The 288,358-nt window shown below is 40.6% G+C and overlaps 10 protein-coding genes across 26 annotated transcripts in view; 2 read left to right on the top strand and 8 right to left on the bottom strand.

The window, feature by feature from the left end:
- Positions 1-10,609: 10,609 nt before the first annotated feature.
- Positions 10,610-45,351, bottom strand: LOC306661006 (uncharacterized protein). 2 transcript variants are annotated; one of them, XR_013763816.1, is made up of 7 exons: positions 44,964-45,350; positions 43,937-44,023; positions 42,918-43,037; positions 42,635-42,784; positions 41,254-41,407; positions 31,166-31,328; positions 10,610-14,241 (listed from the first exon to the last, which is right to left on the bottom strand). XR_013763816.1 is itself a non-coding variant. In XM_079139833.1 (7 exons), the coding sequence occupies exons 3-7, from the start codon at positions 42,951-42,953 to the stop codon at positions 31,270-31,272; spliced, it is 453 nt and encodes a 150-aa protein (XP_078995959.1). In that variant the 5' UTR covers positions 42,954-43,037; positions 43,937-44,023; positions 44,964-45,351; the 3' UTR covers positions 25,768-31,269. The 2 variants fall into 2 exon arrangements, 1 of the variants encoding a protein (XP_078995959.1); XM_079139833.1 differs by lacking the exon at positions 10,610-14,241 and adding an exon at positions 38,822-38,875 and having other exon boundaries at positions 25,768-31,328; positions 44,964-45,351.
- A 1,688-nt stretch (positions 45,352-47,039) lies between these two features.
- LOC306661011 (natural resistance-associated macrophage protein 2-like) lies at positions 47,040-48,616 on the bottom strand. The gene is made up of 3 exons (XM_079139845.1): positions 48,506-48,616; positions 47,940-48,010; positions 47,040-47,835 (listed from the first exon to the last, which is right to left on the bottom strand). Exons 1-3 carry the CDS (start codon positions 48,586-48,588, stop codon positions 47,744-47,746), a joined length of 246 nt encoding a protein of 81 aa, XP_078995971.1. The 5' UTR covers positions 48,589-48,616; the 3' UTR covers positions 47,040-47,743.
- A 31,089-nt stretch (positions 48,617-79,705) lies between these two features.
- LETMD1 (LETM1 domain containing 1) lies at positions 79,706-104,550 on the top strand. 6 transcript variants are annotated; one of them, XR_013763815.1, is made up of 10 exons: positions 79,706-79,862; positions 80,412-80,563; positions 83,446-83,561; positions 84,172-84,254; positions 85,809-85,995; positions 86,116-86,217; positions 86,317-86,469; positions 87,181-87,277; positions 88,201-88,364; positions 89,192-91,668. XR_013763815.1 is itself a non-coding variant. In XM_079139801.1 (10 exons), exons 1-10 carry the CDS (start codon positions 79,741-79,743, stop codon positions 104,457-104,459), a joined length of 1,209 nt encoding a protein of 402 aa, XP_078995927.1. In that variant the 5' UTR covers positions 79,706-79,740; the 3' UTR covers positions 104,460-104,550. The 6 variants fall into 6 exon arrangements, 5 of the variants coding, with proteins under 5 accessions (XP_078995927.1, XP_078995929.1, XP_078995928.1 ...); XM_079139801.1 differs by lacking the exons at positions 88,201-88,364; positions 89,192-91,668 and adding exons at positions 101,281-101,439; positions 104,422-104,550; XM_079139803.1 differs by lacking the exons at positions 88,201-88,364; positions 89,192-91,668 and adding an exon at positions 94,540-94,701.
- CSRNP2 (cysteine and serine rich nuclear protein 2) lies at positions 92,257-99,874 on the bottom strand (the record flags this gene model as incomplete). Its single annotated transcript, XM_079139793.1, has 4 exons — positions 92,257-93,268; positions 94,755-95,051; positions 98,386-98,645; positions 99,724-99,874. 4 exons carry the CDS (start codon positions 99,872-99,874, stop codon positions 92,345-92,347), a joined length of 1,632 nt encoding a protein of 543 aa, XP_078995919.1. The 3' UTR covers positions 92,257-92,344.
- TFCP2 (transcription factor CP2) lies at positions 99,824-166,453 on the bottom strand. 6 transcript variants are annotated; one of them, XR_013763812.1, is made up of 16 exons: positions 165,616-166,451; positions 136,393-136,544; positions 135,764-135,840; positions 134,356-134,461; positions 131,757-131,863; positions 130,367-130,519; positions 129,196-129,306; positions 128,776-128,864; positions 126,545-126,593; positions 125,990-126,083; positions 124,525-124,615; positions 122,696-122,823; positions 122,188-122,330; positions 115,340-115,391; positions 113,925-114,046; positions 99,824-99,959 (listed from the first exon to the last, which is right to left on the bottom strand). XR_013763812.1 is itself a non-coding variant. In XM_079139797.1 (15 exons), exons 1-15 carry the CDS (start codon positions 165,735-165,737, stop codon positions 99,952-99,954), a joined length of 1,482 nt encoding a protein of 493 aa, XP_078995923.1. In that variant the 5' UTR covers positions 165,738-166,451; the 3' UTR covers positions 99,825-99,951. The 6 variants fall into 6 exon arrangements, 4 of the variants coding, with proteins under 4 accessions (XP_078995923.1, XP_078995922.1, XP_078995920.1 ...); XR_013763813.1 differs by having other exon boundaries at positions 113,925-114,043; positions 165,616-166,450; XM_079139797.1 differs by lacking the exon at positions 113,925-114,046 and having other exon boundaries at positions 99,825-99,959.
- Positions 166,454-173,991: 7,538 nt separating this feature from the next.
- On the bottom strand, positions 173,992-193,423 carry POU6F1 (POU class 6 homeobox 1). The gene is made up of 10 exons (XM_079139849.1): positions 193,361-193,423; positions 191,740-191,923; positions 185,257-185,378; positions 184,248-184,473; positions 183,473-183,726; positions 182,696-182,824; positions 181,892-182,095; positions 178,829-178,970; positions 177,948-178,116; positions 173,992-176,987 (listed from the first exon to the last, which is right to left on the bottom strand). Exons 1-10 carry the CDS (start codon positions 193,406-193,408, stop codon positions 176,642-176,644), a joined length of 1,824 nt encoding a protein of 607 aa, XP_078995975.1. The 5' UTR covers positions 193,409-193,423; the 3' UTR covers positions 173,992-176,641.
- Positions 193,424-217,675: 24,252 nt separating this feature from the next.
- On the top strand, positions 217,676-220,750 carry DAZAP2 (DAZ associated protein 2). The gene is made up of 4 exons (XM_079139832.1): positions 217,676-217,823; positions 218,785-218,903; positions 219,274-219,519; positions 220,469-220,750. Exons 1-4 carry the CDS (start codon positions 217,811-217,813, stop codon positions 220,595-220,597), a joined length of 507 nt encoding a protein of 168 aa, XP_078995958.1. The 5' UTR covers positions 217,676-217,810; the 3' UTR covers positions 220,598-220,750.
- Positions 220,751-221,304: 554 nt separating this feature from the next.
- Positions 221,305-240,646, bottom strand: SMAGP (small cell adhesion glycoprotein). Of its 5 annotated transcripts, none has more exons than XM_079139844.1 (4): positions 240,385-240,646; positions 239,414-239,485; positions 224,786-224,863; positions 221,305-223,542 (listed from the first exon to the last, which is right to left on the bottom strand). In XM_079139844.1, exons 2-4 carry the CDS (start codon positions 239,445-239,447, stop codon positions 223,364-223,366), a joined length of 291 nt encoding a protein of 96 aa, XP_078995970.1. In that variant the 5' UTR covers positions 239,448-239,485; positions 240,385-240,646; the 3' UTR covers positions 221,305-223,363. The 5 variants fall into 5 exon arrangements, with proteins under 5 accessions (XP_078995970.1, XP_078995967.1, XP_078995968.1 ...); XM_079139841.1 differs by having other exon boundaries at positions 240,380-240,520; XM_079139842.1 differs by lacking the exon at positions 240,385-240,646 and adding an exon at positions 240,125-240,359.
- A 4,038-nt stretch (positions 240,647-244,684) lies between these two features.
- Positions 244,685-276,993, bottom strand: BIN2 (bridging integrator 2). Of its 2 annotated transcripts, XM_079141302.1 has the most exons (14): positions 276,863-276,993; positions 269,179-269,259; positions 261,837-261,891; positions 261,449-261,543; positions 260,634-260,729; positions 259,028-259,135; positions 258,623-258,708; positions 257,201-257,276; positions 256,286-256,368; positions 252,521-253,005; positions 252,249-252,355; positions 250,689-250,769; positions 248,906-248,977; positions 244,685-246,394 (listed from the first exon to the last, which is right to left on the bottom strand). In XM_079141302.1, the coding sequence occupies exons 1-14, from the start codon at positions 276,941-276,943 to the stop codon at positions 246,365-246,367; spliced, it is 1,536 nt and encodes a 511-aa protein (XP_078997428.1). In that variant the 5' UTR covers positions 276,944-276,993; the 3' UTR covers positions 244,685-246,364. The 2 variants fall into 2 exon arrangements, with proteins under 2 accessions (XP_078997428.1, XP_078997427.1); XM_079141301.1 differs by having other exon boundaries at positions 244,693-246,394; positions 252,249-253,005.
- A 2,739-nt stretch (positions 276,994-279,732) lies between these two features.
- CELA1 (chymotrypsin like elastase 1) overlaps positions 279,733-288,358 on the bottom strand; it is a 14,860-nt gene continuing 6,234 nt past the window's right edge. Inside the window, exons 7-9 of the mRNA XM_079140453.1 lie at positions 287,551-287,696; positions 280,930-281,079; positions 279,733-280,096 (exon numbers count right to left, since the gene is read on the bottom strand). Of these exons, the coding sequence (XP_078996579.1) occupies positions 280,079-280,096; positions 280,930-281,079; positions 287,551-287,696 (314 nt within the window). The 3' untranslated portion in view covers positions 279,733-280,078. The remainder of the gene's footprint in view (positions 280,097-280,929; positions 281,080-287,550; positions 287,697-288,358) is intronic.

Raw genomic sequence — 288,358 nt, forward strand, 5'->3', positions numbered from 1 at the left:
TGTAATTTTGTGTATTTGGAGTCCTGTAAGCCTCTTGAACTTGATTTTCCATTTCATTCTTCAGATTTGGGAAATTTTCTGATATTATTTCATTGAATAGGTTGTTCATTCCTTTGGCTTGTTTCTCTAGGCCTTCCTCAATCCCAATAATTCTTAAATTTGGCCTTTTCATGATATCCCATAGTTCTTGTAGATTCTGTTCATGATTTCTTACCATCTTCTCTGTTTGTTCAGCTTTGTTTTCAAGGTTAAATATTTTGTCTTCAATGTCTGAGGTTCTGTCTTCCAGGTGTTCTATCCTATTGGATATGCTTTCTATGGAGTTCTTAATTTGGTTTATTGTTTCCTTCATGTCAAGGATTTCTGTTTGGTTTTTTTTCAATATCTCTAACTCTTTATTGAAATGATCTTTTGCTTCCTGTATTTGCTCTTTTAACTGTCGATTGGTGCGATCAATCAATGCTTGCATTTGCTCTTTCATCTCATCATTCAATGCTTGCATTTGCTCTTTCATCTCCTCGTTTGCTTCTCTGATCATTTTAATTATGTATATTCTGAACTCCTTTTCTGTCATTTCTTCTGCCATGCTGTCATTGGGTTTTATTGATGTAACATCTAGATTTGTTTGCAGCATTTTCTTTCCTTGTTTTCTCATGTTGTTCAGATATCAGTGGACCGCTGAGATATTGCAGATTTCCTCTGTTGATTTACAATGACCCTGAAGATTTCTATATATATCCCCTCTTAGCCTTCAGTAGGCTGAAGTCTTGGAGGAGGTTGATAATGCGGTGCTCCACAAGGAAGCTGCCTCTCTAGGAGTGGTGGCCTTCAGGTGGGGTATATTCCCTGCTAGTGGGCAGAAGTTGCTTCCACTTGTTGACCAATGGTCATCCAAAGGGGACCTAGGCTGCGGGCTGAGGCAAGGCCTGTTTGGGCCTGAGTCTCTGGTTTTACCGTCCTTGTGGGGAAACCTCACCAGGCAGGGAAGACTCACCCAGTGGGGAGGTCTCGCTGGTCAGTTTCCTCCTAGAGGTTCCCCTCAATTTACAGCTACTGCCTGGGCTGGGCTGCCTTCCTCTGCAAAGTTTCCAGGGGCCCGGCCCTACCTCCTGGGCCTGGGAGCCTCACCCTTCGCAGATGAATCTCCTTAGGCTGCCCCTCCTCAGAGAATTTGCCCATAGGCCTGGAACCTTCGCTCCGCCCTAAGCCTGTCTCTGTGTGGCTCTTCCACCCAGAAGCCTCCTAGATCCTGGGACCCTGTTCTGCACCTAATCGCCTGGCTGCGTGGCCCCTCCTCTGAGCAGCCACCTGTGGCCCCGAACAATCGCTCTGAGTCCCAGAGACCCGCCACAGGCCTCTTCCTCCAGACAGCCGCCCAGTATGCCGGTGCGGTCACTAGGAGTCCAAGAAACTCACTTCATGCCTCCTCCTCCCACCAACCACCCGTAGCCCGGGGCAATCAATCACTCCGAGTCGAAGTGACCCTCCCCGTTCCTCCTCCTTCTCCAGATAACCCCCCGGGTGTTCAGGAGCAGTCCCTCTGAGTGGCTCTGAATCCACGTGACCCGCTGCACGGGTCCTCTGGGCACCGCCCGGAGCTCTGGTGTGGCCCCTCAAGACCAAGCGTCCCACCACGCTTCTCCTCCAGGCAGCCCCCCTGTGTTCAGGAGCTGTCACTTTAAGACCAAACAACTCACCAATCGCCTTCTCCTCTGAGCCGCCACCTGGAGCGCTAATGCAGTCACTGCGAGTCCAAAGGACCCGCCGCGCTCCTTCTCCTCCTTCTCCTACTCCTCCGGGCAGGCCCCGGGGTTCAGAAGTGGTCAGAGTCCAGAGCTCGCCACGCAGCCCCTTCTCTGGCAACCGCCTGTAGTTCCCTGTAGTCACCCGAATCCAAGCGGCCGCTCCTCTTCCTCCTCGTCCTCAGGGCAGGCCCCGGTGTTCAGAAGCGTCGTTCTGATTCCAAACAGTTCGCCGCGCGGCTTCTCCTCTGGCAACCGCCTGCAGCTCTGGTGCAGTCTCTCCGAATCCAAGTGGCCACGCTCCTCTCCTCCTCCTCAGGGCAGGCCCCGGTGTCCTGAGTCCACACAGTTCTCCTCGCCACTCCTCCCCCGGGCAGCCGCCGGAGCCCCAGTGGCTGCTCCGAGTCCCAGCGCTGTGCCGAGCGGCCTCCTCTATGGCGCTCCAGCGGGGGGAGGGGCGTCTCGCCGGCAGTTCTACTTCACAAAGTTTCCTGCGTTCCGGGACCCCCGTCCCATCCGGGATGCCCCCCCAGGGGGTGAGAGTCACCCGGCTACTTTGAGTTGGTCCCAAGCGTCTCAATATCTCCTCTCTTGAATCCTGAGTTCTGGAGCAACACGTAATGCAGCCACCCTCTAGGCCGCCATCTTGAAAAACCTCCTGTATTCTTGATTGTCATTCTGACAGGAGTGAGATGAAATATTAGAGTAGTTTTGATTTGCATTTCTCTAATTGCTAGAGATGCTGAACATTTTTCCATATATTTGTTGGTCAATTATATTTCTTCTTCTGTGTCTAGTGTCCAGTTCCTTAGCCCATTTATTGATTGGATTTTTTTTCTGGTGTTGTTTTTGAGTTCTTTATATATCCTAGAGATTAATGCATTATCTGAGGTGTGCGTAGTAAAGATTTTCTCCTATTCTGTAGGCTCTCTCTTCACATTATTGATTGGTTCTTTTGCTGAGAAGAAGCTTGTTAGTTTGAGTCCATTTCATTTATTGATTCTTGATTTTACTTCTTGCACTTTAGGGGTCTTGTTATGCATGATTATTTTTTAAAGATATTTTTAGTTGTAGATGGATACAGTACCTTTATTTTATTCTATTTTTTTAATTTTTGTGTGATGATGAGGCTCAAACTCAATGCTTCATATGTAGTAGGCAAGCATTCAACCACTGAGCTACAACCCAACCCTACATGATTATTCTTAAATCTCAATGTGCTTTACTATTAAACTTTTTTTTTTAAATCTACTTTAGGAAACTTCTGAGCTTTTTAAGGAAAAGGCCTGCCTGTTATTCACTTTTATTTACATGAAATCTAGGAGCAGCTTCTTTACAAAGAAGGCCCTTCAGTATTTGAAAAATGAGAAGTGAATGCTCATGACAAACCAGAGGTGACTAGCTAAATGACATGGGTTTGGAGGACTCCAATCGTTCCCATATTTTGCACCATGAATTTGGTACTACTTAATGATGCTCAATATTTTGGGGCAGTCTGGTGGCTCCTCACCATTTTTGGTCCACATCCTTTTTGTTTTTTTTTTTTTTTATTCTTTTTTTTTAATTAAAAATCATAAATTTACATAGGGCAATGTTGTTTGATTCATTCTGTTATTTTTTTCCCTTCCCCCCTCCCCTCCCACCCCTCTTTTCCCTCTATACAGTCCTTTCTTCCTCCATTCTTACCACCCTCCTTATCCCTAACCCTAAACCTAACCGTAACCCTAACACTAACCCCTCCTACGCCCCCTTATATGTCCTTATCCGCTTATCAGCGAGATCATTCGTCCTTTAGTTTTTTGGGATTGGCTTATCTCACATAGCATGATATCCTCCAATTTCATCCATTTGCCTGCAAATGCCATAATTTTCTCATTCTTCATGGTGGAGTAATATTCCATTGTATATATATGCCACAGTTTCTTTATCCATTCATCAACTGAAGGGCATCTAGGTTGGTTCCACAATCTGGCTGTAGTGAATTGAGCAGCTATGAACATTGATGTGGCTGTATCTCTGTAGTATGCTGATTTTAAGTCCTTTGGGTATAGGCCAAGGAGTGGGATAGCTGGGTCAAATGGTGGTTCCATTCCAAACTTTCTGAGGAATCTCCATACTGCTTTCCAGAGTGGCTGCACTAATTTGCAGCCCCACCAACAACGTATGAGTGTACCTTTTTCCCCACATCCTCGCCAACACCTGTTGTTGCTTATGTTCTTGATACTAGCCATTCTAATTGGGGTGAGATGAAATCTTAGGGTGGTTTTGATTTGCATTTCTCTTATTACTAGAGATGTTGAACATTTTTCCATATGTTTGTTGATTGCTTGTAGATCTTCTTCTGTGAAGTGTCTGTTCATTTCCTTAGCCCATTTGTTGATTGGATTATTTGTTTTCTTGGTGTAGGTTTTTGAGTTCTTTATAGATTCGGGATATTAGCACTCTATCTGAAGTATGAGTGACAAAGATATTCTCCCACTCTGTAGGCTCTCTCTTCACATTACTCATAGTTTCCTTTGCTGAGAGAAAGCTTTTTAGTTTGAATCTATTCCAGTTGTTGATTCTTGCTTTTATTTCTTGTGCTATGGGAGTCCTGTTAAGGAAGTCTGCTCCTAAGCCAACAAGTTGAAGGTTTGGACCTATTTTTTCTTCTATAAGATGCAGGGTCTCTGGTCTGATTCCAAGGTCCTTGATCCATTTTGAGTTTAGTTTCGTGCATGGTGAGAGATATGGGTTTAGTTTCATTCTGTTGCATATGGATTTCCAATTCTCCCAGCACCATTTGTTGAAGAGGCTATCTTTTCTCCATTGCATATTTTTGGCCCCTTTGTCTAGTATGAGAAAATTGTATTTATTTGGGTTTGTGTTCATGTCCTCTATTCTGTACCATTGATCTACCTGTCCATTGTGGTACCAATACCATGCCGTTTTTGTTACTATTACTTTGTAGTAGAGTTGAAGATCTGGTATTGCGATACGCCCTGCTTCGCTCTTTCTACTGGGGATTGCTTTAGCTATTCTGGGTTTCTTATTCTTCTAGATGAATTTCATAATTGCTTGCTCTATTTCTGTAAGGTACATCATTGGGATTTTAATTGGAATTGCATTGAATCTATATAGCACTTTTGGTAGTATGGCCATTTTGACAATATTAATTCTTCCTATCCATGAACATGGGAGATCTTTCCATCTTCTAAGGTTTTCTTTAATTTCTTTCTTTAGTGTTCTGTAGTTCTCATTGTAGAGGTCTTTCACCTCTTTTGTGAGATTGATTCCCAAGTATTTTATTTTTTTTGATGCTATTGTGAATGGGGTAGTTTTCCTAATTTCTCTTTCTGAAGATTCGTCACTTATGTATAAAAATGCATTGGATTTATGAGCATTGATCTTGTAACCTGCTACTTTACTGAATTCACTTATGAGTTCTAGAAGTTTTCTGGTGGAATTTCCAGGTTCCTCTAAATATATAATCATGTCATCAGCGAACAGGGATAGTTTGAGTTCCTCTTTTCCAATCCGTATCCCTTTAATTTCTTTGGTTTGTCTAATTGCTCTGGCTAGAGTCTCAAGAACAATGTTGAATAGAAGTGGTGAAAGAGGGCATCCCTGCCTTGTTCCAGTTTTTAGAGGGAATGCTTTCAGTTTTTCACCATTTAGAATGATATTGACCATGGGCTTAGCGTAGATGGCCTTCACAATGTTAAGGAATGATCCCACTACCCCAATTTTTTCTAGTGTTTTGAGCATGAAGGATGCTGTATTTTAACGAATGCTTTTTCTGCATCTATTGAAATAATCATGTGATTCTTAACTTTTAGTCTGTTGATATGGTGAATGACATTTATTGATTTCCGGATGTTGAACCAACCTTGCATCCCTGGGATAAAACCCACTTGATCATGGTGCACTATCTTTTTAATATATTTTTGTATGTGATTTGCTAAAATTTTATTGAGAATTTTTGCGTCAATGTTCATTAAGGATATTGGTCTGAAATTTTCTTTCCTCGATGTGTCTCTGTCTGGTTTAGGTATCAGGGTGATATTGGCTTCATAGAATGAGTTTGGGAGGGTTCCCTCCTCTTCTATTTTATGGAATACTTTGAGAAGTATTGGAATGAGCTCTTCTTTAAAGGTTTTGTAGAACTTGGCTGAGAACCCATCTGGTCCTGGACTTTTCTTTGTTGGTAGGCTTTTGATGACCTCTTCTATTTCATTGCTTGAAATTGATTTATTTAAGTTGTGTAAATCCTCCTCGTTCAGTTTAGGTAATTCATATGTCTCTAGAAACTTGTTGATGTCTTCGAGGTTTTCTGTTTTGTTGGAGTATAGATTTTCAAAATAGCTTCTAATTATGTTTTGTATTTCACTCAGGTCTGTTGTGATATTTCCTTGTTCATTCCGAATTTTAGTAATTTGAGTTTTCTCCCTCTTTCTCTTTGTTAGTGTGGCTAAGGGTTTATCAATTTTGTTTATTTTTTCAAAGAACCAACTATTTATTTTGTTAATTTTTCCGATTGTTTCTTTTGTTTCAATTTTGTTGATCTCGGCTCTGATTTTAACTATTTCCTGTCTTCTACTACTTTTGGTGTTGGTCTGCTCTTCTTTTTCTAGGGCTTTGAGCTGTAGTGTTAAGTCGTTTATTTGTTGATTTCTACTTCTTTTGTTGAATGCGACCCATGAAATAAATCTTCTTCTAAGTACTGCTTTCATAGTGTCCCAGAGATTTTGATATGATGTGTCTTTGTTCTCATTTACTTCTAAGAATTTTTTAATTTCCCTCCTGATGTCTTCTGTTATCCATTCATCGTATAATAGTGTATTATTTAATCTCCAAGTATTGGAGAAGTTTCTGTTTTTTATTCTGTCATTTATTTCTAATTTCAATCCATTATGATCTGATAGAGTACAAGGTAGTATCTCTATCTTCTTGTATTTGCTAACAGTAGCTTTGTGGCATAAAACATGGTCTATTTTAGAGAAGGATCCATGTGCTGCTGAGAAGAAAGTGTATTCGTTCTTTGTTGGATGGTATATTCTATATAAGTCGGTTAGGTCTAAATTGTTGATTGTGTTATTGAGATCTATGGTTTCTTTATTCAATTTTTGTTTGGAAGATCTGTCCAGTGGTGAGAGAGGTGTGTTAAAATCACCTAGTATTATTGTGTTGTGGTCTATTTGATTTCTGGAATTGAGAAGGATTTGTTTGACGTACATGGATGAGCCAATGTTCGGGGCATAGATATTTATGATTGTTATGTCTTGCTGATTTATGCTTCCCTTAAGCAGTATGTAATGTCCTTCTTTATCCCTTCTGACTAGTTTTGGCTTGAAGTCCACATTATCTGAAATGAGGATGGATACTCCAGCTTTTCTTCTGTGTCCGTGTGCATGGTATGTTTTTTCCCATTCTTTCACCTTTAGTCTATGGGTATCTCTTTCTATGAGATGGGACTCTTGCAGGCAGCATATTGTTGGATTTTTCTTTTTAATCCAATCTGCCAGTCTATGTCTTTTGATTGATGAGTTCAGGCCATTAACATTCATGGTTATTATTGTGATATGATTTGTATTCCTAGGCATTGGACTCATTTTTGTTTTTTGACATGATTTGGTTTCTCCTTTATTTGGCTATTCCTTTAGGCTAGTTCCTCCCGTTGCTGATTTACATCATTGTTTTTCATCTCTTCCTCATGGAATATTTTGCTGAAAATGTTCTGTAATGCTGGCTTCCTTTTTGTAAATTCCTTTAGCTTTTGTTTATCAGGGAAGGATCTTATCTCATCGTCAAATCTGAAAGTAAGTTTTGCTGGGTATAAAATTCTTGGTTGGCATCCGTTTTCTTTCAGGGCTTGGTAAATGTTGTTCCAGGCCCTTCTAGCTTTTAGGGTCTGGATTGAAAAATCCGCTGATATTCTTATTGGTTTCCCCCTGAATGTAATCTGATTCTTTTCTCTCACGGCCTTTAAAATTCTGTCTTTATTTTGTATGTTAGGTATTTTCATAATAATGTGCCTTGGTGTAGGTCTGTTGTAATTTTGCATATTTGGAGTCCTATAAGCCTCTTGTACTTGGTTTTCCATTTCATTCTTCAGATTTGGAAAATTTTCTGATATTATTTCATTGAATAGATTGTTCATTCCTTTGGTTTGTTTCTCTAAGCCTTCCTCAATCCCAATAATTCTTAAATTTGGCCTCTTCATGATAATTCTTGTAGATTCTGTTCATGATTTCTTACCATCTTTTCTGTTTGGTCAACCTTGTTTTCAAGATTAAATATTTTGTCTTCAATATCTAAGGTTCTGTCTTCCAGGTGATCTATCCTATTGGTTATGCTTTCTATGGAGTTTTTAACTTGGTTTATTGTTTCCTTCATTTCAAGGATTTCTGTTTGTTTTTTTTTTTCAGTATCTCTAACTCTTTATTGAAATGTTCCTTTGCTTCCCTTATTTGCTCTTTTAACTGTTGATTGGTGAGTTCATTTAATGCCTGCATTTGTTCTTTCATCTCCTCGTTTGCTTTCCTGATTGTTTTAATTATGTACATTCTGAACTCCCTTTCGGACATTTCTTCTGCTGTGCTGTCATTGGGTTTTATTGAAATAGTATCTAGGTTTGTTTCGGACATTTTCTTCCCTTGTTTTCTCATATTGGTCAGATGTCAGTGGGACTCTGTAATATTGTAGATTTCCTCTATTGGCTTATAGTGTCCCTGTAGATTTCCAGTGTATCACCTACCAGCCTTCAGTAGCCTTGGATTAACTTGATAATGTAGTGCTTCCGAAGAACGCTGCCCCCAGCCCGCTACTGGTTCCAAAGAGAGAGACCTGGAGAGGTCTCTTGCTGCCCAGCCCTGGTCCCAGAGGCTGGTTGCAGGTCAGAGGTCTCCACTGGCTTGGGGAGTTGTGGCTGGCTCTGTGTAGACAGGCTCTCACTGGGTGGTTTGCCCCGAGAAGCTAGCCTAGAGAGGCGCTTCCCACCGGAGGGGCTGTCCACACCCTTAAAATAACCTTACTAGTATCTTTTTTTTTGGGGGGGGGGTACCAGGACTGAACTCAGGGGCACCTGACCACTGAGCCACCTCCCCAGCCCTATTTTGTATTTTGTTTAGAGACAGGGTCTTGCTGATTTGCTTAGTGCCTCATTTTTGCTGAGGCCGGCTTTAAACTCCAGATCCTCCTGCCTCAGCCTCCTGAGCTGCTGGGAGTACAGGCGTGCACCACTGCACCTGGCTACCTTACTGGTATCTTTAATCTCTATTGTTTTCCCACTCCAGTCCAACCTGGACATCACTCTAGACTAAGTTTTATAAAATATTACTTTTATTTTATCATTCCCTTGGGTAAAATGCATTATGGTTAATATCCAGAATATACAAAGAACTCAAAAAAATTAACACCAAAATCCAAATAATTCAATGAACTAAACAGACATTTCTCAAGAAGAGAGATACAAAAGGCTAACAATGTTCAACATCTTTAGCAATCAGGGAAATGCATACAAAAACTTACAGTAAGATTTCGTCTCACTTCAGTTATAATAGCAATCATTAAAAATACAAAAAATAAAAAAAATGCTAGTGTGGTCATGGGGAGTACTTACACACTGTTGGTTGGATTGTAAACTAGTACATCCACTATGGATATCAGTATGGAGGTTCTTCAAAGTAGGAAGAATCGATTCACTATATGGGCAAGCTCTACCACTCCTCAGTATACATCTGAAAGAATTAGTCAGCATAATATAGCCATACACGCACACCCATGTTAAGCAACATAATTCACAGTAGCCAAGTTATGGAACCAACCTATGTTTGTCAGCAGATGAACGAATAAAGAAAATGTGGTATAGGGGCTGGGGTTGTGGCTCAGTGGTAGAAAACTTGCCTGCCACATGTGAGGCACTGGGTTCAATCCTTAGCACCACATAAAAATGAAAAAGTAAAATAAAGGTTTTGTGTCCATCTACAAGTAAAAAAACTTTTTTAATGTGACATATATATCTCTCACAATGGAATTTTATTCAGTCATAAAGAAGAATAAAATTATGTTATTTGCAGGAAAGTAAATGGAGCTGGAAAACATCATGCTAGGTGAGATAGATCAAACTCAGAACGTCAAGGGTCATATCCTTCTCTCATAGGCAGAAGCTGGAAAGATAAGGAACCTAAAGAAAATAGAAGAGAGACCAGTAGAGTAGAAAAAGGAGAAGGAGGGAAAGAAAAAGGAGTTACAAGGGAATAAAATAGACCAATTTATGATGTGTGCATGTACATATATATCACAATGAATCCCACTCATGTATAATTATGATGCTCCAATAATTCAAATTATTTCAAATTAAATAATTTAATTAATTTTTGGCACTGGGGACTGAACCTAGGGACACTTTACCACTTATCTACATCCCCTGTCATTCATACATATATGTGTGTGTATATATATATATATCTGTATATATATATATATATATAAATAAATATATATATATATTTTTTTTTTTTGAGACAGTTTCTCCAAGTTGCTGAGGAGGGTCTTGCTAAGTTGCTGAGGCTGACCTCCTACTTGCAATCCTCATGCCTCAGCCTCCTGAGCTGCTGAGATTACAGGTGTGCACCACTGCACCTAGCATCTTTTTTAAAGTGAAGTATCCTTTACTTCAGTTGAGCATCCATAACTCAATCATCCAAATTCTGAATGCTCAAAATTCTGAAAATTTTTGAGTGCCAATGTGATGCCACAGGCAGAAAATTCTATACCTGTCCTCATTGACAGGTCACATTTAAAACAGAGTGCAGGGGTGAAGGTGCAGTAGAGCACTTGCCTAGTGTGTGAAAGCACCTGGATTCATCCCTAGCACCACAAAATACAAAACAAAAACAAAAAAACACTAAAATATTGTATATAATTACCTTAAGTCTATGTACACCTTACAACATAAATGAACTTCATGTTTAGATTCGAGTCCCATCTCCAAGATATCTCATTATGTATATGCAGATATTCCAAAATCTAAAAACAACTTCAACCCACCACATGTTTGGTCCCAAGCATTTCAAAAAAGGTGACTCAACCTGGGTTATCTTCCAGATACATTTCCTTTAGACAAATTTTCATTTGACTCTTTTGTTCTATTTATTCATAGTAGAAGATTAATATATAAAGGGAAAGAGGCTAGGAAAGACTGATATTCACTTGATTGAGATTACACCCTAGCTATGGAGTTAATTTCTTAGGATATTCAGCTCACAAAACAAAATAAAATCCCCATTAGAGAATTAGAGTGATGGGTTGGGTTCCTCTACAGTGAAAGGAACAGTGAATGGTTCCTACCCTAAATAACCCAGCTAAGATCAGTGTGATCCATCTTAGTGTATATCAACAGCAGAGGTAGTAGAGTACTTAAACTGGGAAGAAGACATTTTTAGAATCTGCAAATCTAAACAGCCTTGTTTTACACTTATTCCAAGTTTTAGCAATAAACAAATCTTTTGGTTAATTAATCCATAAATTAAAACAGACCTAAAAGGTCAACTCCAAAGAAAAGGAGTAAAATTATCTAAGTAGATCTAGTTTATGCCAAAGCTAACTCTGTTAGTCATTCAGTTAGATACACCTAACAAGAAGTCTAACTAGAGACACAAATTATTTCAAATTTTTAGATAATATTCACTTTACAGTAATGAGACTAAGCGACAATGGTCTTAGCCTCCTCCTTCTTTAGTACAGGTATATGGAGATCATGGAATTATGGGCATGGTGCTGGCATATAGGATAATTGTGTGGTAATTATTACTATAAACTCTATTATGAAAGCTTGAACCAAATACAACCCAAAGAGTTATTCCAAAGTTATGGTCCTTATTTCCAGTGTTCAGCAAACATTTTTAAACATCTGCTATATGCCAGACACTATGCTGGCCTAAAGATACAGAAAGAAGACTCAGATCTTACCCGCAAATAGTGCAGTCTACTTAGGCAGAGAGACCAAGAAGGGAAGACAACCTATAGACATTGTGACAGAGAGAACAAGGATTCTATGGAAGCACAAGCACAAATAAGGGTTTTTAAACTAAGGATAGGAGGTTAGTAGAGGTTTATGGAAGGATACAAACACTATAAAGAGCTAAGAATAGAAGGAAATTAGGCAGAGAAGGTTAGGATTTAGGCAAAGGAATAAAGAAAGGAACAGAAGCAAGGCATGCTGGTTAAACTCTGCAGAGCTTAGTATGGAGGTGAGCCCATCAGTGATGAAAGAAACGCAACCACTAGTAGCAATATTTAATAGGGGATTTATTATTGGTCTTTGGACTTATGTGATTATGAAGCTCTTGCTTATGTATCTCCAATGGGGCCTGGTGTGGGCACAATAATTAGGAAGGAAAGATGGATGTAACGTGAGAGAAGCAAGGAACATCCAGAACCTGCAAGGACGAGATAGAGCATACTGAACACACTGGAACTCTTGTGGGTTTTCTTCCCCAAGAAATTAAATCATGTATTAATTACAATGATGAGGAATGATACACAAGCTTCATTCCCATCATCATTTATCTGGTAGCATTATTTAATTTAATCATCATATGGGGAGTCCCAACAATCATTTTTATAATCAAATACTTCCACAAATGTGCTGGGGTGACTCTTTCAATGGTGAACTTTAGAAGGTCACAACAGTCACTGTCAGTTCAATTACACCAAAGTTTCTGAAGACAAAGTCTATTTTTTTTTTTTTTTTTTTTGGTCAATAAAATTTGTGGTTTTTAAAATTTTTATTTATTTATTTATTTTGGTTAATGGCTTCTCTACCCAAGTAGTTCTAAATAAATTTCAAATGGAACCTGGCATCACCCTGAAAGAATCCTAACTTCACACTGTCAGGAAGGTTTACCAAGATGGCTTCAGAGTAGACTTAACATTACACAGCACATTTAAACCAAAGCACATCTACTGAACATCATGATCAGACTATAACATGTAGCAATCAATAGCATGAGTGTAAACAAAAAAAAAATTTAGGTTAAAGCCCTTTGTTAGGAGGCTTTACACTGTCCAAATAACAGAACCTAAAATAATCTGTTACAAAGTAGTCACATACAGTTCTCAGAGTATTTTGCCCATACACAAATATTGTCTAAAATGTGTCTTTTTTGTAGCACCCAGGCCAAGCCACAAGGAGCATGGCTGAGTTCACAAATCTGTCATAACCTGTAGCTTCCCTGTCACTTCTCTGCCTCTCCTGTCCTGCTAAGCTTTGTTTCCTGGCAGTATTAACCCTTCTATCTCTGCCATGGCTACTGCTACTGCTGCTGTTCCAACTGCCAGAGCCACCTTGGTTTTATGATTTGGCAAAGTACTGGCCTCTACCACCACAGGGACAGTTTCTGCCTCTAAAGTTTCCTCCCTTCATGGACCCACAATTTGAAGTCTGACTGTTTTAACTCAGAATCACCACCTCCAAATTGGTTCCATTATCACCAAATGCACTGGAGCCATTCACACTGCACCATACATAACTCCACCATAGCTACCACCAAAGTCACTGTGGCCACTGAAGTTTCCTCCATGAGTAAAGTTGTCATTGCCACTAGACAGCCACCAAAGTTTCCAAACCAGTTTGATCTCTGGCTGGATGAAGCACTAGGCATCTTGACAGGGCTTTCTGCTCTTCACAGTATGGCCAGTTGCAGGATGGTATTTCTGAATGACTGTCTCATCCACAAAGTCATGGTCATCAGAAGATACAAAAGTAAAGTCTCTCTTCTTGTCATTGCTTTGGCCAATCCTGGTTTCATCACTTCCATTTTCCCACACTGTTAAGGAGTCTCACAGGTGATGTTCTTTGGTGTCTTCTATAATGCCACCAACAAACACCCTTCTCACAGTTCAGTGGGCACCTGGTCTCTGAGAACCTTCTCCTGCCGTAGCCCTTTTTGGTTCTACAACTCTTCCATCCACCTTGTGTGGTCTTACCTTCATGACTGCATCCAACTCCTTCACAGTGGCATAAGTGATAAACCTGAATCCCATGGTGGGCTAGGTGTTTGGATCTCTCATTACCACAGTCTGAGTATTCCCCGTTGCTCAGAATGGTTCCTCATCAGACTTTCATTGGTTGTCTCAAAACTCAGCCCTCTGATGAATAACTTCTGTAGCTCTTCAGGCTCTTTAGAAGACTGATTTAGATATGACAGTAGTGGGACGAGAGATTTTAACAGTGCTTCCTGGGGCTGGGGATGTGGCTCAGAGGTAGAGTGCTTGCCTAGCATGTGTGAGGCAGTGGGTTCGATCCTCAGCACCACATAAAAAAATAAATAAATAAACAAATAAAATAAAGTTATTTAAAAAAAACCAGTGCTTCCTCATTGGCATCCTCAGTCAGAAAAAGTATGTTGTGGTTTTTTTTTTTTCTTCTTTTTAACCATTTCCAAGCTTCCAATTCAATGGTGAGAGCAACACATGGAGAAAGCAAATGCCTTTCATCCTGGAGATAAATATGGACCTGGCCAAGAAGTCAGAGAAGGGAGAGAGAGAAAAGTCAGCATAAGACATTCTGGGTATACTCTTGATTGCTGCCCATTGCCACCTAAGTGAGTCGGCAGATCAGCTGAAATGATGCAACATAGAATGAATTGGGCTGCTGCTTACTTCTGCCTTCCAAACCTCATGTAAAATATCTCTCATGCATTAAGTAGGGAATAAAGGGAAAGGACTTCTGGAAAATGTAGTTATGAGGTAGCTCAATTGAAGCAACACAAATCTACCACTGTCCAGCCTGGTCAAACAGGTATCCTCCTTTAATGGCACTTACTCTACAAATAAAAATAACTGCAAAAGCACCTATCCTTTACAAAACCCAAAACATGCTAATTCTCTCCCAAAAGACAATATAAGTCTCTTTATCCATTTTTGGGTGATGCTGAATCCTCATTCAGCTGAATCACTTTCCCTTTGATATCCTGTAACTAAAATCCTGACCTACAAGGTTAATGACTATTAATGCTTCTTATGTTAAGATAATATTACCTATCTGCTTGGGAGGCTGAGGCAGGAAAATCACAAGTTCAAGGTCAGACAAGGCAACTAAATAAGACCCTGTCTCAAAATAAAAAATAAAAATGGCTGGAGATGAAGCCAGGGGTAGAGCACCCCTGGGTTCAATCTTCAGTAGCATACACACACACACACACACACACACACACAAGCTATACTTAAAAAGCAAACAACTGAAGTACTAGTGTGCTTTTCCCTAAATCTATAGTCTCCAAATAACTTTAGACAGAAATATTTCATGTTTATTTTTTTAAATACATTTTTTAGTTGTAGATGGACACAATACCTTTATTTTATTTTTATGTGGTGCTGAGGATCAAACCCAGGGCCTCATACATGCTAGGAGAGCGCACTACCACTGAGCCACTTGACCCCCATAACGCCAAGATGCCATTGTTCACATTGAATTCAAGGAGCCTCGCAGTTCACACTGTCATTTCTGGTTTATAGATAGTCACCACGAATGCCACTGAAGGCACTGAATGCCATGGCTACCTACGCAAGTGCATTTCCCACAACCTTGGGAAATGAGCAGGTGTGCTTAGGGACTAGGTGAGCAAGGCAGATTCACTCTGGCAGTCAACCCACCTCATCTGGATACCTACCTCTGTGGCAGTTTCTCAACTTAGCACTAATGATGTTTGGGGTTGTATTGTTCTTTGTTGTGGATGGTTGTCGTGTGCATTGCAGGATATTTGGCAGCATTCATGGTCTCTACCCACTGGCTGCCAGCATATCCTCCCACTTCTCACCCCAAGTGTGAAAAACAAAAATGTCTCTAGACATTACCAGACTTCCCTGGAGAACAAAGCTGCCTGTAATTTACAACTACAGCTCTTCTAATACTGCAACTGCCTTGAGAGCAGATTACCTTTTGATTCAAAAGGTAGTTGTTGTTGTTATTATTATTATTATTATTATTATTATTATTATTTGTATAAGGGATTGAACTCAGGGGCACTTAACCACTGAGCCACATCTCCAGTCCTTTTTTGTATTTTATTTAGAGACAGGTCTCACTGAGTTGCTTATGGCTTCACTAAATTGCTGAGGCTGGCTTCGAACTCATGATCCTCCTGCCTCAGCCTCCAGAGTTGCTGGGATTACAAGCATCCATCACCACAATCGACCTGGGTTGTAGTCATTCTTCAGCAGGGTCTGAAGGACTGCTTCTACTAGCAAAGGAATCTCAGTAAAATATATGGGTTCAAGGACTCAATTTCTTTGAAATCTCCACTCATCCCCATCCCAATTTTCAAGGTTCTCTTTCCAAAGCAATGCCAATTTTACACTGGAGACTTTGTGAGGTGGCACATTTAAATTGTATTGTGACTAGATGCCGGAGACCAGCCCTAGCAGCAGAGTCCAGGGGTCCTTGATGGCCTGAAATGTAAAAGCCCCAAAAGATTAGGCGGCGCAGCGTCGGCGATGGACAGCAACCACACAGACTCAGGTCAGTGTTAGGTTGCTGACAAGTTTATTGAATTCACAAGCAATTTTTATACCCTTTACAAACTTACTAAGAATAAAGCAGGGAGTTTCAAGGACAGAAGAAGAATTTGGGCATTTAGCTTGGGCATTTAGCCGACAGGCGCCATCTGGTAATATCTTATCTTACTTGACACTTCCCCACAATGAAGTATCCTTGACTCGAAACTTACAAAGGCAAGTTGTTGTATACCACCTGTTTCTCCTTGAAGTTTAACTTCTATTTGATTTCTTACTGCTAAGATTAATTATAACTTCTAGTAATTTGTTATTAATTTTTCATGACTATAATTACATGTCTATGCTATGTTAAATCATATTATACTATTAAGAACCAAGTTATTGTCTTTAGAGTAAAAAATCTTTATCTAAAAGAACTAAAACTTTTCTTTTGAACTAAATATAATGTATTTCTGTGGGAGGCTCATTACTTTGCAGAAGAAACCAGATGTAACAAATATGTTGATCACTGAAGCTAAGAGAATCACTTATATGCAACTAGATGTCTGGGAATCTTGTAAAAGTTAGCAAAAACATCACAAGACATATTGCTTCAGAATGTCCACCATTCCCTATAGGAATATTAGTGCTTTGTGTAAACAAATGAACTTTATTTTACTGGAATTGAGTTAACTCATATGAACTGTTTGTGTTCCCATCATCCTTCAACCGAAGAACTTTATTAAACATGATTAATCCGCGTAATATTGTGAGTTCTGGTGAAAAACAAAAAAGGAAGAGAGATTAACACTCTGAGGAAGGGGCTCCAGCTTTACTCAACTTACGACGAGTCCTTGCTATCGTCTTCCAGGGAAGGCCTTGGCAGCACCCAACTTATGACGAGTCCTTGCTATCATCCTCCAGAGGAAGATTACCAACCTCTGGCATGGGTCTTTATGCGCCAGGCACACTTCCCTGGCATGAGTTTTATGTGCTAGGCGCCCCCGCAGTTCCCCCTTTTTTGTTTTGAAGATCAAAAAGACCTTTTTGAATTTGAAGGCCCTTAAAAACCTTTGTTAAGAGTCGAAGGATAACTGGAAGACAAAAAATTAACATAAAGATACAAAATCCAATTAGAGCAAATTGTAAAATAGTGTTAAAAAGGGTACTATTAGTAATAGTTTTTTTAATATTATTAAAAATATCCATTGGAAGGTTGGCATCTGGAGCAATAGCGAGGTGTGCTTGGCTTATATCTTTTATTTTATGTTTTTAATCTAAAATATCCGGAGCTAAGTTAGTATTATTCCAAATTCCTTTAAGATGATTTTGAACTTCAGACCAACGAGTAATATTATCAGCTTTTAAAGGGGTAACACAAATCCATTTGTAATTAGCATGACATCTAGTGGTTATTTTAGTCTGAATATTTTGAATTTTATTTCCTATAAAGAGAACTGCTTCCTCAAGAGCATTAATTCGAATTTCTAGCTTTTTATCAATTTGTTCCTGAGTGGCCAAGGCTACAGAAACATTATGTGAAAGATCATTAACATGAGAAGCAGTATGAATTTCCTGTACTAAAGCAGTGGTTGAAATTGCTAATGCCGTGATGATACTGATTAAAGCTGTAATTCCCAAGATTAACGTTGCTACAAAACGTTTTGGTCTCATTAATTCATTTAGCTTTCTTAAGATTTCAGTCCCTGGATCATCGTACCAAGTTTCCTTTAAAGTTACAGGTAAAATAACATAAGAAGGCTGATGTACAATAAAAAACACCTTTAAATCCTTATTAAATGTAGAGTTAATACAATTAGTTAATGTGCAGTTTTTACACTGTATATCATAAGCATCATCGTTTTTTGTGACTTTAACATTAGAAATGGAACCTAATAAAATAGCATGTGGAGCATTAATACAAGCTCTAACATTATAAGATTCAACTTTAGTAGTTTCTGGTCTATTTAATTTTACTATATCAATAGCTGTAAGCAATCTATATAAGTCTGGAAAATATGAATGTTTACCATGCTTAAGAATAGACTGAAAAGTTGGAGTTACCCAACCGGGAGTAAACCACCTATGTAAGGGCTCTCCAAATCCCAATTCCCTTGATCCAGAAAAAATATATTTTCCATCTGACTTTTGACTTTCCTCAAGTATTTTTGGTTTATAGTCGGTCCAGGGAGAAGATACAGAAAAATCTTTAATTAAAGTGTGAGAATCCCTTGGATTAAATACCACAGCTGATTGTGAAAATCCACAAGTGATCCATTTGGGAAAATCAATATTAATATCTATAGTATTCCAATAAACATCTGGATGTTGAGCTTTTGGTTCACATTTTTTAACCATTTCGGGAAGACTTTCATTTATATAAGTTTCATTGTAATTATTATAACCAATTGAGACCATTTCTAGAGTCCAAATATATCTTTTAATTGGGTCAGACTTGGGAGAGTCAGTCAAATAAGTTCTATAACTGAGGGGAAGACATCCCAATGGCAAATGTATATTATCCAGAGAAAAACATAAAGGAGTTTCCTCAGTTAATCCATGAAAATTGACTGTGTCTGTCATCTTATGAGGAATAAAGGAATCAGATATGCCTCCCATGAGTTCTGGATGACTAGTAAATATTTTTACATTGGACCGACTCCATGAACTTGCATGAAGTAATGGAGGGTTAGGAAAATAGGTCCAATAGGCCTTTTCAGAGTTAATTTGAATATTCAAGGCATGTACAGGCATTACCTGAACAGCAAGCAATGAAAGCATAGCCAGAAAAACTAGTTCAGGTGTTTTAGCTTTACCAGAATTAGTCACCATACGTTCAGCCTCAGAAGTTAAGCGTTTTAATTGTCCCCATGATGGAAAGGGAGAATGACGAGTGGAGTGAGCTTGGGGAAGATGTAATCCGTTTAACCTCCGTGTTAAAACATCATCCGGGATCGAACTGGTCGGGTAAGGTGTTCGAGAATTCCTCTTCCTTCTCGAGTGACGTCTTTTGTTCGTCTCCATTGGCATTGATGTGTCTAATCAATCTATCAGGAATCCACAGTGGTGTTTCTGTATCCTGTGGGAAAACACAAGCATAACCTCGACCGGATGTTAAAAGAACATCAGGTCCTTTCCATTGTCCTGTAAGTAAGTCTTTCCATTTGACCATAACAATTGGATTGGGACTTTGTTGTTCCCAATGTCTCATCATAGAAGTTATTCCTTGTTTATCAGCATTTAAATGATTAAGAACAAAAAGAGCATGTTGTAGAATATGATGAGGGGAAGAATATTTTAATTCCCCCTCTTTAAGTTTATTAATCTGTTGTTTTAGGCGTTGATGACTCCTTTCTACAATAGCCTGTCCTTGAGGATTATATGGAATACCTGTAGAATGGCTAATATTAAAACGTGAACAAAAATCTTTAAATGCTTTTGAGCTATAAGCTGGAGCATTGTCAGTTTTAATCTTTTTAGGCATGCCTAACATAGCAAAACATAGGAATAAATGCTGAATGACATCTTTATAAGCTTCTCCTGTCCGAGCGGAAGCTACAATAACATGAGAAAAGGTATCAACCGTAACATGCACAAATGACAATTTCCCAAATTCTATGATATGAGTAACATCCATTTGCCATAAAACGTTAGGGAGTAAGCCTCTTGGATTAACCCCCAACTGTGGAGAAGAGAAATATTGAGGACAAACATGACAAGAACGAACAATCTGTCTAGCTTCTTCCCTGGAAATATGAAACTGCTTTTGTAGAGCAGAAGCATTTTGATGATGATTCTTATGTGAAAGAATGGCTTCTTCTTTAACTGTTAAAATAAAAGATTTAGTCAATAAGTCAGCTTGAGCATTCCCTTCAGTTAAAGGTCCGGGTAATTTAGAATGTCCTCGAATATGACCTATAAAAAAAGGTAAATGTCTTTCTTGAATTAATTTTTGTAAGAGAGAAAGTTTAGGCGCTATAGTTGAGGAATCTGAAATGGATGCAGTTTCGATAACAGGAAACAATTTCACAATGTAAAGTGAATCAGTATAAAGATTAAATGATTGACTAACATTATTAAAAGCATAAATAACTGCTTCTAATTCAGCTCTCTGTGCTGAAGTCTCTGTTGTCCATTGAACAATGGGTCGAGTGCCAATTAAAGTTACAGCCTTGCCATTTGAGGATCCATCTGTAAAAATTGTAATAGCATTAGATAAAGGGAAAGAAGAGGTCCATTTTGGAAAAATAATGTTAGTTTCCTGTAAAAAATGTAAAATAGGATCATTTGGTAAATGAAAAGAAATCTTTCCCAGAAAATTACAGAAAGCTACAGTCCAATTGTCATCAATTTGCATTAAATGCTCAAATTGCTCCCTAGTATAAGGAATAATAATTTCATGCATTTCCTGAGCAAATAATTCTTTACTTCTTTGTCTAGCTTTAAGTATTAATAAAGCAACCATAGTAGGATAAGAGAGAAGACCTTGGCTGATTTCCTTGAGTGTTTTGGGGTTTTCCCTGATTGATATCTTTTAAATATTGGGCATAAGTTTTTCCTTGAAAAGCAGCTGCCATGATCATCCCTTGAATATGAGCTGGACTCGTGTCCATGCAAGTTTTTATATAGTCAGATAATGTCCCTGTCCTTCTAATAGGTCTTAAGAGGGCCTGACAAGTAGGATTAGCGTTTTCAAATGCTAATTGTTTTAACAATATTTCGGCAGCTTCAGGATTAGTAATTATTTTTGAAATATTTTCCTCCAATTTGGCCAAGAAATCTTCATATGGTTCCATACCTCCTTGTTTAATATTACTTAAAAAGGATGTTTTTGTATCAGAGGACGGAAGGCGTCTCCAGGCAGCTACAGCCAATTTTGAGACTTCCTCCAACACTTTTCTTGGTAATTTAATTTGTTCAGCTGGGGAAGCCCAATCATCAGTTCCTAACACTTGCCCCAGTAACATTCTATTTCTATCTTTAAGACCTTTAGCCAATTGAGATTGTAAAGTCATTTTTGCCTGCTCTTCGTATTCGGTTTTCCATAGTAAATAATGCCCGGGAGTTAAGCAAGAACGAGCAGTTTGTTGCCAATCAAAAGGCGTAAGCCGCTGAGAGCCAATGTTTTCTACTAACTGGAGGACATAAGGGGATGTTGGTCCTAAATCTTTCACAGCTGTTCTTAACTCTTTAATTATCTTAAATGACAAAGGCTCCCATTGAGGTTCTCCTCCTTCATCAATAGCCCAAATTACTGGGCAACAAAGACTAAGATCTCCAGCCTTTTGTGCCTCTGCTACAGCCCCTAGAAACCCTATTTTTGCTACTGAATTTTGTTTAGATGATTTTTGCTTATGAGTAACAGGAGCCACAAAAGGAGGATAATCCTCATTATGATATCTAAAAGCAGCCTCCTCCAAATCTTCCTGATCTGAGGGTGACAGTTGATCAGGGTCATTACCTTCTTGAATTTCCTCATTCTCATCCTCATCAGTATCACGATTTCCTTCCTGTGTTTCTTGATTATCTTCAGCTGAAACTGCTATAACCTGATCATTGGCTGGCTCCTGATCACTAAATGGAGATAACAATAATTTTTGTTCCAATTGCTCTGCAGGTGGTTTTGTATCAAAACAATCTCTAAATAAGCCCCATAATGTAAAGGCATCCTTAGGAACTCTCTCATTTCCATACAACTTATAATAACTTTTCATATCATGACCCACCTGCTTCCATATTTTTAAATCAAGAGCACCTCTGTCTGGAAACCATGGAGAACATTCCTGTATAAACTGAAAAAAGTGACGTAATTGTGCAGAACTTACTGTAACACCTCCTTTCTTTAATAAATGCTTTGCTATATCAAGAAATAAAGTTCTTTCCTTAGATGCAGTATTACCCATTTTATCCAATCCCTGCCCTTTCTTTCTCAGTCTCTGTTACTGAGGGGACCGCGGCTCCCCGGGCAGTATCCTAGCTGCCAACCGCCTGAAAAAAAGAAAAGAATAAGATACTTACCAATCAGGTCCCTGTTCGGGCGCCAAACTGCCGGGGACCAGCCCTAGCAGCAGAGTCCAGGGGTCCTTGATGGCCTGAAATGTAAAAGCCCCAAAAGATTAGGCGGCGCAGCGTCGGCGATGGACAGCAACCACACAGACTCAGGTCAATGTTAGGTTGCTGACAAGTTTATTGAATTCACAAGCAATTTTTATACCCTTTACAAACTTACTAAGAATAAAGCAGGGAGTTTCAAGGACAGAAGAAGAATTTGGGCATTTAGCTTGGGCATTTAGCCGACAGGCGCCATCTGGTAATATCTTATCTTACTTGACACTTCCCCACAATGAAGTATCCTTGACTCGAAACTTACAAAGGCAAGTTGTTGTATACCACCTGTTTCTCCTTGAAGTTTAACTTCTATTTGATTTCTTACTGCTAAGATTAATTATAACTTCTAGTAATTTGTTATTAATTTTTCATGACTATAATTACATGTCTATGCTATGTTAAATCATATTATACTATTAAGAACCAAGTTATTGTCTTTAGAGTAAAAAATCTTTATCTAAAAGAACTAAAACTTTTCTTTTGAACTAAATATAATGTATTTCTGTGGGAGGCTCATTACTTTGCAGAAGAAACCAGATGTAACAAATATGTTGATCACTGAAGCTAAGAGAATCACTTATATGCAACTAGATGTCTGGGAATCTTGTAAAAGTTAGCAAAAACATCACAAGACATATTGCTTCAGAATGTCCACCATTCCCTATAGGAATATTAGTGCTTTGTGTAAACAAATGAACTTTATTTTACTGGAATTGAGTTAACTCATATGAACTGTTTGTGTTCCCATCATCCTTCAACCGAAGAACTTTATTAAACATGATTAATCCGCGTAATATTGTGAGTTCTGGTGAAAAACAAAAAAGGAAGAGAGATTAACACTCTGAGGAAGGGGCTCCAGCTTTACTCAACTTACGACGAGTCCTTGCTATCGTCTTCCAGGGAAGGCCTTGGCAGCACCCAACTTATGACGAGTCCTTGCTATCATCCTCCAGAGGAAGATTACCAACCTCTGGCATGGGTCTTTATGCGCCAGGCACACTTCCCTGGCATGAGTTTTATGTGCTAGGCGCCCCCGCAACTAGATACTCACAGCATGAGACCCTGAGTGTGGTTTTCAAAAGTATCAGCCACATGGGTACAGGAGTGAAGAGTTTCCTTTAGAAGAAGTTTTAAAGCTTTCAGCCTCCTCACTAGAACTTGTGCTAGCAATGAAAAACCCTGAGCCCATTATTGGCTTTTTGCAAATTCTCCAGCACACTTAAAAATAATCAGCCTCACTATATCCCTATTTCCACTAAATCTCCCATGACAATAAAGATCTGTTCACTTAAAACCTGGCTTTCTATAGGCCCTTGACTAAAGAATCTACAGGTCACAATTTAAGGAAGTGTCTTGCTCCTGAGTGCCATGGCCTGCGAGCATCCTCGTTACCACTGAACAAATGGTCATTAATGCCTTTAGTCAGATCAGAGAACCAATTCAGAGAACCTGTCCTGGTGCTTCTGTTCCTCTGGAAACACATCTTCATCACATTCTGCATCAGTCGGACTTTAGTCAGAGAAGCAAAACTACCAGTAGTGACATGAAAAGGGATATATTCTAGAGCTCTGGCCTTAAATAATGTCAGGAGCTGGCTAAACAGTCCATGTGAAACTATTGCTCATGTTTCTGATGTTGGGGCCAGAAATCAGCAAGGCAACTGTGGGAAGGAAAGATAAACTGGAATCTGCAAGGATGAGTTGCAACCCAAGACAGGTGGGACCTGGAGTCAGTCTCTCTGTCTCCCTTCATGAGAAATGTAGAGAACCTACATTGTGGGAAGTTGTCCTTATTTAGCAGAATCAGACTAGGTTGAGCCATGGGACACAGAGGCCTGGCTTCTAGGAAATGCTGGGAAGTATGTGGCACTGCATGGGAGTGGTTTCCTAACTCCTTCTGGAAAATTTCTCCTTAAGAGAATGGCTTCCCTAACTCCACCCTATTCTGTCCATCACAAAAGAAGCTCCTCCTGATCCTTGCCTCCTTTACCTGTATATTATAAACAAAAGAGAGTTGGGCGAATTGTTTTAAGAGGCCAGAGCTACTATAGCCAGACCCGTCATGCCCCCTCTCATTTAAAAAGAATACTGGCTATTGTGTGTTTATTGAGTAGATAAGTTTTTTGGTTAATATATAGAAAAACCGCCAACATCATCCTCCAGCAGTTAACCCTTTTCTCATCCACGTGGGGCATGTCAGAGAGGCCCCTCATACCACATCATGGAGCTACAGTACATCTGGCCCAGGAACCAGAGAAGCTAATGAAGATCTAGAAGCAACTGAAGGAGCTGTGAAGATGGCCCCCCACACCACATCATGGAGCTACAGTACATCTGGCCCAGGAACCAGAGAAGCTAATGAAGATCTAGAAGCAACTAAACCTGGCTGCGGCCCAACAACATCAAGTTGAGCCAGCAGATAAAGCACAGTATGTACAATCTGTACCAGAAATGGTCACCCTGCATCAACCCTTCAACCTTCTGGATGTAAAAATGACATGGCAGGGACTGGAATTGTGGCTCAGTGGTAGAGTACTTGCCTAGAATGTGTGAAGCACTGGGTTCGATCCTCAGCACCACATAAAAATAAAGGTATTGTGTCCACCTACAACTAAAAAAAATTTTTTTTTTAAAGAACATGGCAGCTGCTGCTCCAAATTTCACCTTCCAAATCTCTTGCAAAATATCCTGAATGAGTCAAGCTAACTAGAACTAGGGAAGGAAGCAAATTCTGGGAAACACAGTTGCAGTTTAGCTAGGTTGATAGAAAACAAAAACAAGATAGATTTAGAATGGTTGTTAGCCAGAAGAGAAACAAGATGATGTTAGCTAGCAAAAGGCTTAAAGAGGAGAGCAGCATATTCAAATTGGCAGTTTAGAAAGACACCTACTTTAGCCAGGAGTGGTGGCACACTCCTGTAATCCCATATATCCAGGAGGCTGAAGCAGAAGGATAGTAAATTTTAGGCCAACCTGGGAAATTTAGGGAGGTCCTGTCTCAAAATACAGCATACAGGGCTAGGGATGTAGCTTGGTGGTAGAGTGCACGTGTGAGGACCCTGGAGGGGTCCTATCCTCACCACCACCACAAAAAGAAAAAAAAAAAGAATTCTCATAGCCTTTGTAGATCTTCTGAAATGTTTTGGAAGTTTATTTTTAAATTAACATTCATAATTATCTTAGAAATGTCCCTTCTTGGCCAGGCATGGTGACACAGAATTATAATTCTGGTAACTCTGGAGGCTGAGGCAGGAGGATCACAAGTTCAAGACCTGCCTCAGCAACTTAGCAAGGCTCTAAGCAACTTAATGAGATCCTGTCTTAAAATAAAAAAATTTACAAATGACTGGGGTTATAGCTCAGTGGTAAAGCATCCCTGGTTTCAATCCCCACCACCAGAAAACAAAACAAAACAAACAAACCCAGAAATGTCCCTTCTTGATGTCTTTTTCTGACTTAAATTTTTTTTTTCCATTTTTGCAGTGCTTGGGTATTAGAGATTGAACGCAAGGCCTTGACAATGCTAAGCCAAGTATAATACTACTGAGCCACAACCTAGTCCACGTCTTAAATGTTTACTTTGTAGTAGCAGTAGAAAATAATCTATACTATGCAAACCAATCTGAAAATTAGTTGTTGGTTATATAGTGGTTACAGAAAACTTCTGTATATACGTTAAATGTGATACTCTTTCATCACTTAATTCTCACCAAACAGGACAAGGTAATTAAGGTTTCTTAAACTCCATTTCATTTTATTTTTATTTACTTATTTGTTGTTTGATTATTTATTTATTTATTGTTGGTACTGGGGACTGAACCTAGGGGCGCTTACCCACTGAGCCACATCCCTAGTCCCCTCCCCTCTTTTAGAACAGGGTCTTGCTAAATTGCTGAGATTTCTCAGCCCTGAACTTGCGACCCTCCTGCCTCAGCCTCCCCAGTTTTGGGGATTACAGGTATGTGTCACCACACCCAGTAGAAACTGGCTTTTCTTACAAAACCCAATAGTTTTGCAATTTTGTAATCTGACAGAAAAGGAAAAGTAATATACTTGTTGCTTGAAAAAAAAAAAGCAAAGTATTTATTAACAGTAGCTATGCTTGCAAACCCACAAACTGTGCTTAAATTAGGCTATAAAATCACATTTGGAGAAAAGTCAGGAGGTACACAGGATGTTCATTTATCCCCTATAGCTTAGGTAGAGAGTTAGAGTCATTGAAGGAAGATGATATCCCTGCATTTGCAAAATACCTTCCAGGTAAAACTTTAGTAGCCTAATGTGGTAAAGTTTGAAATAGAGAAGGTACTTTTACTGGTTACTAGAACCCTTGATACCTTACTTACTAATTAACTAATTTGTAAGCCTGGATATGCTCTACCTGCCTCTTTTATCAGGTTGACACACAGTTATATAGCACCAGCTGCTCAGTAACAATTATTTAATTACACATTTCCTGACAGTGTCTGATTATACAGTTTATCAGAGCATCCTTTTACTAATTGACTCCATAATGTTGAACCATAGGAATTGAAATGAATGTACCTAGATTAGATTAAGTACACTAATATCTATATGGATATTCTTTTTTGCGGGGGGGGGCAGTACAGGGATTGAACTCAGGGACATTCAACTACTGAGTACATCCCCAGCCCTATTTTGTATTTTATTTAGAGACAGGGTCTCACCGAGTTGCTTCGAGCTTTGATTTTGCTACAGCTGGCTTTGAACGCACGATCCTTCTACCTCAGCTTCCTGAGCCACTGGGATTTTAGGCATGTGCCACTGTGCCCAGCCATATGGATATTCTTTGAGTGTGTCCCTCAAAGTTTCATGTGTTGGAAACTTGGTCCCCAGTGCTGTAATGCTGAATAAAGTTGGGACTTTTAGGAGGTAGGGCCTCAGTGGTAGAGCACTGCCAGAATGCTGAAGCCCTGAGTTCAGTCCCTAGTACTACTAGATTAATAAATAGGTGGGGCCCAGTGCCAGTTGGGTCACTGGGAACACTGCCCTTGAAAGTAATTAAGGCATTTTTCTTGGGACCCTGAGTTAGTTGTCATGAGAGCAGGTAGTGACAAGAGAATCTGACCCCTAAATTGCTCTCTCTGGCTCCATGTCTCCATATCTGATGTCTTCCTCTTGGACTCACTGCCACGATGATGCCATCCACCATGTGACACAGCCAAGGGGGCCCACATCAGAGCCAAACCAAGGCAGGGACCATATCCTTGAACCTCCAGAATTATAAAATAAATAAACATCTTTTTTTGCAACCTACCCAGCTTCAGAATTTGTTTATAGTAACAGAAAACAGACTAATACACTGCATAAACACACTTCCTATAGAAATCTAGATTTGTAAATCTGAATTAGAAAATGATTAAATGTTCTTAATTTTTTCAAAAAGCTTACCCAAGACTCACTCTTTAGAAATCAACCTCCTCCACTGGTTTTAATATGATTCAGTTTATTGTCAAGTTTTCTGATTATAGGAATTGTGTGACCTCAGAGCAATATTTGTAAACTTCTGTAAACTCAACTGTGTTTCTAGTAACATAGTTAAAGAATGGAGAAGAGCTGCAGAAATTCCAGAGTACTTAGCCTCAGTTTAACCAATAGGATGCTCCTATTTTTTATCTTCCTTTCTCCAACATTCTGGTAATGAAACTTCTGAGAAATGGAGTTTCCCAGGGAAATACAACAAATTGGTTCACTTAGAGTTATTGTCTCTATACAAGGAAACCAAAACATTGAGACTTCAATTTTCCAAGTGAGAACTTATAACTGATGTTATTTCCATTTTAATTTTAAGACCCAAAGGACACTAACCTAGGCTACAAGGTTGCTTCTCTTTTCTGAAGTCTTAAGAGCCCCTGAAGTAGAAATGAGGGAATTTTGAAATGTCATTTTAGAAGAAAACTCCCCACCACTTAGAAGGTCAAACCATTATAAATGAAGCCAGGTAATATCTGAATTAAAGGGAAAAAAAGGTCCTCCTTAAGAGGAAATAAATATTAAAATAAGGCAGAGAGGTCAGACATTTCACTTTAACGATGAAAGAAGAAAGTGAAGTTCAAAGTCATACAAAGGTTGCAGGGTTGGAAGTCAGAAGGAAATGAGGAGTGATGTGCTGGGGTATATGTCACCCTGGAGTATATGGCACAGATAGCTGCCATTCAGTTCCAGCCAAGTGTACTTCCATGCAGGATTCTGGGCCCAGTGTGGCAAATCTTCTGATCTTCAATCAGACAATTATGTGTTATAGTTTGGATCTGGAATATCACCTGAAGGCTAATGTGTTGAAGGTTTGGTCCCCAGCTGTTGGAACTGCCGGGAGACAGTAAAAAATTTAGAAAGTGGGGTCTAGGTGGAGAAGGTGACTTACTGGGGGCATGCCCATGAAGGGTGTATCTTGTCCTTGCCCCCACCCCTGCTTCCTGGCCTCCATGAGGTGAGCAGTCTTCCTCTTCCATGCCCTTCTGTCATGATGTTTCTGCTTTGCCTCAGGTCCAAAGCAACGGTGCCAACATACTATAAACTGAAACTTCTGAAACCAAGGGCCAAATAAAGTTCTCCTTTAAGTTGTTTTTCTTAGGTAGTCTGTCCCAGTGATGGAAAGCTGACTAACATTATGATAAAGCTTTTTATTCTTTCTTTCCTTTTTTGCTTGGATGAACATTAAACCTAGGGCTTATACATGCTAGCCAAGTACTCTACCACTGAACTATAAACCAAGCCCAAACTTTTAGTTCTTTATACTTCTTCATTATGGGGTGTGTGTTTGTGTGTGTGTGTGTGTGTGTGTGTGTGTGTACAGGGGGGTTGAACCCAGGGCCTCACACATTCTAGGCAAGTGCTCTAGCACTGAGCTACCTCCCCAGCCCTTTTATTCATTTATTTTTATTTTGAGACAGTGTCTCACTAAGTTGTCCCAAAAGGCTTCTGACTTGTGATCCTCCTGCCTTAACCTCCTGAATAGCTGGGATTGTAGACATGTATCACTATGCCCAGTTCATTCCGAAAATTTTAAGGAAAAAAATTCCTGGTTGGAGACAGGGATTTTTTTAAAAAATATATAATATATATGGAAGCAGGAATTTCATGATAATATGAACTAATCTTCCAAGTCCCAGTCAAGTAGTAATCTCATCCTACCTAGTAGAAATATCTTAAAATGAAATGTTTAGCATTCCCTAGGACAGTAAACAAGATAAATATTTTACTCCTAGAAATAGACTTTGGACCTAGAAGTGATATTTGGAGTGTTAATGGGAAAAGTGGAAAGAAAAGACATTGTGGAACTCTACAAACGTCAGAAAGAAGATTGATACCTCCATTATCCATGTTAGGACTTAACACAGTTAAATGTTATTAGTTTCTTCTTTTTCTACTTTAAAGTCAAATGTAAGAATGGGATGAGTTACATTGTGGTGTGAAAAAGCAATCATTGGTTAAAGGGATAGTTTCTAAAACTTGTTGCTATATATTAAGCTTATTGGCCAATGCCATTTTATCTGTTTAATAAATTAAAAAATTTCAGGAAAAGCAACAGTGAAGACCATGACAACTATGAAGGAGGCTGATAACCAGGGTTAAATATGATTACCAAGTAGGAGAGCTGTTTTCCTTGGAAACGATGTGCTCATGTCAGTAGATACCAAGGAGATAATTTGATCAATTACAATCAAAGTGAAATTTGACTGGCATAGTAAAATATCACTTTAATAGATTCAGTTTGACCAGTTCACTGTGAAAATGAACACTATTCCTTTTCTTTTCTCACTTGTGATCCAATACAAATATCTAATTTACCTATAGAATTTTCCTTAAAAAATATAAAAGAACTATCAGTTTTATATAACGTTTTTATACACCTGTAATCCCAGCAGCTCGGGAGGCTGAGATAGGAGGTTCTTGAGTTCAAAGCCAGCCTCAGTTATGGTGAGGCATTAAGCAACTCAGTGAGACCCTGTCTGTAAATAAAATAGACAATAGGGTTGAGGATGTGGCTCAGTGGTTGAGTGCTCCTGAGTTCCATCCTCAGTATTAAAAAAAAAAAAAAAAAATTTACCTAAACTTACATGTTCAGGTTTATGTAAATATAGCTATATGTATAGTTTTGATCTGGAATGTCCCTTAAAATCATGTGTGTTGAAATCCTGGTTCCCAATACAGCCATGTTAAGAGTCAGGACCTTGGAGAGTGATTGGGTCATGAGAGCTCTGACCTCATCAGTGGATTAATCCATTGATGGATTCATAATTTGAATTGACTAGTGGGAAGTGGCGAAAAGGAAATAGAACCTAGGTGAAGGAAAAGGATGCTTGAGGTGTGCTTTGGGGATTAAAACTTATCCCTGACCCCCCTTCCTCTCCACTCTCTCTCCCTGTCTCCAATTCCTTCCTACTATGAAGTGAGCAGCTTTGTTCCATCACACCCTTCTGCCATGTTATATTGTTTTACCATGACCCAGAAACAATGCAACCAGTTGATAATGGACTGAAACCTTGGAAACCATGAGCCAAAATAAATCTTTCCTCCTTTAAGTTGATTTTCTCAGGTATTTTGTCACAGCAGTGAAAAACTAACATACATATACACACACACACACACACATGTGTGTGTGCATTCATATATAATATATACATATATTTGAAATCCCCGAAATGAAGACACAACCCCATAGGGATGTATGGCCATCACAGGTCATCATTTAACTCTGCCTATTGTTTGACTGCTTTAAAGTGGACAAGCCTCTGACCTACACTTGTAATTCTTGACTTTTAACCCTGTTCCTATGAGGAAATCTCTACCTTTGTTCAAATAAACCAAACTTACCTCCAAATTAAGAGAGATATATTAAGACAGTTGGCACAACAGGGCTTAGAGAAAGTGGTTCTTATATAGTCTCTCAGGCTGTTAGTCATCTCAACATAAGTGAGTCAGCATCCATGGTGTTCAAAAGGTAGAGTGTAGGCTGAGCTGTCAATTCCAGGTGGTACTAAAGACAAAAGGGTAGAAAGAGAGATAGACTGATTTTCAAGTAGTTAAATATTGAAATGGGCATTTAAGTACCTACAGTCAGCATATAAATTTAGGCCATTTTTCAGTACTGTTATTTTATTTTCAGAAAAGAAATGGCTTATGGATACATGAGTGGTTTTTTTAAAAAATATTTTTTTGCTGTAGTTGGACTTAATAACTTTATTTTATTTATTTCTCTGTGTGTGCTGAGAATTGAACCCAGTACCTCACGCATGATAGGCAATCACTCTACCACAGAGCCACAGCCCTAGCCCCCACAGTGGTTTTTTTTTTTTTTTTTTTTTCCACAGTCATTTATTAGCAAGCTCGAGCCTGGTCCTCCGCGCACTTGGTAACCAGCGACGCTAAGAGGCCCCACAGTGGTTTTTGATGTTTAAAATATTAACAGCTAGCTGGGCATAGTGGTACATGCCTGTAATTCCAGATATTCAGGAGGCTGAGGTAGAAGGATCACAAATGGCCAGCCTGGACAATTTAGTGAGACCCTATCTCAAAATTTTAAAAAGGCGGGGGGAGGGTTCTAAGAATATAGTTCGGTAGAATAGTGCCCTTGGGTTCAACCTATAGTACCATAAAAAATAATAAATAAACCAGGTGTGGTAGCACACACCTGTAATCCAAGTGGCTTGGGAGGCTGAGGCAGGAGGGTTTGTGAGCTCAAAGCTAGCCTCAGCAACTTAGCAAGGATATAGGCAACTCTGTGAGACTGTCTAAATAAAATATAAAAAAGGGCTGGGGATGTGGCTCAGTGGTTAAGCACCCCTGGGGTCAGTCCCTGGTACCAAAAATAAATAAATAAATAAATACAATTAAAAATAAAAAGGGCTGGGGATGTAGCTCAGTGGTAAAGTGCTCCTGGATTCAGTTCCCAGTACCAAATAATAATGATGATGATGATGATGATGATGATGATAATGATAACAATAACAATAGGAGCTGAAATAATTAAAGATTGAGAGAGTGCCATATGTCCTCAGCAAAATTAGCACTCTAACTATCCTTGTGGTACACTGCTTCAGGATGAGAATTCAGGCCAGGATGAGAGCAAAGGCATACTCAGTGTTTTGTACTTTTGTACTGTGTGTATTGGAAGTCAGATTTCAAATGGTCTAACTCCTAATCCCTGTAATCTTGGCCCCATTATCCCTTGGCACACAAGCAGAGAAAAGCCTTTTATTAAAAAGACAAAAAGATAATGTGCTGACAGAAGAAGATGGCTTACGGGTCCTGGTTAAGTCAATTTCTCATCACTGTCACAAAATACCTAAGAAGATCAATTTAGAGGAGAGTTTTTTTTTTTTTTTTTTTTTTTTTTAAGGAGGAAAGATTTCTTTTACCTAACATTTTCAGAAGTTTCAGTCCATAGTCAGTTAGATACATTGCTTTTAGGCCTGTGGCAAAGCAGACAGGGAGGAAGGAAGGGAATGGCAGAGGAAAGCTGCAGGACTCATGGCATCCAGACAGCAGAGAAAGAGCCAGGGACAAGCTATAGTCCCAACAGGCATGCCCCTGGGGATTTACTCCCTTCAACAGACCCCACTTCCTAGAGTTTCCACCTTCTCCCAATAGGGCAATCACCTGTGAATCCATCAATGAATTGATTCATTGATGAGATTAGAGCCTTCATGATTCAATCACTTCTCCCAAGCCACAATTCAGAACATTGCTGCACTGGGAAACAAATCTTAAACACATGAACCTTTGAGGGACATTCCAGATCCAAACTATAATGTTTGCCACGCTGAAACAAAACCACTTCAGCTGCTTTTAAAACATATTTCCACAGCCCCACTCCTAGAAAACTTAATCTGAGTGATTTGTGTTCAGATCTATAAAACTGTATTTCTCTTTACTCTTTGTCTCTCTCCTGAATACCACTTGGGATAGTCACTGAGTTCATTTTAGCCCTTCTTTTATTACTCAGGGGTTTAGAAATATCACTGACCTTTGACATCAACAGCCTGTAAATTAATACAGAATGTATACTATAAATCTGTGGAGACCCACACAGCATCAACAAAGCATTCTTGAGTAGGGGCGATGGAGATGAAGAAAAACACAGAGACAAAGACACAGAGATAATTTCACTAACAGTTGGGGCCAGGTGGGAAAACTGCACTCTGATGGAGTAGCAGTGATTCAAAACTAGCTCAGCAAGTTTATTATATAGGGTCTCATAATCAGGAAGTTAAAACTATAGGGGCATTGTACATTGTTCAAGGTTTCTAAGTATTCATATATAAATCTAGGGCTTTGCTAAGTTGCTGAGGTTGGTTTTGAACTTGTGATCCTCTTGCCTCAGCCTCCCAAGCCTCTGGGATTACAGACGTGCTCCATCATGCCTGGCCAACAGACACATTTTTAACACACTATCAGTTGCCTTGTCTGATCTCATAGGAGAGTTGTGATAACTGTGTGAAGATAACATATACCAGATGGTGCCCAGCACTGAACCATTCCCAATTAGTGGGCTAGGTACTCATTGACATTGGTTTTAAAACAGGGAAACAGTTTTTCGTACCAGTTTGCTTCTTTACTTTAAAGTTGTACTTGCAGGCTTTAATAACTAATTGCAACTGTCAGACATGCTGACGTTCAATAAGGCCTTTCCCAAGTGAGCAAAGACAGTAGATGCCCTCAGTATGTCATAAACAATGATGAGGCCCATAGCATGAATCACTTAGATGACTTAGTAGATTGAACTTCTTCATTGAAGTAGTAGATTATGTAGTTCTGAGATACTGAGAATAGAGCCAAGTGGCACAGGAATATGTTAAAATATCTTTGTGGGAAGACAGGTGATCTCAATGAGTAAACCTATTACTATTTTTAACTATTGTTGGGTAGGACCATGGAGGAGGTGACCATTTTTAACACTGCCAAAAACATTTAATTTTAAAAAATTGAGCACAGGCCAAACAAGTCAACCAGTTGGCAACTTCTGAGTTAAAATATATTCCAGCACTAATTAGACTATCAGGCAAATGCTTTAGTGTGTTGGTTTACGGGTGCTGAACAACAAAGTGTGGTGTCTTAATCCAGCATGAAGGGTACACTATATTTTATACCACACGGTTTGGGAATGAACATGTGGGCTCTGGCATTAAGCTACTTAAATTCAAGGACTAGCACATAATAATGAATTCACCACCTTTTCACTCATAAGTTAAGGTCCCAGGAAAGGTTGACATCCTTAGAATCCATTGGTGTTACCAATGAAGGAGCAGAAGCTATTCCAAAAGGCAGAGTTAGAAGACATTTTTCAAATCGGAATCTTCAAATTGTTTTGCATCCTATTTTAGTTGTGAATTTAAACCAAAACTAAGGACAGAAAGCTAAATGAAGAACGCCAACTTAGAAAACCACTTTAGGATTACTTACAGTATTCAGCTCTTATAAGATAGGCAAGGAGAGCTTGCAACACAAAGGTAAAATGGAATTCTGGTGATACTCTTGGGACAAATGGAGTGCTGTGTGTGTTGACAGGGCTAGTAGTTCATTGTGCTGAGCTTTGTCTTTGTTTTTAATAATGGTGCCAATATTCCTATTTACGTCATGTCTGACAAAATGCTCATTTACTGGTAAGCTAAGCAATTTTGGTTTCTCTCTTCAAATTCTCACTAATTTTTATTGGCAGCAAATACAAAATGTAAAAGCCTCAAAAGAGTGGTGAAACAAGACTTCTGTGAGACAAATATTATGCTTAAAGAAAGGCAGAATAATTTTTTTCAAGTTTAAACATGGTAGTGATGTGACTTTAGCTACAGTAAAATTAAGTGGGTAAAAAGAATTAGTGTGTTAGTGTCTGAAACTAACCTCAGCCTTCTAAGGCTAAACCCATTTATGTCTCTGTCCCTTCAAGGAGAGAAGTACTAACAGTGTAGGCTTGGTACCTCATTCCAGATGGTAACTGATATTTCAGTATTTCTATATCAAAGTCATTGAGACACCATTAATAAAGTATTTCAAAGTTAAGAATTTTTAAAAAAGAAACAATTAGAAAAAATATTAATTATGAATCAAATTCGCATATTGTTAAATGTGCACTAAAAGCTTAGCTTTACATTGTGGAGATTCCTTAGAAAACTTGCAAAGGAACCACCATTTGACCCAGCTATCCCACCCCTTAGCATATACTCCAAGGACTTAAAATCAGCATACTACAGTGTTATGGCCACATCAATGTTTACAGCTGTTCAATTCACAATAGCTTAACTATAGAACCAACCTAGGTGCCCTTCAATAGATGAATGGATAAAGAAAATGTGGTATAGACACACAATGGAATATACTCAGCCTTAAAGAAGAATGAAATGATGGCCTTTGCAGGTAAATGGATGGCACTGGAAAATATCATGCTAAGTGAAATAAGCCAATCCTCAAAACCAAAAGCCAGATGATTCCTCTGATATGTGGATGCTGATCCATAATGGAGGGCACAGCTACAGAAGAATGGAGGAACTTTGGATTGGGCAGAGGTGAGTGAGGGGAGGGGAGGGGGTGTGGGGGTAGAAAGGATGGTGGAATGAGACGGACATTATTATCCATGTACATGTATGATTGCACAAACGGTGTGAATGCATTGTGTATAGCCAGATAAATGAGAAGATGTGCTCTGTTTGTGCACAATGAGTTGAAATGCATTGTGCTGTCATGTGCAAATAATTATAACAAAAAAAAAAAAAAAAAAAAAAGAAGCTTAGTTTTAACCACTCCAAACACCCCTAACTCCTTAGGACCACAGGAGCCAAACTGAAACTCTTCCCCATGACCTGTTCATTTCCAGCAGTATGCTTATTTCAGGTTACCTTTAAGGACAATAAGGACCAATTTACAAAAGGTACAGTTGTACATCTTTAAACATCTTACACAAACTGCCAAAATGCACACTGCACATGCTGGCACTGGCAGGCTTACATTTCTCCACAGTGTTTGTTGCACTCAGAGCACTGGTTCAAACACACTTTCTCTCTGAGACCAAATGGAATATGGGAGTGTCAAAATACTATAATCATAGTATTATAAAATGCAGTTTAACTGGGAAGAAATATTCAATCATTATGAGTCATAAATATAACTGTTGAAAGAACAGTAGCAGCATTTACCTGGGCTCCTAATTGTTTGTGGATCTGAGACCGACTGGACCTACCAGAGCAAAGGCAAACGTTACTATACCATAATTATAAGGAGGGTAAGGAGGGTTTTTGTTGTTGTTGTTGTAGGGTGTGTGTGTGTGTGTGTGTGTGTGTGTGTGTGTGTGTGTTTTGTTTTGTTTTTGTCAATTTGACTGTATTCTACCACCACAACCTGAGAAAAGATGAAGATGTCAGTCCCTGAGACATTCAGAGTACCTTTAAAATCAGTTTGGAGAATGATGGTGGGGGGCTTGGGGACAGGTGTGAGAAGGAACAGGGGAATGGTCATCTGTGATTCTGTACTGCATTACTTTAATGGCAAAGAAAAATGAACGGTCAATGAAACACAGTACTTTACCCCTAATGCCTCATAAAAGACTGTGCTTTTGACTATGTGCAAAATATCAGTAATAATCCTTTGTAGGCTCAGAAGAACAGAGAATGTCAATCAACTGGGACTCCAGAAGGAAAGTTCCAAAAATGAGAAGTCCTTCCATGCCATTCCCATTACCAATCTCACCAGACTATGGCCTCAGAACACTTTTGCTTATTGATCTCCAACAGACAAGTGTGATTTGATCTGACAGAATCATGCAGCCTCAGGCTCCACATGTAAAAATGTCAGAAGTGGCTGAAAGAACAGCAGCTCCATGCTGAAGACACCCATTTCCTCTAACTCAGAGCTCCGCCACGTGGTCTCAGTTTCCCCTCTGAAGGAACTGCTGTAGAGAGGTAGCCTGGTGCCACCATGCTGAGGGAACTTGGAACCACAGTGACACCTATTGACTTGCTGGGAGAGCGTGCTTTGGAATGGTTAGGTCCACAGCTCCTGAGACTGTTTTGCAAGACATCTTGGACATGCAGCTGAGTGTTGCATCAGAAAAACACGATTTGGGCAAGAGGTGTCTTTCAGGAATAAAGCGATGGTTCTTCTTTCCCTTCTGAGTCTTCTCTCCCCACCCCCAAAGTCTCATGAGAAAGTCAATTTATAAAAGCTACCATCTTTTTCTATCACCCCCCTCTTGGAGGAGGAAGGTGATGTTTTTGTAACTACATGTGTTCAAGAGTAAACATCAGGAAAGCTCTGTGGTAACAAGGTGTTATGAACCTCAGACTCCCATGAAAATCCTGGTAACTTTTCAGTCTCTGATAAAACCTTCAGACGTGATTAGTAACCACCAAGGACAGATGGGTTTTGCTGTTTGTTCATTTTTTACCTTCATTACACATTCCCACCCCACTTAACTTCTGCTGAGAAATTTAAAGTGGAAAAAAGTTAAAAGAATCTTGAGCCTGACAGAGGCAGAGCTCTCTTAATTTTATATTTCATATGGATGAAATCACTAGTTGAGATTTTTATAATTAAAATAATTGAAAGGATATGCTAAAATATTTCTCAGCCTGTTAAAATCAATTATCTTGAGCTGGAGTTGTTGCTCAGTGGTAGAGTGTTTACCTAATGTGTTCAATTCTCAGTCCCACATATAAGAAAATAAATAAAAATAAGAGTTCATTGACAACTTAAAAAAAATTTTAACAACAAAAAAAATCAATTACCTTTTTTTCCTTTCTTTTGGTACTGGCGATTTAACCCAGGGGAACTTTATCACTGAGGTACATCTTCAGCACATTTTTTATTTTTTATTTTGAGACAGGGTCTCACTAAGTTGCTTAGGGCCATACTAAATTGCTGAGGCTGGCCTTGAACTTGCAATCCTCCTCCCTCATCTTCCCATGTCACTGGGATTAAAGGCATGTGCCACCATGCCTGGCTTCCATTCTTTTTTGAGAAACAAAACTGGCATTTCTCTAGGTACCAGATCTATATTATGACAAATGTACTACATTTCCTAATTTTTTTTTTAACAATACTAGGAATTGAACCCAGGGCATCAAGCATGCTAAGGAAGTACTATATCTCTGTGCTATATCCCCAGCTCTGCATTTCCTAATTTTAAAAAAATAGTCTGGTTAAGAATCATGCACAGAGAATTCTTTCAAAAGATAAAACAAGCTGACCCTTGTCCTAAGACTTTAGTGTTAGAGTAACAGAAGCTAATATTAGCTTTTCAAAGATCCTTCCTAATCCAGTGCTCATGTAGGAGGTCCAGATTTTTAAAAATTCCTCTTTCAGACATATATACATGGAACAAAGTCTTTCCCAATCAGTAATTGAGTGGCTATCTTCACACAGGAAGCCACAAAAACATACTGGCCCTCGTGGCTACCTGCACAAAACCGAAGACTGATCCTGGGTTTACTTAGTATAGACACAAGTGGCTTCTTCAGTCAGTGGGACTTCAGAGATGCATACTGGGTGACCACAGTCCAGGAAGGACATACCCAGTACAATCAAATGTTGCCAGCCCTGGAAGATGAAACAGTCATCATTCTGAAGAGACCTCGGCCACCACACTGCTCATGTGGCCCTGCTCAGAGGCAACCTGCTCCCTTCCTTAAACATCCAGCTTTGCCCATGTTCTTCCAAGATCCAGGGTTGCCCAAGTCACTCTTCGAACCAACATTGTCTTCACAATATCAGGAGTCTTCCTTCCTCAACAGTTTTGAGGGAGATACAGAAGGGCTTAGGCAGCCAGGGCAAGATGGTGAGTGAGGCGGTTGTGGGCAAGGCCAGAACAAAGGACCACAGAGAGCTTCTAATGAAGTCAACTTCCTGCTTGACAAAAGTGCTCCTGGACACAAGCAGGTGACCCAATCAGACACTTCTGTACTCCTAAGCAGGAAATTAAAAAGAAAAAACTAAAACAGATATTTGGACAGAGGGGGCACCAATCAATAATGATAAGAATGAGGACAAAGGAAGAGATAAGGAAAGCAGAAAATTCCAGAGGCCATAAAAAGAATAAACCAAAACTCCCCCACTGGATTCCCAGCTTTGGGTCCTCTTCTCTTTGCAATAAACCTGCTGCTTGCTTGCTATCTCTGTGTCCTGTTCTTCAATTCTTTGCTGAATGGAGACAAGGAACAGAGCACCCCTAGATGATAACATTTTCTCCAAACTCTTCAAAATTGAGTTCTCTCTGTTCCTACTGCTTTGCTTATTTTATGCAATGGAACGTTGCTCGATGACTTTTTGCAGTCCTCCGAACTCTCGGTCATAAGGAATAGGAAGAATGACAGACAGAATCATGTGACTGGCATAGTCTCCTGAGCTGCTCTGTGAAGTTCCTATTTTGGAGATAAATGGCAGAGACCCACTTTAGAATCAGCCTTCACCTCTAAAAATGGGACTTCAACAGACTCACTAGTCTCAGGTTGTATAAGGACAACTTGCCACCTTTACAACTGATTTGCAGGAAGGAAGAATTCCCCTGACTTCAAAGTAAATTGTAAAAACAATTGCTATCAAAGATGTTTTGGTCAGCTTTGATCCCTGCTGTGACTAAGCGACCTGACCAGCACAATGTAAAGGAGGCAAGGTTTATCTGAGGGCTCACGGTTTCAGAAGTCTTAGTCCTTAGAAGGTCGGCTCTATTCCTTGGGGCTCCACATGAGGCAGATCATGGTGGAAATGCATGGCAGAGGGAAGCAGCTCACATCATCGGGAAGCAAAGAGACAGACTACACTCTCCAGATACCAAATATATATCCCATAGCTATGCCCCAATTCTAATCTCCTCCAGCCACACCCTACCACTTCAACTAATCCCATCAGGGATTAACTGACTGATTGGGTTAAGACTCTTACAACACAATCATTTCTCTGAACCTTCCTGCATTGTCTGACGTGAGCTTTTGGGGGACACCTCACATCCAAACCATAACAGAGGATATATTCAGTTACTTGGGTTTTCTAGGCCCTAGGATCAATGTAATCTTTGTGTGCTGGAGATTTATTGGGAAGGAAAAGGTAAGGGTTATAACAATACAGGACACACTTTTTCAATATTCTCTAAAGTGATTTTCTCAATCAGATACCCAAACTGTGGCAAACTTAAGGACTAGGTTAGCATTCTAGAGATCAACAGCACATCTCCAGCCTCTATCTTTAACAATCTTTGTAGCAGAAATGGCATTATTTCTGTTGCAGAGAAATCTGTTTAGAATAGGGAGGTGGATTTACTGTTGTTGCTGCTATCACTAATACAAGCAATGTTAATGAACATCTGGAAAATTGAGAATGTATAATTCTGCTTTCCTAAGAAACCTATCATTATAATTTTTACATAATTTTCTCTAGACATTAAAATAATTGTTTTTATAATCTGGGTACAAATAATTTTGCATTTCCTTTCTATGTTGGTATGGTTTTATAACCAGGATTTAAAAAAATGATTCTAAGAATAATTGAATAAAAGGATATCACTATTTATTTATTTCCTTAGAGAACTAATAAATGGTGGTGCTCAGTTGGCTGGAAACCCACTTGTATCCCATTGTAAAGCTTTAAATCACACTGCATTGCCCCCTTCTCTAACTCCATGATGTACCACTATCCACACTTTATATGGCTACCTTCCTTCAGTTCCTCAAATATATCACATTCTTGCATATGGAAATTATACACAAGTTGCAGAAATAGAAAAATGTCAGATCTTAGGAACCAGAGTAAATTTCATGGTTAATAATGTAAATAGCTGATTTGACAATGTCATTTTTATTGCCTCAATAACCAGGAGGCAGACTGCCATGTGCTCTTTGGGTCCATTCATTTCTGAGTGTCAGGTAGCTCCACTTCCACCATCCCAGAAACCTGTGTCCCTGCCTCATCCAGACTGTACTTACCAAGTAGAACACAAACCCCAGATAAGCCACACTGATCACAGCCGCCACGACATACAACACCATGTGCCCCAGTTCCTGGACATAAACCACTACAAAGTACATGTTGATGGAAGACACAATAAGGACCAAGATCCCATCGGCGATCCTCCAGCCTCTGTGAAAGAATCAGCACAGTCACTGGTGGAACGGTTCAATCTGGCCACAGACAGAAAAGGAAATGGCATCTTGAGGGGTAAACAGGACAAGAGTTAGAGGCACTGCAAAAGGAACTGAAAAATTGTTCTTGCTTTGTCCTGGATTTATTTTAAATTGAGTCTAAGATGGACAATGAAAGGGAGAAAGATGAGAAAAAATACCATGAAATAACCCCAAATCCTTAGAAAAACAAAAAACCCTAGAAATACAATGAGTCTTTCTGTTAGTCTTTGAAAATAAGTTAGTTTAAATACTCCCAATATCCTTCAAAGGTATTAGCTTATGCCTTTTCTCATTAAGATCAATTAATACAGAATTAAAGTGATTAAAACTTCAGTTGTTAAAGCTGAACAGTTAAAGTCCTAAAAATTGAAAGAAAAATGTGTGTTCTCCTCTATTGCTGCATTCATACTTTCCATTTACTGTGCCAAAAAGGAAGAAGTCAGCAATCACTTCTCAAGGCATATAGTTCCCCCAAAATACTGGTCTGTTAGATAAAAATATCCTTCTTGCACATATCACTGCCCCTAAAGAACTAGAATGAGCACCTACACATTCCAGTTCTGGGAACTAAGCCCAGGCTGCTCTACCTCTGAGCTTTACCACAGCTCGTTCTGTTTTGTTGAGACAGGGTCTCAACAAACTGTCCAGGCCTGGTCTTGAACTTTCAATCCTCCTGCCTCAGACTTCTGAGTAGCTGGGGTTATAGGCTTGTGCCATTGTGCCCAACGGGTTTATTAGTGTGTTTACAAATATTTGCATTTGACTTGCATTCTTAACTTCCATAGGACCTAGCATAGTATCATAGTGTTCTTGCTGATTAATGAACTATAATTTTGTGTTCTATATGTAGGCATATAGTTCATAATTCCAATTATGATTTTGTTAGCAAATAGCTATTTAGATAAAAGCTACTTATTTATTTATTTTATTTTTTTGCGGTGCTGGGGATTGAACCCAGGGCCTCGTGCTTGCAAGGCAAGCACTCTACCAACTGAGCTATATCCCCAGCCCTAGATAAAAGTTATTTAGATAAAAGGATTCCATATACATTCCTGCATAACAAGATGTAAGATTTTTTCTTCATCTCCATTTCCCTGCAAAACCCAGCACCAGGCTTGCTACAGCAGGGCAGTACTTAAGGCTATCTGACGACATGGGATGAGCTTCCCCAGACCCTGCTCACCTGTAAGCTCTGCAGAACATTCAGGAAGTCATTCATCCCCGTTAGATGCTCCACATCTTGGAAGACAGCAATAAGCAGAGTGGGGATGATAGCAATAGAGTGTGTCAGAATCACTGGAGCCAAATGTGACCATTTTTGGTTCAGGAATCCCTGAAAGAAAACACAGGAGAGGATGACAGGCTGGACCAGGAAGAAGAAAAAGGGGATTCTGGAGCGACCTTAGAAGGCACCAAGAAATATCTAAGGACTCCGTCATCTCCCACTATTCAACACCAGCACATACCTCCATGACAAACTGACCAGAATAGGTTCCCGTCATGGTGGAGCTCTGTCCGGCAGCCAAGATCCCCACTGCCCAGATGTAGAGCGCAGCAGGCCCGAAGTAACATCCCAGCACAACGCCCTGGGACAGGCAAGGGAGAAGATACGCCTGTGTCAGTCATCTGCTTAGACGACACCTAAAACAGCATTTCCCTGTGATATTTCTCCTTCTTTGCCAAGAGGCACCTACAATAGCTACTAGGCCACGCACTGTCCCAGAAGCTAGGCTCAGGTCTTGATCTGATTCTAGAGGTTTTCAATCTCAACACTTCTGGACGCTCCTTCATTCCTCAGCCTAGTCCCTTCACTTCTCTAAGTGCCTAAAGTCTTGATCTCCAACTACCATCTTAAATACTGAAAAAACCTAAGTCTAAACATATTTCCCAAACTGTTCTCTTCAACACACTATTCCAGTAAATGACAGAAGTGCAGGAACAACAGGTCAAATAAATTTGGGAGATGATACTATATATTCAACTCTTGGAAGGTCAAATCCCCTATAAATAAAACTTTATTAACAACATTTCTTTTTTCCTGTTTTTTAAACTGTACTGGGGATTGGACCCAGGGCACTCCACCACTGAGCAACATCCTCAGTACCTTTTATTTTAAAATAGGGTCTCACTAAGTTGCCCAAGCTAACCTTGCAATCCTCTTGTCTTAGCCTCCCAGGTCACTGTGATTATAGGCATGTGCCACCACACCTGGATACATTTTTCTTTTTGGTCACCCCAGTTAACATCCTGTAAAAGAATGTACTATCACTGTGAGTTTGGGAACAGCTGGTGTACAGTTCATCTTTCAACTGATCCTCTAGTCCCTCCCTTGTAATCCAAAATGCCTGCCTGGCATCTGGACCTTTGAAATAAATGACACTCCAGAGGAGATAAACCTGCTCAGAACTGAAGTGAAGTCACTAAACCAGATAATATGCTAAGAAGATTGAGCCAAGAAAAAAGTTTATAACCTCCACAGGTTTACCCCTTTGTAGATGTCCACAGCCAGAGCTGAGTTATCTTCAGGGAAGAGACAAGCATGGGGACTGCTGCTATTTTTACACACATCAACCTAGAACCCAAAAACATTTAAGAGCAGCTTTTACTTTATAGGCCAGGACCAGATGAGAAGAGCTCTCCAACACATCACATACACGTCCTCTCAAGAGGCAGCTGGAGGAAAACCTAAAAGGTTGTGATAGGGTCAGAGCCTGGCAGTGCTATTACTTGGGATCCTCCTCCACAATCTTTCCACACTCCCATATCATCAAAGTATTTATTGAGTTAGAGCAGATATGGCAATACACAAACACGGGGGCATTTTAAATGAGAACTAGAGGAGAGGCCCTCAAGAAGGCTTCAAATATGAGAGGACACTCAGGACAGGAAGCCCTTAGTCAAAGCGCAGCCAATGGTCAGAGGTCCTGCTGGAAGGAAATAAACTGAGATCAAAACCACATAGGTGGGCTGTAGCTGTGGCTCAGTGGCTGAGTGCTTACCTAGCATGAATGAGGCACTAGATTGGATCTTCTGCACCACATAAAAATAAATAAAATAAAATAATTTAAAAAACCAAAACAAACAAACAAAAAAGCATGTAGGTAATCAGAAATCAGGAGAACTCAGAATTCAAAATAACAAAACAAAGCCTATTCTGGTCACACTTTGTTTCCTGTTTGCCGACTCCTACCAAGCTGACATCTCAAATGGCAAGACTGACCAGCAGGCAGGCAGAAGTTGATGCACAGCAAGCAAAAGGGGGTGACAAAGAGCTTAAGAGATGTGAAGCCACTTACATGACATGAGGCCATCCTGACTCTAAGGCCAACACTCTTCCCAGTCAAAAGTGGAAACGGATGGGTTCAGGCTTCTTCAGCCACAACACTGTAGACTCTTGACTGGTGCACAGTGACTGGGGTTGCAGGGTACAGTATGGGCCAGAAACTCATTTTCCCTCGGTTTGTTGTATTTCCCTAACCTCATCCCAGACTGCATTTTACCCTAACATTCACCACCTGCTCATTGGTTTTCTCAAAAAATGCTTCAGCAAAGACTGAGACGACAAAGACATTGATGATGAAGGAAACAAAGAGGGCAATGCAGGATTCAAAGAAAAAGTGCTTGTTGGCTTCTTAGACTTCCTGCTTATTGGCCCGGTTTACCTGTCTAGACTAGGGAGAGAACAGCAGCAGTCGGAAACAAGTTTCTTGGTAGCATTTTAGGACTTTGGATATCATTCCTGAAATGTCAGCTGAGAGATTCAGAGGGCAAACAACTGACTACATGAAATGGGGGAGACCCAGCCCTCACCTACATCCTAGTTCACTAAGCAATTAAGACCTTCATTCCCTTGGAGAGCACTGTGCATTCTCCAAGTAGAGATCAGTGACCAAGAACTACTGACTCTCAGATATTGTGGCTAGAAGGACCACTGACCTATAAAAACAAGTTGATTTTGGTCCTAAAGGTATACAACCTGACTTATAAAGATCTCTGAAATTTTCCAGCAAAATACTGCATAAGACTAACTGATAAAGTATGGTTGGGCACCTTTATTGCTGACCCACCAGGTCACCCAGACTTTGTAGATTTAAACACAAGAGGCTTGGTGCATTTTATTTATCTATATTTAAATTTTATTTTATTTAAATATTTTAATTCTTCTTATTATTACTTGTGATTCTGAGAATTCAACTCAGGAATACTCTACCACTAGGTTATAACCTTAGTCCTTTTTATTATTTTTCTGGAATAGGGTCCTGCTAAATTGCTGAAGCTGACCTTGAATTGGTGATCCTCTTGCCTCTACCTCTTGAATCACTAGGATTATAGGTATGCGTCACTGCACCCAGCTTCAGCCCTTTAATGAAGAATATTTGTCCCTGCTTCTCTTTGAAATCAGTAATACCTGGTCAATTATGTAATAAAAACAGAGTCCGAGTATGTGGACTTGGAGATGTCCAGTCTTGGAAAATATCTTGCTCCTTCAGGGCTCTAACAGTTGTAAACTAAGTTTGTATCCCTTGCAATTAAAGGAAAAGATCTCATGATCTGGGATGAATGGCCCAGAAGGCCACTGAGATAAGGGCCTTATTTACCTTTACTAAGGTAGAATGCATGTACGTGTTTGGTGGCATGATGAGAGCTCCTATGATGCCACAGTCTGCTCAGTCTGTGTGGTGTGACAACCAGAACAGGAGGACAAGAACATGCCCTTGAGAATCTGGCTCTGGCTGGGTTTCACTGTGACACACTACATACCAATATAATAATTATAAGCCTTTACTAAAACATGAGATGGGGTAAGAGGGTAACACAGTACTGGGGACCTGTTATGGTTTGTATATGTGATCTCCCTTAAAAGCTCAAGTGAGACAATGCAAGAATGTTCAGAGGTGAAATAAGTAGTTTATGAGAGCTATAACCTAATCCACTCATATGAATCAACTGGTTGGTAACTGTAGGCAGGTAGGATATGGCTGGGGGAGGTGGGTCATGGGGGTGTTCCTTTGGGGTGTGTATTTTATTCTTGGTGAGTGAAGTTCTCACTCCTTTTCCTGATTGTCATGTCCTGAGCCACTTTCCTCTGCCACACCCTTTCGCTATGATGTTCTGCCTCCTTGGGGCCAGAGCTATAGAGCTGGACAACCATAGACTGAATCTCCGAAACAGTGAGACAAAATAAACTTATTCTTCTCTTGAAAACAAAACAAAACACTTAAAACAAACAAAAAAATATGGCTCAGAAGAGAATTCAGGAACTGGGTGTGGTGGCATATGCCTGTAATGCCAGCATCTTGGGAGACTGAGGTGGGAGGATCAAAGGTTCAAAGCCAGACTCAGTAACTTGAGAGGCCCTGTCAAAAAAAAAAAAAAAGGAAAAAGAGAGAGAATTCAGGACTCAATTTTCTGATTTTCTGTATGCTTTTATATCATGTTCTGAATGTACAAAACAGATATGCAGCTGTGCATAGAACACCGCTAATATTTTAAAGAAATAATGCTAATGACCTTATTGTTATTAATTTCAAAGTAAATTCCTGTGAGACAAACCCGAGTATATAGAATCAATTATTTACTATCCACACTTATCAAGCTTCTGTTCACCTAGGTTTGTCTAAAAATTGCCTATCTTTGGTATTAGCATTCGTGAGAGACTCATTCATAAACACTTCTCATTCATACCTTTTCCTAGTTCACCATTTTTCTTGGATACCTTGAGACAAACTGCATAACCAACTCATAAATTAGATATAGTTTTAAAGTTTAGCCAGGCCAGTAAGCAGAAACCAATTTATGACAACTAGACACAGAAAAGTACTAGTACTGTATATAATGGTACTGATTTCTAGGAGTGTTTGGTTCAGGCAAAAACCAAGAAACATTCACTGTATCACCTACAATTCATTAATTCTTTGGGTACAAAGAAAGTTCAAGTTGAAATTAATATAAGCCTAAATGAGCAAAAACAGAACTATTTTCAGTTAGCAACCAAGAATAATCATGCAAATCCCTCCCTTATTCTCTCCAAAATTGTTCTACCGTCAGGATGGCCAACCGGGCACCAGGGTTTCTATTCTGGAATGTCCAGAGCATCTGGTCATTTCGAACTAGGAATCTCTGCAGGCCTTCCTGCACACAGATCTTGGTTATAGGTTACATTCCTTCAAAATAGCCCAGGGCTAAACTGGCTTTTTGTTGAAACATGCAATACCATTAAATCATCCTAGCATTGTTAATGTCTTTTACAGTGAAAGACTAAACACACAAAAAAAACTTGTTTCAAAAAAACTCATGAACAGCATGCAACACTTGCCTCATATCCAAATGTGAGGGCCATAATAGTGATGAGAAAGCCAAAAAATGCTTCTAGCTTCCTCAAGCCTACAGGGGAAATGCAGCAGTGAGCTCTTAGAAGGCACTTCCCCAGAGGTCACGGGATGGAAAGTGGTTCCTTTGAGTGCCACCCCTATTCCCACTTGCCTTACCGTATTTATCCAAAAAGAGAAAAACAAAAGTATCTGCGATGGTGATGAGAACTCCACCCCACAAGGGAACCCTAGGTTAGAGATGAGAAATGGAGATTAAGGGGGAGAAACATTAAAAAACACTTCCCTCCCACTGATACACAACACTTGGCAGAAGCTGGGATGTAGGGGAGGAGGGAGAGTGGCAGGGAGCCAGGCCTTGGATAGTTGAGGATCACAGCACGACCTAAGTATATTCATTCATGTCTACTGAATCAGATGTTTTGGTCAGGAATCTGAAAAGTGAAGGTCTTATCTTCTATGAGCTAACTATCTAGTGGGATAAGCTGACAAACAAATAAACAACTGCAATACAAAATACCACACACTCTATAATAGAAGTATGTATAACCCACCATGGGAAGGGAAGACTGCTGGGAGAGAGGAAGGTGGTTCCAGAAAGGCTCCACAGAAGTAAAAATATTTCAGTTCAATCTTGAAAATTGAAAATGAGTTGGGTTTTCATTTTTACCTTTACTTTGAAATCCAGCAAAACACTGTTAACTTTCTAGGGGAAACCCCCTCACCTTCCCACAGACAGGAGATTGATGGCAATGGCCGAGCCAATGACTTCCTGCATGTTTGAACCAATGATAGCCAACTCCACCATCAGCCACAGGATGATTTATGGTACCATGATGGCAAAGAGTTAAAAGATACAGTTCTGATTCTTCCCTCCCTCCCTCCCTCCCTGTCTCCCTTCCTTCCTTCCTTTCTTCCTTCCTTTCTGATCAAACCCAGGGTTGCTCTACCACTGAGCTATCCCAGCCCTTTTTATATTTTATTTTGATACAAGGTCTTGCTATATTATGCAAGCTGGTCTCAAACTTGTGATCCTCCTGCCTCAGCCTTCCCAGCAGCTGTGATAACAGATCTTTCTCTGTAGTTTTGGCACAGACCCATAGTCCTTTATAAGCCTCTAGACTAGAGAGGAAGCACTAGAACCTGGTCCCACCCAGCACATCACGCACTGTAGCCCCAGGGGAAAAAGAAAGTGTGTTTTCAGGTTGTGGACCCTGTGAACCAAAGCCAAGTGGCAGCTGATTTTACTTTTTACTTTTTTTTTATTCTCCTCTTGAGAGCAATGGAATTTCTGTTAATTTCCACTTAATTTCTTACCTAAAACAATCATCAAGGTTTTAGGGGAGAATATGTATGCTAATATGGTCAAAATAGGAATCAAAAGAATGATTACATAACCGAGGATGCCTTACCATATTTATCCAAAAATAGAAAAACAAAAGTATCTGCGATGGTGATGAGAACTCCACTCCACAGGGGAACCCTAGGTTAGAGATGAGAAATGGAGATTAAGGGGAAGAAACCTCCTATCCTATCCTAACCAAGGATGGGTAACAAAACAAATAGGAAAAGATTTGGGTTGTTTTTTTCAAGGTGATATTTATTGATTACTTTCTCAAATCCCAACAGTAAGTATCCTACTGAGAAAGGGATGTAGCCTCTCCTTAGCCATTTTTCCCTGCTGATACATAGGTCTTTTCCCACTCTTATGTGTCACTCCTATTTGGTAGTCCTCCACTTGCTTTCTGGATAATTTTTCTATAGATCAATATATTCCATACCTATCTTACAGATTTCTGGTATGCTTACCTAAAAGGGTTTTTATTTATTTTTTTATTTATTTATTTTTAACCATAAAACAAAACTGTGACTTTATTTCTGACATGTTTCACACACACTGGAAACAGGTAAACAGCTGAAATGGAAGAGCCCACCTAGGGTCTCCCATGTCTGCGTCTACTTGGGCTGACATCACACCACACAGCAGCCTGGAGGCCTCAAACAACAGAATCAACTTCTCACAGTTCTGGAGGTGGAAGCCTGAGATCACGACGTCTGCCTGGCCAGCTTCCACGGAGGGTTCGTTTCTTTGTTTGCACGAGTTGCCCTCCTGTGTTCTTGCATGGTGCAGAGAGTAAGCCCTCTGGCCTCTCTGCTTAGAAGGGCAGTGACTTATCATGAAGACTTTTGCCCTCATCTAATGCTACATGTCCCCCAGATGTCCCATCTCCAAATGCCACACAAGGAGGGTTAGGGCTTCAGCACATGACTTTTGGGGTGACACATATTTAGTCTATAACACATTTCACAAGTCCCATTACATACCAGTATTACATGAAAATACCAAAGTTTACTCAGATAAATATAAACAATTTATTTTCAAATAAAAAAATCTCCCTGCTCTGAAGTTCCTCATCTTGTCAGTAGCTCCTGGTTCCTTCCCATTAGTCTATCTTGGCCATATTAAATTTTCACACCACATCCTCATGTCCTTGAAGATAGTATGGTGAAGACTACTGCTGCACCCCATTAGGAGTGCTATCTTTATCTACCTAAAAACTGTCAGGTGAAAGCAGCATCGTATTTTGCCAGGAAGTTCCTTTCATGTGATAGTTTTGGTTCTGAGGAACAGACTCAAACTCTGCCTTCATGTGAACTCAAATTGGGCTCATCGCCCCATCTACAAAAACAGACTTCACAATTCCATTTTGTTGTATGTGGCCAGTGAAGTATCTTCAAAACTACACTAGAAGTAAAATATCAAATGAAAAATAGCCTTCATTCTCAAAGCTAATCTAACCTCCTGAGCTTGCTTCAGTTTATTCACTAAAAGGGTTTTTAAATCATCTATTTTCTGGGGTATAAAATCTACCACTACGTGCTATTTGGAAACATCCTATTCCCCCCCCTATAGTCACCAATGCCAAACTTTATATTAAAATATTCAATTATCCATGTCTCTCCTGTCAGGTTTTAGCCCCCAAGTAGCTAAAACCCAGCCAACAGATCCCAGTAACCTTGACTAATTCCAGCACCTTTCTGCTCTCACTTAAATAGGACTTATACATCTGACCACTCCCTTGGATTCCAATCACAGCACAGCTCTTGACACCTCAGAGGCTTTTTACTTTACTTTACTCATAATTCTAATAAGCCAGGATATCCAGTTATCTAAACCCACAATAAATCAGAAACCACAAATCAGATCTGGTACTATGACTCTTAAAGGAAAGCGGGGACTTGGCAAACAAAGCACCAGAAAAACTCAAGAAGCTCATCAATTAGCTTTGGGCCTTTTGGTATGAGACAATGAGCCCTTCTTTATACTGCTGTCAGTTCTGAGAACATTCTTAAGAGTACAATAACTCAAGTTTCTGATTGTATCCCAGGTCACCCAGAACTGATTGATCTGATTGTTACTGTAATGATGAGAAGACCAGACTTTTTGTGTTCTATTGGCTCCCTTTATGCGTGTTATAGGAATGATCACTTAGAATGCCACTATTCTTAGATCATTTAGAATGTCACTATTGCTGGGTGCAGTGGTGCACTCCTGTAATCCCAGTGACTTGCTGAGGAAGGAGCATCGCAAGCTTAAAGCCATCCTCAGCAATTTAGCAAGGCCCTAAGTAACTCAGTGAAATTTAAAAGAAAAGGGGGTGCTGGGGATGTGGCTCAGTACCCCAGGCTCAATCCCCAGTACCTCCCCTCCAAAAAAGAATTCCAATATTATCTTTTGAATGCTTTTACAAATAGTTGATATTCTATTTCAGAAAGTACAGAAGGGAATAATACATTTCCTCAATACACTGAGGAAGATTCCTATCCAAAACAGGCTTTTAAGTTATATTTAAGGGCTGGGGGCATATAACTCATTACCTAGCATGCATGAGGCCCTAGGTTTAGTTTCCTGTATTGCTTTTTAAAAAGTGGGGGAAGAGAGGGTTACATTTAAAAAGCCAGCAACTGAGGTAGTAGTGTGTTTCTCCAGAAGCCTGCAATCTTTAAATAATTTTAGACAGGAATATTTTATGGTAAACTTTTAAATAATTAATAGGGGCATTCTAAGTGATCATTCCTATAACTTGCATAGAGGGAGCCAATAAAACACAAGAAGTCTGGTCTTCTCTGAAATCTTAAGAATGTATTATTCCAAGAGAGAAAATAGATTCTAGATTCAAATTTTCTCATTATAGCTTTTATTCAACAAACTAGAAGCTTCATTGTTTGCAGTGTCTACAGAACAAAAATAGGGCAGGGAGTAGAAAGGTTCAGTTATGCTTGGTCTGCTGCATAGTATTTCAAGTTCCCATGACAATTTATGTCCCACATGAAAGCAAAAAGTTATTGTGAGACTATTTTGCTCTCCAGTACGACAACACTGGGTATTTCACCACAATAATGAAAAGATCCAGAATTAGGACACAAGCAATCCAAATCAACCCAGCAATACTTTTATAATTATGATTAATACTGCTTTGATATTCTAGCACATCCCTTACTATCAAGTGTCATCTTCTCTAAAACCCTAGATGTTTCCTAATAATGAACAACAATCAACAACATACAAATCAGGGCACTCATGGTTCATATAATGACTACTTTATCCAATTCCTTATCAAAAGTTTTAAGCATATTTTACAAAATTAAAATGCCAGCCAAATTACATTTTTAAAAATTTAAGTCTGCATATCCTTGAGCTAGCAATTCCACTCTTAAGAATGAATTCTAAAGATATACACAAAGAAATATATATAAGGACATTCCCCACAACATTGTTCATAGTATCAAAAGACTGCAAAAACTCTCGAGATTAGGACTGGCTGAACAAACTTCACATTCATAGGACAGAATGTCACATAGCCATGATAAAAAGGGAGATTGTCAGATGTGGTGCCAAACTTTTATGTCAGCTATTCAAGATGCTGAGGCAGAATAGTAAATTTGAGGCTAGCATGGGAAATTTAGTGACACCCTGTCTCAAAATTGAAAATTTTTATTAAGGGCTGGGGATGTAGCTCAGTGGTACAGTACCCCTAGGTTCAATTTCCAGTACTGAAAGAAAAGAGAAGGAGGAGGAAGAGGAGGAGGAGGAGGTATGTAAAGACAGAACACATAAGATTCTCCAGACTTGTGTATGCCTCCTTCCGCTCTTTGGAACCTGATAAAAATTTAATAATTAGTTAGTTTGTAACCTTCTCCATTTATATATGATCTAGGAGTTTTAATAAATACCAGATTATTAGATATGAAATCAAAACATAAAAACAAGAACCCCAAACATAACTAATCAACAATAAGAGAACCCTAATTTCCAAATCAATGTCTATTGAAAACTATAATCCTTATATTAAAAAATGATAAATACTATGACCTCAAATAGCAGAGGAGTTAGTATATTTTTGTTTTTCCTGGCCAATTGCTCTATATTCCATTCTGATGTCATTAAAATATACTTTAAAATACATAAATCTTATTTTATTTTATCCAGTATAACTGGAGAGCTTGACTTTGTGTTTAAAGGAGCCAACTATTGTTGTTCAATAAATGTTTGTTGAATTACAAAAAGAATGGCATGGGGGCACACCTGTAGTCTCAGTTATTTGGGACTAAGGAAGGAGGACTGCTTCAGTCCGTAAGTTCAAGAACAACCTGGGCAACATACACAGACCTCATCTTTAAAAATAGAAGCATATGGTAAGTCAACAAGGGTCTAGATCTTCTCACTCCTTATATGCTGCCCATCCAATGCCATTGTTTTCTTTTCCAGAATATCTTATTCAAACCACAGTTTCAGAGAGAGGATAATAATGACAATACTGGGCAGACACCTTCCCTTTCTGCCTCAAACACACGCTAAAGGTGTCACTCCCTTGCTTCCTTATTCAAAACACAGAGTTCAAAGGCACTGTCCTCCACTGTCACCAAGCCAACATCTGATTTTCAATCCTAAAAAAAGCATTAAAACGTCTTAGTTCAAAGCTATCTTTCTTTCCCTCCCTCCCTTCCTTCCTTCCTTCCTGTCTGGTACTGGGAATTGAACTCAGAGACACTTAACCATTGAGCCATATCCCTAGCGCACCCCCACCTTTAAATTTTTTTTTTTTTTTTTTTTCCAGATAGGGTCTTGCTAATTTACTGAGGTTGGCTTTGAACTTGCGATCCTCCTGCCTCAGGCTTCCAGTCGTCTTTTTAAATTTTGAGATAGACTCCAGCTAATTTGCCCAGGCCAGTCTCGAATTTGCATCCTCCTGCTTCTGCCTTCCAAATAGTTGGTATTTCAGGCATTCACCACCATGCCTGGCTCAACTAACTAAATTTATATACCATCTGTACTTCAGCCAAATCTGGCCAGCATGTAAACTGCAGTAAGCGGTGCTCTTTTTCATAAATTTAAATTTTTCATTTTGTGATTAGTTCCTAATAATGCTTGCTACACGTATAATAAACATCAGTTTTTTTTGCAAGAGAAAAATTAGAAGACAAAAGAATATTCCACTGGAGTCTCCCAGATCGCACCAAGCGAAATTGAGAGGGATTTTAAAGCCCATGCAAAGGTTATACATCTGTTCAGAGACGTTTGGATATATGTGCATGGTAAAGAGGCAAGAAATAAAGATATCTCATTCAATAGCACATACCCACGCTCTCAGCGCTGAATGTCAAACAGAAAAGATCCTACTTAGTGGACACCATTCTCTAACCTTCACTGAGTCAAAACTGAACCAACGCTGTTTAGTAGCTCTGTACAATAATCCCAAGAGACGACTGCTGATTTCCTAACAGAATAAGATTAGATTCGCATCGAGCTACCCTATTCCTTAAATTACAGGCACGTGACACGGCGCTGGGCAGAAATTTGATCTGTCCTCAGGCGACCAGCTGGTCGAGAGCTCCCAGATTCCTGTGCGTTGTGGGTCTGAGCCGCGCGAACCGCAGCTTAGAGAGATGCAGCTCCTGCTTGGCGCCCTGGCCTGGCCCGGCCCCGCCTCCCCCGGCCGGCGCAGGATGGTTGATTCGCTCTGCGGGGATTGGCCCGATAGGTGCTTGTTCCCGGGAATTGGCACCCGCGTTTTAGGGCTGTCAGGTGTTTGTGGGACCCCGAGACAACAGGGGTCACGACGCCCGGCTTTCCGCAGGCGGATGGGGAGGGGGATATGGCGCCTCGAGAGCCAGCTGGGGAGGCTCAGGGGCCAGTGTGCGGGACGGCGAAGGGAGGTGCGGGCAGGGAGAGCTTGAGGCGCCCGGCGCGTCGTCTGAGGGGGCGGATGGAGCCGCATTATTCCAAGGAAGATCGAGAAGGTGGTGGGGGCGGAGCGGGGAGGAAAGCGAAGGCGGGAGGTCACGGGGCCCTTGACCCTTCAGCGCCGTGACCTAGGACAAATGACCCAAACGCGGGCTGGATCTGATGGCGCACGATGACCCGTGGTAACGCTGCGGTAGAGGCCGCCACCGCCTTATCCGTTGAGCACTGGGGCCTGGTCAGCTCTCTGGGGCTCCCGCAGCCCCACTGCAGCAAAAACTCATTTGAGTCCAGCTGGCACCCATGGAGTGCTTTCCCCGAGAAGGGACTATTTGTGCAGGCCGCTCATATTAGTGTGTAGGTTGATTCTAGAACTTAGTGCAGCTCCTAGGGCTCTTCTGGATTCCAGTCCAAATGAGAAAGGCATTTGTTTAGGGACATATTGCTCACGATATCTAAGTTGGGTGGATGTTCTCCAACCCTTCGGATTCATATGGCCCTACTTTTAAACCTGTGGCTTACCCCCACCACCTCCCCCACCCCGGGGATTGAACTCAGGGACACTCAACTACTGAGCCACATCCCCAGCCCTATTTTGTATTTTATTTAGAGACAGGGTTTCACTGAGTTGCTTAGAGCCTCGCGGTTGCTGAGGCTGGCTTTGAATTCGTGGGGCTCATTTTTTGGTATTCTGCTTTGAATTCCTTTTCCTTTTGGTTCCCCTGAGTTCCTTGCCTCATATGTCAGACTATTTTAAAGAGCATCAATAGGGGAGAAGTTGAGGAATCCATGTTTGAACCTCCTCTGTGTAAAATGAAATTCTGTCCATTGGTTTCAGGGAGTATTGTGAGTGAAAGAATGTGACATCTCTTAGAAGTGGAAAGCAAAAACAAACATATAGAAGCTGTGTTTACCTTGATTTCTGTGACACTGAAGCCTGACCAGTTTGTATCACTTCTTGGCTGTGTAAATCTTTGGGGAGTTGCTTAGCTTTTTGGTTCTTCTGTTCCATAAACTTAAAATGGGGATTAATGATATCAATCTCATAGGGCTGTTGGTGAGTATAAAATCAGTTAATATACATAAAGTGCTTGGAATAGTAACTTGCATGTAGGAGTTTTTGATAGTATTATTACCTACATGTGCCTTCTTTCCCTGTGTAGATTCTAAAGCAAAGCATTCTGACCTTATTACTACTTCACCAGGGGCACCTCTTGCCTGGGAGGAATTGAGAACATCCCTTGGCTGCCTCAGGTGGCCTACTTCTAAGCCTTGTTTTTCTGCATCTCACCTAGCATTGCCTCACTTCTCCCCCACGCTTTATCCCCATCTACCCGCAATGCAATCCCACTCCATCCCCAAATTCTAGTTCACACCCCAGCATCTTTCACTGAAGATGACTGCCCAGCTGGTGAAAAGGAGAGAATAAATGGCCTGACAAATTACCCTGATTTTCTTCAATGTCTTTTAGAATTATCAAAACATTCTGTTTACAATATTAAAAATAACCACACATAAAGAATAAAAATTAAAAAAAAAACAGGCTTCTTCCTTTATGTAAAAACTGGTAGGAAGAAACTAATTATTAGTCAAAGAGTTCAAAATATGAGGAAAAAAGAAAAACTCAAAGTGCAAAGTACAAACAAACTCAGGGAACAAAGAAAAAAAAAAAAAAAAAGTGGGCCAAGCACCATGTACTTTCAGGTGCAGGCTGGTTTCCATACAGAATTTCCCCTGGAAAAAAGAGAAAATGCACAAATTAGTTCTGAGAATCTACCATGAATCTATGAAGTTTGATTTGTTTGTTCGTTTTGGGAGTACTGGGAATCGAACCCAAGTTTGCTTTATCACTGAGCTTCATTCCCAGCCCCTTTTATTTATTTTTTTAAATTTTGAGACAGGGTCATGCTAAGCTGTCCAGACTGGCCTCAAATTTGTAATCCTCTTGACCCAACCTGCTGAATATCTGGCATCACAGGTGTGCACCACCAGACCTGCCTATCTGTGGATTTTGATAAAGGCTTGACAGACTCCCTCCAAATCAGAATCTTTCCTTTGGGAACCTCTGCTGCATGTAAAAGGGCTTGAGTTGTTCTTGTCACCCTTCCTTGGCTGCTCAGCTGGGCAGCTTCCCTGGGCTGCTGGAGACTTGCTGGCTACTTACTCAGTTCACAGGCTAGAGCTGCCTCCTCCTTAATCTGCTTTTTTCCCCATTATTCAGAAGTGGTTTGACTTTTCCCAGAGTCACTCTGCCTCTGTACATGCAGACACTGACCTTGTTCACCTCCCTGTGTTACTAAGGACATTTGAGGCTTGAAGTTGCTCCAGGCAACACAGCATTGGTAAAGACTGGTAGGGAATTTCATGAGGCAAACCATCCCCTTGAAAGCAGGATCAATTTTTGACTGATTAGGATGTGTATTTCCCTTGTCAATTATTTTTGCTACTTTTAGGTCATATTGTATTTGTAATTATTACTATAATTATAGTTATAATCTTTTTTCTGGATATATAATATAGATTTTGGGTCAGATACAAAAGATGAAAAGAAGAAAAAAGAAAATTACAACCCAGATCATGATGGCTGGAAATATTGAGAGAACCAGGGATTACTTCCTTTAGAAAAATGCAAATGCCTTTTTTCCAAATACATCTCCTAACCTCTGCTGGACCATACAACAGATCCTAGAAATGAGCCTTTCCACCTGCATGACATTTTTCTGGTCCTTGGCACCTTGTATGCTGCTTGACCAACAAGGCAGGCTGTGAAATAACATTCCTAAAGAAATTGCAATAGTTTCTTCAAGCGTGCACCAGACAGATCTTCTCTTCCTTTCCTTAAGAGTTACAGACACAGGCAGCAGTCTTTAAGGGCCTGTAAGACAAGACATCTGTACCTTGTGTTATAAAAAGGGCTATTTTGGACTTCAGAAAGCAAGCCATTACTCCTAACTTTGGTTAAGACACAAATTCCATAAGTTAAGTTGTCCTCCAGGAAAAGCCTCCAGGCCTTTCACTAATGATTCTTAAGTTTGGAAGGAGTCTTTCAAGAATGGACAGGAGCAGGAGCTAGGTCATCCTGTCAGTAATGTAACAGGCTCAAAAATTGCTCACACAGAACATAATCCCCAAAGAGGGGAGGCAGTTTTGAACTTTTAGCTCTTGACCTTCTTGACCATGAACCCTGCAATAAAGCTTTTCCTTTTTTTGCAAAAACTAGGTGCCATAATATTGACTCTTGTACATGTCAGGTAGCTAGCCCTTGTAAGACAGCATGAACACCCTTACTATAACTAAACTGCAATCCTAAAGGTTTCATCTCTGTATTCCTCTCCTCTTCTGCCAACTTTTTGCTTATATGAAGGTAATTTTGTTATTCCAGTTTGCTTGGACATTGATTGCAGTCACCCAGGCTAGAATACAAACATCTAAGAGTTAACTCCTAAAGTCATTTTAGACCAAGAAAATGGGGAAAAGAGTGAGTAAAAGAGGCTTTGTAAAAACCCAAACTTCATGCAGGGCAAGGGGGTGCATACTTGTAATCCCAGTAACTCAGCAGAATGAAGCAAAAGGATGGTAAATTCAAGGCCAGTCTGTGTAATTTAGGGAGATCCTTTCTCAAAATAAAAATAAAGGGCTACAGCAGCTCAGCGGTAGGGTGCCCCTGGGTTCGTTCTTTAGAACCACCAAAATAGGAAAAAAAAAAAAGAAAAAAATACTGCTCTGTAAACTGCTTCACCTAGAAAATAAAAATGTGGTCCACAGCCTACATAAACCTTGCAAATGAAAATCTTTAATTTTAGTCATATAAATAAGGGAATTTAACTTGATCCATTTTGCTAGTAATATAAAGTAAATTCTCTATCTTTATATTACTATATTCCTATGTCTCCTAAGTTTGTTAATAAAAATAAGGATAGAGAGTTCTTGAAAAATTAAGATTCTTCACCACTGCATTCACTGCAGCTCTCTGGTAGTCTAGCTGTCAGAATGATTCATTTTCACTACCACAGTCTGAGTTCAGTCAAGGAACCATGACAATCTTTGGTGACCCAAATAGAAAACAGTAAATCATTTTATTTCCTCCTTTAAAATTTTTTTTTTTAGTTGTAGATGGACACAATACCTTTATTTTATTTATTTATTTTTTATGTGGTGCTGCGAATCAAACCTAGTGCCTCACACGTGCTAGGTATGCACTCTACCACGGAGTTATACCCCAGCCCTATTAATCTTTTCCCTTTTAATCTTTCACCTCCCATGGGGATGCTCTGAGGATTCATAGGTCTTTTCTCCTAATGCCTTTGGAGAGATTGAAATGTTTATTACTGGAGAACAAACTCTTCTAACAATGACTGGAACCACTTTTTCTGATCTCAACCTCATCAGTTTAGATCATCCTCTCCCTTGGACTATTAAAACTGATAGGTAGCAAATAGACATGAGTGGTTGGAACATTAAGTTAAGGGGCTAAATCTATAGACTGGGACTACGTGCTGGCCTGCCACATGCTTTCTCTTAAAAGCAATTAAGGTCATTCTGGCCCTGCTCTGGCTGAAGTCATTAGGATATGTTACATTCCTCTGCAAACAACCTGTTATCTGTAGAGCTGTTATCTGTAGGACCATAATATCTGCAAAAACAAGTTCCAATTAGAACTGCTCAGGGTAAGCCAAGGTGACTCAGAGTTGCTTTCAGATCTTTATCGTATGAGTTTAATCTCATTATAAATAGTAAAATTATTTCCCATGCACCCATGGGTCTTTAAAATCTGATGTAGTCCTACTGCCAGTCAAAAGTTGAGACATGGTACCTAGGCGGGACACTCCAGAAACTACCCAAAGACCCACAATAAAACTAGGGAATAGAGGCACTCCTGTCTCTCAGACAATCTACTCATTCCCTCCCTCTTGAGAGTGCTTTCTTTTCTAAATAAACTTTGCTGGACTTTTACTATCTTTCATGTCTTGCCTGAAATTTTCTCCTGCAAGAACATAATAGCCTAGAAACACAATGCAACCCCCAGACCACTGCTAGTAACAAAACCTGGCAAATATTTTTAAAATTAGGCCTCTTCTACTTTCACTGCTTTCTACTTGTCCCATCTACAATGATATATATTTTTTTTCTCTTTTTTGGGTTTGTTTTCTCACAAACCCAATGCACACATGCCCTTCTCTCAACAGCGAAGAAATGTTTTGAATCTAGCACAGGTTCTTCCTAACATGACTGAAACCTGTGATAAAACAGCAAGGAAAAGCTTGGGAAAGCTCAAAGGAGGCATTGCCAGGTACTCTCTTGAATTGGGTAAGCAGAGAAAATGCTTCTTGCTCTACTTGTTCTTTGAAGGGCTACATCTGATGAGAAAACTGGCTAGAAGGACTTATCAACTAGCTAGGTCTCCAGAGTATGACTTCACACTTTAATTGACAGTTTAAAAATGCTTTGTAAAAGAACCAGGTGCAATTGTGCATGTCTGTAATCCCAGCTACCAGAGAGACTGAGGTAGGCTGATTGCAAGTTGGATGCCAGCCTGGGCAACTTAGTGAGACCTTCTCAAAATTAAAGAAAAAAAAAAAAGCAAAACACTTTTTTTTTGGTACCAGGGGTTGAACCCAGGGGCGCTTAACCACTGAGTCACAGCCTTTTTCATTTTTTATTTAGAGATAGGTCTCAATAGTTTCTTAGAACCTTGCTAAATTGCTGAGGCTGGCTTTGAACTTACGATCCTCCTGTCTCAGCAGGGATTACAGGCGTGCACCACTGTGCTGATTCAAAATAAAAATTTTAAAAAGGGCTGAGGACATTACTCAGTGGTACAGTTCTCCTGTACCACTTTACAATTTCCATTTGTAAAGATGTCTCCCTCCTTTTAACTTTTACTGAGCCTGAACTTATGTATATCTCAAGAGTGTACTTTTTTTTTGTACTGATGATTGAAACCAGAGATGCTTTATCACTGACCAACATTCCCAACACTTTTTATTTTTTAGTTTGATACAGGTCTCACTAAATTGCTTAGGGTCTTGCTAAATTGCTGAGGCTGGCCTTGGACTTGCTATCCTCCTGCCTCAGACTCCTGAGTCACTGGGAATTATAGGCATGTGCCACAGCACCCAGGTAAGTTCTGCCTTTTTGAGATAATAAATTTTCTACCTGCTTTCAGTCATGTTTGAAAGTGTAAATTTGTAAATTTAGGGTTCAATACTACTTAGGAAGATAGAGTAGAAAATAAGAAAATTATAAAAGGGGAAAAAAACACTTTCAGAAAGTGGCAAATGATGACTCTAAATAAAAGCTATAAAACCTTTTTCATCTGTATTTTTATGCATGTTTATAAAATCTATGTTATGTGTACATGTGTGCTTAAGCTTGCATATTGTCTATATGGTACCAGATTGACTTAGAAATAAGTAAGCATTCATTTATTAAATTCAATCTAAATGCCTTTTGAAATCTACATGAGTTGGGGTAATCTTAAGTAGATATGATTTGTTTATAATTGTGAGTAATTTAATAGAAAGCAGTCCTCTAGTCAATAAAATAGCTATGTACTATCCCACTCTTCGGTTTACAACCAAAGAACTTAAAATCAGCATACTACAGTGTTGTGGCCACATCAGTGTTTACAGCAGCTCAATTCACAATAGCTAAACTATAGAGACAATGTAGATTCCCTTCAACAGATGAACGGATAATGAAAATGTGGTACATATACACAATGGAATATTACTCAGCCATAAAGAAGAATGAAATTATGGCATTTGCAGGTAAATGGATGGAACTAGAGAATATCATGCTAAGTGAAATAAGTCAATCCAAAAAATCCAAGGTTGAATGTATTCTCTGATAAAGAGATGCTGATCCATAGTATGGGGGAAGGTAGGGAAGAATGAAAGAACTTTGGATTATGCAGAGGGGAGTGAGGGGAAGGGTGGGGCAGTGGGGATGGGAAGGATGGTAGAATGAGACAGACATTATTATTGTATATACATGTATGAAAATTTTTTTTTAAAATTTATCACTGTCAAAAAAAAAACAAACAAAAAAGTTTTCAATACCATAACTCTGAGATGTTCACATTTTTCTTGTTCCCAAATGAAACTGATGTGTACTTAGGAAGAATAAAAGTAAATAAATAAACACAATAAAATAACTATGTATTTAACTTTATAGAACTCTTGCTTAAAGACATGCCCTAAAAATAGATGACAGAAAATAGCTTTGTTTAATGCCTAAAATTTTCCATAAGCAGTTTAGACAATTACTAAGAATAAATAATTAGCCTTAATTGTAAATAGGAAGGGAGCAATTTTGTATGTGAGAAAAATGAAAATGTTTTATAAAGAAAGTTATAGAATATGAGAATGTGTTTTTTAAAAGGCAGGGTGGAGAAGTTGGACAAGTTGTCAAAAGTGAGAAGGCTGTAAAATGGTTTTGGAAGGAAATGGATTTTGTGGAAGGTTCTATGGGTGATCAACCTGGAGAAATTCTTTGTAGGTTTTTGTAGATGCTGAGCATATATCAAAGATACATTGGTGCAAACCTTAAGTTTGATCACTTGTGTTTAAATGATAATGAGCTTTTCTGGAGCTTTAATCTGCTTTTAATAGAAAATTTGAGGGTTTTTTTTGTTGGTTTTTTTTTTTTTTTTTTTTTTTGCAGCACTGGGGATTGAACCCAGGGATGCTCTACCACTGAGCAGCCCTTCCTATTTTTCTTTTTCTTTTTTTTTTTTTCGGTGCTGTGGATCGAACCCAGGGCCTCGTGTTTGCAAGGCAAGCACTCTACCAACTGAGCTAAATCCCCAGCCCCCTATTTTTCATTTTGAGACAGGTTCTTGCTAAGTTGCCCTGGCTGTCCTTGAACTTGTGATTCTCCTGTCAGCATCCAAAGTCATAGGATCACAGGCGTCTGCACCTGGCTTCTTTTATTAAAACTTTGTACTTGTTGCTTATCACAATTCTGCAAAAGTACAACTCCTAACAATAATACTGACCCAGTGTTCTGAAAGGATACCTATCAACTACAGAATGTAAAATTGAACTTAATGGACTCCAGATTCTCTCCACAGCAAGTTCCCAGGAGACAAAAGAATTAAATAAACATGAGCTAAAGTCAGGTTATTTCCTCTACTGAAAGAATAACCACATCAAATACTCTCTTCAGCCTTCAGCCTCAGCAAAAAACAAAACAAAAACAAACAAAAAAACCACCCTATCAGCCAGACATGGTGGCACACACCTGTAATCCCAGCCTCAGCAATTTAGCAAGACCCTGTCTCAAAAATGTTTAAAAATTTTTAAAAAGGCTGGGTATAGCTCAGGGGTAGAATGCCAGTGGGTTCAATCTCCAGTATGGCAAGGTGGTGGGTGGGCAGGACACAAATAAAAACCAAAAAAAAAAAAAAAAAAACTCCATATTTATGCAATAATTAACTCCATATTAATGCAATTAATGCATATAATGCAATGTTCATAGCTCCTCAATTCACAATAGCCAGACTGTGGAACCAACCTAGATGTCCTTCAATTGATGAATGGATAAAGAAACTGTGATATATATATATACACACACACACACACACACACACACACACACACACACAATGGAATATTACTCCACTATAAAGAATAAGCATTTGCAGGCAAATGGATGAAATTTGAGAATATCATGCTAAGTGAGATAAGCCAATCTCAAAAAACCAAAGGATGAATGATCTCGCTGATAAGCAGATGATGACACATAATGGGGGATGGGAGGGGGGCAAGAATGGAGGAAGGAGGGACCATATAGAGGGAAAAGAGGGGTGGGAGGGGTGGGGGGAAGGAAAAAATAACAGAATGAATCAAACATCATTACCCTATGTAAATGTATGATTACGCAAATGGTATGCTGTTACTCCATTACAAACAGAAACAACATGTATCCCATTTGTTTACAATAAAATAAATTAAAATAAATAAAACAAGAAAAAGAAAATGGAGACGTGGAAAAATTAAGCAATTTTCCCTAGTTATTACAGCAAATAAGAATAAGAGCTGAAATTTAAACCCAGTCTGACTTCTAAGCCCATCTTTTAGTCTCCATACTTATTGTCTTCCAGAGAAAAAATTAAGTTCTCAAATACACTTTTAAAAGTGTATTTGAAAAATAAAAATTATAGACTGTCTTTGTGAGCCACATGCTATTTGAAATACATATACATTGTGGAATGACTCAATTGAGCTACTTAATATATGCTTTACTCCATTACTTATTGTATTTTTGTGGTGAGAACACTTAAAATCTATTCTCTGTGCAAACAAACAAACAAACAAACAACAACAACAACAACTCCATATTAGATACTACTAAGTCCCTCCTGGTTACAAAACATTAGGAAGTAAACTCTTGGATTCACCTTTTTCACTTCAAATGTGCACCAACTCCTTCTGAGGACACATGTACTTAGACTTCAAAAAAACTGGGTGATACTCATCTTCAACTACATGACAACTGAGAAGTGAACCAAGTAAGTGAACCCCACAAAAACCTGTCTGGGACTGAGGACATGTCAGTGGTAGAGCATTTGTCTTGGCCCTGGGTTCTATCCATTTTACAAGTCTTCTACTGATTCTCTTTTTTTTTTTTTTTTTTTGTGGAGCTGTTAATTCTCTACCACTGAACCATAGCCCTGAACCCCTGATTCTCATTCTTTTATATTTATTTCTTTATAGTCCTAAATACCTTTATATAGAACTTTTCAATCTTATCTGAGATCTTTGCAATTTACCTTGATATATTTTCTGAAATAATAAAAATAATGCTACAACCAAAAGAAACTTTACAAGAGGTATAGGCACTAGACTAAGAATTTTAGGCCAAGCTAAATGTGATGTAAATTTTAAAAGGCATTCTTTAGAAAATAATTTTATTTCAAAATAAAAAAGGACATACCAAGGAAATGTTATTTCAGAAAGAGGGGAAATGAAACCAAAAATTTTAAGGAAATTAAAATTCCAGGAAAATTATATAGAACTATCCCTAAACTCAAAGGTAAAAAACAGTCTTTAACTCAACAGGGTTACTGATAATGTTAACACAGTTAGAATCTAAAGTATCTAGGGGAATATGGTCAATGCTTCTTAGCATCAAGGCTAGGGCTAATCTGTAGAAACCTTGATTGTGGAAAATAATAGAGAGAGCTTGTAATCTAAACTGGTATCTTAAGACCTCAGTTCCCTGATTAAATGAGTCTTTAAGATATCCCATAGTACAGTTAGCCAGCATTGGAAAAATATTAAACCATATCCACATTCTATCAATAGAAGAAAGTAAATGGGTTGTTTTGGAGTTACTGGAGTTCCATTTCCCTTTCTGATTGCAAAGTAAGAAATAAGATTTAGTGGGCTGGGGAGATAGCTCAGCTGGTAGAGTGCTTGTCTTGCAAGCACAAAGCCCTGAGTTTGATACCCAGTACTGCAAAAAAAAAAAAAAAAAAAAAAAAAAAAAGATTTAGTTATGTCCCCGAATCTGTGAAATCCTGATTTCTCACAAGTCTGATCTCTTTTTTTCTACCCCTATTACTAAAGATATTTGGTATGTAGGAAAAGGATGAATTTGTTAAGAAGGAAATTAAAATGATACTATGTTATTGCCTAACTTCTTTTGTAATGTGACCTTGTTTATTTTCCCAGATTGGAATCTGGTGTAATATCAAGATAATAGAACAAATCAAATTATTGGCAATGAATAAGAGTTACAATAACTTGGGCATTAAAGACAAATATTTCTAAGAATAAGAGCTAGCCATCCTATCAGAGTTGTAGCCATGGAGTCAAATTGGTCAGAAAAATAAATTAGAATAAAAAGGTAAAATATTTCACAAGGCACAAGTGACTATAGATACAGGGGGAAAAAAACATGTTGTTTGTCTGATTAAAGAATATAATGGCAGGGTTGGGATTGTGGCTCAGTGGCAGAGTGCTTGCCTAGCATGTGTGGGCACTGAGTTCAATTCTCAGCACTGTATATAAATAAATAAAATGAAGGTCTATTGCCAACTTATTAAAAAAAAAAAAAAAAAAAGAATATGATGGCCAGGTGTAGTGTTCCATACCTATAGCCCCAACAACTGGACAGACTGAGGTAGATGTTTGCAAGTTTGAGGTCAGCCTGAGAAGCTTAGTGAGACCTCAATTCAAAAATTTAAAACAGGGCAGGAATGTAGGTAAGAGATAGGGTGCTTGCATAGCATGCACAAGGCCTTGGGTTTAATCCTCAGTGGAGGGGAGGGGAGAAAACTATGGTCCAAATCATGATTCATGGTAATGTGAATGAGAGCCAAGAATTTCTTCCTTTCAAACTTCAAGTGCCTTTTTTTCCCAAAATACACCCTAGTTCCATGTGTAAGGAGTCCCACGAAAACCATGCCGGACACGGGGAATCACATAAGGGAGTTTATTAAGCAAACAGAGTGTCTCCCAGCAGGGTAAGAGAGAAAATGAGAGGAAAAGAAAGGGAAAGAGAAAGGGCGCGCGCTAGAGAGAGTGGAAAGCGAGTAGAAAGAGAGTGTGTAGGAGAGAAAAGCAAGAGAGAAAAGATGGTGGTGAAGCATCTTTAAGAATCCTGCCCGCTAACAGGGGACCAATAATGGAGAAGGATACTTGCAAGCCGACTGATGAACCAATAGCTAGCTAGGATGTTCACAGACTGACAGTAGTTGGGAGGCAGGGAAATGGCTGCACCAGAAAGGGCAGGGAGAGCAGCTTTCAGACTGACAAGCTAGGTTGTGATGCAACAGAAAGGGCGGGGAGCAGCTTTGTATTACACCATGGAAACTACAAAGTGATCTTTTGGCCCCTGTACCTTGTATACTACTTGACAGTATATACTGTAAACTGTGAAATTAAACATTCCTGAAGAAACTACTGTGATAAACTTTCTTCAAGAAAGCACTGGATAGACAACTTCTTCCTCTGACTGGAGGTGGAAACAGGTAGGCTTATTGAGGCCTGAAAGAACCAAAAAATGAGCCATTACTCCTGACTTTCATATCTGAACCTAACATTCTCAGAATGTTAGGTAAATTTTCTGGAATGTATACTCCACCTGGTTGACTTTCTGTAGCTTGACAAAGCACAGACCCTTTGCTTGACCAATCTTCTAAGAATTCGGTAAGATACCATCTCAGGCCAATAGTCAAAATTTCCCCACTTTGCCTTATCCTGCCTATGTAATACCCCAGTAATATATTCAGTGAACTACTAATTTACAATTATCTTTGTTCTTTGACTGTAGAGGTTTACAACTCCTTTCACTCATTCAAAGCAAGTTGAATATATGTTCTCAGACCTAAGTCATATTTGACTCAGAATAAACAATTTTTTTGTTCTCCTTTACTGTTATTTTGCTGACACATTCCACGTAACAGCCATAGCAACCCATTTCTGCACAGATGTTAATAGATATAGGCACAGATCCTATTGATTTTGTGCTTTCTTTTCCCACTAAATTGTAAGCTTCTCTACAAAGATTATCTTTTCTTTGTATACTGTGGGTTAGCAAAGGCCAGGTATATAGTGGTGTCCCCAAAATGTATTACCTCATTTTTTTTTTTTGCATGTTACAACTGGAAGGCAATAAAGTGTGGAAATTAGAACATTTCTATCTATGTCCTTTTTCCAAAGTTGTGTCTTATCTTTGCCAAAAATATTCCTCCCTGACTCTGCTAGGAATAAGGGATTCCTGAGATGAACGCTGGAATGCGCTGTCCAGTCCCCTTTGAGGATGCAGGACCTGTTACCCCAGCTGTTTGGAGTAGGAGTGCTTCTGGCAGATGGGGCCCTGGCTGTCAGGCCACGCCCCTTTCCCAGGCAGCCCTCATCTCGTGACTGATGTATGTGGCAGGGTAAGATTCATTCCTCAAACCCCAGCTGAGATAGCTCTGAAGGTTGGCTGAGCCTTTGTTCTGCATCATGGCTCAACTTCACCCACCTAGTCTGGCTTCCTTCCCTGTCCTCAGTGTTGATCCCAAATTCACTTCCCAATAAACTTCCTGCCTGTCTCAGCATTAGCTTCCCTTCTTACTTTGAATAACCTGAAATCAAAGTTGCTGCAAAACTGATCTGCACTAGCTCTCTTTTCTTACCACCCATTACTTCTCTACTTTTTGTGATCCATTCTGGAAATTACTTTTTCTTTGGCTAAATTGTGGTCATCATTGGCCATGGACCATGAGAACCAACTCTTCCACAGGCTCCATATTTGAAATGCTAAAGGGTTCCTTTTACAACCCTCTGCTTCCCTCTTACTGTTCTGTCTGGGTAGTTCTTCTCTTTGAATATATTTGAAATTCATTTGCCATTTTTCATCCTCCTCTTCCTTAAATGTAGGCATTCCTTAGCTTCAACCCTTAGTTTTCTTCTAATTCTTCACAATCTCATTGCAGTTTCAGCATAATAATAACTGGGGAGCCACCTAGCATTAGAGACAGGATGAAGCAACCTCTTTTTTTTTTTTTTTTTTTTTTGGTACTAGGAATTGAATCCAGGGGTGCTTAACACTGAGCCACATCCCAGTCCTATTTTTTGTATATTATTTAGAGACAGGTTCTCACTGAGTTACTTAGGGCTTCACTAAGTTGTTGAGGCTGGCTTTGAATTCTCAATCCTCCTGCCTCAGCCTCCTGAGCTGCTGGGATTATAGGCATGCACCACCACACCTAAGAACAACTTCTTAATGTTGAACTGCAGGTCAATCCAACTGGAAAAGTGGGCAAGCTATTAAGTCCTGTGTTTCATTTCCTTATCTGAAGTGAGAATGACAATAGAATCATGGGGATGTTTTTAGGTCCCCAAATGCAACAATGTCCTCTCTAGACTCCCTGTCTTTTTATATGTTGTACCTGAAGGACATGGAAAACAACAATCCTCAGGGAAAAAGGGGAATAACAGTCCCGAGGGAGAAAAAGGAGGACAGTTGGTCCCAGGGAGAGAATGAAAACAATGGGCTCTGGGCTCTGGACTTTCACCCTTTCCCAGTAACAATGGAACTTGTGGAATTTTTGCAAGTGTTTCCCAATTTGGGCTTTGAACTTGCACAACTGTTCCCCCTGACAGCCCAACTGACTACACTCTGTAAATGATTCAAATCTCACTTGTTATGATTCAAATGTCACTTAAACCCTACAAAAATCAGACCCCTTCTGTAACCAGTTGTCATTTTCTCCCCTGAAAATGTGCCATTCCACTGCTTAGTAAAGAAAGTTTGCTGATCTGTTGAAATCTGTTCCCCGTTTCGGTTATTTTTGCTTTCAGTACCTATGCCAGAATGTTCTTGCTTTGGCCGTTCTTCACCCAGCTAACTCCTCCTCAGACTTGTGAGGTCTGTGGAAGAAGGAATATCTAGGTGGTCTGCCTTTATATGTTCCTTCTACCAAAGAGCCTCCCATGACCCCAATGTCTGGGTGAGGATCATCCTCTACATAGTCCTATAACACTGTACTGTATTCTGACATTTCCTATAGCATCTGGCAGAGGGGCTGCTTGCCTCCTGCCTTAGTTTTCTGAGTAGCCAATATTTATTGAGAAAAAAATATTTATTGAGAATATACTATGTGCCAGGTACTATTCCAGGCTCTGACATATAGTAACAATCAAGACATAAAACATTTCTGCTCTCAGAGAACTTACATTATCTGGAGGAGACAAATAATGTGATAAATTCCATTTAAAAAACAAATTTAAAGCCAAGTATAATGGTGCACACCTGTAATTCCAGCTACTCAGGAGGCAGAGACAGGACAATCTCAAAATAGAGGCCAGCCTTGGAAACTTACTGAAATTGCCTTAAAATTTAAAAGGGGTAGAGGTTGTAGATGTAGTTCATTGGTAGATTGTTTCTGGGCTCAACCCCAAATTCAGAAAATAAAAAACAAGAAGGTGAAAGTGTGGGATGTGGGAGAGAAGGAGTTAGGAAGGAAGGAAAGAAGTAAGAAAAGAGCTGGGGACGTAGAAGTAATAAGTACCCCTGGGTTCAATCCTAATACTGGAATAATAAAATAAAAAATGAATTTAAAAAGCAAAATAAGGACCAGGCATGGTGATGCATGCCTGTAATCCCAGCTATTCAGAAGGTTGAGGCAGGAGAATTGCAAGTTCAAGGCCAGACCAGGCAACTTAATGAGACCCCTGTCTTAAAGAGGACTGGGGATGTAGCTCAATGGCAGAGTGTTTGCTTACCCTGTGTAAGGTTCCCAGTAGCCACCCACCCCAATAAAAAGAACAAGGAAAAGCTAGAGATGGAAGATAACAGAAGGGATGGTTAGGGAAGATCTTGTTCAATGATTATGAAGTACAAATCGGACTGAAAACAACAGCAGCAGCCCCTTGAGGTCTTTCTAATATTAACTGAGCTAGGTAAAATACTTAGGACTCTTGCTGAGTACAAAGGTACTTAGACTGGGAGTACTTCAAGCAACAGCTTCCTTTCTCCTGTAGGGATTGAGGCAGCTCAGCATATGGTGCTAGTGGAATAATGGACCACGTGCTATAGTGAGTATCAATATCTGAGTATCAATATCTGACCAGCTAAATGGCATATGGGTCTGGAGGGGCTCTAATCTAATCCCCCCCTTTTTTTGTACTGCAGGTTGAAACTGAAGGCACCCTACTACTAAGTTACATCCCCAGCCCTTTTTGTTTTTTATTTTGTGACAAGGTCTCATTAGGTTGCCCAGGCTGGCCTCAAACTTGGAATCCTTCTCAGTCTCCTGAGCTTTTGGGATTACATGTATAAGCCCCTGCACCCAGCTGGTTCCTATTTTTTGAGGCAGTCTTGTGGCTGCTTATCACTTTGTTGTTGGTGGTGGTCGTGGTACTGGGGAATGAACCCAGGGGCATTTTACCACTAAACTATATCCCCAGCCCTTTTTATTTATTTATTTATTTATTTATTTATTTATTTTTTTGAGATACGGTCTCACTAAGTTGCTGAAGTTCTTGCAAAGTGGCTGAAGATGGCCTCAAATTTGTAATCCTCCTGCCTCAGCCTCCTGAGTCACTGAGATTACAGGTATGTGCTACCATGCCCAGCTCCTTAACATTTTTGTCCAGATCCTTACAATGGTATCCTTAATCTCCACTTTCTTCCTACTCTAATCCATCCTGAACCTCACTTTAGACTAATTGTGTAATACATCACTTTATATTATTATTCCCCTGGGCAAAATGCATTATGACTTCCTAATACCTTTAAAATCAAATCCCCAAATCCCTAATTTGCCTACATGTGATCCTCAAGTATCCTGCCTCACTTTAATATTCCAGGCATCATCTCTTCTTTCTCCTCTCCTTTTTCTTCTTCTCCTCCTCCTTCTCCTCCTCCTCCTCCTTCTCCTTCTCCTCCTTCTTCTTCTCCATCTCTCCCTCCCCCTCCCTCCCCCTCCCTCCCCCTCCCTCCCCCCCTCTCTCTCCCACCCCCCCTTTCTTCTTGTTTTCTGGTGTTTTATTTGGTGAATGCTGTACATGCCCTCTATCCCTAAGTTACAACCCCAGCCTCCTCAATCATTTAATAGTGTAATCTATACTGGGTGTTCTGGAACAACTCGGTCCTAGTGTGTGAGTATTGGCCCCAAGGTGTCAACCCAAGGGGAAGACAGATCTAAGATTATATAGACTGCAATTTACTGGGGACTTATTGACAATGGTCCTGGGTGGCAGCAAGACCAGTTAGATTCCTGAATTTGGTCAAAAGAAGAGTGTACTCAAGAGTTAGAACAAAAGTAACTTCATTTTGACTAGAATGTACCTGGTTTATTTTAAGATAGTATCTTAAAATAAACAGGTACATCCCTGGAGCCAGAATCTGACTGTGAAGCCCAGGTATGACTATAATGGTTTTATCTATTTATTGGAAACTATGCAGGAAAAACCAGCTAGGTTTACTCAGGGGCAATCATGAGGTTATGGCTCAAGATGGCTGCAGTCATGTTGTTACCAAGGGAAAAAGAGCCACATTTGTTTATCCCCAAACTAACAACCATATTCTTTTTCTGTGTGAGGGACATATGCATAGTACTTACTCATAATTTTTTTTTTTTTTTTTTTTGCAGTAGTGGGTATTGAGCCCAGGGAAACTCTACCATTGAACTACATCTCAAGTCTGTTTTTGAAACAGGGTCTAGGTAAGTTGCTCAGGCTGACCTTGAACTTATGATATTCCTGACTCAACCTCCCAAGTTGCTGGGATTACAGGCATGCACTGCCATTTGGGCTCTAGATAGCCATACTTTTTCTATAAGAGAAACTTGTACAGTGTGCTAATGATGCCTTTTGCATCTCAGAGATAAGGAAGTTGGCAACTGCCTACTCAGCCCCCAGGAATAGCACAGATAAAACTGGAGCAGCCCCGCTTTAGCTGGAATGAAAGCCATGCCAACCAATCCTTCACCTTTAGGTTCATCATCCTGGTAAAATTCCTGCTCTCTTGCACCATGACAGCTGACAATCACCATGAATTGATCAGAAGAGACAAAGCACCAAAAAAAGGCAGTGTCCAAATTCTTAGAAACTCTCTACCCATCCCTTAAAATGATATGAATATTCTCCCCTCCTCAGCCTATCCCTCCCCTTCATCTTGTTTAACTTATATCTATAGCATTGTGGCGCCCATGGAAAACCTGTATCTATGACATAGAGTCTCTTATTCTTTGGTCAAGAATAAAACTTTTTTTATTGCTTGACCAGTGCTTGGTTTTTGTTTGTTGGCCCTATGACTCCAAAAGGAAAAAAGGACTCAGTTTAGGTCAAAACTAGTAATAATGTCAAACTGTACCCATACATCCCACTCAAGTCAAAAGTGGTGATAATGTCAACTGTACCTATACATCCCACTCCTGACTTACAATCTTCTGTGTCCTGCCTCTTCCACAGTTGTGCTCTGAGACTGTGAGAGGTTTTAGCTTTGTATAAGTACATGGAGCAAGGCCATTTATCCGACTTGTAAGTAGAGTTCACAGCAACCAGAGAAACGGGCATGAAAAGAGACAGGTTTTCAAATGGTAATAACAATCAATTTTATCTGCTAAGGTAAAGAACTGACTTAGCATGTCTTCTGTAAAAGGGACAGTATTAAACAAGGCATCAATTTGGGTTTGATAATAGCACAGATTCCAGGGAAATTTTTAAAAAAGAAAGACAGGGAAAAAATGCCTAGTAGGGACTTGTAAAAGTAAATGTGCACTACCCAATCTTAGGCGTCCTGTCTCTGTTAAACAGTAGGGTGACAGCCTCTGCAGGCAGTGTGATGGAACATGCTAGCAGGACAGCAGGATGAGTGATTCCTAAAACTAACAGCAAAATGGCACACCAGACAACGGAAGCCACCTGTGAAACCCTGAGATATTTCCTTTAGGTCACTTGGAACCTAATCTGTGATCACAGGTCCAGAGTCCATCAGGATCAACATGTATCAAATTAGGAGAGCCATAGAGTCCTCAGGCTGCGGTAAGAAATAGCCAGCCTAACACTCATACATTGCTGATGGAGTTGCAAATTGGTGCAGCCATTCTGGAAAGCAGTGTGGAGATTCCTCAGAAAACTTGGAATGGATCCACCATTTGACCCAGCTATCCCACTCCTCAGTCTATACCCAAAGGACTTAAAATCATCATACTACAGTGATGCAGCCACATCAGTGTTCACAGCAGTTCCATTCACAATAGCTAGATTGTGGAACCAACCAATATGCCCTTCAATTGATGGATGGATAAAGAAACTGTGGTATATATACACAATGGAATATTACTCAGCCATAAAGAAGAATAAAATTGTGGCATTTGCTGGCAAATGGATGAAGTTGGAAAATATCATGCTAAGTAAAATAGGCCAAGCCCAAAAAACCAAAGGCTGAATGTTTTCTCTGATAAGTGTGTGACGATATATAACAAGGTGAGGTGGTGGGGGGCAGGGGGTGGGAAGAGAAGAATGAAGGAACTTTGGACAGTGTAGAGGAAAATGGGGTGGGAGGGGGTGGGGGATGGAAAGATAGTACAATGGAACAGTATTACCCTATGTATATGTATGATTACATGAATGGTGTGAATCTACATTGTTTACAACCATGGAAATGAAAAGTTGTACCCCATTTGTGTACACTGAATCAAAATGCAGTCTGTAAAAGATTTTAATAAAAAAAAAGAAATAGCCAGCCTATCCAGGGGGAAATAAAGCATGTGAACCCCCACTGAATTGTCCCCTACCTTGGATTTAATGCTTGCAGTTGGAAAAATGGCAGTGCTCTGTGTCTCTGACAATACAGCATCTGGATGCACACAGCTTAGACACAAACAGTCTTGAGCGCACGAACCACAGTCCCTAGACACTCGTAAGGAAGAGGCCTGTCGGCTGTATGGATGCTTAAGTGTATTAAATGCCTCTCTGAAGACTTTAGTCCAGCCAGCCAAAGTGGGTTTGCCTAATAGGGCCTCTATCTGTTGCTTTAACAAGTCATCGTTTCTCTCTGCTGCCTGAGGGTTGTGTGGAATATGAAAGTGTCATGATAATCATGTGTTTGGGCCCAAGCCTGGACAGCACAGCCTGTAACATTGGTGTCCAGGTCATTGTCAATCTAGTGTAGGTATCCTACATTACATTTAACTTTCCAAGATCTTTGATAGTGGCATTTTGATTAGCTCTCTTGCTAGGGAAAACTTGAATAAAGCCAATAGCTGTGTCAACATAGGTAAGGCATACTTACGCCCTTTACTGTTTGGCAAAGGGCCAGTATAACAATATGTCAGCCCTGTACTGGTTGGACAATCAGTGTATCTGTCCCTATATGTGAGTTAAGCAACAGGGCCAGAGGTAGGAGCATACCTGACATTGGGTCGTATATACAGGGGCAATCCTGTCACATTAGCTATAGTCCATCCTACTTGGGCAGTTTTTAAAATTTGTTCTTTTTAGTTGTACATGACAGTAGAAAGTATTTTGTCATGTCATACATACATGGAGTATAACTTCCCATGGTTGTGTATTCATATGGGAACATAGGAAAGTTATGTCTGAACATTCTACTGTCTTTCCCATTCCCATCTCTACTCCCTTCTCCCCACTCCGCTGTCTTATCCTGTGAACCTCCACTCCCCAAACCCCACTTATTGTGAGTCAGCATCTGCATATCAGAGAACATTCAGCCTTTGGTTTTGGGGATTGGCTTATTTCACTTAGCATGACAGTCTCCAGTTCCATCCATTTACTGGCAAATGCCATAATTTCATTCTTCTTTATGGCTGAGTAATATTCCATTGTGTGTAGGTACCACATTTTCTTTATCCATTCATCCGTTGAAGGGCACCTAGGTTGGTTCCATAGCTTAGCTATTGTAAATTGAGCTGCTATAAACATTGATGGGGCCATGTCACTACAGTATGCTGATTTTGTCCTTTGGGTATATGCCAAGGAGTGGGATAACTGGGCCAAATGGTAGTTCCATTTCAAGTTTTTTTGAGGAATCTTCATAATGCTTTCCAGAGTGGTTGCACCAATCTGCAGTTCCACCAGCAACATATGAGTGTACCTTTTCCCCATTGGCAGTTTTTTACCCCCAGTACTGGGAATTGAACCCAGGAACATTCTACCACTGAGGTACATTCCCAGTAGTTTTTATTTTTTATTTGGAAACAGGTTCTCAGTAAGTTGTCCAGACTGGCCTCAAACTTGCCATCCTCCTGCCTTAGCCTCCAAAGTAGCTGGATTACAGGTGTGCTCCACTGCACCCAGTTACTTCACTGAGGCCAGGATCTACCACACCTTAGTCAAAGCATCTATTTCCAAATTTCCAGGAGTAGAGGCCTTAATGTGAGCAGGTACATGATATACAGCTACTTGTGCTCCTGTTTTCCTATTTAATGTAGCTGTTCCCACATTTGTTGCCACACCGTGGCTGCCAGAGACGCCTTCCCATATAGAACATGCTCTCTTTACCATTGTGCCATTCATAAGATGAGGCCTTGGTACATTGATCAGCTGCCAGTACAAATAACCAGGGGCCACAGTTCATGAGTTATTACCAGCCATACTGCCAGTAGCTCTGCTCATTGATGGCCTGACTTTCTCCTGTCTCAAACTAGATAGTATCAGTGGCAGGCTGTACTGCAAACAGTGGTCCAGATGCTTGGGTTCCCCTTCTGGCCCATCTATACACCAGGCATTTTCAGGTATGGGGCCTCCGTCCTGTACTTGTGAGATCATAGGCCCTGGGGTGGACACCTGTGGTGGTGAAACCATTTTCATAGGTTACTGGGTCCAACACTGTCCACAGCCTAAGAGTTAATTAGCTGCTGGAGAGGACACTTCATTGTTATAAATATGCATGCTATTTATTTAGTGTACTGGTCCATGCTATAGAGGATTGAGGTCAGTAAAAAATGCTATCCACACACCCCCCTTTTTTTTCCCTTGGGTACTGGGGATTGACCCCTGGGCCTTGTGCTTGCGAGCAAGCACTCTACCAACTGAGCTATCTCCCCAGCCCCCACACACTCCTTTATAGATAGATCAGTTTGCACTGTGACCAGTAGTCTTGGTCAGTGGCTCCATCTGAAGTAGGGCATGGTACTGCTAGAAACTGTTGTTCTGAAGGGGTGTATCTAGTTCAGCTCCCTTCCAGAACTATCATCAAAAACCTAGAGTATCTTTTGCCCTGTTGTTCTTCCAGAGTACTCAACTCATGCCATTGCTGTACAGGTGACATCTAACTGTACGGGCATGGCAGAAAGAGAGTGCCCACAGCCTGTACCTGAACTATCAAATCTGCTTTTCCAAATGCTTCTTGCTGGGGAACAGCCCAGTCCCATGCAGCTCCCTCCTTAATCAGCCAACATAGTGGGCAGAAGCACAGAACTGGATGAGGAATGAAAGTTGGCCAATAACCTGGGTGCCCCAAAGCCTACACATCTTTCAACATAAGGGAGTCGGGGGAAGTCTGCACTTTATCTTTTACCATGCCTAGAATCAAAATGGTTCTGCCCAACCAGACCACCCCTAAAAACCTCATGGATGGTCCAGGGCCTTGGATCTTAAGGTAGACTGCCCATCACCTTGTGCATAGATGAGCGCAAGGTTGTTCAACTATGTCCTGTAACAAAGTACAATCACAACACAACAGAACCAGATAATATCAGTGGGGAATGTCTACTGCCTTTCCTTCCAAGTGAAGATGAACTGGTCTTGCTGAGTCCAGTTCCTATAGTCAACATCATTCTCCAAGTTCTATTTGGCTTTTTCACTGGCCAGCTAGGGCTATCTAAGGCACTGTGGGCAGGTCATAAAGTCCCAACCTGCTCTAATTCAACCTCTCAAATAGCTGGGATTATAGGTGTATACTGGTTTAGGTTTGCAATTTTAAAAGCACTCTCCTACTCAGGAGGATGAAGCAAGAGGATCACAAGTTCAAGGCCAGCTAGGGCAACTTAGCCAGACCCATACTCCAAATTAAAAAAATAAAAAGACTGGGGATGTAGCTCAGTGGTAGAGCACCCCTGAGTTCAATACCCAGTGTCTGGGTGGGTGGGGGTTCTCTTTGGGTACATCCAGCATGGAAAACTGGTTGGAGGCAGGACAAAAAAGGGGCAATGAAGTCTACACAAGTGATTCCAACAAGTGTGAGCAGAGACCTTGAGTAGTGTATTTAGAAACTCTGTGAAGCATGAATCTGTAGAAAACTGACATGTGCCACTGCTTGGTGTTTGCTTGTGGCAGTTACTAACTTTCTACAATTTTCTCAATCAAAAATGGTCTATGAAACTGCGAAGAAAGGACTAAAATTTTCAGATGTTTAAAAAAAAAAAAACAAAATAAAACAAATGGCAAAAATCAAAAAGGAAGAGAGTGCAGTAGTCTGGCCCAGAGGCTAGGAGCTTGGACCACAGCAAAGGCAGAGAAGATAGAAGGAAGCCAACTGAGCTAGAATCAACCTCAAGGTAGAATCCACAAGGCTTGTGTGCATGTGTGTCAGCTTGAGATGGCATGAAGGAGAAGCACTAAACACCAACTGTTTAAGTAATGAATGAATTCCTGTGCTCCTGCCATATTCCTTTACTTCATGAAATGTCTTCTTTCTACTTGATCCTTTCAAGGATAGCTCCTTCCCTTTTCTTCAACAAAACTGTCTCTGATTTTATCCTATTCTTTCCAGATCACACCTTAGTCAGGTTTCTAACCCATTCGCCTCTTCTACCCAGCACCTGTAGAGTACAGCCCACTCCAGGACCATGCTTTTATACTGTATAAGTGGGAGAGCTTGTGCTGATATAAAGCTCTGTGACCAAGGAGACACTGCACAGATGCTGGAGCTTTTACAACCATTTTCTCCTCGGATCCCCACAGAATTCTCGTAAGATAGGTACTACTATGGAGGAAATAAACTCAGAGCTAAAGTGACATGTCCAAGGTCACACCACCAAACGAAATGGCAGTACAATATTTGAAATTAGATACCACAGTTTTATTAATTAATTATTTGGTACTGGGGATTGAACCCAGAGGTGCTGGTGCTGAGCAACATGCCCAGTCTATTTTTAAATTTCTGTTTAAATTTGAGACAGCATCTTGCTAAGTTGCTGAAGTTGACCTTGAACTTGCCATCCTCCTAACCCAGTCTCCCAAGTCACTGGAATTACAGACATACATGGGACCATGTTTTTAAGTGAAATGCTCTCTACCATCCCCCATGGAGGTTAAATACTCCTGTGTACCCAGGAGGGCTGTTAATGCTTGGAGGCAGCTAAATGCCACTTCTAGGAATCCTTTCCAGTTCCAAGTATTAACTTATTTAAAAATATTTATTGAGCATCTACTATATGTGCGCCAAATATGTCATTTAATGTTGAAGGTACAGCAGTGAACAGAAGGGTCACAGAGCTTTTGAAAAAAAAGAAATAGATGCATAAACAACATAAGTAACACGTGCTATAAAGACAAAAGAGTGATACGGGGTGGGGGGAGAGTGAGTATTCTTTTTGTGGGGACTACAAAGAGGGTTTTCAGAGAAAACCTTTCAGAGAAGTAACATTTGAGATCGAGCTTGGATTTCTGCTGTAGATACATAACGAATAACAATTTCCCGCAAACCTAGGTCGGCAAACGCCAAGAAAAAAACAAAACAAAAAAAACAAGTGTCCAGTACTTAGTCCGCACTGGGGCCTCTCCCGGGCCCCCTAACCTTCACCACTCGAGTGACTGGAAGTGGACAGTTCCCGGCCTATCAGGCCGCCACCAGCAGAGGGCGCAGCGGGTCCTCCCACACCCAGGAGGCGCGGAGTTCCCCGACACTGCCAAACTGACATCTGACACCTAACGGTCAAGGCCCTGCCGCCCCGGGCACGGGCAGAGGTCAAGGGCAGTGCGGGGAAGCCCTAAGGCCTTAGGGAACCGCAGAGGGCACTAGGGCCCTGAAGGAGACAGCGACCTCGGGATCGCAAACCCCACCCGAGATGGAAGCCCTTGCTCCTTCGGGGAGATCGTTTCCGGCGTCATAACCAGAAAGGACTGCTCGCCCAATCCTGGTCCTCCTTCCGCACTTACTTTTTTGAGACCTTCCTCAGACACACCCGTGCGGGAGCCACGCCAGCTGCGCCTACCAATCAGCACTCAGGGAAGGCGCATGCGTAACGGGTGGTGAACTTTGACTCGAGACGACCTCTTCTCTTCCCCCCCCTCCCTCGCTGTGAAAATGGCGCTGTCCAGGGTGTGCTGGGCACGGACTGCGCTGTGGGGTTCGGTCGTCACCCCTGGACCTTTGATCACTCGGAGACTGCAACTTGGTCGCTCTGGCCTCACTTGGGGAGCCCCTCGGTGAGGGACCTGGAGAGAGAAAAGCACTTTTGCGGTCCAGACCCTTCCGGTGGCTCAAACTTGCTTGCTTAATTCTCAGGATTCTATGCCTTGGTCCCGGGATTTTTGTTCTTCTACGCAGGATTCGAACTCCGATCCCTACCAGGGACCTGATTTCTGACCCTCTCGATTCTCGGTGTTTCATATTGGTTGATCTCCCCCATGCCCCATGTCCTGGGCTCATCTTTCACCCTCCTTTCTTCGACTCAGGTTTTACCGCCTCTATCTCCATTCAACCTCTCTCCGGCCTTAGATTGCAGTTCAAATTGTCCCATAGCCCTGACTCTGTTCAGGCTCATACCTCTTCCTGACTTCTCTTTCTACTTGACTTCTGTCCGATCTGCTTTCTCAATCTGATTGCTTCTCTCTTCTTGACTCCAAGATCTTCCTTGGACTTCAGGTTTCAAGTCGTGGCATACGTTCTCTGTACTTGTATTTTACATTAGAAATCCCAGGTGTGACGGGTTTCTAGGACTGATTCCCAGATAGTCTCTTTGATCTTCCTTGTAGGTCTTCAAAGCTCCACCTTTCTCCAAAGGCAGATGTGAAGAGTTTGATCTCTTATGTGGTGACCAAGACAAAAGCGATAAATGGGAAATACCATCGTTTTTTGAGTCGTCATTTCCCCCGCTTCTATGTCCTGTACACAATCTTCATGAAAGGTAAAAACAAAGCTAAAATAGAAATACCTGAATCAGCTCTTGGACAAGGTCAGATAGAGTAAGTAAGATCATTTAGGGGTGTGAGCGGGATGTCTTCTGTTTCAGAAATGTTAGAGCATTAAACTAATTCTTATAAGTTAGCACTTCTTAAAAAGGTTTCTAGCCACACGCAGTGGCCCATGCCTGTAACTCCAGCGGCTTTGGAAGCTGAGGCAGGAGGATCCAGAGTTCAAAGCCAGCCTCTGCAATGGTGAGGCGCTAAGCATTCAGTGACACTCTGTCTCTAAATAAAATACAAAATACGGCTGGGGATGTGGCTCAGTGGTTGAGTGCCCCTGAGTTCAATCCCCAGTATCCCCAAAATAAATAAATAAATAAGAATCTTTCTAGAAAGAACAACTTTTGACAACACAGGAGGGATGAGAATTTAGGCATATTCTTTGTGCTTTTCTTTATTATTATTATTATTATTATTATTATTATTATTTTAGTTTTTGACAGGCCTTTATTCATTTATTTATTTGTGGTGCTGAGAAATGAACCCAGTGCCTTACACTTGCAAGGCAAGTGCTCCACCACTGAGCCACAACCTCAGCTCCTCTTGTGCTTTTCTTAACCATGCTTTAAACTATAGTAGAAATTCCTTGTCTTGCACAAGGACAGGAATTTATGGCTGTACAGACCTGCCCTGTGATTTATCCTTTGTCATGGCCCATAAAAAACTGTGGCCTACTTGGGCATGGTAGTGCAAGTCTATAATCCCAGTTACTCTGAGGTAGTAGGATCACAAGCAGTAGGCTAGCCTGGTCAATTTAGCAAGGCCCTGTCTCAAAATAAAAAGGGCTGGGGATGTCATTCAGTGGTAGAGCTTTTCTGGATTTGATCCTCAGTACTGCAAAAGTATGAAATAAAAGGAAAAAAAAAAGTGGTCTAATGCTTGTTACAAATCTATCTTAGGTAGCATGTTGCAATAGAAAAGGCACTATGTACACTTGGTTTCGCCTTTTTTCTATTTTTATGTATTTATTTATTTATTTTTTAAATGAAGTCTTGCTGTGTTGACCTGACTGGGATTGAATTTGTGATCATCCAGTTTTAACCTCCCCAGTAGCTGGGATTACCATGGCCAGCCTATACTTTTTTTTTTTTTTATTTTGAGACAGTGTCTTGCTAAGTTGCTGGGAGGGTTTTGCTAAATTGTTGGAGCTGGCCTTGAACTTGGGATCTAGACATGCACCATTGCACCTGGCTGATTTTTTAATGCTAATTACTAAGAAATTGTATGTATGCATACATGCATATATATGTGCATATGTTATGTATGTATGTATGCATATATATATATAATTTCATATATGTGTGTATATATGTGTGTGTGTGTGTGTGTGTGTGTGTGTGTGTGTATGCACCAAGTATACTGGCTTATGCATGTAATCTCAGTGACTCAGGAGGCTGAGGTAAGAGGATTGCAAGTTCAAGACCACTCTGGGCATTTTATATATATATATTCAAAAGTTCAATCTTGAGCCAGACTACCTGATTTAAATCCCAGCTTTGCACTTACTGGCCTTAGGAGTAGACTGGTGATAGACTAGTGATTCAATTTCTCTGTCCCTTGGGTTTCTCATCTGTAAAAATGAGAATAATAGAACCTACTTATTGACCATATAGTTGTGAAAGTTAAATCAACACATGTGAAGTACTTAAAATAGTTCTTAGTCTCTAGAAAGTACCCAGTATTAGCTATTAATAATATACTCTGTACTTTTCCATAATACCAGTTATAATAAACTACCATACTGTTAGCTCTGAATATTATCACAATTATTGGAGCTTCACAGACTTGAAAAATCACCTATCATTAACTGGGCGTGATGGTGTACATCTATAATTCTAGCTACTTGGGAGACTGAGGCATGAGGATTGTAGGTTCAAGGCCAACTTGGGCAACTTATTGAGACACTGTCTTAAAATAAAATTTTAAAAAGGATTGGGAATATATCTTAGTGGTAGATTGCTTGCCTACCATGTTCAAGGTCCTGAATTCAATTCCCCAATACTGGAGGGGAAAAAGAAGAAAAGAAAAGAAAGAAAGAAGAAAAAGAAAGAAAGAAAAAGAAAAATTACCTATCCTTAACTATAAAGTGAAGATAAAAATGACTGCTTTGTCCAATCCCAGATTTTTAACTAGAATCAAATAAGAAAAAAAGAATCCAAGAGCATTTTGGTTTATTTTAAAACTTTCTATTATGGAAATTTTAAGACATACTCAGAAGTAGAGAGAATAATATAATTAACTTCCTTGTATTCAATCTCACTCAACAGTTACCAACTCATGGCTGCCAATCTTATTTATATAATTGCCTTCTTTATTATTTTGTAACCAATAGATATATCATTTCATTCATAAATATGGAAGCATTTAAAAAAACTAGTCATATGTAAATATAAGAATTTTCATAGAATGAAGATGTAAAATGCAATCATAGAAATATGTTGAATTATACAACTTATAAAAGTATTTCAGAAAGGAGATAAGTTAATATCAAGTTAACCCTGGAATACACAGGGTTAATTGAGCAAGATTTCCTGAGGTAACTGAGCTAGATTTTTAAAAAGGAGTAAGTAATGAACCTGAAGAGGGAGAGCATTCCATACTAGATCACATTAACCCAACCAACTTAGCTGGATGAGAGGTAGTATGCTGGGAGAAAAAGGATAGATTGGCCTCAAAAGAGTTTCGAGTTACCTAGTAAAGCTTTTATATAGAGTAGTGTCGGGGTGGGCGATTATATGTGCAGTGAATGAACATAGAGTGGGAAGCGGTTGTAAGATTCAATCTTGGATAACATCACACTCTGTCCTCTACTTTAATGAGGCAGGATTACAGATGTTATGGGCTGATGCCAAAAAGGCTAGAAGAATAAAGACAAATATGTGGAAGCACAATATAAAGTTTCATCAACTTTCATACCGGGAGATGGAGCATTTGAGACAGGTATGAGCCAAGGGCAGATATCCAGAAATTTACTGTGAGATAATTGCCATTAATCAAGATCTCAAGTATTTTTCTTTCTTTTCATATTCACTATTGATCAAGCCTTTCCTCTTTGCTGTGAAATCAAGTATTGAACTCAGTGAGCATATCTGATTTCTTGTCAGAATTGGGTTTTTTCAGAATTATAGCTCTCCTTAGCAGAGCTCCATAGAGTTTCTGGCACACTTTTGAATAAAATTTGTAGGCAATAAAATCCAATTTGTTTCTAAATATACAAAAATCTTCAAGGATCCATGGGGAAGCAGGAAAGTGTATTTGGTAGTGACTTGATGGACGGTTTTGAAGTTGAGAGTAAGAGTCTAGGACCCATTCTACAGATCAGGAAACATTCACTGAGGGATTTGATATAATATACTATGTATTTGGTAAGCAAAAGTGAACAAATTTGAGGCTTTGTGCTCAAGGAATTTACCATCTAGAAGTAGATAAACATAAACTTGGTAGTTTTACTGGGCTGTAATAGAAGTTTACTGCACAAAAGGATGGAGGGTTTGTCCATTATATTAAAAACTTGCTTGGGTTGAAACTACATCTGTTTATTTCTGTCTAGTTCCGTCGAGACATCACCAAGTGTCTTTTCCTAGGTATCATTTCCATTCCACCCTTTGCCAACTACCTGGTCTTCTTGCTGATGTGAGTACATGCTTGTCTATCCCCAGCATCTTGAATGTACATAGATTTTTTTAAATTAAAATTTATTTTAGGAAGAACTTCATTTTAGAAGCGAGGCAGAGGTTATCCAGCTTTCTGTTCCAATCTTCTCATTATCCCAGGGTTCATAAAAGCCACTTAGTAACACCTTAGTTATCAGGATGCATCACAGTGGTAGGTATAGGTGACTTGGCTGCCTTGCATGGTGTGAAGTAAGATCGTGATCTTCTCCATTATCCCTAAAGACAGCATCCCACTCCCTGAGAAGCATTTAAATTTGGGGACAATTTTTTTTCTTCAGGAAAATAATGCATTTCCTATTCTGATATCATTCTTTATTTCTTTGTAGCCTAAGGTGACACTTCCATCCTATTACCTTTCATGTTGTTCTAATTATCTGTTTCTGTATAATAAACAACCTCAGAGTTTAATAGCTTAAAGCCACCCCCATTTTCATGATTTTTGTGGGTCAAGAATTAGGGCAGGACTCAAGTAGGTGACTGACTTTTGTCATTCATGTGGTGCTGACATAGTCTCCTCAGTGATATTTATCTACAGAATGGATTAGTCTGGAGGTTACTTTTTTTTTTTTGGATACCAGGGATTGAACCCAGGGGCACTGTACTACTGAGCCACATCTCCAGTCCTTTTTATTTTTCTTTTTGAGACAAAGTCTTGCTAAGTTGCTTAGGGTCTCACTAAGTTGCTGAGGCTGGCTTTGAATTTGCAATCCTCCTGCCTCAGTCTCCCAAGCCTCTGGGATTATAGTTGTGTATTGATGACCTTGACTTAGAGGTCATAAACTCACTTCTGCTCTATTTTGTTGGCTAAATCAGTTACCCAGATTAAACAAAGGGGACATAACTTTACTTGTCCATACAGGGATGCCAGAGAATTTGTGGCCATGTTTTAAAACTACCACACAGTTGGACATAGTGCTACATATCTGTAATCCAGTGACTCTAGAGGCTGAGGCAGGAGGATAGCAAGTTCAAGGCCAGCCTCAGCAACTTAGTGAGACCCTGTCTCAAAATAAAATTTTAAAAAGGGCTGGGGATGTAACTCAGAGATAGGACACTCCTAGATTTGATCCCCACTACTACAAAATAAATAAATAAATAAAATTTTAAATAAAACTACCACACATGTGGAAAAGTGAATTTATCCACATAAACACATTTATTGCCTTGCCATACTGTTATGCTATAAGTAAGTTTGTTAACATTACATACAGTGTCCAACTCTGTCTAAAACATGTTTATCACATGTTTAGTTCAAAAGGAGTCATTTTATCTGATTGCTGCATGCCAAGCTGTTCTACTACTGCTTTCTTTCACATCACATTTCAGTAATGTTGCTTGAAATTGTGCTTCAGTATATCTTTAAATTTTCATCTTGAGACTCACTTAAAGAACATTGAGGTAGATAGTGTCTCCATCCCTTCTTCCTAGCATACATGTCTGCCAAATGCTTTCTTAGCTTACTTTGAAAGTTGTTAGTGTCAGCAAGTAACTTTGTGATTCTTTTTTTTTTCAGGTACCTGTTTCCAAGGCAACTACTGATTAAACATTTCTGGACCCCAAAGCAACAAATTGATTTCTTAGATATCTATCATGGTCTTCGAAAGCAGTCCCACTCAGAAATCCTTAGTAATTTAGAGATGGTCATTCCTCTCATTTCTGATGCAGGACTTCGGTGGCATCTGACAACCCTGTGTAACAAGGTATTCTTCTAGTTAACTCTTCCTGCAAACTAGGAATCTTGTTAGAGCCCATGTACCCTAAAACTAGGTATGGGGGGTAGTCAGGACCCTCCTAATATTCCCAATTTTACCTCTCCCAAGATACACAAGGGTACCCACCCAGCTGTACATGATATCCTGGCTCTCAGAGAGTGTTTCTGTAACCATCCTCTGGGCATGAACCAACTCCAGACTTTGCAGATGGTAAGTACTTTGGGGACTTCTTTTTTCCACAACCTCACCTTATTTCAGGGTTTTTTGAGGTGATACTATTTGATTTTCTCCTATCCTGCTGTATCACAGAAAGCCTTGAGCCGGGCCATGCTTCTCACACCTCACCTTCCTCCTCCCTTTTTGAGGCATCGTTTGAAGACTCATACCACTGTGATTCACCAGCTGGACAGGGCTTTGGCAAAGCTGGGGATTGGCCAGCTGACAGCTCAGGAAGTGAAATCGGTAAGGGCTTGATTGTAATATCAAGCAATATCCCATAGAGGGCTAGAAGTTTACAAGGGCTCCTTGTCTTGCTACATCTTTACTCTCTCACCTTATTTCTGTGTCATTTTTCTCAATATACATAACTATTAGGAAGGAATCACCCACAGTAGTTGTACTTCTTCTGGTCCTTCAAAAACTGAGGATACTGTACTTTAGACCTTCTGTTTTAGATTATATAGATATTAATCACCGTTCTGTTACTGTAACATTCCTAAAATAATTAATTTAAAAAGAGGAAGGGTTTATTCTGGCTCATGGTTTGGGAGGTTTCAGTTCACACTCAGTTGGCTCCATTACCTTTGGGCCTGCGGTGAGGCAGCACATCAGGGCAGGGAGTGGATGGTGGAGCAAAGCTGCTCACCTTGTGGTGACCCAGAATTAAAAGAAAGGCACACAATGCCAATAGGCCCTACTTCTTGAAGTTCCACCACCTCCCCTTAGCACCAAATAGGGAACTAAGCCTTTAATATAGGGGCCTTTGCAGGATATTTCAGATCCAAACTATAGAATAGACCTCTTTGCTTGTCATCTTATCTACCACTAGTTCAAACTGTTATGGAATGAGGTTGAAACTTATTTAAAGAAGATTTTGGATTATTTGTGGACTTCTTTTCCTTGGCATCTTCACTGTGTGACTATTAAGGATGATTTCTCTTCTGAGTGGAATAGGCTTGTTATCTTCGTGGCCTGAATTCTACCCACATTGCTGAAGATAGGTGTCGAACTTGGCTGGGAGAATGGCTACAAATTTCCTGCAGCTTGAAAGGTAAAACAGCTTCCATGGTCATACCACTGAAATCCAAGTCATTTTTATATTTAATTCTGAGAAAATTTTGGAGTTAATTATTAAATAATCTTAAGACCTTTATCTAACATTTATATCTAATTGAAAGGGCAGAAACTCACATGCCTACCCCATGCTTAGGCAGGTAATTAGACTGATGAGAGAGAGGTGGGATCATAGGAACACAGGAAAGAATACATGCTAATCTGAAGCAGAATTTATCAGCCTTGGCACTATTGATTTTTGAGGGGGTCTATGTTGTACATTATAGGATGTTTACCAATATTGCTGACCTTTGTCCCCTAGATAACAGTAGTACCTTTTGTCACCAGTTGTGAACAACCCAAAATATCTCCAGACATTGCCAAATGTTTCTGGGATTGGGGGTTGAGGGGAAAGGGATAGAGTTGTCCCAGTTGAGAAGCACCAATCTAAAGGCATCGAATTTAAAACAATAGAAAAGTATTATACTAATTAGACAAAAATTATCAGGTATCAGGCCTGCCAGTCTCCTGTTTGGAACCTTTGCCCAGGTCTTGACGTTTTCTAGGCCTTTGCATATCCAGGGTAAGTCTGCTAATCTTGATGCTGAGACATGTCCTAGAGTGTCAGTTTGTTCGAGGAGAATCCCAAGGTAACAGTAGTGTTGAGTACCATTGCCACTTCTGAATTTTCTACTGTCATCACATGAATCAAGAAATAGAGGATGAGTTAATGTGAATAAATAGTGGAAGCAAAGGACAGGATTTTTGCAGGGGCTGGAATGAAGTAGGGGAACTTTGAGAGCAATCACCTCTGGATCCCTTTACTTGACTTTCTGCTTCCAGTTTCGAGCTGTATAAACTGAGGCACTTAGAAAGTAAATAGTCCCCTTGCCAAAACGTTAACATTGATGGTATTTTCAGAAGCTGAGCTGTCCCTCTTGCTGCACAACGTGGTCCTGCTTTCCACCAACTACCTTGGGACAAGGCGCTGAGTGAACCATGGAGTGGATGGCATTGTCCTGCAGTCGCATAGCATAGCAGTGTGGGACCAAACAGCACTTGTCAGCAGTCTGTGCACTTTTCAGGTGTGTGGGAGGCAGAGGAGTGGGTGCCCTGGGCTTCACAGCGCACTACCCATAAGGGAACTGCAGACATTCCCCTCACGGCTTGCACTAAAACAAACCCTTGTCCAGGGATGGCCCATGTGAAGTGTCCTCCCACCTTCACAGTACGCTGGAGCTGGCAGCAACCTCTTAACTAGGCTTTTCCTGTGTTGTTCGGGTCAGGTCCTATAAGTCAGTTATTGCCCGTGGTGGGAATCATTTGGCCTAAGATTCATTGACTGCCATGTTCTTTACAGTTTTGTTTTTGTTAAAGAATTTCTGACTGGCATGCACACCTGTAATCTCAGTGACTTGGGAGGCTGAGGCAGGAGGATCACAAGTTCAAGGCCAACCTCAATAAGTTAGCAAGACCTTGTCTCAAAAAAATAAAAGGGGCTGGGAATTTGGCTCAGTGGTGAAATGCCCTTGGGTTCAGTCCCTGGTACCAAAAAAAAAAGAAAGAAAGAATTTCTGGCTGACAAGAACAGCACTACTTAATCTGGAGCATTTACATAAATGTGCGTCCTTCAGTGCTCTCTTCCATCCTTTCTGATGTGACCAAAAATATGGATTTTTTTTTTCTTTTTTTCTCACTGGCATGGGCTCCATTTAAAATCCTTTGAATACCTTAAAAATTTTTTAAAAGAATTAACTTATGGGAACATTCTAAAGGAAAAGACAAAAAGGAAATGCCATCTCACCCCTTCCCTAGTGTTTACAGCCTTCACCCCCCCCAACTGTCTTAATTTCTGGGCTGTCATACAGCCCATAAGGATCTTAAATTCTTTGCTACCTCCACTGTGTTGCAGCAATCCAACTGTAACCAACAGTGGCTGCCTTCTTTGGGCCATGGGTCAAAACCCATAAGGTACTAATTACTGCCCAGCCCTGGGAGACCAGGAAGATCTGCATCGAGATAGTAAGTTGGGTTTAGCTTTTGTGTGTATATTCTCGACTTGTAGTTCTGTAATAACTTATTGTAAATGCATGGAGCACTGTTTTTAAACCCAAGTAAAGACTGCCTGAAATCAGTTGATGGAAATTACTTATGCACACTCTAATCATTTTGCCAAGTCTCCTTTTCCAAGACTGACATAACCTAACTAATGGGGATTTAATCGGTTGATATAGAATCTTCTGACAGAAGTTTTAAAGAAATCGATTTTAAGTTGATCTTTGGGTGGACATTTTAGGTGGTAACCAGGAATAGAGAAAAATGGTATTGCAGACAGGGCGAAGGTCTAACAGGACAGGAGCAAGGCCTGCTTCAGGTGTATAAGGGCACCCGAGGCAAGACAGGCTCTCTGCTCCAAAGAGAACATCCTACATTTCCATCACAAAGTGTTTCTATTGTTAACATTAATTCCTAACTGACCTAATTAGTTTTATATACAAAGCTGGAGAAGCATCTTTTTCTAACAAGTAACTAAATTGTGGCCTGCCAAGATAAAGAATAACACATCATTCTTTTGAATATTTCTTTAATATTACATTTAAATATTCTCTTTAAATACAGCATTATCACAATGTAAAGAACCTAAAGGGGGAAAAATTGTTTTCAGAGAACCAGACAAGCTTTGAGCTTTGGATTCACATTGAAAATACTACCTGTGTACAGTATGTGAGAAAGGAAACTGGAAAATAAGAATTGTTAATAAGAGTCATTTCTTTTATCAAGGCCAAGACTAAGTGGGATTGAAGCAATCTGCTTCTATGATCAGAGGCCTAGCTTTCCTGGCAACCATGAGCTATAGTTTTGTCCAACTCAGGTAGCACCAAATATGAGATGGACTAGGCTGTAGAAAAGGCCCTTTGCTTGACAACAGTTAATGCTAAATGTTAATATTTAGCATTCAGAAGTTTGGGGTCAGTGTGAATCAGAATTGTAGAGTTAATGAAGGGATGGACTTAGATTAAGAAACTAGAGTTTTGTAGAAATATCATTTATCTTATGGATTGGTAATGAGTTTAATTACAAATTTAAATTTATTTGATCCCAAAGGCTAATATATTTCTTAGCGAGCTGTTGGAATTCACTTCCTAAATTAAGCTGGAGTCTTCCTAAGGAGGGGAAGTGTGTAGAGTTCTCTCTCTTCTTCCAACAAACTTGAGAAAATATTTTTCCCACAGAACCAAAATCCCAATTAAGCTTCATGCTTGTGTTTCAGGGTTCCAATCTAAGGTGGGGGAGTGCAGCTCAGTTTGGAAAAACATCTAGATCATAGATTGATCTCAAATGTTTTGTGAGGCTGGGGGATGGGGAGAGCTATGGACATGTGTAACTTCATTAAGACCTTCCCTTCAAACATAAAGCTAAGCAAAAACAGGAATGAACAAGAAAGGCAGAGTGGGTTAAAATATGTATCTGTATTAAATACAAGGCCCTGAGGCTTAGATTTTATAAGTGAAATGCTGCTGCCACATACATGAAGGTTGCTTTCACATACCAGGGCCTGGATATCCCAAAAGAAAAGGCTTTATGAGCAAGATAAGTTAAGAATAATGATCTCCCCCACACTCCCAAAAGTTGTCTTACTTTTTTTTTTTTTCTGGTTAATAAATCATACCAGATGTGAAGCATGGTATAAAGGATGCTAAAGAATAGTGTTTTGTTTCCTACTGTTTCCATTTTAAAACAGAGGCAAAGATAATTTTGCCTATAAAAAGAAATCAGTGTTGTTCATGGAACAGATCTTGGAACATAAGCTGGATATAAGAGAACAAGAACCATTGACAGAGGTAATAACTGAATTTGAGTCCCATTGTATGCATTTCAAAGGTTATAATCAGATCTTGAATCATTTGGAAACTGGAAGTCGTATGTGGCATCTAAGAATTGGTTCCCAATTTTTATATATCATCAAGATGCAATAAACATTTGCAGTTCTTGGGGCTGAACTGTAGTAGCGTAAGAACTGTCTAACCCAGTATGTCAAAGAAGGACCGCGAGGGTAGATACACAAAAAAAGAACAAAAACTAGTCGGTGACCTTAAATTGCCACATCTTAGATTCCATTTAAAGCTCAGATCTCCCAAAGAGGGGGGAAAAAACGTGGGTGAAAAAGCAAGCATGACACAAATAAAGTCATCTTTCCAGACAGCAGGCAGTTCCTGCGGCCTCCTTTGGACATAGTTAATGCTCCATATAGGTCTCCCCTGGGATGGGTGAGCCCAGCCAGAAGCTGCCCAACAAAGCACGTAAGACGCTGGCAGAAGCCTCAGGCTCTTTATACCACATTCCCAGCCAATCTCACTTTTTCTTCAAAGGAAAAAGGATGGGGGGGGGGGGGGGGGAAAGACAAATTTAACTCTAGTATCTAAGAACTTATGAAAGAAACAATTCAAGTTACAGACCAGGAATCCCCAGTATGGGGAGCAGGTCAGAGAACACCAAACATGTCAAATATTAACTTATTTACCAAATAGGGGGTTGAGGGAAGGTAGGTTAAATTTTTAGAAATCCTGGAGATTTTGTACAGAGACCTTTCTACCCCTCCTCACTAGATCCAACCAGGTGGCCTTTCCAATGGAATGATTAGATACACCAAGGTGGGTATCAGAGCAACCACTGAGAAATAAGCTTGTACTCTGCCTGGAGCTCAGGGGCTTTGCCATGTGTTCAAATTCTTGTATTCTGGTCCCTACATAAATAGCTGCTTGAATTACCCAGCTCCTCCTGTGAGATCCTACGGCTTTGTTCCAATGGCCCAGAAAGCTCAGTATTCGGCACTGTGCAGCTTCCTCTAAGCCTATTCCCACATCGAGCTGGGGCTGGTCTCCTTGGTACTGTTTTCCTTTTAAAAAATACTTGTACAAACAATCCTTTCCCACCCATTTCCCATAGACCCCAATAAAATAACATGGGAGCAGCAGCTGCTTCTACAGTTTTGTTTTGAAATGGCATTAGATAAAATAAGGGAATAAATAGAGAATGGGCGAGAGGCAGTATCTCCACCCCCACATCACACTGCTAGAGGGAGTTCTAGGGCAGATTCTTCAGGGGGCCGGTCCTCATTCTGCTGAGAGGTCTTCTCCACCCCACAGCCTTCTTCAGTGTCCGTGCGGAAAGGGAGGCTTGAGGGGGACCAAGAGGGGCGGAAGTCTTCATTCTCAGGCTCTTCAGAGTTACAATCTTCAGGCAATAGCGCTTCTAGAGTGGGTGTTTTTCCCACTTCTGATTTACAGAGGGCAGCTGGGTCTGTGGGGCTGCAAGCCACCAGTGAGGTAACAGGGAGAGAGAAGACACTCAGATCCTTCTCCTTGGGGAAAGAAGCTGCGCCTTCTTCTGTACCAGGCTCTCCTTTCACTCCCAAGACTGGCCTCTGCTCCACCTGGTAGTAGACCAGAGGCCCGCTGTTCAAGTAGGATGGGCTGTTCACCGTGGAAGCAGACGGGTGGTCTGAGTTCTCAGCAAAACACAGAACAGAGGAGCCTGGGGGCAGCTGGGCCTGGATAAGAATGGGGGCTGAGAGGCCTGGGCACAGCTCTTCAGGAACAGCCAGGGGCTCCTCCAGGATGCACACACCCAGGCTCTCGATGCTCGAGTCCAGGCTGGCACTGGAGCCGCTGGAGTCTTCTTCGGCCTTGAGCCGCTCCAGTTCCTCTGCACTCTGCAGGTGCATCACTGCTGTTTCGTTCTCTGCGATGAACTCTTGGAAGTCCTGTGTCTCAGAGCCTTGGGCTCCTGTCATGCTGCAACTGGCAGTGGGTGAGGGCTCCTCCTCTGGGGCTGCTGGGCGGTTCACCTGCCGCTTGCTCTCTAGCTCCAGCTTCATGATGGTGTGGAGGTAATGAGTCCGGACACGGATTGGGTTAAACTCAATGCGCCCAGCCATGTTCCCACAGCCATCCCTGGAGCAGCCGCATGGAAAGGACATGCGATCCACCTGAGGGAGACATGAGGAGGGTGAGGCAAGAGTCTAAGAGTGGAGATACGAGACACTAGCTGGCAAACACAGGCAGTTCGGATTTGAGGTCTTCCTACAAGAGAAGCAACCAATTCAAAACAACATGCAGCACAAGCTGACAGCACTAGATGGCAATTATCAGACCACTTACGCTTCAATTCCAGCTCAGTCATTAATTAGTGGTATGACTTGGAGAGAGTCATGTATTTCCCCCTAGGGCTTTGTCTCCTCTTCTAAATACAAAGTGACAAACATCATATCAAGGTTCAATTTGGTTAGAGACTCCAGAGATACCTGAGTGCTGACAAGTCTCAGAGTAGAAATTTATGTGTCTCAGGGACTTCCAGAATTTACCTGGCCTTCTGCAATGACAAGCTTGGGAGAGTGAGGGGAAGATCTTCCTAAAACAAAGCAACACATTCTGGGGAAACTAAGCCAAGGCGCCTTAGTTCATTAAGGTGCTAGAATAAAGGTTCAAGTAATAGCCAACTGTTCACTACCGGTTCACTCATTTTTCCCTGAGGATTGACCAGTTTAGTTCTGAAGCAGTTACCAAGATAATTAACTTACAGATCAGAACTATCTGGAAAAGAGATGCTTTCTACTTCCAAATCTCCCCTTCATATCAAAAAAGGAAAAACTAAAACAAAAATTGCCTAAAAACTAAAACTAGATACATGAGTAAGCAAACGTACTGTCTTCCTAATGGTATCAATTTAAGAAATCTGCATACCAGTCCTAACAATTCTTAGGTCTGTAACAGACTGATTCATTATGGGACTTCAGTCTGAAAAATAATTTATTGGCCAGATTTGCTGTAGCTATTTGTTAACCTAGCTAAAAATCAGAAGGAAAAGGCTGATTGGGAAAAATTCAACCACAAAGACTCAGCTTCCACATCCTCAGAATAGAAGTTCCAGACAAATTTTATTCTCTGGGGTATTACTGCTATTTTCCATTGAAATATATCTTTGTAACTGTCCCTTGTCACAAGGCTGACAAGGGGATGATACTTTCTTATAGAAAACTAAGGATTTAAGCTCTGCCAGCCTAGGTTTCATCCTGAATTAAAGGACCTCAAAACCATTTTGATTTTTACAAAACTGGAGTAGAGGTACTACAAGTAAGTGTTAACAGATGGCATCTCTAGGCCCACCTTATTTCTCTGCTTCCTTTTATCTCAAGGCATCAGTCAGGAACAGTTATTCAATGGTAGCCATGCTAACCCCTGATTTTCTCTTTGCTAACAGCTGCTTCTTATCATCTCTGAGGTATGAAACACAGAGATACAATAGGTATCTCCACAGCCTAAGAATCTTGTCATGCTTATTTCCTTTGCTGATGGAGGAAGATTGTGGACCTGGAGTATGTTCACAGCTGGGGGTCACCATCCCTGGCTGGGTAGCCACCCATCTTCCCTGGTACCTGCACCATACCCCTGACCCTTAAGCCAACTCTGACTGACCTGGCATTTAATCCCAGCCTGGCTACAGGCACATGCTTCTGGGTCACAATACAGTCGACAGTCACAACCACATTCTTCCCGAGACAGGCGGATGGCTCGAAGTTCTTGCTTCTCTTCAGCATCAATGCGGTGAACCCCAGAAGCCCTAAGCAGGGCCCGTCGCCGTTTGGTGGGAAGAGGCTGCAGGAAGAAGTAATCATCCACCTCCACATTTTCCACGTCAATATCTTCATCTGAAACATCATCCAGTGTCAGGCCATCAGCCTCTACTGACTCCACGGTCCCATTCTTGGTCAGCTGCCAAGAGACAGACAGGAAAGGTCAGCCTCAAGCATCAGCAACACAAACCTCATGGTAACCAGGATATAGCACTGTCCCACTGAATTTCTGCATTGATGGGAAGATACGTGTTATTCACACAGCAGCCACTCTACAGGTGGCCTCTAAGCACTAGAAATGTGGCAAATAAGAAGTCAAGTTTTTAATTTAATTTTAAATTTAAATAGCCACATGTGACTAGTGGGTACCATATTGAAAAGCAAAGGTCAAGAGCATAAAACCACAGCAGAATGGAAGGAAATCTTACGTGGCTCTAACATCGCCTGTCAACAAAGGGACATCTCCTTTCTGGGTTCAGGTTTCTCAGAAAACTGCTGTCTCACCCTCCCTCCTAGAAGAAAACCTATTCCCAGAAATGTTCCCTTCATTTCTGTAAGTTAGTTCACTTGTCTTTTTTTTTTTTTTTTGGCATAGGAAATTAAACCCACAGGTGTTTCACCACTGAGCTACATCCCCAGTCCTTTTTATTTTTTATTTTGAGACAGAGTTTCACTAAATTGCTGAGGCTGGCCTTGAATTTCTAATCCTCCTGCCTTAGCCTCCTGAGTCTCTGGGATTAGTAGTGTATGCCACCACTGCAGCTCAGTTCATATGCCTTTTCACACAGGAGGGAAAAGGTCTACCAATAGCTGTATGTTCCTGGGATATATAGGTAACATTGCAAAACACCTTTCAACTTGTACCTCATAGCCCAAGACTAACTTCTGAGAAAAAGGATTCATTAAAATATTAAAGTGTAATAGCAGGCTAACAGGTCTTGTCAATGAACCTGAATCCTGAACAAATACCTGTGCATGCTCAGAAAAGCTTCATTTTATTGGTAGAAAATGAGCATATTATCAACAGCTATCAAAGAAAGCTTTCCCAGCCCAGGGTGTAAAAGAGATATATTCTTTCTCCTTTCTAATCCTTTTCTATTTGACTTCAAAGAAGAATTCCATGTCAGGCAGAGTGGTATAAATAATACCAAGTGTGCTATCTAGGGGCAGAAATCTGGGTTTTCTGGGCTGAGAGGATAAGAAGCCAGGAAATGGAATCTCTGTGGAAGGACAGATTAAAGACAATCTGTAGCTGAATGAGTTCTGCAAACTCACTAGAGAATCCAAGTAAAGAAAATGAGGCCCCACGGTCCCTGGGGCTCTGGAAGCTGCTGGCAGAATGAAAGTCGAGTGACTGAAGTCTTTGGTTTATTTCATCAGACAACCAGAGAGAGTGCTGGGAAAGGATCCGCTCCTGGGAGAGATGTGATGCAACAAACCCGAGTAGTAAGCTACATACTCGGTTTGCTTGCTTGTTTGGGGGAAAGGGGAAGTTGTTAAGAAATGAGGGAAGTAAAGTGCAGGGTCTGGGAGTTCCCCAGCCTTATTTCTGTACTGGACAGGCAACTACAAGTTTCTCTTCTGTGGATGGTAGGATTGCTCCTTTTTGGGTCACTAATGTGGGCTTCCCTTCTACTGTCCTCTAAAAGGAAAGAGATTAGAGATGCAGAGAAAGAAACCCAAGTAGAATGTAGAGAAGAGAGTTTATTCTGATAGAAGTGGCATTTCAAAGCAGTGAAGAGTCTTCTAGTTATTAAGTGATATTGGGACAACGATATTTTTTGGGGAAAGAAAAGCTGTACTCCCATTTATACCATTCGTGATAATGAAATCCATATGGACAAAACAAAATACAAATGATAAAATAAAAATATTAGAAAAATTACAGGTAGCTAAAGCTGCAGAACTCCAAAGACAGGAAAAACAGCTGAAAAAGAAAACAATCATTAGATGGCCTATAAGAGATAGGGAATGTATTTTTGAGACCAACTGCATCCCTTATAGAATACTAAAGACAGGAAAATTTTCTAAGAAAAAGGTAAACTAGACCCAAGAAAGGTAAGGCAAGGATTTTCTCTTGCTATATAAAGACAGATGCCACCTCTGCTGGAGACCACTAAATGGATTCCTCATAACAAGGAGGAATCCAGTATCTCAGTCTTGGATTTACCTGGCTTTGTCCTTGGAAGTCCTATTGGGGGATGGGGCATAGAACTGGATGGTGTCCTGCTTTGATAGATCATTCTCCTACCAGATTTAGGAGAAAGGAGTGTTCTTCTAGGGCAAAGGAAGAGCGTCTTCACTGCAGTTAATGAGAAGAATGTTTACTTGCCCAGCTGTTGCTATAGCAGCAGGAAGGCGATAGGGCCAGTGATGGAATTCCTCAGACAGAAGAAAGGGACGCCTGGGTGTCATTCTAGTTAGAAAAACAGGTGTAAGGCTTTAGGAGTGGGCTGAGGGAGATGGGACATAAAGCTCTCAAAGAGAGAGAGGAATAAGATCTGGTCAGCCTACATCCTCTGCCACCAGTGTCCAATTTGACCATGTTCTATTGAGTCTCACCCACAACCTTGGAAAATGCAGCCACCTATTTTAATATGGGTCAGCATGCTTTAGGCCCAAAAGAAACCTAGGGGAATTTTTTTTCTTTTGTGGTGCTGGGGACTGAATCCAGGGCCCTGTGCATGCTAGGCAAGTGCTCTACCACTAAGCTACAGTTCCAGCCCTGGAAATTTTTGAGGACCTATGGAAACTATGGGCATGGAGTAGTACCAAACAGTGCTAAGATAGCAAATGGGTGGCTATAAAGAGCCATCTGAGATGGGTCTTCTCCCAGCCTTTTTCTCTTCCTAACCCAAAGAGCTGGTGCTGTATCGGATGACAGGCACACTATTATACAATTCGAAGTACCTATGTGATAATGCTGCTATTTGCAGCTAGAAGACTCTCGCCTAGGGGTAATGAAGTCAGAGAGAGAGCGCACACGAGCGAGCAGGGAATGTGAAAGATCCCAAATCTACTCCACACATCTGGGTAAGAAGCAATCATTTGATAAGAAATTGAAAATTGTGCTCTCTTGAATTCCAGAGGTGACAGACCTGAAAACATTAAAATTCATTAAAAGCATTAAAAATTAAAATTCAGCAAATTTTAAATTAAAAAAAAAATTCTGTTGGATAGTCAGGGGCAGGGAGGTGAGGAAAGGGAGAAGAAATTTTGCTATCTCTGATAGATATTTCGAGACAAAAAGAAGGTAGGCTTAAAAAGATTTGATTGTAAAGTTGAGACTTCTTTTTAGAAAACTTTGGAATCTCTACATACCAAGGACAACAATCAAATTTATAAATCAATGGACATTTTCATGTTCCTGTTCAGGCCCCAAAAGACAGAAACTCAACAATAATCCCCAAATCAATGGACCTAGATAGGTTTCTACATATGGGAAGTACCAGACTCCCAGGCCCCTTAGGCACCTTCATTTTCTTGGCATGGAGCTTCTCTTCCTTCAGGTGCTCACGAAGAATCTCTCGATGGTTCACCTCCTGCTCCTGTGCAAACTCACAGAGCGTATAGCTGCGCACAGAGTTATGGCGCTGGGCCATGCCCAGAGAGCTACCACCCTGGCTGGGCACACTGGTGAAACCCTGGCGCCGGGCAAAGTAGTATACAGTCACCTGGTCAAAGCGTACATTCTTCCTCCGTAGCTGCTTCTGCCGCTTCAGGATGGATGTGGCTGAGAAGAGAGCACAGAAAGGAGTTATTAACACAGAGATGACCTCTTTGGGGACCTTGTTTTTTTTTTTTTTTATTCATCTAGGCTCTTAACTGCCTTCCTCTAAATGCGCTCCTTGCATCTAGAGAACTTCCTAACATTTTCAAATCATAAATGCATAGTTGGAAAGGACCATGAACTTCATCTGGTTCATACTACTGCCTCTAGACTGACATCACCTAAACAGATGACCACAAAATCTATTTTTAGACAGCAGCAGGGTAGAGGATTGCTAGGTGATCTTTTTAAGATATAATAATCTATAACTTAACTGACCACATGTGGCAATTTAAGTTAATTAAAATTTAAAACATTTAAAGTCATATCCTCAGTTACACTAATCATATTTCAAGTGTTCATGAATCAGGTGGCTAATGGCTACCACTGGACAATGTAGATATAGAACATTTCTATCATAATAGAAAATTCTTTTGGACAGAATTGACCTATAGCAGGGGGAGGGCAAAACTTTTCCCCTAAAAAGCCAGCTAGTAAATATTTTAGGCTCTAAAGTCATGAGGTATTTGTTGCAACTCTTCAACTCCTATTGCCATAGCATGAAAGCAATCAGAGACAGTATAAGTGTGTTCCAATAAAACTTTATTTACAAAATCAGGCAGTGGGCTAGATGTGGCCCCTGATTTACAGGCTCAGAAGTTCTTTCCAAGAACTAATTGAGCCATAAGAATTAAGAACTCTGGAGGTGCCCCAGCTGTCTAGGCAGCAAGCATGTATGTCCTGGTACAGCTATAATTTCCTGAGTCCCTGGAGAGATTCTGCTTGGGGAAGGGTAGAGTCCTGAACAACTTCTTCAATCTAATTCAGGCCACTCTGGGGACCCACAAACCACAACAAATAAAATCAGCTAGAATAAATCAGATTTTAGTCTACACTAATGGTGCAACAAGGTCCTCTGAAAAGCAAGGCAATACTGTGATAAGGGCAAATCCCCAAACTGAACAGACACTCTCTGGAGAGCTGCAGCAGGTTCTATGCTTGGGGAATTTGGGTGCAGGCAGGCAGGGAGTGGCTTACTCACGTGTGAAGCTGGCAGTTGTAGGAGGATTGAGGCTGTCACAGCTGTCAGCACTGTCACTGCTGGAGATCTCATCATCTGAGTTGGAAACTGATGAGCCCACATCCACATCATCAAACTTTCTTTTGAGACTCGAGCTCGTGAATGCATCCATTGGTTTCAAAGAGTTTCCTTGGGGAGCCTACAACGTTGGCCCCAAATCTTCTGCTCACCACCAGCTGGCCAGGTGCATTAGGATTCTGCCCAGGAGAAAAAAGGAATCAGCATCCTAAGTCAACATATACAGTTCTCTAACTGAAGAAAGCACCTGACCTAGCACTGATGTCTGGTTCTCAAGATTAGGTCCTTCTCAACTGATTCTGGCCAGTAAGCTCCTACTTTTACTTTCCATCAGCTCCTCCAGGCTCAGTCACTCTTAGAATAGTGAGAAAAGTAGCAGCAGCACCCTTCCTGGTGGAGGGAATACCTCTAGTTCCAATCTAGCTGGGCTTAAGCTTCATTAGCCCCAGATAATAGTCACTGTTCTTCTGATCACATAGGAGTGCTCTCCAAGGGACCAGTGGGCGGGGGGGGGGGGGGGGCCTGGGGATCAGAGGCAGAATTAAGCTTTGCCTAAATCAAGACTGGATCCAATTATTTTCCTTAATAATATAGCCTGGCACTTCCCAAAGTGTGTATCTTAAATATACTAATTCCATGGATATTAATAGCTTTTACATGGAAATAGCACTGCTGTTTCAAAATTGTTTATAAAACTGCTTATGGCAGAACCTCTTAAGAGGTTTTTAATATATTAATATACACGGCAAAGGGTGGGAGTAAACAGAATGAAGTTTTTCACAAACCTGACTATGGAACCCACTATTTCCAAAGTATGTTAGGGAATAGATAAACCTCAGAACACACCTTGGGAAATACTGCTCCAGGCTTTCAATTTTCAAGGACACTGGCAGACATGAAAACCCTTGGCCCAGATCTTCCCAAGTATAAACTGTCTCACCAATTTCTTAAAAAGGTCAAATTTAGTACTAAAATCCTCAAGATTAGAATCTATACTGGTTTCAAAACCCGAAATCTGAGGCTGCAGATGTAGCTAAGTGGTAGAGAGCTTGCCTATCATACACAAAGTTCTGGGTTCAATCCCTAGCACCCCCAAAAAAACAAAACAACAACCAGAATCTTTCATAATCTCATACTGGTCTATCATCGTCCTCTGTGCAAGAAAAATATAGCTTTACAATCTTTGCCCTCTGAAAAGAACCCCAGAAGGGAAAAACAAATAGCCAAAGAAGTGACAATTTAATTCTGGTTATATCAATATGGCAGGCAGTGTTTTCAATATGCTGTCACACAACCAAGGAGTCTGAAAGTTCACTTCCTAGGTACAAATCTTTCTCCTTTCTGTCTCTGAACTTAAGTTCCATAAGGACATGAATTTGTTCAGGAGAAATGCTGTCAGAGCCAAAGCCACATGTGATAAGGTACGAAGTCTCTCTTGCTTTGCCTCTGTAATGCCAGAATCTCCCCAGACTATGATCTCACTAGTTGCTAATTATGCAGCAGGAATAACAACACTGCCCAGAACGACAAGGCTGCATTACTGCAGAGTAGCTACCCAGAATATATCATGGAGGCAAAAGATGCCTGTACAGAGCTACTTTTCTGGCTTGTGGCTCTTGGAAGCAATTTGGATAAGCTCTACAAAGTCAACCAGCCCTAGTAAGTACTGTAAATAAGACATTTTCTAATATATTCAGACCTCTACATTCAAGTTACAAAATGTACCTAAAAAACCTCAGCTATCATACGTCTTAGACAAGCACATTTTCAAATAAATTTAGGCAGGGAAGGGGAAAAAAAAAAAGTACTTCATAAGAATTGTAATTATAAGTGAGCCCAAAGTATCTTCTGTTCTTTAGGTTACTGATCAGAGGTTACATTCTTAGGACATGGTGAGAACAGAGAACACTGAGGACTTTATGGGTTAAGATTTTTGCTGGGCTACGTGGCTGTAATCCCAGTGTCTCAGGAGGCTGAGGCAAGAGGATCACAAGTTCAAAGCCAGCCTAAGCAACTCAGCAAGACCCTGTCTCTTGAAAAAAAAAAAAAAAAAAAAAAAGAAAAAACCTGTCTATAATTAAAAAATAAAAAGGTCTGGGGATGTGGCTCAGTGGTAAGGCACCCATGGGTTCACTCCCTGGTTAAAAAAAAAAAAAAAATTTTTTTTCCCCCACTGGATGTAAAGATACCGAACAACTAACAGATTTCTCATTCCATTGGCATTCTATTATTGGTCACAAGGGCATGAGGGGAACACCTTTGTAAATGAATACTTATGTGAGTGTAAAAAAATTAAATACTAATACTGACTACTGAATTTAATTTTTCCTCCTTAATAAATACCTTATTGACCACATGAGATATCAGACTAAGCTGAAAATCTGCTTTCTCAGAAAGGGCTCAAGTCCACTTTCAGTTTTAACTGAGTTCCAGTTAAGGCTAGTACTAGAAAAAATGGCACTTTCCTTGGCCTGGAAGCACTCAGGATTTATGATTGGAAGCAAATGTGTATTCCTGTTCTTTCCTCAGGTGTACCTTTGCTTCCAGTAGTTTTGAGTTTCCTTTGATTATTTCTCTTTAAGTCCCACATGATCTTGGGCCTGGTCCAAAATCATCTTTATTATTAAAATTCTCCACCATCAGCCAGGCAAGGTGGGTCACGCCTGTAATTCCAGTAGCTCAGGAGGCTGAGGCAGGAGGACTGAGAGTTCAAAGTTAGCCTCAGCAATGGTGAGGTGCTAAGCAACCCAGTAAGATCTGTCTCTAAATAAAATACAAAATAGGGCTGGGGATGTGGTTCAGTGGTTGAGTGCCCCTGAGCTCAATCCCTGGAATCAAAAAAAAAAGGTCTCCACTGTCTTAACTCAGTTGCCTTCTAGAGCATAATTTCCCTTTAGGTTATTTTTTGTGCACTCAAGGGCAGAAAGGATTGCTGGCTGCTTTTTCCAATCTCTTCTTCCTTTTTTTCTATGTCTTCCCCACTTCGACATCTGGAATAATGGTTTCTAGGTAATGATGGAGGTAGGTTAGAAAGAAAAGGAGAAAAAAATGAGAGAAAGAGAGAGAAAAGTGTGTGTGAAATCTAAGAGAAAAATATTTTCCTTAAGTTATCTGAGAATAACCAGAATCTATATGTATAAATAATGAGCTATGATCTAACAATTCCATTAATACGGTCTGGGAATGCAGTTCAGTGGTAGAGTGCTTGCATGAGGTCCTACATTCAATCCCCAGCGCCAGAAAAAACAACAAAAATGAAAATGAAAACAAGCAACAAAACAAATAAAATTGCATTAACTTGGATGAACTCCAGAAAAATCCTCAAGGAGACTCCACCGTTCTAGCTCTATTCACTTTCCCAGGACCTATGAGCATCACTTTTTCAGTCATTAACTTCATTACTTAAATTTTTAAAATTCCGTTTATCATAGCCTGACAATAAAAGTTTACATTTCAATACAGCTCTCCTTGTCAAACTCTCTGATGTGAACTTGACAGATAAAGATGTTCATGGGGCACCAAGAACAAACCTCCCATCCACGTCCACTGGGTCCTGAAGAGATCTTTCTTTGCAAGGGTAACAATTAGAATAGGTTCCACACTTGCCAGTTCACCAAACTAATCTTTCATACCACAACTAAAAATCAGTCATTCCTACCTCTCGTAAATATATCTGTTGGTAGAGGATCAATGCCTTTGTTCAAGAGATTATAAGTTATACTCCAAGCACTTAAACCCATATGAAAATATTCAAGGTGAGACTGGAAATACAGGTCGTAACTGACAGTTAACTGTCAAAATGACCAACTTGAAAAATAAATACTTTTGGGCAAATAATGCATCCCTCTATAAAAGTTTTTAAATGAAATGAAAGGTGAAATGAAAGGTCAGCTGACACTTCCTGGCTACATGCCTTATAGTCTTTTCTCAAATCTTTGTAGTTGAACATTTCCCAAAGGTATATGAAATAGTTCAAATCCACAGTATGTAAAAGACTAAACTAGCACCAAATAAAACCAGCACATGTATTTCAGTACAAGATCTAAGTTTTTTCAGGCCTATAACCTCTCTCTCCTATAACTACCAAAACAAACAAACAAACAAACCCAAAGCCCTTGCATATGTGAAACTAGCAATAGGGTCAGCCTAGGAAAGTTTTGTGGAAGAAGGATGTATATGCAAAGTTTAGGTAATGTAAGTCTCTTTCTTAAATAAACCAAACTAATAAAACAAGGCACATCTCTCAGGAGAAAAATTTCTCCACTGGTTCTCAACTGGAACCCAATCTTCTGCTAAAGGTCAATGGACTAAAACCTGTAGTAAGATCCTACGGGATACCTATAGCTAGGCTAAAGGAAGGAAGGCTCACTACTAAAGTGTTAGGATAAACCTGACTGAGGAGGCCTGCTATGTTCCTCCTTTTATGAGATACTGTGATTGATTCTCAAATACTATGAATTTCATAGATCCATGTGTCCTTGTAATCACCAGGTTCATAAACTTAAAAGAGCACTCCAGTAAAAACCTCCTGTTTAAGTAAAGTATTTGGAGAAAGCTCCCATCCTACTCCTGCTCCGGTTTTTACCCATTCACTAGCACAAGGTTAGCACTGAACTTTCCATGTGTGAACTACCATCACAGGGAGGACACAAGATCTTTGTGGGAGAACTGGAACATGATGCTGCATTAACTCTCAAGGATATCCCGTCATTTATAACTCTGGCACACACCAACAACCTGGCTTTGGAGATCTGCAAGATGGAAAGCCAGTAAAGAAAGGGAAAATCTAAATTAACTATGGATTTACCATGAGCTGAAAACTGCAGGACAAGGGTACAGTGTTGTCTCTTGGGGATAACTTCTAACCTTTCATAATTAAGAATGGTTTGTGTGTCACACTGCCACTCTAAACCCCTTTAAAAGGATGAATCAAGACTAAAAGGGATGGAAGGCAGACGGCTGCGTGTTTGGGCCTGTAAAAATAAGCTCAAGCTAGCAACCAGGGTAAATGATGCTTTCATTTTCATACACAACGCCAGAAAAATGGGGGATATCGGGAACCAAGGCTTAAGGGTCATGTCAAGTCACCAATTCCCTCTAATATACACCCCTGAGGAATCTTTCAGCTCTCGACCCATTTCTGACTCCTGCTAACCTTCCCGCTCATTCCAATCATTTGCAGCCCATACTCAGCCTTCCTCATCCCTTCCTGCCTGCTACTCACAAATTCCCAACCACTCCTCCCACATTTTCCTCTCCCCCCCCCCCCCCCCCTTCAATTCCCTCCATCCTACATCATTCACCACTCCGTTCCGAACTCAACCCTCATCCGCAATCTTGCCGGCTTCCAAGACGTCCATCCGTCTCCCTCGAGCTGCCCCCGCAGTCCGGGCCCGTGTCCTCTACGCCCCTCGCTCCCACGCCTCTTCCCGACTCCGTTCCTTCCCAGCGGCGCCCCAGCTCCCCGCCCCCCCGACCGCTCCCGTCCGAGCTTCCCTCATTTCTGACCCCTCCATCCGCACGGTTCTGGGTTTGACCACTCCTCCACAGCCGCCCGAGGGCCGATCCCGAAAAAGGACGAGGCGGCACCCTCCGCCCCGCACCCCCAGGCCCATTACCAGCCCCGCCGCAGCTGCCTCCTCCCGTGATGGTCTCTGCCGCCCCCGCTGCCGCCGCCGCCGCCCTAGCCCGGGTGGGAAGGAGGGAGGAGTGAGTGCGTCCCGGGCCCCGCGGCGACGGTCGGGGAGCTCCCAGGGCGGCAGGGCGGGGAGGGAGGGCGGTGGGCAGGCCGGCCGGCCGGCAGGCGGCGGGGGGCGGGTGGCTCCGGCAACTCAGGCTCCCCTGGCAGCAGAAGCACAGAACCGCCCCGGCTCCGGCTAACAATAGGCTCCGGCCGCAGGGCTCCGGCTCTTATAGGCGCCGGCACGTCCTAGCCGAGCCCCGAGGCAGGCTGGGAAATGGAGTCTACGTACCGGCCCCATGCCCAGCTGCATGCCGGGAGTTGGAGGCGGCGAGTGCTGCAAACCCGAAGCCGGCCGGCAAACAGGCTACGGAGGCAACGTCCGCAGCGGACCCTGGGAAGGCGGGTTTGATGCCGCTGCAGCCTTTTGAAACGCAAGGCAGAAGCCCCTCAGCTACACATCTTCAATGACTAAACGAATTCTCCCCTTTTCTTTTTGCCAGTACCACACTCCCATACCTAAAGAACATAATCCTCCTCACTCATGGATCTTAGTCTTCAGCAATATGACTTGCTGCAGCCTGCCCAAGTTAAAAAGAAAATACAAAAAATATATTGAGTTATCTACATATATGATGGGCTGATTTAGGTGTTTTCTTTAAAAAAAAAAAATTACCATTGTCTTTGATATTCACAACGTTGCAACCCATCTTTAAGATGGGGGAAAACAAAGACTAAGTCAAAAGTTACTTGAGCCTTGCCAAGGGCCAAAGCCTGGGTTGTTTTTTGTTTTTGTTTTTTGTTTGTTTTTAATCTTATCTCTCCCTTGACCTGTAAGGCTTTGCAAGATATAGGTACCTAATGTAGTGCTCCACCCCCAATCTGTTATCCTGTTTCCTTCTACTTTCATACTCCCATACTTTGCTTCAATACATTAATGGCTCACTGGTCTCCTTGGGCAATTATGCTATTCTTACCTCAGGACCTTTTATCTAAAACACTCTCCCACCAGCTGACCATATACTTACTCCTTATTTAGTATCTGTTCAAATGTCCCCATATCAGAATTTCCCAAGCCATATTTCCAAAAGTGCTTCTCCTTAGCCTCTATCCCTTTGCCTTATATTTCCTCTTAGCACTAGTATCTGACATATTGTTTTTCAGTCTTCTCTCACTTGACTGAATTCCATGAGACAAAGGTATTGTTTTATTCACTGTATTCTTAGCACAAAACCTGGTATTTGACATTTGGAAGCACAGTAGGTATTTATTGGATAGATGGATAAATGGAGGGACATTATTATTATTATTGGTACTAGGATTTAACCCAGGGGCACTCTACCATTGAGCTATACCCCCAGTCCTTTTGAAATTACTTTAATTTTGAGACAAGGTCTCCCTAATTTGCCCAGGATGGCCTTGAAGTGTAATCCTCCTGAATCTCTGGGATTACAGGCATGTTTCACTGTGCCTGAACAGCAGGATTTAAACTCAAGTTAGGCTGGTTCCAATCCTAGTCTATCTTTCGCTGCAACCAAGAAATTAAGAAGTCAAATCTACTGGCTACCAAGCCATCTCATCCTTTTATTTTATTTATTAAAAAAAATTTAGGTAGCATTGGGGATATAGCTCAGTTGGTAGAATGCTTGCTTGTCTCACAAGCACAAGGCCCTGGGTTCAATCCCCAGCCTGCAAAAAAAAAAAAAAAAAAAAAAAGTTAGGTATAGATGGGCACAGTGCCTTTATTTTGTTTATTTGTGGTGCTTAGGATTGAACCCAGTGCCTCATACACGCTAGGCAAGCACTCTACCACTGAGCCACAACCCTAGCCCCAAGCCTTCTCATCTTTAGGATTGAGAGGATGAATGGCTTAGAATATTGCCAAGAATTTTCCATAGTTCTCCCTTAGGGGACATTGGAAACTTCAAGCAGCTAGGACACAATAATGCAAAATGAAAAAACAACAGATCATTTTAAAAAAGCAATTTTGGGGATACCAGGCACTAATTTTCTATCTGTTGGAATTTAGAAGCAATGTCATGTGATCAAGAGTATGGATCCTAGAGCCAGACTGCCCCTATTCCTCCACTCACCAGTGTGGTGTGACCCTGGGCAAGGTACATAACTTCTCTGCCTTAGCTTCTTCATCTGCAAAATGGGGATAACAGTTTATCCCTCACAGGGTTTTGTGATGGTTAAATAGTTATATTACTAAATGTTTACAACTCACTCAGTGCTATGTAAATGTTATTTTAAATTACAAGTTATCTACTCAATTGTTCAAAAGGTTCTGCTCTTCCTGGGCATATACACAAGACAAAAAAGAAGAAAAATTCCCAGAGATCACTCTGTGAATCAGTGGGCTTAGTAACAAAAAACTTTCTAAAGAGGATGTTGGGCAGGCTAAAAAGGTATCTCATAGGCCTATACATTCAGAGTTCCAACAGTCATAGAAATTTGTCAACCCCAATGCCGGAGTTTTGTTGATTAATGCCATCACACTAGAAGGTAGCCAAGGCTGGGCACAGTGGCACATGCTTGTAATCCCAGCCACTCAGGAGGCTAAGGCAGGAGGATCACAAGTTCAAAGCCAGCCTGGGCAATTTAATGAGACCCTCTCTCAAAAGAAAAATTCTAAAAAGGGTTGAGGATGTGGCTCAATGGTAGTACTCTTGCTTAGCATGCAGAAAGCTCTAGGTTCAGTTCCCAGTACTATAAAAACAAGAGACCCGGCATGGTGGTACACACCTCTAATCCCAGTAGCTCAGGAGGCTGAGGCAGGAGGATTGCAAGTTCAAAGCCAGCCTCAGCAACTTAGTGAGGCCCTAAGCAATTTAGTGAGACCCTGTCTCAAGATAAAAATAAAAAGGGCTGGGGATATGGCTCAGTGGTTAAGTGTCCCTGGGTTCAATCCCTGGTACAAAGAGAAAGAAAAACAAAACAAAAATTCAGAAGACAGCTAAGCCATGAGCAGCAAGCACATTCTTTGAAAAAGAAGCAGAATTCAATTTCACAAGAAGCTCTAGATCAGTTAAAAGATCATCTGGACTTCTAGTGAACATCACAACTACTTATCATGAAGTCACTTATTCACTCTATTTTGCCCTTATGATACAATCACTACATAAGTTACTACAGTTGTGCCAATAATAACTGTAATTCTGCTCCAGTAAGCAGGGCCTTTGGAAGGCAAAGGTCAGATGGCAGCTGTTCAGGAAGCTCAAGTGCATAAGAATAGGAATAGAATTTCTATGTCTTTGAAATAGAATTGCAAAGAAAAGTGACAGAAATGATAATATTATGTTAAGAATAACAATGGATGCCCAATTCTAAATAATACTGCTTTATTCCAGACCAAGCTGCAGCATATATATGGACAGCTGGGAAGGCACAAATTACCAATAGGTAGTTTGTTTTAGGGGTAGGAAAAAAAAAAAAAAATCAAAAGACATAAAACCAAAAATAGAAGCCACAAAAATAAGGCACAGTGGCACATGCCTTTATCACAGCTACTCAGGAGGCTGAGGCAGGAGGATCACAAGTTCAAGGCCTGCATCAGCAACTAAGCAAGCAACTAACCCTATCTCAAAATAAAAAAGAGCTGGGGGATGTAGAGCACTGCTGGGTTCAATCCCCAGCACAGTAATAATAATAATATTAATAATATTAATACTGATAAAACTAAAAAAAAAAAACAACAACACAGCATCTGCAGATGAAATCTCCATCATGTCCTGGGCAGTATTTATACATCTGATTTATAGTTATGTCTGCATATGAAGGTGATCTTATACTTAGGAGTAGCCTTAGTTTATTGAGCAACTAAATATTTTATTTAAATTTTTTAAATATTTTTAAAAATATATTTAAAAATATATTTTAAAATATTTAAATATTTTACTTTATATTTTTTATATAAAGTAAAAAATAAAACTGCTTTATACTCATTATCCATTTTAGTCTCTCCAAAAAACCCTGTTATTGAACCCCTACTATATGAACTATTATCTCCTTTTTTCTTCTTCTTTTTTTTTTTTTTTTTTTTTTTTTTTTTTTTTACAGTGCTGGGGATTGAATCCAGGGTCTTGTGCATGCTAGGCAAGTACTACACCCCCAGCACTAGAGGGCAAGCTCAAGGAAGTGAATGAAAATCTGAAGCAAGATTATACAAATGTCTAGGGAAAGATATTAACTAATCCTTAAATGAAAAATTAGACAATAAATATCAGAAATAAAACAGGAATCTGTAGTGATTAAAATGAGGAATGTGTGCCTCACCTTAAATAAACCCACATAATAAACCAGTTATAACTCATATCCCAAAAGATCACATATGGTAAAAAATAATATAATTACAATATGATAGTATTATTTTAAATAGCAAGTTTCCTTATAATTGAAATTAGTCATTGAAAAAAATGTATATACAACTTTTAAATTTTTGAAACTTTTAAATTTTGAATATGAGAATACAAATGCTAGTCTTACTTGCAATTTCCCAGGTAACATTTTAGAAGAGGCCTATGTTCATAAGGAAAAACACAAAGGAAATGTTAAAGTGCAGAGGAAGATATAGAAAGAAAAAGGAAGTGGGTTCAAGGTCAAAGGTAAAATACAAGGTCATTAAAAGAAGCAAGGAATCCGCAGCATAAAAGCAGGTACTGGAAGCATTTCTGTCATGTCACATAGGACATCTTCCCCAGATCATTCCATTTTGCAGTGGTAGCATATTCTTCCTCATTTAAGTCTTGGAATTAGTATAATGAAGCAAAAATGTAATCATAAACTAAAAATAATTGTGCTAGCAGAAGAAGTTTTATCCCACAACTAAGAAAATAAGAGCATTTATACAAAAAACAGTCCTCTTTTCATATTCTATTCTCTATGAAATAGAATATAAATGATTCAGCGATGTGGGACATTTGTGTCATTCCTGTTAAGACTGGAGTCTTGTGATAGACCAATAGGGGCCAAAACAAATTGAATTCCTATAGAAGAACCATCCATGGCCAAGGAAGCAGACTAATGATTCAGTAAAATAATAAAATGAATTTACTTTAGCTTTCAGTGCCAAACTATCTAAAATTGTTAGTGACCAGAGAAAAGTTACAATGAAGAGGGAGAAGTTCAGTCCTGGCTTCAAATATTTACACTCTGAGTTACTGTCATGACTAAAGGCTGAAGTTTCATTCAGTCTTTCATGGTGATTTGTAAGACAGTTCAAATCTGAGCAACAATCCTATACAAAAGACTTTCTCAGAATACTTTGGTATATAAAGGGTTTTGAGAGCAGTCTTCCAATATGCACAAAGAAGAAATGCCTGGCTCCATTGTCCCACACCATACTCACTTACCAAACTTCCCCATGTACCTCTAGCCTAGTGGTGAGATTATGCTGTGCCCCTCATAAGCAACCCAGTGCCTCAAAGTGACTGACTTCTAGGAATGAGAACACCTGCCTCCTCAAGTGAACCTTGCCTTTTCGGGTCTTTGGCAATTTCTTTGTTGTATTATAATCACTTTCCAGTCAATAAGATCATCTCCATTTCTCTTCCTTTTAAATTACTTTTTAAATAAATCATTTATGTGGGCAAACATTCTTATTAGGCCATAATATTACACGATCAAATTTGTTAATAGCCACAATTCATTTTTAATGACTAATAATCCTTAAGAGTCCTGCTATGCCACCCTTTCTCCTTTTATTTCCCAACTTAATTATCAAGTCTTTATACTGATTTTCCTACATGAAACCTAGTATACTTCAAGGGAACAGTACAGACAATGGTAAGTCAAATAGAATCCTATTCCACATCTCAGAAAGATTAAAATTCAACCATTCTGCTTCTCCTATGCCTTCAATCTAATGAAAACATGAAACCATTTACTTTAAATATTTACTATCACAGAAAGATAAAATCCAGCAATTTTTGTTTCTAGAAATATATCTTAGAGATATGTGCAAAAAAACTCATGAAGATGCATGTTCAAATATATTTAACCTAAATGGCATCCACAGAGAAAAGTAATTTTTAAAAAAGAGTGAATACAACTGTAAATTCTAATATAGAAAGATATTCAATGTATGTTAAATATAAAAATCAAGTTGCAGATTATTGGTATAACACAAACCCTTCTGAGAGTGTGTGTGTGTGTGTGTGTGTATGTACTAGAAGGGGGAAAATTTCTTATAATGATTACCTCTTTAGAGTGGAACTAAAAGGTAAGAAGCAAAAGTTATGCCCTTCTTTATTGTTTGAATTTATAATTTTGTGTATTATTTTTATAATGAAAAAGGTAGTTTAAAATTTACATTTAATTGAAAGGACCAATAGTGAACATATGAAATTTTGTAAAGCAAATAAAATAATTACAATGTTCTATTACTATACCAATTCTTACCAATTATATAGCACTGGCAAAATAAATGTTTTGTGAGGGAGCTAAAGAAGGCCCAAGATATTTTCCAGTAAAATTAAAAATCTGTAATTATAATGCTGTATAAATTCATTTTCATAAACACTATTCTAATAAAACCCTGACTTCAAATAAAAATTAGTAAGTATAATTTATAGTCACTGTATTAATAGAATTCTGTGCATCATTTGCAATACATAAGAATCACAGATTCACAGATTTGGAAGGAACTTTCAAAGTCACCTAGTCCAACCTTCCCATCCTAACATCCAGATGAAATGGGGGAAAAAATCATAACCAATAGTAAACTAATAAGGAAAGGAAAGCCAACTTCACTGAAATAGAGAACCTGTCCTACTAGAAATTTCTCCTCAAAATGGGGACATCAAGTAATCACTCACTAAAAAAAAGCATTTTGGCTTAACATGTTGAGTTGCCTAAGTCAGTTTTAAAGAAGTCACTGACTTAATTTTCTGGTTTCGAGATTTTCAATTTGTTTCAAACCAAGAGAAATTCAACTGCATTGCAGTTTAATTTTAATAAACAAAAAATGTCTGTATAAAAAAACATTAAAACTCTGTCAAATACTTTAAACACACAAGCACACACACAAATCCAATACAGAATCTTAACATTGTCTCTGTTTACCTCAACACAACCTGTGGAGAGATTTCTAAAACTATAAGAATAAAAAGAAGACCCATGATACTGTACCCCCCCCCCCCCCCATCTCTCTCCTTCTCTCTCCTTCTTAAAGAAGAGTAAAAACATATGGTAAGAGTGTGACTGGGACAGGAATGAATGTCTTCTTTTTCTTTTTGATACTGGGGACTGAACCCTGGAGAGTTCTACCACTGAGCTACCTTCATTGCCCTTTTTAAAATTTTTGCTTTAAGACAGAGTCTTGCTAAGTTGCCCAGACTGACCTTGAAATTTTAATCCTCCTGCCTTGGCCTCCCAAGTCAGTGGACTTAGGTGTGTGCCACCATGTTAGGTAGCAATTAATTTCTTGTAAAGTTTATGTAAAATAATACCATATAAGTAGTTCCTACACCAAGAAAAGATTCAGAGGTGAAAGCAGTGATTAGCCTAATTCATGTATAAATAGTATGAGACTGTCATTTAAGAACAATGAATTTTACGAGTTACAGATAATCCTGAGTTTTTACCACCTCAAATTCTGATTCTGATAACAGGTGACAGTTTAAAAGTATCTTTTTGTAGGTCTTGATTTGTTCATCATTATTTAGGTGTGGTTTGTCTCTTTCAGTGGTTAATTCCTCAGTTCCCCAGAAAAGTCATGGTAAAAAACAATGGTGAGTACGGGCTATACAGAGTAGCACTGGATGGAAAATAATACCGGGTAGCCTAGATTTGGATTTTAGCATCACTACTTGCTAGCTGCTGGTAACTCAGCAAGTTACTTAGTAACTATGTGTCTCCATTTCCTCATCTTTAGTTAGGGATCACAGTAGTGCCTACTTCACATAGGATAATCCATTTAGAGAATTTATCTGCCTGGCTCAATAAATAAGTGGTCAAAATGACTACTAGTTGTAGTATTACAAGTGAACCAGAAGACATTCTATGTGTATTTCTCCTCACTGATGAAGTTTTCAGGAACTAACTGTGGCAAACACACACACACACACACACACACACACACACACACACACACACACACACACACACCAGATGACAGTATGGTTGATGCAAGAGATTGAGGACCTAGTCTTATGAATATAGATGTTCATTTTTATATTAGAAAAAAATTACATGACTCCATATCACAAAATTTAACATCTTTCCATTAAACATCACACAATTCCCATCATCGCTATGCCCTACATATACTCTAAATGATGTGGAATTCCTATTGATATTCAACAACAGGGGCCAAAATTTAACTAAAAAGTTGCTGCAGAACTGCATGTTGGGCAGTAATCTGTGTGTGACACAGAGCTTAGGCCAACACAGAGGGCTGAGATTCTGCCTTCAGGGCCTAGATTCCCCCCAACAGAGTTAGATGAGCCAGGTTCCTGCAGACCTTCAAATCTCCATTCACATGCCAAGAGGGCAGTTTTCAAGAGGTGAGGGAAGCAGCGGCCACTAAGCATGGAATGCTCCACTCCTACTTCAGTATAATATGATAGCTATCATTGGTTTCTGCTGTAAAAAAGAGAGAGAAGAAGAGAAAGAGAAAGAGAGAGAGAGAGAGAGAGAGAGAGAGAGAGAGAGAGAGAGAGAGAGAGAGGGAGGGAGAGAGAGAAAAGAGAATTTTTAGTCACCTTTAAAACACAGTAGGAGAAAAAAATCTACAGTACGGTTCTTGCAAGAGGGAATAAAGCCAGTACGTGATAAGAGCTGCATACGAGCTGGGTGTAGTGGTGCACACCTGTAATCCCAGCAGTTTGGGAGGCTGAAGCAGGAGGACTGTAAATTCAAACACAGCCTCAGCAACGTATTGAGACCCTGTCTCAAAATAAATAAAAAACTGGCTAGGGAGGTGACTCAGTGGTTTAACCACCCTTGCATTAAAACCCTGGTAACAAAAAAAATAAAAAATAAAAAGAGCAACATACTCATCATTTAGCACAGAATACAGATGGTGCCTGACTTATGATAGTTCCATTTATGATACTTTAGCTAACAAAGGTGCAAAAGTGATATGCATTCAGTAGAAACTGTACTTTGAATTTTGATCTTTTCCCGAGCTAGGGAATAAATGTTATGAAACTCTATCGTGATGCTGGGAAGTGGCAGTGAGGCACAATTTGGGATAAGCAGCAAGATTATCAGGGGAAACAATAATTCTACACTGTGTTGGAATGTCAAGCTATAATGTTGGATAGGTTAGGTGAATTAAATACATTTTCAACTTTTGACATTTTCAACTTAGGATGGGTTTATCAGGATGTGACCCTACCACAAGTCAAGGAGCATTCATAATAAATAGGTACTATAAAATACTGTGGCTTTATTTCCTCATTTGTCAACAGAGGATGGAAGAGAATGGTAAGAAAGCTGTCAGGTGTTCTTTGTTGACTTTGATAATGGTAAGAAGGCCAACTCACACAAAAAAACAATCTCTAATAATGCCACTTTTTCTGTTTCATATGTGATTTCTTCCCTATTTCTCCTCAAAGAAGTCAATTATGAAAAGAGTTTTATTTTCCTTTGACTGTGGATTTGAACCCAGGACCTTGTGCATGCTAAATATGTGTTCTACCACTGAGCTGCACTCACAGCCTGAAAAAAAGCTTTGAAAAGACTTAGAACCTGGGTTGGGATGTGGATCAGTGGTAGAACACTTGCCTAGCATGCATGAGGCACAGAGTTCAATCCCCAGCACCACATATAAAACTAAATTAACAAAATAAAAGTATTGTGTCCGTCTACAACTAAAAAATATTTTAAAAAAGACTGAGAAACTAAAAGTTATTTGTCTTACAATTTCATTACCTTTCATTGTGTCCAGAATAAAACAGGCTTCTTCCTGAAAGTTCTGTATCATCTGAAAAAAAGCAAGAAAATTTGGTGATTATTAAAACCTTTGGTTTGCTATATTATTTTGACAATGTGGTTTTTTTATAACATTAGATTTAAGTAAAAAAACATTCCCATTTCTGTGTTCCTAAGGAGGGGTTTATATGAGGGGCTTTATAGGTCACAAATAGAGTATACCTGAATTTCTACAGAATCATGTAAGTGTTTTTCTCCCAATTTTCAAAAGCCTGCTTCATGAGTCTGTTTTCTTGGGTGTCCGCCCCATGTCTGATTTTGTATTTTTCTTGGTTAACCCCAAGATTTTTCAAGGGGCACAAAGACACTAATAGACACTTATGGGAGAACTGACATCCAGGTCTTCACTTTCCATAAGAACATTTTTCTAAATCCTCTTCAGTTTTTCTTCCCTATTTCCCCTTCTCAAACTCCCATTTTTTTTTTTTTAATATTTCTAGTTGCAGTTGGACACAAGATCTTTATTTATTTATTTAATGTGGTGCTGAGAATCAAACCCAGTGCCTCACACATGCCAGGCAAGCTCTCTACCACTGAGCCACGATCTCAGCCCTTCAAACCCCCATTTTTCACTTAACAAAATAAAGGCATGAATTTCACCCTTCTAGAATACTACTAAGAATACTAGAATACTACAAAGGTGCTCTGGCCTGGGGCGTAAAAGCCTCAGAGTGCCAAAGTGGAACTGCAAAAGTGAACTCTAATGACTGGGTAACACTCTCCTATGAGTTACATGGTTTCTAATTCTTTCCTTTCCCTAGAATTGAAGAGTGACCTAATCTCAAATTGTCAAATGATATATGTCTCAAAATAATTTGTGATAACATCACTGCATAATTTTTAGTACATAACTCAGAAGTTAAAAACAAAAAACAGTGATGAGGTTGTAACAAAACTCCATCAGTTCTTATTTATCAATTTAGGTGAATTAGATTCCATTCACCTAATACTGTGTCATTTTAGCAATTAATGAGCAGTATTCACCTACAAATTAATTGTATGCTAGGGTGAGGGTAGGGATGAAACTATTCCATTGACCTCATTAATAGATGCATGTATAATAAATTTATTTCTTTTTCCAGCACTGGGGATTAACCCCACTAAGCATGTGCTCTATCACTGAGTTACACCTATAGCATTTTTTCTCAATGTTTAATAATTACCTATCAAATATGTAATTTCTATTATTTTTAATTAGTTACATAATTATGATAATTCTATTCAGAAGAAATAATTATTAAACTTTTATTGAAAATAAAAGTTTTCCTAAAACCTCTTCAGTTTTGGTTGAAACAAATTTTTTTTTCAAAGGAATATGGCAGGATAATCAATAAAAGACATTCAAACATAAAATGTTATGGTCAGATACAAGTCTATGGGAAGTTGAGTGCAGTGACTGTAATCCCAGTTACTCAAGAGGTTCAGGCAGAAGATCATTAAATTTGAAGGCAGCCTGGGCAAATTAGAGATCCTGCCTCAAAGTAAAAAATAAAAAGAATCCGGGTGCAATTCAAAGCCTGTAATCCCAGCAGCTCAGGAGGCTGAGGCAGGAGGTTTCCAAGTTCAAAGCCAGCCTCAGCAACTTAGCAAGTCCTTATCTCAAAATAAAAAATAAAAACCAAAAGGGCTGAGGATGTGGCTCAGTGGTTAAGCACCACTGGGTTCAATCCCCAATAGAAAGAAAGAAACAAACAGAGAGAGAGAGAGAGCGAGAGAGAGAGAAAGAGAAGGAAGGAAGGAAGTTAGTTCTAACTCATACAGAAAAGCAAAGTCATGTATTTTTTTAAAATGGTTGGTGTTTCTATTTAATCACTCTTATAATTCTGATCCCTTGTACTTGCGGGGGCGGGTAGCGGGAATCACTGTTGTATTTAAGTTACATGGAATGCAATTAGAATAGTGATGAAACCATTTCATTCTTTTTTTTTTTTTTTTTTTTTTTTTTTTTTGCGGTGCTGGGGATTGAACCCAGGGCCTTGTGCTTGTGAGACAAGCATCTACCAACGTCCACTCCAACGTTGGTAGATACTATAGCTCCAACGTCCACTTCATTCTTTTAAAAATATTTTTATTGTTTGGTACCAGGGATTGAACCCAGTGGTACTTAACCACTAAGTCACATCTTTAGCCTCTCCACCCCCCTTTTTTTTTCTTTCTGTTTTTTACTTTGAGCTAGGAACTTGCTAAGTTGTGGAGGCTGGCTTTAAACTTGGAATCCTCCTGCCTCACCTGAGCTGCTGGGATTACAGGCATGTGCCACTGTAATCATTCTTAAATGTCATAATGTGCCCAGGAATAACATCTTTTACAACTTTGTTTCCCTCAAATGGTAAATCTTTTATAACTATTTTAAAAATTTTAAATTAGGTTGGGTATGGTGGTACTTGTTTATAATCCCAGTGATTTGGGAGGTTAAGGCAGGATGATTGCAAGTTTGAGATTAGCCATGGCAACTTAGTGAGACCCTGTCTGAAAACAAAAAATTTTAAAAAGGGCTGAGTAGTGTAGCTCAGTGGTAAAGTATCCTGGGTTCAATCCCTAGTACCAAGAAAAGAAAAAAAAAAAAAAAAAAAAAAAAGATTAGGAAATAAGAAAGCAAAAATTGTCTGAGCCAGACATGGTGGTACACAGTCCCAGTTCCTTAGGAGGCTGAGGTAGAAAGATTAGAGGTAGGAAGATACTTGAGCCTAGGAGTTTGTGGCTAAAACGCAAATTACTAAAATTTGTGATGAAAAAGGAAATATCACAACAGACACTACTGAAATACAGATGATAATCAGAAAATATTTTGAAAACTGATAGTCTAATAAAATAGAAAATCTTGAAGACATTGACAAATTTCTAGAGAGATGTTACCCAAATTGAAGCAGGAGGACATAGAAAATTTAAACAAATCAATTTTAAGCAAAATTGTAGATGCTATCGAAAGCCTACCAACAAAGAAAAGCCCAGGACCAGACAGAGTCTTAGCAGAGTTCTATCAGAACTTCAAAGAAGAACTAACACCAATCCTCCTCAAATTATTCCATGAAACAGAAAAGGGGGAACCTTTCCAAACTCATTCTATAAGCTAGTATCACCTTGATACCAAAAACAGACAAAGACACATCAAGGAAGGAAACTTCAGATGAATATCCCTAATGAACATAGATGCAAAAATTCTTGATAAAATCCTGGCAAATCACCTACAAAAACATATTAAAAAGATAGTGCACCATGATCAACTGGGGTTCTTCCCAGGGATACAAAGTTGGGTTCAACATATAGAAATCAAAAAATATAATTCATCACATTAATGAACTTAAAGAGGACTAGAGTAGTAGAGCACTTGCCTGGCATGTATGAGGCCCTGGGTTTGATTTTCAGCACCACATGTAAATAAATAAAATAAAAGATCCATTGACAACTAAAAAAATAAATAAATAAATAAACAAAGACAAGAATCACATGATAGGGCTGGGGTTGTAGCTTAGTGGTAGAGTGTTGCCTAGCATGTGTGAGACACTGGGTTCAATTCTCAGCACCACATATAAATAAACATATAAATAAATTAATTAAATAATTAAAAGTCCATCAATAGCTAAAAAAAAAAAAAAAACACATGATTATCTCAACAGATGCAGAAAAAGCATGTGACAAAATACAACATCATTTATATTCAAAACACTAGAAAAACTAGGGATAGTAGGAACATACCTCAACATTGTAAAAGCTATATATGTTAAACCCAAGGCCAGAATCATTTTAAATGGAGAAAAATTGAAAGCATTCCCTGTAAAAACTGGAACAAGACAAGGATGCCCTCTTTTACCACTTCTATTCAACATAGTCTTTGAAACTCTAGCCAGAGCAACTAGACAGAAGAAATTAAAGAGATAATAGGAAAAGAACTCACACTATCCCTATTTGTTGATGACATGATTCTATACTTAGAAGACCAAAAAACTTCCACCAAAAAGCTTCTAGAATTCTTAAATGAATTCAGAAAAGTAGCAGAATATAAAACTAACACCCATAAATCAACTGCATTCCTAAACATCAGTGATGAATCAACTGAAAGAGAAATTAGGAGAACTACCCCATTCATAATAGCCCTGAAAAAGATAAAATATTTGGGCAACAATCTAACAAAAGAGGTGAAAGACCTCTACAATGAAAACTATAGAACACTAAAGCAACTGAAGAAGACCTTAAAAGTTGGAAAGATCTCCTGGGTTCTTAGATAGGCAGAATTAATATTATCAAAATGGCCACACTACCAAAAGCACTATACAGATTTAATGCAATTCCTATTAAAATTCCAATGATATTCTTTACAGAAATAGAAAAAGCAGTCATAAAATTAATTTGGAAAAATAAGAGACCCAGAATAGCCAAAGCAATGCTCAGTGAGAAAAGTGAAACAGGAGGCATCACAATACCAGGTCTTAAATTATACTACAGAGCTATAGTAACAAAAACAGCATGCTTTGGCACCAAAACAGCCATAAAAACCAGAAAACACAGAGACAAACCCATATAAATACAGTTATCTCACACTAGACAAGGCACCATAAACATATATTGGAGAAAAAAATAGCCTTTTCAACAAATGGTGCTGGGAAAACTGAAAATCCATATGTAGCAAAATGAAATTAAACCCCTATCTCTCACCTTGCACAAAACTAAACTCAAAGTGGATCAAGGACCTAGGCATTAGGCAAGAGACCTTATGCCTACTAGAAGAAAAAGGAGGCCCAAATCTCCATCATGTCAGCTTAGGAACTGAATTCCTCAACGAGACTCCTAAAGTACAGTAAGTAAACTCAAGAATCAATAAATAGGATGGTATCAAACTAAAAAAACTTCGCAGCTAAGGAAATAATCAAGAATATGAATAGACAGCCTTTAGAAGGGGAGAACATCTTTGCCACCTGCACCTGAAAGTATTATCTCCACAATATATAAAGAACTCAAAAAACACTAAAAAAACAAATAACCCAACCAGTAAGTGGGCAAAGGAACTGAACACACACTTCACAGAAGAAATATCATCAGTCAACAAACATATGAAAAAGTGTTCAACATCTCTAGCAATTAGAGAAATGCAAATTAAAATTACACTGAGATTTCAACTCACTCCAGTCAGGATGGCAATTATCAAGAATAAAAGGAACAACTAATGTTGGTGAGGATGTGGGGAAAAGATACTACATTGCTGGTGGGGCTAAAAATTGGTGCAACAACTATGGAAAGCAGGATGGAGATTCTTCAGAAAACAAAATGGAACCCAGTTATCCCACTCCTCAGTATATACCCAAAGGTCTTAAAATCAGCATACTGGGCTGGGGAGATAGCTCAGTTGGTAAAGTGCTTGCCTTACAAGCACAGGGCCCTGGGATCGATCCCCAGCACTGCAAAAAAAAAAAAAAAAAAATCAGCATACTATGGTGACATGGCCACATCAATGTTCACAGCAGTTTAATTCACAATCGCGAAGCTATGAAACCAAACTAGGTGCCTTTCAACACATGAATGGATAAAGAAAATGTGGTACATATACACAATGGAATATTACTCAGCCATAAAGAATGGAATTGGGGATGGGGCTGTAGCTCAGGGGCAAAGCGCTTGCCTAGCACATGTGAGGCACTGGATTCAATCCTCGACACTACATAAAAATAAATAAATAAAATAAAAGCATACTGTCCACCTGCCAAAAAAAAAAGAAAAAAAGAAAAAAAGGAAGAAGAATGGAATTACAGCATTTGCTGGTAAATAAATGAAACTGGAGACTATCATGCTCAGTGAAATAAATCAATCCCAAAAGACCAAAGGCTGAATGTTTCCTCTGATATGATATGTTTTCTCAGATATTAACACACAATGGGGTGGGGGTGGAGAATAGAAATTCATTGGATTAGACAAAAGGGAACGAAGGGAAGGGAGTGGGATGGGAATAGGAAAGAGCACTGCAGAATGAATCGGACATAACTTTCTGACCAGTGTTAATTCCACTCTTAACTCCATGTACAACCATAATGATGGGAAGTTATATTCCGTGTGTGTATAATATGTCAAAATACATTCTACTGTCATGTATAACTAAAGAGAACAAATAAGGGCAGGGGTTGTGGCTCAGCAGTAGAGTGCTTGCCTAGCATGTGTGAGGCACTGGGTTTGATCCTCAGCACTACATAAAAATAAATAGGGCTGGAGATATAGCTTAGTTGGTAGAGTGCCTACCCCGCAAGCACAAGGCCCTGGGTTCAATACCCAGCATCGCAAAAATAAATAAATAAATAAAATAAAGGTTAAAAAAAAAAAAAGAATGCAGCCAGGTGTGGTGACACACGCCCATAATCCCAGGGGATTGGGAGGCTGAGGCAGGAGGATTCTGAGTTCAAACATAGCATCAGCAAAAACAAGGTACTAAGCAACTCAGTAAGATCCTGTCTCTAAATAAAATACAAAATAGGGCTGGGGATGTGGCACAGTGGTTGAGTGCCCCTGATTTCAATCCCTGGTAGCAAAAAAAAAAAAAAAAAAGAAAGAAAGAAAAAGAATGCTTTTCCTTAAAAAAAAAAAAAAAAAACAAAAGCAAATAGGAGTTCATGGCCAGTGTAGGCAACATAGTGAGATCCCATCTTAAAAACAAACGAAAAACTTAAAAAAAAAAAAAAAAATTTAGAAAACTCCAGTCTATAAAAAAACAGAACTCTTCCCCAGTGAACTGATCTTGCTGTTGTTACATAGTGCCCTGACAAACTAATTATCCTCTGGTAATTCAACTGTACTGAAAAACCTACCTCATCACTGATGAGCACATGGATTCCTGTTGGCCCCTGCTTGTAAATCTGGCTGATCTGGCGAGGAGAAATGCTGAAAAGCTGAGCAATTTTTTCTGTCAATTCAACAGCTGTCAGTTCTTCTAGATAGATAGCATGGTATACTGCAAAGGGGAGAGAGCAACAGTAGTCAGTACAAAGGTTCTCTGCTTTCACAGGTAATCTAACCACTAAGAATGCTCACTTTCAGAAGGACTCACAAATCAGTTCTGGCTCAGGTACTTGCTAGCTGTGTGATTTAAGGAGAGTTATTTAACACCCCCAACCCTCATTTTCCTCATCTAAATGTTGGAGATACCAATAAAATTTATAACCAAAAGGAAATTATTAGTTTTAAAAATTAAAGTGTGTAAAAAGTGTTGGAAATAGTACCTGACATATAGTAGGAGCTCAATAAATGAGAGCAACATAGCCATAAGTCATCTCTTCACCTTTCTTCATCTGGCCTGGTCTGCCCAGAACAACCTACCGAAGAAAGTACCATTTGAGTCTCCATCCTCATGCTTCTGTTGCGGTTGCTGCTGCTGTTGCTGCTGCTGTTCCCTCAATTGCAATGATTCCTGACAGACGTAAATGGTTAACCTTGGTCGCACCATCCTAAGCGGTGAAGAAAAGGGTTGTTAATCTTGCATATTTTATGGAGGATTCATTTTAAAGGAAAACCTGTATTTCTACATCAACAGTATAGAGCAGGGGTTGAAACAGGCAACTCATGAACTAAATACAATTTGTTTGCCATGCTCTATTAGTTCCCCTATGGTCGCTTTTGTTTCTTTAAACTGAACTAGTTCCAACAGGAGGCATCAGATAAACCTCTGAACTTTGACTTTTCTTGAAAATTCATATCAGCAATCCAGGGACCCCATTCTCACATGAAAACAATCATGTTATCCTTACATGATATATGCATTCTTGACTAAACCCTAAACTTTGACTGTCATTCCTTTATATTATCTATGTAGTCCCTGTAGTCATTTAAGTTTGTAACCTTTGGTGAAAAGGTTAGAAATACCCAAAATGTAATGAATCAGTGCTTTATGGATCAGGCTCAAGACACACATTTTACTTAAAAATGCCAATAAACTGAAGAATCTTACCTTCTCCTAAGTAGCCTAAGTCTCTTACTACTTACTCAAAGGTATACATTTACATCTTGATCTGATCATCTTATTCCTTCCTATTTCTAAACACTCTTAAGATAATACACTTAAAATGAAAGATCCATTTCTTTCCCCAAGTTGCTGACCATTGAACTTCACCTCTTTCCTTACTATCTTCCAAGATGGCAGCCAATCTGATTAAATATCCTTTGTGATATCACAAACATAAATTCTCCACAATTTATTAGTTATTTGGGTCTGTTGTCATTGACCTCTGTTGTTTCCATCAACATTACATTACCACTACCTATTTAAAACTGTTAATCTCAAAAAAAGATTTCAAATTAATCTTTATTACAAGAATCATTTGTAAACAGACACTTATATAATTCCTATGGTTATAGTTCAGTGGTAGAGAATTTGCCTAGCATGCTTAAGACCCTGAGTTTGATCTTCAGCATCACGTTAAAAATAAATAAATAAATCCTCTCCAAATTTTGGAAAGATCTGTTCTCCAGTTAAAATTGATTCAGGGCTTTAGTACCTGCTGCTCCTTCTGCCTAGAATGTTCTTCCCTCATGACTCCATAGCTCCTTCATCATTCTTGTAACAGTGTAAATATCCCCTCCTCACAGACCTCTTTCCTGACCATCTTCTCTGTACTCTGTATCCCATAATCTTGTTTTTGCATATTTGTTTTATTTTCCTTTAAAGCCCTATCACTGTCCAAAATATTTATTGTTTATATCTATTTTTCTCCCTTTCAGAAAGTAAACTCATCGGTTAAAAAAAATGTGGAAAAAAAAGTAAACTAATGGGTACCTTGTCTGCTTTGCTCATAAATATGTCTCCAGACCCTATAATAGTAACCGGCTCATGATAAGAACAATGCATATTTATTGAATGAAAAAACTACCTAGAAATTGGGCTAGGGATGTAGCTCAGTGGTAGAGCATTTGTTTAGCATGTATAAGACACTGGGTAAGATCCCCACCACTGCAAAAAATGGGTATTATGAAGAATCAATCATAAATTTAAGAAAGGATTTTTTTTTATCTGTGTTTACTTGGTACATAGGTAGTATTTTTAAAAATGTTTTAACACAATGCATTTAATTGTGCAGAATATTGTGAAGAATTCCTGAACCCAAATTCACCTGAAATCCAACTTCATTGATATTTTAACACTAATTACATACCGGCCTTTTAATGCATTAAAAAGTCTGATTCCATCTGCAGGGCCACAGATTTGGATCACATCATCTCTAGTTAGTTTCAGTAAATCTGCCCCTGGAATAAATATAAGAAAGTGGGTGACAAAGGCAAAGGTTTTCTTTGTTAATAACTATTAAGATGGGCTCTATTACAAGTACACCTCATCACCAGTATGTTATAACCCATGATCTTTTGCATGGTACATAAGGTTCTTTATGGTACAGAAGATGGCCCCTGCCTCATCTTCTGTCTCAATTCTCAACCAATTAATTTCTTCACTTAACCCTATGCTTTCATCATGCTGGTGGTGCTGAAAGAGCAAGTTGTTCTTCCTGCCTGAAATATCCTTGACTATCTGACTAGAAGGTTCCTCTCCTCATCCCTCAAGATTCACCTCACATGTCATATATGCTCCTTAATATCGACCCTCCCCTAAACATCTCACTTCATACAAACCTGTGTTGGAACATTATCTACTGGGGTTCTATTTTTTTTTTTTTAATTTTTAAAATTGTTTGTTCTATTTAGTTATACATAACAGCAGAACACATTTTGATTCATTGCACAAATGGGGGACAATTTTTCATTTCTCTGGTTGTACGTGATGTAGAGTCACACCATTCATGTGATCATACATGTACACAGGGTAATGATGTTTGTCTCATTTCACCATCTTTCCTTCTCCCCACCCCATCCCCTCCCTCATATTTCCCTCTACACAATTCAACATTCCTCCATTCTTCCCTTGCCCCCCTCCCCTTGGGTTTTATTTTGATTTGATCTTTTACATACTAGATGATGAATGAACTCTTTGATCCAGAAGTATGTCTTAACAATTTGTATATTCCTACCACAGCTGGTACACAGAATATACTAAATAAAAGTGGACTGTGTAAATAAAATGCAATATAGTGATATCAAAGGGGAAATTTTTACTGCAAATGTCCCTTGATAAAATTATATATGGAATATACATTTTTAAAAGTACTGCATGGAATAAATAGTTTTAAATTAAAATGAGTTCAAACCAAAAAGTGTTTCTTTTTAAGTTTCTCACAGCAAGCTGCAAATGGTGACAAATCTGAATGATTTTATGAAATTTGTATCATCAAAAAAACGCACTAAGCTGGGCACAGTGGTGCACACCTATAAATTTGGTAACTTAGGAAGCTGAGAGAGGAGAATCACAAGTTCAAAACCAACCTCAGCCACTTCGTGAGGCTCTAAGTAGTTTAGTGAGACCGGTCTCAAAATAAAAAATAAAATGGCCTGGGATATGGTTCAGTGGTAAAGTGCCCCTGGGTCAATCCCTGGTACAAAAAAAAAAAAAAAAAAAAAAAGAAGAGAAAAAAAGGGAAAAATATTCTCTAAGATTATAAACATGTCTATCAGGATATCAGAATACCCTAGCATGATTTTGCTCATATGAAAAGAAAAACAAAATTTAACCTGAGAAGTTGGTAAAAAGCCTGGTGAATGTAGAAAAACGGTTTCGATGCAACCACTGCTGAGCTTCCTGAGGTGTGGTTGTTGGTAGGAGGTTCTGAAAGGGAGAAAGCATGTTTTGGGTAATTAAATAGATTCTCTTCCCACGCACACCCACTCAGCAGGGCTAGCTTATTTGGAAGTTCTTTACACTACCTCAATCTCTTTCTCTAACCAAGAAGCTCCATCCTTATCTTTCCCACTAGACTGTTAGCTCCTCAAATTCAAGGGTTCCTATAGTCCCAGCTACTCAGGAGGCTGAGGCAAGGGATCACTTAAGCTTACAAACATGAGACCACTCTGAACAACATAATGAGACCCTTTTCAACAAAACAAAACAAAAAAATCCCCAAGTGTCCTCCATTATTTGCTTCATATCTCCAGTCCCTAGAGAAAAAATTCAATGAATGCTTGCTTAATGAATAATATCCCTTAAAAGCTGGGCATTTCTACATAATTGCAGAGTCATCAAACTATTATTAGACATTGCAAATAACTAACATTCAACTTTAGACTTACATCTGTGACTGGAGGGGGTGGATCTGGCTGGTGGTTTGGTGAACCATTTCTAAAGAAACATTTAAAATAAAAGGATCAGTCTATGACTCATAGTAGGGTCCATTATCTCATTCTTCATCTTTACAGTAACTCCTAAGCTAGAGATTTAAAACAATCTGTGCACTCTCATAAAACATTCTTATTCATTGATCCAAAATTTCAAGTTATGTGTTAATTAACCTAAAAACTTTGGCGGCGGGGTGGGAGGCTGTGGCTCAGCAGTGGAACGCTTGCCTTGCATGCACTCAGCACCACATTAAAAAATAAATAAATACAATAAAAAGGTATTGTGTCCATCTACAACTGAAAATATTTTTTAAAAAAAGTTTGGGGGAAGAGAATAAACTGTCATTGGCAACATTTTTATTACTGAGGAAATTGATAAAATGTCAAAATTTTAAAAAGTTGAAACTGCTGAGAAAATTATAGCATAAGAAATATTTACAAGGGATTAGGGACATAGCTCAATGGCAAAGCACTTGCCTAGAAAGCAGGAGGCCCAGGGTTCAATTCCCAGAACTATAAAGTAATAAATAAATAATATTTATAAGAAATATTAGAATGAAAAATATTGGGATATAAAAGTACTAGTATTTTACTACTATTACTACTATATTAAATAGGTAAACATACACATACAGGAAAAATACTGAAAAGAAAATGCATGAAATGCATACTTTTCTAATGAAAAACAATTACTTTTAAAGCAGCTTAAATATTAGTACTAATTTGTGATCCAAGGATTATCTCCAAACCATTGGTTTTTCTTTATGCTTTCTTTTGTCTGTGGATAATCCGTTTTCCCTGATGCTCACCCTTTTTATGGGGAAAAAAATTTAGCCTAATATTGAAGTACAGGACAAAGAAGAGAGCAAAATTTATAACACAAACCCTAAACCACCTATAAATATTTAAATTTCCTACTAGAAGATTGTACTATCCTTGTGGATGTTAAGAATTTTTTTTTTTCAAAAGAGGTCTTTTTTTTTTTTAGTTTTGTACAGTGGTGCACACCTGTAGTCCCAGGTACTTCAGAGGGTGAGGCAAGAAGATCACAAGACCCTGCCTTTAAAAAAAAAAAAAAAAAAAAAGTTTTCTTCTTTTAGCCTTAGCTAAAATTTGGTATTAAAACTTAGTAATTTGGTATTAAAACTTAATAATTTAAAAAAATGGTAATTAATTTGTCTTAGGGTCCTGGTTATATGTAGACCTACAAATAAATGCCTCTTTTTATTCTTAATTGCTTCATTTTGAATATTTAAGCTATCTTAATTAAATACTTTTAAGAAGTAGGTCAAATAAATAGAGCCTAAATAAATATAAAAACAAACATTACAAACAAACAATATTCTCACACATTTTGGTAGACTATTTTCAAGTTGTAATATGGCCATATAGAATACATGTTAAATGCTACAACTGTAAGACAGTTACTTGTTAAAATTGGGGCAGGGTTCTACATCAACTTTCAATTATCTCTGATAATAAAAGACAATATGCCAAGATTAAATGCAATCCCATAGATAATTCTAAAACTTATTTTAGCCATCATCTTCAAACTACTTTCCCCAATGATCACAGATCCAGAATAACTAGGTGTTAGCAGCATTCTTAACAAGTAACAAAATAGATTTTAGTGTCTATACAACTGTGTTTCCAGTTGCCAATGACCACTCCCTGGTGCAAGTATGATCAAGAAGTGAAATAACAACATGAGCAGTAATAAGGTGAATGAAGATGATGCCCAGATAATCAAGACAGGTGCTGGTGCACACCTGTATGTAATCACAGACTTGGAAGGCTGAAGTAGGAGAATCCCAAGTTCAACTCACCTTAAAATTTAAAAAAACTAAAAGAAATTAAAAAAAAAAAAGTTTGGTATGATGAAACTTAGTGATAGAGCACACCTGGATTCACTCCCAGAAAATCAGTATCAAAATCACTAAAAGTTGACCATAAATGCTCTAATAGGCTAAAGCTATTTCAAGAATGAGGGGACACAGGGGAGGGTAAGGGCTATATAAAACTTATAATTTCTTTTGAAGATAATCCAAACCTCCGTTAATGTAAAATGTCATTAAGAATGACCAAACGGAACTACTTATTGATTTGGAAAGATCTTGTTTATAGAAACATAATGAAAGAATACATATTTAGTGCAAACACAAGTCAATTTCATTTCCCAGACTTACCCTTCCCCAAGAGAAAAACTGCTATGGGAACTGTTGAAGCCAGGTGATGGGGAATTATTGACATATGTGATCTCAGGCCAAGGAGAACACTAAAAACAAAGGACAACTTAATAATGAAAAAGTACACTTAATTCTAGTGTTCCACTAAAATATTATTACTTGAATAGAGCATCTTGATTAGTAATTCCTCAGAGGTCTCCATAAGCAAAAACAAAATATACGCTCAGAAGTAAATTTAGACAGGCTAGAAGTGATAGATTTTTCTTTAAAGAGTAAAAATCAAGGGGACCACAGGTACAGCTCAGTGGTAGAGCACTTGCCTAGCACACACAAAGGCCTGGGTTCGAGTCACAGAACTACTCATATACAAAAGAGTGAAAATTATGGGCTGAAATTGTCACCAAAATAAATCCTTTTTACCTCTGTGAGTATGGTTGTCTCATAGGAAGGTTGGTATTTCTCCTTTTCATGAGGTGTTCTTTTCTCCATTTTCTCTCTATCTGTTTTTTGCTTTCTATCTGCACCTTTGGGCTGAAATGAGAAATGTTCTGTTTTAACCTCAAGTACTCCACCCTATAACCCAACAATATAACTTTTTTTTTTGGCAATGGAGATTGAACCCAGGCCTTGTGTGTGTCAGGTAAGACCTCTACCACTGAGCTACATCCCCAACACTTTTAATTTTTTATTTTGAAACAGGGTCTCGCTCAATTGCCCGGGATGGCCTTGAACTTGTAATCATCTTGCCTCAGCTTTCCAAATAGCTGGATTACAGATGTGTACCACCATACCTGGCCAATAATATTAACTTAAAAAAACTTAAATATTCACATCTGAAACAAACATGTATGTAAAACAACGTATGATGAGATGCATCACCCCATCTAAATCTGAAAACAGGAAATTTAAATGTTTGATACAATTGGAAAATAAGACAGATGGAAAGATCTCTAGGGCACATAGTGAACTGAAAAAAAATCAAGTCTCTAAATGATTTATATAGTATAATTCCATTTATGTTTCAAAGAAAGATAAATATGTGAATACCTATGCATGCATGTATATAAAAGCATAGAAGGGAAGAAGTGTACATACCATGTTATGTCAGTGGCTATCTCTGGGGAGAAGTTGGGAAATCAGGATAAGAGTGATTAAGGGAAATTTCAGTGTTGTGCTCTGAATACTTTTATATTAATGAGTCACTTGCATTAAGAACATATTTACCATGTAATAAAAAGACCAAAATAAAGAAAGAAGACCAAGTATGAATAAAATCAAATTAGTCAACAGTACACAATTTTTGTGAGCTTTAAAAAAGCTTATAACTTCAACAGGCTTTAAGAGTTTTTAATGAGAATTCTTTTTTCTTTCTTTTTTGTTTGCAGATAGTCCCCTTTTCCCAGTTCTCATTATTCCATGCCAATCCTCACATAAATTAACATGCATCTCAGAAGTTATTTCATGACTAACTTAGACTGAGTCTGCACAGTTTTTGCAAAATGACAAGTTGACTTTCTAACTTAGTAACTAATGTTAAAATAGAAAGATAAGAAAAAAAGTGTCCAAGGGCCAGCCCACTGCCCAGAAATACCTTGAAAACTTTGATCTGGCAACTGGCTGAGTGTAAGTGCTCAGTATATTCCCCGTTCTCATTCTCCTTGAAGGTATCAATTTGTACTCGGAATGGCACCCCCTTTTCTCCTCCATGTTTCCTCATTGTGAACTCTGTGCTAATACAGTGTACCTGAAAAGAATACAATATCGAGGCTTCAGTAGTACTAGCTAGCCAAACCAGTCAACAATATTTTTTGAGTAACTATGAACAGCAAAACCTTTAACAGACATTTATGAACACCTACAAGACTTTTCCTCCCTTTTTGATTCTGAAGAACATAGTCTAATGTAGGAATTGGGAAAAATGTAAGTGATTTACAAATGCAAACAAAGTAGATATACAGATCTCATGCTATCAAAAGCTACTGTGAGGAACTAAATTTATAAACTGCTTCACATGAAAGAGAAAATTATTTATGTTAGTGATGTTTCATCTTTAAGGTAACTTTAGAAAGAGGAGGCAAACTTCGTGCTGTGAAAATAGCAAATATGAAAGCTCACAGTAATAGGTGGAAAAGATTTGCTTGGTTACTGCCTAAAGTCTAAAACTGGTGAATCTTAACAATGGAATCTTGTCTGATTGACCACTTACTAGCTTGGGTAAATTAGTTAATTTTGGAGCTTCAGTTGTAGCTCAGAGGTAGAGTGCTTGCCTATCATGTGTGAGGCCCTTGTTTCAATTCTCAGCACCACATAAAAATAAATAAATAAAATAAAAGGTATTGTGTCCATCGACACTAAATTTTTTTTTAATTTAAAAAATTAAATTACTTAATCCTTATAAACCTCAAAGACTACTCTTACTCCACAGGATTATCGATTCTTAAAGTTATGCCTACAAACTCTTCATTTACCACAGTAACTATTTCAAGATTAAAGAACTTAATAAACTAGTAGGTAGCTATCATTAAAATAAAGATTTTTGAGGAATCTACCCAAAGGATAAATCAGATATGCAAATTCAATTTTAAGTATACTGATGTTCAAAATATCCTTATGGATAACAGGGAGAATCAGGATAATTTATGCTAAATGACTCAGGTAAGTTAATGGTACAACCAAAGAATGATATATTATGCAGCCATTAGCAGGAATTTTAGGAAAATACAAATAATAAATTTGGGTAATTAGAAGGGCAGTTAAAAAACTCCTCAGTGCTTAGGCACATATTGAGCAATTTGTACATGACAGGTTAAAATCCTGAAAAGAATTCAAATTTAGGGACGTGGAAATGTGCTCAGTAGTGAGGTCCTGGGTCGAAACCCAAGCTCCAAAAATTTTCATATTTAACATATCTTATCCATTAAGAAACAAACTGGTAGTAAGAGATGCTCTTCATAACTGGGACTACATCTGCAAGGCCTTACCTGAATAAACACAGATGTCCTCTTTGCAGGGTCCCACAGGAACTCCACTGTATTTAATTGTGTTGGATTAGCCCTAGGATCGATTATACCCACAGACATTGGGATATCTAAGAAACAAAATAGTAATCACCGAAGGGTTATGAGGGCTCCTTGTTTTGAGATGGAGTCTTGCTGTGTTGCTCAGGCTGGTTTCAAACTCCTGGGTACAAGGGATCTTCCTGTTTTAGCCTCCCAGGTAGCTGGAACAAGAGTCATGTGCCATCACGCCCAAGGCTACTCAGTGTTATGTAAGAAAGCACTGATTCTTACATCACTCATCCCTAGTTAGTAAAATTTTGGGGGTATCAAATCCATAATCTCTTTATTGCTAATGTAAAAGGTTTGATTAATGTTAAAATTGGGGGCAGGGGTATAACTCAGTGGTCAAGCATTTGCCTAGCACGCACAAGGCCCTGAGTTCGATTCCCAGCACTGAAGAAAAGTTAAAACTGACCAAAGTACTCTCCTTTCTTTAACAAGTCTTTAAAATAAAGCAGTTTTCTTTTAATTTGCTAAAATTCCATTTAAAGGTAGGTTAGGTCTACATACCAGCTCTATTATCACAAAAATTGTAATTTATGATGTGTTTTATGTCTTAAGATTTGTGTTACTGCTACAAGCACATTGAGAGGATTACTATAGACAGGTGCAGTAGTGCCTGTACAAAGGCAGAAAGCATTATATCACAGACAGAAGCAGGAAGAATTTAACAAAGATTGATGCTGACTAACCAAGTCATCAAGTAATCCTGTAACATAGTGACAAATACACTCAAGAGGGAAGCAAAAGTTAATGGCTTTTAGTAGAAACTTGCTTTGTATTCTACATGGTGGATATTCAAATATCATTCCTTGACTTTTCCTATTAATATTCAAACTAGAGAGATAAGACTAAGGTGATATTACTTATTATTAACCCCATGCTATAACTGAACTCCTATTTTGGTGTCAATGATTTGAACAAGAAACAATTAAATAGATTCCACTTCACATTATTAGTTGTGTTAGATTCATCCTAAGGTCAATTTATCATACAAATCTCAGCTATCTGTATGAGAACCACTGATTTCTCAGGTAAAATTAGTAGTTCTTAAGCTTGCTTAACAACTATGTCTACCAATAGGAAATTTTAACTAATTGCTGGGAACAGTGATGCATGCCTATAATCCCAGCAACTCAGGAGGCTGAGGCAAGAGGACTGCAAGTTCAAGGCCAGCCTCAGCAACTTAGAAAGAACCTGTCTCAAAATAAAAAATTAAAAAGGGCTGAGTGTGTAGCTCAGTGGTAGAGTGCCCCAATATTCAATCCCCAGTAGTACCCCACCACACACAAAGATATACAAATGGCCAGTAAGCATATGAAGAGATGTTCAACATCATTAATCATTAGGGAAAATTTAATCAAAATCACAACGAGGTATCACTTTATACCCATTAGGATAGCTATTATTAAAAAAAAAAAAATGATAGGCTGGGATTGTACCTCAGTGGTACAGGCTTGCCTGACATGTGGCCCTGGATTTGATTCCTACACATACACACACACACACACACACACACACACACACACACACACACACACACAAGAAATTGGAACCTTTGAGTACTATTGGTGGGAATGTAAAATGTGCAGCCATTCTGGAAAACAGTCCTTCCTCAAATGAAAATTCTGTGATCCAGCAATCCCACTTCTGGGTATATACCCCAAGAAATGAAAACAGAGACTCAAACAAATATTTGTACATGTGTCCACAGCAGCATTATTCACAACAGCCAAAACGTGTTCATCAACAGATAGATGAATGATGAATGCATAAACAAAATGCAGTATATACATATAATGGAATATTACTTAGACTTAAAAAAAGAAATCTTACATGTGTGAGGCCCTGAATTTGATCCCCAATACCACACACACACATAGACACATAAGCCCCCCACAAAAAAAGGAAAAAAAGAAATTCTAACATGCTGTGATATGGAGAAAACATATTATGCTAAGTAAAAGAATTCAGTTACAAAAGGACAAATATTTTATGATCTTATTTACATGAGGTAACTAGAGTAGTCCATTCACAGAGACAAAAAGCAGAATAGCAGACACCAGGGACTGGGAAGGAGAGGGGTGATTATTGTTTAGTGAGCACAGAATTTCAGTTTTGCAAGATGAAAAATGTCCTAGAGATGAATGGTGGTGACAGGCACAATAAAGTAAATGTACTTAATACTGAACTGTACAGCAAAAAATAACTAAAAAGATAAATTTTATGTTATACATTATAACATTGCATGTTATCATATTTTCCCACAAATATGATAAAACAAAACCAAACCACCCTGACGTAATGGATGCAATTGCTACAGAAGTGAAATGTTTACACTTCCAACTTTAATTTTGGTATCATCATACAAATAATTTTTTATGTTTAGTAAAGAACCACTTCAAGGCTCATGCTAATTGAGCCTCTGAAGCATATAAATCAATGTAAATGTCAAGTAAAGAAAACAACTCTCAGTCCATCGTTAAAGGCATTTCCTGAGCAATAGATTCTCCTAACTCACCTATATCAAGAATTCTATCTCCAGGTCGGTTCCAGCGCCATCCTTCCAACTGCTGATGTTCAGTGTATTGTAGCCTTCTGTCATGGAACACTACACGGAATATACTCTAAAAGGAACAACAAAACAGGGTATCCTGAAAATCAGTGCTGACAAAGGACAACTAGCTGAATCATTGCTAATTGGTTTATAGACAAAATCTAAAATTTTCTTAAGACTATTTCCCTCTAAAACCTGTGCCAAATACCAAGCTCTATGTCAGGATAAATATTACAATTTCTTACAAATAATCTTTACAGTTAATTGTTAGGACTCCTAAGTGAAGCATTTCTGTACACTTCTACTCTTATACTATGTAATATCTGGCTCAGCTCTTCAGGAATATATGAGAAACTCATCATATTCCCTGCTGCTAACCTGCCATATAACCTGAGAACACTGAGGACTGGTACAGTCCATTTCCAAAACTTTTCTTTTGTTACACTTCCCTTGTGGAGGTGCCTGTTAATCCCTCCCACCACTTTTTACAGCTGCTGATAAAACTCCATTGTCCCAAAGGTGTTATGATTTCTCAAAATCCTTACTGTCAGTCTAGACAAAAAGAACTACTAATCATAAACAGTAATTTCTGTTTTCCTTGCTACAAGACCAAGTATCAAGTATCCAAAGAGCCACTGAAACTTATCTAAAGATCACAAGGAGGAGCCAGGAGAGGTAGTGCAGGCCTGTAATCCCAGTAATTTAGGAGGCTAAAGCAGGAGGATCACAAGTTTGAGACCAGTTATCACAATTTAGCAAGACCCTGTGTACCTTAGTGGTAAAGTACCTCTGGGTTCAATCCCTAGCACAACAATAATAACAACAACAACAAAATCTCAAGGAGGTTACTTTACTCCACCCAAAAGAACTTCACTGAGCCAGGAAACTACCCTGGACATGGGCTAGTAAGCCTTCTGCATCTCTGAAAAACAAAAACAAAAACAAAAACATGTGAGGATGAGGGCTTAGCAGAGCATGGTGGCACATGCCTACAATCCCAGCTGCTCAGGAGGCTGAGGCAGGAGGATCGTGAGTTCAAAGTCAGACTCAACAATTCAGTGAGGCACTAAGCAACTCAGAGAGATCCTGTCTCTAAATAAAATACAAAAAAAGGTCGGGGATGTGGCTCAGTGGTTAAGTACCCGGGTTCTTTTTTCTTTCTTTTTTTTTTTTTTTAAAGAAGAGGGGGGTTTAATCTGACTCCAAAGAAAAAATACATTAGCTTCCCACTCTACCAGTCAATTGTGACAGATAAGAGATACCATTAAGCTCTTTATGGAAGCAAAAGAATATTAGGCCAGAAAAAGAAAAAATCAAAAAGGGTCAATAAAAGCATATTGTACAGAAGAATGATTTACTCCTTTTCTTTTACCTTCACCAACTTGCCATTAATTTCTGGGAGTTCTCCAAGTTTCCTATTGTCTAGCATTCGGATTTCATAAGATTGTCCTAGAAGAAAAAATAATTGCATACTGTACTTGTCACAATAAACTTATTTAGATTCAGAAAGGGTAAAATTCAGTTGGCTAAATACACAGGTAACATAAGTATTAGTCTAAAGCTTTAATAGATTCTAGGCACTGTGCTAAGTACTTTCACATATTATTTCATATAATTTATAGAACTTTCTAAGGCATTATCAATCCCACTTTTACAGATATAGAAATTGAACCTAGAAGAGTTTAAGCAACTCGTCAAGGCCACATAACTGGCAAATAGTAGAGTTGGATAGGATAATATTTCTCAGACAGTAACCAGTGGGGGACATGGGTTAGAACATGGATTAGAAAGAGGGAGCTGGGAACTGAAAACGGACATGTAGAAAAAAGGAGCCAGTCATATACATCAAAGGTGACATTAAAACGCAAATCTCTTAAACAAAGCTTCAAAACTGACAGGCCCCTCTAGAAATATCTAACTTTTACATTAAAAGTATGCCCAGTAAAATAACATGTATCCAGCAGGTCTGCAATAATATGAATGGTTGAGGAAGCATCAAACCTTGGTTGAGATAGGTCAGAGTTTCATCATGAAGCTTCACTGCTGGAGAGGTGGCAGCACAAAGCACATATTGAAAAGGTAGAATTTCATTCTCATTATCAGGAGGCAAATTTGACTCTTCTTGCTTAAAAATGGGCAATGCGAGGACATCACTAAAACAAAAAAAAATGATACATTATGTCAGACAATGAGGCAAAAGCAGATTTACTGTTCAAAAAATTTAACTGATTTGCTTTGGAAAGTCATAAATATTCCTCACTTTGGTACTGTTTCATCCAAACCATTCGATTCAGATTACTTGCTATGATAGTCCCTTGACCACAACAATGTAAGTGATGACAGATATTTGCTGCTAAAACTACTTAGGTGTCCAAAGACAGAATTTCTAGAAATCACAGGGGTTCATAAGGACTCTGAAAAGTATATGCAGAATTCCAAAGTGTAAATCTAGGACATTCAGGGATGTGCTTTAAATATGCTTTTAGTATGTCCCTAAAGGTTTTGAGCTGGAAGCTTGGTCCTCAGTGTGGAAATGCTGAGGTAGTAGAACCTTTAAGGAGAGGCCTACTGGAAGGTAACTAGGTAATGGGGCGCCACCTTCAGAAGGGATGAATGCAGGTCTCTTGGATCAGTACCTGAGAGAATGGGTTGTTATAAGGGTGCTTGCATCTCCTTACTAAATGCATTTCTCACCGGGCATAGTTGCACACACCTGTAATTTCAGTACTTTGGAGGTCAAGGCTAAAGGTTCGCTTGAACCCAGGAGTTCAGGGCAGGCCTGGGCAATACAGAGAAACTGTCTCTCAAAAAACAACAGTAAAAACCAAATGCATTTCTATCACTCTCACACATGCTCCACATGATGCCATCTGCCAAGTGGCCCTCACCAAAGCCAAACAGATGCAGAACCATGCTCTTGAATCTCCAGAACTGTGTGCTAAATAAACCTCATTTCTTTATTCTTTACCCCACACTATGTATTGCGTTAAAGCAACACAAAATGGACTAATATACTCGGTAATGTATTTGCTCTCAGAAAGGCAACTATAGTAACTTTATAACACATGAGCTGATCTACTATACAGACTAAAATAATTTTTAGAATTCCTTAGAAGCCACATAAAAAGAGCAAATCAGGCTGGGGATATAGCTCAGTTGGTAGAGTGCTTGCCTTGCAAGCACAAGGTCCTGGGTTCAGTCCCCAGCATCACAAAAACAAAACAATAAAAAGAGCAAATCAATTACTAGTATATATTTCAAGGTGATATAACTTTATGTAGAATGAAACTAATATTAAGATGTCCCTACTAGCTATCTCCACCAAGAAAATACTTCTTCTGTCAGGTTATCTAATCTTGCAAACAAAAGATATACCAAAGAAATTCAATGAATTCTAGTAAGCTAGGCATTCTGAGGTACTGGGATATGAGTACTGGACTAGGTCAGAAGCCATAAATTTCAGTCCCTGAAAACTTAGGCAAATCATAAGCAGGCTTCCTTGAATCTTCATTCCTTCATCTACAAAGCGAGAACTGCACTTTATGTCAAGAACAAACAGAGCTGTGTGCTAAATAAACCTTTTTGCTTTATTCCAGGCAAAAAACACTTTTGACAGAAAGTTGACCCCTTTGGGTGTAGCTCAGTGGTAGACCGCTCACCTAGAAAGTAGACTATGTTTGTGAATCTTTTTTTGGGGGGGCTGGGGGGCAGTACTAAAGACCAAGACACATGAATCTTTTTTCCTTTTTCTTTACTTTTACTTTTTTTTTTTTTTTTTTTTTTTTTTTTTGGTGCCAGGGATTGAGAACAGGGGTGCTTAACCACTGAGCCACATCTCCAACCCTTTTTATATTCTGTTTTGAGGCAGGGTCTGGCACTGTTGCTTATGGCCTCGCTAAGTTGCGGGGATGACTTTGAATTCAAGATCCTCCTGCCCTCACCTCCCAAGTTGCTGGGGTTACAGGTGTGTGCCACTGGGCCTGGCATGAATCTTAAAGACAACATTATGAATTCTTTCTGGAAAACAAAACAAGCAGCCCATGTTCTGATTACTGGCCTAATGCACACAGGCATGATTGTACAAATTTTATGGCATGACGCTCAAAAAGGGAAGGAAGAGCAAAAAAAAAATTTCTTTCTGCTGATGTCTAAATAGCAAGGATATATGTTATTAGTTTCTAGTTGCTAAAATAATAACAATAATAATATTGCAAAGACCAAAAACACAAAAGGTGTTTTTCTCTTCCTTAGGCCTGAACATGTGTGTGTTTTGCTCATGCAGGTAGAGTTAAGAGTGGAGAAGGTGGGGAATCCTTCTTTCTATCCATATTAATTTGTCAGGTAAATAATTGTTCCCCGGAAAATATGTAAAAGTACAGAAGCATGGAGTTTTCCAGATCTCTGTCCCAGTTCTACCTCTAAAAATCAGGAAGTTCCCATGAGAAATGGTATAGAAAATAAAGCAAAACACCACAAATCTGAAGAAACACTGTGCTAGTCTTTGGGAGACTTTATTGACATTATTCTCAAATACCTTACCTCTAATCATTCCTTGAAAGATTACTGAAAATTGCCAGAAGTCAAGGGAAACAGGATTTTGCAAAAGAAACAGCTCAACCCTGAATATATGGTTTTGTTTTGTTTTGGTTTTGGTTTTCATCTCAAATGTTACTGGCAAGCAATGTTAACATATAGCAACAGTTGCGAGTCTCTACATCATGGGAAATTACACCAAGTCCTCTATGACTAAACAAAGGCTGTCACTTGGGGCTAAAATTCTTTTCTTAAATATTCTATTCTAAGATAGGGTCTCACTAACTTGCCAAGGCTGGTCTCAAACTTGCTATCTTTCTGCCTCAGCCTCCTGAGTACCTGGGATTATAGGCCTGAGCCACTGTTCCCCAGTTAGGGCTGAAATATTAAAACTGATTCTAAAAGTTACTCCTAAAATTAACTCAAAAACATTAAAGTCAAATAAAATATGTAAGACTATATTTCCTCATCAAAGATTTTAAGAATCTATAAGCCCCCAAGTATATTTTAATTATTCATGTTCTTGTTATATTGTATTTCTTTTACTCTATTGTGGGTGCAAATAAATAACAGTTCCTCATTCCTAGAGACAGAGCCTAAAGATAGCTAGTAAATACAGTTCTAGGTCCTTGCTTATTCCTAAACAAAAATACATTCAACAAGAATCAATTCTGAAAATACAAAAGTCTGCTCTTTAGAGGTTAATCAGGAAAATTCCCCTAGGTAAGACTCTAAGTAGTTGCTGCCATTGTATAACTTAGTATTTTATTATATTCTCTGATTGCTTCATATATTTAATCCATTTCAATGAGGTATAAGCTATTTGAAGGGATTTCTCTTTTATGTGCTGAGCAAATATTGTTGATATGATTTATACTTTATTTTCCCAACAATACTCAGTGCCACATACATTGTGATCATTTTGAAATTCTTGGCAACTAACCTATCTCTTCTGATCAAATAGAAAATTAAAAAGATAAGTTGAGTATATGTTAAAAAAATGTGTACTCCTAGGTGAAAATCCACATCTGAGAGTGAAGGCATAGCAGAAAGCATTTTAGTGGATGTAAAAGAGGAACAGAAGCAATATTAGAAGTGAGTTTTCCTATATGTAACTAGGATCCCATGAAGAGTCACTATTGCCTAGTTAATAAGGCAGCCCCTGAATGGTCTCAATGAATTCATAACTATGGTTTAACTTTCTGCCTTCAGGCCTACCAGCTGCTAAGATGCTCTCCTCCAGAAAGAGCCTGGGAAAGGGAAAGGGAGAGGACAGGCAGTAGACAGCATCTAAGTAAGCAGAAACTAACTTGGGACGATAAGATGTCATGAACTTCAACTTCCCTATATATAAACTTCATTTAATCTCCAAAATGATGAAAATAAAGTATTTGAAACAAAACATTAGTTCCTTTGTTGGCTACTGCATGAAATGGCAAGAACTGAAGAGACTACTCTGAGGTAAGCCTCAAAAGAAAAAAAAATCCAGTAAGTTATTGATAGTAACAACTTTAAAGAAGAGTGGTATTAGGTAAAAATTATAGTAGGCCACTGTTTTGGACTAAGCTCCTTTACTAAGCCCCAACAGTCTAAGCTAAAAATTAAAATGGAGTCACTTACGCTATGGTTTCCTGTCAGAAGTTAAAACTAAGCTCTTTATCTTTCCTTCTGAGAAATCAGTATTATAGGAATAACAGACAAATTTCCCAAACAGGCCAGTTTCAATTGGCATAATAATGAAAGTCCCTCTGCCTTAGTTCTTTCACAGAAAAAGATAAGCTGATAGTAATGTACCCTGATAGTAACCAGTTATTTTCCTATCGTTTTGCCTCCCTTCCTGTTGCTGCCTTACCAATCTGCTTTAGTTTGTTTCTGCTTTCTTCAGCTTTTTTCTGCCTAGAAAACCAGCCTCCTCTGCTCAGTTCATCTGAGAACACTTATTCTACCTTATGGAATTAAGTATTTCCTGATTCTACAATCAAAACTGAAGCCAATAAAGATCTTTAAAGCCAAGTGCAGAGGCATGTACCTGGAGCCCTAGCTAACTAGAAGCCTAGGGCAGGAGGGTGCTTGAGCCCAGGAGTTTGGGGCTAGCTTGGGCAACATAGTGAAAGCACCTCTTTCAAGAAAATAAATAAGTAAAGGATCTTTAAACAAATTGTTGTAATTTTGTTTGACAAAGAAAAGCGGACTAATTTCCTGAAATTTATGGGAAGGATATAAGGCTAGATCAAGGAGGAAATCTGGTAAGGCGTATGGTCAGAGTTTAAACATGAAGCCAGTGAGATTTCCCAACTACCTAACAAAGGCAAAAATTAGCTTATCTTCTTGGCAAAAATCCTGTTACAAATAGTGATAAAAGATTTCTACTACCGAAAAATCTCATTCAACTAAAAATCAACATATATGGCATTAAAATTTTGCCTTGCTCTATCACAGGAAAGTAGAAGAAATGTGTGGAATTATAATTCTGAACTTAATTTGAATAAGAAGAAACTATCAGGGAAAAAAAGTGGTGGAAGCCTCAAAAGAAAGTAACCAGGTCCAACAAGCAGGGAAACAATGGGGCATGGCTATTTGTGGTCCCTGGACCCTTAGAGAACAGGATTCAAACAGCTTAAGAGATAGAAACCCAGCCCAAGGTCTGAGATAATAAAAGGGAAAAAGACAAGATCAAAGTTCTAAAAAAATGAAATTCTGGCACTCTCACACTATGAGATAGAAGGAAAACAGAAGGGAGGTAAAGAGACAGCTTACCAATCAAGTCAGAATTAGATAAATGTGTATTGTGTGTGTGTGTGTGTGTGTGTATGTGTGTGTGTGTGTGTGTAAAACAACTTTTAAAAAAGAAATGGTATAGCCAGGTGCAGTGGTGCACACCAGGAGGCTGAGGCAGGAGGATCACAGGTTTAAAGACGGCCTCAGAAACTTAGCAAGGCCCCAGGAAACTTAGAGAGACCCTGTCTCAAAATAAAAAGAAAAAGAAAATAAAAAGAGCTGCGAATGTGGCTCATCGGGTTAAGTGCCCCTGGGTTCCATTCCTGGTACCAAGAAAAAAAAAAAAGAAGGGAAAGGAAGGAAGGAAGGAAAAGAAAGAGAAATGGTATATAATATATGAAGATTGAGTTGAAGCCCAAAATGTGCTGAGACTTGCAAAAAAGAAAAGGTAGAACAGGCCGATTCTTGGATATAATTATAATTAACATGAACGATAATTAGAAGTTACAGCTTAATTTGTTTTTCTTCCTTTTTGTCAAGAAAAATAATCTTGAGAGTACAAAGAACAAATATAAGTCAATTAATGACCAAAATAAATAAGAAGCATGTCAAAGAATGCCTGTATGTTTAAACGAATGAAAATCTTCTGGATGAATCAATCATACACCAGAAGAGTTAAAGAACTCGGCGCAGATAAGATCCATGAGTGACATTCTGTAAACTCAGACAAACCTCATGATTCTAATGAAGTCAAATATCACATAAGCTTTTTCAGTTTCTTCTTTTCATTTTTTGTACTGGGGATTGAATCCAGGGATGCTTTACCACTGAGCTATATCTCCACCCATTTTACTTTTTATTTTGAGACAGGGTCTTATTTGCTGAGGGTCTCATTGCCTCAGCCTCCAGAGCAGATACAATCACAGACACATGCCACCATGTCTGACAAAAATGTGTAGTTGAATAGTTGCTGAATTATTCCTATTTAACTGTAACAGAACAAATACTGAACAAAGGTGTGGGGAGAAATTAAATAAAATCTAATCAGGTACAGTGGAGCATGCCTGTTACCCCAGCTACTCTAGAAGCTGAGATATGAAGATTCCAAGTTAGAGACCAGACTAGCCTAGGCAATTTGGGGAGACCCTGTCTCAAAATTAAAAATGAAAAGGTAAAAAGGACTGGGGATGTAGTTCAGTGGTAAACTGCCCCTGGGTTTAATCCCCAGGACCAAATAAATCAATAAAATATAGACAATTCAAATGTAGCTTTATTTTTATATACCACAAAACTGCATGAGATTTCATGACTAGATTGTTACATGTTCCTTTGAGAGCTAATCTCCAAAAATGCCCTCTGGTGACCTTAAACTCTTTCCAATACCCTTTCAGGGCTGAGGGTGTAACTCAATGGTGGAGAGCTTGCTTGCATGCTCAAGGTCCTGGCTTCCATTCCCTCACTGCAATAACAACAAAGAAAAAAACATACCCTTTTATAGCTGCTTTTTCATACTGATCTGGGCTGGTGAATTGCTTTAACAGAATGTGGAAAAATAACTGTGCTAGTCCTGGCCTAGGGACTAATCTTTGCAGATTATAAGCAATCTTTGCACTTCTGCACTTATGGGAACCCTGAATTGCCAGGTAACAAATCTGGCTACTCTGCTGGAGCATCTATACAAAGCCGTTAAGTAAAAAGAGAGAGAGACCCTGAGATTACACGGAAAGAGAGGGGTCCAGCCAACCCAGTGTGAGCCCAGGACTAGACCCGTGAGTGCTCCATCTTGGATGCTCCAGCCTAGGGTCCCAGATGACTGCAGCTTTATGAAGCAGAACTGTACAGTCAACTCACAGATTCACGAGAAGTCACAAATTGTTGTTAAGCCATTAAGTTTTGAGGGTAGTTTATTACACAGTAAGATAGCAGAACAGTCTCCAATTCCAAAGTTTCTGAAGAATTCTTTGCTCTAAAACAAAACAGTGGTGGTGTATGAAGGATGATACTAAGTCAACCTTACTTAGAGGGGGATGGGGCTGGGGCTCAGTGGCAGAGCGCTTGCATAGCATGTGTGAGGCACTGGGTTTGATCCTTAATGCCTCATACAAAAATAAATAAAATAAAGGCATGCTGTCCATCTACAACTGCAAAAAAATTAAAAAAAAAAAAAAACAGGAAAAAAAAGTACATTCCAAAAGTATAGGAAAAACATACAGCAAAGCATATAACCATCTCAGAATACAGTGTGACAACTTAGCTTTACCTATATTACGTTTTCTTTTTTAAATTTAATTTTATTTTTTTTGCAGTACTGTGGTTTGAACCCAGGAGTGTTCTATATCCTCAGCCCTTTTTATCATATTTTGAGACAGAGTCTCACTAAATTGTCCAGGATGCCCATGAACTTGCAATCCTCCTGCCTCAGCCTTCAGTTGCTGGGATAACAGGTATGCATCACTGCGTCCATTTCTTATATTACCTTTTAAAAGAACAAGTCAATGCTATAAAACCTTGGACTACATTGCCAATAAATACTTATTTTCATTCTTTAGGTAAAGAAACTATTAAAGAATTTGAATACGGCAAGATCCAAATAAATAAGCAACTGAGTAAAAAACAAAAATGTATGTAAGACAGAAAAAAAGAAGAAACAAATGTGAATAATTATCAATTTGGTCCCATTAAGGGAATGACAAGACAATCACCTCTTGCCCTCCAACATCTCATGCTGTAGTTTTGTAGTTTTCAAGCCTCCTTGAAAAGTCATTTGCTAAGCTATTTTATATTAGGACTTAGTACATACATACAAGTCTGTGGGTGCACAGACCTGAAGTAAGTTTCACAAAGCAATACTAATTAATTTTGGCAGGAGTGAAGAGAGGAGTGGGGGGGAGAAGAGGGAGGGTGGGGAGAGAAAATAACCAGGGATATTATCTACTTAAATTGATAATTAAATACAAAAACTCATACATACTTATAAAGATAGTACTCAATAGAAAAGTGACTCTCAAGGGAAGGGGGTTGGGAATAGGAAAGAAAGTAGAATGAATGGGACATAACTTTCCTATGTTTACATATGAATACATGACCAGTGAAACTCCACATCAAGTACATCCACGAGAATGGGAAATTATACTCCATGTATGTATGACATGTCAAAATACATTCTACTGTCATGTATAACTAAAAAGAATAAAAAAAGTTTTTTAAAAAAGTGACTCTCAGCTGGGCATGGTGGTGCAAGCCTGTAATCCCAGCAGCTCAGGAGGCTGAGGCAGGAGGATCACAAATTCAAAGTCAGGCTCAGCAACAGCAAGGCATTAAGCAACTCTGTGGATTCTGTCTCTAAATAAAATACAAAATAGGGTTGGGAATGTGGCTCAGTGGTTGAGTGCCCCCGAGTTTAATCCCTGGTACAAAAAATAGAAGGAACTCTCTTCCTCACACTCAGATAACAACTCTTCATTACAAAGCAAGAAAGAATGCTGCTAAATTTACCATCAACCAAATTTGTACTAAAAACCATCTTAAGGGTTTGGGGTTATAGCTCAGTGGTACAGTGCTTGCCTCCCACTTGTGAGGTACTGGGTTCGGTCCCCAGCACCATATAAAAATAAATAAATAAAGGTATTATGTCCATCTACAACTGAAAATATTAAAAAAAAAAACAACTTAAAAATTGTCATCCAAATCCTGCTTTATAATAAGACAGAAAATATTTGAAAATAAATGTTTTCAAGTCATCTTCTGCTGTATTTGTATATGACATTACTAAATTCAAAGTCAGGTGTGTATAGAAGACATAAATTTCAGTGGCTTTCAATCTTGGCTGTACATTAGTGTCACCTGGGGAGCTTTTAAAAATCCCTTCCAGGCCATATCCCATGTCAATCAAATTAGAATGCAGGGAAGGGGTTGGTGAGCTTAACTACTTAGTGCCATCTTAACAAGCCAAGGTAATGGGTTTGATCTCTGTCATCTAGGAAGACCACCTTTTTATACCAAGACCTGATTTTACAGAGGTCCCCAGTGAGTCTTTTGAAACACCACAAGGGGTGAGGGAGTTTGTTCCAGCCTATGTATATCCATCACCACTACTGAGGTGCACTTAGCTTGACACTGGATCAATACATATCTTCAAAACTTATTTTTAAAAAACAATTCCATAAATAGTCTTTGAGCACCTACTATGCTCTGGGTCCTATTTTAGGTGGCTGAAATACAGCAAAAACAAATTGAAGGTTCCCTTACAAAGCCTGGCATCATTGTCAATCAAATTTCTCTTTCAACAACAAATCACACTAAGTTATTCTGCCAATACCTATTGTTTTCTTTCTTACTAGTCACTCTCTTTATGGTTCTACTAAGATTCAAGGATGCATAAATGAACTATTTAGAAATATATAGTAAAAATGATGTAACTCAAAAGGGTCTAATAAGTTTCTAGTGGGTGTTTTATACAACTCTGCCCTGAGTAGTTTAACTATATCCCCTCCAACTTAAAGCCTGGAAAATGGACTGTTGAGTTTGATGCCAAAACATTGTGAGAAGTAGATAAAAACTATACCATAGCTGAATTTTATGCTGTCCTGACAGAGATGCTGGTCATCTGACAGTCTTTCTTTGGGAATACTGTTTCTGGAAATATTTTCTATATCTCAAACTGGGATTAATGTTATTAAACACTTTCAGAAGAGCTTCAAGAGCTTCATTCTGCTTCCTCAGAGAGTTATCCGATCAGTTGACATCAGTTATGAGATACCAGATGTATATTCACTATGAACATCTCAAAGTTTATCAAAAAACAAAACTGATCATTTTTCCTTCCCAAGTCTTTGAGTCCCCCACATTTTTACCCTGCTGAATTATCTGCCAATTACCACTTCTATAAGCAAAGTCACTAAAAACTTATAATTTGAATCCATATGCTACACTTAACTTTGGAAGCTGAAAAGTATCTGACTAGTGTCAGATATTTCTGGAGAAGGGTTGGGGATGTGGCTCAGTGGTAGGGTCCTTGCCCAGCATGTGCATGTTCCTCGATTCAATACCCAGTACTACAAAAACAAATTTACTTCTGGTGAGCTTATAAGACATTAAGAAGCTTAATAAAAGAAATTCAAATTAGCAAAGCCCTACCTCAGGAAATGTACCAGATATAGGCTTCCTTTATCAGTTTTTTTCCATACATTATAGGATTAGCTCTCACCGGTCTACCAATCTCATTAAATCACCACTAATTGAAAATATCACCTGTGGCATCATTAGTACCAGGTTCTTTCATTAAGTTTATTTTAAAAAGGCAATTTACAACAATATTCATGGGCTATATATTCAAGTGAATGACATTCTTGGTCCTTAATAATGGTTAGCCTCAAAACAACTTCTTCCTCCTCCTCCTCCTCCTCTTCCTCCTTCTTCTGTACTGAGGATTGAATCCAGAGGTGCTTTACCACTGAGCCACACCCCTATTCCTTTTTTGTGTTTTTTAGAGACAGGGTCCCTAAGTTGCTGAGGCTGGCTTTGAACTTCCAATATTTCCACCTCAGGATTACAGGTGTGTGCCAAATTTTTTAGGTCTAAAAATATCTTCCAGTGTTTGTCAGGTAGAACTTCAAAGGGAAAAAGAGAGGGAAATACAGTGAGAAATAGGATTGAAAAGACAATTTTACAAGCACTTACACACCTTGTTATGTTTAAAGTAGCAAAAAAACAAGAAAATTTTAACCAAGTTTTATCATTCAATGCCTGGCATAAAACAGCACCTGTGTGAAATAATCCCGAGGGAAAATATGGTGATAACTAGAACTAGACTTAAAGGATTTGAATTTTGGCTTCACCAGGATTGGTCAAGTTACTGAATCTCTCTGTGCTTCTCTTTAAAATGGAGGTAACAGGGCTGGGGATATAGCTCAGTTGGTAGAAAGCTTGCCTTGCAAGCACAAGGCCCTGGGTTCAATCCCCAGCACTGCACACAAAAAAATAAATAAGTAAAAATAAATAAATAAAATAAAATGGTGGTAACCTCATGAAGTTGTCACCTCTTAGAAAACAAATCTAAGATAGGGAGATTAGCTGAAGGCTAATGCAACAGTCTAGGTAAGAAATAAGAGAATCTGAACCAGTAATGAAAGTACAGATACAAAGGAGACAAATCCAGGAAATATTCAGAAAAAGTCAATGCCAAAGTTCCCATGCTCTAGATATTTCTAAAGGTGTGGCATTCTATACACGAATGGAATGAGAGGATCAATTAACTATCAGCTAACTAATTATACTAAAATTGAACCTGGAAAAAGATGCAAAGTTTTTGCAATGGCTGATCCCCCTGCCCGAAAGGCTGAATTTCTGGACTTCTGCATGGTTCTTGTTCATCATTTAGGTCTGTACTAAAGTGTTACCTCTGCAGAGACCTACACTGATCACTCTACCTAAAGAAGATCCCATGTATTTTTATCGTGACAGTTTTTGCAAATTTTTCTTTTCTGTTTAGTAGTCTCTTCCATTTTCCCCCATAAGAATGCAAGATGCATTCTTGCAAAGATATTGTCTTGTCACCCTAGCAACAACAAGGTCTGTTGGGGTGGGTGTGCATAGTTCAGTAGGAGAACACTTGCCTTGTGAGAGGCCCTGGGTGTTTAATCCCCAGCACCAAAAAACAAAAATAAAATTAAAAAAAAAAACCCTCAACTCTGGGGTAGTAGGTACTCATAAAACATGGCTTTAAAAAATGACTAAAATAATAATAAAATGCCTGTTAGGCAATCTGCATCTTTATATATAAGCTACTCAGCAAATCTGTTTGGGTTACAAATATGGATGAATAGTCAAGAAAATGCTGTTGTCATTTATTATCAAATCTGTATTGAATACTTGGCTGTCCTCAACCCCTGTGAAGAGCTCCCAAGTATTTTCCTGTTACTTGCAACTGCCTCTCCCCATAGTGTAAATCTTACATATGCCTAAGAATCTTCCTCTACCACCTGTGATTCATTCCTGGAACCATAGCAGGTCTACCTGTAGTACACCATGGAAACTGGTGATTATGGTCACCAATGACTTCCACATAGTCAAACTCTATGGTCACTTCTTAGGGTTCATCTTATTTTTGCTTTGAAGTGCATTCAACACAGCTAGCTCCTAAGTTCACCTGTCTCCTCCATGGACTGAATACTCTAATTTTCTTTTTTTCTTTTTTTCTTTTTTAGTTGTAGATGGACACAATACCTCTATTTTATTTTTTTATTTTGATGTGGTGCGGAGGATCAAACCCAGTGCCTCATGCATGCTACACAAGTGCTCAGCCACTGAGCTAATATTCCAGCACCCTCTTTCCTTTCTTTTCTCTCTCTATAGCTTTTTCAACTCCCTTGTGTCAGCCCCTTCTCCTCCACAAAACCTCAGGACTTGATTTTGGCTATTTTATTCTATACTCCCAAGTGATCTCATTAATTCTCACACATTTAAGTGCCACTTTATTCTCATGACTCTCAAATGTGTCTACTAGGTAGATTTCTGTATTGTATAGAATTCTAAATTTACCTATGTAAGTACCTACTTTTTTTTTTTTTTTAAATGTCTCTCAGGAACATCAAATGGACCAGGTCCAATACAGATCTCTTGATCTTTCTCCACACATGCCCAGCCTACCTCCCTTCTCAGTAAAAGACAACAGATGTCCATCAAAATGCTCCAACTAGCCGGGAGCAGAGGCACATGCTTGTAATCCCAGTGGTTTAGGAGGCTGAGCAGAAGGATCGTGAGTTCAGAGACAGCCTCAGCAACAGTGAGATGCTAAGCATCTCAGTGAGACCCTGTCTCTAAATAAAATACAAAATAGGGGGGCTGGGGTTGTAGCTCAGTGGTAGAGCACTTGCCTAGCATGTGTGAGACACTGGGTTCAATTCTCAGCACCACATATAAACAAAGAGGTCCATTGACAACTAAAACAATTTTTTAAAATAATACAAAATTGGGCTGCTGCTGTGGCTCAGTGGTTAAGTGACCCTGAGTTCAATCCCTGGTACCTACCCCCTGCCCAAAAAAGCTCCAACTAGAATTTTTGGAGACATCCTAGATTGATCCTTTTTTCTTGTTCTCATGTACATTAGCAAGTTCTAAGAATTTTTATCTACAAATATGTATCCTAGGTTCACCTTTTCTTCAATAAAGAATAAAACTTAAGCGGTTCTGGAGTTGGACTACTGGAATTTAAACCATAGTAATAACTGTTAGCTAGCAGTTATTTTATGTCTGAGATGGTCCTGATTATTTTACATGTATTATTTAATCTTCATAACAACTTGATAAGTATTTTTACTATAACCTCTATTTTAAAGAGAAGCTCAGAAAGATTGCCAATCCTGGCAAAGCCAAAAAAACCCTTAGGTTTAATTCCAGTTATCACCATGCACAACTACCTCTTTAAAAAACAAACTAGAGATAGGGAGATTGGCTGCAACAGTCTAGGTAAGAAATAATGAGATTTGAACTAGCAATGAAAGTACAGATACAAAAGAAACAGATTCAAGAAATATTCAGATAATGTCAGGCATGGTAACATACATGTAACACCAGTGAATCAGAAAGCTGAGGTAGAAGCATCGTAAGTTAGAGGCCAGCTTTGAAATTTAGCAAGACCCTGTCTCAAAAAATAAAACAGACTGGGTAGCTCAGTGTTAAAGCACTACTGGGTTCAATCCCCACTACCAAAAAGAAAAGAAAAGAAAAAAAAAAAAAAATTAAGGTAACACCTAGTTATATCACATTCAAGGATTAAAAAGATGAATATAATAAAGGTGTCAATTTTTCCCAAATTGATTCAATATATAGATTTAATTCCAATCAATATCCCAACAGACTCAACTTGACAAGTTGATTCTAAAATCCCTATCAAAGAGCAGAGCCATAAATAATTAAAGAATTTCTGAAAGAAGAACAAGATGGTGATATACCCTGCTAGATATCAAGAATTACTTAAAGTTTTAGTAATTAGGACAGCGTGAAGCCAAGTACAGAGATAAGTACCTATAGGCCAAGCTACTGAGGAGGCTGAGGCAGGAGGATTGCTTCATACCAGAAGTTTGGGGTCAGTCTGGGTTAACAGGAAGACCTTGTCCCTTAAAAAAAAAAAAAAGGTGGGGAGGGCAGCAAGCCACTGACATGGTTATTCAAATTAACCTAAAGAAGAGAATGCAAAGCATATAAACAGATCCTACACGTAGAAATCTGACTAAGAACCTGGTATAGTTGATCAGTGAGGAAAGATGAACTTTTCAATAATAAATTTTCCATTTTTTATATGAAAAAAAAAAGGAATTGAATGGCTAGTAGTATAGCTCAGAGGTATTCTTGTCTAGCATGCACATATTGGTTTAACCCCTAGAAACACACACATGCACACAAACAATATTTTTTGAACTAGATCCTCACCCACGTCCAATACAAAAATCAACTCTTGCCTGGTGCACACCTGTAATCCCAGCAACTGAGAAGGCTGAGACAGAATGATCCCAAGTGCAAAGCCAGCCTCAGCAATTTATCAAGACCCTAAGCAACTTAATAAGACCCTCTCTCAAAATAAAGAATAAAAAGGTTTGGGGATAAAGCTCAGTGGTTAAACACCTATGAGTTCAATCCCTGGTACCAAAAAAAAAAAAAAAAAAATCAACTATTTAAAAAATTGATTCTAGCTGAGCACAGTGGCACACACCTGTAATCCCAGAGACCTAAAAGGTTGAGGCAGGAGGATCACTAGTTTGAAGTCAGCCTCCTCAACTTAGACCCTATCTCAAACTAAAAAGTAAAAAGAGGAATGGGGGTATAGCCTCAGTGGAAAAGCAAGCCTGGGTTCAAGCCCTAGTACCAATTAATTAATCAGTTAATTAATTAATTCCAATCAGATGAAAGATTTAAGTGTGAAGAACAAAAATATAAAACTTTTAAAAGACAATATAGGAAGTCAGGTGTGGTGCTGCACACCTGTTATCCCAGTAACTCAGAAGTCTGAGGCAGGAGGATCACAAGTTCAAAGCCAGCCTTAGCAATTTAGCAAGGCTATAAGTGACTTTTGCAAGACCCTGTCTCAAAATCAAATGTTTTTTAAAACCTTGGGATGCAGCTCAGTGGTACAGCACACCTAGGTTCAATCACCAGTATTGAAAAATAGTAGACAACAAAGTAGAAGGAAGAAGGCAACACTGTTGGTTTGTAGATCATCTTTCATAAGAAACCCTTATGAAAGCAAAGAAAAATCTATGGAGTTCAATCCCCAATAGCACCAAAAAAAAAAAAAAAGGACATAACACATTCTGTGCCCATTAAACAATATACTCAACTTTCCCCTTTCTCCCAGTGCCTAGTAACCACTGTTCTGCATTCTATGAATCTGACCCCAGATATCTTGGGTAGTAGAATGATACATTGTTTCTTTTGTCTTATGTATTTCACATAGTATAATGTCCTCAAGGTTTATCCATGTTGTAGCATATAGCAGAAATTCCTTCCTCTTTAAAGATGTATATACCACATTTTGCTTATTCATCTCTGATGGCACCTGGGCTACATCCTTGTTTTCCTACTGTGTTAATGCTATGAACACTAGGTGTACAAAGGTCTTCAAAACTGCTTTCAGTTCTTTTGAGTATATACTCAGAAGTGGAATTGCTGGATCATATAGGGTGATAATTAAGTGAAGGTGTCAACATGACAAGATTGAGATACCTAGAAAGCTGGTAAAGCATTATTTCTGGGTGTGTCCATACAGGTGTTTCAAGGACACTGTCATGTGACTTAGTGAACTGAGACTGGTAAGATGTACCCTCAATGATGGACCATCCAATCAGCTTGGAGCTCAGATAGAACAAAAAGACAAAGAAAAGGTGAATCATTCTCTGTCCTAGAGCTGGTACACCCTTCTGCGCTTGGATATCAGAATTCTAGGGTCTCCAGTCATGGATTCCAGCACAAGTAGCAGTTTCTTGTGGAATCTTTGTAGGGTTTTGGTATCAGGGCAATGTAGACCCATTATATTAGGTAATGTTCCTTCCTCTTCAATTTTTCTGAAGTTTTAAGGATTCAAATACTGACAGAGTGGGCATGGAAATACACACCTGTAATTCCAGCAACTCGGGAGGCTGAGATAGGAGGACCTGTCAAGTTAGAGGCTAGTCTTAGCAAGACCCTAAGAGGACCTTAGGCTATAACTCAGTCGTAAAGCAAAGCACCCCTGGGTTCAATCCCCAGTACAAAAAAAAAAAAATGAACTTGTGTGTTGGGAAATTTTTTATTATTAATGTGATCTCCTTACTAGTTACAGGCTTATTTAAATTTTCTAATTTTTAGTGGTTTAGTCTTGGTGAGTTTGTTTCTAGGTATTTAGGTTACCCAATTCATTATTATACAATTGTTCATAGTACTCTATCATAATCCTCTTTATTTCTGTAGAGTCAGTAGTAGATCCCCACTTTTATGTCTTAGCATTTTAGTAATTTTGGTTTTCTCTCTTATTTCCTAATTTTACTAGATAAAGGTTTGCCAATATTTGTTATCTTTTCAAAGAACCAACTTTTGGTTTCCTCGATTTGCTGTATTATTTTTCTGTTCTCTAATTTATCTCTGCTCTAGTCTTTTCATTGTTGTTTGTTTTGCTGTTGTTGGGATTTTGTTTGTTTTGTAGTGCTAAGGATTGAACCCAGGGGCACTCTACCAATGATATACATTCCCAGCCCTTTTTAATTTTTTTTTTTTTTTGGACAGGAATCATTTTAGTCAGCTTCTGCGATGCTATGACCAAAAAATCTGACAAGTACAATTACAGGAGAAAAAGGTTATTTGGGCTCAGTTTCAGAGGTTTGGTCCATGGTCAGCCCATTCCATAGCTCTGAGCCTCAAGCAAGGCAAAACATCATGGTCGAAGGGCATGAAGGAGGAATGCAGCTCAGAACATGGCAATCAGGAAAGCAGAATGAGCGCTCCACTCACCAAAACAAAATATAAGCCCCAACAGAACACCCCCAATGACCTATCTCGTCCAGCCACATCCTACCAGCCTACAGTTAGTGCCTAGCTAATTCATCGGTGAATTAATCCACTGATTAAATTACAACTTATAATAATTTCTTGCAATGTCTTACACATGAGCTTTTGGGGGACACCTCATATCAAAACTATAACAAGGATCTAGTTAAGTTAATAAGGTTGACCTCGAACTTATCCTTGTGCCTTAGTCTCGTAAGCCAGTGGGGTCACAAACATGGGCCACCACACTTAGTTCTTCTGCTCTAATCTTTATTATTTCTGTCCCTCTGCTAGCTTTCCTTTGAGTTTAAGCTTTTTTTCGGTTCCTTAAATCATAAAATTATGTTAACTTAAGATCTCATCGTTTATAAATTTCTCTTTAAGCACTGCTTCCTCAGTGCCCCAGAAGTTTTTATATATTGTTGTTTTCTCTAAGTATTTTCTAATTTTCCTTACGATTTCTTCCTTGATCCACTGTTTAATTTCCACAAACCTGTGAATTTTCCCATTGTCCTTTATTTCTAACTTCATCATATTGTGACCACAGAACATGCTTTTGACTTGGTTGCTTTCTGCTGCTTTTAGCACTTTGAATATATCAGTCTACTACCTCTGGCATCCAGAGTTTCTTAACTGAAAAATCTTACTAAGGGTTATGGGTATAAACTGGATTAAATCCCCAGCATCCCCCCAGAAAAATTTTAGAGGATTTTATGTACATGACAAGTTATTTCATTCTCTTGCTGCTTTCAAAATTATCTTTCAGCCCTGCATGATGGTAGACATCTGTAATCCCAGCAACTTGGAAGGCTGAGGTAAGAGGATTGCAAATTCAAGGTCAGTCTCAGGTCAATTCCCAATACCACAAAACAGTCTTTCAACACTAACACATCTCAGTGTGAATCTCTTTTCAGTTCATCCCTCTTAGAGTTCAGGTAACCTCTTGGTTACTTATATTCATATCTTTCATCAAATTTGAACAGTTTGGGCTATTTCCTCAAATATTCTCTTTGCCAATTTTTCTCTCTCTTTTCTGGATACTCCTTCTGAATGGGTCATATTTTCTGTTCTTTGTATACCTTATGATTATTTTGTTAAATACTGGATATCAGATTCAATTATTAAATTCTCCCCCTTCCTTGAGGTTTGCTGTTTGGGGTTTTTGCTTTTGTTTTGACTGAAGAAGCTTTCCCTATGCCAAAGATTGGCCTGAAGATCTCAGGTCTTTTCTGAACCTGTGATTTCTCCTGGGCACACAGAGCAACTTCTTAACTTCTCCCATATATTTGGTTGCTTTTTGATATCATGGTCTTCAATGTCTGGCTCTCAAAGAGGAAAAAGAGAAAATGAAGTGGGAGTGGAGCTGGGGACACAGCTCAATGGTGGATTGCTTGCCTAGTATGTGTGAGGTCCTGGGTTCAATTTCCAGTACCACAAAAATAAAAAAAATAAAAAAAAAAAAAAAGCAAATACAAGAGTATAAAGAAAAGCTAGAGCTAGGGGTATAGCTCAGTCGTAGAGTACATATCTAGTGTGTGTTAGAGGCCTTGGATATAATCTCCAGCCCTGGCGGGGGGAAAAAAAAAACCACAAAACCAAAAAAAAAAAAAAAAAAATGAAGGGGGGGAAATAAAAGTGCCAGTCATTAAATTCCCCAGAAATTGCTGGTGGGAAGCAAGAAAGAGGCCACTGCCTCTGTACACCTCTAGGATCAGAAGCAGAAGTCATGATCAGAGCACAAATTCCCCAATACTGGAAGACAGGGCTCTTGGGGCCGGCCCTTAGTCTTGAAACCTACGTATAAGCTGTGTGAGAATACATGCACTGCTGAGGGAGTGGGAGGGACAGCTGCTACTGTGCTAAGACCACAATTAATAAACTGCTGGGTAATAGTGGTTAATTCTATTGATAGCTGTAAGACTTCAATAAACTACAGAGTTCCAAAGTAGTTACATCATACAGATTATTCCAGGGCAAATGCTGTCTAGATGGGGAGATAAGCTATCTGGTGTTTCCTATTTTACTACCTTCCCAAATTCCTTTCTGAAATGATAATAATTATTATTATCCACTCCACTACTGAGCAACATTCCCAGATTCAAAATTATTATTATTACTATTTTGGGGGTGGTACTGGGGATTAAATTGAGGGGCACCACTGAGTCACATCCCCAGCCCTACTTGTAATTTATTTAGAGACAGGGTCTCACTGAGTTGCTTAGCACCTCACTTTTGCTGAGGCTGCCTCAGCCTCCTAAGCTGCTGGGATTACATGAACATGCCACTGTGCCCAGTCTCAAAATTATTTTTTAAGTGAACAAAATGTACAGGCACTTACAAATGTTTCTCTGCACAGACAAAATAGAGAGGATTGGTGGGGAGTGTGTGTGTATGATCAGTTGAAAGCAGGGATCAACTAGTTAGAAGACACTGAAAATGAGCTGCAGCGATCATAGAAGATGATGGAGTAGGAATTGGTCCCTTCACCAAAACAACTATTGAGATGACAAGAGCTGCTTGAAGCAATTATTTAGGTCTAAATACACATCTGCAGCATCTAGGGAAATGCCTAATAAAGAAAAAGGCTGGGCTGGGGAGATAGCTCAGTTGGTAGAGTGCTTGCCTTGCAAGCACAACGCCCTGGGTTTGATCCCCAGCACCGCGGGGGAAAAAAAAGAAAGAAAGAAAGAAAACAAAAAAGAAAAAGGCTGCTGGCTGGGAGTGTAGCTCAGTGAGCAAGCGCTCAAGTAGAGAGCTTGCCTGGCATGTGTGAAGCACTGGGTTTGATTCTCAGCACCACATATAAATAAATGAATAAAGTAAAGGTCTATCAACAACTAAAAAAAGAAAAGAAAAAGGCTGCCAAATTTTAGTGAATTTCAGCATTTGGTGTAACTTCTCTCATCTTCCAGCTCCTAGCCCTGTGGCAGGGAGCTCTGAAGAAAGTGGACCAAGTTCCTGCTGCATCTTGCTGGTTCTTGGGTGGAAAGCAGAGGTCTTCTCCTCCAAAAATCAAGGTTATATGTTTTGGGATTTTTTTGTTTGATTTTCTGATGAAGACTGAACAAAGGTTATCTGTTTTGATTATTGTTTTTGACGGCTGAGGAGCTGCCAAAGATACATGGACATAAAGGAGAGAACACTTTCTGTTTGAATAGTGCTAGGTATCAAACCCTGTGCCTCATTCATGCTAAACACTCTACTGCTGAGCTACACTGAGCTACACTGAGCTACACCCCTAATCCCTCTTTCATGCCCCCCCCTTTTTTTGATGTTTGTGTGTGTGCACACATGCACAGTTCTAAAACTTGTATCCAGGTATGCTTTATCAATGAGCTACATCCCCAGTCCTGTTTTATTTTTTATTTTGAGAAAGGGTCTCCCTAAGTTGCCAAGGCTGGCCTTGAATTTATGATCCTCCTGCCTCAGCCTCCAAGTAGCTGGGTTACAGGTGTGCACCACCACACCCAGCTCTTTTTCTTTACTTGTTTCAAATATTTAAGGAAATGTGTCAATTCACTGACTAATCACAGACAATGACCTCAGTAACCATATACAATTAAGAATATAAGGTTTGCAAAAACAATCTGGAAAAGTCATTAAACAAATGGTTGACTACAGCTTTCATAAAGGAACAACAGTAACCACTGAGGAAAGAATAGAATCTGACTTACAGAACTACCACTTTGCAATACACAAAACTGTTCAATTCTCAACAAAAATCTAAACACAGGAGGCTAGGGAGATAGCTCAGTCGGTAGAGTGCTTGCCTTGTAAGCACAAGGCCCTGGGTTCGATCCCCAGCACCAAAAGGAAAAAAAAAAAAAAAAAAATCTAAACACATACAAAGCAACAGGAAAGCAGGGCACATTCACAGCAAATAAAAAAAATTGACAAAAACCACCCTGAGCAAGCACAAACAATGAAATTACTAGGCAAAGACTTGACTAACTTGAACATACTCAAAGAAGTGAAGGAAACCAGAAAAAGAAATCAGGAGAAAAATGTATAAACAAGTAAAGAGGTCAATAAATAGTTTAAAAAAAAAAAAAAAAAAAAAAAAAACTATCAAAAGGGAACAAATAGAAATTCTGGGAAAAAGTTACAATAGCTAAAATTTAAAAATTCACCAGAGGGGTATAATAGCAGATTTGTTTGTCTTTGATACTGCAGACTGAACCAAGGGGTACTTGAATACCGAGCTATATCCCCAATCATTTTAATTTCTTTATTTTGACAGAGAGTACTGCTAAATTGCCCAGGCTGGCCTCAAACTTGAGATCCCCCTCCCGAGTTGCTGGGATTTCAGGCGTGCACCACCATACTCAGCTTAATACTGGATTTGAGCAGGCAGAGGAAACATGAAGACAGGAAAATGCAAATTACTTAAGCTAAGGAGAAAAGAGAAAATTGAACAGAGTCAAGGGACCTATTGGGAAATCACAAAGTATACCAAAGGCTAAATCAAACCAATTAATATGTGTACTACCTCACATACTTATCATTTTTTGTAGGAAGAACACTTAATATCTACTGTCTCAGCAATTTTCAAGTATATGCTACTGATGTGAGCACTAAACAACATGCCCAATGGGTGAAAAGAAATCACCAAGAGAAATTAGAAAATACTTTGAGATAAATTTAAAAATTACACATACCAACATTTATGGGATGCAGTGACAGCAGTACTCTGAGGGAGACTCAGGGCTGTAAATGCCTGCATAAAAAAATAAGGATGACCCTGAAGAGTGTGAGGCAGGAGGATCACAAATTAGAAGCCACCCTCAGCAATTTAGCAAGATCCTATTCTCAAAATAAAAAAAATAAGTAAAGCACTGGGGATATGGATAGAGGTAAAGCACTCCTGGGTTCAATCCCCAGTACCAGTAAGTAAGTAAATAAACAAAAAGGGCTGAGGATATAGCTCAGTGATTGAGCGCCTATGGTTTTAATTCCGCACACACAAAAAAAAGGTGGAGCCAGTACAAGTACATATCTGCAATCCCAGCTACTTGGGAGGGTAGAGGATGATGACTTGAACCCGTTGTTCGGACAGCCCAGGTGTTTGGTCAGCCTCCTTCTGCCCACTTATCACTAAGAGACAGTCTCTTGAGTGTTCCAGTTTCTTAAGAACCTCTCAAGTGGGCAGGAGGAGAAGGAAAAGAAGAAAAACATCAAATCCATAATCTAACCCTATACTTTAAGAGAAAAAGCAGCACAAACTAGACCCAACGCCAGCAAAAGGGAAGTAATAATAGTGATTAGAGCAGAGATAAATAATTTTAAAAAACAGAACAAGCTAATAAAATCCAAAGTTAGTTCTTCGAAAAAAAAAAAAAATTGACACACTCTTAGCTAGAATGACTAGCAAAAAAAAGAGAGAGAAGGTGCAAATTTACAAAATCAGAAATGTCAATGAAGATTTTATAATCTTATGAAATAAAAGGAATATAAGCGACTACTGTGGGACTAAGGATGTAGTTCAGTCGTAGAGTGTTTGCCTAGGATGCACAAGGCCCTGGGTTCAATTACCCAGCACCACCACCACCCAAAAAAGAGAGAGAGAGAGAGAGAGAAATACTGTATACCAGCACATTACATAATTTAAATGAACAAATTTCTAAAAAAACAAAGTATCCAAATTGACTCAAGATGAAATAAAGCCTCAATAAAACAAATTCTTAACAAATGAAGATACTGAATCAATAATCAAAACCTCCGAACAAAGAAAATTCCAAGACCAGAGGGCTTCATTGTTTAATTTTATCAAACATTGAAAAAATTAATGCCAGCTGGACCTAGTGGCACATGCCTGTAACCCCAGTGACTCAGGAGGCTGAGTCTGGAGGATCCCAAATCAGCAGAGACAATTTAGGGAGACCTTGTTTCAAAATAAAAGTAAAAAAGGAACTGAGGCTATAGTTTCGTGTTAGATCACCCCTGGATTCAATCCCCTGTACTGCAAGAATACAAAAGAATTAACACCAATTCTATCCAAACTCTTCCAAAACAGAGAAAAGAAGTGAGTCATGGTGATTCACACCTGTAATCCCAGTGACTGAGGATGCTGAGGCAGGAGGATTGTAAATTTGAGGCTGGCTTCAGCAATTTAGTGAGACCATGTTTCAAAATAAAAGTTTCAAAAAAGGGCGGGAGGAATAACTCAATGGTAGAGACCCCCTGGGTTCAATCCCACATGCCACAAAGACAAAACAAGGACAGAAGAGAGGAAACACTTCCTAATATTCTGAGGCCAGCATTACCCTGATATACCAAAAGTAAGAGCAACAGAAGAAAAATTAGACAAAATGGACTTCATAAAAACTAAACACTGGGATGGGATTGTAGCACAGTGGTAGAGCACTTGCCTACCACGTGTGAGGCACTGGGTTCGAGCCTCAGCACCACATATAAATAAAGAAAAAAAAATAAAAAATAAAGGTCCATCAACAATTAAAAAAAAAAAAATATATATATATATATATAAAACTAAACACTTTTAGCTGACACTCACCTGTATCCCAAGTACTCAGGAGGCAGAGGCAGGAGGATCTCAAGTTCAAGGCCAGCCTGGGCAATTTAGTGAGACCCTGCTTCAAAATATACAAAAGCTGGGGGAGGCTGTGGCTGGGGAGGTAGCTCAGTGGTAGAACACTTGCCTAATGTACATGAGCCCCTGGATTCACTCCAAAACCCCACACACACAAAACCAAAAACTTGTGTGTCAAATGACATTTCCAAAAATGTACAAGACAACCTAAAGAAAGGGAGAAAATAATATCAAATCATACATCTGATAAGGGTTTAATACCCAGACTGCATAAAAACTCTAAACAACTCACAAGCATAAAGAACACAAACTGAGGCATAATTCAGTGGCAGAGCATATGTTTACCAGGCACAGGGCCCCAGATTTGATCCCCAGCACTAGAGAGGGGGTGAAAAAAAAAAAAAAAAAAGGCTGATAACTCAATTAAAAAATAGGCAAAGGACTTCAAGAGACATTTCTCCACATGATATATACAAATGCTCAACAGGCACATGAAAAGATATTCAACATCATTGGTCACTGAGAAAATGCAAATCAAAGCTGTGTACAGTGGACCAGTCCAGTAATTTCAACTATTCAGGAGGATGAGGCAGGAGGATTACAAATTCAACACCAGGCTGGGCAACTTAGTGAGACCCAGTCTCAAAATAAAATAAAAAGGGCTGGGGTTGTAGTACAGTGAAAGCGCTTACCTAGCGTGCATGAGACCCTGGGTTCAGTCACCAGCACCACAAAACACACACACACACACACACACACACACACAAGATACTACTCAACACCTGTTTAAGATAGTTTTAATAAAAATTTTTAATGAAAAATAAGTGTTGATAAGGATATGGAGAAATAAAAATTCTAAAGAACATTGCACATTATGTAAAATAGTTCAGCTTCTATATAAAACATCTGGGTAGTTCCTCAAAAAGTTAAACACAGGCCAGGCGCAGTGGCACATGCCTGTAATCCCAGCAACACAGGAGGTTATGACAGGAGGACTGAAGTTCAAAGCCAGCCTTAGCAACTTAAAAGGCCCTAATCAACTTAGTGAGACCCTGTCTCAAACTAAAAAATAAAAAAGGGCCGGGGAGGTTGCTCAGTGGTAGTGTTCCTGGGTTCAACCCCTGGTACAAAAAAAAAAAAATCCACAAAAGTTAAGCATAAAATTACCATATGATCCAGTATTTCCAATTCTAGATATATACCCAAGAGAAATGAAAACATAAGTCTACACAGAAACTTGTGTATACACACAAATATTTTGTGGTCATTTCTTTGATAAACAAGTTTTAATTTGGATCTGGAAGGCCTTCCCAAAGCTCATGTGTTACAGGCTTAGTCCCCATTTGGCACTGTAGGGAGGTGGTGGAAACTTTAAGAGGTGGGGCCTAGTGGAAGGTCTTCTGGTCATGGGAGCATGCCTTTAAAGGGGATAGTGGGTCCCAGTCCCATCCTCTCTGTTTCATGGCAAAGTAAGCCTGGCCATGAGGTGTTTCCTCACCATGGGCCTGAAATCAATGGGGCCATTTGATCAAGGACTAAAACTTTCAAAACTGTGAGCCAAATGAACCTTTTCTCTTTATATGTTAATCAGTCATCTCAGGCTATTTGCTACAGTGACTAGCATAAAACATTAGGCCATGTCATCATTATTCATAATCATCAAAAGGTACAAACAACTCTCAGGTCTACCAATGGATGAGCAGATAAGGAATCTGTGTTATACATACATAATGGTATATCATTCAGCCATGAAAAGGAATGAAATACTGAAGTAGTGATAATGCTACAACATGGATGAATTCTGAAAACATTATGCTAAGTCAAAGAAGCCAGACATGAAAGTAACATACCGTATGATTCCATTTATATGAAATATCCAAAATAGTAAATCCATGGAAATAGAACAAAGACTGGCGGTTACCAGGGGAACAGGGGAGGGGAAATGCAGAGTAATTGCTTAAAGGGCACAAGGTTTGCTTTTATGGTGATAAAAATGTTTTAGAACTAAATCAAGGTGGTGGTTGCACAACATTTTCATCATACTAAATGCCACTAATTGTTCACTTTAATTTGGTTATTTTTCTGTTATTTTAATTTCACCTGAACTTTAGAAAAAAAGGGAAAATTTTTTGAACATAAAATTTTAATCTCTTAAGACTCTTACAACAGCTCTGTCGACATATAATTCACGTACCATAGAACTCACTCATTCAAAGTGTACAACTGAAGTTGGGTGCAGTGGTGCACACTTGTAATCCCAGAGATTTGAGACGCTGAGGCAGGAGGATTGCAAGTTCAAGGCCAGCCTCAGCAATTTAGAGACCATTTCAAAATTAAAAATAAAAAGGGCTGAGGATGTAGATTTGTGGTAGAGCACCCCTGAGTTTACTTCCCAGTACCACAATAAAAAAAAAAAAAAAAAAAAAGTCATAATTAGCCAGTCATGGTGGCACATGCCCATAATCCCAACAGCTTGGGAGGCTGAGGCAGGAGGATCTTAAATTCAGTCAGCCTCAGCAAAAACAAGGTGCTAAGCCTTGTGAGACCCTGTCTCTAAATAAAATACAAAATAGGACTGAGGATGTGGCTCAGTGGTAGGCTGTCCATGAGTTCAATCCCTGGTACCCACCCCTGCAAAAAAAAAAACAATCAATAAATGAGATGGAGTCAAACTAAAAAGCTTTTTCTCAGAAAAGGAAACAATCAATAATGTGAAGAGAGAACCTACAAAATGGGAGAAAATCTTTACCACCTGCACCTCAGATAGAATATTAATCTTCAGGATATATAAAGAACTCAAAAAACTTAACACCAAAAAAACAAATAACCCAGTCAATAAATGGACTAAGGAACTGAACAGATACTTCACAGAAGAAGAAATACAGTTGATTAACAAATATATGAAAAAATGTTCAACACCTCTAGCAATTAGAGAAATGCAAATCTAAACTAAGATTTCATCTCACTCCAGTCAGAATGGCAATTATCAAGAATACAAGCAACAATAAATGTTGGCAAGGATGCTGGGAAAAAAGTACACTCATACATTGCTGGTAGGGCTGCAAATTGGTACAACCATTATGGAAAGCAGTATGAAGATTCCTCAGACAACTTGGAATGCTACCACCATTTGACCCAGCTATCCTACTCCTCGGTTTATACCCAAAGGACTTAATCAGCATACTAAAGTAATGTAGCCACATCAATGTTCATAGAAGTTCGAATTCATGATAGCTAAGCTATGGAACCAACCTAGGTGCACTCAACAGATGAATGCATAAGGAAAATGTGTTATGTATGTATGTGTGTGTGTGTGTGTGTGTGTGTGTGTACATAATGGAATATTACTCAGCCTTAAAGAAGAATGAAATGATGGCATTTGCCAGTAAATGGATGGAACTGGACAATATCATGTTAAGCAAAATAAGCCAGTCCCAAAAACAAAAAGTTGAGTCCTCTAATATGCAGATGCTAATAAAGGGGGGTGGGGCTAGGGAAGAATAGAGTTGCTTCTGAATTAGGCAGAAGTGAAGGGAGGGGAGGGAGTATGAGAAGAGGAAAGATAGTTAAATGAATTCAGACATTATTACCCTATGTGCATATATGACTACATAACCAGTATGACTCTACATCATGTACAAGAATGAGAAGTTATACTCCACTTATGTATGGGGTATCAAAGTGCATTCTACTGTCACGTATAACTAATTAGAACAAATTAAAAAACTGCTTGTAAAAGAGAACATTTTCTTTAATAAGGTGCAAGGAGACTATTATTAATAAGAACAACAGTTGCCTTCTGAATACTAAAGTTTGAGAATCAATATCTAACAAATTAACACAAAATACTGAATATATGTAAGAGTCAAGAGAAAGACAAGCACATAATACATGAAAAAGGAAAAGGTGAGCAAAGCAAAGAATAAAGTACTTAAAACACTGGTATGCTGTACTCTTAAGAAAAAGTAGTGTTTGAAAATATTCTGAAAGTCAGCTGATGTTGGAAAAAAGTCTTAATATATAAATATGCAAACCATCCTACTAACTATGAAGACCGCACAGAGTATGATTTGGAAAGCACTCCTAAACATAAGGTCACATGTCATGGAAAGCATGAAGTAGTATACACATAGTTACATTTAATTATTTTGATTCTAAACTTTGGTAATCTAAACATAATCAACATTTTTGATATGGTAATCTTTACATGAACAGCAATAAATGTCATATAATATATCTGATACTCATGTGCAAACTCAGGGCACTTCTCTTGGATCAAATTAATCTTTATTTTTATAGTCAAACTCACCTAAACAAGGACGGGCTAAAGTTAAAACTAAAGATAAATTTTTCAAGACTAATAGCATTACATAACAGAACCTAAATTTCCCTGAAAATCACTGACATATTCATATAAAGATAGACTCTATTATTCTGTGAGCAAAAGTTCCTGAAGAAGGTGAAATACTCATAATTCATAAATAACTTCAGTTGTGGAAAGCTACTTTGAATTAGCAGGGATAAAGAAAGGAACTTTACATTACATAACTCTCAAAGGATCTCACTACCAGAATGAAAAATTTGTCCATCGTACCCATAAAAAGCAACTTTTTCCTGTAAACTCATAACCCCAATGAGATGTTCGATACTAAAGTATCTTGACTCATTCATTGAATAATAAGTGAAAAACTTATTCAAACTTACAAACCCAATTATAGTCCATATAACCCTAAGATGCAGATATTTCAACCTTTCCACACATGACTCTTTCACGCTTGTAAACTAAAGAAACACATAGGGAAATGTAGTAGCCAATGCATGAAATAGGTTACATAGGAAGCAATACTGCTTCCAAAGACTTTGAGTCTATTACTAACAATTAGTTTGATATATGTAGGAGTAAAATCATCCAGAAGTTCTTTTTGCAACTTTTTCATTTTACAGCTTGAAAGTCTGAAACCCTCAAAGTAAGGAAAGCCTTTGAAGGAGATTAGTGATAAAATACAGCTGTTTTCCAACAAGCAATCAATATTCATCATTGAACCCCAGTTCCCAAATCCCTAATTCCTCAGCCATCCCTTATATGCTCACCATAACCCTTTCTTCACACAAATCAGACTTACCCACACATACACATATACCAAGTCTCCCACACAGGCACAACAGTCTCTCAACGTTCATTTGATTGCTAACCAGAAGCCGTTCTTCCTTCTTCACTAGACGTGCTGACTTCACATTGCCTACGATCTCTTTTTCCATTTCTTCCTCAACACTCACAACTCAAATCAACAAAAAAGTCCCTTTTCCCCAACTGCAGACAGCTTTTTAACTCTACCCAGCTCCGCCTTTCTTATTCACCATCCTGCCTTTGTTATCCAAAAGGTAGTGTCTAGGAAAATCTCACTCACCTCATGCTATAGGCACCAGCACCCAGTTCCTGACCGATCCCGGACAGGCTAGCATCAAAGTCCTGCACCAGCCCGGATTCAATCACTTCATCGGCCAGAGGTAGCTTCAGAGCCCAAGCCATCCTGGCTCCCTCCTTGCCCCAGGAGACACCGTTTCTTTTACAAAGGCGCGGAGCGTACTTCCACCCCACAGGGATAGGACAGTAGAAAACTCCAAACCAAGATCACACACGCAGTGTCCACTAGCCACCCCCAAGCCTGACCAGCACTGGCTGCACAACTAATCTCCCGTACCCTTGGCTACTCGCTCTCGACCGCCCTGGCTTCCAAAACCCCTCCCGCCCAGTTCTCAGGAGCGTAGGGCCCCCTTTGCTCAACTATTCCAGACTTCCCACCGACAGCCCTGGACTCCCGCTCTCCCACTCCCTGGGCTAGCTAGCCTCTGGAGCTCGCTGGCGGTCGCTCACTACCTTCCACACAGACCAGCAGCAGCGACCGGCAACCCGCGCTACGCTCCCACGCCGCTTTTGCACCTTTTCCCCCGCCCCCTTCTGCTGGAAGCCCCCTCCCTCCCTCCGGGGACCCGCTCTCTTTCCCCTCCAGGCCTCACTTCCGGTCAGTCCCAAGATCACTTCCGGTCACCCTTTCTCAACCTCACGGCTCCTAGAATCAAAGCCAGGATTTTGCTGAACCGACTCCCCGCCCTCTGTAGCCCCCTACAGCCTGGAAACATGGAAGGAGAAAGTCCAGCACAGGCTTGAAACCCAGACTCGCCAGGCCCCTCCACTGCCCGCCGCCCCAGCGCCAACCAATCATGGCACCCTCTTCCTCCGCCAGCCCGGCGAGCATGACGTCACCCTGCCGCTCGCCAATGAAGAAGGCACTTTGTTGGCCTCGCAGCGATGATAGGCTAGCTGCACGCCCCCCACCTGCCCCGGAGATGGGTTGGGCGGTCTCGGAAAGGACCCGCCGTGCGTTGAGTGTCCGGGTTTAAAGTGATTTTGGGTACGGCAGAGTCTGCTGTCGGCTGTGTTCCAAATTGGCACCTAAGTCTTAGCGGGGACCCTCCTTCTAGCCTTTCTAAACCGGCTCTCACTCCGGGCGAAACTTTGTTTCTCAAAACTTCCCTGTGTGCGCGCGTTTGCTCCTGTTTATCTTCCCATCTCCTTGAACTTTTCCTCTGCGGAGGTTAAGACCCTCTTAAACCGCACTGCCCTTGGTATGCATCCTATCTTCCGCATTCTCCCTAATGCATTTCAACAGTATGAGATAGGCAAAAGTATTTAAAAAAAAAAGGTTGGAGGAATGTTGGAATTTTAAAGATTGAAGATAAAGTTTGGGCTGGCGTCTTCATTTACTAGTTTAATGACTTCCGAATAATCGCTTCATCTATGGAGGAGATTTAGCTTCCTCCATTGTAAATGGAGATAACTGTGCCTTCTCCCTCTTGCTCTTTTGAAGATCAAGGAACAATAATGGTCATTGTTTATTAAGCATCTCTATATGCTAGGAACATTATTACATTACCAGCAGTCTTCAAGGCAAATCTTGTAATTAAAATTGTACATATATTTACATTTATGAGTGTATATGTGTACATATATATTTTTTTATTTTTATTGAGGGTGGATACTGGGGATTGAACCCAGGGGCGCTTGACCGCTGAGCCACATCCCCAGCTCTTTTTGAGACATGATCTCATTAAGTTGCTTAGAGTCTCACTAAATTGCTGAGGCTGGCTTTAAGCTTTGAATTTGGAATCCCCTTGCTTCAACCTCCCAAATCACTGGGATTACAATCGTGTGCCATAGGGTTCAGCTGGAATTATAATTCTAAATGTAAATATAATGACCCTGATTTCACTAATAATGAGAACAGGTAAAGGGCCACAGCTAAATTAACATGCTAATTTTAGAGCCAATTCCAAAGACTGGCATTTCCCTCCATATGTAAAGGTATTAGTTCATTGTTGTATTTGGTTACAGACATTTTAAAACAATTTGCCTTAATTATATTTTTGTATATATCTGCCTCTCAATACAAGTGATCTTAAGAACAGGGAATAGGTCTTTTTCAGACTTGTATTCTAAATATCTCCTACTGTAGTTCCTGTTTCCAATAGAACTTTTTTTTTTTGGGGGGGGGGGTGCTGTGGATGGAACCCTGGGCCTCATGCATGCTAAGCACATGTTCTGTCATCCCGCATTCCCTCTAAAGGACTTTTAAAAATGCTTATTGAATTAAAAAAGGAAAGAGGCATAGAAACTTAAGAGAAGGGAAAGGGGCTGGTGTTGTGGCTCAGGGACAGAGCCCTTGTCTAGCGTGCATGAGGCACTGGGCTCAATTCTCAACACCACATGTAAGTAAGTGAATAAAAATAAAGGTCCATCAACAACTAAATATATGTACTTACATATTTTTATATATGTATATTTATATATTTATATAAATTATGTATATACTTATTTATATATGTATGTATATTTATATAATTTTTTTTTAAAAAGAGAAGGAAAAGAGGTTGATATGAAGTTGATGGTATGCCCCTGGTTTCAGCCATAGATTTCCCTCTAGGGGCTCTAGGCTTAAACACATCTTTTTACTTTGATATGCCCCAAGATCCAAATCTTATTTCATTCATGGGCCATTCAATATCTCTTTAATTCACCTTCCTTTCCTTGAGCCAGTTTAATCTCAAAATGTGTACCTCTGGGTCCTCATCTCAGACACCAGAAGAGAGAGACCACATGGATACCAGAAGCTTCAAAATTCCTCGAATCCAGAATTGTATCCAGAATATAGTAAAACACTTACTAGATAGAATTATGCCTTGTTTGAACAATGGCTCTACCTCTAACTGCATAATCTTGGGCAGATAACTTTATATCTCTGAGCCTCAGTATTTTAACCCATAAATTAGTAATAATTGTACCTCCTCCTAAAATTGTTGTGAGGATTAAATGAGGTGCCCAAAACCCCCAAATAGTAATGATACAATTAATACTACCTCCAGTCTTTCACCAGCCCTTTTCTGCTTTTCTGTTAAGATTGGGTTAATTTTATCCTATTTTAATAATATTGCATGATATGGTAAGATTTTAGTAGCATTTTCATATACATTATCTCAATCTTCATAGAAGTTTTTGTTTTGTTTTTTAATATGAGGAAATCGAGACTCAAGGAGGACATGATATTTAAGATCAAACAGAATACAACCTCTTTAGAGATTTTCCAGAACCTTATCATGTGATTCCCCACTGCACTCTATATACATACCCTAGAGAAACTCTTGCATGTATGCACCACAGGAGATGCATGAAAAGGTTCCTGGCAGCACTATTTATAGTAGCAAAATGGAACAAAACACATACCAATCAATAAAATAATGGATAAATTGGAATGCGATAAAATATTATATAGCAATGAAGATGAATAAAGCAGTACTTAACCATGTGAATAAATCAATCTTAGAATTGAGGGGGGGGGGATGCAGAAGACCTCGAAGGGTGTAGTGTATCTCTTCGTAAAACTCAAAACCAACAAAATTACACAATATATCATTAGGGAAATGTAAATAAAATAAATAGATAAATAAAAGAAAGAAAGAAACAATTCTAGGTGGTGGTCATATCCAAAGAAAGGCAAGAGGGTTAGACTAAGGGAGGAACTCAAAATAGGCTTCAACAGCTGTAGTAGTTTACTTGTTTTCAGATGACTGTCATTATGCATACAAAAGAATGTATTCTTGAATGTGTAATACATATTACATAAATTAGCAGCTGAACAAGGAACTGCAGTCCAGGCCCCTGATTCTCTTAACTGAGCTTTGCCTACAGTGATGCTTCCTGCTGGCTGATATAGCCCTAGGAACTCCATGAGCAAATAATAGCTAATGATATTAATAAGCTCATATTTACCGAGCTCTTCCCATATTCTAGGCTCTGATTAGCTGCTTTAGGCATATTATCTCAGGCACACTCACCCCTGTAAGGAAGATATTACTTTTAAATTCATTTCATAGATAAGGGAACAGGCTTAGAAAAATTAAATGAGTGCTTGCCTTGCAAGTACAAGGCCCTGGGTTCAATCCCCAGCACTGTAAAAAAAAAAAAAAAAAAAAAAAAAAGTGCAAAGATAAATTAAATGACTTGTACAGGCATGAGCATGGTAAAATCTGACTAACCCCACCTTCTGGGCATCTAACCATTATGCTATCCTATCTCTGTGGATGGTTATAACCTGAAAGGGAACTGATTCTTACCCATTCTTCCTTTCAAAGATGAGTTTTGAAATTGTGGAGATAAGAACATTTAATTTTCAAAAAAATTGTGTCCATGAAGGAAAGGTAAAGTATGTCTTCTCATCCTTAGAATAGCTTAAAGGGAACAGATTAAAAAACAACAGCAGCAAGAAGCCAGGCATGGTGGTTTCTGTAATCCCAGCAACTCAGGAGGCTGAGAGAGAAGGATCAAAAGTTAGAGGCCAGCCTCAGTAACTTGGTGAGACCCCATTTGAAAATAAAAACTAAAAAGAGCTACGGATATAGCTGAGTGATAAAGTGCCTTTGGGTTGAATATCCAGTACTAGGGGAAAAGGAAAAAAAAAAAGAAAGAAGAAGAAGAATTAGTCATATTGAATGATGGGAAGAGTCAACTATGCCATTTTCAGAAATATCTTGGAAAATATTTCCTTTGGAAAATATTTAGAAAAAGACAAACATGCATTTCTTAGAAATGTTTGGGCCTAAGACTAAATTCTGAACTAAAATAAAGATTTTTACAAAGACCCGCCTTCCCATTTATTAATTCCACAATAAACTGAGGTGAAACAAGAGGCAACTCCTAAGCCTTGGCCCATCCCAGCTGGAATGCAGATCAGCCTGAGACACATGTGGTTGATCCCAGTTCCCGGCCAGGAAAGACCTTACAGACTATCTACCTTTTACCTTTGGAATTGTGACTAGAGAAATGAATTTTCCTTTCCTTTCCCTTCCTCACTAAACTAAGAGTAGAATTGGAAATCTAGGATTGGAAGCAGGCAGCAACCCCTAAAAATTCAGCAACACCTATCAATAGACCAGATTTTTGTGCCCATAAATTCATCCCACAATAAAAATCATAGTTCCTATTAAACGCGTAATAAATAAAACTTGTTAACGAGAGTACCTATGGTACAAAGCTCCAGATTCAGTCTTCTGGCCTGCTGGGTGAAGTTAAGTCTCATTGTAAGGGTTCCCTTACCTAGATTAGGTCCTAGAACAGAACAGTATTTAGATGGGACACAGCAGGGTCCATCCTGGTGGGTGGAAACATGTGGAAACTCTACTGCAAAGATCAGGAAGATAGCGAACCCCAGGCCCCACCTACCTCTCAGAGTCTATATAGGACAAGGTTAAACACTAAACTTTAGAGACAGCCCACTTGGGTTCAAATCCTGTCTCCACTGCTCATAATGCAACCTTGAGCAGATTCTTCATTTTCCCTGAACCTAAATTCCCTATCCTTAAAATCAATGAGAATCTTACTTTATAAAGTTATTGTAAGAATTGACTAAGGTAATGAATGTTAAATGCTTAGAATAGTGCCTAGCACATAGTAATGGGTAAAATTTAGCTATTATTATTGTTGACAAAAAAAGAGTACCCCAGCACCGCCTTACCTACCTCTTGAGACAAATCAGAGACTGGAGGACTCAGCCTCCCTTTGCCAGCACCCTCCCATCCCCCAGGCTTCCCTTCTCACTCAATTATTCAGGTCACCCGTGGGTCAATCAGTATTGCTGAGTTTCTAGGTCAATCCCTGAGCATTTTCCTTCAGTTACAGGAAAAAACTATAACGAAGGAGGCTTTTTTGAGGACTGACCACCTAGCCTTAACTTTTTCTGTATTTCTGCATCCTATCCAAGGAGCTTATGAGGTCCAGTCTGTCTTCTCTGAAGGACCCTTTAGTTGAAAGGAAATGAAATCAGCAGCATTCATAGTCACGCAGTTCTAAGTAATCTCAGGTTTTTTTCCTCTCTTGTCTCTAGTGCAGAAACCAGCCCACATCTTCTCCAGACTATAAAAGGTCAGTTCCCCCTTCATAACCATCCAGAGAGCAATGAATTTCCCAGGCCTGGGAATAAAAACTGCAGTTCTTCCACAAACCCACCCTGCTTCTTCAACAGCCTTCCTGGGCCAACTGCCAGGAACCACTCTCAACTGGTCTGAGACAGAGATTTCAACTCCCAGGACTCTCCTGGTGAGAGCTGCTGGCACTGTCTCTATCTGGTGAGATTCCATTCACACCCACGTTTCACAGTCTAATCCCTGCATGGTAAGCAGAATCCCCTGACCCTGCTCTCTCCCAGTAGCCGAAAGTCTCAGCTCTCATTATTTTCTTGAACAGAAGGGTAGGAAATGCATTCAGTTATCGATTTGGCAATTATCAAGCACTTACTGTGCGCCCCTGGCCTGTGTACTGAGGAGTCACAGGCCAGTGTGCATAGGCTAATATCTGTGCTAGCTTAAGTGCTGGCTTCTATTTGATATTTTTCTCCAGTATTTCAGAGTTCTGTAAAGTGCCTCTGATTTGTAAGCCTTGTGTCAGAGTCTTAGACATCCATTATCCCTGTGCGTGGGGGCCAGGTGGTGGTGGTCTAGAATCAACACCACCCCCCAACTCCACGTGTGGTACGGTAATGGTGGTTGGGCAGAGTCAGGTCTTGCCCTTACCAACTTAGTTTATGCAGCTCAGACTTCATCAGTACTAGGTGGGGGAAGGAATTGTGAAGGAAATGGCCTAAACCCTAGTGCTCAGAGTTAGACGAGCCAAGAAAGAGACCCTTATGACAGCTGTGCTCTCTTAGCTATAAACTCAGATAGCAGGCCTGGGCAAGAATGAAAAATGAAAACCCACTTAACCATACATTCCGTTTTTATAAAGAACTCTATAAATCAAACTATTAATATTTTAGCCTTCTATATATCTTCATAAATATCTTCATATTAACCTGGAAAACCAGGTTTAAATTTAGATGTCCAGGAGAACTCCTTGAAGTTCCATGCTAGAATGTTCCCCAGTCCAGGCTCTCAGTGTAGAGACTGCCTTATCTCCCCACTCCCTTCCTTGAGAGGCAAAGGGCTTCATGTACACATGTAGATCTCAGCCTGTGTATCCAAGCTCTGTCATGCAAGTCTCTAACAAACAGTTGCCCCTTGGTCACTGCTGGCCTGAATATTTGTGTCCCTCCAAAATTCATAGGTTGAAACTTAATTCCCAGTGAGATAGTATTAAGAGGTGAGGGAAGCTTTGGGGGAGGTTGATTAGGTCATGAAGGTTGATCATAACAAGGTCCTTAAAAGAGGCTTGAGGGAGCATGTTTGCCTTTCTACCATGTGAAGTTACAGTGGAGGCTTCCATCTGTAGGGAAGAGGATGCTCATCAAACACCAGACCTGTCAGTTCCTTGTCAGTTCCTTGATATTTGACTTCCTAGTCTCCATAACCATGAGCAGTAAATTCCTGTTGTGTATAAGCTCCCCAGGCCAAGGTATTTTATGATAGCAGCCCCAGTGGACTGAACTGCGTCTCGGACCTACATATGTACATACCAAGAGCATAGGCTGCTCTCCAGACCCCGAGAAAAGAGACCCAGGAAATAGGCATGGCAGAGAATTCTGGGGCCTAGGTACCAAGAGAATAGTCTAGAAGAAGAAAGGGCCCTGCAGACCTTCAGCCCAATAGGGAGGGTCTAAAATGGGAATCTAGTGCATTCCCCACCCCCCTCCCCACCCCTCTCCACGTGAGCAGCTCTGGTCCACCACATATTCCCCACCATGATATAATTTTCAAGACAAATCATAGGTTGTCTAATAAAAAAAGAATAATAAAGTAGGAATCGAGGGCACTGACCCTCACCTTCTTGTAATGGCATTTTCCAGGCTACAGGCTCCTTGCCACTTGCCTGGCCTCTGGCACTGCTTCCCTCATATTTATACTGAGAGGTCACTAAGAAACAGGCAGACCAGTACAAAAGAAAAAATACTGTTTATTCCACACAACTACACCAAGTGTTTCTCCCCCATTCTTCCCTCCCCACCCTCCCTCCAGCCCTCAGTAGGCATTGCCCTGTGCTGGGGGACAGTCAGAACCTCAATGTCAGAATCTGGCCTAAGAGGCAGGAAAGGAAATCTGGGCACAGGAAGAGGATGGCTGGATTTCTGAGAAGATGAAAACATCAGAGTTTCTCATTCCAATCTCAAGTGTGTTCCTCAGCTCATTGGTCAGAATTCTTTCCCTGAACTTTGCCTGGATAAAATGCCACGGTTAGTACAGGGTCAAAGGCCCCAGCTGATTCAGCAGGCCACAGTAAGTTTTTGGTCTTTCTTTCATTTAAAACAAAACCACACAGTTAAATTATTTCTGCCGTTCTCCCATCTTTCCATGGCAAAGCAGCCACTGAGCTCTGGCTTAATTTTTAACACCCTTCAGAGCCTGATACTACCAAAATCAAACCAAAAAAAAAAAAAAAAAACTGCCTCGTAGTTGAATGTCCCAGTCCCCAGCTGCTCCCTGGGGGTCCCATAGTAGGAGAGCAAGGACAGAGGTCATAGGGTGGTGAGCTCTACTTAGAGTACATTTCTGGCATATCCTGCACCACCCAGTCTGGAGAATTCAGCTGCAAACATTCAGGCCCTGATATTGTTCTTCTGAAAGACTGACCCATCTTTCCAGTAGAGGAGAAAATGATTTAGTTCTAGCCCAGCATTGGGAAGACAGATTTAGACAAGGGAGGGGCTAAGAAATCATGACCAGACCTAATTTAGACCAGTGGTTCACGATTTTTTTCCTGTCAAGCCACAGGACAGATGGTGTCCTCCTGCACATTCACAGCATGGACACACCCTATATTATATGCTACTTCCAGGGCACCAGCTGTGACCCACTTTTTTCCCCCAAAAAAGAAAGCACCTCTAAAAGCAAGTGTTTGAGCAAGAAAACCTGCATCTTTCTAACTCATTGTAGTCTGAGTCACTGAATCCTTGACAGATTTCCATATGAAAAATGATTCCTACTAAAAACTTGTTCACAACACCCCTCCCAAGTGAATTCATCATTTCAAAGAGGCAGGTTTATAACCATGACCTAGAGTGTTCAGCTTCTCCTTTGAAGACATACTCTCTCTTAGGGGGCTGGGTCTCCTCACCCCCACCACACTCTGGCAGGATGGCAGTTCTAAATGTAGCAGGGCACACGTGTGTGCCCATATGGTGATTCAGCACACAACTGTTCTCCTCTCACTGGCAGGATTACCAAGAGGGTGGCCACACTGGCATTGCAGAACCTAGGAAGACCAGCAGTGGGCAGGAAAGGAAGCCAGGCTAGACAGTAGATCTACACCAGTAACCTACAGAAGCAGCAACGTGCCCTTACTTGGTAGTCAAACACTTGGGGTAGATCATATGTGGTGCAGTGGAGGGCAGCTGCTAGAGACCAGGCATTGTAAGGATGACAGTAGTAAAGAGAGATGACATTTGACTCCTGGAACTTGTGGCTCTTTAGGGACAGTTTATATAGTAAGTCTGGGATCATCCAAGCAAACCTCTTAGTTCTCTCCTGACCTGGAGTCACATATTGAATATTAAGGGTTGTCCAGTCACAGTGAGGTTGGAAACTCACTTTGTAGCTTGGATAAGATGCTAACCCCCAAGATACCATGGCTACCCCCTCTAGAGCCAAAATTCATCCTGAACTGGGTAGTCCTGATGTAGAACAGCACTGGGGGAATTGCCTGCACACAGACATGGTCGACCACTCTGGACAAAGTGAGATTTCTCCAATATGCAAGGCTTGAAGTTGTACACAAAACTGCAATTAAGTCAACTTCCCCAAGAGAACTTTCTGGGCTGCTATCGGCTCTTTCTGAATGTTGTCCTTTCCCTCAGGGCCTTCCTGTCTAGTTTATTGTTTAATATGCTCCTTTGAGAAGGTTCCAGTCTGAATTAGGGTGGGTATGGGGACAAGAGAGGGAGAGAGAAAGTCAGCATTCCTTTCCTCATTTTTCTCCAGAGCTGCCTGCTTGCTGGGCGATGGGATTTTCCAGGTTGCATGTCCTCTCTCCTTTTTTCTTTGAGACAGGATCTCATTATGCTGCCCAGGTTAGTCTCAAATGCGTTATCCTCCCACCTCAACCTCCTGAGTAGGTGGGATAACAGGTATGCACCATGGGACCCAGATGCAAATTCTCTTAACCTACATTTTGAGGGGTGGGGTAGGGAATGGCCATGGACAGAGATTAGATTAAAATCCAAGAGAAGGGACTTCTTTACTAAATTGCAGGCCCAAGACAACTCCAGGACAGGTAAAATATACAGTTGCTCACTTTCAACACAGATTGCAAAAGAAAAGGTTCTGATTTGATGCAAACTCTAACTCTATCCCCAAAAGAACCAGGGAGAGGAGTTCACATGTTCTGGCACAAGACTTCGGGAACCTTCTGACCTTGAGGTCAAGGCAGACATTGAGTCTAACCTTCGGAGCAACAGAGAACACTTCTCTGAATTTTATATCTTAAGTCCTTTCGGGGGTTCGGTGTGCCTGTAGGTGAAGTGAGGGAGGGTAGTGTGAGGCTGTGGTTCCACTGAATGTGTTGTCATACCTGCCACACTAACACAGGAGCAAAGGAGAAAGGAAGGTGGAAAGAGAATGCTGTCAAAAGCAAGAGCTCATGGCCAGTGTTCCTCAGGAGTTTCTGGTTCCCAGCCAGAATTTGCCCTTCAGAAACCATGTTAGCAAAATGTTTCTCTAAGCAACACCACAAATCCCTTCCTTTGTCACACTCAGCCCAGAACCTGGGGCTTTCATGGGGTCCCCTCTGGCCTCCTCAGGACACAAGATATGTGGGAAAGAGGAGGGAGGCATCGACACACATGCACATGGTGGAGTCTCATGATGTGGCAAAATGATGGGTTCTGTCATGGCAGTGGAGACAGCCGGGTACCAAGGGAAGAGTACAAAGTGCTGGAACACAGGGCTGGCGGCCAAGCCCTAAGGGATCTGAAAGACATTCAGCTTGCTGGTGTTCTTGAGTGTCTGGCGCCGATTGCAGAACCAGACCCGTACCACCTCCCGGTCATAGTTGAGCTCTTTAGCAATCTCGGTGATCTCCTGACCTGTGGGTAGCGGGTTCTTCTCAAAGTAGGCATTCAGGGCTTCTATGGCCTGGGGGGTGAAGGAGGTGCGGCGTTTGCGTTTCTTGGAGGGCTCGCCTCCCACAAACTCCATCAGGTTCTGCTGGCCTTCCTGGTTCCGAAGTTCAGCCTCATTCAGCCACTTCTCCAGCACTGGCTTCAGCTTCTGGGCACTCTTGGGCGTGATGTCCAGCTTCTCAAACCTGTAGTCAATATAAGCCCAGGAAGGGACAGAGAGAGTATCTTGGTCTCAATGCACTACCCTTAAGGAGCTGCTCTTTTTGGACCTGGTGAGACCTTTCCCAGTGTCCTCCAACTGCCTCCACAATGACCCCTTTGGCTTGGCCAAGACTGGACTCCTCAGGCTCTCCAGAATCCCAGGTCTTAACAGGGAAATTATTCTACAGCGTCAGGTCAGTAGGATGATGACAGTAGTCCCTTAAACAACCATTCCAAAACTCTCACGCCCAGAGTGAAGTCCTTTGAGGAACCATCTTGAGTGGCCTCCAGAAGTCATGAGAGCTGTCCTGCTCCAAATGCACTCTCATAGGAACATGGCTAACATGACAGGCTACTTTTCTGGCTCAGCCAACAAGGTACTCTATGTCACTAGAGTGACCATAGTCAACTACTCTAGTTTTAGCTATGGAGTTGGCAGGCAGATTAAACCACTGGGTCATCACTGAGCCCAGTGAGTTTCTTGTTTGAAACTCTCTGCTACCCTTTCTCTGGTATTGGCATCAAAACCAGTTTGTACGGTGCACACAAAAAAATCAGCTCTATTGCTTTATAGTCAGGCCTTATGAGAGGGAGATGAGAGCATGACAGGGTATGGCACAGTTGAGGGCCAAGAGAGAACTGAAGTTTCTACTTGTGTGACTAAGTTTATAACTCCTTTCCTGCTAGGACTCCTGAATGGATTTGGGTCTTGGATTGCCCCCAAAAGAGCATATAAATGGTCCGGATCAGAGAATAAACTTCAGAGGGTCCCAGAAGGACTGCATCAGTCTTTGGCTACTCCGAGTGTTCATGTTCAGATAAATACACCTTATCTGGAAGAAGTCAGGAGCAAGAGGCATATGGTAAGAGGCTAGATGCCTGGGTTCCCATGAGTGCCCAGGCACTGAGCAGGCCCTGACCTTGTCTAGGGCAGCCTTACTCACCGGCAGATGGCTGACTGGCTGTAGGCTGGCCCTTCTGTTGCAGTCAGAGCCTGGCCCACCTGGGTCTGTGTAAGGCCCAGGGACAGCCGGCGGATCTTAAAGTTCTTGGCAAACTCCCGGATCTCTTCTAAGTTTATCCCATCCTCATCCAGACTTGGAGTATGTGGCTCTAGGCCAGAGAAGAGATCAGGGATGAGTATGTAAGATGGGAATCGTCACTGCTTATCTGGTCCATTAGTCTGGACTAGTGCATGGTGAGGAATGGGGATACTAGGCTTGTGCACCCTAAGACCTTCACTGCCCTTCCCCCAAGGCAAGCAGACTTGTGGGAAAGGGGCCCTGGACCAACCTATCAGGGATAAGGTCTAGTTTCAAGTTCTTGCAGCTCTAACTGCTGACCACCCCCTACCTCCAACCCCACCCCTGTACTCCCTTGTCCTGCCCCAAGCACACTTGTTGGTTGTCCACATTCCTCAAATGCTGGATAAGAAACCACAGCAGACAGCCAATGGCTTGGCCTCTCAGAGAAGCAGCCAGACAGCCAGCTGAGCAGCCTCTCCTACCATCCTGTTCAGAATCCAGCTCAACAGCAATAGGAATAAGAAAGCCAGCCCCTTGCCCTGGCCTTCTGCCCTTTGTGACCTTTGGAATTCAGGAATTTGATTAACTTATTTGAGATGGGATTGTCCAGACTAGCTTTGAATTCCCATGCTCAAACAATCCACATCCTCAACTTCCTGACTTAGCTGGAACTCCAGGGCTAGGTCATAGCATATGGCTCCAGGAAATTTATTAAGAAAAGCAGTATGTAAGGAGGTTGAAATGCCCAAATAGATGCCCCACCCCCACTTCTCCACTTCTCTCTTCCAGGAGTCACTTACTGGATACCAACTGGCTGACTGTTGGGGTCTCTGAGCAGGTGATTGGGATGGGAGCAGAGGCAGATGGCTTGACTGCTGGGGCTGGACTGGCAATGACCATAGCAGGCTGGGGCACAGCTGGTGTGGGCTGGATGGGCTGCACCTAGGAGAAGAGAGACAAGCCCCTGTTGTCCCTTCCCTAACTCAGGGGGTCAGGATCCCTGGATGGACCAGAGGAGGAGAGTATGAAATTCTCACTTACCAGCACCCTCCCACCTTTGCCAAAACAAGACTAAAGCTGCTGCTTATTTTTTTGTTTTGTTTTGTTTTTGCGATGCTGGGGATTGAACCCTGGGCCTTGTGCTTGCGAGGCAGGCACTCTACCAACTGAGCTATGTCCCCAGCCCGAGCTGCTGCTTATTAACACCCATTCCACAATAATGACCTCTTAAATAAGTAGAGCAACATGCCCCATCAAGCGGAAGCCACCTGTGACATAAGAAAATGAGAGACTCAGAAAGTCTCAATACACTTGGTGAAACCCCAACAAGTTTCCACCTTTGGGATAACTGATCTCACATCTCTACCCTTAAAGGAGAAACTGAAGCCAGATTCTAATCAGGAGAACTTATTCCTGATTCGAGAGTCTCCCAGGCCTCAAATATCCATGAGTAGGGAACGGGTAAATAACTCCTAGACCTCACAACAATGAGAAATCATACATCAATTAAAAGAATTAAGTATATCTCTTAACTGCACTGATTCATAGAGGCTAAGTGAAAAAAATGTAAGGTGAAAAACAGTTTTTAGCTGGGTGCAGTGGTTCGCACTTATTATGATCTCAGCTATGTAGGAGACTGAGGCAGGAGGATTGCAAATTCAAGGCCAGCCTCTGCAATTTAGCAAGACCCTGTCTCAAAAAATAAAAAGGGTTAGAATGTAGCTTAGCAATGGAGCACCTCTGGGTTCAATCCCCAATATTGTCAGAAAAAAAAAAAAAAAAAAGATTTTCATGGAGAAACCTTTAAAAAATACCTATGAATTTCCAGAAAAAAAATCTTGAGTCCTATGAAGCAAACTGTCAACAGAAATCATCTCTCATGGTAAATTTAGAAGGGAATTTTACATTGTGTGTGTGTGTGTGTGTGTGTGTGTGTGTGTGTGTACGCTGCCAGCAATCGAACCCAGGGCTTCAGGCGTGCCAGGCACATATTCTACTGCTGAGCCACCCTGCCAGCCTGTGGGATTTTTACTTTTTACATCACACACATTTAAATTTTAATAAAAATCATGTCCTATTTGTAATGAGAATAAACTATAAATATATGAAATTAGTATTTTAAGTTATGCTTATTTTTAAAAAATAGAGCCTTCTAGGAAATACAGGTTTCTCCAGGATGGTCCTGTTCCCTGGGTTCTACCTCCTGACGGCTCTCAAGTCTATTCCTTCTTCATCCCCAGCACCTGTGTGTTTGTTCAGATCACTTTGTCTCTTGCTGGAACTGCGTAAATTGCCTCCTAACAGATGACAAGAATTTGAGTCTCACAATAGTCTAATTAGTTCTTAGATTTATCTGGATAACAGAGAAATTTTTAAAATGCACCAGTGTTTATTGCTGGTATTCATAACCCTCTGAAGTAGGTACCCTTGTAATCTTTATTTTACAGATGAGGCTAAGCGGTTATTTACAAAGCTTGGAGGGAGACTGCCACATTCGAGACCCTCTGACCTCAATGTCACCTGGGAATTTAGAAAGTATATTCTTGGGTCCCATTACTAAGAAGGAAACTCTTCATTCCCTCAAGCCCTCCAGATGATTCTGATGCACACATTTGAGATTTGCTGCTCTAAGCACATGATGCTTGCTGTAGTTCCTCAAATATAGAACACTCACACCCAACTCATCCTTTCAGACTAGTTCAAAGCTCCTTCTCCTTGGAGACCTGCCTGACTCCCTCGTCTGCCAGAATCCCCTTTCCTGGCATCTCAAAGTGCTTTATTCATTCCCTGATCACAGTCTTTATCATGTTGACTTTTTCCCCCTTAATTTGATTTTATTTTCTTAATAGTTTCAATGTGACAGTCTTTTGAATGAAAGAAAATCATGTTTTAAGAATAAATTAGGGGCTGGGGAGATAGCTCAGTTGGTAGAGTGCTTGCCTGGCACATATGAGGCACTGGGTTTGATCCTCGGCACCACATAAAAATCAATAAATAAAATAAAGGCATGATGTCCATCTATAACAACAACAACAAAAGAATAAACTAATAAGTGATATATGATAACTAAAGAAACCTAATGATTAATAAACCTGTAAAGATAAGAAATTATCCATATAATCCCATTACATTGGATATATCCTTGTTTGAGGCTATAATATATCTGAAGCATTGCTCTTTTTTTTTTTTTTTTTTTTTTTTTCTTCTTCTTTTTTGGTACTGGGTGCTATACTGAGCATCCCCAGTTTTTTTTTTTTTTTTTAAATTTTGAAACAGGTTTTCACCAAGTTGCAGAGGCCAGCCTCAAACTTGGGATACTCCTGCCTCAGCCTCCTGAATTGATGGGATTACAGGAGTGTGCCACTGCACTGGGTTTATGATATTGATTTGTAGCTATCACTAAATGCTGAGCTACCTCAGGCCAACTTCGTCATATTTGTATCTTCAGTGCTTAGAATATATTAGACACTCAAAAAAATGCTTCTTAAATGAACAAAGAAACGAATAATCAAAACCAAGGTACAAAGTTGGAGGGGCGAAGGAGGAAAGGGTGCAGAGTGAACCTCCCGGATCTTTTCCAGCACTTTGACCACACCCCACATTCCCAACCCACCCTGCACCTGCCTTCTCAGAATGGTACTCACTTCTGAGGGAACGGACACATGTTTTGGTATGTTTGGGTAGGGGACCAAAGGATGCTGTATCCTGGGTAGAGTCGGGGTGAACTCAAGTAGTCCTTCTACTCAGGGGCCTCCCCTCACTTTCGGGAGGTGCTCTGCTTTTTCAGGAGTTGCAATTTGGAGGTAAGCAGTTCATGCAGACGGTATTGCCTGTCTCCCCACCCACACCCCCAGCCCTAGTACCTCACTCTTAGCAGGGGACTCAGGCGTGCTTGGCTTCCGGACAGTCACAGGCGGAGGCAGGGGGCTGCTGGCCAGGGTCGCAATCACCTGGCCCTGAGCATTCAACAACAGTTGGGGGGTCACGGCCTGGACTTGCAGGCTTTGGGCTGGTGCTGGGGTCGCCACACTAGCTGAGTTCACCACCCATGGAAGTGTTCCAATAACCTGGGGGGAAATAAGGCAGGGACCCCAAGCATGAGGGCAGTGTCCAGTTCCACCCCAACCCAAATCCCCACACTGGCAGGGTAAGATGCTAATTTGGACAAATCACTTAACCCCTCTGGCCTCCGTTTCTTTATCAACAAAGTAAAAGATTCACACTATACAGGCTCCTTCTTTATTCTATCAGAGCTGCAGCATGACAGCAGTAGGTCTGTTTGTGAATCAGAGACCTAAATGCCAATCCCAGCTCTGCAACATTTTAGCTATGTGGCTTAATTTATCTCAACCTCAGTCTTTTTTCCCACCAAATGGGAATAAAAATCTCTAATAGATCTGTTCTCAAAATAAAATGAGAAAATGTATAAGAAAGCACTTAGCAGAAAGCCTGGCCACAAAGTAGGTGCTCTTTAAATGAAATTAGCACCTGTAAGACAGGGTGGTGCTACCCCTGCTTGGCCTTGGCATCAGCAGAGAGCCACCATAGGGAGCTATGAGCAGCAACTTGACACTCTGAGTTTCTATAACTCTTAACCCAATTCCTGGCCCACTCCCACCCAGCTTCTCCATAGCCACTAGCCCCCAAGCTTGGCTTTGACCACTTGCCTGTCCCTGGGCATTGGTGAGGATCTGACTGCTGATCCCCGGCATGCTGGGAATGGCGTTGGTAATGACTGGAGTTGTAGTGAGGGAGCCCAGGATGTGGGTCTGTCCCCCGAGGGAAGCAGCACTAATCTGTGGGTGGAGGAAGAGTTTTGCTCAGAGGCCAATGGGTGAAAAAGAGACCCCGACAGAGGGAAAGGGGCTGAGGCACTGGGTGGGCATTTGTGAATGTGGCCAGGGCTGCAGTACCATGTCCACAACTGAATAGTATCCAGTACCATGTAGGGGCTTCAGGGAAGAGTAGGGTAGGGCAGAAGCCACAGTCAGGACAGTAACTGGTTAACATTTTGGGCCAGGCCTGGGAGGCTAGAAAGGCCAGATTAGAGGAGCCAATGTGTTCCAAGTCACATCTGACAGCTCCACTACCAAGCCAGGAGCCACGCTGAATAGACACCAGCACAGAGTTGTGAGCCTGAAGCTGTACCTCAAAGGCAGCTCACAGGTCTTCAATCCCTAGACATCATCCCACCCTCCAAGGCTGGTCCAGTGGTTCAGGTTCTGGAGAATTTGCCCAACCCTCTTGGCAGAGGCTGTTTGCTTTTGCCCGGGCTGGACAGACAGACAGCTGCAAGAAGACCTCAGAGGGAGCTCATCTCGGCTGATGTGTTGGAAAAGGGCTGTATTCAAGGGGCTGGTCCTCCACTGTGGGAAGGGTCAGTTCTACCCTTGACCCAGATTTGATCCATCCCTGGTTAACCTTGGGTGAGGGCAGCAGCTTACGATTCCTGGACTAAATGCGAAGCCTGCAGGCTGCACGGTGATCTGTGGGGTGGTGTCCACTGGCTTGGGGGTGGGGGCAGCAGCGGTGGCAGCAGTGGGCTGTGGTAGGATGGCAGGCGTGGTCTGCAGCAGTGGCTGGGTCTGGAACAGTGTCTGGGGCTGGGCTGGTGGCCGGGGCTGGGCCGGTGAAGAGGCCTGGACTGGTGGGGCAGCTTGTACGGGTGCCGGGAGAGCGGTGTTCAGCACAGCAGCTGCTACGGAGCAAGGCAGAGACAGAGGTGCTCAAATGCCCAGCCATGGCCCAGAGTGGCTCCAATCCCAAGGGATCTGGCACAAGAATAACAGGGGATTGGGGCAATGGGCATAGGGGGCACACAGCTGCAATTTCCTTGATCCTTGAAGGGCTGGCACATGCCAACATCTCTCATCCCCCCTCCCTTGGGCCAGGAGATGTGTAGGTTCAAGAACCAGCTGTTGAATCTTCTTGCAGTCCTTCTCAGGAGGCTGGTCATGGGGTGACTGGCATGGGGGAGGGGCAGTCTCAGGCAGTTGGTTGAAGAAAGAAAGGCCTGCTGGGCTGGCATGGTGTCCTGGTCTAGAGTTCCAAGGTGGTGCAGCGGCTCTGTGGCTGGGTGCTTGGGACACCGATCCAGACTCCAGGGCTGTTGCCCTGGGTGGGCTGTGGGTTCTGAGTCCGACATGGCAAGCACACGTGCACGAGGGTAGTGTAGGGTGGTGGGGGGCCTGGTGCAGTCCTGGGGAGAGTTGCCGTTACCTTGCAGACCAGCTAAAGGTGGCTTGAAAATTGCCCCCGTGGGAGAAGCAGCAGTCAGTCCTGGGAGGGCAGCCACAGTTGCTGTAGGAATTGTCCACACGGCCAGCCCCTGCTGCCCAGCCACTTGACCTGCAATACTGATGGGGATAAGAAGAGGTTGAGTAACTGCCCCTGCTGGAACCATAACTCCTGTCAGAACTGTGGCTAAGTTTTCCTGAGTCAAGACCTGCAAAAGTAAACAAGATTTCAAAAAGAAAAGAAAAAATAAAAAATCAACATTGATAGCGCAAACACTGGGTCTCTCAGACCCAGTTGAGCACAAACAAACATTCTTAGGGCAGTGGGGAAAGGTCACAGGCGGGCAGGGAAGAGCCATGTCCTAGCCGGAGGCTGGACCTGAGGGCGTCCCTGGGCCAGACTATCTTGCCTGCAAAGAAATGGCCCAAATCAAGACAGGGCCCAGCCCAAACCACTGGACAGGTAGGGCCACATAGACCTCCCTCTCTGCAGTCTGTTGTCTCCCCAGGGCTCTGGTGGAGGATACACCCTTGACTGGATGCCTGAGATTAGTGCATGGAGCAAAGGTCACCCAGGCTGTGCTGTGCATGTCTGCAGGATCCTGCAGGCAGCCTCTCACTGGCTGGGGCTGCTCCCTGTCTCTAAATGAGGACTCTGATCAATCCATTAACTCTTCCAGGCATCTGCTAGAGAGGCTGACAAAGCTATTCACTCATTTCATCATTAAGATAAACAGAAACTCTGGCAGCATGAAAGGGTTAATGGAATTTCTACAATCCTTTCTGGACCCCAGGAAACTGCCCAGCAAATGCAGATCTCTTCCAATGGGCCTGATTTGGGGAAGGGAGAAGCCAGGGGTCCCAGGAAGAGATTCCCTCCCTCAACCCATACCCTTTCCCTGTCCTGTCTCATGCAGTTTGCAGACCCATGGTCACCCCACACCTCATTCCTGCCCACTGCCCTCAGTCCACCTCCCTGGGGTGGCCCTTACCTGGGGGGCAGCTTGTACAGCCAGTGGTGTCAGGGTCTGCGATGCCTGAGGCTGGCTTGGGGCTTGGCTGAAGGTGGCAATAGCGGGGGCAGGGCTCGGAGGGATCCCCGGGAGTGACTTCACTTCATATGGCATTGAGAGAAAGAAGGACATGGAGTGAGCCTGATGTGAGTGGAGGGGTCACTGAGGTCGAACATCTTGTCTACAGCCTGAAGTGGCAACTGTCCGCCCCATTTTGTATTTCTGTATAACCCGAGACCATTTGTTGGCCTCCCCTGGCCTGTGAGGCAGCTTCCTCAATTCTACTTGTAGTGAGAGTAGGAGGCCGGAGAGTTCTGCGCCAGATCTGGAAGGTGGCCACTCTCTTCCTGAGTTAGGGAACATGGAAATTAGGTGCTGGCAGGCAGCTCGGCAAGCAACCTGTGGGCTGCTCCTGCTTAACCATAGGCATCCTTCTAGTATCTGATTGGACAAAACATTCTGCCTTAACCATGAGGTGGACCACACTCTGGAGCCAGCTCTAACTGGTTTCATGCACAAACTCACCGGAAAGACTCCTAACCTTACCTTTACCTTTTTGCTCATTAAGGTTGATTACTATCTACACTCAAAAACCCTTTAGCTGCCTTATTAAAGCTGAGCAGGTTTCCCTAAAAGGACCTCCCAATTCCAGAGAATTTCTTCCATTTTCAGCCCCTGCTTATGAATATTTATTCCCCTGAACATATAAACCACAACCTATCTATCTGTGAGACTGTTCAGACTTTGGGCATGCCTGCACTCAGTCCTTGACTATGTACTTTCACTTTCCAATAAACTCTCTGCCACTGAAATTCTGATGTGTTCTTCAATTCTTTTCTGCAATGTGGTCAACAATCTGGAAGGGCCAGGAACAGTGGTGCTTGCCTGAAATTACAGCAACGTAGGAGGCTGAGGCAGGAGGATCACAAGTTCAAAGCCAGCCTCAGCAATTTAGTGACTCTATCTCAAAAGAAAAAATAGAAAGGGCTGGAAATGTTGCTTAGTGGTAGAGTACTCTTAGGTTTGGTGCCCAGAACCACTTAAAATGAAAAACAAAACAAAACAACAAACAACAACAACAACAAAAAACTCCAGAAGGCTCAAATAGAGGTTTCTCTGCTCCTAGTTACCTACCTGAACCCTGACTGATGACATTCCCACAACTAGATGAAGAATATGCAAGAGTGTGAATAGCTGGTATCAACCCCTCATTTCTTCTCTCTATCGAACACTATGACATGTCACACAGTCAGCAGAGAGGCCTGAAGTAAATACAAGTCAAAGAGGCAAGGAGCTAGAATTAATGGGAACAGCTATCCTGGGTTCAGCTAGCAATTGAATCACTCTTCATCCCTCCCAGGCTTTTTGGGGAGGTATTGGAAATTGAACACGGGGCGCTCAACCACTGAGCCACATTCCCAGACCTTTTTTAAAATATTTTATTTAGAGACAGGGGGGTCTTGCTAGGTTTCTCAGGGACTCACTAAGTCTCTGAGGCTGGCTTTGAACTCTCAATCCTCCTGCCTCAGCCTCCTGAGTAGCTGGGATTACAGGCAAGCGCCACCACAGCAGGCTTTCAGGCTACTTTACAAAAATTTTTTTTTTTAGTTGTAGATGAACACAATACCTTTATTTTTATGTGGTGCTGAGGATTGAACCCAGTGCCTCACATGTGCTAGGCAGATGCTCTACCACTGAGCTACAGCCCCAGCTCCAGGCTAATTTTTGATGCTGGCTTGGGGAAGGGGCAGGAATTCCCGCAGGGCAAAACCCTGAAAATTGGACAGGTCTTTGCCCATATTACAGGGTTTAAAAAAAAAAAAAAAAAAAAAACTTGCTGGCTTTTCTCTGCTATCTCCTGAAGTCTGAGGTCAAGCTGAGCTGTTTCTATGAGTTTCCAAAGGAATTTGCCATGAAGTGGAGCTTTTTTACCTCCTCTTGCTACTTTGACTAATTCAAGAACTGGAGTGCCCCCACCAGAAAACCTCATCACAGCCCACAACAGTGAAGGGTTATAATTTCATAAACAGTCAGACATTAAAAGGATTGTAGGCATTGGGTGACAGATTTTTTTCTTTTTTTTTGTGGTGCTGGGGATCACTCTACCGACTGAGCTATCTCCCCAGCCCCAGACTTCTTTTTTTTAAAAAAATATTTTTTTAGTTGTCAATAGACCTTTATTTAATTTATTTATTTTTATGTGGTGCTGAGGATTGCACCCAGGGCCTCACACATGCCAGGCAAGTGCTCTACCACTGAGCCACAACCCTAGCCCTGATCAATGACTTCTTAATACCAGCTGGGTATTTATTTCTAGGCTTTAATCTAGTACTATTCAATCAGAAAGTCCAGGAATGGAGGCCTTTCTCCTTTTTCCTTTCAAAGAGCCCTTGTATTATAGCGCATAGTGGAGCAGGAACTTGGATTAGATAACCTGAAGGATTCCATCCAACCTTGCAGTCTGAGCCCGTGTTTTCATTTGGAAAGGCATCAGCCTAACTCAGGATTATATTGCCCACAGCATATAATAATAAAACCAAGAAAGTTGAAGAAATACAGAGACAAGCACTTAACAATAAAAGCCTTACAAAATAGTAATAAAAAAAAAAGAATTAGCAGGTTTATATATTCAGAGGAGGGAAGACTCAATTTTTAACTATTGAAAAAATATCAGAGAAGATAAATTAATCTGAACATATGAAAATTTAAAAGAATTTTGTTAGCCAGGCATGGTGGTATGTGCCTGTAATTCTAGCTACTCAGAAGACTGAGGCAGGAGAATCTCTTGAGCTCAGGAGAGTGGCAGGGATTGCACAAACCCTGTAATGTAATGGCACAGTATGGGGTTACAGGGTTCTCTCTGGGCCAGAAAGATTTTCTCTGCTGTTTCCTGGAGTCTGGTTTTGAGGCAGGACTTGCAATCAACAAAGTACTATCACATCTCAAAAAAAAAAAAAAAAAATTATGTTGAACAAAATGTAATAAAACATAAAAAGGTAGACTTTTATAAGTTACCTTTTCCACATAATTTATAAAAGCTTACCTTTTGATGTAGGATTTTCTTTTCATCTAAAGAAATGAAACATTCATTTTATTAGGGCCTATTTCCTTGGACCATGATGTCCAAGGGTTTATATATATTTAGAATTTCTGTCACTTCCTGACATACTGCTTTACAGAAAGGTTAGACTAACTCTCAGAACCACCAAAACTGTACCTGCTTCTCCACAGCACCATCCAAGTTAGGTTTTTTTCTCCATATCTTTTTTTAAGATTTTAAAAATTTTATTTATTTAATTTTATTTTGGGTACCAGGGATTGAACTCAGGGACACTTGGTCACTGAGCCATATCCCCAGTCCTATTTTTGTATTTTATTTAGAGACAGGGTCTCATTGAGTTGCTTAGTGCCTGCTGAGGCTGACTGAACTCTTGATCCTCCTGCCTCAGCCTCCTGAGCTGCTGGAATTACAGGTGTGTTCTACCGCACCCAGTTTATTTTTTATGTTTATTTTTTAATTTAATCTAATTAGTTGTGTGTGACAGTAGAATGCATTTTTACACATTGTACACAAATGGAGCATAATTTCTCATTCCTCTGGCTGTACATGGTACACAATCACACTGGTAGTGTAATCATTCATGTATATAGGGTAAAAATGTCTGCCTTATTCCACTGTACTTCCCACTCGTAAATTAGGTTTTATCACTTTTTGTTTGTTTGTTTGTTTAAAAAGCATGTGCTACTTTCCCCCTACTCCTGGCAGTACTGGGGAGTAAACCCAACGGTGCTTTGAGCCACATCCCCAGCCCTTTTTATATTTTATTTTGAGACTGAGTCTTGCCAAGTTGCTTAGGGACTCATTAAGTTGCTAAGGCTGGCTTTGAACTTGCAATCTTCCTGCTTCAGCCTCCTAAGCCACTGGGATTACAGGTATGCACCACTGCACCTAGGTCCCCAGCCCTTTTTTTTTTTTTTTAATCTTATTTTTTATTTTGAGACAGGGTCTTGCTAAGTCGTTGAAGCTGGCCTCGGACTTGCAATCCTCCTGCCTCAGCCTCCTGAGTCGCTGGGATTATAGGCATGTGCCACTGGCATATGTGGTACTTCAAAGTCAAATATTTTTCTTCTCACTGAGAGCAAATTTTAAAAATTTTTCCATGTGATTACTTCCTTCTATGTTAATACTTAATTTCTCTTTGAAAAGATTTTTAGTGGACTTCACCACTAAGAAGAAACATTTTTAATTAAAAAAAATTATTATTATTTTTTTTTTTTAAATTTGAGACAGGGTCTTGCTAAGTTGCCCAGGGTCTTGCTAACTTGCCATCCTTCCTGGTGCCTAATTCTGTTCCTTTTCAAACCTGCTCTAAGAAATGAATTTTCAGTAGCTGGGAAGGGGAAAAAAAATTTAAAGAACCAAGAGCAAAGATGTTCAAGGCAGCACTGTTAATGAAAACGAAAAGACAAACAATTTCACAATGACTCATATCAGAATCAGGTTATGAATCTATGTCAATACTAGAAATGGGGGCTGGAGTTGTGGCTCAGTGGTAGAGCACTTGCCTAGTATGTGTGAGGCACTGGGTTTGATTCTCAGCACTGCATATAAATAAATAGAAAAAATAAAGGTCCATCAACCACTAAAAATATATATAAAATCATTTAAAAATAAAATAATAGTAGAAATGGGCATATGAAACAATATGGTGCAGAGTGTTATATTCCATGGTCCACCCTTGGTAGCTGCAAATCCGAAAACGTGTGTGGCAAGGACTGGACAACTAAGAGAGACATAAAGTACTAGACTTTTTAATCCTGAAAAGATTCCTATTACTTAATTTTGTTTTAATATGAGGGAGCCCTTCTTAATATTGCATACCTAGAAAGGTCCCATCAATCGAAGCTGGCAGCTTCTTAGGCAATACCATCACAATGCCCTGACAATGGGGCTGGGGTTGTAGCTTAGTGGTAGAGCAACTGCCTAGCCAGTGTGAGGAACTAGGTTCGATCCTCAGCACCACATAAAAATAAATAAATAGAATAAGGCATTATGTCCATCTACAACTAAAAAAATAATAATAATATATATGTATATATATGTATATGCATATATTTAAAAAACACTCTTACAATGACTAAAATCCCTTTATTGAGAAGAAGACTTTGGTAAAAGACTTAAATAAGATGCACACTACCATAAGCACTCATACTAAAGTGTAAATAATTGATTTAGAATCCATTTCTCAGAGCAGGTTTGGAAAAGGAGAATTAGGTACCAGAAAATGAGTTATGGAAGATGTGTGAAAGAGCAAAAAGGGAAGTTGAGGCACTGCAGATAAACTCAAGAAACCTCATTGGGGTTTTCTGAAAAGGAGCCCCATCCCCACAGTGGCTCTGTTGAGAGGAACAGGTGGCAGGGACAGAGAGTCCTTGTCTGTTCTGCCTATTCCCCTGGGAATTGCACCTTAGAAGTAGGTGATGACCCATTTTGGCCTCAACAGAAAGCAGAGCATTTCAAAACTAGGGGAGGATGGCCATGCCTCTTGTCCTTCCTTTATTCAAAAGGAGAACAAGTTACTGAGGTCACTAGGGTCCCAAGAATCCGCACACTGATCTGCAGGTAGAACAAATATTGTGAGGTCGTGCCATTTTCTTGTTAAGGAACTCTTGTTTCTCTGTAATTAGTTCGTTCTAATTTGCTCCTTTTGGTTCCTCCCCTTACTCCCCATCCAGTCCAAATCTCCAGTCTAGGCAAGGGGTGAAGAATAGCAAAAGGCCAGAGGAAATGAATCATGGTGTTCTGAGGGAACTGGTAAAGGAGGCTGGAGATTCCTGCAAAAGAAGACCACTCTGCAAGGTGTTGAGGAGGAAAGTCAACGAAAGGTGCCTCAGGACTGGAGATTAGTACCAGGGCAACCCCAGGGCAGCCCTGGCTTTCTCACAGCTATCCTTCAGGAGAAGGCAGCTCACCCTGTAAGGATGGCTTTGCAGAGGGGCAATACCTAATAAAACTGCAAAGAGTAAGGAGCAGGAATTGTTCAGGGGTCCTACCTAATCTCCTTTCTTTGAGGAAAGTAGACTGCTTTCCCATCCTCAGTACCTGGGACCTCCCAGTTCTACCACAAAAAGGACAGGGTTGGGAAGGCCAGAAGGATCCTGAAGGCCCAGTTCTCTTTGCATTGGGTCTGACCATCTGTTTTGGACCTAGGAGTTCTCTGAGGTTGATTCAACCTAAACTGAACCCTGCCAGTCACCTTCCACCTTTCCCAGTTTAGGCCTGGAAGTGGCTGCAAGAGGAACAAGGAGTGCCAAGTTACCCCAGATGCTGGTTAAAAGTGGACTGTGGCCATAAGCTGCCCAGTGCATAGGAAGATAAAAGCCTAATGCCACCTGAGCTCCCCAGAGGATCCCAGAATGGACTTGGGGGAGTGATACCAGATAAGAGCAATAGTCTCATACCAGCTGCCTCTGCAGTGGGATCTGGGTGGTCTGGGCCTGGGTTGCTGGCTTCAGCAAGGCCTCCACTCTGAGAGTTCTCAGCAGCCACACCCTCCAGTCCTTTGCCCTCATCTTCAGCAGGGAGCTGGGCATCCACTCCAACTTCCAGCACTCGGATGGTCTCATGGCTCGACATCACGATGACCTGTAGGCAGAGGATAAGGGACACTGCTGCGAGGAGGGATCAGCATAGCCCTGGTTTGGATGGAGGAGAGAGAGGATACTGCAGATGTAGACCTCCCAGCCAGCAAACTGTGCTCTGTGAGAATGCCAGATCCTGGGGCAGGCTACTGCTCCCCTGTTCCAGGGAAAGAGCTGCTGAAAGAAGGCAGGTCCTAGTGTTAAGGAGAAGGGTCTGACAGAACTGGGAAGAGTCCCACAGAGCCTCATCACTTGAGAGATATTTCTATTTGCTCCACCTCTTGGACTCAGTTCAGGGAATAGGAAATGGCCTATCCCATAACTTTGCGAGGATGTCCTCTTGGCTGCTAGGACATGGGAATGTGGCTATGAGGGCTCCCAACACAGTACACATGGTTGAAGTTGGGCCAGGAAACAAACCGTCTTTGATTTCCTTGAAACCATCTGGATGTTCCCCAAAAATAAAGGGGTGGAAATAAATGCTCCACAATGCTGAGTAACTTTTAAGCTTACAATGCCTTTATTTCCAAAACTCTGGGGTAAACGACCAGGATTCCCCTGCAAGTTAACTTTCTAAAGAAGGGTGAGGAATCCTAAAGATGTCCTCTTCTTCCTCACCCAGCCCAGCTATGGATCCAGTGGAGCTTGGTATCTTAATAGCCTGTGGCTCCTGTCATGCTAACCAGCAGTGGGCATGCTCAGACTGCAAGGGGGATCCTCCATGTGTATGCTGCAGGCGGACCCTGAGTCTCCTTAGAGCACTTGGTGGTCTTCTGTTCAAATGTCCTGCACAGTATTTCAGACACTGAAATCCTGCCATTTGGGCCATTCAAGAATCAGAGACAAAATCTGTACATTGATGTGCTTTGTGTCAGCCCTCCCCTGCACTTGGCCTGAACCGGAAACCACTGCCACAACATGCTCTTAAAGCCTGAAAACTGAATCCAGTCAGAGACTGGTGGAAAAAGTGACAAAGTGACACCTTCCCAACAGGAAAGTACAAGTGAAATAAAACCCCCAAAGCAGTTCCCTTTTACTGACTCAAACTTGATCTACAAGGGGCTTCTCTCCAATTACATTTTAAGATTTGGTTCACTTTTTTTCTCCTTTTAAAAAATGACATAAGAAGTAAACAGTCATTGCAGAAAAATTAGAAAGTATATATAAACAGAAAGAGAAAAGTAAAAGTAAATTACTTGATGTCCAAAGCTTTCCTCATGTAAAGTTATACATATTTGTGCATTTTAATTTCAATTTGAAAAGTCACAGTTAAATTCCCAAACTCAAAACCTGAGAAATCAGTTGGCAAATCCCCTTGATGAAATAACCATAACTTTGGTAAGAAACAGCTGAAGAAGGTGCTGTGGAGCCTTCCTCCCCTGCCCACACCCTTTGGTCCATTGCCCTCACCACCCCCATCCCTTCTCATCCCGGAAGATACCTGCTCATTGACAGTCAGAGATGACTCGGACCCGGCTCCAGGATCCATGGTCACTTGTCAGGGTAGGGTAGGGGCTGGCCCACACCTAGTGCATCCTGGGTAAGATGGGATTGGAAAAGCAAAGGCTGATATGATACAGTAATATAATTTCCAGACCATCTAGAAAAGTCAGAAATAGAATGATAGGAAGACAGAAAAGTTAGGTTTTCCCAAGTAACTGAAGAAGTAAGTAAGCAGGACTCTGAGTTTCACTTCCTATAGCATCCCAGGAGAACCTACACTGAGGTGGAACCAGGAACATTTGTGCTTAGAATGACAAGAGAAAAGGGGTAGCCACGCATCTGTCCCTGGGGTTCCCTGGTCCACTGGGCGACAGCACACCCAGCAAAACCCAAGACGAATATGATAGTCAATCAGACCCTTAGACAAAGGTGAGGAGCACTCTGGGTATCAGAGCACTACTCAGAGGAGAAATCTGGGCAGACTTCCTGGAAAAGATGGTAAAGACATAAATTAGCAAAGTGGTTTCAATTTTAATATGCATGACCACCACCTGGATCATTTATTAAAAATGCATATCCAAGACCCCTTCCCTCTAACAACATTGAGAATCTGATTCAGTGGGTGAATCCCACAGATGGTGCTCTCAGGTGATTCTGTAGCAGTGGCCTAAGGGTACAGTAGCCTGCACATAGGAGGCAGAACATCTCAGATAGTGGAACAGCCTGCAACATCCAATAAGGAATGAGCAAACCCATGCTACGACAGTTTTTCTGGCTGAAGCCACAAACCATAGAGTTGAAAGAAATAAAGAAAATAACCAGGTACAGTGGTACACACCTGTACTCCAGCTACTCCAGAGGCTGGGGCAGGAGAGTGATAAATTCAAACTGGGCAACTTAGTGAGACCCTGTCTCAAAGTAAAATAAAAATATAGGAGTGGGGATGTAACACTGGTAGAGTGGCCCTGGGTTCAATTCCTAGCAATACAAATAATAATAATAATAATAATAAAAGTAAATAAAAGGAACAAATAGGTTTAGGTTTAGACATTTATATAGACCTGAGGGCAATTAATATTTAGTTTGAATGCCTACTGTGGCCTACTGTGGGCTATGTATTTACGTAGCACTAACTGATGTATTACTCATACCCACTCTGGGTGAGGGGTGGGAGTGGTGACATTAGTATCACCACATGACAGTAAGGAAACTAAGCTCAGGAAGGTATTCTGGATTCTTCACTCTTTCCTTCCTTTTCTTCTTTCTCCTCCCACCCCCATATTCTCTTTCTCTCTCTCTCTCTCTCTGTTTTGTTTTGCAGTGCTAATGGAAGCCAGGGCTTGTGCATGTTAGGCAAGTGCTCTACCCTGATACCCCTGAGCTATACCCCCACCTCTCACCCTGTTTTAAATTCTGCTACAGCCTGGATGTTTCTGTCCCCTCCAAATTCATGTTGAAATCCTAATTCCCAAGGTCATGATATTAAGTGGTGGGGTCTTTGGTAGGTGATGAGGTTTCATGAACAGATTTAGTGCCTTTTAAAAGAGACCCCAGAGCATATATGACTACACAAGAACAGAGCAAGAAGGAACTATCTGTGAGGAACCAGGCTCTCACTGGACACTGACACCTTGATCTTGGACTTCCCAGCCTCCAGGGTTGTGAGAAATAAACTTCTGTTGTATATAAATTACCGGGTTTATGATATTTTGTCATAGCAGCCCAAACAGACTAAGACAAAGTCATGTAACATAAAATTCTCCATTTTAACCATTTAATTACTTAATTTAATTTTACACTGCTGAGACTCCAACTCAGGGCCTTGGACATAGGTAGGCAAGCACTCTACCACCGAGTGATATTCCTAGACCCAAGTTTACCTAAAAGTGCATGATTCAGTGGAATTTAGTACATTCACAATGTTGTACAACCATCACCAACTAGAACTTACCAGTTCTAGAACATTTTCATCAATTCAAGGGAAATTCCATCAGTAAACACTTCCTTTCCTCTGCTACCTCCCCGGAGTTAACAGTCTACTTTCTCTCCATATATAAATTTGCCTATTTTGGATATTTCATATAAATGGAATAATACAATATATGACCTTTTACTTAGCATAATGTTTTCAAGGTTAATCCATGTAGTAGCACATATGAGAATGGCTGAATTATATTCTGTTTTATGGATCTACTATTTTCTTTTTGAAGGTACTGGGGATTTACCAGGGGCGCTTTACCACCAAGCTTCATACCCAGTCCTTATTATTTTTTATTTTGAGACAAGGTCTTGCTAAGTTGCTTTAGGGCCTCAACTCAGTAAGTTGCTGAGGCTGGTCTTGAACTTGTGATCCTCCTGCCTCAGCCTCCTAAGTTGCTGGAATCCCAGCCTGCATTTTGTTTATCCATTCACTAGAATATTTGGGCTGTTTATACCGTTTGGTTATTGTGAACAGTGTGCCTATGATTATTTGTGCACAATTTGTTTAAATGCCTGTTTTCAATTCTTTTGGACATGTACCTATTGCTGGAGTTTTAGCATCTTTTCCCCTTGGCAAAATGTTCCTGGTCAACCAGGCAAAGAGAACCTTGAGATTTCTTCCCTCCTCTTCCTTCCTAACACTCCTAGAGTGGGAGTCAAAGGAAAGATAAGCAATTCAAGATAGCTACCCATTTCAAAAAAGAGTAAAGCTTTCCCTTTCCAGGCAGGACAGTGGGCACAGGAGGGGCAGAGGAATTTTCTGGAAGAACAAGTGAGCATCTGCCTACCTCCCTAGGATACTAGCCTCATTCCTCAGTGAAGTTTTCCCGCCCATATTTTGTACATGGGAGTCTTCCATGAATTTTTCCGGGAACTTGGCAATTTACTACCACTTCTGGATGAAAATTGAGATGAGCTAATGAAAGTTGTTTGTGTAGAAGCAATTAGCAAGTCATTTGCAAATTCAATTAAAAGGCAGAGATAATTGAAAGAAAAGGTGCAAGGTGAATTTGGGTCTATTATAGTTTGACACACACATTTCACAGGGAGAAATTTCCACTTCCAAAGAAGGCCATCAGAGGGAAGGCAGCAGTAGCCAGTCATTGAGACATTTGTTTGGAGGGGCGAAAACCTTGCTTAGAATCTTATAGTGGCCATGGCCATTCACAAGGAGTGGTTAAGCAGAGGTTGGTATCCACTCTGTGACTGTGTTACTATGGCTAAGCTGACAGGTGCAGCCAATCAACCCTTTGGTCCCTCTCTAGGTAATCTCAACCAATCTGACAACTACCAAATCGAAATCTCCAGCTTAGATCTCATCCAAGAACTTTAGACTCATGTCCAACGGCCCACTGAAGGCTCATATCATTTAATCTGATATAAGAAAAGATAAGGTTTGGGCAATTCATCTTTGAGATTCTATGAGTTATGAGAACCTGGGTCCTCAGTGTCTAGTCTTTTGTGTTCAGGACAAAGGATAGGCCTGAGTCAGTTGCTAGTCACACCTAGGCTCACCCTAACCCACTAATCAGACTTTAATCCAACAGAAGTCCAGGTGGAGCAGAAGCAAAAGACTCCTATTGTTCCAGACCTTAGGTCTCCCTTGTATCTTAGTCTCTGATCAGAGTCATGTATGTGATATAAACACCTCTCTAATGAGTAGGCACTCAGCATTTTAACTCTGAGCTATGTGCTATATGCTATGTATTCCCTTGCTCACTTATTTGTGCAGACTTTACTCTGGACCTGCTCCATCCCCTCATCAGGAACTTTCCACATTTTCTCAAGCCTCAGGCTGTGGCTTGGTTTCACTGATTAGGCAGCTCTCTTGTTTGCTTTCAGACCATTTCTCCAGTGACCAAAACATAGCACATTTGGATGATCCCCTTAGAGCCCCAGATGCTATAACTGTCTATAGCCTGATAGCCAGGGAGGAAAAAGAATCAGTTGTCATGTTTAAGAAGGGGCTTCTTTTCCCACCCCAGCAGGGAACCCTAAAATATAAACAGATCAAAGCAGAGCTGATCTGGTTAAAGCTGGGGAGGGAATCAGAGCCCACCCAGAGCCTGCTCCTTTGCCTCCTCTCTCCAGTGAGTCAAGTTTGAAAAACATCTGAATCAAGCCTGGCAAGGTACCTATGTAATTTATGTATGTTTTGCTTTTCTGTGCTAAAGTCTAAAACCCAGGCAACCTCAGAACAGAATGATCTGTGGGTGCTGAGGCATTTGTCCACAACCTAATCCAAGGCCATTTAGGAGTTTCAGTGGAGAGGAAGAGCTGGTTCTACCTGTCATTCTCCTTGGGAACTTCTCTGGAGTCAGGCAATATTCCAGGAGGAGCATTGAGAAATTCCAAACAAGTCAGAACTTCCTAGAACAGTCTGAGATTCTAGTAGAAGAAATTCTGAAAAGTCTTGTCCTATTCAACACATATTTCCATGGCTATAAGTGTTGGGTAGAGTGGGAGGAAAAATATATTTCCCACCTTTGTCAAGAAGACTACAGTTCAATATGGAAGTCAAAGAAATAAAAAGGTAACTACAATATAGCATTTCTAAGAATCCTGGTGGAAGAAGAGAAGGCTATGGAGGATCCACAGGAGGGGCATACAACGCAGTTTTGCTTAATCGTTGTTCTCACAAAGGTATGTATTTCAGTCTTGAATCTTTTTTTTTTTTTTTTTTTTTTTTTTGAGTGCTGGGGATTGAACCCAGGGCCTTGTGCTTACAAGGCAAGCACTCTACCGACTGAGCTATCTCCCCTGCCCCATGAATCTTGATATAAAATCTTGTCTTTTAGGCAAATGAAATTTGTGTAGGATTCAGACTTTGTGTGTGTGTGTGGTACTGGGGACTGAACCTAGGGATGCTCTACCACTGAACTACTTACCCAGTCCTTTTCATTGTTTATTTTTTATAAATTTTGAGACAGGGTCTTGTGAGGTTACCCAGGCTGACCTTGAACTTGCAACCCTCCTGCCTCAGCCTCCCTAGTTGCTGGGATTACAGGTATGTGCCATTGTGCTCATTGGATTCAGGCTTTTAACTCGGACCCATTTCTGTGGTGTTTTTTGTTTTTTTTTTTTTTTTTTTGTGGTGGTGGGGTACCAGGGATTGAACTCAGGGGCACTTGATCACTGAGCCACATCCCCAGCCCTATTTTGCATTTTATTTTGCTTAGTGCCTCGCTGTTGCTGAGGATGGCTTTGAACTCAAAGTCCTCCTGCCTCAGCCTCCTGAGCCACTAGGATTACAGCCATGTGCCACCATGCCCAGTCATTTCTGTGGTTTTAATCGGCCCCTTAACACTCAATGTGGTTGAAATTTGCAATGTGTTAAAATACCTTTTCATTATATACTCATTTTTTTAGGGTAGAGGATACTCTGTGTGAAGTTAGTAGACTCCAAAGAAAGGCTGGAAGAAAGTCACATTTGTTGAGAAATCACCATTCAAAATTTTAACATTATAATGCTCTCTGGTTAGAATTTTTTGTTGGCATTAGCTCTATACCACTGCTATATTTAAATTCACACCTGCTTACTTCCTGCAAATCTGCCACTCAGACTGGCTCAGACTTACTACCTGCAGACTGCCACTCAGACAGGAGTTTGGAACAGAGAGGTAGCTGGGGCTGCAGAGAATGGTGCAGCCAAACCACTCTTCACTCCCTCCCTGGGTGTTCTCGCCCAGTCTGGGAACTTTTTGCTTATTATTTTTGCAGTACAGGGGATTGAACTTTGGGACACTCTCCATCCCTTTTTAAATTTTTATTTTGAGATAGGATCTTGCAAAGTTCCCCAGGCTGGCCTCAAACTTGCAGCCCTCCTGACTTCGACTCACTATCTGGGAATTTCTGATTCGTTTATCTAACTGCCTGCCGCAGCTGCTCCTACTGCATACAGCCTTCCCCATCTCAGCAATGGCGGCTTTGGCCACTCAGCTCCAGCTGCGGTCCTGACCTCTCTTTCCTTATCTCTCACATTTACTTCTTCCGCAGATCCTGTGGGCTCTACAAGCTAATGTGACCGCTCTCTTCTTACCACTATCTCCTGGGCCACACGGCTTTAGTACGCCCCCTCCTGCCCGCAAGTATCATTTGCCCTGTTCCAGAGTCCAGTGCCTAGTGGATTTTCTGCACGTCCTCTCACCCCTTTCCATTCCCGGCTCCAGGACACAGATTTTGCATCCTACCCGCTTAAGAACAACAGTCATTATAATTTATGAAACCTAGGCCTTTTTATACATAGGATGGAGAGCATGATCCAGAGACATCTCAAGTTTTTAAGCTTTCAAGGTATAGGCCTTTGAGCAAATGATTTAACTTCTGTGCCTCAGTTTCTTCATCTGTAAAATGGAAATAATAGTAACACCTATTTTCTAGGGCTATTGTGAGGAATGAATAATTAACACACTGTATGAAGTTTACATCAATCCCTGGCACATACTAAGTGCTCAGAAAGTGGTAGATATTATGATAATTTGCATACATTATCTTAATTATGTTTTTCAACTTAGTGTAATAGGAACTTCACCTCTCAATTTCACTGTTTTTTAATTTTTTTTTTTAGTTGTAGATGGACACAATACCTTTATTTATTTTTATGTGGTGCTGAGGATCAAACCCAGTGCCTCACATGTGCTAGGCAAGCACTCTACTACTGAGCTACAACCCAGCCCACAACTATTGTAATTTCATAGTGATTAAATCTTGGGGAGGAGAAATACCATCTTATTCTAGATTATTTCTTAAAATAGAGACTCCTTGGAAAAGCAAATATTTTCTACTTTCATATATATATATGAAAGTAGAAAATATTTATATATATAAATATATATATATATATATATATATGCACACACACGGAGAGAAAGAGAGGGACACAGAAAAAGATACATATATACACATATGTTTTGTTTTGTTTTTGGTTGGGCTGGAGATTGAACTCAGTGCTATATGCTCTACCACTTAAGTACATCCCCAACCCCTATTTTCTTAATTGCCAGGTAGTACCTCCAGGAAGAAAAGAAAAAAAAAAATAACTTCTCTCTCTCAACTTTTCTTCCTCCTCTCCCCTGGTTCCGCAGTGTTATCTTGTTTTCATGTTTATGATCTGCTGGCCACCCCAAAAGGAAAAACTCTGTGACAGGAGAAGCTTTATCTGAATTGTCCTTAGTATGGCCCTTGGTGAGTATTTTTGTTGAACCAATGGAAGAATGAATGAAGTTCTACAGCAGATATGCGAAGAAGTTACAGGTCACAGAAGCATCATCCTAAGCACCAGGACTTCAATCAAAATGAAATAGGTGGAATTTTTCCTCAGAAGGCCTGGGCCAGGCTGCCTTAAATTACCGAGATAAGAGGAGGAGGGATAAATGTGTGAGGCAACTGAAGACCAACCTTCTACTTTGGGAACAAGGAATTGGGAGGAGCAGATGAGGATAAAATCTCTGCGAAGAGAAAAGCCTGTTGTCTGTGGCCCAGGAAGGCTTCTTGACCGCTTTTTTATTTCCCTCCGTCTAGCAGCCCAGGTTTTCCTGTGAAACCTGTTTTAGGTTACAATTACAGTCCAGAGGGTAATCTCAACGCTTAAAGTGGCGGTTAGAAGCACGCAGGGCTCCCTTGGCCTTGCCAGGTGCGAATGCCTAGGGAGCACATATTGGGCCCATTATTATGACTATTAATAATAATATTGTGATTAAATATTTATGAAGTGCTCATGCTCTGCTCGATGGTGACCCTCCCACCACATCTCCACCCTTCCAGCAACACCCAGGTCTCTAGCCCCAAGTCCCACCAGTCCTCTCGGAGTAGGTTCGTGCGGGTGAATCGTGACAGGTCGCCCTGGCCGCCTGTGCTGGCCCTAGTGACCAGGAACCCAGGCGCCGGGGCTCTCCTGGGGGGCGGAATCCGCCCCGGGTCGCCGCGGGGGTCTGTGTATACATCCTCCTCCGCGGTTCATGCCAGACCAGGGCTTTGGGGACAGAAACCCCGAGCGGCCAGGGCCAGGTTTCCCACCGGGTCCACCTGGCTGCCGCCCCTCCCCGCCTGGTCAGAGTCTGCCCGCCGGCGGCCGAGGGCGCGGCCCCAGGGTCTGCGGCCCCAGGTGGGCAGCCGCGCGCCGTCCCACTCCTGGAGCTCCCCGCAGCCCTGGCCCGCCATCCCGCCGCCCCGGCCCCGCGGCTTTTTCTCTCTTTATCATAAATATATAAATTATGCTAATTACGGGCATTGCATATTAACCAAACCCGAAACCTCCCCTGCCCGGCCCCCTCCCCCTCCGTGCAAACCCCTCCCCGCCCCGGACCCCGCTACTTACCGGAGCCCGAGCCCGAGCCGCCTTCGCCCCGGGTGCCCGGCGGCCACCGATTAGAGATTCATCTCACAGCCCGGGCCAGGGGGCCGGGGCCGGGGCCGAGGCGGCCGCCGCCCGCAGACAAAGAAGCCAGTGCGGCTTGGCTGAGCTCGGCTCGGCCGGGGAGCCGGTCGGGACCCGCCGCCGCCCCCGGGCCCCCAAGCCGGGGCTAGGCAGAGCCGAAGGGGGCTCTGTGGGCTGCGCTGGGCGGAGGGGGACGGCCGGGAAGCGGGAAGGGGAAGAGGGGGGGCGGTCAGGTATATATTTTTCTTCTTTCCCCCTTTCCAACGGCCCCCCCTTTTTCCTCCCCCCTTTTTTCCCTCCTTCTGCTACTTGGATTTTTTTAGCTGCTGCGTCATGAGCATAATTTATGCAAAGAGCTTTGCCGCATGCTGCACCGCCCGCGCCAACCGCCGGGGGCGGCGGGCTGGGCGGGCGGTCAGAGAAGGGAGGGGATCTGGGGACCCGGGAGCGAGGCACCGTGGTGGGGAGGGGACCCTCCGGCCCCGGCCAGGTCGGGAGGTCCCAGAGGTTTTCTCCCGGGAAGAGAATAGGGGGTCAGTGAGACTGGTTGCTCGGCCGCCTCCGAGGTGCAGCTTGAGGTCGTTTCATTTTGGGAATGTGAGAGCAGGAGCATGGGAGTTCGGACTGGGGAACCTTTGCCACCTTCCCTTCAAACGAGGGTTGGGGTGGTGACGGCGGTGACTTCCAGCCTCTTCCTTTCCTTTCTAGGTAGTCAGTCGCCCTTCTTAATGGGGAAAGTTAAGTTCATGTCTGTTCCCCAGCCCCAGAAGAGAGGGGAACTCAAAAACAGCCTAGCCATCGTTGAAACGCCGAAGCATCTGTGCCCCGGGTTCAAACCAGGGAGGGGACCCAGGTCCTGAATGCTCCCTCCACCCGCCCACCTTTACCCCAGGAGCGGCAGCGAGCTGTGTTGTCTAAAGATAACTTCCGGGCCTTCTTGTCCAAGTAGACAAGGAAATGTGAGAAGAAAGACAAAAGTTTAGTGGAAGAGGGAGGCGGGGGGAGAGAGAGAGAGAGACGAACTTCTGCTCTGGTGGCTGTGGAAGTGGGGAGGCTTTGATTTACCAATCCTCCCCACTAAGAAAAGACAGATTTAGGGACCAAGGGAAAGCAGATTGGAGAAATAGTGGACAAATGGAAGAGGAAAACCAAAGGAAAAAAGAAAGAATGAGAAAAGCATTGGGGAGGAGGGAGGTTCTGTAGATGCAGTGAATGTGGATTTCATGGAGGCAGCGAGCTGAGCTGTCAGCCCAGTCTACTCCCCTCTTACCTTCTTCCAACTGCAGCTCCACATTTAGTAGTCTATGATGAGCTTGAGGTAGATGAATTAGAGGTAGTGTAAAGAGAAAGGAAGTGGAGACTGGAGCCCTCCTGAGACTGTTCCTTAAGCCCCCGCTACCAAGTGACTGCAAACTAGGGTGCACACTTTTTCAAGAGATTACCTGGAGCTGGCTCACACCTGGAGGCTTTGCTCACAGAATCTTGCCTCTTGGGACCTGGCATCATCATTTGCCTGGCCAGTAGAGCTCCTGTTGTATCAGCTTGCCAATGGATTAGGAGTCAGAATGCTTGAGTCTTCCACCCAGCGCTTGCACCAGCAGTCTGGGCAAGTAATTTCACTTCATTTCTTATAAAAGGAGGATAGAATCCTGTGACCTTGTAGTGCCAGCTACTGGTGGGAAGTCTGAGACAGGAGGATTGCTTGAGCCTTAGAAGTTCCAGGACAGCCTGGGCAACACAGCAAGACCTTGTCTCAAAAAAGGAAAAAAAAAAAAAAAAAAAAAGAAGAAGAAAAGAAAGAAAGCAAAAGAAAGTACTTATAACAACTACTTTATGGGGTTAAGTTTAATTGTGAGCTTGCATGTTAAAACTTTAATATAAACTCTATTTGATTGTAAAGCATCATTATCTGTACAATAGTTTGAACCCATTTTATGGTCCTCTAAAATGCTACATGGCATGGTATTACAGCTCATGGGCTTGTTGTTTGGTCTACACTCTGGTCTCTCCCTTTGGACTGTAAATTCTTTGAGCACACCAGTTGTGACTTACTCATCTGTATTTCCTGCTGCTCTTTATGTGAACAGTGGGCACAGTACTGCTATTGAACTTTGTAACACAAAGGCAGAAACTCCTTAGTCTATGTGACTCAATTTGGTGTGGCACCTAGATAGATCAGACTCTGCATGAGAATGTATATCAGAGATAGTTTAAAGAAAGACATTTGATCAGAGAAGCTCAAGGAAACACATAGGTAAAGGGAATCAAAGTTTTCTTTGGGAAAAGGAAACCTTTAACTTACATTGTATACACTTCTTCATTGCTTAAATAGCTCAAGAACATGTTACTTTTTGTTTTATTTTTTTATTGGGATATAACATACATATAGGAAAGTACACAAATCTTTTTTGTTATTTGATTTTTTTTTTTTTTTTTTTTGGTGGTGTTGGGGATTGAATCCAGGGCCTCACGAATTTTAGGCAAGTGCTCTACCATTGAGCCACATCCCCCCAACTTTTGTGCTGGGAATGGAAGCCAGGATCTTGCACATGTTATGCAAGCACTTTACCACAGAGCTATAGCCCCCGCCCCCAAGATGTATTTTTTAAAATTTTTAATTCACACATGGTAATTGTACACATTTATGGGTTGTGACATTTCAACACATGTATATAAAATGTGTCATGATTGATCAGGGTAATTGGTAGTACTAGTGTGTGAACCCAGGGATGCTTTACCACTGAACTACATCCCAGCCCTTTTTGTTTTTTATTTTGGGGCAGGGTCTTGTTAAATTACCAGGCTGTGTTCAAACTTGCAACCTTCCTGCTTCAGCCTCTGGAGTTGCTGAGATTACAGGTGCACTACCATACCCAGCTCTTCTCTCCTTCCTTTCAGGACTGGGATCAAATCCAGAGCCTCCTGCACACCAGGCAAGTGCTCTACCACTGAGACTAAAGTACACAAATCTTAAGTGCACACCTTGACAAATTTTTACATATACATCTATGAAATCACCACTCAAAACAAGACAAAGAGGCTGGAATTGTAGCTCAGCGGTAGAGCACTTGCCTGGCAGGTGTGAGGTACTGGGTTTGATCCTCAGTACCACATAAAAATGAATAAATAAAAATAATGGTATTGTGTTCATCTACAACAAAAAAAAAAAAAAAAAAAAAAGAAAGAAAGAAAGAAAAAAATCAAGACAGAGAAACTTTCCAACACGAAACTCCCCTGGTGTTACTGTAAAGAAACTTCCAAAGTAACCACAATTCTGATTTTTATAACATAGCCTAGTTCTGCCAGTTCTTGAACTTCATCATATAAAGTTTTTTACTTGTTCTTTTTAGTTATACATGACAGTAGAATATATTTTTACATATCATTCATCCATGGAGTATGATTTCCCATTCTTGTGGTTGTATATGATGTGGAGTTTCACTGGTCATGTATTCACATATGAACTTAGGAAAGTTATGTCCAATTCATTCTTCTGTCTACATCATATAAATTGAATCAAATAATATGTACTTTCTGTGTCTGGCTCCTGATGTTTTTGAAATTCATTCATGTCATCGAGTGTAATTTTTTAAATTGCTATGTTGTTTTTAATTGCATAATTGTACCACAGTTTATCCTTTCTACTATTTTTGAGCGTTTTCATTTGTTTGGTTCTGATTTTTGGTTCTTATGTGTAAACTTGCTATGAACATTCTCAGACAAGTCATTTGGTGAACATATGCACTTATTTCTTTAGGGTAAATATTGAGGAGTGGAATTTCTTTTTTTTTATGTGTAGAAGTAGATTTATTGTAATAATAGCATAAAAGCTGAAAGAGATTAAATTTAATTAAATTGTTATAAGTGACTTGATTGGAGGAGTGTAATTTCTAAGCTAAGGGTGTATGTTTAGCATTTGTAGATGCTGTTAAATGGTTTTCTAAAGTGTTTGAACCAATTTGTTTACCAGTAATGTACAAGAATTCTAGTACCAGTAGCATGAGTTCTAGTTATTCTATGTCCTTACCAATACTTGCAATGAATATATATTATTTTTATAATTTAAAATCCCAACAATTGGGCTGGAGGTGTAATTCAGTGGTGTAGTGCTTGCCCACCACATGCTAGGTACTGAGTTTACTCCCCAACACTGCAATAGAATATATAAATAAATGACCAAACAGGCCAGGCATGTTGGTGCATACCTGTAATCTCAGCAACTCAGTAGACTGAAGCAGGAAGATCCCAAGTTTGAGAGGCCAGTCTGGGCAATTTAGCAAGACCCTGTCTATAAATAAATAGATATATAGGGATAGGGATGTAGCTCAGGGTAGAGTGCTTGCCTATCATGTGTGAGACCCTGGGTTCAATTCTTAGCACTGTAAAAACAAAATAAAACAAAACAGCATAAATATTTCCATGGGATAGTTGAGAAGATATTGCCAGTAGCTTCTTTTTGCTTCTCATACCAAATAAAACTCTTCAACAGGATCCTCCATATTTTCTTTTTCTCCTTCACTCTAACTTCCGAGCTTTCTGAGATTTTATTTAGTCAATAATTTTTATTATCTACTATGTGTAAGACACTGGACTGGGTGCCCTCCATTGGAAGACAAAACAGACTGGTTTCTTGGAATTACAGTAGACTTGAAAAACAGACATAAAACAAAATAATATGAATATACCACTACAAATGTTGATTAAGACAACAAGAAGGGGCTGCGATTGTGGCTCAGTGGTTGGGTGCTTGCCTAGCATATGTGAGGCACTGGGTTCAATCCTCAGCACCACATAAAAATAAATAAAATAAAGGTATTGTGTCCATCTACAACTAAAAAAATTTTTAAAAAGACAATAAGAAGTATGTGAGGGCAGGGAAGACTCCTCTGAGGAAGTCCTATATAAGGGAAGACCTGAAAGATGGGATAAGGAAACTGAAAGTGGTTTAGTGTGGCCATATCTTAGTCTGTTTGCCTGCTATTTAAAAAATATTATAGACTGGCTGTCGTATAGCCAAAGAAATTTATTTATCCCCATTGCAGAGACTGGGAAGTCTTAAGATCAAGGTGTTGGCTGATTTGATATCTTATGAGGACCCACTTCCAACTTCATAGGCAGTCATCCTCACATTTAGGAAGGGAGACTGGGAAGCTCTCTGGGTTCTTTTTTTTTTTTTTTAATTTTTTTAATTTTTAAAATTTTTTATTTGGTACTGGGTATTGAATCCAGGGGCCCTTAACAATTGAGCTACATCCCCAGAACTTTTTTATACTTAATTTAGAGACAGAGTCTGACTAAGTTGCTTAGGGCCTTGCTAAATTGCTGAGGCTGGCTTTGAACACTTGATCCTCTTGCCTCAGTTTCCCTAGCTGCTGAGATTACCAGTGTGTGCTACCACACCCAGCTCCAGGTCCCTTTCATAAGGGCACTAATCTCACTTCTGAAGGCCCTGCCTTATGACCTAATCACCTCCCAGAGGGCCCATCTTCAAATACCAATCACATTGGAGGTTAGGATTTCAATGTATAAATTTGGGAAAACAAACATTCAGTCTGTAGCAAGTGGGAACATGGCAGTAATGGAGAGAATCACACCAAACGAGGTTAGAAAAGGTGGGGTAAGCCCAAGTCATGTAGATTTGGCCATATATTCCTCTATTCTTTCAAATTTATTGGGTCTCTTTTTGCTTTGCAAACTCTGATAATTTTACCTCCTACAAGAAGCCTTCTTGAATAATAGCACATTGTTCCAATTAATATTATTACTTTAGTTACATTATTGTTCCAATAACCTCATCATAAAATTTGCAATTTCCAGGTCACTTACTGTTTTTTGACAGTGTGTGTACATGGTTTACCTGACAGATGAATGTCAAGGCCTTATGTTTCTTCTTTCTTCTGATGTCCTCCAAGCACCCAACATGGGAGAGATGCTTTCTTAATGATAAGAGTCTTCCTTGGTACTCTGTCCAGAAAGCTCCTGGAATTTAAGTAGAAATGCCCTGGGTTCCTATCTGACCTGACTTGAATGAACCCAGTTCCAGGTCTTCTAAAACTTGTTATAAATCAACCAAGTTCATTTTTGTGTGGGGGGTGCTGGATATTGAACCCAGGGCCTCATGCATGCTAGGCAAAGGACTTTACTACTGAGCTGCATCCCCAGACCAAAGCAACAAAGTTCTCCCAGGATTCATGCATATTTTCCCACACACTCGCCTCCCCTCCAAAGGCAAGCTCACCCCTCCCAAGGCAAGCTCACTCCTCCCGCCTCTAACCACCAGATTAGAGGCCCCCACTGCTGTTGCTAATGGAATAAGGCTAGGGCAGGTGGAACTGAGTGGAAGGCAGGTCTGCAGGAAAGCAAACAAAAACCCTCTCAGTTGTGAGGGGAGGAAAAGCAGCAGTGTCTTTCCAAGGACTTCTAGGAGTTTGCATAAAAGAAGGAGGCAGTTATCAACCATGGCTGGTCATACTGAAGTCCTGTGAGGAGAATGGGCCATGGAGGAGAAGGTCCCTGAATGCTGTTAACAATGCAAGAATATCTTAAGATGAGAAGCCAGGGTCTGGGACAACTTCCATATGACAAGGAATATGGCTTATGCATGCTCCGGTTTTTGTAGACTTCCACCTCCTATCCTGAAATGCATACAGCATTTTATTCTACTTAATTTTAGCAATGATGTAAAATTGTATTGCTGGGCTGCTGTCACTGACTCTGACAGATTGCCCTACCAGCTGAAAGGGTAAATATGGTTTTCAGTTTTTTGTTTTTTTGTTTTTAACTTTCCGTACAGTAAAAAGGTGAGGAACATTTTAGCTCATAAATTATTTACCAAACCTCACAGGCATAATAGACTGTGTGCATATTCATCAGGCTATCATCCATTATTCATAAGAAGTTCACTTCAACTGTTAGAAGAAAATGAGGTTGTTGATTGAAATGCTGAAGAAATGTGGGCTTTTGTCCTCCTCCCTCCTTTCTTCTCTCTGAGTAAGTCTGGAAGTTTCCATAAAAAATGATATTATAGGGAAAAAATTATTCCTGGCATATAGAAGTATTAATAGAAGGAAAGAAAGCTTACAGTAGGAAATAAATTGGCAGAATCAACTACCATTCATTTAACATGAGCAGATAAAGACCCCTGACTCCTGCTTTCCCAGGCACTGTGCCCAGGAAGTGGCCAAACTGGTTCCATTTCTTGTAACAAAAGAGGAGCTTCAGCAAATCTGATAGAGTTATTGTTTATATTAACTAAGATACTGGTTGCATTCTATAGCTTAAGAAGTATTTATTATTATTATCTTATTTGATCATCACACCAGGTCTTCAAGGTAGAAATAATTTTCAGAATGGAAAAAAACAGAAACTCAGAAAACACAAAAATAGAAAATGGAAACTTACAAGTTAAGTGACATGTCCAAGGCCACATAGCTCATGAAGAGCAAAAGTATGACTGAACTTGAACACAAATTTCCTTCCATATCCCATATTCTTTATATTCTGTCTTCCTAAGTCCTCTGAATATTAAAGACACCATTCCCAAAATATAGGCATTTCATATTTTCCACTGATTTTATTATTTTTCTTTTTTTATGTTTATTTATTTTTTTCAGTACTGGGGATTGAACCCAGGGGTGCTCTACCACTGAGCTACATCCACCTTTTCAGGCCTTAATATTTCAAGACAGGTTCTCACTATATGCCGACATTGGCATTGAACTTGTAATCCTCCTGCCTCAGCCTTCTGAGTAGCTGAAATTACATGAGTGTGCAACTGCACCTGGCCAGCAGTTTACATTCTTTAAGTCATGGTTTCCCTATTTGTAAAATGGAGATACTTTTGTGAATAGGATGATGTAAAAAGATTCAGGAGTCAGCATTTCCCTCCATCTTAAGATTCACCTCTTTTTATTATCTTTAAGGAGCCAGAGTGGAGGCAAGATTTGTCTCATGTCTGTCCCTGAAATCTTCTGCTTGAGCCTCTCTTCTGGGCCCTCACTTGGTATCTGGTCTCAGCCTGGAGTTCCTGGTTTGGATCCTTTGGATGAAATGCAACTGTACTCACAGTGGGACATAGGTATGAATTCTCCCCATTATAACTGTACAAAGTTGTTTTTTTGTTTTTTCAATACTGGGGATTGATCCCAGGACTTGCACATACTAGGCAAAAGCTTAACTACTGAGCTACATATCCAGCCCCACAAAATTGTTAAAGTTGTTCTTTACTGAAGCAGTGAGGGAAAACTGAAAAGAGCTCAAACTGTACATTTTAAATGTGTGTAATTTGTTGCATGTCGATCATACCTCAATAAAACTGTTTTAAAAAATAATATTGGGCTGGGCACAGTGGCACAACATCTATAATCCCAGTGACTTGGAAGGCTAAGGCAGGAGGATCTCAGGTTCAAGGCCAGCTTGGGCAACTTATGGAGGCCCTGTCTCAAAATAAAAAATGAAAAGGGCTAGGGATGTGGCTTAGTGGTAAAGCACCCCTGGGTTCAATCCTTAGCACTACTACTACTGCAATAATAATAAAAATAATAATAATAATAATAATAGGATGAAGAAGAGGAAAAAAATTAAAAAATGATGGCTAATGAACTCTTCTAATGTGCCTTGGGCAAAATAAATGCTAGGTGGAAAATTACAGCAGAACTCAATAAATGCCACATGGAAACGAATAAGCTGTGGTATAAGACTCAGGAAACAATGTGACTGCTATGGTTTGGATATGGTTTGTCCCCCAAAGATTTATGTGCTGGAAGCTCCTCTCCAGTGTGTCAGTGTTGTGGTGGGACCTTTTAGAGGTGGGACCTAGTAGAGGGTGATTAGGATGGGGGCATCACCCATGCTGTTCTTTGGGAGTAAGTCAGGTCTTATGTGAGTAGACTCTTTTGAGATGGGCAATTGTGAACCCAAGCTACCCTTAGTACTTGTCCCTTTCTGAATGTGGCCAGTTCCTTTAGGCTTCATCATGTGACATAGCCAGTGGGTCCTTACCAGAACACTGGCACCCCAGTCACCAGAATCAAGAGCCAAATAAACTTCTTTACAAATTATCCAGTCTCACCAGATGTAGTGGCACACACCTGTAATCCCAGCAGCTCAGGAGGCTGAGGCTAGAGGATTTCAAGTTCAAAGGCAGCCTTAGCAATTTATTGAGGCCCTGAATAACTTAGTGATACCCTGTCTCAAAATAAAAAATAAAAAATGTGCTGGGGGCTGGGGAGATAGCTCAGTCGGTAGAGTGCTTGCCTTGCAAGCACAAGGCCCTGGGTTCAATCCCCAGCACCGCAAAAAAAAAGGAAAAAAAAAAAAAATGTGCTGGGGATGTGGCTCAGTGTTAAGCGCCCTGGGTTCAATCCCTGATACCAAGAAAAAAATATTACCCAGTCTTGGGTATTTTGTTATAGGAGTAACAGACTAAGACAGTGACTTTTTCCTGCTAGGCTCTCTAGTCTCGTTAGTTGGACTGATGAGAATGTTTTAGTGTGCCTTTACTGAACACTTTTAATGTATTGTGCTCTTTGCTTATGTGACTGGAAGAACAGAATAACTTCCTATTTCCCAGCCTAAAGAGGAAATGTGGAGCTTTGTGTAAGAATCCAGTCAGGCTTTTTGAAATAACCTTTTCAAAGCCTTAGCTGGTCTTCGTGTCACAAAGGGAACACATTACAAGATATATGGCCCAGAAGTGGATCCTGCTTTCTTATTCCTAGCAAGTCACTATAGGAAAGGCTCAGATACTGCTCTGCATAATGAATGTAAAGCACCAACTCCACCATGGCTGGGGCAGCCTAGGAAGTCTAAGGGGGTCTCTTCTTTTTTGGTTTTGGCCAGTTTTTCTCCCTGTGAAATCCCAACCCATTTGCATTATAGGACTTATTAAAAATGCAAGTTAAATGAAGTGATATCAATGCATGCCAAAATGTGCTGGTTTGGGGTTTTGATTTCATTTTATTCTTGGTGTGTGTGTGTGTGTGTTCCAAAAGTTACCCAGAGCATTCAGAAGAGCAGAGCTTTATCTGTGCCTCAATATGGCCAGGGGACTGAAAGGGATACCAGTTTCCCATAGAGAATTCTGCTGGACAGATTGCCCAAGCTCACTCCCACAAGGCCACTGTGGAACCTTTTCCTTCACACACACACACACACACACACACACACACACACACACCCCTTCCCACCCTCTGAGGTGTTGTCCAGAATCTAAACTAAACCATCAGATTTGGAGAAATGTCCTTCTTGGGGTAGCTGAGGGACCAGAAGGAAGAAGCACCTGGGGCTTTCTAGAAAGGAATGGAGGTTTGAAGGAGTTCCTGAGGAGGGAAGTAGACCTGAGGACAGGAAACCAAGTTATGATCATATGATTAAGCTAAGCACTTATTAGCATGCATGAACTCCTGGATTCAACCTGTGGAACTGAGGGGGAAAAAACATATAGAGAAGAGTCTCACTTCATCTCTGTCTACCACCCCCAACTCTCCTACCTGAGCCTGTAAATACTTTCATAGGTATTTTGTATATCCTTCCAGAATTTCTTTAATCAAACACTAAGGAATAGTCTTGGTTTTTCTGCTCTTTGACATAAAAAGCATCATATTATGAACACTGTTCTGAACCTGTCCATTTCTTTTTTATTTATTTAGTGTTACTTGGCATTGAAACCTGGGGTGCTCTATCGCTGAGCCCCCCCCCCCTTTTTTTTAAATTTGAGACAAGGTCTCACTAAATTGCTCAGGCTGACCTTGAACTTGGGATCCTCCTGCCTCAGACTCCTGTGTCTCTAGGATTTCAGGAATGCACCACCACTACTGGCTTCCCTTTCTCATTTAAAAAATATCTTGGAGAACTTTCTCATTCTTTGCTACACCCACATAGTATTTCATTATCTGTATATACTAAGAGTTATTTTACCAGTTTCCTATTAATGGACACATAAGTTATTTCTAATCTTTTGCTATTACAAATAATGCTGTAATGAACAACTCTATACATGGCAGTGTTTCTCCCGAGTGCAAATAAATCTTTAGGAATCATTCCCAGAAGTGGAAATGGTATGTTTACAATTTTGATAGATATTGCCAAATTCACCCTATAGGGGTGATACGAATTTACATTCCCACCATAAATAAATCAGAATATCTGTTTATCCACAGCCCTGAAAATAATGTTAGCAAACATTTGGATTTTTGCCCATCTGATAATGGTATTTGTGTGGTTAATTTGCTTCTTTCTTATGATGACTGAGGCTGAACATTATTTCATATGTTAGGAGGCCATCTGTTTTTCCTTTTCTGTGAACTATCTGTGAATATTGTTTGCTATTTTTCCTAATGTTGATTATATGCCTATTGATTTCTAGGAGTTCCTTATATGCAGGGATAGTAGCTCTTTGCAATATGAATTGTAAATATCTCTTTCCAGTTTGTCATTTGTCTTTTGACTTTATGGAGTTTTCAACCTTGTCATTATTCCTGTTAATTAATCCTGGACATTAATCCTGATAGTCCAGTTGTTTCTATCTCCTAAATCAATCTAGAATTCCCCCACTTCTCTCTACTGCCACTTCACTAGGCCAGTCTGCCATGATCCCTTTCCTAAATGAGGAATCTGATAGGGATTAGATTCTACCTCTTGCCCCCATTTTCTTTCTTTTTGGTGATATGGGGGCACTCTACCACTGAGTTATACCCCCAGCCCTTATTGCTTTTAATTATTTATTATTTTTAATTTTGACACAGGGTTTTGCTACATTGCTTTAGGGCCTTACTAAGTTGTTAAGGCTGGCTTTGAATTTGTGATCCTTCTGTCTCAGACGTCTGAGTTGCTGGGACTACAGGCATGTGCCACCATGCCCAGCTTACCCCTTTTATAACCTATTCTGCATTCTATGACCAGAGGGATTTTTTTTTTTCCTGAGTCGTTGTCTTGTGTGTGTGTGTGTGTGTGTGTTTGTGTGTGTGTGTTGCTAGAAATCAAACCCAGGAAATCACACATGCTAGTTAGGTGCTCTACCATTGAGCTACATTCTCAGCTTCTTATCATTTTTAATTGGTGAATTATAATTTTAATTTTGAGGCAGGGTCTTTCTAAGTTGTTTAGGCCTCACTAAGTTGCTGAGGTTGGCTTTGAACTTGTGATCCTCCTGCCTCAGCCTCCTAAGCCGCTGGGATTACAGATGTGTACTGCTGCATCCCATTGCCAGAGGGATATTTAAAAAAATGAAAACAGCCAGTATGCCTGTAATACCAGCAACTTGGGAGACTGAGGCAGGAGGACAGCAAGTTCAAGGCCAACCTGGGCAACTTAATATGATCCTGACTCAAAATAAAATAAAAAAGGGCTAGCTCTGTGGAAGAATGTCCCTTATTTCAATCCCCAGTACAACAAAAAGGAAAAAGACATGATCCTGGATCACCAGTGCACATACCCATCAACCCACACACTCAGGAGATTGAAGCAGGAGGATTACAAGGTCAAACTGGACAACATAGTGAAACCCCTTCTCAAAAAAAGGCTGGGAATGTAGCTCGGTGTGCAAGGCCCTGGATTTGATTCCCAGTATCCTCCTCCAGCCTGTTCTACACAAACAACATGCCACTTTCCTGGCTTAAAAGTCTTCAGTGACTTGTCAGTGCCTAGGATAGACTCCAGTGTCTTCAGATGGGCTCTTACATGGACTCCAGGGCTCTCATGCAGATTCTGCCTCCTGTCTACCTGTTCAGCTTCATTTCTTGCCAGTCCTCACTAGTCCTTCCCAGTGTGTTCTGGCCATACTGACTTATTTTCATGCCCTTTCTCTCTATAAGCCCTCTCTCTTCTCTAGGACTTTGCATAAGTTATCCCTTCTTCCAGGAATTATTTTCCACTTGTTTTAACTTCCACTCACCCTTCTGATTTCAACTCAGACATAATTTCTATTAGGAAACCTTCCCTGAGCACAAAGAGATTGGGTGCCTCAACCTGTGATTTCACAGGCTTTTCCAATGCCCAGGTCTCAGGTGATAGATAAAATACCCAAAATGTTGTAGAGGAGACTCTGACCAACCTAAGGGCAACTTGAAAGAATGGGAGCTCGGTCCAAGATGGTTCTTGGGTGCCAATGGTTAACCCATTAGTCATTGGACCATAGAGAGTTCCTGGGAAGGACCATCCAATAGAAATATCTAAATTTACCTTTTTTTTTTTTTTTTTTTTTTGGCAGTATTGGGGATTGAACCCAGGGATGCTCCACCTCTGAGCTACATCCCCAGCCCTCTTTATTTTTTTCATTTTGGGACAGGGTCTTACTAAGTTGCCAAGATTAGCCTCTAACCCAGACTACTGACCCAGACTCCTGATAGCTGGAAATACAGGAGTAACATTTGATATTTTAATATTAGTAGAGCCTGACCAGAGTTTTCAAACTGATTATTAGAGCTGTCCATTTCTCCTTCCTCTCCCTTTTGTTCTTTTTCTCCCCTAACACATTAGAGCTGGAGGTGAAACAAAGACAGTGTGACCTCTTTGGCAGATGATGAAACTGAGTTAAAAACAATGACAGTAGATCTGAATTTGAATGCTGGCTCTGTAGCTGTGTATTCAGTTCAGATACTCTCCTGACTGAAATATAGTTCCGTTACCTGCACCTTCCTCAGAGACTGCTGTGGACATTAAATGAATGCGCCTGGTGCAGGGTCTGACTCATACATAGTAGGGAATAAGTGGGAGCTGATTAAATGAGGATCAAGGTCAATTAATTAGTAGCAGAGTCTGTCCCCTTACCCCAGATAGGGTCTCATTATGTTGCCTAGGCTGGCCTGAAACTGGATTCAAATAATCCTCCTGCCTCAGTACCCCAAGTAGCTGGAACTACAGATGTGTACTACTGTGCCTGGAAGAACTAGTGTCTTGATACTGAGTCTACCTCCTGAGCTTTTACTGACATGGACTACTACGGTGAACACAATTTCAGGGGCCCTGAGGTCCCAGAAGGAGACATAAGGGAAGTTTCCTTTCTTCTGTTCATTCCTTTATTTTCTAAGTTCCTGAGCACTGAGTAGGGGTGAAGGTAGATTAGTGACCTCTCCCATTTCCAGGCTTTGAGTTGGGATCACTTTTAGGATCTGACTTGGAAAAGTTAGGATACAGAAAAGATTTGCCTGGTCTAACTTCCAAGGAGTTATTCATTAATTTATTCATTAATTACTGATTACAAACTTCATGTTAAGAAAAACGCTAGGCCCTGGGGATGACAGTCCACTAAAAAGAGTGTTTTTCAAACTGTAGGTTCTGACTTGTTAGTGGGATGTAAAAAAACCAGAATTGACAAAAAAAAAAAAAAAAAAAAAAAAAAAGAAAATACCACAGTATACTGTACATAGAAAGATAAATACTAATGTTGCTCCAGTTATAGTTATAAAAATGTGTACTACATCATGATTTAAAGTATATTACTATAGATTTTGTCAAAAAACATTTGCAAGTCCATGCATTAGGAAGTCTAATGTCTGGCATTTTAAGTGTTTTACAAATAAGTATTGAATGAGTGAATGTCTTTACCTATCAGATGTTTAGAAGTCTTCTATTTGTTTTTGTACTGGGATTAAACCCAGAGGTACTTTGTCACTGAACTACACCCCTAGCCCTTTTCATTTTTATTTTGAGATAGAGTCTTGGCACATTGTCCAGGCTGGCCTCCTTTTGAGATCCTCCTGCCTCAGTCTCCAAAATCACTGGAATTACAGGTGCTCAGCTTACTCTTCAAATATTTTAGTCATACTAGGCAATATGTGTTGATTTAAACAAAACAAAAGCAAAACAACAAAAACACTGACCTGGGAACTGGGAGCTATGACACAAAACATGATTCTGTAAATTGCTTGTTAATGTGTGAAGGTGGGGCAAATCTCTTTTGATTAATTCTCTAATTTTAAAACCAAGAATGCTCAAACAAGTCCTGCTTGCCACAAGGACTGTTGTAAAGACTGAAGACCAGGTGACAACGTGCACTTTCAGAGTGCTCTGCAAACTGTAATGCAATACAGGAGACAAAAGCAGGGGTTTATCCAGTTACGGAGAGTATGGGTCTTTTTATTGGTTTAATTACTAACCAGCAAATATTTATCAGGATTCTAATGTTTATTAAGGGCTTTTATTTCCAAAGTTCTCCCTTCTTAGATGCTTTTCCGCCTATTTTTATTACAATACAGAATGTAAACCCCATGAGAATATAGTGTTGGGCTGTTTTTACCTCCATCTCCTTACTTGTGCATAACAGGTACTCAGCAGATACTGAATGAAGAAAGGGAAAAAACTTAATTGCTGCCCTAACAGATGTCATACTTACCCTTAAGGACAATTAAATTTGAAGTGAAGCAACACACAAGTATCTACAAGGCACCAAGTCAGGTCACCTGTAACAGGTGCCAAAGAAAGGGCAGGGCCTATGAGAACAGTGCTAGCTCTTATGGGGCACCGCAAAACACAAATCCTTCCTTTAAGCGAAAAAGATAGGGACACGCATAAGTAACCATCCATAGCCAGTAGCTGGTACAGGGCAGCAGTCACGAAGGGTCTAGTCAAGAAAGGAGAGTGTGAAATGGACTAGCAAAATAGATCTTTCCGGAGCTGAAGCTAAAGCTGGGTTTGGAGGAAAATAAACGCGAAACAGACCAAGGCTTGGGGAATATAATATAGGCAGTTTGCAAAAAGTGTATAAAGTGTCTCTTGTGGAAAGATTGCCAGGTGAGGTGACCTTGAATTAGGGAGTAGGCAGAAAAAGGTTTCGGGGAATGGTTTCATCGTCCTGCCTCTGAGCGTCCGACCGAGAGACCCTGTCTTGAGACAATACCTGTACATATCTGGTTTTCCTCCAGTCGAGGGATGGGGACGGGGTGAAGGACTAGAGCGACTGGGCGGGGGCCAGGGCCCCGCCCTCGGGGAATGGAGGCCGGGTGAAGGGGAGGGGCTTCCGGCGGCAACGGCACTTGGGCGTCGGGTGACGCCAGGCGGGCGGATCGTCACGTGACACGGAAGTGACTCCTAACAGGAAGAGGACGAAAAAAATAACCGTCCGCGACGCGGAGTCAAACCGGACCCGCAGCCACCATGAACAGCAAAGGCAAGGATGGGGAGCGGTTGGGGCCGTCGTGGGGATAGTGCGGACCGTGAGCGAGTGGGTTCGGAGCCCAGGGTCAACAAACACTAGGCCTGGGATGGGCTGCGCCGCGCCCCTCGGCGGGCCGCAGTCCTGGGGGCTGCACCTGACGCTTTCGTCATTCCCTAACTACCACGGTTAGCTCTCTCCCAGCCCTTTCGCTCTTAAACTCTGTGGCGCAGTTTGGAGCTACGGGCTACGGTGTGTGTGGGGGGGAGTCTTGTAGTGATGGACGTCCACAGGAGCAAATAGGGAGCTAGAGCAGGGATTAAGGTGGGCCAATGGAGAGCTGGCAGAGGCGGGGCGCCCCGCTCCAGAACAACAGGCAGGGCACGGAGCTTAACTAGTGAAGTGCTGGCGTTGGTGGGAGGCCGGGGCCTGCAAGGACTCTTTCCCCCTTCCCTTCGGTGGCGAAGCTAGAATTTTACCCCTGGTCCTGTGATTGTGCCGATGTATTTGTCAGAACACAATTCCTTTCACTTTTTCCCGGTCTCAGGATTCACTTCCATTCACATACTCTCTTTATTTGGAAGTCGACCTTGAATAAGAATCTGCGAGGTAAATAATTAGAACCACTGTTACTTACAAAGTCTGGGTTGGTTACAGCTGGACCTGTGAAGATTTCTCAAGAGCAGAAGCACACTTGATACATCAGCAGTGCAGAACCTCAGGAACAGGTCCCCAAGACCTGTCCTGCATTCCGGAGGGATCTGGGGCCCATTTAGACTTTCCATTTACATCAGTATGCTAGTGGGCACAGTGCCTTTCCTGTCCAGTCAGAACCCAGCACCTTCCATTTATAAGGATACAAAGACAATGCTTATTTTCTTGGCTTCAGAAGTCAGGCCCTCTGGAGCGGTCAGTAAATCTGCACAGTATATCCTGCTTCATTTTGGTGGCTCTGTACATTTTTTCTTGTCCTCAGGTCAGTATCCAACGCAGCCAACCTACCCAGTGCAGCCTCCTGGGAATCCAGTATACCCTCAGACCTTGCATCTTCCTCAGGCTCCACCCTATACTGATGCTCCACCTGCTTACTCAGAGGTACTTCCAGTTTTATCAAACTTGAACTAGTTGAGAATACTGTTGGACCATATTTTCAGTCTAAGTCTGATCTTACAAACAGAAGTGTTCACATGAGTAATCTAAAAATCCAGCAGTTTGTTGGAATTGAGAATGCATTATCTGATTATCTTGTGTTATTCAGCACAGGTTGGGATTAAGAAGATGAGTTTGTGGGCTTTTAGCCTAACACTGACTATAGCAAGAAAGGATCCAGAATGTTGAATGCCAGTGGAAAGATAACTTGTATAACTCACAAAAAGTGTAATCTGCACAAGAATTGACTTGATAAACAGATTTCAAGTAGACATGTCACAAAGTAACATTTTGCTTTCTCTTCTGCCTGTTTTAGCTCTATCGTCCGAGCTTTGTGCACCCAGGGGCTGCCACAGTCCCTACCATGTCAGCTGCATTTCCTGGCGCCTCTCTGTATCTTCCCATGGCCCAGTCTGTGGCTGTTGGGCCTTTAGGTTCCACAATCCCTATGGCTTATTATCCAGTTGGTCCCATCTATCCACCTGGTTCAACAGTGCTGGTGGAAGGAGGGTATGATGCAGGTGCCAGATTTGGAGCTGGGGCTACTGCTGGCAACATTCCTGTGAGTATGACCTTATTAGAAGAAACTAGCCCTTGTGTATTTTAACATTCTGAAATGACTTCATATTCTTACCATCCCTGGAAAATCATTGCCAGTACTAGGGTGACTACTGCTATCCAATAGGTAGAAAGTGGTCAAAGGAGCAGGAGAACTGTGGCAAGTGATGAGCATCTGGCGCATTCACTGGGGTCTGAGTTAACCAGATTCCTTTGTTTTCCTGCCTTATGAGTTCTACTTGCTGCTTTTCTAGTTCATTTTGGTACAATGAACAAGTCTAGTAACGTTACTCATTCATTCCATAAGCATTCACTTGATATTTGCTGTCAGCATAGTATTGTATTAGGAACCTGGATGATTAAAAAAGTAGAATGCATAATCCCTAATAAGTAGCTTTTAGAAAGACAGGGATTTTAATTTTCAGTGTCTGCTGCTTAGTTCCCCAGTGCATGGGATTTAGAGTCCACATGGTTCTGGCTAAGGCCATCTACTCAGGAACCATATGCTAGAGATGAAGTGGAAATTGTGTCATTAATGAGCCTTTAGTTAATCCAGTGATCTAGTTGAAAAGTAGAAGGCTGGGGGTGTAGCTCATTGGTAGAATGTATGTTTAGATGTTCAAAGTGCCTCAGCCCCCCAAAAAACAGATCCTGTGTGTTCTATCCCTGTTTGGGGTATATGAGTGGGAGTAATATTCTACCCTGAAAATGATTGTGGAGGCTGGTACCCATAGACTTCATCTTGGAGCGAGAACTCTTTGAATGAGTGATAGGCTCCCTTTCCTGTTTGTGTCTTAGGTCCATAGAGAAAATAGACCTGCTTTAGAACTCAAAATTGGTGGCAGAAGTAGCTCCTTAAATACTTTTGGTTAGCATTCTGCCATCTTCCTAAGGAACTCCGCTTCAACCATGTCTCCTACCCTTTGCCCATTCTACCTGTCCTTTCTTTTCAGCCTCCGCCTCCTGGATGCCCTCCCAATGCTGCTCAGCTTGCAGTTATGCAGGGAGCCAACGTCCTTGTAACTCAGCGGAAGGGAAACTTCTTCATGGGTGGCTCAGATGGTGGCTACACCATCTGGTGAGGAACCAAGGCCGCCTCTGTGCCGGGAAAGACATCACATACCTTCAGCACTTCTCACAATGTAACTGCTTTAGTCATATTAACCTGAAGTTGCAGTTTAGACACATGTTGTTGGGGTGTCTTTCTGGTGCCCAAACTTTCAGGCACTTTTCAAATTTAATAAGGAACCATGTAATGGTAGCAGTACCTCCCTAAAGCATTTTAAGGTAGGGGAGGTATCCATTCATAAAATGAATGTGGGTGAAGCAGCCCTAAGGATCTTCCTTTAATTCCTCTGGAGTAATACTGTACCATACTGGTCTTTGCTTTTAGTAATAAAACATCAAATTAGGTTTGGAGGGAACTTTGATCTTCCTAAGAATTAAAGTTGCCAAATTATTCTGATTGGTCTTTAATCTCCTTTAAGTCTTTGATTTATATTTCTTGTTAAATGAGACGCATTAGTTGTCTGCCTCTTTCTTTCCATCCTTTGCCCCACGTGCCATCTCCAATCCTAGTCTTCCATTCCTTCCACCCATCTCCATTAAATCAGTGGTGCAGGACAGAAAGCCAGTCAGACTCGTTTCCTTCTCTCCTTGCACTTCTCCCCACTTGCCATCTTTTAACTCGTCTTTCACAAGGATCCTCTGAAACCCCCTCTGTGCCCCAAGCACATTGCTTCTGCTTTGGCATCTCCTCAGGCAAAACTAGAGGGTGCCTTTTGGACCCTCCTCATAGGTTTTCTCTGCATACACGAACCTAACCCAGTTTGTGTTGGTGCCAGAAAAACATCTTTGTTTGAAAAAGGTTATCAGTGCAAACTGTCCCATAAAAAAGTTTGTTTAAAATATGAGGGGCAAGGAGGAGGATGCATTTCAAAGGCTTGACTTTAGAGCCAAATTAAGAGGAGTTTTCAGATCAAAAATTGGTCACCATTTTTTGTCAGTGTCTGATGCCACCACTCATGGCTTCCAAGAATTCCTAAACTGGGTTAATAGGGTCATATTGTGAAAGCCTCACTATAAAATGACTTGAGTCCAGTGAAATCTCATTAGGGTTAAGAATGTTTCAGGGATCCTTAATATTTTGATTTTTGTTTTCTGAAATTGGATTTTATTTTATCTTATAATTTCAGTTCATCTAAATTTTGTGTTCTGTACATGTGATGTTTGACTGTACCATTGACTGTTATGGAAGTTCAGCGTTGTATGTCTCTCTCTACACTGTGGTGCACTTAACTTGTGGATTTTTTATACTAAAAATGTAGAATAAAGACTATTTTGAAGATTTGAATAAAGTGATGAAGTTGCATTACACCTCACTCCAAGGATTCTTTACTTAGCTTGTTTTTAGATTTTTTCTGCATATAACTTCTTTTATTTCCCACCTAGAACTCAGCTAGGTGCTGCTGCTATTCTGTTTTCTTTTAAATAAATGCAGGAGTACAAGGCCAAGATTTTTGACTATTTTCATGAATTTCACTACACTCATTTTCACTTCACTACCTAAACAACTTCCATATCCTGGGATTCTGAACCTTACTCAGGGAACAAAATTGGTTTCTCCTTACTTGCTCTACAGTTCAAATTGAGGAAAATGTCTTAGTATTGCAATCCCCCTATACATTCCAGGTACCCTTCAGTTAGTTTTCCCAAAGCTCTGTGTGGTGAAATACTGAAAACTGGAATCTAGGCTGGCAAGATTGATTGCTCAGCCTTTGGATCTTACCTTGGGTCACTTAAGCTTGGATAATGAAGTCAATACATAAAGACCTTAAAAGAGGGCCAGCTTAATTCCAAAGTAAACATTATCTGAGGACCTAATAATTTATACCAAAACATTGTACCTTTTAAACACACATCATTTTGAAACTAAATTAAATTCAAGAAGCTTCTTGGATGGATTGTGAAGAAGCTGGTGGGAAGGGAGGTAGGTAAGTTTTTCCTGGTTTCCTCTGTATGGGATCTGGGACACACTGACTCTTGCCAGCAATGGAGACTAAACCAACTCCTCTCCCAGGGTATGTTTCTGATGATGCTCCTCTGGGACAAGCTTCCTGGACCATCTCGGTCTCAAATTGCCGATAAGTTATGGGAATTTCTGGAACTTCCCTAGGTTCCTTACTGCTTAGAATAGGACATATGCAAAGGGATTAAATAGCAAAAGAAAATGATGTCAAAAAAGTTTAAGCAAAGATTAAGTCAAAATGTAGTTAACTTCTTTCACATGAAAACCTGATTTTCTATATCAAAAAGTTTAATTTGGCTAAAAATAGCATATGTATAAGGTTATTGGGGAACATGGAAAGGGGGGCTGAAACTAAGGGATGCAGCACATTCATCAGGAGGTAAGATCCCCTGAGTCTCCTACCCCTCCTAACCTGGCCTTTTCCTATAGAATCCAACCATTGGGAAGAAATTCAATGGATATTTCCATTAGGGCTATGACCAGGTAAGGGAACAGAGTATGATCAGTGACATTCTTTTCCTTCCTTCAATGTGTTGAGGCACATACTCAAATGTTCCCTAGCATAGCCCCACCTTGGCGAGTCACAAACACCAACTCTATTACATGGTCTGGTCAAAGACATAAGCAGCTTTTTTCATGTCTCTGGTCATGAACTGGGAGTTCAGTCCTGTTGGCATTTGGGCTTGTGCCCTGGAAGAAGCTTGGAATTGCCCACATCAATGTCACTCACTGGCTTCAGATAAAACTTTCCTCTAATAAATTAAACAGTTGATGTGTTAGCACTGGAGCCAGGAATTAGCTCCTTGGGGCCTAAGAATCATTAGATGAAATACTCCTCCTTCTCTCTGCCCTTGGCTGAGTCACTCTCCATCTGGAGGATGGTGCTGGGCTCGCCTTCTGCAGGTTCGTAGGTGACGTAGCTGCCTTTGTTCTTGTACAGGTAAAAGAAGATCAAGATCACGACCGAGAGCAGGGTGAGGAAGACCACGGTGATAACAACTTGGAAAGGAGAGGGAAAATGGAGATGTTTCAGGATTGAGGACCTGTCAGGGATTCACTGGGTCACCTGACTTAGATGATTTCCTCACTTCCTAAGAGTTTCCTTGTTTTAACTAGTGTACACTTTCAAATTCCCATTCCCCCTTCAAGCCTGACTTCCATGGTACATGGTATCCATGGTATCCAGGATCTGCTAGGGTTTTTTTTTTTTTTTTTTTTGGTACCAGGGATTGAACCCAGAGCTGCTTAGCCACTGAAACATATCCCCCAGCCCCCCCCCCCTTTTTTTTTGGTGGTGGTGGTGCTGGGGATTGAACCCTGGTCCTTGTGCATGCTAGGCAAACACTCTACCAACTGAGCTATATCCCCAGCCCCCTTTTTTATATTTTATTTAGAGACAGGGTCTCACTGAGTTGCTTAAGGCCTCACTAAGTTGCTGAGGCTGGCTTTGAACTCGTGATCCTCCTGCCTCAGCCTCCAGAGCCGCTGGGATTACAGGAGTGTGCCACTATACCCGACTTTCCTAGTTCTTAAGGAGGCAATGCTTTTTTTTCCCTTTGTTTTCTTTTTTTGGTATTGGGGATCGAACCCAGGGGCACTTTACCATGGAGTTACATTCCCAGAACTTTTTATTTTTTTATTTTGAGACCAGGTCTCGTTAAGTTATTGAGGTCTTGCTAAATTGTTGAGGCTGGCCGTGAGCTTGTGCTTCTCCTGTCTCCGTGTTCTGAGTCCCTGGGATTACAGGGGTATACCACCTCAGCATGACACAATGCTTTTGATTTCTGACAAAACTGAATGTCCCTCCCAAACTAGTTCCTGATGATTACGATGGAAATGGGAAGTAAGTAAGTAAACATGTTATCCCAACAGGAAAGGTGTTTTTAAATCCAGAGCTTCCGGCAAGGGTTTTTCTGATCTTTCCCTCTTCTTCACCCACTTAACAAACCACATATATCCTCATTCCTGCCCACGTACTTGAGTGTAGTGTCCATATGCACCAAAGCCTATTTGTGGTCACCTTCCAACCTACCATTTACTGGCAATACCTCTGACAGAAGTTTTTTTTAATAGTCATGTGTGCAAGAACCTGTGCCAGAATGAGTCCGCTAATGGATTTGGTCCCTGATGTTGTGGTGTTTCTCCCAGTTCTTAGTTTATCACACCAGATTCCAGGCTGCTCTGGAGCAAGATCGCAGCTGATCCCAGGGATCCTTTGGGTTTGGCTCAGAGCCTTTGTTACCTGCAATAAGTGCTGTGCTGGCTTCTTCAGCTTCTGGGGACAAGGCCTCAGTGGCCTGCAGAAGTGGGGTGGTCAGTTCTGGAAAGTTTAGAAAAGTAGAAAAGAAAATGGGGTGATTTTTTTTGTTCTAAAGCATATCTTTGTCCTTCAAATTTCATCACCTGAACTTTTTCTCTATTCAAAAGTTCATCATTCAGCTCTTACAGGAAATCCGAATAGAAAAACCTAGAGAAAAGAGGAAAAAATAAACTGCTTCCCAAAGACAATGAACATTTTGATGGATTTCTCTTTGCCTAGGACAATGGTTAAGAGTATGGGCTTTTGAGCCTGACTCACTTGGTTTCAAATGTGAGCTCTGTCCTTTACTAGCTATGTGACCTTGGGAAAATTACATAACCTTACTATGCACCAGTCATTTCATCTGCAAAAGGCAGATAATATTTTATAGGGTTGTTGTGACAGTAACACAATAAGGATAAGTCATTATTAAGAACTGTTTGTGTGTGTGTGTGTTTAGCAATATTGGAAACTGAACCCAGGGGCATTTTGCAACTGAGCTACATCCCCAGTTCTCCCAACCCAATTTTTTAGAGACAAGGTCTGAGTTGTCCAGGCTGGCCTCAACTTGCAATTCTCCTGCCTCAGCCTCCCAAGTAACTGGGGTTACAGGCATGTGCCACTGTGCTCAGCACATATTTTTACATAAATGAAATCAAATGATGAGTGTATGAGTGTATGTCCATGTACAGATATTTATATCACAGTATCATAGTATGTGCATTTTTTTCAGGGTTCTCTTTATAATCATTTTAAATAATGAAATAATGCCCCTGTACCCCCATCAAAAACCCTTTTCTGTACTTCCAGGATAGGCCCTACACTTTGAAAGGCTCTGAAACAAGGCTTCTCCTATCCTAAATCTATCCTGCACCCCTTTCTGTAGTACTCCATTTATCCTTCAGAGCCTGAAAACCCCAGCTAAGTCATTACCCAGAATTGGGGCATAATAAAACTGTAGCCTCCAGAAGTCATTTAACATTTAAAATGCTTCCATAGGAAGTCAAGAAGCTCTTTAATTCTTTCTTAATTAGTATTTTAATGCAACAGTTTGAAAAGATGACAGTTAAGTAAAGGTTACTGCCAGATAGAGTTTATCCAGAGAAAGGCAGGCTGGCTGACCCTGGAATCACCCTTACGTTCATTCAATAAATAACCACAGCAGCACCTGTGGACACTTGGCCAGGTGCTGTGCTAGACACACCCGGGATGGCAGAGTAAAGCAGACAGAGCGAGCTTCACAGAGCTTACCCTCCACCACGCCCATAATTTCTACAGACCACACCCACAATTTCTATTGTTCGGAACTGCAAACCGCATGACAAAGGAAATTCCACATTTAGAAAAGCATTGGTAGAGGGACCCAATGCAGTCTTCCAGCCAAGGGTGACTTTCCAAGGAAGTAATATTTGAACTGGGAGTTGAAGTAGGGGTAGGAGTTTATTGGATAACAAGGATAGGGTACATTTTAAGCACAGACAATAGCCAGGATTAAAGCTATTAAAGCTCTGAGACAGGACTCAATAGGCCATTGTGGCTGGTGCAGAGTGTGAGCATATTCCTGTTGAGCGCCTGACACCTTCAGGTTTCCATCCAGGGCAAGTGAAATTGTGTCACCAATAGTGGCCTGGTGAGCCTGTGCTAAATGGTCTTAGGGGACCATTTGAACCATTCTTGAACCATTCTGGTCCTATAACACAGAAAGCAGAGGTGGGCTGCCTAGGGAGTTTCCCCTTCCCAAGGCCAGGCCAAACTTTGCTCCACTCTGTTTAGGAATGATAGTATACTCGGTCACTTTGACCCTGATTCATTCATTCACATCTATTATCCATGGAGACTGTATTAACCAACTTTACAAGGCTAAATGTGGATTAAATGAGAAAATATGTATCATTATAATAGGTACTACTTAAAGTATCATTTAAGGTGACTACATGTTTAGTGATTAAAAGGAAAAGCTGCTTTGGGTTTGAATCCTGCCCCAGCCTATTACTAGATGAACTTGAGGAAGTTATTAACTCTCTGAACCTCAGAGGTTTCTTGATCTGTGAAATGGGAGTGGGGTGGGCAGTTTCTAGGATGGCTCCTGAAGACCCTCACCTCCTGGTACTGACACCTTGTGTATGGGCTCCTCTGTGTGTGGAATGGACCCTGTAACTTGCTTCTAGTAAACAGACGGTGGCAAAAGTGATGTGATGTCACGTCTGAGACTAGGTTAAACAACACTGAGACTTCCACCAAAAAGACGTCCTGAAGTTTCTCCATCTGGTCATCACCTTAGACTGCCTCCTCTCACCAGGAACTTTCCTCTCTAAAAATCTCCCGGGCCCATCCTCCATCTTTCTGCCTTCCTTAAAAGAATTTAAGATACACAAAGCACTGAGAATGTTAATGTATGTCCAAGGCCTGAATATAAGGATGAGTAATTTCAGTTCAAGTAATCAGTAATATACTCTGCACCCATTATGTGCCAGAGACACTGACATAGAAACTGAGAATATACTGGTGATGAGGTCGACCAGAGACCTGACCATGGAGCTGAATTTTAGTATGTTTCAGAGAACAGATACACAAGAGTCCCTGGAAAGAGAATCTGGAAGGGAAAACAATTCCTGGTTGGGAAATTCTACAAATGAACCCAATAATAACAACTGCCAGTTACTAAGACCCTGATTTGTGCTAGGTACTTTATATACATCATTATTAATCCTTAAAACGCCAATCACTTCAAAGTGAGAGTTTCTGTTTGCTGATGTGGACCCTGAGGCTCAAGGAGAGTTAAGAGGCATGACTCATATTACACATGAAGTAACAGAGGATGAACCAAAGTCTGAATCCTGAACAACCTACCCCAAACCCCAAGCAAAGTGCTCATACCAAACCCTCCTACCACCATCCTTTTCTTTTCCAATAGGGGAAAAAAGGAAGTGGCAGTGAAAGATAACTATAAGGCAACATAACAAGTTTTCCAAAATGTGTGAGGGTTTGAAAGTATTGGATATAGGTGGGCTGGGGTGAGCTCAGTGGTAGAATACTTGCCTAGCATGTGCAAGTCCCTGGGTTCAATCTCGAGCTCTGCCAGGAGAGAGAGAGAGAGAGAGAGAGAGAGAGAGAGAGAGAGAGAGAGAGAGAGAGAGAGAGAGAGAGAGAGAGAGAGAGAGAGAGAGAGAGAGAAAGAGAAGGTATGGATACCTATAAGAAAAGCCAGATTACAATCAAATACAGATTTAAAGTGAACTTCATCATAGGTGATTACTCAGAGGTGACTACATCAGTGAAACGTGGAAAGCATGTCCACTTTCCCAGTTTTAGTAGCTGACCTAATCAGAGGCAAGTTTTCTCACAACTAGAAAACCTGTGTGTGTGTGTGTGTGTGTGTGTGTGTGTGTGTGTGTGTGTGTGTGTCTGTGAGCATGCACAGAGGGAGGTGATTTATTACTGAGGTACATCCCCAGCCCTTATTTTATTTTTGAGACAGCGCCTCACACTAGATTGTCCAGGTTAACTTCAAACTTGTGATTCCTTCTGCCTCAGGAGAACATTTTATTAATACAGGAACACCTTAAGAAAAAAAAGTACAATAGGATGCCTTCTTTGGATACAACTGCTTTCCACTTACATTTTGCCATCTGTTGAAGCAGTAAGCACAGGTGAGGGAATTCAAAGCAATTTACCTCAATACTAAAACAATGGATTAATGAAGAAATCAGACCCTACCTCAGATTTTTATTTTTGATGAGAATGGTCTGTATTAGAAGCAAAGGCTCTCTGGAATCTACATCTAGAAGGAGGAAGCACCCAGCCCTGGGTATAGGCTGCAAAGGACTGACTGGAATTCAAGGTTGAAATGCTAGTGGGGATTTAACTCCGCCAATATTTTTATTGGGGTTGTTGTATTTATTAGAGCTCTGGCGTTGTATTGTCTGCTCCAATGCTATTTGTCCTGAAGCCCTCTTATGTTCAATAGTGTGATATCAGAATGAATCTTTTAAAAAAATGTACATAAAGTCTTCTAGCAGAATTGCCTATATTAGAGGCTGCCAGAGACTTAGAAGAGTAGTGTCAGGAAGCTATATGTAGCTCAAAAGTGGCAAGGAAATTTGAAGGACAATTTCAAAAACATTGTATCTGGAACAAGAACACAGAAAGAGCTAGACTTGATATTTGGGTCTGAAGGTGAAGTAAGAGAAAGCAGAATTTCCCCAGCCCTTTTTGCCTCTGTTTCCTATCAAAGAGAATGATTTTTGCACTAAGGAGCTATAGGAGCCTTGGGAACACAGAAAAGTGAGATCAAGAAAAAGGAAGCTTCTCAGAAAGTACCAGGCCCATCTAAAAGGGGTCCAGATAAATGATAGTCAAGGGATCTGACAGTTTGTGAATGGGATCTCTGTTGGTAACATAGACACTTCTGAGGAAGAGGAAGAGGCCAGGAACCTGAAGGGCTGTGGGAAGGTGTTTTTTTCTTTTTACTTTCTTTTTTTTACACTACTGAGGATTGATTTCAGGGGTGCTCTACCACTGAGCTACATACCAGCCCTTTTAATTTTGAGACAAAGTCTTATTAAGTAGCCCAGATTGGCCTTAAATTTGTGATTCTCCTGCCGCAGCCTCTCATGTTGCTGGGAATACTGGTGTGCACCACTACACTTGACTAGGAGGTGGATTCTGTAAATAACTGGAGAGCTTGATCAGCTTCCCCAGCAACATTCTGAAACAAGTTATTAGGGCCTGCTTCAGGGGCCTTGAACTCAGAACAGCAAGCATGAAGGGTCAGTATGGAACCACCAAGAGCAGGCTGGAGTAGACAAGCTGTGCAGCCTTCTTAGACTGAGATTTCAGGTTTGTAGACAGAGAAATTAAAAAGTTAATTCAATAATCATTTACTGAGTGTGAACCCTGTGCTAGGCTCTGGGCACAAATCAGTGAATGAAACAGGAAAAAAATTTCTACTATCATTGTCCCTCCAAAAATTAAACGAAATTACTACAGATCTAGTAATTCCATTTCTGGAAATATATACCCAAAAGAAATGAATGGGACCCAGTAAAATTTGTATAATGTTCACAGTAGCATTATTTACAATAGTCATAAGGTGAAACAATCTAAATGTTCATCAACAGATGAATGGATAAACCAAATGTGTGTGTACTCACAAACACAAAGGAAGGAAATTCTGACAAATGCTACAACATGGAAGAATCTGGAAGACATTATGCTAGGTGAAATAAACCAGAAACAAAAGGACAAATATTGTCTGAGTCTACTTTTCTACTGATTATCTAGAATAATCAAATGCATAGAGACAGAAAATAGAATGAAGGTTGTCAGAAGCTGGAAGAAGGAGAGAATATGGAATGTTTAATGGGTTTAGTGTTTCAGTTTGGGATGATGAAAAAGTTCTAGAATGGATAACAACAATGGTAAATGTACAACAATGTGAATATACTTAATGCACAGGGTTGTACCCTTAAAAATGGTTAAAATGAGCTGGGTGTGGTGACTCAAATCTATAATTCCAGCAACTCAGGAGGCTAAGGCAGGAAGACGGTAAGTTGGAGGGCAGCCTGGGCAACTTAGCAAGATCCTGTTTCAATATAAAACTGTAATAAGAAAAGGGGGGACCTGGGGATACAGTTCAGTGGTAATGTGCTCTGGGTTCAATCCTCAGTAACCTCCCCCCACAAAAAAGATTAAAATGGTAAATTTTATGTAATGTATAATTCTATCACACAGGCAAAAAACCCTCTCTTCATACAATTTACATTGTTATAGAGGGAAGACAGTAAACAATAAACAAAATACATAAGAAAAAGAAATACAAGCAGGAAAGTGGATAGGGAGTTGGGATACGGAAGGGGCTTACAATTTTAAGTAAGGTAGTCAGGGAAAGCTTTACTGATGAGGCGACTTGGGTGAAGACTTAAAGAAGGCAGGGGAGGCCGTCACACCAAGATCTGGGAAAGGAACATTTCTGGCAGAAGAAACAGCAAGTTCAAGGTAGGATTGCCCATAATGTTAAAAAGCACCTGGGCTGGAGCATACTTGGCATGTTAAAGGGACAAGGCATAGGAAGGGACAAGGAGAAGAGGAGGAGGAGATGAAGTCAAGGAAGGAATAGAACTTGGGCCTAGTAGGTCACTACAGAGATCTCAGGTTTGTTTTTGTTTTGATACTGAGGATTGAATCCAGTTTATGCCTCAGCTTCATCCCCAGTCCTTTTTATTTTTTATTTTGAGACAGGGTCTCCCTAAGTTGCCAAGGGTCCTGCTAAGTTGCTAAGGCTGGCCTCGAACTTGCCATCCTCCTGCCTCAACCTTCTGAGTTGCTGGGATTACAAGCATGCTACATTGTACCCAGCAGGACCTCAGTTCCTTCTGTGAGTGAGATGGGAAACTTTTATAGGTTTCTGAACAGAGACAGATTAAATTACTATTTTAAAGTAATGCTTCTTAAACTTCATTGTCTTAAGGTTCTTGTTAAAATGAAGACTCTGATTCAGTAGATCTGAGGTGGGGCCTGGAATTCCAAAGACTACTTCTGAAACCCTGAGACCAACATGTTGTGAGGAAGTTCAATTAGTACAAAGGAGGACAACAGGCCATGTGAAAGGAAACCAAGCACTCATGGCTCAGCTGACAGATGGCATCAACCATCAGATGTGTGAGGAAGGCCACGTTGGACCTTGCAGTTACCCAAGTGGGCACAGGTGAAGTCCTCAGAGGTATGCCCAACCAGCCCACTGAACTGTCAAAAATCATAAACTGGTTTTGTTTTGTTTTGTTTTGTTATGAGTGCTGAGGACTAACTTCGTGCCTTTGTACATGCTCAGCAAGTGCTCTAATACTGACCTAAACCCTCAGGCAAATTGTTATTTTAACTTATCAAGTTTTGGGGTGGTTTGTTATGTAAAAACTTGTAACTGAAGCAGAGATTTATTTTGTTATTTTTTGGTTTTTGTGGTGCTGTGAATAGAACCCAGGGCCCCCCTCATGCATGCCAGGCAAGTGCTCTACTACTGAGTCACACCCCCAAGCAGGGATTGATTTTAAAGGATCCCTCTGACTGCAGTGTGGATAATGGCTGCAGGAAGGTAGGGACAAGGGTAAAAGCAGGTTGTACCTTGCACAACCAAAGGGGGAGACTTTTTCTAATTTGCACAAAAGCCTTGATTGCACTTAGCAGCAGTCCAGTAAGTGGTGGGATTCCATTCTATTCTGAAGCAAGGACTAACAGCATTGAATGTGGGGTGGAATCAAAGATGATACCAACGTTTTGGGCCTATTACCTGAGATAAAGAAGCCTGGAGGAGAAACAGACTTGAAAGGGACATGACTACTTATCAGATACACAAGTGCAGATGTCAGGACTAGCATTTTGGGAGGAGATTGGGACAGGAGATTAAAACAAAACAAAAACCCAACCTATTAGTATACTGAAGACCACAAGGGTAGGTGAGACCCACAGACAGTAAGTACACACAAAGAGGGCCAAGGACTGAGCCCAGGGAGACTGAATAGCAGCTAAACAGTTCAAATATGAGGACCATTCACCACATTTCACCTCACAGAAGTCACAAATGACCTCTGCAAGTGCTGGTGAAGTGCTGAATATAAAACTGTGGTTCAGGGTGGGTTCAAAAGAGAAATGGAAGAACCACTGTAGGCAGAATATAAATAAACTCTTACAAAAAGTTTTTCTGTAAAGGTGAGCAGAGAAATAGGGCTGTGACTAGAGAGGAAAGGGAGTTCAGTTGTTTTTTTTTAGGATGGGAGAAATGCCGGCGTGTTTATGTGTGGACAGGAATGACTCATATGAGAGGGAACAATTGAAGTATGACAGGGGAGAGTGGCTGGAACCACGTCCTTGAAAGAATGGGATCTAAGTGTACAAATAGATGGGAGCAGAGAGTGGATCCATTTTAATAGCAGGAAAAGCAGAGTATGTGGCACAGACACAGGCAGGAGGGAGATGAGGTAGGGCTTTGGCAGTTCTGTTATGAGAACTTTAATTTGCTCAAGAAAATAGGATGCAAGGTCATCTGTTAAAAGTGAGGATAGAATCAGACGTGGTTGCACATGCCTGTAATCCTAGCTACTCAGCAGGCAAAGGCAGGAGAATCACAAATTTGAGGCTAACCTGGGCAACTTAGCAAGACCCTGTCTAAAAATAAAAAATAGAAAGGGGTGGGGATGTGGTTCAGTGGTAGAGCATCCCTGGTTCAATCCCAGTATCAATGAACAAGTGAGTGAATAAATAAGAGGATAGGGAGAGAACTTAGGGAGAGATAAAGGTGCTGCATGAATTGATAGAATCCCCAAATTTGATAAAACTGTTTTAAATATCCTTGTGAGAAAAGTAGGTTAATATAGCCTGACTTTAAGGACTAAGTAAGTGGGGCAGTAAAACTTGTCTGTCAAAGAACTGAATGACGCCAGTCTAGACAGAAGTTCTTCCAATGAGATTTGACCTTAGTTGTTTTGGATTGATATTGTTATGACAAACCATACCTGGGCCAAATTAAGATCTTTATATAATTCAAATTAAAATTATTAAGTAAAAAAACAAATATAAGAAAGTCCAATATATTAGGGTAATAATAATTGTTATAGCTTTAAAATATAAATATATATATATATATATATATATATCAGATTCTTTGCAAGATCTTTGGTTTTGCTGTGCACTTCACTGGTACCTTCTACCTGGGTTTAGCATGCAGGGGTTTAGTGAAGTCCTACTCTGTCCCACTCCTAGACTGCTGAACTCATTTGCTGTTACAATTTTGAGGTGTGCAGGCAAACCATGTCAGATAAGGGAAGTTTGCAAGAGAAAATTCAGGAAGAGCTGAGCTTGAATTCTGTCTTCGAGTGGACCAAGGGGTGACCTACGCAAGAGGAGTAAGCACAGAAACTGGAGGGAAAAGACAGATGTCTCCTGGACAGACAGAAGAGAAAAATCATCACAGGTTCATAGGCTACTTGAAAGAAAATCAGAGCACAGAATTAGTAGTTGAACGAGGCTAATCCTCAGGACCTCGCTCAGATTTAATTTCAGAAATTTTATAAATTGTAAGTGTTCTATTTCTCTTCAAAATCCAATTTTAAACTGGTAAAATTTCAGCAAAGTCTATAGTTTAGTTCTGACTAATCACATTGCACCAATATTAATTTCTTGGTTTTCATAATGTATGTGCATAGAAGGTAATGTCATTAAAGGAAACTGATAGTTTCTATAAATCTAAAATTCTTCAAAAATAAAATATTTGAGGGCTGTGGCTGTGGCTCAGTGGTAGAGTGCTTGCCTAGCACATGTGAGGTACTGGGTTCGATCCTTAGCATCACATAAAAATAAAGGTATCATGTCCATCTGCAACCAAAAATATTTTGTAAAAAATATTTGAGCTTAGAAATGAAGCTCAGTGATCGAGCATCTGCTTAGCCTGCATGAGGCCCTGAGTTTGACCTCCAGCATAGCCAAAAATTTAAAAAGTAAGGAAATCAAAACTTTGAACCCCTCAGAGTGTCCTGGGGGCTTATGAGTAAGGGCCTTCAGGTTCAAGTATCAGAATTACAATCAATATTTATCATTTGCAGTTTATAAAACATGCATTATCTTATCTCCACCTCAAGGATGCAGATCAGCAAGCTGAATCAAGCAGCAACAGATTGCTCAGCAGTTAGCTCAGTGGTGTTTGAAATTTCTCTCTTTAGTCCATAGGACACTACCAACTTTCCAAGTTCCCTTCTTTGCCTTCGGTTGGGCATTTTATTTACATATCCATTGGGTAGTGTTCTCTGTGTTTTGAGGCAGAATGGAAAGGGTGTTCACTGTGGCACTGTTTGCAAGACACATTTCTGAATGTCTATTAGTAGAGAAATGCTGTAATAATTATAGGCCATCCACTCTGGAAACACCATACAATTGTTAAAATGAATGTGATAGAGCCAGGCGTGGTGATGTGGGTACCTGGAGTCCCAGTTACTTGGGAGGCTAAGACAGGAGGATCATTTGAACCCAGGGGTTCAAGACTAGCCTGGGAAATTAATACATGTTAATTAATACATTAACATGTATTAATTAATTAATACATGTTAATTAATACATTAACATGTATTAATTTTTAAATGAAAAAATAGACAACAACAACAAAGTGATCTAAGTTCAGGAAACCTGGTGTGAAAAGGGAGGCAACATGCTTGGGTGAGCTCAGTAGTAAAGAGCTGGCTCAGCACTCGCAAGCCCTGGGTTACATTCCCAGCACCTAAAAAAGGAGGAGGGAATGGATTGAAACCTTCCCCCATTATCTCCCCTGTTCCTACTCCAGTTCCTTCCTGTCAACTTGTCCAAACAAAAAAATAGTAATGCTACTCTCTACCTTCCCTTCTCACCTTTTTTCTTGTCAGTGGGAGGCCAAGGCCGAGGACAACAACAAGATTAAAGGCTCCACCCAAGTTCCAACCAACAGCAAATAACCTTCAAGATCTATTCTGCCCATTTACCCTTCTTGTTGACCCACATACTGGCTGCTTTCTTTGTGGTCCTTGTTCCCAGGTTGAGCTAAAGCTCTTATCACAGAGGCATCAGATCTGTTGCCTCCTGAGGCTGCCAACCTACTTATTTGCTCTAGACCTGCCCAGCAAAGGCGATTCCCCCAGTTCTCCTTACCGTGGGAACCCACCCTGGAATTTTGTCCCTTTCTCCTTCCTTCTCTTTCATGTGTGCCGAGGGGCCACTGGGGTGGAGTGAGACCTTGGGAGCAGTCAACCATGACAGAAAGAACACAGGCTTGGGAGTGAGACAGGCTTGGCACAAAATCCTGCTTCTGCCATGGTTAGCTGCACCACCTTGGGAAATTTTCTTAATCACTGAAAATTTCTTAACTTTTTTGAAACTCAGCTTTGCTTCAGTAAAATGAGAATAAAACCTGCCTCACAGGGTTGTGACGAGGAATAAGCATGATGAAAAATGCTTAGTGGCTTGGTGTGGTGGCAAATGCCTGTAATCCCAGTGACTTGGAAGGCTGAGGCAGGAGGATTGCAAATTGGAGGCCAGCTTCAGCAACTTAGCAAGACCCTGTCTCAGAATAAAAAAAAAAATAAAGGGCTGAGGTGTAGTTCAGTGATAAAGCACCCTTAGGTTCAATCCAAGAAAAGAAGGAAAGAAGAAGGGAAGGGAGGAAGGAGTGGGGGAAGGAGGAAGGGAGGGAAGGAAGGAAGGAAAAAAAGTGCCACATGTCTTAAAATGGTGAGGACAACCTGAGAGGTAGCCAATGCGATTATTAGGTGGCAAGAGATGGGTTTTCCCTGGTGGGGTGGGCAGAGCCCACAAGGCAAAGTTCAGTTGTCCTATTTCTAACAGGGCTGACTTTGGCACTGGGCATGGTGCCCAGGGTCTACAGCACTTCTGTGGGCCCATGAAAATGCTTTTTCATGATTTTAATAAGAAGAAACAACACATTTTAGGTTAAATAAATATTAATGTTGCTATATTGATTATTAATTATAAGTATATAATATTAATATTATATTCTTCCTTATGCCAATGCAGTTATAAAATACAATTTTTAACTTTTTTATTTTCAAATGAAGAAGCCCACAAAAGGCGAATGTGCCAAGGGCCCAGAAAAGTCATAAATTAGCCCTTGCTTTCCAGCCCTGAAGGATATCTCCTTTAGGAAATCTCTATAGTTTGGGGCAGAGGGACGTGGAGGAGGCATTGGCAGGAAGGGTGGAGTGAAGAGCTGGACCCTTGGTTATCTCATCCTTCAAAGAATAAGCTGCCTTCCTGTCTGTGATTGCTATTCTTTTCTCCATTTCTGTCCCTGAACTTACATTTGCCTGGACCCAGTGGGTAGGTATGATATGTCCTAAAATATCACTATACTCATGTCACTCATTGGGTCAAGAATGTAAATATCACGTGGTGTGGTGGACAGGCCTGTAATCCCAGTGGCTTGGGAGGCTGAGACAGGAGGATTGAGAGTTCAAAGCCCGTTTCAGCAACTTGGTAAGCCACTAAACAACTCTTTGAGACCCTGTCTCTAGTAAAATATAAAAAAGGGGGATGTGGCTTAGTGGGTAAGTGCCCCTGGGGGTTCAATCCCCAGTACAAAAATAAAGAAAGAAAGTAATGTAAATATCAACAAAACAATATAACACTCAATTAAAAGATGGGCAAGGACCTGAACAGACACTTTCCCAAAGATACCCAGATAGCCAATGAGCACATGAAAAGATGCTCAGCATCACTAATCATTAAGGAAATGTGAATCAAAACCACAGTGAGATACTACTCCACACCCAGTTTGGCTACTCCAAAAACCCTAGAAAATGACAAATGTTGACGAAATATGGGGGCTAGGGTTGTGACTCAGTGGTAGAGCACTTGCCTAGCACAAGTTAGGTACTGGGTTTGATCTCCAGCACCACATTAAAAAAAAAAAAAAAAAAAAAAAAAAAAAAACTGGACAAGATATGAAGAAACTGGAACCTTTGTACATTGCCCGTAGGAATGTCAAATGGTACAGTCACAAGGAAAAGTGGCATGGTGGTTCTTCAAAAAAATTAAACATAGAATTACCACATAACACTGCAATTTCACTTCTGGATAGCAAAAGAACTGAAAGCAGAGAACAGATATTTACACACCCATGTTCATAGCAGCATCATTCACAACAGCCAAAAGGCAGAAGCAACCCAAGGGTCCAACAGATGAATGGGTAAGCCAAATGTAGCACATACATAGGAGGGACTGTTATTCAGATTAATAAGGAAGGGAACTCTGACAGATGTACAACATGGATGAAGCTTGAAGGCATTATGCCAAGTGAAATAAGCCAGACGAAAAGGACTAAAATTATATTACTCTATTTATATAAGGTGCATAGAAGAGTCAAATTCATAGATATAGAAAGTAGAATGGTGGTTGCTAGGGGCCTGGGGAGGAGAGACGGGGAGTCCCTGTTTAACGGGTGTGGGGTTTCATTTGGGAAGATGAGACAGTTTTGAGAATGGACACTGATGCTGGGGGCACCACAATGTGAATATACTCAACACCACTAAAGTACACAAAAAATGGCTAAATGGTAACACTTGTAGTATTTGTTTTACCACAGATTTTTGAAAAGGAAGAAGAAAAACAAATGTAAATAGTTCTCCTTTGCTCAGGTCTTAACCAGCTATGCCAACTGCCCAAGTATCCCCAGGGGCAGGTTCATTCTGGAAGTCCTCTGTCCTCTCCTCCTGAACACCTCCTGGGTAAGCCCCAGTCTCTAGAGCGTCACACTTGGCACCATCATCATCTAATTGATACATTTAGATACATCCCTTTTTGCCTCGACAAACCTCACACATCCTGTCAAGGATGCTCAAATCCCTTCCTCACTGTGTGTGTTGGGGGTGTCTCAATGGATTGAGCTAGACTTCTACCCATTTTTCCTTTTTCTTATCTCTTCTCACCAGACAACTACAAGTCTGAATTGTATTCATCACCAGTCACAGGAGACACTGTCTTGGACTTCCCTTGGGGTTGTCAGTTGCCTGCTTTCATATCAATAAAAGAAGGGAATGTTAGTTCTAATGACAAATGAGACTGTGCATACGAAGACAAAGAAAGCCAGATCAAGCAGTTCTTCCTCTCTCACCCTATCTGGCCAAAAAAGCAATCAATATGTAAATATCTCATAGTTTGTTTAACCCAGCCTGATTCTCTGGAAGGTGAGAATCCATTTTCAGTAACCCCTGCCAGTGCATACTTCCCGTAGGAATGTCAATTTTTGGGGGGGGGGGGGCAGGGGTACCAGGGATTGAACTCAGGGGCACTGGACCACTGAGCCATATCCCCAGTTCTATTTTGTATTTATTTTAGAGGCAGGGTCTGAGTTGCTTAGCGCCTCACTGTTGCTGAGGCTGGCTCCTGCTTCAGCCTCCCCAGCCTCTAGGATTACAGGCATGCACAATGGGATTTCAATACTAGGTCTGTATAACAGGAGTGGAATTAGAAGGTAGAATCCCTTTCCAGGGAAAAGTGGGTCTCTAACAAGTACTTAATAATTCTAACCAATGTTACTAGAGCTTTCTAGATACCAGGCATTGTTCTAGGTGTTTTATATGGACTATCTCATTTAACCGCACAAAGAGCCTCAGAAAATAGGTACTATTTTCCGTATTTTATAAACCAGGAAACTGGAGCTTAAAAGCTATCTTTTGGCCCCTTATCTTTGGAAGGTTCCTTTTTCATGTTTAATTATGGGGGTTGCTGCCACACTCTTTGCCACCCCTATGAATGATTGGGGGGGGGTGGATGTAAAGCTGATCCTTTAGGCTTATAAAGAACTTCAGAAAATCAAGGTCACAAAGCTTTAAGTAGTAGGGCCAGGAACTCTACAGGTCCTGAAGACTTCAGAATAAAACTGCCCCAAGGGGCATACTCTGTTGCCTCCTGCTTCCCAGGACATTTTCTTGTGTGAGGCAAGCAGGGAGGGCTGAGGCCTCCTAGAATTCCAGGCCTGATCTAGGGGTAGGAGATGTTGAACAATTCCCTTGCACTGGATTAGGCAAGGCCTTCACCTACCTCCAGGAGAAGGTGTAGTCCGGAGGTCAGTCATTGCTGCCAAGGGTTGAGTACCCTGCAGGATAGGCAGATCTGTAGGAAGAAGGAAAAAGTCAGTAATGACATGGGTAGACCTGGAGATTCCTTTGGTGCCAGGTTTTTTCCTAAGTCCCTTCCCCACTTCCTCTTTTCCCCTTAGAGCTTGTCTTCAACCCTTCTCTTTGGGTCTCCCAGAGTTATCTCCTCGGGCTCCAGGTACAAATCTTCCCCCAGATCCGGGACTCCCAGTTTTGGGGTATGCCACTTTTGCGACCCTTTCACTGGGCCCCCAATTTATCTAAGAGATCTCTTAAGGCCTGAAAAAGTTAGGCAAAGGTATGCAAATACCAAAGCGCGATTACAGGTACCTGGGCTGCTACCGCCTGGAGTTTGGGCGGAGCCATCCACTAGGTGTCAGAAGAGGGCCGAGAAGGTCAGGCCCAGCGGGGTGGGGGCAGGGGCACCGTCAGGCAAAGAAACGAGATGCGGGGGCCCCAGACGCCTTTTGGCCAGTCGCAGACCCCGGCTTCTCCGTGCTTGGCCCGCTTCCCCACAGTCCTCCCTTCGTTGCCCAGTGCGCCGTCCACGCAACAGCCAACCGACCCCACTGGCGCGCCCTTGCCGAACCCCAGCCTATGACTCCAGCACCCAAGAGCCCCCCAACTCCACGGACGTCGAGGGTCGCGCGTGGACCTGGAGGGTTGGGTGCTCGCCCCGCAGCCGCCGCGGCCCCCGCAGCCCTCCTGAGTTACCGGCACTCGCAAGGGCTCCGGGCGCAGAGGGGCGCCGGTGCGCGCCGGGCGGCGCGGCTGTGCGTCCCGGGACGCCGAGCTCCGGCCGCTCTCGGTTTCAGTTCCTGCCGCGGCCGAGGTGGCTGCCTTGTGAGTGTGGGCGACCGCGCTCGCCTAGCCCTCCCGCCTCCCCAGGTCCCCTCCTCCGCGTGCTCACCTTACCAGTCGGACGGGCTGCGGGGCAGGGCCCGAAGCCTCTCCGCGGGTCCTTTTGAACTCGACGGGGGCGGGAACCGCAGAGATTCGCGGCTGCCGGGAGAGGCCGAGCGAGAGGGACGGGAGGAGGACCCCGCGCGGGAGGAAGCCGAGGACAGACGCGCAGAGTTAGCGGCCGAGGCCGGCCCGAGTGGGGGTGGGGGCCAGGCCGCCTGGGTGGGACAGGAAAAGAGGAGAGAAACCGCCCTCTCCAGGTTCCCTCTGCCCGCCGGACCGCCTCTGCTCCCTAGGGAGGAAAGGCTGCCTTCCCTTCTCCGGTTGTCACTGTACTCTCCATCCGGAGCCGCTTCCTCCCTCGCCCAGAAGCTCCAGAGCAGATGGGATCTGAACTCCCTGCTAACGGGAGACCGTCGGGTCTCCCCGGGGTTGACATAATTTGAATTTTCAGCAAGTGTGGAAAATTACATATGCCTGCTCTTGCGTATCATTTATGCAAATAGTCTGGTGTCCCGAAGCTTGGACTGTAAGCCAATTTAGAAGGTACACACGCGGGTCGTGAGACATTGCAGATGAGGTAGGCAAAGAAACGAGGCCTCACCCAGATCTTACTTGTTCGACAATCGACCACCACACTGGACAATCGACCTCCAATGTGGAGGGTAAAAGTGTCCTGGACTTTGGATTCAAACAGACCTAGCTCGGCTGCTTGCTGGCTGTGTGACTTTGGACAAATTAACATCTCCAAATTCTGTTTCCTAATGCCTAAAATGGGGTACTTGAAAGTGATCATTGCTTATAAAGTCATTTCATAACAGCAGTTTTAGCACATGGGAAGCACCTTAATATAAATGTTAATTAGCACCATACTTTACTCACTTCTTTGTGGCAGGAAATGTTCCACATTAATCAGAGAAACTCAATGAGTAAGAGAATGTAATAGTATATAATTCAGGCTCTGAAACTGGTTCTGCTGTGTAATTTTGGACAAGTTACTTCTGTTTCATTTCTTTTGCCTAGGGGAATACCTGTCTCATACCATAGCATTACTGTGGGGGTAGAATAAGTTAATTCACACAAAGCATTAGAGCCTTACCTGGCACATAGTAAGTGCTCAATAAACTATTGTTAGCTATTGTTATCCTGGCCACTCACTTAGGTTTGGACTTCTTGTGGTTATTCTGCCTTCCATCCCAGTGATACAGATTTCTGTGCTTACTCCTTACTCCTTACTCCACAGATTTGAGAATCAGTGTTTATATAGATCATTAGAAAGACAGGTATCATCAGGTTGTGGGTATTCATCTGGGGAATAAAGACTGAGAGAAAGTCTCAGAAGAGAGAAAGGCATAGAGTGAGAAAAAAATATTAAAGCAAGAGTATTGCTTTCATTCCTAAAGTGTTAGTTAATTATAAAAAAACAAACAAACAACAACAACAACAAAAACCCCACCAGGAAAAGAAGGAAAGGGTAAAAAAGAAAAAGTTGATGAAATTCATCTCATATTTTTAAAAGGCAAGGCAATATCAGTTAGGAAGAAGCTCGTGTGTAGGAAATGGTCAATTCAACCAAAGAAGACAAAAACATGGCATCTAGGCAAGATGTACATTAGTTATTAAAAGAAAGTTCACCCTAGCTAGTCCTCAGATAAGAAAATATCCAAGAGAAAAGGAAATTCAAGTCCTAAGGGCTAAATTCCAAAGGAAGACAATTGCTTGCATTTATTCTGGCTGACCAGCTGACCATGAATTGCAGGAAGTGTTGGGATCTTTCTTGTATCTGGGTCTGTCTCTCCTACAGCATTCTCTGTGAGCAAGTGGCCCAGCTGACTCTCTACTGATTTGCCATCACTTTCATAATTTTATTTGATCTCTTATAATTTTTTCCTCTTTAAAATATAACTTTAAAAGTTTTGCTCATACATGATTTTTTCTTGCCGGCACATAATTCATACTAAAAGTGTCAACATGCAGAAAAATAAGATCTGATATGCACCCAATTTGGTGTATAAAAAATTTGAAGGCAGTGTTATGCTCTTTGATAGATCCTAGTAAGCCCGAATATGGCATATTTCTTGGGTTCTCCATATGACTTACCTAGTCTATCAATATTGTCCTTTAGATTTCCAGAGGGCAAGGACTGGATGGTGAACATTCAAGTACTTTTATATAAAGATGCTTACAGTGGACGATGAATGAAGCCTCATGTGGTGGTGAGTTTCCAGTGATCTTGAGGATTAAATGCTAAGCCTGAGAAACTAGAGCAGCCATCCTTTTGTCAATAGATCTCCAGAGACCTCGGAGCAGGGAACAAGAGACACTCATCTCCACCTATTTTTTTTTTTTTTTTTTTTTGGTGTGTGGGGTAGGTACCCGGGATTGAACCCACTGAGTCACATCCCCAACCCTTTTTCGCATTTTAGAGGGGCAGGGTCTTGGCCTCGCTAAGTTGCTGAGACTAGCTTTGAACTCTAGCTTCAGCCTCCCGAATGCTGGTATTACAGGTGTGTACCACCACGCCCAGCTCCACCCCATTTTTATACCCATCTCCACCTAATTTTATTGGCTTTCAGCCCATCTGTGCTGCTGCCAGGATGGTAGTCTTCTAAGCCACAGCATTTTCCCTGGGCAACTTTAACATTTTGTAAGTCTGGGGAAATCATTTGGTTCTCCATCAAAGACTGTCCACCTTATACAAGCATACTGGCCATTTCCCTGCCTCCTAGGAGTGTTCAGTAGGGTTGTTTTCAAACGAAGTACCAATCTCAAAATTTAGTAAAAATTTTCACTTCATTTGCACCTTCGTTGTAGCAGTTACTGCTTCTGTCCCCCAACAGGCCATAAGTCAGTCCCTAGAAGTTCTCTAGCACATTTGCCAAAGAAGATCCATTTCCTGGGGAAATGAGGGGCCAGAAAAGCCCTGAAGACAAAAGGCTTGAGCTGGATTTTGCCAGATGAACCAGTGAGTGGCTTGCACAGGGAGAAGCCTTGTATTTGTAGCTTTTCCCCTACACTTCCAATACCCCTGGGTGTCACTTCCAGAAATGATTCTGAATCCCAAGGCAAGAGGTTTTTTTCTAGTAGGCAGTAGGGCTTTTATATTTTTAAAAACCCTCCTCTCCACAGGGACATGCAACCTCTTTCCTTTTACTGATGTACATGGTAGAAATCCTTTGAATGGTTACTCATTTTAAAGAATACAAGATCAGATTTTAGAAAAATGACTACCCAAGGTTTTGATTCACATAGCCCCATGGAGATGTGGTTCAAGATTCTTCCTAGACTCACCATCATGGGTGTGAGCCTGCTTATCTGGGAGTGGCCACTGCATATATCCACAAGTTCACAGAAAGGGACAAGGAAAAAGGGGTTGCTCATTATCCAGATCAGTGAAGTCTGATGGAAAGAGACAGGCACGTCTCTGGAGTTGATCGTCCAAAGGGTTTGGAAGCATTTTCCTGATTGAAGAAAAATAACTCAGTTATGGTCATCTACACTTACTAGAAGGTTATGCAGCATATTATGTAGCATGCGGCATGTTATGTAATGCTTGATAAAAATAAAGTGGAAAAATGACTCCTAAATAGAAACATATATTACCAGCTCCCTAACAGCCATATCTACTGAAAAAATCTACAAGTATTTCAAACTCCAGTTTAAAAAAAAAAAAAAAATATATATATATATATATATATATATATTTTTTTTTTTTTTTAGTTGTAGATGGATACAATGCCTTTATTTATTCATTTTTATGTGGTGGTGAGGATCAAACCCAGTGCCTCACACTACTGAGTTACAACCCCAGTCCTCAAACTCCAATTCTTATAGGGCACACATAAATTTTTTTTTGTGTCAGGGGGGTACTGGATTGAACCCAGCAGCACTTAACCACTGAGCCACATCCCCAGCCCCTTTTAAAATTTGATTTAGAGACAGGGTCTCACTGAGTTACTTAAGACCTCACTAAATTGCTGATGCTGGCTTTGAACTCATGATCCTCCTGCCTCAGCCTCCCAAGTACTGGGATTAGAGGTGTGCGCCCAGCAGGGTTTGTTTTTACAGCTTATTCAAGGCATAAGTGATACATAAATTGCAGAATACATGATTTGATAAGCTTCAACACATGTATATATCCATTGCCATATCACCATAATAAAAATTGAGTGTTTCTATCATCCCTAACAGTTGCCTGTGCTTTTTTATAATCTACCATCCTCATCACCACTTGTCTTCTTTCTAGCATGTCATGTTGTGCCCTGAACCTCCCCATCATATAATAGGGCCAGTCACAGTTCCCCATGTCCCTAGCCATTGGATGGGCAAATCATATCAACTGGGCCAGACCGATTTTTTTCTCTGGGGAATGTAGATCTGAAGACGTGGTGCCAGGAGGTAGCTTGAGCTGAGTCTTCTAATGGCAGCTGCCTGAGTGGCAATCCTCACATTCCTGCCACAGGCAACCCTGGGCTGGCTCTTGTCCTTCCTCCTGCTTGATTGTTCTTTGTTCTACAAGCTGCCTACTCTCCTTCCAACATATCCTTTATTGCTTAATTTTGTCAGTTTATTGCTTGCATCTGGAGGCCCCAGATAAATACGTTTCCTTCTACAGTCACCAGGAAATGATACCACCAGATTCTAATCTCTCAAATTTAACCCAGAATAAATCTTTAAAACCTCAGTGTCTACCACATGTCTAACCCATCATTAAATACTGCCCATTCTTTTCTCTGCTCAATATTCTCACTGCTTTATTTTTTGCAGTACTGGGGATTGAACCCAGGGGTCATCTACCACTGAGCTACACCTCCAGGCCTTTTTATTTTTTGAGATAGGGTCTCACTAAATGGCTCAGGCTGGCCTTGAACTTGTGATCTTGCTGCCTCAGCCTCTTGAACTGCTGGGATTACAGGCATGGGTCACCATACCCAGCTTCTTACTGCTTCTTTAAAGATCTTACTTCCTTCCCTCATCATTGTTTCTCTAGTACCTAGTCCTGGTATTCAGTGCTTGGCACAGAGTAGCTGCTCAATACATTCTTGCTGAATGACTGAATGGAGAGTGACATTATCACCCTTGAAAACAAGAACAAGGATGGAAAGGCATTTACATGTGTACATGTATTTATCGAGGTGGCAGGACTTCAGAGTTACTTATTTTTCACAAATATTTTCATAGAAAGCAAATGGTAGGACTTGAATCCAGGACTTCTGGCTCCAAACTTAATCCCATTTCCACTATATCATTATATTTTTCCTTCATTTGGAGTTTCTTATCTTCTTCTATCCTGCTCGGAATCCTGTATGAACCAAGTACTTTACTTATGAACAACTAGATACAACTCTAAAATATAATCCCAGTATATGTAGTAATGTATCTGGACTGAGGGTGGATTAAAGGAGGTACAGCCTGGAGGTAAAGTGAGCTGGGGGTCAGGGATATGACTAAAGTTGTCTGAACTTGGGGCAAAATCAAAGTGGAAAACGGTGTGCTGGGTTTCAAACAAAGAATCCGTATAAAGTCAAAATCACACTTTATTTAGCAATCTGAAAACCTGTTCTTTGGCTTTAAGTCCTGCAAAATGAGTGTTAAGTCAAAGACAAATTTGTCCACTATCCTCTGAGTATGTGTGGTTGTGTCTCTGAGTGAACAAGTGTTCGTGTGTACAGATACTTTTGCTTTATATAGTTAAAACAGCCCCATTTAAACACATAAAATCTTATTCTTCTAACAGTTTCTAAAACCTGAGTTAAAATATTCCTGAGTCTGTCATTCTCCTCTCCCAAACCTGCCTGCCTGCCTTCCTCCCTCCCTCCCCTAAGGCTGCTCCTCAGCCTCCATTAATGCCAGGTCTTTGGAGATGACCAGCATCCACACTGCCTGAGCAGTGGAAGTGAATGCAGCTTTAAACCCCTTGACCTATCTGTCCCCTTCGGTTAAGGAGTTTCTCTGGGGAGATGTGTATAGGGGAGGTCTTGGCAATTTCTCTTCAGAGTTGTGCAGTTTGACTTACAAATACCTGGAAAATAAACAAGTTTGCATTAGATGCTGATCTGCTCTCCTGCCAACCTCTCAATTTCTTTTTCTTGAATTGTATTTTCTCCCACATTTTTTACTGGTGCAGTATAGTTGTACATAATGGTGGAATTTGTTGTTATATATTTGTATCTGCACACAATATAACAATATAATTTGTCTAATATCCCTCCCCAGCACTTCCTCCCTCCCCGCCTCCTTCCTCTATTCTACTATCTCCCATTACTTTTCATGGGATCGCCCACCACCACCACCACCACCACCACCTTTCTTTTCCTTTTTCCTTTCTAGCTTCTACATATGAGAGAAAACATACAACCCTTGACCTTCTGAATTTGGCTTATTTCATTTAACATCCATTTTCCTGCAAATGACATAATTTCACTTTTCTTTATGATTAACTAAAACTCCATTGTGTATATATACCACATTTTATTTATCCAATCATTGATGGACACCTAGGCTGGTTCCATATTTTGGTTGTTATGAACTGTGGTGCTATAAACGTAGGTTTGCATGTATCGCTACAGTATAAGAACTTTGATTCTTTAGAATAAATACGAGTGACGTAGCTGGGTCATATGGTGGTTGCATGCCTAGTCTTTTGGGGGAAACTCCATACTGATTTCCATAGTGGTTGTACTAATTTACAATCCCACCAACAGTGTAAAAGATTCGTTTTTCTCCACATCCTCTCCAGCATTAGTGTTTGAGTGTTTGTACTTTTTTTTGATGACTGCCATTCTGACTGCTGTGAGATGAAATCTCAGTGTAGTTCTGATTTACATTTTTTCATAGTTTTGATTTACATTTTTTCATACAGTTGTTGCCATTTGCATTTCTTCTTTTGAGAACTATTTAATTCATTTGGCCATTTATTAACTGGGATTTTATTTTTGGTGTTAAGGGCTTTTTTTTTTTTTTTCTTTTTAGTTTGCGTATTCTAAATACTAACCCTTTGTCAGTAAAGTACCTAACAAAGATTTTTTCCCATTCTGTAGGTTCTCTCTTCACATTCTCAATTGTTTCCCTTGCTATGCAGAAGTCTTTTATTTGAAGCTATCCCATTTATTAACTCTTGGCATTGTTTTCTGAGCTTTAGGGGTCCTATTGATAAAGTTGTTGCCTGTGCTTATATGCTGGAGAATTAACCCTACATTTTCTTATAGGAGTTGCATAGTTTTTGGTCTAATTCTGAGGTCTTTGATCCATTTTGAGTTGATTTTTGTGCAGGGTCAGAGATAAAGTTCTAGTCTCATTCTTCTACATATGGATAACCAGTATTCCCAGCACCAATTGTTATAGAGGCTATCTTCTCTCCAATGTATGTTTTTGGCACCTCTGTCAAGGATCAGATGACTATAGAGTATAGGTTTGTCTATGTTTTATTCTGTACCATTTGTCTATGTATCTGTTTTTATGCCAGTAACATGCAGATTATGTTACTATAGCTCTGTAATATAATTTGAAGTCAGATACTATGAAGTCTCCAGCATTACTTTTTTGACTTATGATTGATTTGGCTATACTAGTCTTATTCTTCCAAGTAAATTTTAGGACTGTTTTTTTCTAGTTCTGTAAAGAATGTCGGTGGTATTTTGATGGGGATTGCATTGAGTCTGCATATTGCTTTTGGTAATGTGGCCATTTTAACAATATTAATTCTGCCTATCCATGAACTTGTCTTTCCATCTTCTGAGGTCTTTTTCAGTTTCTTTCTTCAGTGTTCTATAGTTTTCATTATAGAAGTCTTTTACATCTTTGGTTAGATTTTTTCCTCAGGTTTTTTTTTTTTTTTTTTTTTTTTTGAGACTATTTTGAATTGGATTTCTTGATTATATTTCATCTAATGCCACTAGCCTCCACTGAGGAAGATGATATGAAGCTGGTGGGTGGGATTACTGTCTCAACAACAAGTCTCTCAACAAGTCTCAAGGACTTGTTGCAGATATTGATCATTGTACCATTTGCCTCTCTTTATGAGGATTCACAGAAGAAATTTTTTCTTAGTAGTAGCAATTGTTGTCTCCATAGGAACAGGTAACATGAATTGGGTGAATTCATCAGGTGTTTCTGTTGGATTGGAAAACCTGGGACCAATTTTGTGGCCCATCCTTAATAAGCTTATTTTATAGAATGTATTTTTTGTACTTGCTTATTCATGGCTCCATTTTATATCACCATTCTGTGTCTTTTATACTACTGAGTTATTTTGCCACATTATGATTGTGTGTATATAAATATGATATATATGATGTTTTTGTATAACTAAACTCCTTTTTGAAATAAGTACAGATATACTTAAGTAAACACTTAGGAGATAGGATTAGGTTAAGGACAAGTATTGGGCAACGAGTACCCATAAAGTCCCAGTTCATACCTGCTTGACCCTACCCTTAGAGTACTGCTTATAGCCCACGGAGAGGATTACAATCTATAGTCAAATCCCTGTCCACCCGGTGCCCAATCTCACCAGCCACACTGATCTCCTTACCTCTTCTTGAGGCTCAGGTGCTGTGATGTTTTCTCCTGGAAGTGCAGAGACATGGAGCTGAGGGCCTTGGACCTACAAAGAGAAGAGTTCTGCCAGTGAGAGGTGGTTCAATGTCCCCAGCCTCTCAGTTTAGCAGGGTTTTTCTGTGCCTTACACTTTTCAAGGGTCATATACAACACAAAGGGTAAGCAAATCCTGTTGTTTCAAGGAGCCCAAAGCAACAGGAAAGACTTTCCTCCATTCTCTTTTACAGAAAAAGAAACCAAGAATGAAAGGGTGAAATGACTTGCTGGAACAGGAAGCCAGATCTCTGGATTCCAGAGTTGTTTCCATGATCAGACACCATGTGATTTGTATGACAAGCATCTGTTTATATATATATCTCTGTGGGAGTGTGAGGTCTTAAAACCACTACCTGCCACTTTTAGACTAACCCTCCTTAAGAACGCACGGTAGCTTTCTCACTTGCAAGTTATCCTAAACCATTATAATCAGTTAGGAGAGGCCAGTGGTGTAATGATTTCTTTGGGAAAATTTCTAGATTCTGAAATGGGAACCCAAGGTTTAGAAAGCCCTAAGAACTGCTCTGCCAGGGAAAATCTCAGAACAGTATGGTTTAAAATTATTTTTTTTAAATTTACATTTAATTCACATACCACAAATTCATACTTTTAAAATAGAATCAATTATTAACAGTGTGACAGCTACTTGAAATTCTGTGATTTAAGGAAAATTTCCTTCTTCTTGCTCTCTCCTTCATCAGGCCACGAATTAGCTTGAAAGTAATATCAGCTTCTAAGTTACCAAAGCTTCCTTTCTCTCTCAGATATTTCAGATGCTGAGCAAGAACAGTTTTTTCCCCCATTACGTATATATAAGGGTCACTTAACCATTGAGCCACATCCCCAGCCATTTTTTTTTTTTTTTTTTTTTTTTTAACATTTTATTTTGAGACAGGGTCTCCCTAAGTTCTTAGGGCCTAAGTTGCTGAGGTTTGTCTAGAACTTGTGATCTTCCTGCCTCAGCTCCCCAGTCACTGGGATTGCATGTGTGCACCATCACACCTGGTTCATTATATTTTAATTTACTCATTTTACATGTGATATGTCCATAATTCTGCTTGAGAGAAAATATGGTTTAGGATGCATCTGCAAGGGAAGGGAGCATATGTTGTAGGACACAGCTTCAGAGGCTTGTTGACTCTCATAGACTAAGATGCTCTCGTTGCTTAATTCTTCAGGAACAATATGTCTTCTCAGCTGGTGACCAAAGCAATCCTACCACAAAGGTTGAAAATAAGGAAACACCATAGATCTCAAATACAAGGACATAACCTCAGGGGAAAGGAGCCTGTGTGCTGTACTTTCTCAAGGAAGATAGTGCTACTAGCCTGTTCCTCAAAATGGTCAAACAGCCTCTTGGTGCTCATCATCTCCCTTTACAAACTTGCTTTATTATTCATCAAATGGTCACTCTATTACTGTCTCCATACTAAAATGGTGCAATACATTAAAAAACAAATTGAAATTATTTTTGGATTTTTCATACCATTGAGTTACTCTCTTCATTGCAGAAAAACTCTGCTAGGGGTATAGCTCAACACCCCGTGTTGACCCTATGCTTATTCACCATCCACAGCCTGCATCTCTCACAATTAGCATAGTTGCCTCCCACTAGAAGCCAGCCAAGGCGAAGTTTTGTATCTTGTTCTGCTAGGGCCTTCAGTGCTTCTTGTGAATCAAGACTGAATGTAGAATAATGTCAATGACTTAGATTTTAGTACCTCAAGAGAGTTGGCTGAGATAAGTTTATTGTCCTCTTCTTTGTCTTTCACCTTCCCCATCTCTCCAGGTCCTGAACAAACCTGTGGATGAAAGGGAACAATGTAGGAGAAAGACCCATACCTTTCTGTCCTGAATGCCTCCCTGGTACCCTTTGTCCAGGTACACTTTCAAGTAGCACATGTGATCTGAGAGGTACTAGAAATTTCATACTATTCTTCCAGACATTCACATGGCTCCTGTCCTGGCGTTTTTCACTGCCCAGATGTCACCATCTCTGATCAGACCACTTAAAATTGCAATTTAGCTCTGATTTCTATGCCCTCTCCCACTTAATTTTTCTTTATATCTCTTATCATCACTAGTTTGTAATTTTATTTTCTCATCTGTCTTCCCCCACTACAATATAAGCTCTAGGAAAGCAGAGAATTTTGTTTTATTCACTGTCTTAACACACCTCTTAGAAGAGGGCCTGGCATACTGCAGGACTCAGAAAACAATTGTAGACTGAATGAATGAATATTGGTGCCATCTAGTCAGACAGTTCACCATAATCCTCTCTACCATGCTCCTGAGCAAAGATCATATATCCTTAGCATTTAACATCAAGGAATGAGAACTATTTTTCAAGGTGGTTCATTACATTTTTAAAATTTCACTTTTTATTTTTGAGGTGCTAGAGATTGAACTTGGAGCCCTGTGTGTGAGGCATGCACTTTACCACGAAGCTATAGCACCAGGCCCCATTTTGGTTCTTGTCACACCTTTGTGCCTCCTTCTTTCTCCCATATTTTTATTTGCTTTTTTTCCATCCCACTTTTTATTCAGAGCTAATTATTGAAAATGTCTCTTATATTGGTTAAAAATGTACCCTTAAAAAACATCTTTTTACACAGGGCCTAGTTCTGTCCTCTGGAGTCTCAAAGAACAAGTCAAATCTCTCTTCTTTATGATGGCCCTTCTGTATAATTTGAATAGAGTATGACTTGATTCCAGATCCTTCACAGAACAGTTGTTCTCTAGTGGATCAGCATCTCTCAATTTTTTCTCATCTTTATTCTCACCTTTCAAAAGACTGTCCTTTTTGTTCTACTTTCCTGTGTCAACTCCTGCTTCTAGGTCCTTCTCATCAAAGAAGGCCCACGCTGGGAATTTGCTGCCATCTTTCTCAGGATCTATTTGCCATAGTCATAGGTATGAAACATTATAGTTTCCCTTCTCCACCCCCCATTAAAAAAGGTAAGGCTCTAGATGCCAGTTGTATGTTCTTTATATTGAGAACTTCTAGAACTTGGAGCAAAAAAGAAAGAAATGAGTAAAAATCTCTCATAATATTAGTGAAAGCCCTTTATGGAAGTCAATTACCCTAAGATTAGATTACTAAATTAATTGCTATGAAGATATAAAACAATCCCTAGACAAAAAAAAAAAAAAAAGAAGTGTCAAGAGTCTTCTTGAGACTGTAATAAAATGACATCAATTGTGGGACAAACTGATTGTAGTAAAAATGATCTACATGGAGGTTATGAAAGGGAATAAAGAACCCAACCAAATCCAGTTACCTGAGAGGTGTGCAAGGTGGGGGAAGTACAAAGTTCTTCTGGGTTCAGATTGTGAATGTTTTCCTTTTCTCTGGCTTCGGGAGTTCTTAATGGCTTCTCTGGTGGTTCTGGATCAGGAGAGGCTGCTAAGGAGGACCTAGGACTTGGAGTCCCAGTCCCCAAGAGGGCCCTAGGGCTGGAGGGTGAACCCCCTTCAAAGGCTGGAGGGCTGGAGGGTATGTTCCCTGAGGTGGGCCTGGGGCTTGGAGGGGCTTTGGGTGGGGGAGGCCTACTAGGGGGTGCCGAGGTCCTCTGGATAGAGGCTCTCTTCTTTGGTTGTTCAGATTCTTCACTTAAGGTGCGGGTTCGTAGGACTACTTCTGGAAGAGAGGATGGCTGCTTTGAAGGGTTCAGGGATCTGCCTGGTGCTGGAGCTTGGACACTAGGGAGAACTTCCTCCTGGCACTTGTCACTCTCAGTGGTGGGCATGGGCTGGGCCTGGTTTGGGCCATTACAGGCTGGTAGAGGCTCTTCCTCCTCAGAGGAGCTTACTTCAGACCCTCCCTCCTCTATTTCCTCATCTTTTAAGGATTTTTCTTTGATCTTAGAATCATCTTCTCCTTGGGTTGCATCAGATGTCAGCTCTTCTTCAGCTGCTGAGATAGATTCAGTCTCACTTGTCAAGGAAAGTGCAGAGGGGCTGGTGGGTGAGGTAAGAGGGCTGGAGACTGAAGATGTTCGAACTGGGGGAGAGATGACTAAAGAGCGCCTGCTGCTGCTAAAAAAGGAAGGGCATTTGGATTTAGAAGAGACAGACTGGAAGTAACCTGCCAAATAATCATGCTCACATATAATAAAAAAATAGAATAAAGCAATTTAGAATCATGTTAGAAAGTTAGCATAATTGACAATTATGCTAATGTCATAAAGTGAAGTAAAAAAGGGCTACAAATTTTTACCTATCTCAATTCTGTAAAAAGTCATGTAAAAAATACATTGCAAAATATTACTAATATGTCCCCCAGTGAAAAGATTAATGGATGCTGCTATGCAGTGGATCCACAAAGATTTTTTTGTTTGTTTGTTTGTTTGGTACTGGGGATTGAACTCAGTGGCACTCGACCACCGAGCCACATTCCCAGCCCTATTTTGTATTTTATTTAGAGACAGGATCTCACTGAGTTGCTTAGCACCTCACTTTAGGTGAGCTGGCTTTGAACCTGAGATCCTCCTGCCTCAGTCTTCCAAACTTCTGGGACTATAGGCGTGCACCACCACGCTCAGCCACGAATATTTTTTTTTATGCAAATTCACCTACCTGTTTGTTTGTAACCCCCAAATCAATACTTCTGGCACTTTCCAGTCATTGGTAGACATGTATAAGTGGTGGAAAATGATTCATTGACATGTACTTTCTCAGCTGACGCCTAACACGGCAATGATCTGCCTTTTTGTTTCAGCTCTCATACTGTTTCTATTCACCATGTTTTTGGTTTTTGTTTTTGTTTTTTTTTAATGTTGGTGGTGATTTTGTTATTCAAAATGGGCCCCAAGTTGAAGTGATGTGCCTTACAGAGAAAACACATATGAGACAAACTTCATTCAGGCATGAGTTATAGTGCTGTTGGTTGTAAGTTTAATATTAATCAAGCAACGGTATTATTAAGTAAGTTCCTTAAACAGAAACTTACATAAAACAAGATTATATACTGGTTGGCTGATGAAAATGTTGTTGACAAGAGACTTGTAGAAACCTAACCTTATGTTTTCTCAATGAGCAAAGGCTTAGTATTCAGTGTTTGTGGCAACTTTATGGAACATAACCACCATGAATAAAGCAAATTCACTATAACATTTATCCAGTGCTTACTGGATACAGTACCAAGAACCTCTACAGGCAATATCAGCTTGACTCCTACTTCACCCCCTTGTGTGCCTCTTATGTACCATCCACCAAATGATTAAGCAACCCACAAATATGTACTTGTTAGAACCATGCACTGTGTTCTGGGTACTATCCCTAGCCCTGCAAAAAAAAAAGAAAAAAAGAGTTCTTGCCTGGTGGGAGTTTCTGATGTGGGATAAACTGTGGGACATAAGGTTCTTTTTAGTACTAGCATTCTGAGAGTCAATAAATTTAGAAGGCTCAGGGCATAAGAAAAAACCTGATTTCTACTTGAGGTTCTGGGACACTTCAGTATAAGTGATAATAAGTTTGCAAAGAATGAGAAGTTATAACGAATTCTGGCTTTCTATGCTGAAAAGAGGAGAAATGGAGGTTTTGGAGCAAATGGAAATTTGTCAAGGAAACCTACATTGGCCCTTTAGTGATTTTTTAAATTGCTAAGTGAATAGTACAAACAGCAAATGTGAGCCTTATTCTTCCTTCAAGTCCCAAGCCGTTTTACTACCTCCTTAAAGTCATTCCTAACCATCCACACATTGGCAATTATTTATCTCTCTGGAATTCCTACTGGTCTCATTAGGCGAGCTCATAACCTTCATTCCTTGTCTCTTTAGGTACACTTTCTATACTTCCAAATTTTTATAAATCACATTCGGAAAAGGTCAACTTTCCTATGTCATTGGATCCCTAACACTGACATAAAACCTTCTACACAGAAACAGCTTAATAAAACTTTCTAAACAAAGACTTTGGAATGAGCAAGTAAACACATTCCGAGAGACCACTGAATTATTTATATTTGCTTATATTTACAGTTGTAAAAATGTATGAAGGCAAAAGACACAGACACAAACACACACATACATAGTAGAAAAAGCCATAACAGATTGGCAAATATTTGCTATGTATATAATCACAAGATTAGTATCCAGAATACACGAACCAAAATTTCATATAAATTAATTTTCGAAAAGGGTTAACAACCAAACTGAAAGGTGGAAAAAGGATAAATAGGAAAGTCGCAGAATAGGAACCTTAAATGGGCAATAACATGAAAAGATGAAAATGGGTAACTGTGGGGCTTGACTGTGACTTAAAAACCGCAAAACATTCCATTTCTTACCCATGAGCTTAGGAGAATTGAAAGGTTTGTCAATTTCACATGGAACAAGAAAGAGGAGCCATGAGGGCTCGTATTCATTGCTGGTGAGTTGCAAACTGGAATAATCACTTTGGACTGCAATTTGGCAGTATCTAGCAAGGCTAAAGAAGCACCAGCCACAGACCCTATGACTCAGCAATTCTACCCCATGTATATAGACCCTAAAGAAACTCTTGATAAATATTCATGAGGGGAAAAGGTAAAACGTGGTTATTGCAACACTACTGGTAATAGCAAAAAAAAAAAAAAAAAAAAAAAATGGGGAAACAGCTCAAATGCCAATTAGAGAGGAAGATAGATACATAAATCCTGAAGTAGGCATACAATAGTAACAATAACAGTTATGGAAAGAAACTATTATGGAACAGTTATGGGAAGAAACTGCTACCACATGGAGCAGGAAGGATAAATCCCACAAACAATACAAAGAGAACAAAATTAGTTGTGTAAGAATATATACAGTAAAAGTCCATTTATATAAGGTTAAAAACATGCCAAGCAGTATTTTATATGTGTATGTGTGTGTGATGTAAAAGGAAAAAGACATATATGGAAATTATAAATGCTAATTTTAACACAGTGGTTACCTTTGGAGGGGGCAGGAAGGGAAAGAGTGGGGAAGGGACATTGGAAGTTTCAACTATATTTGTAATAGTCAGTTTTCTTTCTTTTTCTTCTTTTGCAGGCCTGGGGATAGAACCCAGGGCCTCACAAATGCTAGGCAAACGCTCAGTCACTGAACTACATCCCCAGCCCCAGTAATTGATTTCTTAAATTTGGTGGTACATACATGGCTATTTGTTGTATTATTCTTTATACCTTTAATTATGTCTGAAATATTTAATGAATAGAAAAATAATTTATATTGGGGCACAAACATCATCATGACCATGAACATAAAGGGAAGACCAGAATTTTGGACTGGAGATGAGAATTTTGAATATGTTCATACAATATAAGTGATACAGAAAAGAGTCAGAAGTTGCTCACCTTGACAGTCCCTTCACCACAAAGACTTTGTTGGAATGTTGCTTCTCCAGTTTGCTCATCACCTCGTAGAGATTGTAGTTCAACTACAGCCAGCAGGAAAGAAGGGGATGCTAGCCAAATGCACAGACCCCAAGACTGCCCTCTCCTTCAAACTGTATCCCAAAATAAAACCTCCTCACCCTTCTAACTCTGATCTATAATTTAATTCCTTCTCATGTTTCTAGCACTAGCCTTCGGGGGCCTGTCCCACCACCTCTTCTTTGTTTCTCTGTCCTAAGGTCTGCCTTTTCCATCAGTCTGGCAGCTCTCTTATAGCAGGATGCATAACTTTTGATTTGAGGTTTTAGTTCCTGTCAGGTGATTCAGGGAATAAAAACTCAATATTAATCAGGCAAATCATAATCTAGCCAAAGAAACTGTGAAGAGGAATATATGTAGCTGTGTATGAACATAATATTGTAGCAGCAAAGGACTGTAGAATCCCAGACTAGAAAATACCTCATGAAGTCATGTTATATGGCTACCTGTCACTGACAGGACTGGTCCTATTCAAGACCAACTACCTGAGAAACTGCTTAAACAATACGCCTACCACTCCCCAACAATAGATAGACTTCAGAACTTGGTTCCCCATTTCAATTCTTGCTTCCATGAGTCCAACCTCTTTATGCATGTTGAAGCTATAGTTTAGTTGCTCTTAGTTGTTAAGGGAGATGGACAGGACCCTCTGATAGTGTATACATGTGCTTTAATATAGTTCAACACAGCAAATCAAGTGTTATTATTCCATCAGGGGATGGAAGTCAAACTTGGTGGTACCAATACAGATGTTCAAAGAAATTATGTAAATCAGGGTTACTTTATATTTACTAGAAAAATCCACCTAGGAGTCTCAACGGGCCAGATGTTTCTCACCTTGCTCATTTCCCTGTAGAAGACATCCCTCAGGTTGGAAATGTTTTGGAAAATGGTCACATAACAGCCAATACGACTATTAGGAAGCAAAACAAGAAATGTGTACAGGTAAGGGACGGGAAAGGAGGTCTTTGAAATACAAGGTAGGTAAGCCCAAACTAGCCATCACCAAGGTGCTCAGAAAAAGGAACCCCTCATCCTAGATTCAGATGTTGTGTGACCCATATTCATCAGCTACACACATGACTTTGGGAGCAGGAAGGCCAGAGGAGACAATATTGGCCAAGCTGACACCAATGTCTAGGCTCATGAAGTTATCAGATTCAGGCTCTGGAGGTATTAAAGTAAACATGAAAGTACTTTGAAGAATTTTTTTAAAGTGCTATATAATTAGTAGACCATATGATTATAATTATTATAATAAGTAGTTACTCTCCTTGTATGATACAGGATTTCTATACCTATATATACCTTAATGGAACATATACCTTAATGGAATAAATTAATCAGGGAAGTTTACATTTAAAGAAATTATCAAATTTAAATTCCACTTAAATTGGGAGTCACGTAATTAATGTTTTAGAACAGATAGTCATTAAAAAGGCTCCATATATAATCTTTTTTTTAATTCAATCCTCAGCACCTCTTATGCAGACTAAGAAACTATACCCAATATGCTAATTACAATTGTATTAAAGCATATCTTATACAGCAAAAATAGTACACAAGTGGAATTTCTGCTCTGATTTCTCTTCCAATTAGGAAAATTTAAATCTAAAATACTTTACTATGAAGCAATGACACCTTCATTAATGCAAATAATCATCCCATGGCTAATCTATATAAATCTGGTATTTTATGAACCAAGCTTGTTTAAAACAATACATACTTGAACATGAAAGTGGATCCTGGCAGTATGCATGTTGACAGCACTTTACTTGCCAAGATTTCTCCTAACCAAGAAATATCTTATCTTCAAACCCAGAAAAGCTGGCAGGGCAAGGATGGTTATCATTGAATTATAGGTAAAGAAACCAGGATGTAGAGATAAGGTGGCTTGCATGATATCACACAGCAAATCAGATCCTACTCTTGGACCAGATTTTTTTGGTTTTCATTATTATTTTTTTCCTTTCCTTTTGTGGTACTGGGAATGGAACTACATATGTGCTCTACCACTGAGCTGTACCCCAAGTCCTTTTTTAATTTTTATTTTGAGACAGGGTCTCTTTAAATTGCCCAGGCTGGCCTCAAATTTGTAATCCTCCTGCTTTAGCTTTCAGAGTTGCTGGGATTACAGGCATGTGCCACCACACCAGGGGGACCAGCCCTCTTTTTATGAGATGACAGATTTGGGCTGTAAAGTGGCTTTGCCTTCCACTTGCCCAGGAGGTAAGCCCTTTTCTAAATCTCAGTCATTACCTATTATAAAGAATAGGCAGCTCCTCCAGTAGTTCCTGGTTTAGGTCCTCAAACACACTCTGGGCTTTGTTGAACTCTTCCTCAGCCTACATAATAAAAGAAACAAGATAATCCCCCTTAATTCTGAACCCGAGGCTAGATGAGGTCTCCTTCATCCTCTGCATTTTTTCAGGGTCTAGGCTTATTTGGAGCAATGCCTCTCCTCCTCTTTCCCAGACACATGCCCTCTCCAGCCTCAAGATTTGCATCAGGGTCAGAAGAAACAGGATTTCCTTCAGAGAACTGGATGCCAAATTTATCATTTCCTATGTCCGTCTTGGTTCAGTCATCCGCCACCACACTGGGAAAAGGAAGAGCAGGAACAGCAGCAAAGTTTTACCAGGTCTTTGTTTTTGTTTTCTTTACCTTGGCAGTCTTGGCCTCATCTTTCTTCTTAGCATTCTGTACCGCCTCCAGGTGGTGTCGGGCACTATCATAGTCCACAAGTTTCCGACCCCGCTTGGCAATTCTCTCCTAAACCAGAGTGATAAGGGTATGGATACTTGCTTTTTGTAGCCAGGATGGAGGTAACATACTACCAAACAGAGAGATAAAATTCTTGGTCTTATTACAAAATTTTACCTTCTAACAGTATTTGGTGCCCCAGGAATTTCCCTCACTGTCTTAGAAGAATGGGAATTCTCAGGGCAGAGAGAGTAAGGGACAAGCCTACAAAGCATGGAGAAGCCATGTTAAATTTTAGTATTTTCTATGAATCCACTAAAAACTGGCTCAAACTCCAGGATAAATAACATTGAGAATGCCACTAAACTGAAAGTCAGGAGTTTGGGTTCCTAGTCCCAACATGGTCACTCATTAGCCCTGTGGCCTGGGGCAAGGCCTATCTCTTTTGGCATTTCAGTAGCCTCCATTTTCCCCACACAAATATTATTTTAAAGACCAAACACTGATTATAAAATGCTCTAAAAACTCCAAAGCATAATAAAAATGGTAAATTATTATGAGCAGTGAGATAAAATCTACTGAATCTCATCCAAACTACAAATTATACAGGGAGAAACAAAGTGTTACTGGCCATCTCACTTCTCTCAATCACAGAAATTGAAAAGATCTTAATAACTGTCTTGTCCAACTTTCTATATGATACATAAAGCTCCTCTATAATATCCAAGATAAGTAGTTCAACTTCAGGTTGAAATCAGAACAGATAACTATCTCAGAGCACATTTCATTTAATTTTTGGCAAGTTCTAACTTAAAAGTTAAACTTGGACTGGGGCTATAGCTCAGTTGGTACAGTGCTTGCCTCGCGTGCACAAGGCCCTGGGTTCAATCCCCAGCCCCACAAAAAAAAAAAAGAAGAAGAAGTTAAACTTAATCTTTAACATAAGTTTGGAAACTTAAGTCTGTCTTCCTCTAATTTCATCCTCTAAATCTAAAACTGTAACAGAGTAGGTGTTTAATCAATTTAATTAAATGAATAAATGAATTCTAATTCTGTTTTCTGGAACCATTTAGAACAGGCTGAGTCCTACTTTCACCTAGTAGAATTTCAAATATTTGAAGATAACTATGATGACCCTCCCCCAAGTTGATTCTTCTATACTATAAATACCTTTATTTCCATCAGTTGTTTCTCACATCTAAAAGAGATCTTCTGACCAAGATGTTATTCACTGATCCACTGAGCCCAAATCTAGCAACTGAAATCTAAGTTTAAATATAACCTCCATGTTATCTCTAGCCCTCTGTCCTAACCTCCCATCTAACCCTCAGCCTTAGTCTGTCTCCTAACCTCCCCAACTTCACTCCTAACTGTGGGCTTTAATATGGGGCTAGGGTGTGGCTTAGTGATAGGGTACTTGCCTAGCATGCATGAGGCCCTGGGTTTGGTTGTCAGCATGGTGAGTAAATAAATAAATTAGTTATGCTAAATCAATCTAAATCTTAACCTATATTATTAAATGAATATGGCCCACCCAAAACCTAGCCTCAGTTCTGTTATCAAGTACCTTAATCTCGTTGAACTGTGCTACATAGTTTTCCATGGTCCTCAAAGCCTGGTCAGCAAGTTTCTCTTCGTAGTCTTCCCAAAGGAGATCATTATTCTGGGGGACAGAGGCAGAGGCTGGTGAGGGCCCTACCTCTCAACAATTGCCTACCCAAATACCCAAATTCTCCTGCAAAGTACTTCTTTGTAGTACTGTATTTAGAAAATCATGTTAGATTCTAGGGAAGATTCAAAGGAAGAAAAGAGAAAACCTCTGCCCCTAAGAAAATGCCCCATAGGAAACCTGGAATGAAGAACAATCATATGATCAGGACCAGGTACTCTAGAACTTAGGGTCCAGGAAAATTTTGGAGTAATTAACTGATAAGGTTAGTTTTAAAGAACCTAGGGCTGGGGTTGTGGCTTAGTGGTAGAACACTTGTCTGGCATGTATGAGGCCCTGGGTTCGATCCTCAGTACCGCATATAAATACATTAAATAAATAAATAAATAAATAAATAAATAAATAAATAAATATAAAGGTCCATTGACAACTAAAAAAATATTTTTAAAAAAACAACACATTTTCAGGAGGTAAAACTTCTTCTTTAAAGAGGGGAAGAGGGTCAAGACCAGAGGAGGCCACAGATTAGGGGAAGCCTCTTTTTACCTTGACATTGCAGCTTCTTCCTACCACCCAGAGACTGAAGCTACACAAATGGACAATGTGAACTGGCTCCCTTATTTCCCTATTTTCTTGGATGGAGAAGCTCTGCTGAGGCTGAGATGAGAACAGGAGTGTATGATAAAGCATGATAAAGTCCAAGCTGCCCTTACCCCTACGATCGCCTTCAGTTCTTCATGACCATCCCACTCGCTGCTATAGATCTCCTGCAGGGTTTCTGACACTCTCTTTGAACTTTCATGCATCACTGAAAGAAGACAATTCAGTCCTAATGTCAAGTTTCCCCAAAAGCAATCTGATATAATCACATAGGAGATAAATCAGTGGGTCCAACTCAGGACAAACTCAGAAGGTTGACTTATAAGTGAAGGAAGCTAGATGAGGCTGTGATAGGAAGAGTAACTCCCTCTAGGTCCACAGAGTTCCAAGAATCAAAGGTAGGAAAGTGGTAAAAAAGCTGGAGTCTTGTTTTTTCCAGTCCCCAGAACTTTTAGCATCTGTACAAATGCTCTCTGGATTTTTCTGAGCTGTAATACCCACCTTTGACTGCACTAAGGAAGTTCTTCAGGTCCTTGTATAGCTTGTGGCCTTCTGCCTGAAAGGGAAAAGTAGTTTTGGTGACTAACAAGGTACATTTTCAAAGATGCCCCAAAGTTGAAAAGTAAGTTAAGTGTGGAATTCAATCCTGGAATTTCTTCAAATATTCACGATTGTCATAAATTAGACTTATTTATTGACCCCTCCATTTCTAATCCCAAAGTCTTCACCTATAGTTCTATCTATTCATCTATCTAGCTCTGATCTATGGTTGCTCCTGTGTCTGAAAATTGGACTCTTTATAATTAGACTTTACTTATTTATTTACTGTGGTGCTGAGGATGGAACCCAGTGCCTCGCAGGTGCTAAGCAAGTGCTCTACCACTCAGCCATAACTGCAGCCCTAGATTTTCTTTAATAACAAGTTGTAGGTTGTCTCTTTTGGGTCAGTTTTTAAGTTCGGGGTTGCTAGAGTATCCACTGCATTGATGATATTCTTTCTTCTTCTGCTTGTTCCTTCTAGTGAATAAAAACCTATATCCAAGCTCTTCTGTGGAAATATAAGTGTCTATTTGACACTATCTATGTGATCCTGCAGCTCACTTCTTCCTCTCAGGATAGATAAACTACTGCCATCTTCTTCAGATGTCAAGACTCTTCCTTCTCTGAACTCTCTCATAGACACTCCTCTCCACCTGCTGTCCTTTACCTTGCCTCACCTTACCCTTCTAGCAGTCACCTGCTTTATATTTCTTCAAGGGGCCTTGTCATTGACCCCTCCATTTCTAATCCCAAAGTCTTCACCTATAGAAGTATCTATTCATCTATCTCTGATTCTATGGTTGCTCCTGTGTCTGAATTCTCTTTTTTGGCTAGCACTCCCAAGTGCAGAAATGGTCTCTTTCTCTTTCTAAACAACAAGGGGTGCTGGGTGTGTGACACACAACTGTAGTCCCAGCTACTGGCAAGGCTGAGGGAGGAGGATCACTTGAGCCCAGGAGTCTGAGGCCAGCCTGGGCAGCATAACGAGACTGTCTCTAAATAAATAAACAAACAAACAAACAAATAAATAAATAAATAAAAGAAGGAGAGGAAAGTATCATTTAGAGTCAGAAATTCAATCTCAATCTGTTTTTGTTTTTTTTTGGAACCAGGGACTGAACCCAGGGGCACTTAACCACTGAGCCACATCCCCAGCCTTTTTATATTTTATTTAGAGACAGGTCTTGTTGAGTTGCTTAGGGCCTCACTAAGTTGCTGAGGGTAACTTTGAACTTGCGATCCTCCTGCCTCAGCCTCTTGAGCTGCTGGGATTACAGGCGTGCACCACCGTGCCTGGCGATGAACTGTTTTTTAATTTTAATTTTTCAGCACTGAAGATTAAACCCAGGGGCACTCTACCTCTGAGCCACATCCTTTTTTATTTTTTATTTTGAGATAGGATCTTGCTAAATTGCCTAGGCTGGTCTCGAATTTGGGATTCTCCTGCCTCAGCCTCAAGTCACTGGGATTATAGGTGTGTGCCACTGTGCCCAGCTGATGAACTGCTTTTACTGTAACTCTGACATGTTTGTTTAGCCTCTGCTTCTTAAATACCTCCAGGAACCAGAAATTGGTAACCTCTTGCCTGAGACAGCATTGCTTCACAGTTAAATAGCTGTTACAACTTCTGCCCACAAGTCTTAGGTTGGCATTCTATACCTACAAAGTAGATCTAATTTGTCTTCCACACATATTTGAAGAGAACTCTCATGTGCCCTTTCACCAAGTCTTCCTCCTCACAGGTCTCAATTATTCTTCATAGCATTTAAAGTCCCTTCCCATTCTAGTCTCTTTCCTATGTGTCAACTCCAGTTCCTAGGAGTTGCGTGGGCAGGAAGTTAAAGACAGATGGTTGACGTTTTGGAATCTGATTTCAGGAGTGTGAGACTGGACTAAGGTGCAGCACACTTCAAGGACACTCCACAGGGCCAGTCTACAGGTCAGAACAGCCCAGTTTAGGTAATAAAGTATTTGAAATTCATGGTATGTTATGTAGTACACCATGAAATACTTGATATGAACTTGTTCATTTATCATTTGCTGTGTTCATTACTAGACAGGCTACTGAACATATCAGAAGTATAAAATTATTAGAAATAAAAATGAAAATTCAGAAAATTCTATCTAATGACTTAAAATTTTTTTCCTGCAGAAATCTTTGGGTAAAGATCACTATTACTTAATTTTAGCAACAGAAAATCCAGGTCTACTCAAATAAGCAAAGAAAATTGGACTCTTTCATCCATCTTGCCTTGAAAGCTCACTTCTAAGTCAGCCCTCCCCGAACTTTTTTTTTTGTACCAGGGATTGAACCCAGTGGTGCTTAACCACTGAGTCACATCCCCAGTCCTTTTTTATATTTTATTTTGAGACAGGGCCTCACTGAGTTGCTTAGCACCTCACTTTTGCTGAGGCTAGCTTTAAACTTGTGATCCTCTTGCTTTAGCCTCCCAGGCCATTGGGATTACAGATGTGTGCCACTGCACCTGGCCAGTCCAAATTTTTGACTATACTTCAGACTGGAAGTCCCTCTCAATTGGCTGAATCCCAAGGCCTATAAGGACACAGTCTCAAAGGAGTTGAAAGCACTGTCAGAAAGCTGGGTGAAGAAATGAGGTTATATAAATGTAGCAAAGAGAAAGTCAGAGAAATGATTAAGGAAGAGTCAGATGCCACAAAGAGATCAGAATAGAGGAAGAATCAGTAAAAATCACTAGAGTTGGTAACTAGAAGTCACCAGTGACCTTGAGAAAGCACTTTCAGTAGTACAATGAGGACAGTTAGTTAACAAAATTTAGGGACATTCAGCACTCACCAGGAAGGATGTCTCACTTCCTCCTTGTTTTTTCATTCACAGAAAAAGTTTAGTTTGTTAAATGTACACAATATCTTTTAAACATGGATATAAGTCTACAAGTTTTGAAATTATAATGATCAAGGTTTTAGAGAGCTCTGAAAGTATCTTAGGGATTATAAAAATTAATAAGAATTTCAAATTCTTTTTTGAAAGGAAACAATGTTGACTTAACTTTTTATTTCACTATGAAAACTTGATTTCAAAAATATATTTAGTAATAAAACCAGTTAAACTATTTTGCATAATTTCTACAAATTAATTTCTTGACCTTTTTCTCAGCATATATCAATGGCCTGAAAAATATCACCTGACTGAAAAATATCAAGGCTATCATGAATGACGCTGCACTGTTCAGAAGTAAGGGGTGCTGTCATGGTCCAGAAAATGTGAATGCCTTCTGCCCTCCATCCTCCATGGCACCTCGCAAAGCCCATCTCCACTTCTGTGTTTTAGAATCAAGTCTCTTAATTACAAAGTTCTTCCTTCATGCTCTTGTTCACTCCTTTGCGGAGATGAAGTCTGGAAATACACGTGAAGGTGGTAATGGTGGCAGCGGGTGGAATCGGGGGAAAATAGGACAGCACTGGGTGTCATTTTATTTCTCTGACCTTTCCATATTCTCATCTTCCCCTGAAACATCTCCAAGTAATCATTCCCAACATCTTCTCCTTTTTTGACTTTCTCAGTCTTAGCTCTTACTTGTCTGGGAGTCAAGTATTTTGATTCTACTCCCAACTAGCAAGTTAGTCCACTTCTCTGGCTTCAGTTTCCTCGTCTATAAATGCAGTGTAAGGCCATTTCTAGCTCTAGATCTTATGATTTTATCACTTCTGCTTTTTGAAATCTTGCCAAATTCTTGGTATTGCCATAAAGATTCTGAGTCAACCTTTCCCACCCCTTATACAAACAGGTTTGGCCCTCAATTACTGAGTCACTAGTGCACTGTGGGAGTCTGTCCTAAGCTAGGCCCAATCTAGGTCCTAAGAGACTGGGGGTACAGAGCATGCAGGAGGAGGTCCTTGTCCTGGAGTTCCCTACCTCCTTGAGAAAAATAAATGGACTTAGAGAAACCCAAATACTTAGTAAAACAAGTGTAAATAGCAGGATCAAATGTTGAGCAAGTGTTTAAAGTGCTTGATCTAAGGAGATCCAGGAGGGAAAGATCAAGCTGGATTGTTAGATCTGATATTTAAAGACAAGGCAGTGGAAACAGTTGTTAATATTAGAAGAGATTAAAGTACTGCTTGAAGAAAATAACTTCTTATGTAATATTTTTTTAAACCCATCATTTGTGGCTGGCATTATTATTTTTTTAAATATATTTTTTAGTTGTTGATGGACCTTTATTTTATTTATTTATATGCAGTGCTGAGAATAGAACCCAGTGCCTCACACATGCTAGGCAAGTGCTCTACCACTGAGCCACAACCCCAGCCCTTGTAATGTTCTTTTTTTTTTTTTTTTAGTTGTTGATGGACCTTTATTTTATTTATTGACTGATTTATATGTGGTGCTGAGAATCAAACCCAGTGCCTCACACATGCTAGGCAAGTGCTGTACCACTGAGCCACAACCCCAGCTCTGTAATATGTTTTTGAAAAGATGGAAGAGGAAAGCAAGTACAGCTGCAAAGAAAAATTACCTATGGAAATTTGGTCAGGAACCTAGGCAAATGGCAAGGCTTTGAAACCCAGCTGGAAGTTGGGAGTGATAGGAGAAGCTATTAACAAAAAGTTGATTCCATCGTCAGTGATCACCTATGGCTATTGTATCACACAAAAAAAGAGACAACCAGACATTCCAGGTGATTCCTGATGGAAGAATACACAAACACCTATGAAATATTCTTGCCACCAAAATAAAGACAAAAAACTAAGTTTCATCACAAGAGGTCAATTTGCAGAAAATTCTGAACATAGGGACACCTTGAACAATAAGATAGGAATCAATTAGCAAAATATAGACTGCAGGAAACTGTAGCACAAATAACCTGCTATCGACAACAAAACAAAGGGAGGAATCAGAAATCGATACATTAAGAGATTTAACCTTAAACCTGAGAGGTTTAAACATGTGGACTTGCTGATTTCAACAAACTGTTAAAAAAAAAAAAAAAAAATCAGGGAGTACAACCATAGAAATGAGAAGCTGTACCCCATTGGGTACAATGAACCAAAATGCAGTCTGTAAAAATAAAAATTAAAAAAAAAACTACAAAAATAAATTTTCATTATAAAAAAATAATAATCAGGGAAACTTGAATGTTGAAAAAATTTTTTTCTTTTTCCCATGCTGGGGAAACCCAGAGCCTTGCACATGCTAGGCAAGCACTCTACCAATGAGCTATATCTCCTTAACTGTATATTTTGATATTAAAGAATGGTGCTGCCAGGCATGGCGGCGCATGCCTATAATCCAGTGGTTCAGGAAGCTGAGGCAGGAGGATTGTGAATTAAAAGCCAGCCTTAGCAATAGTGAGGTGCTAAGCTACTCAGTGAGACCCTGTCTCTGAATAAAATACAAAATAGGGCTGGGGATGTGGCTCATTGGTCTAGTGCCCCTGAGTTCAATCCCCAGTACCCCAACCCCCTGCAAAAAAAGAATAGTGCTAATTTTTTTTTTTTAGATAGCACTTAAAACTTGCATTTTAGTGGGATATTTAACCTAAAATATCTGAAAATATATTTATATTATGTATTTAAATGGAAAAAAAAAAGCCAAGTTGCAAAACTACATGCATGGAATAATCTCACTTTTGTACACCTCACATTTATTTATTATGAATATATTTAGATACCACAAATGTACATAGCAAGATGGTTCTAAGGATGTAAAACAACAGTGGTTGTAGTTTGGGAGTGTGAAATCATTACTGTTTTTACATTCATTTTCTTAAGTACTTTCTGATTTATTGTAATGAGTAATGAAATTGAGTTTTTTATGGATGAAATGATTACTTGAATTTGCTTCATAAAAATCAAGGATAGGAGAAAAGTACAGACATAATAAGATTGCCCATGAGTTGGCAAATTATTGGGTGATAAGTACATGATGGTTCATCACACAGTTTTCTCTTCCTTTGTATATATCTGAAATTTTCCATTTAAAAATGTTTAAAAGATTCCCAGGTCCTATGCCCAGAGACCTTGCACTTTTAAATATATCCCAAATATATAGTCAATTACTTAGATAATAGTTAACATTCTTTCACTATAATTAAAAAAAGTATTTTCCATATAATTCAATGAACTGATATTGTATATATAGAATTTGGCTGGTCTTTGTCCCTGGTTCCTGGGAGGTAACCTCCAAGTATTGTGTCTCTGTTATTCAATGTGGTCCCCTCAGACCATACCTGAGTTTATACTGCGTTCAGGATGATGGCTGTCCATGCTGGAAAGATCAACCTTATAATTAGAGGATTCAGGCTTTGAAACAGGTGAGTGGAAGGGAAGGGAGCCAGAGATTGAGTTCAAGCACATAGCCAGTGATTCAACATGTAAAGAAACTACAATAAGAACTCTGGGCACCTAAAGCTCACCTGATATGCCAAGTGTGACATGTCCTGAAGACATAGAAGCTTTGTGTTTGGGACCTCCCACACCTCACCTTATATGTGTCTTCATTTGGCTGGTCCTTTGTAATAAAATCATAATGTATGTAAAGCACTTTACGAGTTCTGAGAGTCATTCTATTGAATTAACAAGCCCGAGTAGGTTAACTTTCTTATTGCAAAGAGGAGACAGCAATCTTCAGGGCTAATGTAAAAATTAAATGATATAATGCATGTAAAATACTGAGCACAAATCTTGCTCATGGTAGATAGAAAGTAATAAAAAAAAAAAAAAAAAAAATACCACGGAGTTTAAACCTCTGTTATCCACTTCATAGTGTAAATTTTCTACATGAAATTATCCATAATACCCTGTTGAAATAGAAGGAACAGTGAGCAAAGGAGGTTTGTTGGTGGAAATGACAAATAAAAGATGGAGGTATTATTTGGAATAAAGGTCTTAGCTGGAAAAGATATTGTAGACAACAAGAGGAGAACATGGGAAAACTGATTCAAGAGGAGACCTAAGATAGGACAGGTACCCTGGGAGGTAAATAAGCCCAAAACTAAGGTGGCAGGGGCTCACTCTGATATTGTCTAAGGACCTAGTGATGTCACTGTACCTTGGCAGTCCTGAGGGGAACCAATTAAGAAAAAAGAATACTCCTCTGTCCCCCCAAATCTCCAGGTCAGCAGTTAAGCACTCCTAGGTTCAATCCAGGAACAGGAAAGGTAAGTTTCTCTGGTTCCCAGGGGAAGGATAAGTAGCAGGTCACCCTGTGGCCCTGAGCCCTTAGGGAGGCTGGGTTGGTAAGGATGCTTTCAGAACTGTGTTCTTCTGCCACACAGCCCACTATCTTCTTTTTTCTCCAAGCTTCCCTTCCCCCAATTACCTGTTGTTGGTAGAAGTTGTTGGCACTTTGTTCAAATCGCTCGTCTTTGGTTTCTACAGTTTTCCCCAATTTTTGTAGTACCTGGGGGATATAAGACAGAAAGGCCCATAGTTATAGTCAAGTATCTCTCATCTGTTGGTCTTATATGACTGGTTTCTCTCAGAGTCCTGGAGGCAACTAAAGGTTTTTACTCCTATTACCCCAGCAGAATTAGGAATGTAACATGTTGCTGACAAACCAATCATGTTTTGTGATTCTTTTCAAATAAGTGTAACTGGGAGTATGCAGCAGTGTGCTAAAGGATATATCTAGCTATCTCCAAATAAAAAAGATGCATCTTCCTAGAATCTCATTGTTATTTAAAGTGCTTTTTTTTAAAGCTGAGGATGTGGCTCAGTAATAGACACACTCGCCTAGCATGTGCAAGGCCCTGGGTTCAATCTTAGTACTGCAAAAATAAATAAATAAAGTTTTTTAGGGTGCTGGGGATTGAACCCAGGGCCTTACACAAGCTAAGCACATGATCTACCACTGAACTACACTCTGGCCATAAAATGATTTTTTAAGGAGGAAGAAGGAAGACGTGTTATTTATTTTTGGTACTGAGGACTGAAACCCAGGGGTGCTCTATCACTGAGCTACATCTCCAGTCCTTTTTATTTTTTTATTTTGAGAAAGGGTCTTAGTAAGTTGGTTGCCTAGGCTGGCCTTGAACTTGCAATCCTCCTGCTTCAGCCTCCCAAGTTGCTGGGACTACAGGCATGCACCACTATGCCTGGTGAGGGCATTATATTAAAACAAGGATTAACAAAAAGAAAATAAAATATGCATAGCTCCTAAAGATAAAACATGAGCTTGAAGACATTTCTTAAAATTTTTTTAAAATAGTTGTAGATGGACACAATACCTTTTATTTATTTATTTATTATGTGGTGGTGAGGATGGAACCCAGTGCCTCACATGTGCTAGGCAAGCGCTCTACCACTGAGCCACAATCCCAGCCCCTTTGAAGATGTTTTTCACTTAAAAGACTCTTGTCTAGCCATACACAGGATTCCTCTCAACAGATGAAGTTAAGAGAGATGAGCAGGAAACTTCTTTCAAGAGGGCCTTTGTGGAAAACTTTGAGAAGCCCTGATAAAATACATTTTAAATTCAATCAGAAATGAATGCTATCCATGTCTATCTTTTCTCAACAAGAAAACCTGATAGGCAACCATTATACTGGTCTCAGTGCCAAGGCAAAAGATAAGGTAGTGAAAAAGACCCAGTTTCTATTGTCAAAGGGGACACTCACTTTTTGGAATGCCCTTCCTCACCTAGTCTGACAGGCAAATATTTTAAAACAATACAAAACAAAACAAACCAGTTTCATGTCCTTCATAATGCCCAACAACACATATTTCATCTCATTAATCAAGTAAACCACTCCCTGTTCAGTGGTTGCAACATCTGTAAATTGCATATGCTTCTATTACTGTTTTGTTATTTGAATTTATCCATGTCTCTTTCTAAACTGGAACTCCTTAAGGACTGAGTATTTGCTTTATTTAGATCTTGCAGTATCCAGCAAATAGATGCTTAGTAATTTAGGAAGGAGAGTGAGACTAATATAAAAGAAGACCATAGGCTGAAACTTGAAGTAGGATTTTGCCAGAATGGTGGCACATGCCTGTAATCCCAACAATTTGGGAGGCTGAGGAAGGGGGATTGCAAGTTCCAGGCCAACCTAGGCAATTTAGCAAGACCTTGTCTTTAAAAAATAAATAAGTAAGGCTGGGAATGTAGTTTATTGGTAGAGTGTTTCACTAGCATGTGCAAGGCCCTGGGTTCAATCCCCAGCACAGCAAAAAAAAAAAAAAAAAAAGGAGAGGAGTGGGGGCAGGAAGGGAGGAAGGAAGAAAGGGAGGGAGAGAAGAAAGAGGATTCAAGGCAGACAACAGCATCAGCAAAGTCACAGGAGTATGTAACTTCATAGCAGCTTCCTGAGATGGTTTGGCACAGTTCATTTAGGGTGTGTTATGGGGAGTGATGGGGAATTAAGTTAGAACTAGAGACTGAAGTCTCATTATGAAGGGTTTTGAATCACATGCAAAAGTGCTCAGATCTTGGGAGTGGTGAAGGCTCTATGTAGAGACTGACCCAAGTGTCTCTAATCTTACCCCAGGGGGTTAATGTCTCTCACTTATGGAGCTGTCTGTAGTGGTTAAGATCAAGGGTTCTTGGAGTCAGATATTAATTAACTCTTATCTTGGTTTTTCCACTTACTGGCTATAAGCTCTTGGACAAGTCACTTAAAACTCCTGAGCCTCAGTGTATAGAACGTCCTTTCTTCCATTAGGATAATATTTCTCTGCTGGAGTTGAGAGGATTAAATGAGGTTATGTATGTGAATTGCTTTCTTAGTGCCTCCTACAGTGAGCAATCAATACATATCTACCATCATACGTCTAGTTTTTCTCCCTTGCCTATAAATGCCTGTATTTCCTTTCCAGTTTAGCCATGCCTATTTGTCTGTATCTGTCTCTAACTCCACCTCTGTTGCCATGCCTCCTGGATGTGCAGAGTGCCAGCCTCCCTGGCTCCACCCTCTGCCCCCAACAAAACACTGTCACCTACCAGAAAGTTGCAAAACTACCTTGTTTAGTGGTAAGTGCAGCTCTTACTTCCTTTTTTGCTACCCCTCCCTTCCTTTGCCCATGGTTTGGTTCTTCTTAGGTGGGGGCAAGAGAAAGAGAGAAAAAGTTTAAAGTAGGGGATGATGGAGGCATCTCCCCAGGTCCAAAAAGGATCAAGGCTAAAAGGCTTGGAGGGTGTTGAGGGGTATGTGCTGAGGAGATTTCCAATCTTCAGCTCTGAAAGGGAAAAGGTGAATGTTATCGGCTTGGAAATATACTTCAGGACCCTGGGCCCAAAGTCATTTGTTGCCCTAAACAATACATCCATGTTCCTGTGTCAGGATGCATATTGTAGGTATTCTTCGAGGAGAGACCCTAGAGGGAATAAGACGTACACAGACTCAATAGGTTTTTTGTTTGTTTGTTTTTCCTAGTATTGGGGATTGAACCAGGGCCTTGCACATGCCAGGCAAACACTACCACTGAGCTATAGCCCCAGCCCTTTTTATTTTGAGACACGATCTTGCTAAGTTGCCCAGGTTGGCCTCCACTTTGTGATCCTCCTGCCTCAGTCTCCCAAGTAACTGGAGTACAGGCAGGTTCCACTGTGCTGGACTCAACAGATGTTTGTTGAAAGAATGGATCACTTCCTCATGATAACCTACAATATAACATCAATCTTTAAAGTCCTGTCCTGAGAATTCTGCCCCAATTTGCCTGGCCTGGCAGCTAAAAAGTTAGAATAGAGACATTTGGGGGGGGGGGGGGAATTAGGGAGTAAATGTGACAAAATGTTAACACTTGATGAATATGGGTGAAAAATACTCCGGGGTTCACTGATCTACCCTTTTAACTTTTCTATATACTAGTGTGGAGGGATAAAGCTTAAAAAATTTGCATAAATGTTTGGTGGCTACCGAACACATGACCCTTCATCATAATTGATTATAAGTTACATATTAGTTAATTCTCTCAATTGGGGTAATTTAAACAGGGTCTGGATGTTAGATGATATTATGAAACATTGTTTATTTTTTTCTTGAGGTGCAATAATTTTATTGTGCTTGTGTGAGAAATCTTTAGGATATATGCTAAAGTAAGCTCTCCTTAATATGGCCTCAATATACTTTTTCCAGCTCTTTCTTCCACCACTCCCTGTGCTCCAGCTCAGCTGCATTTCTCACTACTCTGCCTAAGAGGATTTGCAGACTCCTGCTTGATTATGCTGGCATTCCTTGGCTGGAATGCTCTCTCACCACTTGCCTGAGGAACTAGGAATCATCCACAATTCCTATTTCAAATTCAGCTTCCACAGTTAAGCCTCCTTCCATTCTCCTCACTCTTTCTGCTTTCTGAAGTCCCAAAGATGTGTGAATCTCTCAGGTCTCTTCTTCTTCTTCTTCTTCTTCTTATTATTATTATTATTATTTTTACTAGATTATAAGCTTCTGACAGGCAAGAGAAGATTGCCTCTTATTCATCTCTAAATTCCCTTCTGGGTCCAGCCAAGCCCCCTGAACAAAGAAATTTTCTGCAAATATTTGAGGCATTAAATCCTCTGGGATAGAAGTTGAGTAAAAGTCAACAGAGGAAAAGACCAACAAAGGAGTGATTAAAAAAATGCCCTTGCTCAGGGGAGATCTGAGAGGTCTGCCACAGAGAAATCACAAACAGATGGCAAAGGCAGTAGTCTGAAATGTGAAGATGCATCAAACTGTAAAAATACAATAAAGTTGGCCTGAATCCAGTCTCATGTTGTGTTTGGGTGGGAACTGGAAAATAGAACAAGAAGAATGTTTCATCTCTATTGTGTTTAACAGTCACTTGACTGTTACTCCCAGCTTTTCAGAGGAAGATGAGCCTGTTTCCACTGCTACCCCTGCTCCTTCGGAGAGGATCAGCAGGAAGTGGGGAGGCACAGATGTTGGAGTGGTTTATCAGGAACCTTGCAAAAGGAGCAGCCTGAGGTTATTCAAAGGCAGAACACCTGGGTTTCAGTAATAGTTCTGCCATTTGCCAATCTCTTTTGAAACTTGTTTCCCTTTTTCTAAAATTGGGATTCTAGGGCAGAGGGTGTAGCTCAGTGTGGCTCAGTGTGGTAAAGCACTTGCCTAGCATATGTAAGACCCTGGGTTCAAACCCCAGCACTGAAAAAAACAAACAGACAGACAAACAAAAAACTGGAATACAAACATCTTATTTAAAGTGTTGAAGAGATGATGTGAGATCATATTGCTAGAATGTTGTCTCCATAGGGAGAGGTCATGTCTTCTTATATTCTGTGCTGCTCCATCCCAAGCACTTGATATTTGACACATTAACTATTATTATACATTACTCAGAAGATTATATCCTTTATCTGTACTGTAACTGTCTACCACTTTACCTTATTCTCAGTAATTTCTCAAGACACAAGAACTCTGGCTAGGAGCTGAATGAACTGAACCAGCTCCCTCTTCCCAGACCATTCTCTCCCTTATCCATGCAGCACCTCTAGGTACCTCTTCAAGTTCATGTCTGTCTATTCCTATATCTGAGTATGTGTTCAGAGTATCCTGTTTTCTGCATCAACCTTGAAGTTTCCCAGGGCAGACTCATGTTTACTCCTCTTTCTTTGTCTCATTAGGGTTCAGGGCAGGAAGAAGAGCGTATGAACTGGGTGGCTGGTTTTCCTTTTGAGAAATATTAGACCCTGAGGTTCAAGGAGTCCCCTCCCCTTTTCAGTTTGGAGAGGAGACTCAATTACCACATTGAGATTCATAAAGAATATCAACCCTCTTATTTTACAGATGCAAGATCTAAAGTCCAAAGCAGGCATTACTTAAAGTTTTGGAGTCCATGCTTAAAAAGGAGAGAAAGTCCAAAGTAAAGGCACAGTGTTGATGATAGGCTAGGTCAAGACAGAAGGTGAAAGAGTGAAGCAAGCTGGGTGCAGTGGTGCACACCTGTAATCTCATCGACGTGGGAGGCTGAGACAGGAGGACTGCAAATTCAAAGCCAGTCTCAGCAATTGAGTGAGGCCCTAAGCAACTTGGTGAGACCCTGTCTCAAAATAAAAATTAAAAAGGGCTGTGGATGTGGCTTAATGGTAAAGCACACCTGGGTTCGATTCCTAGTTAAAAAAAAAATCAGTTAGGGGCCGAGGCTGTAGCTCAGTGGCATAATGCTTGCCTAGCATGTGTGATACGCTGGGTTCAATCCTTAGCACCACATAAAAACAGCTGTACAATTAAAAAAAACAATTAGTATGTCTTTTTTTTTTTTTTTTTTTGGAGATAGGGTCTCGTTACGTTGCTTAGGGTGTCACTGAGTTGCTGAGACTGACCTTGAACATGTGATCCTCCTGCCTCAGTCTCCAGAGCTGCTGCGATTATGGGTGTGCACCACCATGCCCAACTAATTAGTATGTCTTTTTTAAAAAATTTATCTCTTGTGGTGCTGAGGATCAAGCCCAGTATTTTGTGCACGCAAGGCAAGAACCCTTCCACTGAGCTCCATCCCCTCACCCTTGGTATTTCTTTTAAAAACTGCTATTATTCATGAGATTTTTTTTCTTCTTCTTTCTTTTCCTTTGGGGATTTTCTTCTGTTTTCAACCACAATGTGGCTTTCTCTAGGGGCACCTCCCATACTGTTTCTAACCTGAGCTCCCCATAAGCAGGCACTCTTTCAAGTCTATCAGATTTGTAATTAGCCTTCAGAGAGGCTGAAACAATGATCAAGGTAAAGTTAGGGTAAATGAGGTAACTAAGTCTGACTACACAAAAATCTTTCCCTTTTCCTCTTTTTCACAGGACTTCAAAAGATAGAAAAAGTGTATAGAGCCCTTCCCTTCCGTTGTGATCTCTCTGTTTTTATTTGTTTTTGGTACTGATGATTGAACCCAGGAGTACTTTACCACTGAGCCACAAACCCAGCCCTTTTGATTTTTAAAAAATTAATTGATCGATTAATTAATTTGAGACAGGGTCTCTCTAAGTTGCTTGATGACTCATTAACTTGCTGAAGCTGGTCTTGAACTTAGGATCTTCCTGTCTCAGCCCGGAGAATTGTTGGGATTACAGACCTGCACCACCACACCTGGTTCCACTGTGGTCTCTTAAAAGTCAGGAACTACATCTATACTCCATCACTTCTCAGTTGATAACCCACTTGGGAGAGTTGGTTGCCCAAACCACTTCTTCACCTTTAGAATATAATACAAATATTTCAGTTGTTAAGCATGGGCTATTCATCTAAAGGCCTCTAAGACTGTAACCCTTAGAAAACCACGAATGTATCTGAAGTCCTTCTTATATCTCCATCGCCCTTTTGCTTCTGGCTTGCACGTCTTCCCATACCACCTTGTCTACTAGGGTGTTGGTAGGTGGAGGTCAGAAGCAAAGAAAATAATTTGGAGAGGTTACAAAAAAAAAAAAAAAAAAAAAGGTCATTAAAATGTATAGAAGTGTCCACACAATCTGGTCAAGCAGGCAAGTTATAGATGGGCAGCCTACCTAATGCTAGTGCTGGAGTAGCCTATCCAGATAAGAAGGGCACCATTGAAGAGATGCTCCATAATCCCAGGTGGTGTGCTCTCCAATGCCAAAGGGAGGGCAGAGGAAGCAGATATGGGTTATTGCTTATATCAGCTTTAACCACCACCAGAGGCAAGGAAGGAGTAGGTACAGAATTATGTAGACTCTTCTAGTCCTCAGTGAGATGTCAAAAGCCAAGTTTAGTGTTGCTATCTGGCATCCCAGCTGGTCGTCATCGTCTTTGCCTTTGGGAAAATTACCCTCCGGTTTCATCATCTGTAAAACACTATCCTCACCGTATTGCTGGGACGAACCCTCCTGCGTGGATGGCGGCCAAGTCTGGCTCCTTTCTGTCACCTTTTCTGGGTCAGCCTGAGGGTTGTTTAAGGTTCCACAGAAACCGTTGTCTCCTCGGCTTTCCCCGCCCTTGCTCAAGATGGCCTGGTGTTCTCCATTCTCTCCCATCTGCCAGTTTTCTTGGACACCCACTCCCCGCCCCATTTCCCCGGCCAGCAGGACCCTCCTCCGCGGCCCAGGCCCGGCAGCCTACCTTCTCCTGGGCCCTGCTGAACTTCTTCTGCACCTGCTTGGCGAAGAGGCCGGCGGCGCCACCGGCCTTGCCCTCGGCCATCCTGCCGGCTCCGGGGCTGCTGGCCCGGCCCTGCGCCCTGTGGTTTCCAGAGGCCCCAGAGGAGGAAGTGCTGCGGCCTCCCGGCCTCCCGGCGTGCCTCGCGCGAGCAGGCAGCGGCCTCGGCCTGCCTACCCCCAGGGCTGCCCACCTGCCCCCAGGGCTGCCCTCCTGCCCCCAGGGCTTGCCTGCCCGGGCCTGGCTCTACCAGGCCGCCCCAGGCCCACACCTCAGCCATTCAGAGCCTCACCTCAAAGCCTCGGCAGCAGAAGTCCAGACCAACACAGCCCAGCTCAGGGTGCAGCCCAGAGCAGCAGGCTGGGGGTCCGTGGGGACAGCCCTAGGCTGGGTCAGTGGGCCCTCACTTTGCCTGGTGGCAGGGGAACATTGACCCTATTGAACAGGATCTTCCAGCGTGAGCCTAGACTCATTCATTTTAGAAAACACATCAGCATTGGAAAATAACTGAAACCACAAGGCAGAAAATATTGAGTTTCACTCACTGTGGATATTTATTGTATCAGAAAACGTCTTGCAGTTCTAGGAGTATTCATGCTAGCGGGACAAGTGAACTGTATTTCTTGCCCCAGTTTGCAGTTTAGCGACTACCTTGAGAGGTTGGCTCTAAGTCTGGAACCGGTAGGGGGAGAGTGCAGAGAGGGGCCAGGACTTCAGATCTGGAGTTGAAAGGGAGCAACAACTGCAGAGAAGAATGCGCTCTTTAAGAAAGGAGGTGATCTCATTGGAAAAGGACTCAGTATGGAAGCCTGTGCAGGGGACAGGGGAGCAAGTTTTTCTAGTTGGAGTACAGTGTACTAGGTGGAAGCCGAATGTGAACTGGACAGATTGTGAAAATTGGGGTGGGGCTACTGAGATTACAACTATTGTCTGTTTAGGGATAAAGTCTCCACGTGGAAGTGGAAGTTACCCTCTGCCTATTTGAGGGGTTAGCTGGAAATTAGGATATTACATTTGGAGGAACCATTTACTCAAGGATTTTACAGTGCATGTGAAATTCCTTCAAGGAAGCAAAGGAGGTCAAAATATTTTCCCCAAGAAGTGTAGAGGAAGTTGGAGGCCTCCACAAAATTCTCTGCTGTTGTTTTCCACTTCTTTCCCCCCAAAACACATAGTGCCCTCAAAATAAACTGTGTGTCAGTCATTGCTGGGTGCTGAGAAGCCAAGGAGGAATAAAATGCAACCCCTAACCTCAAGATGCTTACAGTCTGGTGGAGCTAGATTGGTAATCAGACGATTCCACAGTAGTCCGCTTAGTTCGTTTTTAGAAATGGACACAAAATTTCAGCAATAGGCGATTAGTTTTTATTCTGTATTTTAGCTTTGGTGATCATCTGTGAGAGGCAGGATGATAAAGAAGAAAGGACTTGATGTTGGATGGAGAGGACTGGGGAGAAATACAGAGGATGGTGGTGCTGCTGGGACACCAAGAGAAGAGAACAGTGACAACAGGTGCATCATCAGCAGGAGGCTGATACCTAGTGTCACTCCCAAGACTCCACAGCACCCTAAGAAACTTTCTTTAGTGCCAGTATCTTGGAAACTGAAATTGATGGTCACCTAACCATTTAGTATTAGAGCAGGAAGAATACTTAGAAGTTGACTAGATGGATAAATTCAGTTGTAGAAAAGAATTAATTTGCCCAAGGTATCCCTCTCTTCAGGTGTTCTGAGCCCAGCCCAGCCTCTTATAGTATACGTCATATTGATATATTCTACTGATATAATAGGACTAGTTCCAGGACCTGTCCTGCTATAATGTTTACTACCCCTATCGCTCCTCTCTGGCCAATAGTAATGGCTGTGAAAAGCAGCTTCTCATTTGCTTCAACTTCTTCTTTCATTTCCCCCTTTGCTTTCTCCTAGGCCACTCTTAACAAACTAAGCCCTGGCCAGAATTATCAGCTTCCCAATTCTCTGTGGTTTATAGAACCCTGGATCCGGTTGCTTATTTTAGTACCAGCCCTGAAGTGCTGACTCACACTTAGCTTGAGGCTCCATCTTGTTGTTGCCTTTTCCTTTCTGTTCTGAACCTTCCCCTCAACCCTTTCCTTTGTTTGTTTAGTATCTGCTTTCCTTTTTAAAAAATCTGTTTTTTTAAAAATTCTTTGTTCCCCAGTCTCCTTTCTGATTTGCCCCTTCCTCAGTCTGCTGGCCTCTGCCCTGCCATCTTATCCCTATACTCCTATCTCTAGTGTAGTCTTTTTTTTTTTTTTTAAACTGGGCATTGAATCCAGGGGCACTTAACCACTAAGCCACATCCCCAGCCCTTTTAAAATAATTTATTTAGAGACGGGGTCTCACTGAATTGCTTAGGGCCTTGCTAAATTGCTGAGGCTGGCTTTGAACTCATGATCCTCCTGCCACCACCTCCCAAGCTGCTGGGATTACAAGTGTGCGCCACCATGCCTGGCTCTAGTGTATTGTTATAGCTCCTGTCACCCAGAAGCTTGGGGTAAGCATTTGTTCTAGGCACTGAAGAGGGAAACATAAGGAGGATGAGCCTGCAGTCTACCTTGAAGAGTCAGCGCACATTTAGTCACTCAGGAATTTTTAAAGCACTTGTGCCTTTCAATATAGCAAATATGCACAGGAGTGGGGTGGGGGGCAGATGAATAGATTAATGGATAAGGAGATCCTAAAACAGCCCAAAATGGATAATGTAAAACCACTCCTCCTGGGCTTAGTTTGTGAACTGGTAAAGATAGAAGCAAAAAGGAAGTAGCCCACAGATGTGATGAAATCCAAAGTGGGTCCTGTAACTGCCTTTCCTCTAGAGGGCTTAATTACAAATAGACATAGTATGATAGTGTACATTCATTTTTATTTGCTTTTTAATCTCTCATTCAATAGTCTCTTAGAATGTGCCCCCAACCCCCCACCCCATGCTGGGAATCAAACCCAGGGCCTCTTACATGCTAAAGTGCTCTCCAATTGACTATATCCCTAGCACCTGCCTTTTTGTGCATGGTGCTGGAGATGGAACCCAGGGCTTTGATCATGCTAGGTAAGCACTCTACACTGAGCTATACCCCCAACCTTGTTTTTTCCTTATTGACCTCAAGTCCTACTGCAGATCTAAGAACCATCTTTGGAAGACCACTGGACTGAGGAAAATATTCAGTTGGAGGAAATGACCTGAAAGAAAAAAACAGTTATGTCCATAGTCAGTAACTTTTTTTTTTTTTTTTTTTTTAATGGTACTGGGATTGAACTCAGGGATGCTCTACCACCTCTACCACCAAGCTACAGCCTAAGCCTTTTTTTTAAATCTTGAGACAAGGTTTCACCATGTTACCCAGGCTGGCTTTGAACGTGGATTTTCCTGCTTCAGCCTCTTGAGTAGCTGGATTTATAGGTGTGTGCCACAGCACCTAGCCTAACTAACCTAGAAGTTAGAAACTTCTGCCCACCTTCTTTCTCATTTTTTCAAGGCTCCCAGTTAAATATGGCCCTATGCTGGGTTTGTGAGGATGGGAGGTATTACAAGCATATGCGCAGGACACAGCTGCAAGGACAGACTTTGAAATGGCTGTGAGCCAAGATTCATGTCCAAGGCTCCAGGATGTGTAAGATGTGCACAGTGAGCTGTATTATGTGGCTCTACTACTACATCAGCGTAGGCAGAGAGAGCTTATGGAAGAGGAGCATGCCTGAGGGTCCACAGGACTTTCTGAGGTTCATTTTTCCTTGACTTTGACTTCGGACAACACTGGTATGTGTCTGGTTCAGATCTATGGTGCCACTATCTTAGGCTAAGCTAAGCCATACAGTGAAGTCTGCTCAATGGAAAGGGGGAACTCAAGAAGGCAGTAATATGGAGGGGAAGGGCACTTCCCTTCTAGGGGGAAGGGAAGGGACTCTGCATGAGGAAGACAATTATTTTCCCAACCCACCTTTTGCTTCCTAACCCAGCCAGTGTGTGGATCTCAAGATAACCCTGTTTCATCCCATCATTTGAGAGAACTCACCTTATTTATCCAAAGGATGTAAGCAGAGACCCGGGTGAAAACTGTGGGCTTCATGGGGACATTACAGCCCAGGCTGGACACAAAGCTGGTCACTCCGTGGACAGAATACTTGCCCCTCACCAAGCAGTGGAGGGGACCTCCAGAATCACCCTGCAAGGAGGAGAAGCAGAATCCTAAAACTCTAGATCTTTTGATGTTTGCCTGTTTGCTTTTGCTTATGGCCTGCTTGCCCCCTTCTTTTTTTTCTTTGTGTGTGTAGATATACATATACCTATATATAGTTGTAGATGGACACAATACCTTTCACTTATTTCACTTATTCACCTTTTTTATGTGGTGCTGAGCATCGAGCCCAGTGCCACACACATGCAAGGCAAGTGCTTTACCACTGAGCTACAGCTGCAGCCCCTGTTCACCTGCTTCTATTTGTAATATCCTGTAAATTTTAAAGCTGCAGTTCAGTTCTCCACTTTCGTCATATCCTCACAATCAAAATGAATCTCTTCTTCCTTTATAAACAACCAAGCACTTCTTCCTCTCTCTGCAGCACTTATGTCATGTTCTGCCTTGTATTTTGGTTTCATAATTTGCTTTTGCCTCTCACACATATCTATGAGCTTCTAAGTCAGGAACTATGTCTTACTCATATCAGTCCTCTCCACAATGCAAGCACAGAATGCTTTTGTTGTTGTATTTTGTTTTTGTGGTGCTGGGGATGGAACCCAGGGCCTTGCCCATGTCAAGCACATACTCTTGCCACTGAGCTACATCCTCAGTCCAAGCATAGAACTTTGAACTCTTCTTTTTTTTTTTTTTTTTTTTTTCCAATACTGGGGATTGAATCTAGGAATCTCTACCACTGAGCTACATCAACAGTCATTTTATTTCTTTCTTTAGTTTATTTTTGTAGTATTGGAAATTGAATCCATGTCCTTGCACATGCGGGGCAAGAGCTCTATCACCAAGTTATATCCCAGCCCCTTTTATTTTTTTATTTTGAGACTAAGTTTCCCATGCTGGTCTTAAATTTGTGATCCTCCTGCCTTAGTCCCGAGTCATTGGGATACAGGGGTGTGCCACTGCACCCAGTTTGAATTTTGAACATTATAAGTTCAATAGTTGATTGACTTATATTGAACCTGGGATAGGAGAAGTATATAGTTCTAATAATTCCTTTAACCCCAGCATTTAGATCAATGGGTCTAATTAAACCAAGATGTTTAGAGAGTAGGTAATCGACACTAACTGGACTAAAGAGAAGAGAAAGTAATTTATAAGGTAGTGGTTATGTGCTCAGGCTTAGCAGTAAGGTGATCCAGAGATTTATAGAGTGTGATCTTGACACTCTTCTTACTCAGTTTTTAGAATGCCAGGTGTATAATGCCAGACATAAAACTGGAAGATACTTCATTGGAAAATCTGACCAACCAAGAAGGACCTAACGATATTAACATTGGTGGTCTCCCAACAAAATGATCTAGTCAGATCACTTTCCAGAGAAGTCTACTAAAGATGAGCTCTACCTCGTTCAGAGCTACCCGACATCTTTTACTACCCCACACTGAATGCAGCAGATGATCAACGATCACCAAACATCTAGTGTAAACCTCTAAAATAAAAATAAAGATCAGGACTGGGGATGTAGGCCATTGGTAGAGTGCTTGCCAGACATTGAATGGGGCCCTGGATTTGATCCCCAAAATTGGAAAAAAATATTTTTTAAAAAAGATTAAATCAAAGAGCTGGCTGCAGCAGTGCACATCTGTAATCCCAGCTACTCAGGAGATTGAGGCAGGACAATCATAAGTTCAAGACCAGCCTGGGCAACTTAGCAAGACCCTATCTCAAGACAAAAGGAAGTAGCTCAGAGGTAGAGCATCCATAGGTTCAATCCCAAATTCTGAAAAAAAATAAAAAATAAGAGAGAGTCAAAGGAATAAAAAGTGAAGGCAACTCTATGCAGGGAGAAGAAAGAAAATAAGCAATAAAACTATAGTTCATATTGTATCCATGATACAAGAAAAGCATGCCATTAAACAGTATATTCAGAGAATAAAAAGAGCCTTTGAAAATTACAAATCCGATAGTAGAAATGAAAGTTTGGGAGAGTTGGAACATATAGTATATAGTTGGAACAAACAAAATATATAGGAGAGGAACAGGAAGTAAACATATGAATGACAGACATTCTAGAAGGAAGGCTGGGGGTGGGGGGCTGTGCAGCTCAGTGGTAGAGCAGTCACCTAGCATACACAAAGGCCTTGGTTTCAGCCCCAACATCAACCAACCAACCAACAATTCCAGAAAGAGAAACTAAGAATGTGGGGGAGAAAACTATCAAGAATAAACATAGTCAGAGCCAAAGATTTGGAGTTTCTACAAAGAAAAAAAAAAAAAATCGACTAAGTGTACCTCACAATGAATACAAATAGACCTACACCAAGACACAGGCCACTAGTGTCAACAGAAGTTGAAACAGGTAGCTTAAAAATTTGTGTTGGTAGGGGCTGGGTTGTAGCTAAAGGTAGAGCGCTTGCCTAGCACGAGTGAGGCACTGTGTTCTATCCTCAACACCACATTAAAAATAAACAAACACACAAAATAAAGTTATTTTAAAAATTAGTGGAGAAGCTGGGCATGGTGGCACAGGCCTATAATCTTAGCTACTCAAGAAGTAGGAGGATCTCAAGTTCAAGGCCAACCTTGACAAATTTAGCGAGACCCTGTTTCAAAATTTATAATAATAATAATAATGTTAATAATAATAATATCAGGGCTGGGGATGTGGCTCAGTGGTAGAGTGCCTCTGGATTCAATCCCCAATACTTAAAAACAAAAATTAGTGGAGAAAGTAGTTATATTAGCGATGAATTGACTATGTATTCAGCAAATAAAAAAGTTACTCCAGGGAAAACAAAGTTAATACAAGAAAGAAAAACATATTCCTAGAATACTACATGATTTACTTGTGAATAGTATTTTATATAACCATAATAAACACTGGCAGTAGCGGGGAGTTTGAGAAGATGATGGGAAAAGCTTGTGCTTGGTGGTAGGAGATAAGTGTGTGGGTATAAGAGAGAGTCAAATCTCTCATAATACCTGAACTGAAAAGTTAAGTAGTAATGTTAAGTGTATATATTTTAGGGGCTGGGGTTGTGGATCAGTAGCAGAGTGCTTCCCTCGCATGTGTGAGACACTGGGCTCAATCCTCAGCACCACATATAAATAAATAAATAAATAAAATAAAGGTATTGTGTCTATCTACAACTAAAAAAAAAAAAAGCAGCTATATAGACTGACGAGAACTTAGAAGAGGTTACGTATGCATTTGTCTGTTTCTCTTAACATTTAAGTTTTAACACTGGAAAGTCACAGGAAAACTGGGATAAGTTGGTCACCTTAGTTCCATAATTCTTTGCGGGGTGGGGGGTTACAAAAAACCCTTTAATCCTGTCATTCTACTATTTCAACCAGCCTTCTGCTAGCAGAATCTCTTCCTCCTCCAGGTGGCTAGTACCTTGCAGTGGATCCACAGTTCTGTTCTATTGCTAGAGTCATCCAGGAAACTCAGGCTCAGATTAATCCATACCCTACAACTGGGTCTTTCAGTAAGATGGAGTATACACCCACATGATTACTACCTGGTCTCCAACCTCAATATCTTGGAGGACAACCCTCCTCCCCTTCACTCTAATTATTGCAAATGCATCTAATCTTTGCACCTTCATTTTCAGCAGTCAAGTTGACTCTTCTTAGTTCATGAGTAACCAGAAGCAATAATACAGAACACCTGCCAACTTGCAGCTACCCAACCTGCAAACTCTTTCACATCCATGTGTATGTCTGGTATCCCTCCTCCTGGTTAAAGTTGGCTCCACCTGTGCTCTCAGGTCCATCTCGCCCTTCTCTTCTGGGATCTTGTGCCATCCATCATTCCCTCTCTAACTCTGCACCAATTTTCTTCCCTTTTAAAAGATCCACCCCTCTCATGACTAGCTGTCATTAAAGGTACCAGTCGTTTTCTGTTCCTCCCATTCATCCAAGATTCTTGGAAGAATTAATTATCTACATTCCCTGCTATTTTTCTTACTCCCTCTTATTCCTTACCCTTTGATCAAGCTTCTGCCATCACCACTGAAACTGCTGTTGCCATGATTAATAGTGATTGACCAGTTGCCAAAGTAGCCACTTTCAGCTCTTAGCCACTGTGGCTCCTGGCTGCAGGTACACTGTGTTATGACCTGCAGTATTTCCTGAGATTTTCTAAATCGCTACTGCACATTTTTCTCGTCATTCTACTCTCCCTCTCATACTCCCTAGTGAGTTCTTTGTTCCCCACCTGACCCTAAAGCACTCAAGCATTTATGTTCTTGTAGTATTTCCCTAATCCTCTGCTTTCTTCTCATTCTACAACTTTTTCCTGGGCAGGAGGTGGAATCTCAGTTGCTCTCAAAGTATCTCTAATCTAGCTTTCTGCTCCAAGTTCCTCTTTCTTATATATATTTTTTGTTGTTGTTACCAGTTAGCTATACCTTAATATCCAAATCCTGCAAATCTGGTCTCATCTGAGGCAGAGACTTCCTACCCCAAATCACTTAAATCATATGCCTGGACATCATTGCAGCTCCTCCTTCTTTCCTCCCCTATCTCCGTTCCTACAACACTGTCCTAATTCAGGCCCTCAGATTTCTTGCCTAGATCAATAGCCTCCTAACCAGTCTCCTGCCTGTCTTGCCCTGGTTAAAAAGCATGGTGACACTGTCCTCAGAGAGTGCTTCTAAAAGGCAAACCTGATCATTCTGTTCTAAGTCTCCAGTGGTCTTCCAGTGTCAAGTTAAAGTCATGTCCTAAGCATGGCATCTGAAGCTCTCTGGTCTCATCTCTTGACCTTTCTCACTATGGTTAATAGCTTACATTTTGGCCCAGGGATCAGCAAACTTTTTCTGTAAAGGGACAAATAGCAAATGCTGGGTGCTGGGGAGATGGAAATAAGTGGTACCAATAGCAAATGCCTCAGGTGTTGTGGGCCTGTCTGTTGGAATCTCTGTATTATGGTATAAAAGTCACTCTAAAACACTATGTAAATGATCAGCTATGGCTATATCACAAGAAAATGTCATTTAGAACACTGAAAATTTATATATTTTTCACATATCATGAAATATTATTCTTTTGATTTTGTTTTCCCAATCCATGTCAAAATGGACCATACAAAATCAGGTGACAGGCTGGATTTGGCTTGTGGACCTCCAGCCTCTGCTCTGCTCTAGCTGTAGGGAATGCCCAGGAATTCTTTATGTGTTCTAAGCTGTTTCTTCAACTAATGCCTTTATTCATGCTATTCCCTTCCTCTGAACGTCTCCCCACCCACCTTTTTTTGGTCTGGCTTACATCTATTTAACCTTTAGGACTCAACGCACATTCTTCTTTCTTGGAGAAGGCTCTTTTCTGACTCCAGCAGTAGAGGTAGTACTTGTCCTCAGGCCCCTATAATCACTCTCAGCGTGTCTTTATTTTAGCACTTACCACACAATATTCTAATATCCTACTGTATGTTTGCTCCCCCAGTTGATATTGTCTGATTCATTCATCTTTGTATCCTAGCACCTAGCACAGTGCCTGGCATATAGTAGATACACAATGAACATTTGTTGAACTGCATTAAGAAATCTGTAAAGTGGCTGAGTGTGGTGGCTCATGCCTGATATTCCAAGCAACTTGGAAGACTGACACAGGGAAAATGAAAATCTGAAGTCGGCCTCAGCAATTTAGCAAGACCCTCAGCAACTTAATGAGCAACCCTGTCTAAAAATACAAATTAAAAAGGATTGGGGATATAGCCCAGTGGTAACCCTTGGGTTCAATCCAATTTGGGCACCAAAAAAGAAAAAGAAATCTGTAATATAGCTTATTGTTGATTGATCTTGTCTAAATAGAGTAAAATTCTATTACATAAAAACTATTGTAAAATTATTTTGTGTACTTTCCCCTACCATATTCATTTGTATCCACTACTGTAAATACTACTGGGGTAAAGGGGTGGTAATGGAGGAAGTACAAGAAAAATTGGGATTGATGTGAGTGGGAGCTACCATACACCCAATTACAACCACCTTTCCAGCCCCAGCCCCATTCCTGCCATAAAAAAAAATCTAGGTCACAAGTTCTGAAGGACATATGTACATAACAACATACAAATATTGGGCCACATACAAGTTTCTGAGGTGGGGGCATTAAGCAAAATGAAACTTTTTTGTGTGGGGTACTAGGGATTAAACTCAGGGGTGCTTTCCCACTAAACTATATCCCCAGCCTTTTTTATTTTTTGGAGACAGGGTCTCGCTAAATTGCCTAGGCTGCCCTTAAATTGCGATCCTTCTGTCTCAGCCTCTCGAGTAGCGGGGATTAACAGTGTGGGCCACTGCACCTCGAAAGTAAGACAAATTTCAGGCTCCTTTTCAACTTTGAGATTCTGTGAGGACAGAATTACTAACAGAATCATTCTCATTTTGATGCCCGACGGGAAAGTGAGACTGCATGTGGATACCAGAGTAGGAGTGGAGTGAGCCAAAGGTGGAGCGGAGGGAGGACAGCAGAGTGGGAGGTCTGTCGTTTCACCTGGCATCCAGCGTTTACGCCACTTCCATCAGCACACATCATGATGCTGTTCACATGGAAGCCCCAGTAGGAAGGGCTAGAGCAGATGGTGTTGTTCACGGTGCGCATGGACGCCTGCTGCAGGGTATGGACCAGCTGGCCATTGGCTAAACAGGACACACAACACTGGAAGTCAGTTGAAGATGCTGAACAGGGAAAAATCTTTCCGCGCCCTGCTGAATTGTCCCACGCTTTGGTGTAACATGAAGTCAGGATGCACTCCTTCTCTCTGCTTGTTATAGATCATGGATCCTGTTTTTTCTCTCACACATGCGAGGCAAGTACTCTACCACCAAGCTACACCCCAGTCCTTTTAACTTTATTTGGGACAGTCCTTGCTAAATTGCCCAGGCTGGCCTCTCTTCTCTTTATATGGCAGCTACAGGCTTCTTCATTTGGGGAGGCATCCTTGCTGATGGTTCCCAGGCTCTGAACCAATAATCCTACCCCTGCTTTTTTTGTTGTTGTTGTTCTTTTTTTTTTTTTTTGTACTGGGGATTGAACTCAGGGACACTTGACCACTGAGCCACATCCCCAGTCCTATTTTGTATTTTATTTAGAGACAGGGTCTCACTGAATTGCTTAGTGCCTCACTGTTACTGAGGCTGGCTTTAAACTCATGATCCTCGTGCCTCAGCCTCTTGAGCTGCTGGGATTATAGGCCCTATCCCTGCTTTTTATCACTCATGGATAACTTAGTTAAGGAATTAGAAGGACCTTATTTGTTGATAACTCATCTGTCTGTCCTATTCCTTACAATACAAGCTCC

This window comes from Sciurus vulgaris (assembly GCF_902686455.1).
Source record: "Sciurus vulgaris genome assembly, chromosome: 5".
NCBI classification, from domain to species: domain Eukaryota; kingdom Metazoa; phylum Chordata; class Mammalia; order Rodentia; family Sciuridae; genus Sciurus; species Sciurus vulgaris.

What these genes read in the sequence shown, in the direction of transcription:
- LOC306661006 (XM_079139833.1), bottom strand. Translation starts at nt 42,953, where the DNA reads ATGACGGGAACCTATTCTGGTCAGTTTGTCATGGAG. An exon ending in CTGGTCAGTTTGTCATGGAG is followed by an intron (nt 42,785 to 42,917) that starts GTATGTGCTGGT and finishes GTTTTCTTTCAG; the next exon opens with GGATTCCTGAACCAAAAATG. An exon ending in ATGTTCTGCAGAGCTTACAG is followed by an intron (nt 41,408 to 42,634) that starts GTGAGCAGGGTC and finishes ATTCTTTCACAG; the next exon opens with AGGCTGGAGGATCGCCGATG.
- LOC306661011 (XM_079139845.1), bottom strand. Translation starts at nt 48,588, where the DNA reads ATGGTGGAGTTGGCTATCATTGGTTCAAACATGCAGGAAGTCATTGGC. An exon ending in AATCTCCTGTCTGTGGGAAG is followed by an intron (nt 48,011 to 48,505) that starts GTGAGGGGGTTT and finishes TCTCTAACCTAG; the next exon opens with GGTTCCCTTGTGGGGTGGAG. An exon ending in TCTCTTTTTGGATAAATACG is followed by an intron (nt 47,836 to 47,939) that starts GTAAGGCAAGTG and finishes TTTCCCCTGTAG; the next exon opens with GCTTGAGGAAGCTAGAAGCA.
- LETMD1 (XM_079139801.1), top strand. Translation starts at nt 79,741, where the DNA reads ATGGCGCTGTCCAGGGTGTGCTGGGCACGGACTGCGCTGTGGGGTTCG. An exon ending in TGACAACCCTGTGTAACAAG is followed by an intron (nt 85,996 to 86,115) that starts GTATTCTTCTAG and finishes ACCTCTCCCAAG; the next exon opens with ATACACAAGGGTACCCACCC. An exon ending in AACTCCAGACTTTGCAGATG is followed by an intron (nt 86,218 to 86,316) that starts GTAAGTACTTTG and finishes GCTGTATCACAG; the next exon opens with AAAGCCTTGAGCCGGGCCAT.
- TFCP2 (XM_079139794.1), bottom strand. Translation starts at nt 165,737, where the DNA reads ATGGCTTGGGCTCTGAAGCTACCTCTGGCCGATGAAGTGATTGAATCC. An exon ending in TCTGACCTATCTCAACCAAG is followed by an intron (nt 135,841 to 136,392) that starts GTTTGATGCTTC and finishes TTTTTCTTCTAG; the next exon opens with GACAATCTTATGAAATCCGA. An exon ending in CTCAAATGGTACTTTCTTCG is followed by an intron (nt 122,331 to 122,695) that starts GTAGGTTGTTCT and finishes TCCCCTTTGCAG; the next exon opens with TATACCATGCTATCTATCTA.
- POU6F1 (XM_079139849.1), bottom strand. Translation starts at nt 193,408, where the DNA reads ATGGATCCTGGAGCCGGGTCCGAGTCATCTCTGACTGTCAATGAGCAG. An exon ending in CTCTGACTGTCAATGAGCAG is followed by an intron (nt 191,924 to 193,360) that starts GTATCTTCCGGG and finishes CTCTGCCTACAG; the next exon opens with GTCATCGTGATGTCGAGCCA. An exon ending in TCACCAATGCCCAGGGACAG is followed by an intron (nt 182,096 to 182,695) that starts GCAAGTGGTCAA and finishes ATTTCCCCCCAG; the next exon opens with GTTATTGGAACACTTCCATG.
- DAZAP2 (XM_079139832.1), top strand. An exon ending in CTCCACCTGCTTACTCAGAG is followed by an intron (nt 218,904 to 219,273) that starts GTACTTCCAGTT and finishes TGCCTGTTTTAG; the next exon opens with CTCTATCGTCCGAGCTTTGT. An exon ending in CTACTGCTGGCAACATTCCT is followed by an intron (nt 219,520 to 220,468) that starts GTGAGTATGACC and finishes CTTTCTTTTCAG; the next exon opens with CCTCCGCCTCCTGGATGCCC.
- SMAGP (XM_079139844.1), bottom strand. Translation starts at nt 239,447, where the DNA reads ATGACTGACCTCCGGACTACACCTTCTCCTGGAG. An exon ending in GACTACACCTTCTCCTGGAG is followed by an intron (nt 224,864 to 239,413) that starts GTAGGTGAAGGC and finishes TAAACTTTCCAG; the next exon opens with AACTGACCACCCCACTTCTG. An exon ending in CAGCACAGCACTTATTGCAG is followed by an intron (nt 223,543 to 224,785) that starts GTAACAAAGGCT and finishes CTCCTTTCCAAG; the next exon opens with TTGTTATCACCGTGGTCTTC.
- BIN2 (XM_079141301.1), bottom strand. Translation starts at nt 276,943, where the DNA reads ATGGCCGAGGGCAAGGCCGGTGGCGCCGCCGGCCTCTTCGCCAAGCAG. An exon ending in CACAGTTCAACGAGATTAAG is followed by an intron (nt 259,136 to 260,633) that starts GTACTTGATAAC and finishes ACTCTGGTTTAG; the next exon opens with GAGAGAATTGCCAAGCGGGG. An exon ending in CACCTGAGCCTCAAGAAGAG is followed by an intron (nt 246,395 to 248,905) that starts GTAAGGAGATCA and finishes TTTATTTTCCAG; the next exon opens with GTATTTGTAAGTCAAACTGC.